This window comes from Aquila chrysaetos, chromosome 8 (genome assembly GCF_900496995.4).
Source record: "Aquila chrysaetos chrysaetos chromosome 8, bAquChr1.4, whole genome shotgun sequence".
In the NCBI taxonomy this organism is placed as follows: Eukaryota; Metazoa; Chordata; class Aves; order Accipitriformes; family Accipitridae; genus Aquila; species Aquila chrysaetos.
The window spans coordinates 41,517,709-41,806,066 of record NC_044011.1 but is presented as its reverse complement, the minus strand read 5'-3'; the positions used below and the strand labels follow the sequence as shown (position 1 = coordinate 41,806,066).

The 288,358-nt window shown below is 48.2% G+C and overlaps 1 protein-coding gene across 1 annotated transcript; it reads left to right on the top strand.

The window, feature by feature from the left end:
• Window positions 1-74,632: 74,632 nt before the first annotated feature.
• NECTIN1 (nectin cell adhesion molecule 1) lies at window positions 74,633-182,990 on the top strand. Its single transcript, XM_041125279.1, is given in 10 exon segments — window positions 74,633-75,475; window positions 123,221-123,571; window positions 124,271-124,573; window positions 125,004-125,121; window positions 129,312-129,399; window positions 129,401-129,464; window positions 162,771-162,918; window positions 164,965-165,052; window positions 165,547-165,657; window positions 178,864-182,990. Coding segments are annotated over 10 exon segments (1,572 nt in total). The 5' UTR covers window positions 74,633-75,393; the 3' UTR covers window positions 179,083-182,990.
• The last annotated feature ends 105,368 nt before the right edge of the window (window positions 182,991-288,358 follow it).

Here is a 288,358-nt window from a genome sequence, read left to right as displayed (position 1 = left end):
CCTGGGCTGAATTTCATTTCCTCTGTAATGAAAATTAATAGTAATGGTAAAGACTGAGGCAAGGAGAAGCTAAAGCTTCCTCCCACTCCACAGCTATGTGCCTGCCACTCTACTGCAAACCTGCTCCACTCTCAGAAAAAGCAGCCAGTCGCTACATTTTAATTATGTCAGTGATACATTTGCAGCCAATATCCCCCTCAGAATCAGCACAATAACCATTTAAACACAAGGTCAATTTGCTTGCTGTAGCATAGGCTGCAACGCTCTAAGGTTACTTATTTCCACAATGTGTTCTCTTCCAGATAGACAGCTTTTCTCCCTTGATGTGTCCGGCTCCTCTCTACTGTTACCCCTCTAGCAGGCAGGCAAAGATTTCTGGCAAAAGCCAAAAAAATAAACAAGGCGAAAATGCAGCTTTTCCATAAAGGTAATCAAAGATACTTCTCCAGGAGAAGCCAGGACTTCACAGAGAAAATCTTTGGCTTCAGGCTCAAAAGGGTGCACGGTTGTATCTGTCCTAGCATTTTTTGCAGATTAGGACACAAGGTGAGAAGAGGAGAAAAAGAGAAAGGGGATTGGTAGTTAAAGCGTGTGAATGTCAGATATATGAAAGGACCTTTGTAACAGACACATCAGGCAAGGGCAGCAATGAAGGCTCCTGTCACCCAACATTAAGGAGTCCTTATAAGAATGAACATAGTTTTCATTGTTTGGGGCCTAAAAGTTTATTAATAAAATCATGCAATTAATAGCACTGATATGAAGAGGATCAAACAGTGGAGCTAAACCAACATGGGCATAAGAAAAGGAAAATGTAGTTTCTAAAGAGCAACAGAGAAATAGGTAAAGCCAAATGGTGATTTAGAGAAAGTAGATCAAATTTTAAGTTTTCGCCCCAAAAGGCCTGGAGCAGCAGGAAATGCTGAATTATTTGCAATCCAGAATTGTTGTGGAAGAGGCATGGAGTTTAACGTCCCAAGTCAGCTACCTGCTTACTAGAAAGGTATTGCTCCAAGCCTTCTCATCCCCCCTGCTCATTGTCCATGCTGGGAATTACCTACTTGCAGAAGGGGCAGTGCCAGGCATAGCCTTGGCTTTCTGGGACTTGTTGTTTGCCAGCTGCTGCTGTAAGTCTATTGTTTTGAAATAGGCTTTGGATCCACACTTAACCTCCATCCTAAAACCCGCAGCATGCCAGGCTCACTGTGCAAGCAGTGGATGTCCACCTCTGGCTGCAGAATCCAAGCCCTGTCAATGCAAGAGACCTGACAGCAAAGTAAACAGCTACTGTTTTGTCCCTCCCCACCTCAATTTTCTTGCATTCAATAAATCTACCTTCACATATGTTCAGTACTTTTTGTCCCTCCAGAATATCCACAAATGCTACATTTTCTGGCATGTTTCCAGGATGAAGGAAAAGAAACAACCCTAAGTTTATATATATTTATATAAAGACAGAAACTGACAGAGACACCAGCAAATCACAGACTTTTCCCTTCCAAGATGCATGAGTTTCTTTTCCAAGGCTGACAGCATTGGGGGAGTCTCCACAGAGGCATGCTCTCTCTGGGTACCACCACACTGGTACTGCAGAAGCAGGGAAGGATGCACTTGGTCCTGCAAGAGTCTGTGTGCAGTGCCAGCTTGTGCTGCCATTTCATCCTGCCAAAGTGTTTTTTGGGTTTGATGGGGTTTTTTTTTTTTGGTTTGTTTCTTTTTTGGGGGTTTTTTTGGTTTTTTTTTTGGGGGGGGGGGGGGGTGCTTCTCTGCAGTTTCAATAGGCATCCTCCACAGGGTAACGACCATCAGAAGCAGACTCCGAAGACAGAGGAACTAGAGACAACCTGAGGGCCAATTCTAACTCAGTCTTTATTTAATTTAACATTCATGGGCGATCCCTGCAGGGGAGCTAAAAATCTTCCACTCCTAAGTCAAAATGCTGTATAAAGGCCTATTTAAGTTATTTGGTGGAAATAAAGTGACCTTCAGAACTGTAGTTATGTGCCATGCCACATTCCAGAAAGCTCCCAGGAATAACTCCCCCAGACCTACAAACCCCATGGCTCTTCCTTGCACAGCCTTATAGGCAGGAAATACTCCTGGGACAAAGTGTCTGGTGCAGTAGAGTATCACACGAATGCTAATCCAAACCCTGATAACTACCTGAAGAGTATGTTTGAACATTTGTTGTCTGAGAAAGAGGTAGAATCCAGGTAGAGTTGGGGCTACAGATCAGTGTTAATTGAAGAACTAGAAGAGTTCAGATGAAGTAAGGTCCTGAACCCCTAGAACTTAAGTGAAGGAGAAACTTTCTACAAAGGACCATTTTATAGCCAAGACAAGGCCTGCAACGTACACAAGTAGATCAGTTTAGCTGAGAAGACTGCGCTTTCTAGAATTATGCATCTCGAGGTATAACATAAGACATCAAATTTGCAGGTTTCTGAAGAAATTATTTGGTGCAGGCTTGCTTTTGACCAGTTTTCAGTCAGAAAAATCTGTAGTGCTCCTGATTTTTTCAAGACCTGTCAGAGGCTGGGCTTAGACATTCAGACTGTAGCAGTTCCTCCTAGAGAAGCAATTTTTTCAAGTGGAAGACTCTGATATTGAGCTTGCAGTTGTGTTGAAGCTAGCCACAGATGCCAGCTGTGAGATTTAGAGCATGACATAGCCTCTATATTCAAAGGCTGTTCAAGAGTTGCTTGGATTTTCTTGTCAAGGAAAAGAGAGGGCATCTGCTGAAGAGGCCTGATATACAACTGCATACCTGGCTGGCTCTCCTCAAAGTATCAGATGCTGCACGCTGGTTACAGGAGACAGGGAAGGGTCATATTTATCTGGAATGCTGAGTCACACCCAGATGCTTCTGTAGTGAGTTACATTTCCAGCAAAGGGCAAGCTGACCTAACTGATAGCGACCTTCATGTCCCAAATAATCTCATCTTGCTGGAAATGACAGCAGAAGGAAATCTGCAAGTCTACACACTAAAAGCAGATCTCGGGACAGCAGGGGCTGGATCTGCTCATTCAGCAATGTAATAACCCGTTCTATATGATTCTAGGGAACAAGGTCAATTAAGTACTTGGGAAACAATTCTGCAATTTCACTGAAGATAGTATAGTCTGTTTCATTGTTTCCAGCCAAAGAACCTCTTCTGCTGACACGAATTCAGCACTGCTGGTAGAGGCTGGATTAAAAACAGCTATCCTCCAAATACAGGGAAGAAGGTTGTCACCTCTGTTTGGCCAATATGCCTCCAGTCTTTTAACAAAAAAAATTGCCAATCCCTTCTCCAAAGCTGCTCTCTGCTGAAATAGGGCAAGTATTGCATAGCAAGAGTCAGTCTGGGAGAATCCTATTCATATCTAGCCACTGTTTGAAAGATGCTGATGGGCTAGGGGGATTTCAGTCTGGCAAAACGCACCAGCTCTTACTTTGCAGGGAACTGATACCAAATGCACTGAATGAATGTTCCATTTTGAGGCAATACAGATCATAAAGAACTCAGGGATGTGCCAGTAGAACGTGGACAGCCAGTACAAGCTAACCCACAGCAAGTCTGTTTCCAATATCCATATCCCCATGATGATGCATGTACAACATGGCCCATGCTACTTTTGTAATATCAAGTTATCACATTTGGAACACCTCTAAGTACTATGATTTGAAAAGCGACAGGGATGAGCTCAGTCTGCCTTGATTGTTCCCCATCTCCCTTCCCCCCCTCCCAGTTGTCTGTTTTTCTCCGTTAACCCTGCAGTATGGTAATACCTCTTCTAACCTGGCCTGGCCTGTCTCAAAGGCTTCAAATAAAACACCTATTTCAATTTCTCTATATCTTTCTTTTGCAAAGCTCCTGCCTATTCTTGCTGGTTGCAGCAATTTCCCCTCCTTCCTTGAGAAAAAAAAAATATGCTGAATTAAATTAATTATATCTTCATGCACAGCTTTTTTCCTTTTTCCCAGCTGCTACAGATATACTGGTGCTCACTGTGATCCTGTCAGTCCTAGGATACAATGCAGGAAGGTCAGTCCAGGTTATAGCCACAGTGGGGAAGGAGCAGTGCTACCAAGATGAAGAGCTCCCAGCTCAGCAGGTGGTGCTCTGCTCTTTGAATCAAGACTGGCCCACATGGTGGACTAAACAGAGAAGGGCTTGCTACTGGAAAGATGCTGGTTTTATGGATGGTAAGTTTCAAAAAAAAAAAAGCCTCCCTTGCAGACTCCTTGTGCATTTCTATTAAAGATCCAAAGGTAATTTGTCCAGAGATTAATTTTGACACTATAAGCCAGCTCCTAGAATGGGTAATTGCATTGTGTCCCCACTGTCACACTTCCCTGCTCTGAAGGTTGCCAGCCTCCCTTTCATTACCCAAGTCTAACACACTTGAACGAGTGTATTCTGGATGTCAGGATGCATTACCATGCTTTATCCAACACAAGAGAAATTAAGGCCCAAAAAGATAAAGTGATGTAAGAATTTATGCAGATCCAAGAGTCAGACCTAGGGCATCCTACACTCCCAAGGCAGCTGTGGGTTTTGGGTGAGAGGCAGCAAACTGAATGATGCAGACCCTGCAAATGTTGTGCTTCCTATTGCTTCTTCCTAGCTTCTAAGGGCTTTTCAGGCTGGGGATTGTATTCCCTTGAACTGCAGCCAGTGTCCCATTGAAACTGCACATAACCATTTTACTTCATGGGAAAACATGCCAAATCCTTCTCATCTTCCTGTGTTTCAGGCCATTAATTCCTAACCACAGCTGGTCACTTCCCTTTCAGTGACACTCTCCCATGTCCCATGGGGCATACTCAGTGCTGCTGGTTCTTCCCATGTCCCTCTGCAGCCAGGATCAGGTTCCCACTCCATTCCCCAGCTTTCTGCACCTATGGGGCTGCTGCCTCACAGGCAGCCATGACAGGCCCCACCAGCACCAGGCATTATAAGAGTTCAGCTAATCAATACTAGAGGAACAGATTAAGGGGACTGGTTTGCAGTCATCAATCAGTACCATTTACACAAGAACTGTCAGGCTGCAAATAGAAAAAAAGAGGTGATGTGAAACGATGCTGTCTGAAGGGGTTTAGCACTCTTTACAAATTGCTGTGGTGAATAACTTGTTGCCTGTATTTATCCTTTTTCAAATTGTCTCTTAGCTACAGTCATCCATCTTCATTCCTCTCCACTTGCTCCAGACACTCTCAGCTGCTACCTCATTATTTTACATTTGTACACCGCCACTTGGCTGTGCCTTGCTCAGATACATAGAGCAATCTCAGGAGGACAGATTCACCCCTGGGGCAACGCCACTGGCTTCAGTATGAATCCAGCATGGCCTTCCACACGTTTCCCCACATCTCTCCAATTGAGACAGCATGTTTGCAAGATTTCAAAGCTTTACACCAGGACACCTAGGTCCCAGCCAGGACAGTGCTACTAACAGCCTTGGAAAGCAAAGCACCTACTCTGTAAAAAGGTGGGTTTACAGGGCATGTGGTGGGGCTTCATGAAACACTTTTACCGTGATGGGCTCTAAGATGTTCGAGTCACATCAGATCTTAGCAAGCCTGAGTTCGCTCTTGCACAAGAGAGCCAGCTCAGCATGTCACAGCAGTGACAATTCCTGTGCTTGAAGCCCAGATCTCCTTCACTTTTCAACTACTAGCAGTACAAGGTAATGACAGTTATTCGAACACTCCTTCTTTGAGACAGGAGTGGCATACACAGTCCATTTTAGAAGGAAATTGCAAATCCAAGATGTCACTAAGGAACAGACACCACACTTAAACAAGCTTCAGCACTACTGTGCTCCAACGCACTCTAGAAAAGCACCAGACATGCAGCCAGTAAAAGTCTACCCTTCTTCAGTAGACTGCCTTACACCAACTCAGACATTGTTTCTACTCCAGTTTTCTCATTACTACTCCCTATTAGAGGGGTGTTGTCATCTTCCATTCTTAAAGCCCTTCCACCCAGCTGCAGGCACACACCTTCACCTGCTCTTCAGAGCAGTCACTCACATCCCATCATGCCTCCACAGCTGTCCTGCTCATTTTAAAAACCTCATCTTCAAAATTAAATGTACTGGTTTTCCCATGCTTCAGATATTCCGTCTCCATTTTCCAGTCTCAAATGTATTTACTGGCCAGCAGCTCAACCACTGTTTCCCCCAATTTGTACTCTGTACTGCCTCATTTTTATTTGCTTCTGAAAAGTGTTCAGGGGATAGTGTTTGTATGAAAGATGCTATACAAAATAAACTTGTGTTGTACTATAAATCTCAGCCAAAGTACAACTAAGATAGGTACAAAATCATAGGCTACAAGTAGGTAGTTTGAGAGTGCGTACTTATGTAGGAGGGAAGAATTATTCCCTTCACAACAACCATCACTGGGGAGAAGTGTAGCTTGTATTACTCAAGCAGTCAGGGTATAGAGAGGGCTTGTCTCTTCAAATCCATAACACAAAAGGTCAGGTTTTGTTAAAAGAACATTGACAAGATCAAGCCCCCAAAGCCCTGGAGACTCTGTATATCTATCTATCTCTGAAAAGGACCCTGCCACTTAAGACAAAACAGCAGAGAGAAATGCCTTGGTCAAGGGCAGTGTATGAGTCAGGGGCAGGAGTGGGACAGACCCAAGAACTCAAATTTCTATGCTATGCCATCCAGAGAAAGAAAAATAAGAAGAATTTGAAGCAGGTCCTGTTTAGGTACAAATGGGAAGGCGGCAACCATGCAGAAGCAGAGCAACGTTTTGCAAGGGGAATGGATCTGGGGGAGAGGAATTATCTCAAAGGCAAGAGGAGAAAGGAACACAGAAGGAACCTTAAGGGCTTTGTTGTGCATTTCTCAGCAAGGGGAGACGTCAAGGCTCCATCTCTCAGCCTCCTGAGCCAGTCAGTCCGTCTCCCCTGCAGCAATACCCATGAGGTCACACCACGCTTCTGGCCCCCCTCTCAGCTTACTGAATAATCACAGGTACTCAGCCTTCCTCCCTGCTTTCCTCTTTGGCTTTATGGAGAAGCAGAATCCAGTCAGATACCATCATTGTGGGCAGCATCCCTCACACTCAGTTTCACCTCAAACTTATTCTCATTTCTTCTTGCCGAGACAATCTTGACTTCCCAAATAAAGTGTCGGGGGGTTCAATGCCTGAGCCCGGTGCCCAGAGTGGCCCTGTGATCTCTGTGATGCCACTGGGCCCAATTTATTCAGCATCAATGCTACCAGCCCACTAACAGACAACCCTAAGAGCTCTCCTCTCTAAACCAGGGCCTGCCTCTTGCATTATGTAACATCTCTCCACCTAGAATATTCCCCAAGCTGAAAAGCTATTCACATAATAGATGAATGCTCTGGCTGGACACTTACTTTTATTATGTTTAATTCACTTTATCCATTGCTAATTTCCCTTTTGCTGTGTGCCTGTCAGGAATCCATGTCTCAGCAGTTCACTGAGCATAGCAGCCTAAGCATATATCAGGCTTCATAAATAGCACCCCAGTGGCTCGGGCTTGCTGACAGAGCTACCAAGCAATACTGATCTACTGTGATCTGCCTCTAGAGGCACAGTCCTCTGGTGTCAGACTGTCTTCCAGCTATACTTCCCTGTTCGCTCCCCACTACCTACCCCCACAAGTCTTTCTCCCCCATGCCCTCCCTTTCTGGCATTATTACTATTATATAGTAGCCACAACAGACCCCTGGCAAAAGTCTGGAAATCCTATTTGTGCTAAGTGCTGGGCAAGGATTTGCTCCAAGAGCCTCTGAAAATAGATGGCAATAGGGAAGGGTAAAAAGGGGTTGCGACCTGCTGCTTCACAGAAAGGGGAGAGAAGCACGAAAGGATGAAAGGACTTGCCCATTGGCACTCGGGGAGTTTACAGTCAAGTCAGTCGCCGGCTGATTCCCGGGCTCAGGCTTTATGAACACAATCCTTCTTGCCAGCAGGGGAAGCAGGAGCATCAACATTATACACGCCTTCAGAGGCAGGCTGGCAGCACCACACCGAATAATCCCACGGAGGTTACACAGAAGGTCACGATAAGAATTTCCCAGCAGGAGCCAGAGATAGGCAGAGCTTATCTGCCATCCTTATGCCTAGGACTGTCACTGCAAGGATTGCTGTTCACCTCACAGCTAGTTGAAAATCTGAATTCCCCCAAACGGAAGCTAAAATAGGTTATCATATGGAAGCAGAGAGCACTAGAATTTGAGCTCTGTGCAAAGTAATTTTTTTAATATGCTAGCCAAAACTGAAGCATCTAAAAAGTGTTCTTTTCATGCCTATGGAAAATAAATATATCATTGTTTCTCATGGAAATAATCCCCTCCCCATCATGTTTCGACCCCTGTATATGTTATCATATCATTTGGGGTTGAGCAAAATGTTTATCTTTCTGCTGAAAGCTATTAGTCCAATGTGGCATGAGCTCATGAATAGTTCCAGTCAACACAAATTGTATTTTCCAGCAGAGGAAAATATTCAGCCTCCCCCACTCCTTAAATCAGTTCTAATTATGAGAGTAGAAGAATCAGATGCCCTCAGAGATGGCAGAATAAGTGTTACTCTCAATACAGAAAGAGAATAGGCAGAAATAAAACAAAAAGTCTTCCTGAATAGGGAGCCAAAGGAGATGTCTGGGGTTGATTTAGCTTCATAACATCTCAAGGCAAAGTTATTTATGCCCTTTTGTGAGGATCATGTGTAAAACAATGATTGCCCTTCCCGGCCACATCCTTCCTATTTCCTCCAGCAGTCTGTGAAGGAGTCATCTCCATCTCTGTAAATGCCAGGAAAGCCAAACACACCTATGTGAAAAGAGAAACCTCTACTTTCTCCAACCACAACATAGCACCTCTGCCTGCTGAGTTGCCCCCAAGAGCATTTGCAGCCAATGCAGCCATACCCACCAATTATAAACTAGAGGAGATTGCAACAGCAGCTTAGCCAACAAGAGTTCATCATTACCTCTCCCCTGATTATATACCTATAGGTCTGGCAGGTCTTGTATTCCCTTCTGCATCCCATGATGCAGCACATGTACAGCTACTTCAGATAATTCTACTCAAGGCTCTGTTGCTGAACAGTCATCTTAACTGAGGGCAGCAAGAAGGAGAACTAGCTGACAGGATAAAGCATTGCTCTCTAAAACTCACTATTAAACCAGAACCATCACCAATCCAAATGCTTTGGACCAAAGACTGAAGTTTACTGTTGGGCTTTTTAGTAACTGGTATAACTTGGCTCTTATCTTCCCATAATTACTTTCAATTTAATAAGTTTTCCCTTGACAAAGCAAGGATACCCTGTCTCGTTGTTTCTGCTAAAAAGGAAACTCCAATTAAATAAAGAGAAAAAAACCAACAAGGACATCAAAATATGGAAGTGATTAAAATTTACACCCATTAGATAAGCAGTCACTATGTGCTGCTGATTTATTTTGTCTTTCCCAAATCAATTTCCAAATGATCATAAACATGAACTCACATCTGGCATTAATAGCTTCATAGATCCACATCAGACATTTGGAAAAAAGTCTGTTATCCCAAAGCATTCACAAAAAAACACACTCACCAATAAAGTTGAATACTGAACCATCACAGAACATAAAAATCTAACCAGGTAGGTGGATTTTTTTTTTTTCCTACACTGACACATAAACAAAGCTTACAATTAAAATTTAATATTTTCTTTCCTTTTAAACTAACCATGAATAAGCTTTTAGATGGCTAAGCCTTTTTGCATTTATTAGAACCCTTAGCGAGGTGGTTGTAAAGCCTGACTTACTTTCCAAATCTTCTGCTTTCAGAGAGCAGAAGAGAGGATGGGTTGTCCCCAGCTTTATTAATTATTTATTGTTGTCATCCATATCGAAGAAGTGCATTCAGACCCCAGCTGGGATCAGTCACTGCGCTCAGCTTTGCACACACATACGACAAACTAGACTGCTCCTCGGGGTGCAGGTCCTGCCCGCAGCAGCAGCGGAAAAGGTTACACAGAGCCTGGGGAGGACAGCACAAGACACCCCTGATCGCACAGATCAGTGGTAGCAGAGGTAAGAGCATGGGAGTACCCTGGCTTTGCAAGCCTTTTATAAAATCTGTATTTCTGGTCAGGGAGACTGCTACTTGGCTGGGCTCAAGCTAGATGCAAGCCATATAACATCCATTAAATGTGCTACTAGCCATAAAATACAGACCCATCTCCCCAGACTTGGGCACAATAGCTGGCAAGAGACAGGTGGAAGACAGGAAGATAAATACTGCACATGTGGATGTCCCTTCTTTACATATGTTTTTGGGGGGAAATGCACTACAAGGGAATACCCAGAGCAGGTTTGGAGAGTCACATTCTGTTTCTCTGTTCAGTGTGGAGCTGGAACATAACAGAATCGCAATCCTTCCCCTGCGCTAAGTAATCTCTTCCTCCCTGTAAACATGGGACATGCCAGCTACACAGGATGGCACAGCAGAAGGTAAAGGTTTTCTGACACAGAAAATACAACTTCTTTTGCAGAATCTCACTAGAAAATAAATTATATCAGGACAACCAGCAAACTTTTACCTCCAAGGAAAGGAATTATTGAATTGTATTTTTAAAACCAGAAGAAATATTTTGAACTATACGTAAGAGAAAATACAGTATACTGGTGGTTGCACAGGGAGAAAAAAGTTACTTCCTTGTTCCTTAGCAGCTTAAAAACTGGCAATTAGCAAATCGGTATGCAAATGTGATTAAACTTGACAGGCAGAGCTACAATACAGTAATAACACCAATGGAAAAATACAAGAAGCAGAACAATAATATTTACAGAAAGAGCAGGTAAATATTTTTATACAGTATAAGCTGTATACATCTTAAGAGTTTTCAGTCTTACTCTCAATATAGTTATTTGCATCAAGCAGAAAATAATGGGTCTTGGAAAAAAGCATTGTGCAAACAATAAATACGCTACCCACTACAAAAAGGTTTAATGTGGAAGTTGTAAGACAACAGACTGTCAGACAGAAATGTGTTGAGTCACTGAGAAGGTACTGCTCAGAGCACTCAGAGGCAGTTTTAGCTTGCCCTTTAGCAGAAGTTTGTATATATCAACATCTTATGATATTACGGTCACTTCCCAAAGCACTAAATCAAAGTTTGGGTGTTGTTATCCCCAGCACATTGCTAACACAGCAAAGAGCTCATCTCCAGCCAAATGGCATAAGCAGACAGATGGGCAGAGGGGAAGATTCTGCAGAGAAGCAAATCAAAAAGGAACAGTTTGGTGCTCACTTACAGACTGCAAAGCTTGTGGTTTGGTTTATTGTCTTTTTAAATTGTTGGCCTCAGAAGTAAGAATGGGAGAGGAAAGAAGGGAACTAGCAAAGACTCCTGGCTGGCACAAAGTTTGGTGGGAAACTTGCCCAAAGCGGGCCTTAAAAAAAAAAAAAAAGGCAGCAGTGGAAAATATCTTGTGGTCAACATCAGCAGGTATTCCCTGAAAGTCATGCTGACACCTTCAACTTATTGGGCACTTCCCACAGGGCTGCACTTTTCCATATGGCACTGTATTTTGCCACTATTCTTTATGGCTTCAGTCAAGCAATGCAGGAAGCTGTACAGAGAGCAGAGTTGATGTGATCACGTCAGAGTTGTCTGAAATAATTAACATGACACTTCATGAAAATAGGGATGCCCCAATACAAGAGGTTTACTGCCATATGATTTTTTTAGCGCAAGACAAATTGTGCCATGTCATGACCTAAGCAGTCGCAAAGATGTCTCACTCTGCACTTGAGACAAAAAGCTGCTGAAATAGGGTCATTTGATTAGCTGCCTTTCACTGAGCTCTTCCAAAATTCAGTCCTAGGGAAGAATGAAGCTAGAACAGGCAGTGAAATATCACAGCAACATGATTCCCTTAGTAACTATTACAACAGCAAAAACATTGCCTGAGTAACTGGATCATTGAATCCACATTCAGATAGCATAACAGGTTCATCTTGAGAAAATACTCCTTTCCTTTAGGTAGTTTTTGTTGTTGTTTCATTTTTTAAGAGCAAGAGAAAATTTGATGAAAAGCAAGCCTTGATACTAAAATATTTTGATTTCCTCTTTATCTGCTGTTGAAGTAGAAGATTTAGTTCAGCTCTTTTTTTTTTTTTAAACAAGGCCATGACCAGACACAATTGGTATTATATGTTTCTATAGGCAATGTGTCACAAAAGCTTTGCTGCTGATTCAGTAATGTTATCCATGAGCACGCTAATAAAAGCGTGAACGTGTATGCACACAGAGGCACCCAAAAACAACAGAGCAAAGCAATTCTCTGGGAGCAGCAATACAAGACAGAATCAATCTCCTTTCACCTTATGCCTCATTAGAGGAGAGGTTCTTCTGTGCCTGAACTAGGAGTTGATATTAGCTTTCAATTACCTAGTGTACATTTTAAACACTTCCCCAATTACTTTTGCCACCTCTTTCCCATTACAGTCCCACAATCGATATATGGGCTATAGTCCATTCCCAAACTCCAGTGGAATATAAAAAGCAATCTAGGTAATAACACTAGTCTGCCTATAATCCTAGGGAAAGGAGACATGTTTTCTTACCCTCTAATATAATGTCACCCCCTTCCCAAGCTGAGCTTTCTTTGGTTGCTGGATTTCAATTCAGCTCACTAATGATTATTATCTCCTCTAGCAATAAATAGAAAGACTCCAGCCTGATTCTGCAAGGATATTTATTACCCAGGGTGCCCTTTGATCCTGTTTAGTCTAATTGAGCATGGCACACAGCTCCAGGTTGCTAATGTATTTCCACCATAAACTATATTTGCAGACAGATGGAAGTTATACGATTGCCTCCTTTCACTGCTATTAGTGAAGCAGTCGGCTCCTTACTTCTACTTACAATTTAATTACGAGGCATATGGAAACATCGAGAGCACTGAAGCCAAGGCCTTTGCACAGATTTCAGTGCTCATTCTTTCGCCTTCAAGCCACCCCCCTCCTTTTCAAAGACTCAACGAACTCCTAAAACAGAGCCTCTTAACAGCATTCAGAAACAAAAAGGGATGCCTTTGCAAGCCATGCTGGGGTGGGCCGCTGCCTTGGGGAAGCTGCTCTCAGTTTGTGTGAATTCAGCATGGTGGAAGAAGCAGCTAGCAAAACCTCTCCTGCATTTCCACTACTACAGGGCAAGGAACAGAAGCTTTTCTAGTGACAGCTGATCCCCATCCCTAGAAGATCACTAGCACCGCCTTGCTAAGACAAGCAGCTCAGACACACATGCCCCAGCTGTCGTTAGACTAGTTAGCTTGGGCAATAATCTTAGCATAGCTGGAGGTACTTAAACCTCACCAGCTAATCACCTGAGCATTTGTTCAGCAACAGCTCTCTGAAATGTCAGAGACCTAGTAAAAATTGAGATGCTTCAACTCATGCCTGTTTTAAAATATCAAGATGCCATTAGCTATGCTCATTGCCCTCTAGGAAGGAAATGGAGGGAACAATGGCAATTCCTGGGCTCTTTGCATCTGTCTTTCATCTCCTTCCTCTCCAGATGCCCATGGAGAGAAAGACACTGCTCTGCAGGGCCCCAATCTGCAAAGGAGGCAGGCAAAGGCTTCAAGGTACACTGGACCATGAAGGGCTGGATGAGGGATGCCTTCTAGCTGTTGTATTTCTCAATGTGCTTTTCATCCCAAAGCAAGCTGCACATTAGCTGTGGCCAAGATACAAATAGCTTCTGGCTGGTTTAGGTGCTCCTGGTGCACTGAAGATGTGAGTGTCAAAGACCTCCTTTCCTGGTAGTGACAGCATCTTCCGGTGATCTTACAGAAAAGACCCAGAAGAGAATGACATGGCCCCAGTCTGAGGGCTCAGGGTACAGCTCAGACAATAGTAGCCCTTGCAAAAGGGAGTCCATTAAAATAAGCTGCACTACAGCTCAGCCTTTCCTGCTGTCTCGTTATCTGAAGTTCCCTTGTTTTATTTTACTGTTTTCAAATTAAATCCACAATAAAACAAGCCTGAGAGTGGAAACAAACCAAAGGGAATGGGGGAGGGGGAAGATGGAAGCATGACATTCATTTCCCTCCCCAGAAAGACACCTGACGATTTCTGCTGCTGAGTAAGTGACAGTCATATTCAGAGAGATAATTGAATCCCTGTCAAGTAGAGAGAAAACTCAGATCAACCATACAATAAGATCCCTGTAAAAATACAAAAAATAAAAGGAATGGACAATGAAAGCAAATAAATTGTAGAGAGTAGTCTAAAGCACTCTCGGCCTGACCTATCCTGAGTTGTATCCTACTGTGTGAAAGCATAGACATGAACCTTCTGGATAGCAATAGGAACATCAGTTTCCCCTGGCTTGGAATCACTTCTGTGGTCCCATAGACCTTATGCACCTCACACAGGGCCCTGAAGAAAGTGTATTACACATCAAAGAAGGTCAAGAGAGGTGCCTAAATACCTGGTGACACAGCATACAAAATCTGGATAGAAAGGGTGGTCTCATTTCACTGTTTGCTCAGGACATGAGAAAATTGTCACTTGCCACCATGCCCCTTTCCCCCCTTCTCACAAAGGCTGAAAACCAGCAAGCTGGTACTCCATGTCCATACTGGTGAACTGGGAAATTCCACCCTACAATCTTACTGTGAAATTCAAAAGCAAAACTGCCATTGTCTTTGACAGAAACACAGACGGGACTTGTGTTCCCAACAGCATCATCATGCCTGTATATGCTATTCTAAACACTGATCCCAGCATGCTGGATTCTCAATTGCTGTGAGTCACTGCTAACATTTCGCCACTTTTGAATTTTTGTCTCTCCTCCTTGATTTTTTTCATCTTTTTCTCTGCTTCAGGAAAATATCTCTCTCCCTAGCTTGCACACTTTCTCCTTTGCTTTCCTCCCCCCACCAACATAGAAGCCTACACTTCTCTTTTCCCTTTCTCAATTTGCATTATCTGTTTCACTGAGTTCAATTCAATTTAAACCAAATTGCTTTATAGGTGCCACTGAAAGACAAGGATTGCAAAATCCATTATAAACGTGTACAATACACATTATGTAAAAAATATTTAAGGAAGGAATACTCCAGCAAATGGAATCAATATATTCCACATAAAGCATTACCAGGAATGGAAAAAAAGGAGTGAAGTCAAACTCTTGTTAAGTGCACCACAAGCCTACTCAAAATTCAGAGCTGATAACATGTTAGCACATAATCAGCAGCATTCCAGTTCCCACTGCTGTGCTTGCCCTCGCTCCTGTGCCCTAACTCTAGCAGCAGCCTTTCACAAATCAATGATCTCTTGCTATTGCAAGTATTCTGGGCTGAAAACTAGGGCTGTTTCCTTTGGACCTCTTCTCACTGCACTGCTGCTGATAAAACTATAGATCGCCATCTCTGTTCACTTCTAAATCACATTTCAGACATGTAGCAGGCAGGCACTGAGGGTGGGGAGAAGTCATTTACATAGTAATTTTAGACCCAAAGATGGAATAAGTCTATGGCCATTTTTAGAAGGCAGCTTTGTATCAGATCTGCTTCCAAACACATTGCCTTGTTTGCCTTTGAGTCTTCTCTAAAATTAATTATTAGATGCCTAGGAACATTGGTGGTAAGGAAGACTCACACCCAGAAGAGGAAACAGATCCCTAATTAGAGTGAAGGAACTGTGCAGTTCCACCCTTCCTAAAGGAGTCATGCATATTTCGCTCCTCAAACTAATTTTAGCTAAACCCTTCTTTTTACATTATCACACAGCCAGCTAGAAAACCTTTGCCTGGTGCACTTCAGAGAGTCATCCTGAAGCAAACAGTACACTGTGTGAAATGTGGCAGCACTCAGCAAAAGCAAAGCTTAGAACCCAGTCACCAGTGACCAAGGACAAGGTTTCAAAAGCAAAAAGCATCTGAAGTCAGTGTAAATGGACAGAAATTTTCAGAAGCTACAAGCATTCTGGAGGCCAGATTAGTTAACACAGGGCACAGCAGCTTCTCTGGAATGAACCTAAGGGGGACAGAGCCAGCTACCCTCATTACTGGGCATTTCCACCTCTTCCTAATCTTTTCCTTCCCTAATCCACTTTCCCCATTTCCCCACACCTGCGCACTCCAGGCAGCAAAGCATACTGCAGTGCTAATGGTCCCTCCTTGCTCCATTTCCCCACCAGGCCAGAGACCGTCTTGCTTTGAGATGCAAGACAGTTCATTTTTTTCACCTCTCCCTTGTGACTGTTGGATTATCAGCTCATTTTTCTGACAACTCCTGGATGCCCCAAGAATCCCAATACAGACAAAATAACTCTCACCTCTCTAAGAGGAAATTAAGTTTTCTCTGAGGAAGCAATCAGTCAGAGTGTGTTCCACTTACTGCAGAGATTAAGAGGCCTCTGCTAATAGTTTGCTTTCTAGAACAGAACATGTCAGTGCTGCCTCCCTGCCACTGCACTGCCTTGCTCAGCCTAACAGCACTTCTGGGACTGCCTGGAAATTGCACAGCTTTTAAAGGCACCTGCAATTTCAGATCATGAGAAACACATGAGCACCTGGATTTCCTGCCTCTCCTCCTTTCCCTGTATACCCTTTCTTAAATAGTTTTGGGGACAAGTGATAATCCAAGTGAAGAGGTGAGGTGGAGGCCCCATTCCTGGAAGTTCAAGGCCAAGTTGCATGCAGCTTTGAGCAACCTGGTCTGGTGGGAGGTGTCGCTGTCCATGACAGGTGGGTTGGAACTAGGTGATCTTTAAAGGTATCTTCCAACCCAAACCATTCTATGATTCTACGAATGGCCAGTGATCCAGAAACATTTTGGATTCTCATCCAAAAACAAACAGGAGTTTTTGACTTAAAGGACACGCAGCCCTATCTTACACACCACCTCTCATGGGAATTCTTCACAGAGTGACAAGAAAAGGGGAGGAAGAGTTTTGCCAAGTCTTGTGAAAGATGCCCATGAAAGAGAGAACAAAACCTTTCTATAGGACAAGTCCTTTGGTATTCTTTGGGATACAGCAGTGCAACACTCAGAGTAGATCATTTAATTAACTGTCCAGATGCATTCAGATATAGCCCTAACAAACATCTTTTATTCTTTAATTATCAGCTAATCACTGTTTCCTGGCTTTTTCCATCTGCTAACTGAAGTGAAAAAATGCTTACTCCCCTCCCTGCCCATTCAGTTTGCTATGTGTACAATTTACTCAAGGGCGGGAAAGATAAAGCTGCAAAAAGCAGCCATTCATACAGCAAAACTATGAAGCAACCTGCTCACAAAAATAGCTCAACCTCTGACCCAGCACCTGGCCAGCTTCTGCAAAGCACTACATGTGGTTTAGTCAGCAGTGCTGCAACTGAGCAGGAAACTACAGAGGAGAAGCTTTCACGAAGCAATAAAAAATATTAATAATTTGTCAAAACAAAGTTAAAGCAACAAAATAATGGTGATAAATACTAATAGCTGTTAAATTCTGAATGGGAAAGAAGTACACATCCAGTGTCTGGTTTAAGCAGGTATCTAAGTATATGGCTGTCTAACATGAGCCATTTATCTGACCCCAGAATGCATAGGGGGAGAGGATCTGCGGTAGGTAACGAACAACAGCTGCGCTTTTGAACATCTGATGTACAGTACATCCCGCATAACACTGCTACTCTGCCAGCTATGCCTCTGCCACCTCCATCTGGAGTACCCCAGATCTGACTGATGTCCCCAGGGTGCATCCTGCCAGGTGAGGGACATGGCAGCATGACAATCTGCTGCCCTGTCCTGCCCCCCATCCTTGGCCCCCATCAGGGAACCAGCATATCTAGAACACAGGAGAATGCCTGTGATTTTAATTTAGTTTTGCCAGTCATCACTGGAAAGAGGGCTCTCTGTCCAAAACAACACCTGCTTAAACTTTTTCTGACAGCTTCTGGCCTCATTTCCAGCAAGTCTTCCACAAGAGGGTATCTGTTCTCCCCCTTACCCTTGCCAGAGCTGTCCCTGCAACATTCCCCTTCCTTCCTCCCCAATATCTAACATGACTGGGTAATTCAGGGGAAGAAGAAAAGCTGTGGCTCCTCACCAAAGACCAATCGGCACCCCCTGCATCACACACCACCTCCCAGGTGGATCTAGGCTGTCTCCATTACTGTAAGTTGTGCCTGATATATTAATCACTCCAGATAGTGACAGAGGTCCCTTACTCATCTGTGCTTCACTTGGGTTCGGTCCTTAACTGTCTCATCTTCTGTTTCAACATCCTTGGGTTATAGACACCACCATCCACTACCCCCCTCATGATGTTACTATCAAGCATGTGTCCTATTACACCTGTAGTAATATTTTGGGGCTTTCAAGGTAACATTAATGGAAGCCAACAGCACACTAGCTGCACTTCTGGGTTTCAAAGCTAATGAGAAGATTAGAAAACATTACTGATAAACAATCCGTTTTAAGCTGGAAAACAAGACTGGAACAGACTGGGATTCCTCATCATCTCCCCACAGGCTGCTGGCCATGTGCCAATACTGTTCTGCTTCACAGTCCAACCAAAAGCAAGCGAGAGGAGCTGAGGGGGGACAGACCTCTTCCCCAGCAACAATTTCCTCATCCCAGGTTTTAGAAATATGCTGTGACGCAAGAATGATGCATGTTAGCCAAAAATGCCCTGAAAGAACCCCAGTGCATGCCTGTGTCCAAAAGCCCCTAATACATTTTAAAGTTTATATCATCCTTAAAACATCCCAGATATTTCCATCAGATTCCATGATCTGGCAATGAAACTCTAATTTCTGGGAGCACCAGGAGTGTCTTTTGAGCTTGTGATTCCTTTGTGAGTGCCTTGAGTCCCAGTGAAGTTACAGCCTCTGGTTCATGAAAAACCACCTGGCTGCGAAGAAACCCAACCAGAAATGATGCAGATGGATCACAAAAGTGGGAAGAACACCAAAGACTCTCACATTTAGAGATTATTTGCCAAAACTCCATCCCGGGCATATCCTTGTAATTTGTTTTCAGCCAGACCTCCGAGTTTTATTATAAATTACCACTTGCCAAATGCATCTGTAAGTACCAGGTTGCAATGATTTCAGGACAGAAATCTCTCCTTTGGGGAAATGAGCACCACGAACTATAATAATTTTTTCAGATCTAGAGTGGACTAATCATTAATAGGGATAGTTATCTCCTCCTCTGGTTTATGTATTCTTAACAGCAGATAAAATGCTTGTAAAATAGTTTCCTATTCAGTATATACCAATTGCGCTCTTCCAAAACATACTACTTCTCAGAGCTATCAACAAGCGGGACTCCTTGCCCAGAAGGTTTTGGTCATTGACAAATATGGTAGACCCTGCACTGCCTTGAACAAAGGTTTGCAATGTAGCTTTTGTCTGCACTTTTCTATAGCTCTGTTTCTTACTGTTCTCCCCCTAGAAGCCTCCAAATAAAAATTAATTTCACAGCATAATGCAAGGAAAGCATGCCCTAGAAAGGCCTCAAATGAAATTATGGACGATGCTGTTAGTTTAAACAGCATCTTCATGGCTGCTTTTAACAGACTGATTTCTCAGCATCTGGCTGGGTACTACAGAACACTGCTCTGAAAGGGAGAGAAGTCACAGACAACTGACCCAGCACTGGGGTTCTCTTCATTAGTTAGTCTAAGCTTTCCCAAGACTAACTGTCTACTCCCCGCCCCGCCCCAATCCTCATACTTAACCTCATAGACAATAGTCACCTCCACCATTTAATCTTTGAGGTGAGGGCAGAGACATTACCGTTTCTCAGTTGTTCTTTGAGGTGCAGACAGATCCACCCGCTGGCATCCACGAGGGACCCAGCAGATGGCTGCCAGAGCACCCCTTCCAGGGGAGTGAGAGCACAGCTGGGTGGGCAGCTGGTGAGGGTCAACCCACCACAGCCCTCAACAGGTATGAGGCAGAGAAGCAAATCACTAGCACACTAAAGTAAGTAAAGCCCATCATTTCAACAGCCTCCTCAGATGGAAGAGGAACACATAGTTCACTGGTTAGATGCACAGTCCTTCTGTGTTCTGATTAAGCAATTGTAAAAGCAGATACTTGGCAATATAAATGCTGAACAGGTCACTGTGCCCCGTAGGTAAGTCTATGCAGGCTGACATATAAATTACAGTCCTGCTTGCTCCTTGCTTTGTCCTTAAATGGGCTAAGGAGCACCCTGCAGTTGTTCTGACGCCCATCTGACACACCACCATAAGATTAGGTTCTTGAGAAAGGGATAATTGAAATATCTGTGAGGAGGAAAGCAGAGGTGGGTTGTAGCTAGGAAAAGAGCCATCCTTGAATTTGAAGATCCATGCTTTCCCTTTAATCAGAACATCATTGAAAATTGTTCTGTGCCTGTAGGGACTGGGATTTAGAAGGCAGCTGGAACAATCCAACTGTTTTATTACTGCTACTGTATAATAGCACTAAGATTCCTTCCCCTCCAGTGTTTACAGACTGGGATATTGAGAAGAAAAATACTGACCCCTGAAACAGTAGATCTAGACAAATTCTTATATTTGCCCTTCCTCCACTTACTGCTGTTAATGACTGTAACCCAGCCCAACGAGGTATGGACAGTTTCTCCACAAGAAGGTATGTCTGAAGGAGAGACACACCTTGCCGGTGTCTTGGGCAGTCATATGTGCAGAAAGGCCACCTGAGGGCTGCCATCAAGAGACACACTGGGGACCACAGGCTCACTGGGCCGCATGCATCACTGACTACAGTTGTGATGCCTGTATGCTGTATGACAAATCTCAGCACACTTTGTGTGTATCATCCAAGACAGAAGCAGGGTAAGTATGCAGGCAGGCTGAAATACAGCAGGAGAATAAGGCGAGTGACACCCTTACATCATTTCTTTTCAGAGTCCCATGGAGGCAGGATACTCGCACAGAGCAGGGTACACCAGCAGAACAGGTCACCCTGCTAAAGTGCAAAAAGCCAGCAAGGTGCCTGTTACTTTCAGAAAAACCTTTTCCTTTCCACTTGTCAGTCTTCTGCTGTCTGAAATAACTCCCCTATTCTTTCATGCAACTGTTTACTAGAGCTTACTTGCATTATTTTCTGGTTTGTGGCCTCAGGAGAACAGGATCTTTCTTTCCATATACAAAGCAGGGACTAGGTCTCTCCTTCCCTCTAACCAGCCTTACAACAGATAGCTCCTAGACTACCTTGCAGCAGGAGGTACCCACAATTTGTCAAGCACTGTCTGTCAAGAGCACTTAGATGAAAGGCCAAAGCAGCAAGTTTCCTTAACTCCAGTGGAGAGACAGCTGCATATCATACCATTAATGCCATGATCTGAGATTTGTTTACTGTCTGGCCAGAGACAAGCAGAACAACTGGTAGCAACAAATGCACTTTAGTGCTCCAGCACAGAGCCCTGTAATTTACCAGCTACGTTCATCCCTTCTTCCAGCAGGGAAACCAGAGCAAAAGGTAATAGCTCCAGAGAGCACGCTGTGAGCTAGTCTGAATTCATAAGAAAACAGAATGAACAAGCTAGAAGATGTTTCCTCCTTTCTCATTTCACCTACACCATGAACTTCCTAGCAAGCCCCTCCACTACTGAAAGCAAAGATGGAAGTAGCTTGACTCCCAGGAGACAGGACAGTGATAGGTGACAGTTTTGTGACACAGGATTTCTACATCTCAAGTCAAGTCCCACATGTGATTTGTAACTTCTGCAGAGCTACCAAATTTTAAGAACCATACTACAAGACAAGTCTCATAGAGGGTGATTCTAAGTACCTTGTTGAAATGTGCAGAAAAATCTTTCCTTCTAAAATGAAAACGTAGGATAGTGTCTTCTGTCACCCGGGAGTGTGTGAAATGCAACCTTTCCAAAGATTAAGTTACTATATAGTAACTGAAACAGGAAAAAATACTAGGTCTGCTGTATACATGAAGAGAAATCCCTGCTCAGACTACTTCCACTAAAACAGCCAATCTAGTTTCTAACTCCTCACTAGAACTGTGCTTTAAAGACAAAGCTCCTGCTCTAAGACAAAGCTCCAACCCTAGAAAACAAGAAAAAGATACACCCTCTGATGTTATCAGCTGCCTTTCATTTGTACATCATTTTTCATTTGGCTTGTTTAGAACACCTGGTACCCCACTAACTTAAGATCATTTTGAATCCTAAACATTATCAACTACATTGTGTTTATCACCTCTTTCCCTCCCTGGCCCTTGAAATCTCCAAACTGTTTAATTAGCAGACCTAAGAACCTAGTAAGAACAAGTTAAAGGCAATCAAGCATACAATTCCTGCTGAGATCAGATAACCACAATATCTTCGCAAATCTGGCCTCAAACCTTGTTTCAGAGATAGAAAAATGGAGAAGTTCTCTACCAGGGAAAATGCTGTAATACCAAAGAACCCCAAAATAGAAACTACGTCCCTGCTATCCAAACAAATAACCTAAGACTAGGCAACAAAATGAGGCAATAGAGATAGACCCAGCTTTTATCCTTTTCACTGAAGCCCACTGAAATGAGCAGCATTATCATGAAGGTATATTTAGCTTTTGGAGGGGCAGAGCAGGAAAGGGATTGGTTATTTCCCAATTATCTTTCTTCCTAAGTACTGAAAGGAGTTCTTTGGTGGAGACACACATAAAGTAAACAGACAGTGAAGGAAAAGCAGCAAATGAAAGCATTGTATATCCATCCTGTCCTAAGCCTGGATTCTTGGTCTCTCAAGATGCTTTTATTGTCTGCAGGTTCCTACCACAATAGGCATGGTAAGAGGCAATCTACCCCTAAACAAAAAGCAAAGCGATTGTCACAAAACTAAAGGAAAAACAAGCATCCTGCCCTGGCCATACAACTGCTCATCTGGGGAACAGGCCCTCCCAAGTCCCATGTGTTTGGAGATACCTGTGTGCTCAGCCACCCTATTGACTCGGGGACCAGTTCAAGATAAACACAGCAAGAGGAGACTGCTAAGAATAATGACAAGTATTGACCCTTTCTGTAAACTCAGTGAACTAAATGGCATTCTACAGAGGTGCTTTTAGTTCATGGATCCATAAGGTTTTGCTTTTCTTCTGTTCCAAATTTATACTTACCAGTATAACTTGTAGCAATCTGGAAGGAATAAGACTTCTCGGGGATATTTTGCAACTTCCACTTAAGCTTAGTCTGTCTTTATATTCACTGTCATCTAAACTGTGAATATATTATACTTTTTCCCCCAACTTTCCAATTTTATCATCTACCATCAGTGTGTCATTTATGTGCAATACTGCCTAGATGGAGTCTAGGATTTTTATTTATTTCTTATTCAGGAACTTCACCTTAATGTGTTATAATACAAAACATAACAGCCATTACTGGGTTGGATAGGAAAGTTAATATTTCATTTTCTGTGTTTTATGTCCTGATGGCTTCCTACTAACATCAGAGGTAATTCTCACATATTTCACTGGGAAATGTAATGGGGTGGAAAGACATTCCCTAGCTCTGCAATCACTATTCTAGCCGAGACACAGATGGAAGAGAGACTTGCAGAAATGCATTGGTGGTGTCTATTCTGGACAGACTTTCAGCAATTTATATAAGATACTAATACTTTTGTCAGGGAGACAACATCACACATTTTCTTTTTCTTTTGTTTGTTCACAACACAAATGATAGAAAATGAATGGATGCATTTACTGAGATACAATCTTTAAGTTAGTGGCGTGGAAAATTGCATTGATACTTCCCTGAGTAAAATGATCAACTTTATTGAACAGCAGCAAAAGCTGAACATTTGCATGAGGCTTTTAAAAAGAAATCTTCATCTTCTCTCTATGACAAGTAAAGCAGGAAGTAGAGCAATTTTCTCTGGATGTTTTCCAAGGCATAAGAACTTAATTGGAGACCAATTTATTTTGGGGGCAGAGGAAAATATATTGATCAAGGGCTACATAGAAATAAGAGATGTAAAATTGGAGACAAATTGACCTGAACATGCTTTGAAGGAGGGAATTTGATAGTTTACAGGTCTGGAGTATGTAGTATGGTCCTTCCAGCTCTAAGTTGCCAGACTGAATCTAATTCACATTGACCAGGAAGTACAAGACTATACCAGGTGTGAGCAATTCAAATGACTTTGCTGATCTCACTTTGTGGCAATCGACAGGTAGTGTCCCTATAACCAACAATATCAATAGTACATGCAATTTCAAATTCATCGAGAAAAATAAATAGAATCTAGAAAATGAATCAAGTAATGTGGTCCCACAAAGATAGACCAGCTAAACAGTCTGGAAGCAGCTGAAGAATTTTTATTGCCAATATAATTTCTTCACTACAAGCAGAAAAAGATCTCATCCCCCATCACAGACAATCTTGCCCTTTTAGATCAAGTCCAAACAAGCTCCTTCTAGACAGCAATAAAACCTATCTCTTGTTCTTCTGCACATGGAGAACACATGTGCATTTATTACATGTTACCTAGTAGGGTTTCTACAGACAGACTTCTGCTCTGTTCAGCCCTCTCCATTAATGCTGTACATTGTAAATAACTCTTTAAACCTTAAACAACCCTACCTTCCCATCCTATAAGCTTTTAACCCTGTTGTCTTGATTGATTAACAAAAACTTAACACTGGCAGACTGCCTTTGCCCTTAATTTTTAGATTTCATAGCGAAATTCCTGAATGACTCCAGAAGAACACTTTCTTCTATGGTACCCCACAGGGTTCTCACTTGTATAACCCTGTCTCTCAAAAAAGTCATGTGGCCTTGCCAATGCCTGAGCCCAAAAGTTCCCTTTCCTTCCATGAACATCACAGGCTCAAAAAGATTTCTTCGGTGAACGTGTGTATGCAAGTCTATCCACGCTTCAGAAAGTCTTGCTGTTGGGCATCTGAAGTTTGTCAGACTGATTTCCAGAAGCCCTGGGACCATATGAACCTCACATTCCCTGTTAGATCTCATCTGTCTGGAACATTGTGGACAGAGATAAGTCCTCTTTATTTAAAGAAAAAAGTAAAAGCATGTAGAAAGCCACAGCACTCCCAGGACTTTCATTATGATTCAAAGGAAGAGCTCCCTGCAACAGGTGGCTGGCATTCTGAGCAAGCCTCTAACACCAGTTAAAAGGAAGCTCAGCTGAAGGGGGCAGGGGGGTGACACAGAAATAATCCAGTGGTCACAACTTGCACCAATCAGCTGAAGTCTGTGTTTCCCGGCTCCCTCCCTCAGATCAGAAGCAGCTACATCGCACACTGAAATATGAAAGCTGGTGCAAGGGTCCTTCTTTTGAGCTTGAAAGACTTTGTCCCATTTCCCACTCCTTCCCCCTTCTCTACTCCTGCTTCTCACTTGCACTCCAAGCCCCTCCCCTGCTCATCGATTTAATTATTTACAAAGTGGAGCTCTAGTAGTCTAGTTAATCTCTTGCATTCTTTTCTTACCAGCTAAAGTGAGCGACAAAGCCACAGTGATGCACACAATGTCGATTAAAGTATCGATCAGTCTACAGCATTCACCATCTCAAATGGGAACAGTCAGCACTAGTCAGTCCCCACTACATCCCAGGGCATCCAAGCTGCAGAGATGCTTCCGTCTGCCTGACAGCATTGCTCTACCTGCAAAGACAGAGACACAACTCCACCCAGTGCTAGGGCACATGCAGCAAAGAGGTTTTTAACACTTGCCTCCTGGCCAATGGGCTTTCAGCAAGTGCTGAGCAAAGGAATAAATTCTCCTCAGCACATTCACTCCTTGGTTTGTCCTGGGTCTGCCTACTTGAGGTACTCGGCAAGCGGCAAGCCTTCCCCAGCTGCAGAATCCCTTTGGCATTTGCAGGGCTGCAACTCCCATGCCAGAGCTTGAAACAGATGGAAGAGTGGATCGGTTTGTAGAGACAGTGCAGTACAGCACCATTTTCTGACAGATACTCACATGCCGCCTGCAGCGATGCTGAGGGCACAAAATAGTATCAGGGTCTGCCACAGAGCACCCACGCTATGTTTGCAGGGGCAGCTATCAAGGTGGTTAGTGAAACAAAGAAATCCTCAGGCTCAAAATCCTGCTTTGGGAATTGGGATCAATGGCAAGTATTCACCAAAAGCACACAAGAAGGTAAGCCAAGTTACCTTGCCCTGTATCATCTTCCCATTGCACGGCCACATACCTATGCTATCCCAGGACCTGGGCCGCGCTCTGTGCAAGTCAGCATGAACAAACTTGTGCAAAGCCCCAAAAGAAAGTTGAAGCCTGTCTCAGCACCTGAGTCTCCTTGCAAACCCAGCTTTTTATTCATGTTCTGTAAGGAAGAGACATAACATGATCAAGTTTGGACAGAACTTGCCCTGAAGATTTAAATGGGTATGCAAGAAGGGAAAGTGAGGGAGAGATGCACTCAGCCCCAGTTTAAAGGCAACCACCAGCTATGCTCTAAAACAGTCCAGTGACCAAATAAAGCCAATGAGATTCCTTTGTGGCAGTAACTACTCAGCTCCACTAGTGAGAAGCTCAGCTGGGCAGCTGTACACCTCAAACCTCTCCCCTTTCCTTCATCAGCAGTGACCCCTATACTCCCTCCTCCCCCACTACCTCCCTGCTGTAAGGCAGCTTTTTAAAGACACATAGGGCTGTGACTAATGAAGCCACTGGTTTCACATTCATTAAAGGGGTGTTTGATCTGTCAGCCCTGGACTCCCCAGCCATGGCACTTGCTGCCTGGGATAGCTGACATGAGGAAGGGATCAGGCCCTGAAGCTAGCAAGGGTTGGGAGGAGCTGTGGAGGGAAGGACACTGCATTGTAAAATTAGAGGACAGCAACTTATGATCATAATTTAGCTTAAAGCAGCAGGAGGAAAAATTTCTCAGGCTGCTATTTTTGACACCAAGGATGCTATAATCTCTTGCCCTTCTGTGCTGCCTTTTTGTCTGTTCTGTTCTCTAAGGAGAATGTAAAGGTGAGCTATAAAACAAGGTGAAAGGGGAAAAAAGAAACGAAACATGGTTTCAGATCCCAAGTTAGTATCCAGAAGTACGTGTTGGCCTAAAAAGCTCCAATAAGTATCAGTGATGAGGGCAGGCTGAGAGCCTGCTTCCCACCTGGGGAATGGCCTGTATTTTCAGTTTCCTGAGGTGCCAGTGAATACTTTTGAGACAGTATCTCAGGAGGCACTTGTTGAGCATCTTGGATTCACATGCCGAGGGCAGCAAAGGGGTTGAGGCTGTAACATCTCCAGCTGTTAAGACAATTCTAGGGTTACACTGCCCTGAAAAGCTTCAAGTCTCAGCAGCATTCCTGATCCTCAAGGGCCACAAACCAGAGCTGAGTGCCTCTAACACACATCCCCAGACATTTTGGTCAGTGTGATGAGGTGTGCTCAATATCAGAAGGCAGGAGAACCCAAAGTCCTGGCTCCCACTTTCAGGTTACCCTCAGCCTACTTTTTATACTTGTCTAAAAGAAATAATACCTCCATTTTGTCAGACAAAAGAGCATGAGCTTCTTTCCCAATATTTGCTTCTAATTCACAGCACAAACATACGTTCCCATAGAACCTGACCCTGAGGGGTAATGAACAATTGCAACACCCATTGGCTCCAGATGAGAGGCAAAGGTTTGTGGTACCCTGCTTCCAGAGATGCTCCCCTCATCATCTGACAGCATAACTGTTTACTTTTCAACGCAACACTAAATGGGGGTTTCCTCAGGAAGACCAGCAAGGCTGAACATGAAGCACGTAAATGCTTCAGTTAGCTTTCAAATCTGGAACCACAGGGCTCTTTTAGGAGAGGTATTCCTCCTGATATCATGAAATACCAGCTTTCAGATACCACAGGAGACAAGAACACATGAACCTGCAGAGGCTTCCGCATGGCAAATCCTCTCTTTTGCCAGATACAGCCTGTATTCTTGTCTTCAAAGCGATTTCAATACAATATATTAAAAAATTGTCATCAAGGAAAACCCTCAAACCTAGGGGCACAGCGAATTCATAACATCAGTGACAATTTTTTATTTCTTCAGTTTCTCATCTCAGACTATGTTGCCTACAGGGTTGAGATCAGGTCTCTGTGTGCGTGTGTATATATATATATATATATATTCATCTAATCACTGCTGAAAAACAGCAAGGCTTTTCACACACTTCAGTGAAACAACTCGTTCTGTTGGCCAGCGACACACTATCTCTTTATCTCCCCTTGTTTTCAAGGGCAGGGGAGTCCACCATCATGGGCTACAACCAGAATTCTGGAGTACCTTTGAGCCAGCTGTTTGCATGCTCTGCCTTCTCATATGTTAAAGACTACTGATAACACCTTCATCCCCAGACAAGCTGCCTCCATGCCCCAAGGGCATCACAAGCCCTCAAAAAAATCAAAACCCTGTGGGGAAAAAGTCTGCTCCTGAGGAACAGCAAGAGAGCTTGAGAAATGCACCCATGCTCCCAAGATGTAGTTGGATAGAGAAGCATATACTTCAATGATATTTACAGGGACTCTCAACAGTATATACCTGAAACGAAGCATACTTGCAATGCTAGCCCTGCCAACTGACACTACAAAATGAGAGCTTATGTTTAGACATTCTTTCCAGGTCTATTTGTGCCTCACCTCTCAGGACAGGACATAATCTCTACACTTCCCTGGACATCTCAATAGTTTTCTATAGCCTGACGCCTGTTGAATTTCACATTAGAGTTTGAAGCCTGTAGCATATTCAGCTCATGCCTCGTAAGTCAGAGCTGATTCCCATTTCAATTCTCCAGGCACATACAAGTGAATGTTTCATTTAATCATCCCGTATTCTCCAAGGACTCCGCCTCTCTCACCACTGTCTGAGGAGGGTTCCTGTGCATGCAAACACACTTTATATAGTAAAATCACCTTCAGTAAAAGCACAGAGGTAAACATATGCCAGAGCATGTCTCCTATCACAAAGACACTACCATATATGTACAGTGCACAGAGCCCCATTCGCATCATGAACAACCAGGTTCAAAGCATCCTGAACACAAGGGAAACCCCCTAGGGTCTCATGTCAAGTTTGTACAGACAGAACAACTTACTGTCTTGCTGCAGCATCCTCAAGATCCTTACCCCAGGAGACAATTCCACTACACAGAGCTTGGTGAATCCAAACACCTGGCCCTGCAGGGAGTTTTCTGGACACAAAATCCTTAGACTACTAAGGCTCTGCTCTTTATCTTTCAGGAAGGAGTAGGAAAAGAAGGATACACACCCATGCCAGAAAAGACACAAAGAGCCTCAGTATTTGTATTGTTGTAGGACCTACCTTGCCAACCTGTAACTGAAGCCTGGCTGCACTGGATGGAGTAAATACCCAGATACACAGCTGCTCTGAAGTGTTTCGTAACTAAGCAGACACAAGGATAATTGCATTTGTTTTGTATATAGAAGGGAATGATACAGATGTCATACAGGAAGTTTTGTGGCAGGGATGGGATTTTAATCATCTCAATGTAGCTAAAAGCATTAACTGAGGAGCCTTTTTAGAGCCTCCTGTGCTCTAGTGGAGTTCTGGCCTTTGGAAAGACAGGGTGGAGAGGTGTACCTTTTAGGAAACAGGATTTCATGTCAAAACATTGATCCAAGTCAGCAATTCCTCTCTGGAAGTGCAAGGAAGAAACACTTAGGTAACCGGAGAACTGTATTTCACTACATTAGGTAATTCTTCAAGGGTACAGTGAAGTTCCCTCAAGCAGGCAGGCTCCAAGCCACTGTTCAAAAACAATTTGTTAAGCTTCAGCTGTCTGAAAACAAGCATGGAAGAACAGCTATGAAGCAGGAACAAACATAGGTATTCACATCACCTAATCAGGGACACTGCAGACTAATGGTTCTAGCCTCCCTTGTTGGTGGTCAGGGAAGAAAAACTCTCTCCAAGGGTGATTTACAAAACCTGTCAGATGGATGAAGAAGGACCAGAAATGAGAGCTATAAAGCAAATAAGGGAGATTGGGAACTGAAATTGGAGCACTTGAAAAGGAAAATGAAGGCCCTTGAGCCTGACAAGGATGAGGCTAAATCCATAAATCCAGGCTCCCACCAAAGGATTTGCCAGCTGTGCAGCCCAGGGACTTGGGGAACAGCAGGACACCAGTGCCTGTGGCTGTGCTACCCTTGTCAGAGTCACTCCCAGCCCTCCTTGCCCCCCGCCAGGGAGCCAAGGCCCTGCAGCTCCTTGTGTCCCACCTCTCCCAGCTGGCACCAGTGAACCCAAGACAGGGAGCAAGGCTTTCCCTGCCATATGCTTCCACACCCATCTTGCCCAGAGCGCTCATACTTGTGTGTCACTGCCACAATGGAGTTGGATGGAGGAGCATAGAGGTGTGGAAGATGCAAGAGATTGTTGCAGTCTCGTCCCTGCTGGCACAGCCAGGAAAAATAAACCTCAATTCTTTTACTCCTAGCATTTTAAATTTCAGTCTGTCTTCTTGAGAGAACAGGCTGTGAAGCAAAGAATTTTTTTCCTTCCTCCTCCTGCATCCATTTCAAATGCCAAGCAAATTGAGGCCAGCTCTGAAGCACTAAAAAACCAGGCCTCTTGCAGCTCCAGAGTGCTGACTTGCATCACATCAGATCTTAGCTCCTTGTTTTGTAAATAAGTCGAAGGCAGCTGGAATAATACACCTGTCAAACAGCAGCAAGCTTCCAATTTCCCTTGACAGCATCAGCTCACATTTGCTGCCCGCCTTTTACAAGAGTCTGCAGGAGGAATCAATTCTTTAAGCATATGTTGATGTATAAACACATACTTTGTTGCTTTGATATGTTCTAGCCATTGACCGTGGACCTGAGAGAGGCTTCACCTCCAATCTTCATTCCTCATTTTGGTTTCAGGCCTCATTTTGGTTCCAGCCTTCCACTGCAAGATCCACTATAGGCAATGCAAGTGAGGCATGCAGGTGGGTTGCCCAGCACTTTGTTTTATAACCCTGTCTTCATTTAAGACTTTGTCACATGCTAATCAGTTCAGCTAAAAGTCTCCATGCCAAGGGCCTGTCTGCTAGACAAAGTCTCTGACAGGGCGAGTTTCTTTTGGGATAAGTTTGCTGCTTCTGAGCAGGTAGGGTTTTTTAAGAGGAAAAAACATGAACCTTATCTATAGTAAAAAAAACCCAATATTTTGGCTGAATTTTTGCAGTGGTCTCCATACTGATACATAGAGACTCATTAGAAAATTAGAGTCCATTAAAGAAAAATATTTAAATAGATATATGGCTTTGTAAATAGAAATTCATTAAAGTTTGCAGAGCACTCATATTTTGACAGCTGTGTCACGGTGAAGATCCTGTGGAAATTCAGAGTTGTAATCAGTGCAGGCATTAGAGACTGCATCACAAATAATGCATGCAGGCAGTTTGTGATGAGAGCAAAATAGTGCTTAAGAATAGCCATGCTGTTACTGCCATCGGTTCTTGCATATGGAGACAGGCACAGGTCTTGCAGAGCAAATTGTAGGTGCTTAAAAGATATAAGATACAGGCATAAGCAGGAAGAACTCAAGTTATTTATAGCAATCTCTGTTCTGATGTTCCCAGCCTCTTGGAGATCTGGCTGTTGCCTCAGTGTTCTTCTCTCAGAGAAGAGAGTATAATATTATACATCTTGTGTTTATTTGCTTCAACTGCTATCCAGGCTCTCAAAGCAGGCTATGAGCTTCAATTAATTAGGCTGAACCCTATGCTCTGGCAGGTGTAGGGGGATCCAGACATCCCATGCAGGGATGGAGAAACTGAAACTCAGGGAAGTAAATATTTGCTCAAGGTCAAAAGATGCCTGTATTAAAAGCAGAAATAGAAGAGATAGCATGATTCACAAAATATGGGACAAATCTTTGGTGCTATAAACTGGAACAAGTCTCTGCATGTCTGTAGAGGAAAGGCAGTAGGTGCTTGATTTCACCCACAAGATTAGCCCTTCATCTTTACAAACCAGTCTTTTTGTCTTGTTACTGACATACCACAAAGATGCAAAAAAATGACAGAACATCAGGCGAACATTTGACATAAAATAAAGGTAGCAAAGCACCTGCGCAATGAAGTTCAAACACCAACTGTTCTTCTGGTTACTGAGAGGTACTGCTTAATACAGCAAGGAAGCAACTCTGACCTCTCTTACACTGCTGGGAATGAAGCAGTTGAAATAAGCATAGTAGCAATGGTAGAAAGTTACAGAAAACTAGGCTTGATTGCTTTAAGGACAAAACAAGGTATTTCTGTTCATCAACCCAATAAGCAATAGAAAGGGTGAATTCAATGTCTTAAGGCTTAACAGACTATGCTGGGTCAGACCCATGTTCCCTCTAATCTACTGTGCTGTTTTATACAGTGGCCAGATGCAGAGAGAAGAAAAAAGAACAGAGCAAACATATCCAAGTCTTCCCTGATCTCTGCTTTGAGCATTGATTTATCAGACCATAATACTGAGGGTAATTGCATTAAAATTATTAAGACTCAAACTAAGACTTGGACCATTGAGCATAAGCTTAGCCAAATTATTTTTACTTCTGTTCAACTCAGTGCACTATCATCTCATTTACTAAGCTAAACGATCAGAAGTTCAGCAACTCTCTGCAGAAGGTTTTTATATTCCCTCTTCCAAAGGGCAACCCTCTGCTGCTTGAGCTAGCAAAACAGCTCCTGTAAGTAGAATGTTGATACCCCCCACTCAGAGTAGGGGCTGCGACAAACATTTTACAACTTCATTAGGTGTCAGTGCCAAACACCAACAACTAGAAAAGCCAGGAACATCATTGCAAGTGACACTGCAGTCTTGAGTAAGAACACTAGCCAAGACACTGACCAAATGTTTCTACTTTGTGTCAGGAAACAAAAATAAGCATTGAAAAATAAAACCACAAGAGCTGGGCTGGGCAAGAGATTCTCCAGTATTTCCCTGTGTCTGGCATTTGCTTTCTAATGTTGCCACATGCAAAAAGTCCCTGCTGCGCCCAGATCTGGGAACACATCCCAGAGCCCATGGAAGGTGCCAGCCCTTCCAGCAGGCACTTGCCTGTCACCATTCACTAGCAGAAACCAGGGCACACAGAAGGGACAAGGCAGCAGGCTCTGCAGTCACACGCAACTTCACTTTAAGCACCTGAAAGAGCCCTTTCCCATTGCTCGCCTGGCATGGCCCAAGGGGGGTCACCTGCCCTGCTCATGCTGGAGTCAGGGCTACCTAGCTGGGACTTTGGGGGATCGGGTACTCTGCACCAAGTCCGACTGCTGCCACACAGCTCAAGAGCAGAGGAGTTGCTCTCCCCTCACCAAGAGGAAGGCACCTGACAACGAAAGCAGATCTCTTGCCTGCCTTCATTGTTACCTCCCATCCACAACCTCTCCCAGCACTGCCTGAGCTGCGGTGATTTCTCATCACTGCTCAGATGATCCAAGGGAGCATGATGGGACACAAAAAGCAGGCCCTTTTCCTAAAAACACTCCACTCTGGGGCCACATGATGCAGAGAACTGGCCCCCGTGCCCTAGCAACTTACCAGATTATAGCCTGCCTGCTGTATCACTTAGCAGATGGCTGTGGCACCCTCCTGGCATGGTCTGTTTTCCCATGTCCCAGGAAATCAAGTGCTCTCTCACCCCATTATGTTATTCTGCAGAGTCACTGCATAAGGATCCATATTCTGCTCAGAGATAACTCACTAGGAAGCCCCAGAGTGTTCAACATCCAGGAATGTATCTGCCTTCAGCCTGTCCCATTTGAGGGCTCCATATGGACACCATATCCCCCCTCAGCAGATGCAGTTACAGGCATCTACACAGAGGGGTAATTTTGAGCTGCCTTTTTCAATTTTTTTTTTTTTTTTTTTTTTTAAATCTTCTAAGACTTCCCAGACCTGGGTTTCCCTGAAGCATTTCACCTTTCTCAATGGATTATCAGCTCCATCTACCCCAGAGAAGTTGCATTTTGATGTTTGTCACTCACTGTTGAAGTCACCTCACCACACTGAGGACCTAGTGTGGTTGAACAGGCTGCAGAGAGAGAGGGATCTGTTTGTCCAACCATAGACACTGATCCGGAGATAAGGTCTTCATTTAAGCACATTATCCAGACTGACTCTTCAGACAGTTAGCTAAGACAAGCGGGTGCTTCTAAGGAGCAATGCATCCTATCCATGTCCTAAAGTAGACTCCTGATAACAGGCAGGAGAACCTACCTCATCTGTTCCTCTTTCTCTTCATTGACTAAGATAATACAGATGAACAGATCAGATGTAGTCATGGGTGCTGCCTTTCTCAGTGCAGTGGTGTAAACAAAAATCTCAACCAAAAGGTTTGTTTTAGCAATGGGAAGCAGGGCCCTGCAAAAAAAGACTTCCCCCCACCTTTCATTCTACACTGCAGCTGTGCAGACCTGAGGGGGAAGGATTTAGATTACACTGTCTAGCAAGGCCTTCTAGTGAGATTGCTTTTGGCTGCAAGCACAGCAAAACATTTGCAAAACCACTACACCACCCTGAGATGCCATCTGACTCCATTTAGGGAGGTTTGCTGCCGAGTTCCCCCTTTGCAGATAAACGAGAAAGCAATCCAAAGCGGGAAGACTGCAAGGAAAATGTCCTGGCTCACTGGGTTGTGAGTCAGGCTGGGACAACAAAATAGAAAGAATAGAGAATAAAAAATGAGCATCACCTCTTCCCTCCCAGAGCTGGCTACATTTCAGCATTACAGAGAACAGTTTGTGAAGCTTAGGGAGCAGCAGAAGATTTAAACCACCTAATAACAAGAATAAAAGTCTTTACAAACACAAGAAATCAGTCCTGCAGATCTGGTGTTGATGGGCTTTGCCATTTGGGGAGGTGTTAGCCTCCAGTGGAGAGCTTTTCTTCTGACGGGGAAAAGGTTTGGCCATTCCAGTATGCAGCTGCTTTGATGTTTTATCAGGACAGTGGTATGCTGCAGCCTCTCCCTCAGTGCAGATGCCATAGGATCTCTCTCTTGCTGAGCCCCCAAACTTGAAGCGATCTAACACTTGAAGCCTCCTATCCTCTGCTAAATGTGGCTGAAATGAGCTAATGGCGCAGAAGTTATGGGAAGCATGTATACAGACACTGATTATGTAAGCCTCATTTCTTTAAGAAACTAAGCTAAAAAATTGTAATTAAAAGCTATATCATCTTCCACACATTCTAAGGTTAAATAAGTCCCGCATTATAAGCGTCACAGAAATCTGCTTAGATCCTTTTCCCTCAAATCTTGCACAAGTTCAGCACCAGAATAGTCAGCTGTCTTTTCAGACTATTGCCCTCATCTACAAGAAGAAAATATCTAGAGTACTGACTGCTGGAGAAATTATTCCATCATGCCTCCCAAAGGACATTATGACAGCAGGTTTTTATTCCAGAATAAAAAACCACTCCAAAGTAATTAGCATCCTTCCAAAGTGAAGTAATTATGCTACAGTAAAGTCACTTATGTTCCAGAAGAGTGTGTCCATGCAGGCAACTATTCCGGAAGGCTTCCGGCTGAACAGCTTATTCTGCAATAGCTGTTCCAGTCAATCCCTCAGTGTAGGCAAGCCCAGCAAATGACAATGATCTCTCATTTCCCCTCCTGTAGGAAGGGAAACCAGATTAGGAAAGCTAGTGTTCTTCAGGAGATGTTTGAAGCAATTTCAGGCAATTTGACAGATCCACCAGTTTAAGGGAAATTAATTTTTTTTGCAAGTTTTATAACCACTGGCAGGAATTAGAGAAAGGTAAAATGCTTTCCCTGTCCCTAAAGAAAAGGCAACAACTACACTCAGCTATGTTATCAGCTATCAGAGCATCCACAGGGAAGAGTGTTTTTATGAACTCTCCAACCATGCACAAAGCTTCAGAAGCGCACATTTTATTAGACACCAGAGACTCCAACATAAATCACAAGTCTGAAGGAAAGCTGGCTGTGTTACTTTCGCAGCTCCTGGAACTGCTTGTTCAGCAATAAAAAGGACATGAAAGACAACTAATATTTGAATACAAAACTATGCGTAACCATGGGCAAAGCACTGTGCCCTGTTGCCTGGCTCACAGTGCAGAACAGTACTGCTGACGCCAGCGACGTTCATCTCCGTACAGTGGTACAGGAGGTGGAAGAGTACCTCCCAGTACTGCCTTCTTGCCATACAGACTCCAAACTGAAGAAGGCAGAAGGGTTAATTGAGACCAGAATAGCCTGGGATGATTTTACTGTGGGCTGGCATGTACTTAAGTGTACCGATCTATCTTTGGAGCTCCTTAGCATATTTGCTCAGCTTATTTGCATACACAAATATAAACCGTGCTCTCCAAAAATTGCTCAAGCAGAGTCTGGAGCAAATTAAACACTCAAGCTGAGGAGAGAGTGAAAAAAAAAATTGTAGCTATTGCGTGTTCTGGGCCTGTAGCCGACATGGCTTAAAGCAAAGAGACTTGCAAACATCAAGTACTAGGAGAAAACACAGAAAACATGACAGGAAAGTCATGCTAGTCTAAGAGAAGGAGATGCACGAGTAGTTTATTTCTGCATATTTTTTCAGCTAATATGGAAAGCTGTAGCTGCCAGCAGTGATAGGGATTATACCTAACTGGAGAAAGACTTGGGGAAAGATCAAGGCAGAGGACATGACCCAGAGCTTCTTGGGACAAGGGATACTACCCATTTCCATGGCCTTCAATCAAAATTTGACTGACAAGGAGACTAAATTGCATTGATCCTGCAGGTGCCAGCTTCAACACAGGGCCATGAGCTGGCCAGGCTGTGTGAGCAGATCCCATCCCCATAGCTTTAGTCAAACTGGGAAACACTTTTTGTGTCAAAAGCAAGATGCGGAAAAGGCTGCCTACGCTGGCTGGTCCATTCCCCTGCCAAAGCAAGCTGCTCTGCAGTGAAACACAGCTGGGTTTATGGCTCAGTGACATAGGAACAGACTATCATGACTTCTACTACAAGGTTGTAAGTACTTGTGATTTTTACTGTCCTGCCCCAGGGGATGTAAATAGCTTAGATTCTGGTGGGCAAAAGCTCACATCAGGCTCCGTATCAACAACTCACACATCGAGCTCACACAGGAGACTGATGGGAGGCTTAGAAAATACAAGCCTCGAAGAAAGGTCACATGAAATAGGCTTGCTCAGCCCAGGTAAGAGTTTTCTGAACTGGGGATCCAAGAGACTTCTGATATGTAAAAGGTTGTTCTGAAAAGGGAAGTGAGCAATGATCCTTCAGGCCACTAGAGGCAGGACAGGGGAAAACAGGGTGAATCTGCAGGGGAGGAAATAGAAAAAGGTAGATTTGGGTTTCTTGTTAGGACAAACTTTTTAATGCTGAGGATGAATAAGCACAGAACAAGCTACTCAGTGCATTGTGTCCTTGTTAGAGGAGGATTTTAAGGACATTGTCAGGGTTCATATGATATAGTCAGTTGTATAGAGAATACAGGGATGGATTAGATGACCTCCGAGTCCCACCAGCCCCATATTTCTATGGCTATACTTCTCTTTTGCATATGCAGAAGTGCCAAGAGTTGAATGTGTTGCAAAGAATGAACCTAGAAGAAATTGAGGGTTTTATCCATGTCCTAAAGAACACATTACATGAAACTCAGCATATGATCCTAGGGCAGGGCTGTGCCTTGCATTAGAGGAAAAAAACCTCTAGTAGCTCCTGTTCAGGTGGGGGCATATTCCTTCCTGACCCCATTGCTAGTGGTCAATCAGTCCTCGAGCATGTGAGCAAGAGTCACCAAACTCCAGAGTATTTTGTCAGTGTCCCTGAGAAAACCTCTACATCCCACCTGGTGTCCTGTCTCTAGCTGGGACCAATCTCTGATAATCCAGAAGAGGCAAAAAGCAGCAATCCAGAAGTTAAAGAGGGGGAAAAAAGTAGAAAGACTGTTGGTGCAAATTCTTCCTGCCTGCTGCGGGCCAGTACCAGAGCCCTGAAGAGGGGAGTCATTTAGTACAGTGCAAGAAAGCCAAATTAATTCGCTTTTCACCTTCCCTCCCCCACCTAGAAGGTGCAAGGACCCCTCCATCAATCAGCACTGCAAAACATCTCCTCATTCCCCATTCCTCTCCAAAGCAGCTGACAATACCCCAGTTCAGCATTGCCTTAAAACCTGCTCAGCCCAGCAATTCTGCTTTGCATTTAGGTTGCAAGAGTAAAGAAGGATTTTCTTTGAATGAGCTCTTACTTTCAGGGCAGAAATGAAGAGTAATCAGCTCTCAGGAGCAATGTTTCCCTCCAACACCCACTACCCCAGCAAGACACCGCTGGGGACTTGAATTCATTTCTTGCCTCCTTTCCCCCATGACAGGCAGGCTCTGAGCCCCCAGACAGTGCTGACTTGCAGTATGATTCTCCAGATGCATTGCACCATGTAAGGACTGGAGGGAATATAGTCACACAGGAGGCGAAGGGGGAACTAACAGGAAGACAGGGAAGAAAAGAGGTTTCAGCTTGCTTTCTAGCAAAAAGTCAAGTCTGTACTGGGAATGATGGATTGCTCTCATGGGGACAGGAAAGTGCTGGAGTTTACCTAGGCTGGCAGCATATGCTGTGTCTCAAGAGGAAGGGGTAGAAAAGACAAAGGAGGCTCTTTTGTCAGTCATAGTGCCCCTCTCAACCACTGGCTGCTTGAGCTCCCAGGTGGAAGTCAACTTGGGTAGGTGAGGCAGAAAGAAATGCAAAGGGACCTACCGCACTACCACATCAAACAGTTACAAAAATCAGCCCAAACTGGAACAACTTTGTCAAGTTTTTTCCCCCTGGCCTCTGCAGATAAATTAGGTTTGACTCAAAACAACCTCCAGGATGATACTGTGCAAAAAATGTCTCTCTGCCCTTTACAGGGGTTGAAGATTATGTGACCAAGGCCTCCCATACACTTGCTCTCATCAAGCATTTCCAAAACCATTTCTGGAACAGACGCAGACCCAACCTCTATCTCTATTCAATGAGCTTTTCATTGGGAGATTTCAGCCTACATATCTGTGGAAGCTTTGTCAATGAAAGCAGAGGTGGCACTACAGCAAGGAGACAAGCCAGGACCTCCATGGCTCGTTATATTTTGACCTTGCTTTGCAGCTTCCCCTTAAACATGTTGCCCCAGGGCTGAAATGACATCCCCACCAGCCTCTGACAGTCTCCACAACCTCATCACCAGGAAAACTGTCTCCATCTGCTGAACTGTGAAGCACAAACCAAGATTTTGCCCTTGGATTTACAGCTCCTAACTATACATGCTTGACTGAGTGGAGATGGTTGTGACCTTCAGATGCACTTGCAAGCATATCTGAACTTGGGAAAAATTTTAATTAGATTGAAACTTCATTAGGGTGGCAGATGCCTAGCCTACTTTAATCAGCAGAAGAGTTTCTCCCCAACAGGGATTTTTCCTGAAGTTTTGAATCTTGACCATTCCCAAAGTTGCCTCTAATCTTGCCATGCAACAAGGAAAGAAACTGAGGCAAAAAAAGAATTCATGTGCCTGGGGGAACTTGGGCACATTCAGTAACAAAGATGGGAAAAAGATCCAAACAATTCATTGCTGCTTGCCTTTGATCTGCTGAATAATTCTTTCAAGGCCAAGAAGCATCTTGGGCACATTTCTAAAGGAATTACTGGGGAATCCTGGAGCTGAGGTTCCCAGTGAATAGCGCAGTTACACACAAAGGATTCTCAAACATTTACAGAGGAGCAGAGTGAGGAATCCTTTTTGTTCTGGGCATGTAACATTAGAGAACCTGTCAGCTCCCATTTCACTTGATGACTTGGGTAAATCTCTCCGTCTCTTTGTCTTTTTCTGCTTTTCTTTCTTCCTTTTATTGTTTTTCCAAGAAACAGTTGACATGAAAAATGAGAAACAAGAATTGCATTGTCAGTTAGAAAAGCATACATGTAATGAATTGTAAGCTGGTTGACCCTTCTTGGGTATTGATTCTGTTTTTTAACTAGGAGGGGAAGCATGGACTGCTTTGCAGAAGCTGATAAAAGAAAAGAGAAACCTGCCAAATAAAAATTGAACCCAGGATTTTCTGATTTCAAGCTTAAGCTTGTCACTTACAGGGCTGGCTGGAGCATTATAATACAATGCAATTCTTTCACTGAAAAGAGGCTCCCCCAAAATACCACTTTCTGTGTGCATGAGAAACTTGCCTATTTTAATTTATCATTTTTTATCATAAAGAAAATGTAAATAATTGAGATGATGAGCAAAGCCAGTGTTCTAAAAAAGAAAGCTCAAAATGTTTTGCTTTCTGGGATTCTATCTCCCATCAAAACCTTAAAGATGCTCATGAAATATTTTCACTCACTGAAGGAGCATTTTTTTATGAAAAAACATATTTCCTGAAAAAATTTGCATTTTTCAAACAGCTGCAGTAAATCCTTATCTCACAGGGATGCTGAAAGAGGAATGCTAAGCTTTAAACAGTTTTAGAAACAGATCTTAAGCTGGCATAAATCAGCCTAGTTCCACTGAAACAATAGACTTTGAAGCACAAATGTGCTTAATACAACTCCAGAGAAGCTATCCCAACTTGCACCAGGTAATCATTTGGCCCTCTAATATCCCCCCCCCCCCCCCCCCGAACAATAGAAGCCATTAGAAGTGACACATTCCTAACAAAGCAGCAAACACATTTTTAATCATCCGAGCAGAACACCTGGGTAAACCTACACTGCTTACACTTAAACCCTTAAGCATACTCATCAGCATCACAGCTATTACTGTGTATTGCAAATGATTGGGAACAGGTAACAGAGCGTTCCTGTAACTTCCTCTGTCACATGATAGATGTTGTTTGCATTGCAGAGAGCAGCACCACAATGATTGACTGCATACAGCAGCGCAGACTAAAGGACAGGTGCTTAAAGAAAAGACTTTCAAATGAGAGCAGAAACACCAAGTGAATTTCCAATACACAGATATATTCAGAAGATATTTCTCCCCACAACCCATCAGGGCCAGCAAAAAAATGCTTTTTAAATCTTCTTTAGCACAGATGCAAAACAATGAACCTTCGATCTTGGCAACGAGCACCAGCAGAAAAAGGTAGGTAACTCGGGAAAGTGTGCCGCTCCAAAGTGGGTATTCAGCCTGCTGCTTTTCATCACCATTGCCTGCATTAGTTATGTGTGCTGCAGTTTTCCCCCTCTTTCTTTGTAAAGGCAGTTTGTAAATAACTTTTACCAATCTCTCTTCAATCAGCATAACCCAGGGTGCGCAGAGCTATGAAAACTGCAAGCTTTCTCTGCAGCCCAGGGGAGTGGACACGTGGAGGAGGCTGTGGCAACCACAGAGCAAGCAGGCAGAAACAGCAAGCCTTGCAGAGGCACATCTGTAGCCATTCAAACACAGGTATCTAGAGATGCAGAGGGCTCCTTGCCAACTCACATTCGCCTACCAAACCCAGGGTCCCTTTACTAACCTTTACAGAAGGTGATTGCAAATGGCCTCACATGAAGACAAAGTTCCTGTTTTTAGTAAAACCACCCTGACTTCAGAGTGGGATGTGGGCTCTCACAGGGGACTGGGGCCACTGCCTAAGTTCCTCTGCCTGTGCCCCACACCAATGTGATGGGAGCTGGGTAGCTCAGGGGGCACGAGGTGCTGGTGGAGATCTCTGGCACAGGCAAGCTTAGAGCCCAGCAGGTGCAAAAATGCAGGATGCTGGGATTTGGGTAGGCATTAGGAATGCTATGGTGTTAAGTAGAGTGGCTCAGAAGCATATTTGGTGGTCTCAGCAAACACCAGAACTCCCCTTCCATATTTTGCACCCAGTGAAAGCCACTGACTTATTCCCCACCTCTCGCAGCCCTTTGCTGTGAACAGCCTGGTTGCTGCTTGCAGCTTGCAACACACCACCCCCCCCACCCCCCCCCCGCAAAGGATCCTGAGCCATACTCTGGGGCACCCTCAGCACCCTGCAGTCCAGCTGACCTTACTGAGGGGCAGAGAGGAAGGAACAGAGGGACAGACTGTAAATGCAAAGCCAACAGATGAGTATTTTTGGATGAATTTTTAGCTGTTCCCCTTGATACTCTTTATAGCAATGCAAGACCCCCTGAGGCACAGCCTTAGTAAACTTCCACTCGTTCATCACTGCACACTGAGGAGAAAAGTCTGGGGAGGGGTTTGGGGCCGGACTACAGAGACAGCAGAGCTTTCTCTAGTTTTCTTTGTCCTTTCCTCAATATAGCCCCTAGATGCACTGAAAGCAGTAGAAAAAACCTCAAGAAACAACCCGAGAGAGAAAAATGCTGTGTCAACATTTCTGGGGCAGATGAGGAGGCAGAGATGGAAATGAATTACTGTGCAGCTGCTGTCTCATTGACAGATATCACTGCTCTTTAAAACGCACTTATCTCACTGACAGATCTGCTGCATTCTTCCACTACCTCCCCTAGCACTCCAGGCCAGAGGAAGGTGTACGAGACCAAAAACCAGAAGTGGCAGCAAGTTTTCCTACCTTATCAATGCAGCTCCGAGGTTGAGGGAGACAGAGTAGAGCAGGTAGGAAAATCACCTTTCACCTACAGCCACAGTGAGGTTTAAGTACAAAATAAAAAACCAGCTAAAAGCTCTAGCTCAAGCAGGACACGGGACAAGAAGCAGCACCACATCTGCAATACAAAAGCTGGGGAGGGGGCTGTGCTGCTCAATAAATACTTTTCCTGCGAAGGCGGTGCCCCCAGGTGCTGGTGCTGCTTAAGGCATCAGGGCCTTAACAGAAACAGCAGGGTAAAGAATGCTTAAACCAGTGATTTGTTTACGGTCATAACAGCTGACTCCAATGCCATGCATATATCACAGGTGGAAGGCAGCTTCTTTAGGTGATATTTAATAGACTGAAGAAAGTGATACATGAATATGGGAGAAAATATTTTCCCAAGGAGAAGTCTGAGGAGAAAACTTTATTGTCCCAATTAACTGAATCAGCCGCATGCCCAAGTGAGGCTTAGGGCTGCTCATACCACTTTTATCTGATTCTCCATGAAACAATCGTGCTATCTGTGTTTTTGCTGGTTTGCTGTTTATCCTGCAGAACTCCTGAAATCCCTGTCTAGTTTTACACCATTTACAGGAGACAAGACAGTGTGCAAGAGTGAAGTTCTGACCGATTTCTGCATCTTAGGGCTGGGGGGAGAAACTGTTCCTAGTACCGTCTGTACTCAAGGACAAGCTGCAGCATGAGTCCATTAGATATTGAAGCAGCTATGCAAATGCTCATCCTTTGGAACTCTTGAGTCCGTAGGTTCCCCGGTGCAAGGACCTGTTTAATAATGCATTTAGGTTTGCAAAGTGGATAAGGTTTCCTTGCTCTTGTTCCTTGCTTGGATGAGTGGAAAAGATCCCCCTATGCCAAGATGATTCTCAGACATCCCTAGGGGAATAGCTGTAAATATTCTCAAAATTGCACCATGCTGCGAATGATGATTGTGCATTTGAAATTTTCCATCTGTTAATACTCATTGAAAAGACTTGAAATTCCTTAATTCCAACAAAAATACCTGGGAAAATATTGGCTTGAGCAAAAAGTCTCTCCCACGCTGTGTTGCACTGCCTGAATTCCTGAACTACAGCTGCAAAACTGGCATCTAGACCCAAGCCTCAAATGAGCTTCGGTTCATGCCCATCTTCTGATCAAGCTTTGGAGAGAAGGAAAGAAGAGCCACAAGGTCTAAATCATATTCAGAGTGATAGGGGTAGCAAGGGAAATGCTTTATGCTGATCACATGGAAAATAACATCAAAGCCTGAACAATAAAGTGAATTTATTAAATTGGTCAAAAAAAGTTTATTTTTAAATCAATTTATATTGAACCTCCATAACAAAGAAATCATAAACTCCTTGCAGTGTAATGAACTTGAATTGACCTCAGCCACTCATCCTGAAACATGTGAAGCCACTAGTCAACACAGACAGCCCCCTCACCTGCTTAATCCATACCCCGCTCAATTCATAAAAGCAGTAGCTCTATAATTTAGAACACAATCTCTCCAATCTAGAAGTAAACTGCCCTCTAAGCAATCAAATGCAGAAACCACTAAACCAGTCCATTCCCCATTCTAAGTACATCACCGGTTTAGAACATAGTGACTGTTTTATCTATAAAGTAGTAAATGGCATAAATCTAATACTCAGTAAAATACTCTTTCAGAGAAAGGATGCTGTGCTATCAATTTGTACAGTCTACCAACTAGCATCTAGAGACTCTCTCCAGCCTGGAGTTTATTATCTGTGGACATTAGAATGAACAGATCTACACCGGATTCAAACTAAAATCGCAACCCACTCCAAAATTTAATGTCTGACCTAGATAACAAAATGGATCAGTCTGGAAGAGCAATTTTCCTTTTTTTTTTTTTTTTTTTAAATTCCTGTTTGCTGGATCCTTAGAATTTTCTCATGGAATTGCAAATCATTGTATAGTAAATTTAAGTCTACTGTCGATGAGTTTCTTTTCACCAAACAATCAAAAATTGTCACTGGGCTGCCTGGAATCCATGGACTGCAGCTTGAAAGTCAGCACAGATTTAAACTGATATGGGACACAGCAAAACATCTCCTGGCGTATCTGCTGACCTGCCAGTCTGAAAGCTCCTTGCTCAGGAATAAAAGGCACTGCTGGATTTGGAATATACGATCAAACCAGACTTTTTTCCAAGTGGCCAGTGACTTGAGAGCCTGTCTAAATACCATATTCGAAATGGTGCCAGGACCTCTAAAGGTTTAAAAACATGACCCCAGATTTAAGATATCCAGCTGTCAAAAAAGAAGTGTTCTTGTGAGCTGCGCAGGTAACAAAGCTTTGGTTGTTTTCTGAGGCCCAGTGCCACACAGATTTCCTGTAACAAATGAGTTGCAGGTTCTGACTGGAGCTTTTCTCAGGGCTAAGCAATCAGCGGGTCCCTGGCCTGTGTGGATTCTCTGGTGCCTATTGCTGCTGCTGTGCTCACAGCACAGCTCTTCCTTTAGCTGGGGAAGTAATTTCGGTCTCATTCTCCCAGCTAGCAAAACCCATTAGAACTTTACCAGGGATCTGCTGAAATCAGCTGATAGTTCAAACTGATTAAGAACAGGACTGGCAGAGAGAGAGAGAGAGAGTTGGGCTGAGAAATGCTGCCGAGTTTGACTGTAGTAAAGAACAAATAGAACACGTAACAAATATCCGTGTGCATTTCTATAAAAGGTGTTATCCCCCCTTATATTCATGAAAGTCGTTACTAAGCAAACTTCCCAGACTGAAACCCCGTAACCTATGTTTGGCTCTGGAGCACCCCTGGGCCGGGGAGTACCACGTCAATACCAATTACAAGCGAAGGGACAGAGGCTTGCCCCGTCAGCACTTTTACGTGTGCAATTAGTCTCCCTAACTGTCTTGTGAATAGGTGAGGCAGCCTGCAGCTCTCGGTGATAGGAGAGGGATGCTGTGTGCATTACAAAAAGGCCGGACCTTGCTCTGGGCTCCAGCCATTCATGGAGTCAAGTGGCTGCTCAAAATCACATTACCTCCTCAGAAAAGTGCTATAGCAAGGGAAAACTGGAGAAAAGAAATTGGCGTTGCTCTTCCCCTTGCCTCCGTGTTCCCGAAATGACTGCAATCACTCTTGGCTCTTTGAAGGCACTCTGGCTTGGCTTGAGAGAGGGGCCATCGGAAAGGGAATCACAAAAAGGAACAGACTGCCTCACATCGCCACTGTGTGAGAGTGTACGTGAGCAGGTGAGCGCTTGTGCACTGGGGTTCCTTGCAGGTGAAAATGGATGGAGTCAGCTCTTCAGGCTTGTACATGAGTGTGCTCGTGTCGTTTCACAGCAACAGTTATCAGGAGGGATTCCTCCAGCCATTGAGTACCATTTCCCCTCATGCGTCCCCCACTGCCACAGGGGACTGCAGGTCTCCTCTCCATGCAGGTCATGAAGTGGTGAGCAGGGGACCGTGTGCTGGGGCGCTGGCTGCAGCTGTTACAGATGCTCATGTCCTTCAGGCCAGTAGCTCTGGTTCTCAGCCTCCCACAGGGCTGTGTGCTTCCTCAGCTCAGCTTGCCACTTGAGCCCAGCATGTCTATGGCCTAAGGAGTCCATGGAGCATACAAGCAAAGCCCTCAGCTAGATGCTTAAAAAAAAAAGGGGGGGGGATATATCTGGTAAGTGCAGATGGGAAGGACATCTTTATCCACCTGCTTCTAACATTATGTGTCTTTCCATATGCTTCTCCCAAGCGTTCGGGAAATGATAGGAGACTTGGATCCAATGCCAACTGAGCACATCCCAGATGTGTGACCCTTGCTCCCAGGACTGACCTTTCCGCAGCCTTGCAGGTTATCCCAGTGAGCTTTCCCTTGCTCCGCAGAGGTGAATGGCAGCACACTGATGCCCTAAGTGAGGGATTTGCAGTGATCTCTAGAAAAGCAGGTGCTTATGGATGCTGAGAGGTTTCACCAAATCACCAGCAAAACTCTGTGTGCAGAAAAATGCTGGAAACAAAAAATTCACCCACATGCCCAGAACAAGTGTTTAGGGCATGATAGAGCTGTCTTTTTCCTAGACGTCTGCCAGACTTGGCTGGCTCTGCTTCCCAGGAAGTTGCTAAGAGTGGCAGTGAAAGTGGAATTTGATGAAACAGCTTGAAATTAAGCACTAGACTTTTCTCCTCCACCTTCCACCTAGCCATCACAGATCCAACAGCACTGTTCCTTTCTGTGGTGGCCAAAACCCTTGCGAAGTGCTTCTCTGAGGACTGTGGCCAAGTGGTTGATAGCTGCACATCACCAGGGCCAGGCTTACGAAGAACTAGTTTGAGGTGCTGATTTACTTTGCTGTGTCTCAGATACAAAACCAGTGCGCTTGGACAGACGGGATTTTCTGAAACTTACGGGAACTTCACACCTCAAAGACATGTCTCTTTTTGTGAGAATCAGAGGAAAGAGGCCAATGACAGCAGAAGTTATTAGTGGAGCGTACCAGACACACAAGCACACAGACAGCAGGTTGCATACACCTGGCTTAACTTTTTAAAAGAAGTAACCAGTAGCACAATATTTTCCCTACAAGCCCCATCTTTATATTTAGAGCTGTAATGAGAAGAACATTTTGTCTCCCAATCAGATCAGAATGTCTGGAAATGTACAGGGGGCAGCTCTGCTCCTCTTTTCTTTTCTTTTTTTTATAAGTGGAAGAGTGGAAGCAGTGAAAAGAGTGGGAGGAAGGAGGCAAACGTGCACCTCAGTGCTGAAATGGCCCAGCGAGGCAATTGCGCTGTTATCAGCACTGTTGTGCTTTCTGTGAGTGCGCGTGGAAGAATGGAGAAGCGCGCAAGGCAGAAGAAAAGCTTCATTTAGAAATGCATTTCATTTACATTTTTATAACAAAACTTCAAAGTTCTGATTGATCATAAGGGCTTCGCTTAGTACAAAGCGCAGAATGATTAAAGCTCACATAAGCAATGATTGTGAGCCAGAAGTGAAGTCATTCTCCCTTACTGATGGAAGTATGTTTATCCTGCAAAGGTTTACACCTTCTCCTCAAATAAGAAAGGAGCGTCTCAGCACTCTGTATTTATATTGAAACCACATGTGTGCAGGCAGGGACTCCAAGACCAAGGAGAGAAGATGCAGCCTCATTTCCAACTGTGTGTTTAATAAACACCCTGCAACCAGAAGCGTAGATGAACCTATGAAGGAAAAGTTCCCATACATGTTAACAGATGAACACTAATCCGTGCTAAGAAACAAAGGCCAAAGGACCACAGAGACAGTGGGTATGAGCAAGCATTGCCCACTGGTGCTGTGCAGATTTATGCCTGCTGAAGACATAATCCCTTATCTGACTGGGACAAGGAAAACCCAGAGTGCCCTGCAAGGCTCCCAGCATGAAAAAGAAGTACTGGACAGCAGGACTGTGGGCAGAGCACTTAATCCTGCTGTGCCTCAGAGCCCCCAGCTGTACAACAGGGGGAATAACACTCATTTCTGCACATCTTTTGCCTCCCTCCTTCTCTGAGGTTCCCCAAGGCACCCCTGGGTGCCTGTATAGCACCCCGCACAATGAGGCCTGGGTTGCAGTTTAGGCAAAAAAAACCCCAACGTTATGCAGAGCAGCCGCATTCTGAGCTAGATCCACCACACTGGTAGAGCCATCAAAATACCAGTATAGTGTTTGCAATGCTCACCATAGACCAACACACGAATGTAATTTGAAGTGGTCATCACCCAAATGCACAGACTCTCTTGCTTGTAAATCTGGCCTCTTCAGCATCAAGAGAAAGTAGTATCACACTTAACCCCATCTCATAAGCCTTATCAGGAAAATGGATCAAAAGTTGGATAACAGGTCTCTTCGGACTCAGGAGTCAGATATTTTAGAGAACTGGTTTGGAAATGTCCAAATGATATAATTAAGGGATCACGATCAAGTTAAGCTACACTTAAATAGCTCTGAAACAGTATCAGATACATTCAAGCACAAAATAGTTCTGTATTGCCGCACCATTTTGAGGTTCTGACAAAGAGGTCTAGGTTCTGTCATGATGCTTGTCTATATATTAAGATAGGGCTTAAATTCCCCAAGCCAGACAGGTCTCTGTTATTCTACATGCTGTCCAGACATCTACTGAGATGCAGTTGCTGCCACAGTGACTTTAGTGTCTGTGTAGCTTTCACATTCCATTTGCAGACCCCTACAAATTTACCAGTAGAAGTGTGGACACAGCATAGCAAATTTACGCCTGGTAATACTGGGCTTTGCTTTCCCTAGTCACTTTGGTAGGTCCTTTAAAGGTAGCCTAAGTCCTGCCTAGACTTGCAGAACACAGTTTTAAACCAGCAGATTAAAAAAACGAGGTGGATTGCATGTATGAGAAAGGAGGTATCATTTTTAGATTAAGTTTTGATGTTTAGGATAAACCTTCTTTTTGTTGGGAAATGGTCATTTTGTCAGGAGACCTCTTCTCTGCTCCACATTGGAAACTGCAGCCCAATCTGTGTACTAACCTGGAATAATAAGGGGTAAAAGGACCCATAATCCAGAATTCAGGACCTCAGGCATGAAATTCTTGGCTTACACCCGTCCTTGAAATTTTCAGCCTACATCAGGCAGAATAAGAGTTAAATCATCCAATAAAGATATAATTTTATGCGTGGGGAACAGCTTAAAATGGTTTAAAAGCAATAAGCAATATTGACTACCTTCACTGGTGTGATACTGCAATTTAAGAAAGCTGGGGTTCAGTCTCAGAATTTGAGGCATTCCGAATTACTTATCCCACTTAACAATCTTAGCTTGTTCCCAAAGCTTCTCCCCTAAACATCAGTTGAAGAACTAGCATTTGGAGACCTGAATGATTTAGAAATTGCCCGGATTTTTATCTTTTTGATTCCTGAACATAAGTCACATCTTGATTTAGAGTGTATCAGATCTCAAATTATATATATTTTTTTTTCCTGATTGAGAATACATTTGTGGTGAAAGGAGCACCGCGTATTTTATTTGCAATGCCGTGACTGGGTTTAAGATTGGCTAAATACAGTGATATATGCCTGCTTTGTTCTCCTCATAGCATTTTTCTGGCTCTTTAGTGGGAGGTTTATGGCTTTTTTGTGCAATATGAATTCAGCAGCCTGTATGGTTTTTTTAAATAATAAATACAATGTTTACAAGAATAAAACCTCAATTCCAGATAGAAATATGCACCCGCATATATATGTCAGTGCCAGAGGCTCCGATCTCTTCCCATTGGTAAGTACCAGGAGTAAACTCACAGATGCACACAATCCTCGGCTGGCTTAAACAGCTGGTCTTCGCTCTCAGGGAGCTTCACAGATGTGTCCCTGGTATGGCTCACCCCGGCACAGTAATATTGTGCAAGACCTGTGTAAGAAGGAGGGAGGCTCCTGCTTCCCCGAGGGATCTGTCAAGTCATGGGCACCGCACGGCACATGGGGGTCACAGCCCTGGGGGGCCAACAGCTGTCCCGTGCCACTTGCCACAGTGCTCCTGGAAAGAAGGGTCCTATGAGGTGACGCTCGGGCTAGCGGCGGTGTCGCGCAGCTGCCTCCCCCCCGGTCTGTGACCCTGGCACCCGGCATAGCTGGTCAGCAAGATGACAGGCCAGCCCAGCCCACGTGAAGGCGATGGTGCTGGAAACAGGCAAGCCAACAGCCCCAGGAGGGATGCAAGCTGGAAGAGGACTGCTAGCACTAAACCTGCCCTTTGGAGCTCAGCCGGGAGTGAGGTATCTCTTACGACACGGCCCAGGAGGAGTAGGATGGCACAGAGGCAATGTTCTTGCAGCATGAGTAGGTCCTGATCCCATAGATGTGCTCTGGTGCCATGCACCAAAACCAGCCATAGCTCTACAGGCACAGAAAAGGGATTCGGAGCAGGACTCAAATCCCCATGGCTTCGTGAGTTACCACAGCCCAGCTGAAACACGGCAACCAGCTGGACACGGCTCAAGTGTGATGTTGGATGCGTTACAGCTTTCACCGAGCTCTGAGCTAACGCGTCTTTCCCAATTGTGGTGCCAGCATTGTATCATCACCGTGAAGGACACAGCCTGCTTGTGAAAGTTTTGTGTTTAGATCACCTGGTACTCAGCTACCCAGGAGCAAGTGACCCAGAACCAGGAAAGTACAGGTTTTAATACACTTGTTACTGCTAGGCGCAGTCCTAACCCAGCCATCATGAGTATGATTACCAAAACCACACTTAAACCAAAACTGCAGATGGATTCTCCTACTGCCATATCTCCTTAATAAACGTATTTAGAACAGCAAAGACAAATATATGACGCTGTAGAAAATGACACCGGAGAGGCTACGGAAGGGCTGTAGCCAATGATCAGAGCTAATGGATCACTATTTAATAATAATACTTAGCACTTAAATAGGTTTGAAGCTTCAAAGAGCTGTGCAAACGATAGCTAATTAATCCACACAAAATCCCAGCCAGGTATTACCGGATTCTTCCCCTCCTCGCACAATGCGCAGAAGATTACAGCCACTAATTGTCCCCACAGTCACAGTGGGGGAGCGTGGAGATTGCCAAGATAGGAGGAAGCACGTTCATTCTGACGTGAACCCCACGACACACAAAATGAGAGGGTTAGGCCCTTGGGAACATTATTGGAGCTAATGATTCATCCCCTTCCAGTGGTCCTAAGGGCTACTATTATTACTGCTCTAATTTTCACAGGGAGGAGAGAAAGGAGCATCAGAAGATGAAGAGCCCACGTAGGAATTTGTTAGAGGAGCAGTGTTAAAAAGCAGACCTCGGGGGTCATTCCTCTGCTGGCGAGCAGCAGCACGGACGGCTCCACTGAGCAGCAGAGACAGCGGTGTGAGTGCAGCTGAAATCGTACCCTGGGGTCTGGCTGGGGAGAGGGCACTCCGCGGTGTGCCGTATTCCCCAGCTGCTCTGCTTGACGGTAAATATTTAGCCACTCTGGGTCCGGAACACCAGCTGTCCAGGTGATAATAGAGCTAAATCCCTCCTCAAACATCCAGGCACCTCCTCCCTCTGGAAAGGCCATTTGGCTAATGCAATGTTTGCACATGTTAATCTGGAGCAGGCTGACGAAGAGCCACCCTCTCCAGGGCAAGGGCTGCGCAGACGGGGAACGGGCGCGCAGGAGCTGCGATTCACCCAGGAGCAGCGCTTGTGGGCCCTGCCAAGACCTGTCTGGAGGAATAAAGCAGAAAGCAGGAGCACAACCCTCCATCCCCAGGGGCCTGGCAGCACGGGGAGTGGCAAAGACCCCAGAGGAGAGGCTCCCAGCTCCGGGCACTGACGGTACAGCTGCTCTCCTCGCAGGGCTCCCAGGCGTAGGGCAGGCTCTGGGGCACGGGGCTCTCTGTGGGGTGAGGGGCAGGAGGCTGCCCCAGCCTGGCCATGGCCTCACCACTAAACACCTGGGAAGGACCAGGGAGGACGAAGCAAAGGGTCTTCACTTGCTTCGCCTGGGCAGCATTTAGGGTCTCTGGCTTGTCGTTTAGTGACCAGGCAGAGTTTGCGTCTGTTCTCCCACTGGCACGCTGGGGGACTGTTTCACCATTTCGCTACTGTTCTCACCTGCTTTGTATTTATAGTATAAACTCTTGAAGGTAGAGGATGTCTCCTGTTAGGGCTATGTGTAGCAGCTTCACTGTGGTCTGTTACCGATGGGCTCACATCTCTCCCTCTCTACTGATATCATATGTGGCTGTGGAGTCACCGTAAGGGGCAGAGGGAAATGTCCCAGCCAGGAGATTACAGACCTGAGAGCTGAAGTGGTTTGTTCCCTGCGCTGCAACCCAGACTAGCTGCTGTGTCCTGCAATTAGAAAACCCAGAGGAGACAAAACCGCGAATACTTCTGTCGCACAGAGACACTTTCAGCTCATCCCCTTCCCTGGCTGCTCTTCAGGACCAGCCCAGACCGTTTCCATCTTCAGTCACGAAATACCAGGCTTGATAGATCTGAGCTCTCCTGAGTCATCACAGATTTCTCCAGATCCCTCACTGTGCAGTTCTGTAGATCAAAAAACAGTGTGCCTTTCCCTTTTTGCATGTGGTTTGTGATCATTCAGTTGGGGGTCACAGTACAACTAACTAATCTTCAGGCTTACGGGGCATTTTGCCATCAGCAATTCAGCACAGGGGAGGGGAACACAATTTCTTTTCTTTGTCACTGGCCCTCACACTAATATCACAGTACTAAATGGGATCAATGAGAATGTGCTGCTACACTTCCTTAATGCTTTATTACAGGCACCAGGGTCCTGCTAAACAGCATAATAAAATATCAATAAATAGACTGTTTGCTGTAAAGGCTCCTTCTGCCTCTGCAATTTCTCCACCTCAAGCACGATTTCTGCAGCTCAGTATGTTTCAGCATAGCCAGAGTCTACTCTGGTATGCGGGGAGAGATGGGAATGGATAGATGGATGAATGAATGGATGGACTGGTAGCAGGTACAGGGGTGTCGGTTTTCGGAGGCTGGAAAGAAACAAGCACATCACCAGCGAAACACTGCTGCCCACTAAAATTGTTCTGCTTTCAGCTTCCTACAAACAACAGAACCCCAAATTGTTCATGAAAAAGCAAGACTGATTCCCCTCACTTAATAACAATCCCAGAGAAACACAGCAGTGTTTTTCTTCCAGTTTTTAAACCAAGATTTTGGGGACTGTTGGTATGAAGGGACATTTCATTGGAAAGGTAGTTAATACACATACAGAAGTAGGGAAAAAAATAATATGAAAAGGCCTACATGAATCATTGTGATTAAACCCAGACAAAAATGGGTTTCAATGGTTGATGAAAAACACCAGGATTTTCATTTTGGGAAAAAAGGCTTTGACCTTCCCCCAGAGCAGGAAATCCTCTATCCATCCTGCTCTTCTAACCTGCTCCATTTTTGATATAATCTTTTCTTTAGTGCCTCTGCCTAGAATATCTCTGCAAAGCTCCTCTGCTGAGAGACAGCTGGGTCTGTGATGCAGCGTGGTATAACACAGACCTCCTTTTTTATTAATAGCTAGCGGTCTACCCAAGCCTTTGGGTTCGCAAGGGCTCCATGCAGCCTGACTCTGAATCTCAGCCAGTCTGTGCCTGAAAAATCTCTGCTGACCAAGGTCTGTCCTACAGCTTCTCCCTGGGGGCTTTGGCAAACTACCTGATAAAGATGTCTTCAGCGTGTCTGATATCAAGCTATCATGCTGTTTACAAGAGATCTGTCACAGACAAGTGCCTTCTGTACAGAAGCCGTTTCCTCCCCAGGCAGAGAGCAGAGGACGTCCTAAATTAGCTCCTGAGGATGGAGTTATTCCAACACACCCAGACACAAACTAAGCCATGCTTCAAGCTGCATGGAGCTGCGTCCTATTATGAGTTTGGCTTATGACCTGTAAACTCTCTCTCATTTCTGATGCCCTTCCTTCTTTGTTTGGCTTACTGATCTTGCAGTTTATCCAGAAGTTCAGCTGGAGAGAGGGCAAAATTTGGAGGGGAGGGACAGGAGATGGTGAGGCTGAGAAATGCCTGCTGGGAATGCTTTGGAAACCACCCAAAAGTAGGAATACATAGCTGTTAAGAGGACTGTTAATATGAAACAAATTAGTCAGGAGCCCTGCCTCATGGGCTGCAACCCACTCCTCTTCTCAGACATGCATGCAAAACCCAGGAGCCCAGCTTACAAGAGTGGCTGTAGTGCCAGCTTGCAGATCTACGGGCAGAGCCCAGGAACTCTGGATGCCCAGACCCCTGTTGAACCCTTTCCCTGATGCCTTCATTTGTGACTGCAGCCAGGGAAGCAGATAGCCTCCATGAACTAGGGTCTTCCATGGCCTCTCTTCCCCTTCCGTCACTGTACTGCGGAGCTGCGGAGCAGAGTGAGGTGCTTGCGCATGCGTGCATGTGTGTACAGAAGGCGGGGAGCAGCATGGAGTGGTGAAGGGTTCATTTCTCTAATCATAAATTCAGCCTCCCATAAATTCAATTCTGTGATGCTGCGCCTGTGACGTCAGTAAATCACAGCCATAAAGAAGGGAATGCAACAGCAGCATGCAAAAGAAATGTAAATGCGTCTGGGAAGCCGGGGCCACCACTCACACCGGGTTGCTGCTGAGCTCAGCCAGGAGAGGCCAGTCTGGAAGCTGCACAGGTAGAGATGCCCATGCTGGCTCCTGCCCTGTAAGAGCGGCAGCACCCCGCATTCCCATCAGCTGCTGGCTTCACCCAGCCCAGGCAGCATCATGCAGAAGGAGATGGGAAGCATCTCCTTGGAAGCTGACCCAGCTGAATGGACGCTTGGGTTCAGCGGAGGATACCTTGCATCTCTGGCAGGCTTTTAGCAGCCAGGTCTCATCAGCTCTGTCTCCCTCCATAAAAGCTGATATTCCTCTTGTTTTACTGACCAAATTTTCCCCAGAGGAACAGCATTTACTGCACATTTGACACCTGCTGTACAGAGCTGGGTGCGTAGCTGTACAAAAGATGGTGGATTGTTCCTTTTCGTAACAGGTGAGTTCTGCCTCCAGCAGCATCCTGACACTCCCACTGAAGGTGCTCCTGCCCCATATATTGCAACACGCAAAATCCCTTCAGATCCCACTAAGTGGGAAGGGACTGCAGTTATTCTTGGGGGTAAAGAATGAGGCATTTGTGGCCTGATGTCTATGCAAGATCCCCAAAGACTCTGGAAGACACTGAGAGCTCTGCCTCCCCCTGTGCACCAAAAACAGCCTGATCTGTTATCATGGCTGAATTCACCCTGCACGGCTCTGCCCAAACCACTCGCTTCTTCAAAAGCAGATCCCAACTGGCTTTCACATCCAGGTGACCTTCTTCAGGGACGCATCCCCCTCGCCACCCCGCTGCCTGGCCATCACATGTGTGGCTCTCGGCAGCCCAACGTGATGCTGACCTGAGCTTCCCTCCCGCACAGACTGCTGCTCCACAAAGCAGAGGCCAATCCAACAGCAGCTTGCTGACAGCCCCGCGGGTAATCATGATGAGCAGGGAGAGCCTGCCATGCCCTCTGTGCGTACAGCTCTCCAGCCTCCTCCACCCCCTTCCCAGTACCCCCTCTTTGAATCCCCTGCTACGCCAGCACAACCTGTTTGGGATTTGCCCCCCCCCCCCGCTTTGCCGTGTTGCTCCCTTGCCCCCCCCCCCTTGCAGGGTGGCTTCGTGAGCCCCTGAGCTGTCACAGCGTGACTGCCGTCCGCCTCCGCCCCACGGAAAGTGAAGCTAATGCTGCGTGACATCTCACTCCCAGCACATCACACACTGAAGACAAGACCAGCTGAGGCTGCTCCCTGCCTCCTGTCCTGGAAACTTCCAGCACCAGACACCTAGGTCTCCCTGCAAAGAGTTTTCCAGGGTGACGGAGGGTTTTTTTAATGCATCTGAAATCAGCCTGTCACAGACTTTGCTGCCTCCTTTCTCCTCAGAGTAGGGTGACTAACTCAGCAGCAGCAGATTGGGTCACAGGCTGATTCCTACTCTGATCCAACCGAACCAGGAGAGGCAACGTTAGAGGAGATTCAGAACTGCCAGGAGCAGACAGTCTCAACAGCTTCTCCGTACTAGAGGCTGGCTGTATCGCCCTGGGCTGTGCATGGCAAAAGCTATCAATGAGATCTGCTAGCAAGGAAGCTGGGTGAAAGTTTCTGTCCTCCCCTCCTGGTTCTGTAGAAAAAGCTCATCTCAGCCTTGCAGGCTTCTTTTAGCTGCCTCCACCCCTTCTCTGCGGAGAGGCTTTGCACAGGAGTCACAGACTGGCAGGGGCCATTTCTATTTGCAGCCATCCCAGTGCCTGTGCTTCATCCACTTGCTGATAAAATGCCCCTCACCACAGAAACAAAGAGCAGCTTCTAAAAAAACCTACCCGCCCTCCACCTCCAAACCACGCTTCACTTCTGACTGACAGCTTGGGAAAGTTCCTAATTATGTCCCCTGGACACTTTGGAGGCCACCCACCCCAGAGCGTGATTTGATGGCTCAGCGAACGGATGGCCTCGTTTGTACTGATTTATATTACAGAGCCAGATCTAGCCTCATCAGCCTGGCTTGACCTAGTTTTTCTCTTGCACAGGTCAATAAAAACACAGCAAATGGAGCTAATCAGACACTGAGGATGCACAGTTAATTTGAGCTGGTCCAAATTTACAGGAACGCTGCAAACTCTGCTGTCATGAGGAAGAAGAGAATAAATCTTTTCCTAAAGAGTCAAAGGGAATTGTACAAAGAACATGCCATTTCCAGGACAGATAATGCATGAGGCTTTTTTTTTTTTTTTTTTTTCCTTGCTTCCCTTTTGGTCTGTCTGCATCTGGAGGATGCTGCACAATTCTCCTTCCCCTAAAAGCAGAGAGCATTGGTCCCTTCTCTGCACGGGGGTTATAAGCAATCACCAAAAGGGCATGAAGTCAGACAAAAAAAACAAACAAAAAAAAATGCGTGCAGCTGGCTCTAGAGCGTCCAAATAAATCCTGGGTAAATGCCAGGCTGCCTTAGTCACCAGCTCTAGCGGGACAAGGACGACCTCCTTTAAACTGCCTCTGTAGTGAGAGGAACAGTAGCCACATTAGAGGGCTGGCTGTGTCGTGGCATTGTGCCATTGCTGTGGGCATACAGCCGGCAGGACTTCAGGCAGGGCTGGGCCAACAGCAAACAGACACACGGGAACGTGCACGCTGCAGAACGTGCCTTACAAAACAAACACGTGTTAGGCACACACAGCAGGGTAACCCACACACATAGTCAGGGACATCTTAACCAAATGCTTAGTTTTTGTGCAAACACTGACTCACACGTGACATATTAGAGATCTGCAGAAAAACACATCTGCCGACCAGGGTGCAGAGAGACGTAATGCCTTACAGCCACACACATGCCATCCCTCCTCAGCACATCACACCACGTGGACATGACGTCTGCATTCAGACATCGGCATAAATATGTCCAAGGCAGAATGCTTACATATATCACCCACGCATGGAGGTGGCGTGCAGGGACCCAGCCATTTTCTGTACTCGTACGGCCACTGTGTCCCTCTCTGATCCCACTGCAAACATAGAACAAAAAAATGTGCAAATGTATTTCCCCATATAGTCACACTGGAGCATCAGTCACAGTAGGTACACAGCTCCATGAAAGAAAATAACAGGTACGTGTTATACAGACCATATAGGTGCATATAGTACAATATGTATGCACCCAGCACACCCCTATCCCACAAAGACACAGTCTACAACATATTTAACGGCTCTCACACAGCAACCTGCATGCCTCCAGCACCTCCAGTAGCCCTTTTCCTCCCAAAAGCAGCCAAGAACTATCAGCAGCCCTGATGGCAGCACTAACGAAGGACCATGCCTGTTAAGGCGCTCCAGCCCTTTGCCCTCCTGGGGTTGCATGCCAGCCTGTGCTCTTGCCCCTTCTTTCTCCTGGCTCTTTCCTCACGTGGAGATATTCATGCCTCAAGTGAGCAAGCCCAGGCCTGAGCAATAGCGAAACACAGGCATCTCACATCCACCTGCTGCCTATTGCTACACACGGCGGCTGGCAAGCGGAGCCCGCCAGAGTTCGGGGCTGGCTTGATCTAGTGCTGAGGTCAACAGCGTTCATTTCCCTAGGAAAATCGATAGTTTCTCCCATAGCTTTGCTATGGGAAAGCTCTGCTTTGTCCCATCGCAGACGCGTGCAAGCCTGCTTTGCTAAGGGGGCAGGAGCCGGTGCCTTGCCCAGGGAACACTCCCCTGCAGGCAGCTGTGGGAGAGTCTGCCTCCCTGTCTGCAGCCGCTGCTGCCATTTCCACTCAGGGACTGAGGCTTCAGCACTGCAGGCACTTGGAAGCAGCCTCGTAAGGGCAGGCAAAGGGGCCAAGGTCACCCGTACCAACACTTGCACTCAAGTGAGAGCAGTCAGCATGGCGCTCCCATGAGAATAACAGCTGGCACCGACATGCCAGTAGTGATGAGGTCTCCACTTCTGGATGGAGCTGCGACGCTCAAACTGGCCTTAAACCACCCTGGGAAAGAACATCAATCCCTGCAGGCACTGAGCAGCTGAATCCCCAAAAAGGAAATGGCAGGGCTGTCTGCATGGGGGAAGAAGCAGGAGAAAAGCAGGGCTAGTGTGGAGTGGACAGAGGCTGAACTGCCCCACGAAGGACTGCAGGGCGGCGTGGCTGACTCCTCTGTTAAGCGAGTGGTAGAGGGCTACAGGGCAGAGCAGACAGGGAAGGAAGGCCTCCCAGCCCACTACAGGGTATGCAAAGCCCACCTGCATGCTCCCCTGAGCCTGGACATGTGGGGACCAGGCTCCATTCACCACCGTGGGGAGAGGGTTTACCTGCCACCAGAACTGCACCAAATACCTTCACTGGAAAGAGGGGGACAAGCAGCAGCCACCAGTTCCATCTGCCCGTGTGCCGGCGGGTGTCTCAAGAGATGCTCGCATGTTTGCAGTGAGGGAGAAACGGCAGCTGACGAAAGCTATTCCCAGGCAATTAGCCCCAAGAGACCGGTGAAGGCTGCAATTGCTGTGCTACATTGCATCCATGTTTTACTGTACCATTGCCAGGGCAGGGGGAAGGAGCAGGAGCTGAATGCACAGAAATATGCCTGTGTATGTGTAGGAGCCCCCAGTGCTCTCGTTACAATGCGTGAGGGTATTTCTGCATGGGGATCCAGGCTGCCTCCTGCTGCACAGGGAAACTGCAGCTCTGAGACCTGGCCCTTGGCTTCAGCTTTCTACGTCTTGGCCCACTCATTGCAGCAAATCGAAAGAGCTTGGTACTTTCAGAGACTCGTTCTTTCGGGAGGGAATTGTGCAATCCCAGGTGCTTGCAGTGACACAGCCTAGCTTTCTCTAAAAAAACGTTTATTCAAAAGATTACAGCATTTAATGTTAGCTTGGTAAGGGAAGATCTATCAGCAAGGTTAAGCTCCCAGGCCAACCTCCTCGTGCTGACGCAAAAGCGAGTGGGATATGTTCATCCAGAAAATAAAAAATAGACCAGTGTTTAAGGACATCAGAGATATCTGGATTTTATTTCCCCCATTTTACCACCATACACCCTAGCTCTACTGTCCCTTGGAAAGCAGAGCAGGGCCAGGCACAGGAACGCAAGAGCCAAGTGACACCACCAACTGATGCTAGCACCCATGAGTGGCTTGACCTCCCACCCGCCTCAAGGAAAACCCTGCTTTGGTATGCCATGCCGCCAGGACTCCAGCAAAGAAGCCATGTTTGCAGACCAAAATCATCTTACTGCCTGCTGGCCCTCACCACATCCCACTCCACAGCATTGTCCCTGTGTCTCTGGTGCCAGAGCATCAGCGTAATGTGATGTGACACCTTCCCCCACACTTTGTTATAAATATCATGTTTCACTATAACTGTGTCTGACACCCCCTTGGAGGCATTTTCTCATGCTCCCAGCCAAGATGTGGGCACGTGCAGATCCCCCCAGCGTGCACTGCCTCTGATGGCAGGGGGCTGCCCTCCATACCCTCGCCTTCCCCACCCACAGCAGCAGAGATATTAGTGGCAGTGGGACAGGGTTGTGTAGGGTGAGCCATCTGCAGCGATTCATTTGCATTCAGGCTGACTCTCCAAGAAATAACGCTGCTAGATCACAGATCTCTCCCTTTCTTCTTCCATAAGATGGATGCCAGTGCAAGGGATGGGGGTTTATATTTCCCTGTGACCAATGTCTGTTATTTATTTGGAGAGCAGAACCATCTCCTTACAACTATGCCCCACCACTTCCCCAGGCACCCCCTTCTTAGCCATATGTGCTTGTAGTTATTGTAAAATGCCACTAGATGTCTGTCAGGGTCCTACACATTGCCTGCCAGCGATAGCACTGGTAAACAAGGGAGACAAGGTTGGGGTGCAAGCTGTGCAGAAAGCCGTGTCTCTCACTTCATTATTCCAGTCAGGATTTCTGATATTTTTGGATCTGTGGAAAAATCTCGATTTTCCATTTATTTCCTTCTAAGAAAGGTAGGGAAGCTGAGTATTATCTCAGTGTACCATAAGCTCTTCTCTGGTTTCATTGCAGCTGTTTTTAGACAAGTTTTGAAAAGTTTCCATTCAGGACGTGACCTCTAGGTAGGTACCTCCATTAGGGCTGCTTAGAAAGACCTTCACCTATACCCTGCCATGGGGGCATGGACAACAAAAAGATGCTGTTCCACCACCAGCCAAGAGCAAAATCAGCTGTGTGACCACTGAATAAACCCTTCCTTGTAGCAGGACTGGTCACTGAAGGAGGGGGACTGCCGAGGCTGTGTCAGCCTGGGAGCAGGAGCTGTAAGGTGCAGCAGTCCCGGCCGGGATGGGGCAGTGACTGCAGCTGCCTCAGCTCATGGAGTCACCCTTGGTGCTGGGAGCAGAGGTCAAGTCACAGAGCCGCTGCCCAAGAGCCATCGCTGAGCCTTCTTCCAGAGAAAGGGCAGCTGTGGCTTTATGATTTCACCTCTTGAGTAACTCTCTGCAGCAGATGCAATGCAATTACCATCACTGATGTAAGCGCAATTACTGCTCGAGCTGCTTGAGAAATGCCGGTTATTTTTCAGAGGAAATCTGGGAAGGAAATCAGCTCTTTTTGTGTTTGGGGGAATTTTAAATTTCCACTGGCTTCTTTTTCTCTCAAAAGAAAAGTGTGAGAAACATGCTTCTCTTAATACTGTTGATGTAAAAACATATTAAGGAAACAAGAAAAAAAAGAGAAATTTGTAAGCGGGAAGCTATTTTTGAGTGGAAAAGAGAGCATTTTACATATTTTACTTTCTTTTTTTGAAATCAGTAACCAAAAATTTTTATTTTTCTATTCCAAGGGTATTTCTCTTTCTCTGTAATAAAGTTAGTTTGAAAAAATATTAACCAGCTTTACGTCCAGGTCTATCCTGTAGAGGTCAGGATAGCATAGGAGCCTCTGCATTCAGAGCTGTCCCTCCCCATGGCTGCACAGCTCAACTCCAGGACAAGGAGATTGTGACAGTCACAGAGAAGAAAAGCAAATTTCCTTCCCTTTTGCTTCACAGCTGACAGCCCAGTATGGGACCAAAGGGACACCCTGTTAAAATCCCCCAGAAAGGCAGCTGGCTGAGCCCTGGCTGGGAGAAAAAGGTGAAAGGCAGTCAAAAAATAACTGAGAGGACAGAAAAGAGAGACAGAGATAGGTACTTGGCTCCCAAGATCTGGGGATGTAACAAGCACAAAGCATTTGGAAATGTTCAGAAGTTGTGTCTGAAAAGCTCCCCTAGCTGATGTGTCAAGGAACTTCCAATCGCCTTTCAAAAGCTTCCCTTCTCTCTGCTGCCGCTCGCTCCCTTTGTAATGGGTGGCTGTTTCTAATTATCTGTAAATGTTAAATGTTCCCTAATTCAATCAGAACAACTTGTTCACAGATGGCAAACCCTTCATCTGCTCAGCTTTCAGCAGAGTCTCTGACTCAAGAGCCATTGAACCCTTCCTTCCCAGAGAGGCTGGCTTGAGACATGCAAGAGGTGTGGAGAGGAAAGGAGTGTGTAGTGTACAGGACCAGTTCCAGGTCTTTCCCTTTTCCCTTGACAGCCCTTATGTCATCCTCTGCTCCCATGTAATCCAGTACTCTCTCCTGGGCAGGACACTGCAATCATGATGCTGGCAGATGCATGGCTTGGGTTCAGGCTCTCCTTCTCGACCCGCTGCCGTGTTACTGCTCCTTGCCTCGTCTGAGCAGGCAGTCCTGTTCAGAGCCACCTCATCCCACCTTGCAATAGGCACACAGTGTTCTATCTTGGATCCTGATGCAGTTATGTCATGGGCCTGTGGTTTATCTCACCCTGCATCCCAGCTCCTGTCACCACTATGCTAGCTCATGTCAAGCTCATGCCCGGCTGATGCTGATGCCGTTGGACTCTGCATTTCTTATCTCGTTGCCTGCTGGTGAATGGCACATGCTGACACTCTGTGTCCTTTCTCATTTCCTGCTCCTAGAACATGCGCTCACTCACATCTATCCCCCTCAGCTATAGCACTTCTTCCCTTGCTGCTGTCCAGACTTGTTGGTTAGGGCAGAAAACTACTGCCCAATGCCCAAGAAGAGCTGTAACAGGGATCCTAAATCAGGTATCCCCATTCATGTCACTATAATTTGCAATTTACACTACACAAGCCAGGGGGCATGGGGGACAAAGGAGGGGGGTGGTGAGGTTTTCTTGTTAAACCCAAGGGAAACTCTCTTTACTGCCGATTCCTAATGATTTATTGAAGCATCTCGTCTTCCGCTCAGACCTAGAAAAGGGTCTTGCCTTTGATCAACCAGTGACTCACCATCTGCAGCCGAGGTGATTTACGACAAGTGCAAGCTATTTCTGCACATGGAAGGGGAGAAAAATAGGCCTCATCATCACTGAGAGGGTGGGAAGGATGAAAAACAAGCCACCCAAAGGATAATGCTGGCTGGGCTGCTCCTCACAGTTTTGCTGCTCCCCCAGCACCTCAGCGGAGCGCCTGGCTCCCCACGGCAAAAAAGCTGCAGCAAAGGGTTGTGTGGGGGAGACTCTTATGTCTCAAACAAACGGCTCCCCGCCAGGATAGGAATAGAACAGTTTAAATTATACTCTTCACGTTGCATCGCAAGGCTGGGCGCGGGTCTCCGTCAGCCATGCTGACAGAGTGGGGCTGCAAGCACAGCCCACAGGGCGGAGAACATCGACAGCCATCGCTGAGCACATATCCTGATCGTGCTTCCAGGTCCGAACCTGCTCTTTTCAATACCCATCTTTCCCTTCCTCATGGTGTAGGCAAAATCTAGTCACTTCCAGATCAGGAAGCTATTTCCTGGAAGCTTTTTTTTGCAAAAATCTCCAGCCAAATCCTGGCACAAAAATGATATCCTTAAAGACCCCTAAACTCTCTCCATGACATGCCTAAAACCTGAAGTATCACCTCCACCATCCCCCTACCCTTCACTTTTTGACTCTGCAAAAATGCCTTTAGCTAAAAGACTGTCCCCTGTTCAGAGAAGGAAAATGTTTCACCGTTCAGGACGTGAGCAGATTCACAGCTAACATCCAGCCACCCATGAGAGACTCCCGGCACAGTGAACTTTGCAGAATCACTGCTCCATATCCTCCAACAACTGGCTAAGGAGAAGCAAAGTCATTAACGTGTGCATTATACTCACTGGAACAATCCTTGGGCAGAAGCTTCATGCAGAGCCCCACTGGGCAAAGTGCTCCGCTGCTCAGGAGCAGTGATTAGAGAGAGTTTGTTAATGAAGCAGATTTTAGTGACTAAAGGCAATTGGAGAGAGAAGAGAGAGAGCAGACTCTTCATCAAATGGTATAATGTGGGCTTGCTGCAGCTGATCTTCAGTGGACATAAATCAGTTCAGTTCTCCCAGCTTTTATCAGCTGAGGATCTGACCCACGGGATGTGCGAATCGTTGAAGGGCATAGCACCAATCACATCATAATAAAACTGCTCATCTTTGGCAACTGGCTGCTGCAGATCTCAAAGCATTTTGCAGACGTCCAAAGCTGCTTCAGAGCCATAAAGGTTTTGCTCACATTTCCAAACTTGCCTTTTTCATACACTCCCTGAAGGTTCAGCTGCTTTAAATGAGGGCGATCCCCCTGAAGCAGAGGAGGAGGGTGTAAAGGGACCCTGAGTAAAAGCATAGTCAGCCCTGCTGTTCTGATCTCGCTGGGCCATCCACCACTGTAATGAAAATCAGCATCACCCTGTGGATACCAGCAGAACATGACCAATTTACTCTGTCTGAGGCTCTGTTCCCAGCTCTACGGTACGTGTTTTGCCCTGCGTGAGAGATGAAAGGGCGGATGAGTGCTCCTAAAAGACCCAACATGGTTTTACCAGTCCACAGATGGTGCATACAGGAGGATTGCACACGCGACATCCCCAAATGCAGAAAAACTGCTACCTATTCCCTTCTTTCCTCTTCTAATTTGTCATCCTCCTCCCCACCTTCATACATCTCCCGTCACGCAGGAGCAATAGGTCTCCACAGCCACACAGATAATTCCCATTTCCTGCAGCAGATTGCCAAATAGCCAGGTATGATCTTCTGCCCTTTACATCCTTCCCTCAGTGATGTAACTCTACCACTCCAAGTACCCTTGGAGTTGCGAGTCCCGGCTCATAGACAAGCTCAGCACAAGGCAGGGGAACCTGTGTCCTGTTGCAGTGCAGAAAGGCCACAGAGGAAAGGAATGAGCTGGAGGTGAAGGGGTTTAGCAAAGGGCAGAGAGGCAAGTGTCCCAGAGTCACTGGAAATGGAGTTCATGAGAGTTTGCTAGCCCAAGTGAAGGCAAGATCAGGACAAGCCCTTTCCCAAAATAACTCCTGTTAGATGCAGGACAGATGTTCCAAACTGCTCCAGAGCACTTCCCAGAGAACCCAGCCACCTGGTGCATGGCTTTCCAATTGCTTTCTGGTAGTGCCAGCCTTTATCCTCTGTTACTATCCATAGTGTCAGCAATTCCAGGAGCTCTAGTCTCCCTCCCCACTCTGAATCATTTGTGACAGGAGGAAATTAGGTTTGATAGGAGCAGGGATGGATGGGTTTGGAGAGCCATCTCTCCTTCCCAGAGGGAAACTGGGAAGGGAAGGAAAGGAAAGAACACCCCCCATGGTGCTAGGTGGTGTACAAGCACAGAAGAGAGAAGTAGAGAAATTGCAGTCAGATCTTACACAGGCTTTCCACGTGTCCTTCAGGCACAAGTACCTCAGTTTGGCAAGCCCTTCTAAATCTCTGCAGTTAGCAGTAAAAATGAGGCATTTTTCCCAGCCACCATCTGATCTTCTTCATCAGTCACTGCTCTGCACTGCCTACCCACCCACCCATTCCTACTCATCCTGAGGATAAAACCCACTTAGCCAAGCCCCTTCCCATCCAGCCCTTCATCACTGGGGATCGATTTCCTATATTGACTGAGCAGGCCCCAGCCATTAACGAGTTCATTTTCCGTCACTTAGATGCAGATGGATTCCCTCAGGAGCCCCAGGGTCACCGAAGTTTCATTAACAGATGCTGTAAAAGTATTTAAATACATTTTAAAAAATCACTTGACAAATGGAGTAAGCCCATAGTCCTACTCCTCTCAGGTTATCTTAAAAGATAAAAGAAACCTTTGCTGGCTGCAGAAGGACAGAAAGCCCTTAACAGCTTGTCCCTGTTACTATCCATCTCACAACACCTCACCTCTAAAGCGGTCCAATTTCCCATAATGCTCCAGATAGAAACCATCTATTCATTTATTCAAGCTCTGGCTAAGCATGTTCCAGCCACTAAGGGCTTTTGGCCTCTGAACCTTCCTGTTAGCTGTGACATGTTTTCTGGTGGTAAACTGAGGCACGAAATGATGAAGACTCAGACCCAGATCTGGATGCCTAGACACACTAGCAGAATAGGTATCATAGACAGGCATTGGTAGCTCTGCTGCAAAGGCAATTCTTGCCCCAGTTGTTTATATCAGGGGAAAAAAAAAATATAACTGAGTCCTGTCCGGCCTTGAACACCACACAGAAGATTACATGGGAAAATATGTGTCAGAAATACAGGCTGAACTCAGGAGTCTGCTTCTGCTGCTAAAAGATTTCTGTCTTCTTGCCACAGATCTCTAGAAGACAGGCTGAATTTTACTACCATGAAACTCCATGTAGATGCTGGCTTAGCAGCTACTCCATGAGAGGGGGATTTGGAACCTGGAAACATCACCAAATCTCCACCAAAAACATGGCCACGGAAAATTCAGCCCTGCAGACAGTTTCCACTGTGAGCTCATTTATGTCGAGAACTCAAGCTACACATTTGAAAAATTTGAAAACAAAAATTTAATGTGACATTTTTCTCCCCGCTTGGAAAGAGATGACTCATTAAGTCAGTCTACAACTCTTACTGGGTGTCCAGGATGGCAGGGTCTCACAGCGCTTTGAAGTATAGTCACATTATCCCCAAACATGAGGAGGTAGGGCAAATAAACCTGGCTCCCCCAAGTCCCAGGCCTGCATGAATCCTTTCTCCTCATGGGAAGGCTGTAAAGTACCATAGATCTACCAAATTTTTCCTAGGATCTTTTTCCATCACAAAAGAAACCCAACCAAACGGCTATTAGGAATTAGCAGGCAGACACTGGCTCTTTGGCTGGTTGAGTGAAAGTCTGGGTAGTCTTGCCATGGGGACGGATGCTTGTCCCCGGCGCCAGGCCAGCAGCTCTCCCAGGGAGATGGGCAAAGCCTCCCTGCCCAGTGTCTTTGGAAAGGTCTTGTGATCTCCTAGGAACTCAGCATAAGGAAGGTGACCTCCTCCCTCCAGCATCTGCAGAAGAAAGCAGAAGCTCATGGATGGAGGAGACCGATTGCTCCCACAGTTACACAGGAGGAGGGAACTGGCCCATGAGGAGAGCTTTGTCCTCTGAGAGAGAACAGTAACGTCATTCCACTGGCCCCTCTGCAGTTACTCCAGGCTGACAGAAACATTTCCCTTGGAGTCCCTCCAAATTCACATTGCTCACTCCTCAGACTGCAGCAAAATTCCTCCGAACAGACATCAGCCAGGCCCAGTTGGCATTTACAAAACAGGCTGCAAGGGGGTTTACTCTAGGTTCACAAAAGCACCGTTTGGAGTGAAACCCCTTGCCTTCCCTGGGGTGGTGGAGGAGCATGCACAGGAGACCTCCACTGCACGCACAGCCTGGCAATAGTCTCCTCCTGCTCACCAACGGGAGATTCATTAATGCCAACAAGGTAAACTCAGCCTGTATTATTCATATCTGTATTTATCAAGTATTTATGCTGACAACCTAGAGGGCGATAAATCAGCATCACCGGGATGTGTTGATTCCCGTGGCCGATTCTGATGCCGACAAGGCTGATGCCTGCCTCGCCTGGCGCAGGGGGGGCAGAGGGCCCTGCTCGCAGAGAAACAGCTTGTTTGTGACAGCCGGAAATTAACGGCCTGGCTGGAAGCGGGGAAGAGAGAGAGAACAGTCTCTGCTGGATGTGCCTCAGAAGCACATGGCAAGGATTGAATGGGGAAGCTGCTTGTGCTGCAGAAATCTTTCCCTACCTGGATGTGGATTTTAACAAAGCTTGCAATGGCGTAGCGGCGCAGGAACGGGTCTTGGGCTGCCTTCTGCGTCCAGCCACGCCAGCACAGACAGGGAGCGCGCTGCCGCGCTGCCCGGCACGTGGGGCTGCTCCATGTTCGCAGCAGCAATTGTGCTCGACTCATTCCAGGTTTACACCACAAATATAGCCACGTCTGGCCTGGATTTGCTGCAGATTTGCTGAAGTTAGTTAATGCATTGGAGTTGCTCCAGAGGTACACCTTGACAGGGGGGAGTTGACCCGGTCCAACTCCAGGGATTCCAGCAGGGTGACAGTGGAGTTACCCTGCCGATGGCAACGTGCCCCTCCAGACTCATTGTGGTGGCTGCAGGGGCTACTGCTCCCTGTTCACAGCAGCAGCTCTACTGCCTTAGCATCGAATTTACGGTCTCGTGCTATTGACTTGACAGCCTGCAAATGAGACGGGCCTGCAAACCTCTTGACTTCTCGCCCTGTGATCCAGAGATCAGGTCCCAGAAGAGCTTATGCAAGAAAAGAAGCCTATGTGTCCAGCTACTAGATGCAAAGGCCTTATTTCCACTTGTAAATTTACAGCAAGTTCTGATCCTGATTCAAATCCGAAGCAGAGCATGTCACTGAATTTCCAGTTCAGAAGAAATCCTCTCTGTGGCTTTTCCCTCACGGATGACTGCACAGCAGCTTCTAAAACCCTCAGTCAGAAGGCTATTCTGGGTATTGGTTTGGGACTCAGTGTCCTGCCTTCCCTGCCACGCACGGGCACTGCCAAGGCGCTCAGGAAGGCAGGGCTACGGTGCTGTTCAATAATGCATGTTATTTCCTAATATGATAACCGCTGAGGCTTGCGCCCGCTCTGAATGAGCTGTGCCAGTGCCAGAGAGCGTATCGGTTCAGATGTTGGAGCTGAGAGACAAGTCTTGAAGAGGAGACAGAGAATTCCCCTTGCCGGACCTCATTAGCAACGCCAGGAACACATGCCCTTTGAAATATTTCTGCTGATTTCATTTTCTATTTCTATACTTTCTTCCTCTGTGCCATCGTATCTCTGTGAATGCTGCGCCTAATCTTCTGCCTGGCACAGGCCCTCGGCGCGCGCACACGCACACGCGCGATCCCGAGTGCAAGCCGGCACGTCTGTGTGCATGTTAAGACAGACCTTCTCATTCCTCCTTAGATGTCAGCTCTGTCAAGAAGGGCGATAGCTCCTTCTATCAAGCCTTTAAGCAGCTTCGCCGAAGCAACTGTTCTTTGCCGCCGCGGAACGCGCTCGCATGCGCACGGACCCCGCCGCGAAGCAGGCAGACACCCGCTGTCCGGGGGCCAGCGCTCCTCGGCGCTCCCCCAGCCCGCCCGAGCCGGGGAAAGGCTGCGGCCCCGGGAGGGACACGGCGGCGGGGCGATGGCTCGTTCCGGGCTCGGCTCCAGAGCGGCTGTTGTAAGGCAGCATCGGCCGCGGCCCGCTCGTCGCCGTGCCTCCACGGCGGCGGGACCGGCGCCTGCCGCCCGGGCCGCGGCCGCTCCCGGGGGCAGAGCCGGCCCTGCTGACACTAGATGGTGCTCGGCCGTTGTGCTTGGTGCGGCGGTGCCTGGGGCCGGCTCCCGGGCTCCCGTGGGGGATTGCACAGAGGCACCAGCCGGTTGGGCCTGCCTTTTTCTCGGCGAGGCCTTCGGCCCCTCCGCTCCCCCAGAAACGCTCCTGCTGCCGTGCGGCCGGCAGGCATCTGCCCCGGTGGTCCCTGTCCCGGGAAGGGGGGGATCAGCCGCAGGCCCTCCTGCTGCGGCACCGCCTGCGCGGGAGACGTGACCCCGGTTCCTGCAACTGTAAGCCGGGAGACGCCTCAAGGGCGCTTAAAAAAGTTAGGCGGCCTCTTCCTAACCTATCAAGATTCCATCCCTTCCTCTGCCTAGCGCAGAGCGGACCCAGTTAATTAAAAACGTCTCCCGGCAGTAACTTTACTGTTGATGGCTGGAGTGGAAGGTGTGTGTCGGCCCAGAAAGCCAAGAAGAAAAGAGTGGACCGAAGAGCTGCATGGTGCAGTGGTTTGAGCTAGATATGGATGCTGCTTGCAGCAGCCTTACTCGTGCAAGAGTAGTCCGGCCCAAATTCACCCCCGGTTTGTGGCTGGTTGGATTGAAAAGCGCTCAGATCAGCCGTTGTTGGGCATCCCCAAAATGTGGGTCCTCCCAAGCCCACCAGCCTTGCGCTTCAAGCCACTTTCCACCAAAAGCCCGTACCAGGAGTCGTACTGCTTTCTGCAAGGCTGGGGTTCCTAATCTCCCTGGGCTTCTTTTCTCCATGTATAATGAGGATTATGGTTTAATTTCTGCCTCACAAGGGGGTGCTGTGGGGATTGAGAGGGTTAAGGCACTCAGGTAGCATTGCAGCAAGTCTATTACAAACCCTTCAACAGAGGGGGACAGAAAAACCCCACTGCTGTTTGCAGACTGCTTACAACTTGCATCAGCTTCCATTAACTGGGAGGCAATTTTCTCACCAGTTCAGATTTAATTTCTTCTCCAGCTGCTGGCCCTATCCAGAGAACAGCAGGACAGGAGTGACTATCAGCACTGAATTGCCTTTTGAAAGGATGGTGCTTTCACATCTGAAGGAGTGTCTGCTGTCTGTACAGCGTATACGTGTGCGTATGTATGTGTGTTCATGTAAGCATGTAGGAGGCTGTATCAGGAGAGCTCAGAAGTGAAGCCAAGCAGAGAATCAGCTCAGGAAGCCCTTTGCACTTCTGATCCCTCATTGTTGCCTGTGCTACAGACACATTATGTGTGTTTACAGATGAAAAAGCAAAAATAAAACTGATGCCGGCTTTAAAATTCTGTTCAGCACAGCCTTCTGCACTGATTCAAAATGTTTATAAACAGAGAAGTTAATGTAATCAGCACTGCAGCAAATACACACCAGGTACACGGCAGAGACAGGAGTGTCAAATGCCCTCCCAGATCAGAATGACAGGCCTCTGCTGTGGGCTCTTCATCAAACAAAAGCAGCTGAAAAAACCCACTGAGGAATGTTTTAAAGAGCAATTCCTCCCCCCTTCTTCCCTCCTTCCAATCCCCTCTGGTAATCATAATTGTAAAATATAATGTAAGATGTCCATTCCCACTGAGCCTTTCAAGTCGCAGGGCCTTGCCAGACTCTGTGTGTGCAGGGAGCCCCTGGAAAGTGGCCGCTGCTCTGCAAGGGGGGTGGGGACACAGCCCCAGACATCAGTGGAGGAACTGGAGTTCACCAGTGTGGGGGAATTCCTGGGTGACATTTCTTCCTCCCTGGCAGGCAGCAGCCCCTTTGGAAACACAGTGGTCCCCTGAGGGCTATCCATCAGCCCAGCTCCATTGTTCCTGAGCATGTGCTGCACTCATCCCAGAGCAGATAGGAGATGCATTTACAAAGATTTGGATGAGCCATTTTTCCCTGACTTCAGCCCAGCAACTGTTCAGCCCTGGGGAAGGATGTGTATCAGCTTGCCAGGGAAGACCCCATCCAAAGGAGCTGCGTCATTGCAGAACCCTTACCAAACCATCCCGTGTCCTCCTGCACATTGCCAAAAGACCATGCTCAACCACGTTAGCCAGTGGGAAGGATTTTGGGAGGTGCACGTGAAACATCCTATTACAGCAGGTTGCTGCAGAGACGTTACCTCACATGTCAGCATCAGCAGAAAACTCTTGTGCTGGCTGAACAGCCAAAATGCTGGGCGGACAAAACAGTGCTTGAATACAAGCAAGCCTTTTTTTTTTTTTTTTTTCGCCAGCCAAATGTTGTTTCATGCTTTAATTGCAATTTTCAAGACCTATATTAGCATGACAACTTATGTAAGTGTCGGCCAAATTACTACACCATTTCTAGTATCTGTGCCTAAAACAGATTTCACAGGGGTGTAGAGGAAGGGGCTTGTATAAATTTTGGATCTCTGTTCTGATGGCTAGTTGCCATCTAAAATGAGACTTCGACCATCCCTAAAAATTGAAAGGGGGTAAATATGACTTCTGTATGGTATTAGGAATGGTTTACCTTGGGGAAGGGAGAATACCTCACAGCCCAGTCCTTTGGACTATCTGAAGCACCAGGTGGGCTGTTTTTTTCTCTCTTTGTTTCTACTGGAATATGTTTATAGATTTATGAAAGGGATTTCTGAGCCTCAGAGTGGTCCATATGTTCCTATACTAGGACTGGAAAGGATGGGCAACCTTTGAAACCCCTGTCCTATTATTGCAGGCACCATGGTATATAAAGTAGTTAGGGCTCCTCCTCCACGTCTCTGGCTGGGATGCGCTTTAGAAACCTACTGCTGCGAGAGTTGGAAACAAGGAAAGAAACAATTGGCTAAACCAGCTGATGTAGCAAAGCAGAAGGCAGCCCCATCAGCCCCACAGAGGACATGCACACAGAGACCTCCCCAAATCAAAAAAATAAGTATGATGCAATTAAATATGTTACATATTATGATCTTCCTCCTCTAGAAATAACAAAAAACTGCCAAACCAAAGTATTCTACTCCTGCCTTTCCTGCTCATGCAGAAGTCCCCTTGGGCTTCACGGAAATTTTGGACTCACAAAAAGCTGCAGAACAGGGGCCCCATGGCACTGTGTAATAAATCTTAGAAGTTAACAGCCAGAACTGTGCCAAATGTGATGGGTTTTGCTTTGCGCAGGATCATGAAAATAATACATTCTGGCTCAATAAGTTAGGCCTGATGCACCAGGGCTAATGGTCTACTGCTGCTGCTGCTAATGGATTTGCATTTTTGTCTCAAATGTTTGAGGTCTGTGATCTGGGAGGCCAAGGCCCGAGGCTCTATCAAATCTCCCCATATTCTTGAAAGGAAATCTTAATCGTACCCCTGACGTAGCACTGAAATGTCACCTTGCTTAGATCAAGCTATGATCAATCCTGAGTTTTTCTTTCTGTGATTGATTTCGGATTTGCGTTTGCAACAAACCAGGGGGGAATTTCACGTCTTTGCCATGTCTGTTCTGTGTCACCCACAAGCCCTCAGGAACAGCGTTCCCCTTCCTAGCCCTCATAGCGAATGACGCGGGCAATTTCAGGGTTTGCCAAACCATCACCGCTCCCCATGGCCAAGCAGTGCACCAAAGGGCTGCCAAGGGTGAGAACAGACCTGCCCGGTGTACTGCATAATCACGGCTTTGGCTATGCTCTTTCCTCTCGCAGAGGAAAACCGCTGGCTGCTGGGCCTGTGAAGGAAACCCTGAACGTGTGGAGCGAGAGTCACCGACCCAAGATGTCTTTGCCTGGGTTTGCAGAAAGCTTAAAACAATAGCGCTGAGGTCTGGCCTGCCCTACGCATCTCAGCAGAGGCTAGCTCAGGTGCCAGTTGCAATACAGTAAAAGGGAGAGGGGAGAGTGTAACACTGGGAAAAATGTAAGTTGGAACATTGTGTAATGGGGGGGACTCGATCGCAACTTAGAGAGACCTGCCCAGGGAAGTAACGTCTCATCAGAGGTATCTCTTTAATAGAGTCGGGAAAAGAAATAATGAGATTTTATGGATTAAAGGTGAAACTAGCCAGATAAACACTCCAAGGACAGGAAAACCAACCACTGAAATGGTTGAAAATAACAACTGTTGCAAGGATGCCAGGAGCTCTCCATAGCTTGCCTGTCCACAAGGACAGGGGGTTACGCTCCTAAGCTCAGGCCTGCAGCTTTACAGAAGAGGCGGGAGGCAGAAATCATCAGGGCAAGTTCAGCAGCCTCCGCTCCACAAGCAGGATGTCCAGAGGAGTCCCAGTGGCCTTAAAGTCTGTGAATCTATTAGCTAAACCTCATTACTACGTAATAACTTTTGTTATTTTGGAACAAACCTTGTATCTGGCTAATCCGCTTTGTTACAGAGCTGCCCATCCTTCCCTCGAACAGGAATTAACTTCTAAAGGAATTAAAAGGAGGAGGAGACTGCTGAAGGGGTCCTTAGAGGTATCTTTTTATAGCTGCTGGCTGCCCCCCCCCCTTCCTTTTCCACTATGTGTGGTATCCTTCCCCACCGATTCTGTCCTTTTCTGCTTGCCAGGCATTGATTTGTTCCTGTGTTATTCTAATGGAGCTTGAAATCAACATGACTTTGTTGTCGGTTGTTGTCATTGTTGTTCACATCTTTGTTTGGGGTTCAGCATCCTTGCGGAGGCCAGGGCAGTTCAGGAGCTGGCATTAGCAGGCTAAATACCTCCTTAGCAAAAGATGCACAAAGGCTGTATCTGTGCCCACATAATAAGGGCTGTTACAAAGCCCAGCGAACCAGTGCCTCCCTCCTTCAGTGCATCAGCCCTTGTGCTGATTCTGAATCCCCTCGCTTATCAAAGCACACAGAACGTGTCCAGAGCAAGCTCCTTCTTTCAGCAGGCCCCACGAAAACGCCGTGTATTACTTGGGATCTACATCCAAAGCACCGTATGAGTGTAAATCTAGATTCCATATGATAGCTATGTCTATTCCACATGCAGTTTACGTAAGGTATTTTTTATACGTCGTACCAGTGGCCAGATAGGTAGGCTGCTGTCACTGCCAGCAGCCGTGGCCCAGGCGTTCCACCATCCATCCGTAAGGGAATTCAGAAAACAAGCCCCGAAGTCCACAAAACCCGGGTGCCGAGGCACAGCCGAGGAGCACCTTAGGAAACCCACCGAGAGGCGCCCCGGGTTCCGAGATTATCCCCCGCAAGCACGCCGGACACCCGCCGAACAAAAGGCGGCTGCCAACAGCAGCCAGCTGGTGGGGAGAAGAGGCGAGGCTGGGGAGCCCTGACCACCCTCGCCCCCCCCGCCAGCCGAGGCGGGCAGGCGCCGGAGCCGGGGGGGGCAGCCCCGGGGGAGCGGCCACCCCCCTCCCCAACCCCCCCCCCCGCCCCAGCGGCGGCGGGGCGGCCGCCGGAGAGCGGGTGCCGGAGAGCGACCGGCGTCGTCCCGGGCTGCGGGGCAGGCAAAGAGTTAATTGCTGCGCCCTCCTTCCGCTGTGCACTGACATCACGCAGGAGAGGGCGAGCGCCGCCGCCGCCCCGCCCGGGAGTGTGTGCGTGTGCGTGTGCGTGTGCGAGTGCGAGCGGGCGGCCGTGCCTCGCAGCCCGGGCAGCCCGCGCCGCCCTCCCTCCTTTCCCCCCCCCCCGTCCCTCTCCGCCCCGCGGCCGGCCCGGACCCGCGCCCCCCGCCCGGCCATGGAGCGCCGCAGCCGGCCCGCCGCCGCCGCCGCCTGAGAGCCGCCGGGCTCCCGGCGCCCCGCGCCCCGGGAAGCGGAGGGCGGGCAGCGGGCGGGGGCTGCCGAGCCCCGCCGCCGGAGCCACGGGACCGCCGCGCTGCGAGCGGCGGCAGCAGCCCGCGGAGGGCTCTCCCTCGCTTTTCTTTATTTGTCCCCCCCCCCTTCTTTTTTTTTTTTCTTTCCCCTTTTTCCTCTTTTTTTTTTTTTGAATTGCATTCCACCCCCCCCTCCCCCCTTCTCACTCGCCCAGCTCTGCGGACGTGCTCGCTCCCGGAGGAAGGCATCCGCGCTGCCCCGGCGCCCGCAGCCGGCCGGAGCGCCCGGAGCCCGCGGAGAGGGGCCCCCGCGCCCCGCCGAGCCCCAGGGCCCCTGCGGATGTGCGAAGCTCTCCTCCGGCCGCCCGCCCTCCCGCCGGCTTGCCTGCTGGGCGCACCGCCTCTTTGTCCTCCTGCACCTACATTTTTTTTTTTAATTTTTTTTTTTTTTTTAAGCAGACCTGAACATCACCGGGGGCGGGGAGGGTGGGGGGCTCAGCGACGCTGCCAGACCGACCCTTGCCCATTTCTCCTAAGGAACTCTCATGGCTTCACAGCTGCAGACAAGTTGCCGTGCATCTTGGTGGACTATCGGAGTTTGCATCCTGGCGGCCGCGCTCCTACCAGGTGAGCCGCTGCCGGCCGGTCCCCCCCCAAGGAGGCGGTGGGCTCTGCCTGCTCTGCGGGGGTCGCGGCAGCCCCGGAGGAGGGCCGCGGGGTGCCGATGGGGGGAAGGGGGTGCGGGAAGTGCTGCGGAGCGGCGGGGAAGGATGGGATCGGCTTTTTGGGGTGCGCGCCCGCGTCTGGAGCAGGTGTGGAAGCATCTGCGTGAGGGTGGGAGAGAGTCGGGGCCGGTTTCATCTCCGGCTTGGAGAGGAACAACACGATCGTTTGTTTCGGAAGCAGCTGCAGGCTGTGGGCTCCGGAGTCCTGGGAGCTGAGGCCGTTTGTTTGCTCTTTGGATCGAGCAACGTCTAGCGAGGCATGGCAGCCAGGCTTCCCGGGAAAGGGAGCCACAAGGCTGGGTAATGAGCACAGATGTTTCGGAAGGAGAGATGGAAGGTTTCAGCTGTCCAGCATCCCCGAAATCCCCGCTCCCCTCAGCACACACACTTCCCGTGGGCTCTTTTGCGGAGGGGCTCCACTGCTCCCAGGTTTCAGCCCTTCCTTCCACTGCTTTTGCACTTGGGTGCCTGATGGTATCTGATCCATCCCTTTGGTTCCGATCCATCCCTGGAAAGGAGGAGATGGGCAAAGATTCGGATCGACTTCTCCGCAGCCCGTTCGACCTACCCTGGCACTTGCAGAACAGCCCGTTTGTCCCCACCCCAGGGCTCGGTCCTGCCCTGGGCTCCAGCACAGATCTTAGAATCGGGAGAGTGACCCACTTTGCAAAGTGCCCTGGGGCAGGACTCTTTTATTCTGCTCCAGTGCAGAATGGGTTAATGCCATCCTGGAGGGCTTTCCGGAGTCGGCTGTGGGAGACGGGAGACGTGGAAGGGGGACCAGCAGTGTGGGTTTACAGCGCTTGTGAATGAACTGGGAAAGGCAAATAGAACCGATGTTTGCCTTTTTGAGGCTAGGCTCCTGGTGGCTGGGTCTGGAGCGCATGGCAGTGGGCACATGTGCCACCCCCGGGTCGGTATGCAGCCTTCTGCAGGGCTAAGAGGCAGGCTGTGCCTGCAGAAGGAGTGGGATCTGCAGCTGGAGAGAAGTTGCGCTGGAGGCAGGGTGGGGGCCAGCGTCCTAGAAGAGCAGCCAGGCTGCCTGGGCTGTGACTCTTGAGATGTGGCTGCAGTTTGCAAGGTCTGGGCCAAAGGATCGGCCGTCAGAGCAAATGCCAGGGCCCAGGGTTCCCCGGTGCTAGCAGAGACAGAGATGATAACATTCAGGGCATGGGAGATCAACAAAGCACAGTGACTGGATGGTCCAGCTAAAATGGATGAGGACAGAGGTGAAATGGAAGGGGATGATGGTCAAGAAACCAGGGAGACAGAGGGAAAAGGTTAACAGCGTGATGAGAAACCAGGTCTGGGTATACCTCTGTATTCCTAGGACAAAGAGATCTGCTGTGCATCGCAATAAGAGGTGATGGAAGGGACAGCCTCGGGCTCCCTGCACTCCTCTCTGCTTCCAGGCAAGTGCCTGACTGAGCTCTGGCTCCTCACAAGGAGTCTCAGAACTTTCCAGGCCATTCTTCACCTGGTCTTCCCTCCTTCTCATCCCTCCACCGGGCAGCCCCATGTAGGAAACCCTCCCCGCAACCCCTGGGAAAGGCACTGGAGGTGGAGTAATGCTGTGGTGACTGTGCTGGGTGAACCAAAAGGGGTTTATGCTCCCACAGTTGCTCTAGGAATTGCTTTCACCAAGGAGACACACAGACAGTGACCCTGGGGCAGGCTGGCATCTCACCTTGTCCTGCCAAGAGAGACTTTTTTCCCCCCACTTATCCTATTTTTGGCTGTTCTCGAGGCTTTGCTGCCAGCAGTCAGGCAATCTCGTCTCCTGCCACTCTGCAGTAGCATGGTAGTTTATCTTGCACTGTCCCGCTGACAGCTCTGCCAGGATAAGCCAGTGGTGCATCTCGTGGTGCCTTGCCAAGCAAAGGGTACAGCCAGCTCTGCAATGCTCCGGGAAGATAATCCTTCCCAACCTCTGTCCGTGATCACCGAGTACCCTGCAGCCTGTGTGGGTGAGACTCTCAGCTGGACCGGTTTAGTGGTGGATCCACCACATTTGCAGGAATGACTGATCCTATATTACTTATTCATTCATTCATTCCTTTAATTCATTTGTGCACTTCTTTGTACTGTGGATGCATCCCAGGGCTGCAGGGAAGGACAAGCACAATACTGTGCTAGGTGCTGCACAAAGCCACAGCAGACTGACAGTCCTTACTAAACCACAGGTCTGAATGCCATACTGAGGCAGGTAGTTTCTCAAGTTCACAATGCATTGTGCCAAAATCAGCTGAGGGTATATATACAAAACAAGCCAAATGTAAGCTTTGAATGCAGACAAGCTTGCTTATCAAGGAGAAGGGGAGAGGGGAACTTAGGATCCTCTGTTATAAGTGAATTAGCAGCTGTGGGCTTTGTTGGAAAATGTGGTTCGGTACCTAGCACCCAAGAGAGATGAGACGAAGGCAGGAGACACTACCTGCTTTCTGGAAAACCTTTCATGCTCATCTGATCAATGCCATTTCATTTTGTTCCCATCCGTGTATACTACCTCCCCCTTCTGACAATGTTAGCTTTTTTTCTGATAAGGAAATAAAAGTTCCCTGCTGTAAAAGCTGTAAGGAGTCCCTTATAAAAATCTGCTTTACAAATTGTCTTTAATGTGATCGGCTCAATCGTCCAGAACGGATTCAGTTCAGGGTTCCTGCAAGCCTTCCATGCAAATCTGCCTGCCTGTCCATTTGGAACCATTAACCAGGTATCAACTCAGGCTACGACGTTGGGGCTTCAAGATATTGACATAAGTAGGGCTTATTGAAAAGCCGTGGGCTACCGGGGAGGAGAGATCCTAGATGGCTGATCTTCAGAGGTTAGGAACACTTGCGGTTAAATCGATGCTTTACAAGTCTTAACAATCTGTCTGTTTATCCCTGCCATGAAGCTCGGTACAGTTTGAGATGCAACCACGCAGAGCAGAGGCATTCATCTTGTGCTTGGTCCTGCATCTGCAGATCTGGGCCTCTATTTCCAAATGCTCCCCTCTGTCTGGGGACAAATTCCTGTCTGCTATCACTGGGCTACGTCTTGGGCTCCGAGAGGGGCCTGTGAGTCTTTCTTTGCAAAGTGCTTTGAGATCCTCAGCAGGGGCGAGCTGGAGAGGTGTCTGAAGCTTTGACACAGGGTTTTTCCATCACGGCACTTGAAAGCCGCATTGACTGAGCTGTAGTGACCTGGAGGCTTTAGGTCAAGCTTGGCTGCAGCTGGCAGGAGGGTTCCTTTTTGGGGAGGTACGACAGCTCTCTGGAGTGCTGGGAATAGTCAAAGTGTGTCGCTGCAGGATCCGGTCCATCTTGTAGTCTACAGAGCTGCTTTAATATCCCAAAGCAGCTCCCAAAAGGCAAAAAGTTGCTAGAGTTTTGTTCAGCTTTTGGTTTGAGGTCTTAGTTGTTATTTCTCTTTCCCCCATCCGTCTCCTCCCAAAACTCAGAAACAACAACATCAGGCTATTTCAGGAAGTAAAAGTGTGTCTTTTGCTGATATTTTCTCATTAAACCTCGCTTGTTGTGGTGGAACCGACCCATCGAGTTTTAACCCGGCGTGAATTGATGAGCTCATGTATGTGTCAGTGTGGGTGAGGCGACAGGCTGTACTGAGAGCCAGCTCAGCCCACAAGCAGGAGGGTGTCTGCCCCATGGCCAGAGCCAGGGGACGACCGTGGTTAATGCTATTTGCTCTCTGAACCGGCAGCGTTAATCAAGCAAGAGCTCCCAGCCCAGTGCACACAGATCCCTTTGCAAGGAGACATACAGAAAAGCAGGGGCATTACCGCATCCAGCAACACATCTAGCACGAGGCAAATGCTCGCGATTAACTGGTGGCTGACAAGATGCCGATGCTGGCGGAGCCTGGCACGTCTCTCCTCGCATCGCCCCTCCTCTGGGCTGCAGCTGTACCAGCCACAAAGCCAAGTTTACAGGGAGGTGCCAGAAGGATCCTGTGGACACTGCTCACACCTCAGCTGAATCACGGAGGGAACCAGAAGAGCCGGTTGTCGTGACCTGCTTCCCAGGCCTGCGTTTCCACTGGCACCCCTTGCCCTCTGCTAGCACCACTAAGGCTGGGGACAGTGGGGACAGCCCATCATAAGGCAGGGGGAGAGCAGCGAGTGGCCACCACTAGCCAGGGGAAGGCTCTTTCCCACCTCCAGCGCCCTGGGCAGTTACACAGCACCGCCAGCAGACAGGCATGTGGGGGAGATGGTGGGGCAGCGCCAGGGGAAAAAGATTTTTTGGGAGAGCAGAAGTCTCTGTGAATGCTGCAGGGATGAGTTGGTTAAGTCCTCGGATGGATGGCCACAATCCTCAGGGCCTCTGAGAAAAAGCTCGCGTCTTGCAACGTCGTTGCTCGAGGTCTTGATGGCTCTTGCTCAGTCCTTTTCACAGGCCAGCAAGGCGTATCGGTGCAAAAAGCAGAAACAAATGAGAGAGGGACAAAGGTATTCCAATCTGAGCAACCCCTAGAGATCTTCTTGCTTTTTCAAATACGTCAGATTAAATCAGGGCAGCTCTGATGCAGGGTGAGTTGATGCCGCCAGCCACTGGAGCTGGGACCCAGTTTGCATTTGAGACACCTATTGTGTTAATTACCAGAGCACAGCCATCCCAGCACGGAGAATTCAGAGCTCTGCAGTGAGGGTTCCCTAACCCAGATTATTGTTTCAGGTGAAAATTTGTTTAACTAAGGAATGAAACCTCTCATGATACATCCCCTCGCTTTCCTTCTGGCTGCTGTTGAGCCGCAGATGTTCTCCTGGCCTTACAGTTTTCTTCGCTTCTCCCAGTGAAGGTTTAGTCCAGGCTACATTGACGCACATACCCTCCCGGTGCACGTGCACGTACCCTCCCAGCTTGGTTTTCAAGCAGAACCCCTCGGCTCCGTACCAGCAGAAAAACTCCTGCCCAAGCTGCTCAGAAGCAAACTATCATCCATGGGCGGAAGGACAGTTTCCCCTCAGTCTGCACGTGAGAGCCCGTAGCAGCCAGACAGGCACCTCCCTGTCCTTCCACTGTGCCACCATGCTAGGTTTAAAGTCCTGCGTTTACAATCTTGTCTCTGTCACACACAGAAACGGGAAGCGAAATTTGCAGGCGCAAGGGCTACCTTCCCAGCACTGTGTTATTTTATATGCCCCGTGCTGTCATTTCTGTGTGTCCCTGCCTCCATGGGCACCCAAGGAAGCATGGGGAGTTTAATGCCTTGCTGTCCATTCGCTGTTTCTCCCCATCTCTGGGGCTGATGCAGCTGTTCACGCAGGCTGGCATCATAAAAGCTGCGGCAGCTCTCGGCTCTGCAGCAATCCCAAGGCAGACAAACAGCAGCTACTGGGCATGAGAGGGGGAGAGAGAGCTTCAGTCCCTTGCTGTTTGCCCAGCCCAGGAGGACAGGGGGTCCCAGGCTAGGGAGGCTGCCTGTGCCCTGTATGGCCCAGGTCTGCAGCAGCTGGGGCCAGGGGGAATCTGGCCAGCGGTCTCTTGTCCCTTCGGAATCTCTGTGGGGTGCTGGGGATGGATAGGAGGAACTGACCCAACTTGATGAACCATCTCTTCTCCATTCCCCCACGATAAAGCTGTCCCTGCAGGAGGTTCATAATCCTCCTTTGACATTATTTGGTGTGATGCAGGAGGAAAGGCTTTCTAAGCACTATCCACCCAACTCTGCCTCTCTCCCTCGCTCTGCTCCAGGCCTGCCCTCCCTGGCTCTGAGCCAGTCCAGTTGGACATTGGTGTACAGCACTACTTTCCCTCTTCATTAGACCTACAGGTAGTCAGGGGGGAAGAGCTCAAGGAGAGGCAAGATCTGTGTGACTCTTCTCCCTGAAAGAAAAACACAGGGATGGGGTTTTCTGTTCCCCATCCCAGCCTATTTACCTTTCTAACTGCAGGAAATGGCAAAATGCCTCCATCTGCTCCCGACCATGCAGGGATGCTACAGAAGGACCTGCAAATCACATCACTGCCTCGAAGCAGCGGCAGGTACCAGATGGACCACCTGGCTATGAGACAGCAGGTGCTCCCAAGCCTGGTTAGTCAAGAGGACTCTGCCTCCATCTCTCTTCTCAGCAGCTCGCTCTCTACCTGGGAAAACCCCGTAATCAGACTGATTTTGAGTCTATTTTTCCTTTCGCATGGAAGATCCATTCCTCCCCCCATGCTAGAGTGAGGCATCCGGAGGCATGGCCAGGAGTGACAGAGGGTCCATGCAGCTCGCAGCGAGTGGCTAACATCCAGCATTTCTGCTCTGGTGACAGGCAAGAGCGATTCCCAGCACAAAGGCCTGTCTGTGCGGAGACGAGGGGGCTGGAGCGGTGCGCCATGTGGCCACCTGAGACCAAAACCAGCCTTGTTCTCCGTGTGAGGCTAAAGACACAGTATCAGAACAGGCTGCTGCAGAGGAGGGTCTGTAGCCCCATCATGCAAGTCTACGGGGGGGACAGTGGATTTCAGCTGGCCTTATAGGTACCTACCTTTTGCACTGAGGATCCCACGCTTGGCCAAATCAGGTTTCATTTCTTAACCCCTGGCAAGATACCCTCTGGACCAAGGGCGGTACTGCTTGAGAAGCTTTTCACCGACCATTTTCACTGTCCCTAGGAAAGACAGCCCAAGGGGGCAGTCTGGGGGCAGAGTTCTGGCTATGGACTCAGGTTCTAATGCTAATGTGTAGAAGAGGCTGGTGGAACTTAAGAGCTCAAGCAGAGGCTGGTGGAACTCAAGAGCTCAAGCAGAGGCCTACAGTTAGCGGCTGTTGTGCTGAGTGTCCTAGCAAAGCCAGGGGTTACAAACGGTCCATGATGGGCAGAAGTCATAGACCTAGGGGAGAGTTTAATATGATGAACAAGGTTTGCTCAGAGGCACATACAGAGAGCTGGATAGTTCAGGAGAAAGGTCAGGGTTTCTGTCACCGTCTTGTCCAGGTTTCTGTGTAGAGCAGCTTAATACACGATAGTTATGCTGGCCTGTGCGAGGCACTCTGACACTCAGGGCAGGCAAGAGCAGCAAGGGAGGAATGAACCATGCCCCGTCCTTGAACAGCCCAAACAAATGAGCTAGCTAAGCTCAGAGTCTGGGGCCGGGTGAGTTATCAGCACACTGTAGAGTTATAACTCACCCCTCACACAAACCCATGGCCGTGACGGAGGTTCCCCCTGCCTTGAAACATTTCCTCACCCTCCCACTGCTTTGGGACTAGAAATAAAGAGACTGTCTCAGTGTGCTACAGACCCAGCTTTCCTAACTACCTGCCAGAGCTATAGCTGCTGCGCCAGAGACTGGTGAGTGCTATGTGCCCAATAAAATGAATGCTGGGGTGGGCAGGAGAAGGGTGCGCATTGCTGCCGGCACGCTGAACATCCATACAAAGCCTGCAGTCAGGAGTACGCTGGTTTCACTGGAGAATTCAGCTGCGCCAAGCGATGGCTACTTTTTTCTTAGGGAGAGGCATCCAATGGGCTTTACTCTTTGACTTTTCCTGGGCTGGATAATCAGCACCGAGACCCATTGTAGGCAAGCCCAGAGTCACATTCCTACCAGAGCAGCTGTGCCAATGGCCTTCCTAGCTTTGGGGGGGCAAAACTAGAGGAAATGTTAGGGATGGATAATTAAAGTCGGTTTAGGGGCTGTAAGTACACACAAGAACAAGATCAGCCCTGTTCCAAAGAGGTTGCAGCACGCAGTATTTCCTTGCTGCTCTTGCCTGTGTCACCTTAGTCACTTAGCCAAGGCCCACGCCATTTGAGAAGTGTTGTTTTAAGGGCTGGAACAGAAGGCAGCAGCTAGTGGTTTGGTGGTATACAGCGGCGACAACTGCACAAGCTGTTCATTCCTGGGCCCGTTCATGCTCTTCCCCTTGTCAGCTGCAGCGGCATGGTGGCTGGGAACTGAGCTGCAGGAAGGGGTATCTTCTGGGTGCAGGGGAGAACCAAGGCTGTACCCATTTATGGTCATTAGGGATCAGGGATGTGTTGCATAGCAGCATCCTTGCCATGCTGTAATTTATATCAGCTGCCACAGTTTCCATTGGATACAGGACCCCTCTTGGCTCTCTAGGCAGTGCTGCTGGGTGATGTTGGTCTGTGCATTGCACCCCACAGCTGGACATGCTGGAGCTCTGTATATTTTACTCGGGAAGGATGGGTTCATTTTTGTGTACCAAGGGGCTAAGACCTAGGTGGTAGGTGCTGAAGAAAGTGCGGTCTCAGACCAGCCCAGGATCCAAAACTACAGGACACCTATTGTCGCGACTTCAAAGCCAAGTACTGTGCTTGTTGTGTCATATTGGTAAAGCACATGGTGTCTTACGAAAGGCTTTCGAAAAGGCTTCTTGCTTTTCTCTTCGAGGCCATGGTTATGAAAGACAGTCACGTGCACCAACATGTGAATCGACACACATGTGCCAGAGTGCCACTGCTGTCCTGGTGTTTGCCCCTGTGCAGGCATGTCCACCTGCTGCCAGCACTCCCCTCTCCCCAGGCTTGCATTGGTTTTCTGCTCTCTCCCTGGGGGGAAGCAGGGAGAGGAGGGCGGCAAGGGGACGGGACCTGCTGCTATTGCTTGTGGCATCTGCAGCCGTCCCTCTTGCTGCCCAGCCCAGGTGGTGCGCTCCAGCTGCAGGTGGGGATGTGAGACCCAGACCTTCAGGGCAGCAGCAGTGCCCTCCTTACTGCAGGGCCCGAGGGCTGGGGCAGCCTCTGAACATCTGCTGTGTGCTGAAATGGGGGAGAGGGCTTGCAGGGGAGCAGACAGAGGCCAGGAGCTCTGTGTGTGCAGGTTTTATGAAGAGACTTTTACTAGTGATGGTGCTGAGCTTGCCAAACGTATCTCATGTGCTTGGGTTTAGCAAGAACCCAGAGAAAGTGGGGGAGGGCTTATTGGGATCTCCTTGCAGAGGGAGTGATTACAGTATGCTCTGATCTTTAGAGGCGGCTTGTTTGGGGATTTGCTTGATGCTCTGATGCCTAATGGGTGTGCTCGTGTATCTCTTTGATACAAGCTGAATAGGATCCTTTTGGGAGGATGACAGCAGTCCTGGTAAGGGATGGGAGGGATGGCAGGGAGAGAGGCTTGCACAGAGCATGGGCTTGTAAAAGGGGGAATGTTCTCAGTGCCTGAAGACCCGGGAGGGAATTGGGAGCAGGGCTGAGTTTGGCAGGAGTAGAGCTGCAGTGGTTGCAGAGGAAGGCAGTGCTCTGGCAGTTTATCTTTGGGTCCTCTAGGACCCCCCTGAGAGCAAGGCTGAGAACTCTCACATTTACACCTCCTGTGGCAGACAGTTGCCACGCAGCATCATTCAACCTGTGATCAGTCGACCTGTGATCAGTCAGCCGTTGACAAGATTTCTTAGATGACTGCCAAAAAAGGAGCCCACCCCACTCCCCACCCTGTGCAGGGAAGGAAACACTAACCAACTGGAGGAACAGTAAAGCATCAGAAAGAAAAACCGGCCTGGCGATCCTGTGCAAGCCGATGCGTGGATTTTCCTGCCCCAAAGCTCAGGTGGCCTTGCCACTCACAACGGCTGGGACACGCTGCTCCAGCGGGCAAAACACCACGTGAGGCTCTGCCCTGGCGCTAACTCCAGGGCCGTATCCTTCAGTTGACATCCACGAGCAGGTCCCCGTGCCCTGGTGTCCCATTCCCGCTGTGTCTGGTTACATGCTCGGGCTCCTGGCCCAGCAAACCAGACTGCTGTTCCCGTGAGGGTGCTGCTGTGTAGAGCCGTGTCGTCTCATCTCCTATGGGACATTATCCCAGACACCAAGTAAGCAGGGACAGTGCAGAAGTCACCCCTCAGGATTCAGAGGAGCTGATTTGTATTTGCTACTGATTCAGCTGGGAACCGAACTAGCAATTTGCCAGTGAAAGAACCTTTATCCCCTGACTCCCCCCAGTCCTTCTGGGAGTTTGATTTCTCAGCTTACAGCAGAAGGATGGTGGTAGGAATGAATTCTCTGGGGCTGATATATCCAGCTATCACACTATAGAAATAAAATTCTTTCTTTCTTTCTTGGCATGGCAGGAACAGACTTCCAAAATTGTACCCTGATTTTTAAATACCCTTTTTGCCTGTGGTGTAAATACTAAAACGTGGTTTTTTCTCTCCCCTCTCTCCCGGAGTTTAAAAATATCGCTAGCCTGGGGAGGTGCATCTTTCAGTGAGATTTATAATGGCTGCTCTCAAGTGATGTGGAAAATGAGCCTCCCTCTGCCCCATCCAGCCTGGCACCTTCCAAGAATTTATTTCCTTTATTTGCGTGAGCCTAAGAATACTTAGAGGCTGCATCTCCGCCCAAGCACTCTAATTATTTAGGTTTTGTTTATGGCCAGTCTCTAGGGAGGTGAGTAGGTCCGGGCTGCCGATCCTTCCCTCGTCTGGGTAATTCAGCCCTACATTACTGCCGTTTGATAATGATCAACAAATCACAGATGCTGTATCTATTGCCCGCTATGTATCACCCCGGCTCCGTAAATTGGCCGAGCCTTCGGAGCCCGTGTGAGCAAGACGTGCATGGCCTCTTGCTGGCAGGGCTGCTGCTCATAGGCGGGGAGCGGTGAGCAAGATGTGGGCAGGGGTTTGTGAGTCAGCGTAGTGGGGAGCTTGCTGGGGCAGGGACTTTTGCACAGCGCCTAGTGTGGCAAGGATCCTGACTTAGCTGAAGCCTTTAGATGCTATCTACCTCAGCTTTGCTTGTACTAGGGCTAAGCAAGAAGCAGGCAGCTTCCCATGCAAGCACAAAGCTTTGGCTCGTTGCTGTCCGGCCACTCAAGCCCTGGTCAGCGCCCCGTGCCGTGCCCACGCCAAGCTGCTGCATCGCTTATCCCGTGATCCCCCACTTACTGTTGTCTCTGGCAGGGGGTGGGAACCCCCTGCCATGGGGGTGGCTGAGCACTGCTGGGCAGGCAGGAGCCGGGGATGTCAGCAGGCAGCGAGGAGGAGGCACCCTCCCCGTGCCCCCGCGCTTGGTCAGCGCAGGCACTGCTTGGCTGAGGAGGGAGGCTCCTTCCTCGGCACAGCCAGGTGAGGGTTTGGGGTCTGCTGCCAGCCCATGTCTAGCTTCACAATCAAGCTGTGGCTGCCTCTGGTCTTATTCGACTCTGCACCTCCTTCCGCCAGCACCCCTCAGTCCCCATCCCTGTCTCCCTGCTGGGCCCAGCCAGGTCCCTGCCCAGCTGCGGGGGCTGAGGCTGTCTCTCCCATTAACCTGCTTGGGCAAAGGCAGGCCGGAGAGTTTCGGCGGTGAGGGGCTCTTTTCCCAGCCCTGTGCCAAAGCTTCCCAGCCCCAGTCTGATCCACAGGAATCTGTAGTCTCTGGAGGCCGCGTGGTTGCCAGCGCCTCTGCTCCCGTCACGCTCCATGATAAAGAGAGAGCGAGAGAGATTTTGATTACATTATGACAAGCAACAGAGAGATGGAGTGAAAGCTGCAGTCTGCCTATTGTAATTCCAATTAGCAGGGGTAATGTGGCCAAAGCCTGACAGCTGTATTGATCCAAACTTTGTATAGGGAGAACCTATAATGCAGTTTTCAAAGGTCCCTGGGGCATGGGGCCGAGCACATGTACAGCTGTGGGGCAGGAGAGAAGAAAGGCCTGTTTATAATGGAGCACATGAACAGGCAACTGCATCTCACCATCTGAAATGCCAGAGCCAGCCTGGTAGCTAAGCTCTCTCTAGGGCTGGATTTGCCTCAAAATCTGTGCTGCAAAATCCCCTTGAACCCCTTAGGACTTCTTTCTACCCACATGACGAAGCAGGTCTTCTTAGTGCGCATGTGGGATGAGTTTGTCGAGACTCAGTTTCTTCTCTAGACAGAAAGTACCCAAGTAAAATAAACCAGCAGTGATCTCCCTGCTGGGGAACAAAAGCCCAGGGCTGCATGGGAAGGGGGGGGGAAAGAGGAGGGGGGAGTTTCCCTCTTGCACTTCAAGGCAACTCCTCAAGGTCAGAGCTGAGGCACGCTGGCAGAGACTGTGGGCAGGCTGTTTGTGCAGATGCTGTCTCAGCTGTACCCTTTCTGTGGCTAAGGGGAGGACTCCAATTTGCAGTTTTGCTGGTATTGATCTGAGACCTTTCACTGCCTCTAAACTCACTTTGGAAATAAAAGGCTAAAATAATTCTTTTTAGGTACATATATTTTTTTGTATTCTTGACATTCCAATTGCTGCCATGCCTGTGGAGTACCTTACGGTACCTCACTGGAAATGGGAATATCTGCAGCCTCATACTGACTTCTACCAAGCGTGATTCAGCTTTTACTTAAAGGGAAAGAATGGCCTGGAGGTGATGGCAAAGGCAGGCTGAGCTCAGAAGGGCTGGCATCATTTCTTGGCTTTGCCACAAGCTCCCTGGAATATCCTTGGCTAGCTCACTTCACCTCTGTGTGCCTTTCCTTGTCAAAAGCTGCCAGTAGCAGTCCTTCTCTGCTCATATTGCCCTGTGTCTGCAGGGCGCCTTGCACAACCGATCTTGCCGGCGTTACTCTATACAACCAGGAGACCATTTGCAAAGCACAGGGAAAGGTGACTCCCCTTTATTTTGTCATTTTTCATAGTAGCCAGGACCCCACAGCTCCTTGCCCAGGGATTTTAGAAGACAAGAAATTGTTTAGCATAGATCAATGTGCAAATACTCTGTCAGTGCAAACACTGGACCCAGTTTCTTACTGCTCTGAGTGTGTGATGTGTGGGTTGAAATAATGGAAGTGGGTGAACATGGTCCATTGGCTTCCCTGCCTGGTTTAATTCAAAGGCCTCTTGATTTCTCGTTCCACTAGTTTTGCATTTGGGTCACTTCTGGTTTCCATTCACTATCTGGGGGGAGTTGCAGGTGGGTGAGAGGTGTGGGCTGGACAGCCTGCACACCCCTGCTGCCCTGCCAGCCCAGGGCAGCTCCCACCCACACCCTGGCTCTTTGCTGGCAGGGCAGGTGACAGGGGTTCCCCCTGTGCCCTGTCCTTGGTGGATTTGCTGTGAATGCTGAGGCAGGAAGGGTGGCTGCATGCTGGGGACAGTAATGTAAGTCTCCAGATACCTGCAATGTGTTTTGCTTTTGCCACTGATTTCCTAGGTGGCTGTGAGCAAGTTTCATAACACCTGAGTTGCCCCATTGTAGGATGCAGATAACAGAAATGCTCTGCCTGTCGCATGAACAAGCACTTCAAAAACTCTGTGGTCCTTCCATAAAAGGGGGCAGGTAGCAATTGAAACCCAGGCCCTATGGGCCATCCAACTTGGTTCACGTGCGAGCCATCACACGGTACTGATTATAGTTGCCTCAGACAGCAGATGGATCTAAACAAGTGTCTTTATGCTATAAAAGCTTCCGAGTCTATCTCCTGGGTAGATTACAATTTTAGCCATATGCAAGAGTCTATGGTATTCCAAGGCTGGGGGAAACTTCCCTAGGAAGATATTGTACCACAAGAAGCCATTTCTTTTTGTAGCCAAAGCAGCTGCAAGATGCATTGAAGGAGGGAAAGGAGGTTCTTACCCAAGCTCCCTTGCTTGGAGCTGGGACACTGCAGCTCAGTGTAAAAGCAAGGAAGCAGCAGGCTCAGCAACTGCCTCCTGCCTGCCCCAGAGTCTCTCTGTCCCCCTCCTTAACCCTCCTGCCCCAGTGTGCCCCAGCAAACCAGGCTGGGAGTGTTTCCGACTGGATGAGTTATTACAAAATCCTGGTCAGGACAAAGAGAGAGATGGAGGGTTTAAAGTTCGATAATTGTTAATTATTACCCAAGCTTCCCATGAGACTTTCTGGGGAAAGAGACATGCCTCTCTTTTGCAAAGGTGTTTCGTGGAACATTAGTCTCTGTCCTGGCCACGCTGAGTCCTTTCTCTCTGCCTTCTTTCTGCCTCCAGTGGGATTAATAAAGAGCTGCTGGAGAGCTTCTTATCTAGCAGCTGAATAATGTTTGTAATACAGGGAGGGGAGGCAGCTTTGATCCACGAAAGACAGCAGAGGGTAAAAAAAAGATGGACTATTGGGGCAGGGGGAGGGTGTGGGCCAGGCTGGGCTGTGCTGGCGCGTGGGAAGCGGGCACGGCTGCTCCTGCACCCAACCTGTTCTGCAGAGAAAAGATGTGGGTTTCCAGGACTTGTCGGGCTGGGGAAGAAAGGGCTGTACCCAGACGCCAGCAGAAAAAAAACCTGGGAACCCCCTCTGAAGGAGAGGAAGCACAGAAAAGGGGAGCTGCAGACAACGCTGTCCACACCAGGAGGCTTTGCAGCCTCCCACGAGCAGCTGCCCTGGCACAGACCTCCGTGGCAGGGTGTTGCTGCCCGGCAGCTCCTGCTCCCCTTCTCTCACCAGCAAAAGTGGCCGCATCCAAGCTGGCACCAGTGCTCTCGCCGGGCGGGAGCCCGGAGGCAAAGGGCCACACCTGAGAGGCAGGACGGGCTCTGGCTCTTCTCACGGGTGTGGGCTGGGAGCCGGTTGGGCTGGGCTGGGCCCCCGAGGCCAGCATCTCTGTGAGCGTGCCAGGGCCACGGGAAAGGGAGCAGCTTGGCACATGAACGGTTGGTGTAGGGAGAAGGGGTTGCTATTAGGCAGGAGGGGGTTTAGCTCCCACCTCCCTGCAGCGCTCTGTGCAGCCTCCCAGCGCGCTCATTTCTCACCCTGGGACTGCCTGCTTTCTGTCCCCAGCCTCTTCTGGCCCTCGAGCCCTGAAAAAACGCTGCTTGCCGAGCGGGACGAAAGCTCCCTGAGACTCCATGGGCAACAGAAGCAGCTGTCTGGCCCCTGTGGATCTGTGGACAGGGCTGCAAAACTCAGCCATGATCCACTGAGACTGAACTTGTCTGGAGCTAAGGAAGTTGTGATAATGGTGGTAACGGCTCCAAAACTGGCTCTGGAGAGCGAGTGTTGCTTTGGGTTTTTCAGGAGAAAAATGGGCCTGAGCAGTTGAGACAGCCTGTGCTAGGAGCTAAGGTTCCTAAAGGAAAAGCCACTTCTTTTATTTTTTCTTTCTTGCAACAATGTTCCTTGGCGTCTTTAGCCCGTGTTTCCCCATAGAGAGTCCTTCCCCTTGGCAGGTCCAGACAGCTTTGTTGGCTTTGAAGTGTAGTTTCACACCTGCTTCTTTCCCCCAAAATGCAACCAGTTGTGGGGCTGACCGCACCAAGCTGTGTTGGGTTTGCAGCTCACCCTGCGAATCTGAAGAGGTCTGTGCCCCTGAGAAACACCCTCTTCTCTCAGGGTGCGTGGGGCATGCCTGGCTGCTTCTCTCAAATACTCCAGAGGAGTTGTGGATATCTCCAGGAGGGCTTAGATGTTGTTTGTCTGCTCCAAAGCCCCACACCACGGCCCCACGTGGACAGGCTAATCCACAGGGAGATTAGTGGCCGAGTTTTATCTTCGCCCAACCCAGTCCTCATCCCCGGTCTGCTCGGATGAATCCGTCTGGGAGACCTGGCAAGGCTGTGCCAGCTGAGCCCTGTGCCCTCTCACTTCACAGATGAAAAAGTCTGGCCCCCACAGCCGCCTGCTGCGCAGTCCCCCATCTTAGGGGGTGAGGTTTGCTAAAGGCGGGCAGGGAGATGCTGGAGATGTCTGAGAAAGCGCGGCTCTTCCCGTAGCCAGGGAGGTCCAGCTCACGGGATGGCGGGTCTCCGAGGGTTCATGCCCCTTGGGAGGGGAGCGCGCGTGTCCCTCCCTCCTGCGAGGCCACCCCGAGGTGGCACCAAGCCTACGAACGCCTTGCCGCGGCCGAAGGCCGAGGGAGAGGAGTGTGAGGGGGGAGACCTCCCCGTCCCCCCACGCGTGTGGCCAGGGCCCGCTCCTGCCCTGCCCGCACCCCTGCGCTGCTCCCCCTCGAATTGGGATTTGGCTCGCCGGGACCATCTGTTCCTTTCGGCCCGTTGCCATGGCGACGGGGTGGCTTGAGATGGGGTTTCACCGGCGGCGGCCGGGGACGCTGGGAAAAAAATGCAGGCAGGGAAAAGTCTTCCTTTTTTTTTTCCTAGGGGGAAAAGACGGGGAGAGGGAGGGATCCTCGCGGCAGAGGCTGCGTCCCTTCCTTCCTCCCCGTGCCCCCGTCCTGTCCCCAGGCTCCTCCTGCTTGCCCCCCTCTCCCATCCCATCTGTCCCTTGCCTTCCAGTCTGAGTCTCCCCTGCCTGTATGCAGCGGAGCGAGATGGCCTGTGGCTGTGCAGGTGCGTGCTGGGAGGCGTCCTGCCTCCCCCAGCACGGCGGCAGGCGGCGAGCCCGCGAGGAAGGGCTGCGGTGCCTCCCGAGCAGCCGCACTGGGCTCTGCCTCTCCCCCAGGCCTGGTGCTGTTCCCATCTCGCACCTATCGCCAGCACGGGTGCCGCTGGAGCGCGCTTACTGAGCCGGGGCAGAAGCCGTTGTAGTCCCCTACAAGCTATGGCGGTGTCTGTGTCCCACCGCCTCCCCGCTTTCTGTCTGGGCTGGTGGCTCTCAGCCCGGCCGTAGCTCAGGCTGGAAACCCCCGTGTGGTGCTGAGCACGAGGACGTTCAGAACGTCTGCTGGCGGGTGGCTTGGTTTGTGCTCAATGCTCAGCCCGGACAGTGGGAGCAAGATTTTGGGTTCCTGCTTGCTGGGCCGTGGTTGGGCCCCTCCTCTCCCAATGCAAAACTTGCGGTTGCATGGGAACACGTTGGCTGGTGGGCAAGTGTGGACTGGCAAACGGGCTGGGATTTGCTGCAGGCAGCGTAGACGTGACCTGGCCTCCGGCTCTGCCTCCGCACCAGCTGAGCCCAGGCCGCACAAGGAAGCTGGGCAGATCCCCTCGCCCGGCCCGTGTATGCAACCAAGGGAGGCTGTGGCAGTTTGCCTGTTCGTTTTAATGCAACGAGTCACCTATCAGACTGTGTTACTCCCAGTCTTTCTCACTAAATAAGCCTGGAATAGAGAGTAAGCCTGGTGAAAATGGTGCCCTGCTGGTTGTGTACGTATGCCTGTGTCTGCGTGTGTGTTGGTATATTTCAAGAGGAAATGGCTTTTAAAAAGAAGAGAAAAGAGGAAACAATAACTATCTGCTTGTAAACAGTAAGATCTGGGCTAATGTGTGACGGATGAAAATGAAATGAACGCAAAGTGACAGGTTGACAGAAAGACAGACATGTTTTTGTGCTAGTTTAGCATCCTGATAGAAACAGAAGATAATTCAGGCTGGAAAGGACCGCAGGAGGTCATCTACCTACCTCCTGAAGCAGATGGGTGTGCTAAACGCCTCTGTCAGGAGCTCAATACCCCTTCACCTTGCAGCAGACACGCTAGAAGGCCGCTCATGGTGGCAGGGCTTTGCAGGGCCATGGCAGGCAGGAGCTGCAAGGCCGAACCCAGGGTGGTTCCTGCACGCTGATTGCAAACTGATGGTAATGACGTTATGAGCAGTGTGGGCCCTGAGAGAGGCAGGGGGTCAACAGGCAGTGAGTACAACAGTGGCAAGCCAGGGGAAGCCTAAACACAGAGCTCCTTTTGGGTACGATACTTGCTGGAAAGGCAGTCTGGGGTTTTCGATGATGAGGCTTTTTGTTTGTTTCTACTAAATCTAGGGAAACGGGATCAATGAAGAGAGTTATCGCTGTATACCTTTGTGTTGGAGTCCTGCTGTGCTGGCTGCAGTCCCAGCCGGGAGATTTTCCGATCTCTGGCTTCACCCCTGCACCGGACATGTCTGTGGACATGTCTGCTCCCAGGGCAGTAAGGCAATAGGAGGCATTTGGGGCCAGGGCCAAGTCTGCTGCCTTGAAGATAAGTCTTGGTTTCCCAGTGAGAGCTGTGGGAAATGGAGTATGAGACCTGAGGATTCACTGACCTGTTCGGGGATCTGAGAGGAGAAACCAGGGGCTCGTGTGGCCCCTGTGAGCGCAGAGCTGGCTTAAAGTCACCTTTATCTTCCCGTTGTATCCCAGATCTGAGTGCAGCAGGACTGAATGTCACCTGTTCCCTTGTGACTAGCGATTTACAAGCGCTCATCCTGCTTCTTGTTTGCAGAGCAAATGCCCTTTTCCTGTTGGCTCTGGCCTCCCTGCAGTGGGGAATCAGCATATTCTGGTCTTGAAGCTTCTCCCAGATTTATGAGCTCGCTCTTCACCTTGAGAGTAAGGCTGCCTTGCCCTGAGAAAGCTTTGAAACCCAAAACACCAATTGCTGACTTAAGCAAACACCATTGATCCTCCAGCAAGTAAAATTTCTTTCTTTTTCCTTTTTAGGACATGGGTTGTTGAGATTTTGTTGTTGTCCTCTCTGTATTTCTCTTTTTCTCTGGAGACATAAGTCCCAAATGGTTCTGAGCAAAATCAATGTGATTTGAAAGGAACTCATCGATAACCCTTATGGGGGATATTGCCTCCTTGCCAGAGACCAACAAAACCCCCACAAAAAACTCCTCTCAGTTTCCTCTCCCCTTGAAAAGCAAGGTTCTTTAATTGGCTTTTAATCTGGGGAAGACGAGAGCTGTTTGCATTGAATTGGTAATAGGGGATAATATCTTACCCTGAGTGATGGGTTATTTGATCTCTGTGCACCAGAAACCTGAGCATATGTCTATGAAATCAGGCGGCGGGGGGCAGGGGGAGGATACCAGGGCTGGCTCAGGGCCCAAATAGGAGCACAGCTGCTTTTTTATTTCCAATAATAATTAGAAATAAGATGGGGAACAATCACCTTTTGTCCTGTTGCTCCAGGGCATCAAATGATACTGGGAAGCCCGGGGAAAAGCCTTCAAAGACATGCATGAGGCATACGAGGGTTGTTAACACTACCTAGCCACTTAATGGGACAAAGCTGAGACAGTGCTGTAGGCTGCCCCACCTCAGCCTGGCTTTAGCGAGGTCTCTAGTCATCGAAGGCTGCAAATGCCTGCCCGAGCAGATGCAGAGCAAGGAGGGCAGCTCTGCCGCCTGCAGCCCTTCAGCACTTGCTTAACTCTAAGCACGTGAGGAGCCCTAAGGAGAGGCAGCTGCATGAGCGCTTCACGTCATGGGACAGCGCAGGGCACCTGCCGGCAGCACAGCGGTGAGCAGACCTGCACAACCCGCTGCCCGCCATCACGCTGCTGGTCGGTGCATGCCGGACAGTTTGGAAACAACTCTCGTGCCTATGCTATGGCCCTGCTGCCTGGGAGGAGGAGGAGGAGGAAAGGCAAAGGCTGTACCGTCCAGAGAAATGTGCGATTGTTTTTTTAAAACAGACAAATCTCTGTCATGGTGTGATCAGGTGTTTAACAGGGCTGCAAGAAATGGGCAGGTTTGGCGTGGGGACATTGTTTTGACCTTGGTTCCCTACACTTGTGCCCTAGCTGTCACTGCACAGGGCCAAGCATTGCAGCAATGGCAGCCTCACTGACCTCTGCGACTGCAGGCTCACGGTGCTGGCCGAGCACAGCTCAGAGCTGCAGTCCTGCTACGGGGTCTGTGCCTCTTGCACACGCTTACCTCCTTCTGTGTCTCTAAATGTCATGGTCGGGCCTCTGCGGTCCCAAACTGGGCTTTGAAAAGGGGATGAAAGGGGGATAAATCAGGCAGTCACCAGTTTACCCTCCCAAAGCGGTATTAGCTCTGCAGGCATCAGAGACATTTTGTAGTGAGATCCAGAGTGAAGATCATTGACGTCATTAGCCTATGGATTGGGCCTGTAGTCGGTTCACTCATGCAGTGCAGGGAGGAGCGGTAGGTGCTGGGAGGCATGTGGGCCTAGGAGAGCAATGCACCGACAGCACCGGGTCCCTGAGTGCTGAGCCCACTGAAACGTGCTCTTAAATGCCTCCTGGCTTCAAGCTGACTCAAGCACACATGGGAAACTTGTTGATGTGGATGACACCGTTCATTCCTGGCTGGTTTTGTTTGTTTTGTTTCTTGCTGCAGCTGCCTTTGGAGCAATAAATAGCTGTGGCTCTTGCTTGTGGTCTGTGCAAAGTAGTTAATATTTAATCAGAGGTCTGAAGCTGGATTTGTTTGGTTGGCAAAACATAAAAATTGCTTTTTGTGTTTTTAAAGCTAGGCAGATAGGCCCAGACTTTCAAAAAAGCTCAGGGTCAGCTTTTAATTAATAAATTTTTTTAAGATTGTGGCACACTGGTCAGTGACAGGTTTTCTAAACACCTCAGCTCCCTGCAAACCACCCTAATAAATGCTAACGTATCTGAAATGACTGACACCCAGCATGCCCCTGGTGTGAAATATTATTTATAGAAAAAGTCCTGCTAACACATGCTGGCGAAGTATTATCTGCATCCAGTCCCCCTTCTCCTGTTCCTTCTTGGGGTTTTCCTCCAGGTCTGTTCACATGGTTGGATTCCGCTCCCCAGGATACAGGTAGGAGGCGAGGGGGATATCCTTCCTGCAACAGGATCTAGCTTTCTTAGGAGGTCTTCCCTCTGGCTTTGTTGGTATTGGGGAGCCAGGTCCTTTACAACTGCTAGTGTAGAAACTCTGCTGTAAACTCCTAAGGGAGAAAGGTTCAGCTTTGATTCTCCCGTTAGCAATTTTTGCCACCTACAGAAATGTTTCCAGCAGGTATCTACAGTTGGATGCCATGGCCAGGCTGTATCTGGAGCATTGCTCCACTTTTCTTCTTCTGACTCCTTCATGCCAAAGTCAGAAAACAGAAGAGGCGCACAGGCTTTTGAGGGGGCTATTGCCAAACTGGAAGGTGGCACCCGTAACATTTTGAGAGAAGCATCCAGGAATGCTCCTTGTCCCAAGCCCTGAACCTACTGGGGTACAAGAGGCAAGATACCACTCGCCAGCTGGTCTGCAGCATCCTGCCTCTCCTGTGGAGTTTTTGTTGCCCCTTGTATTGCCGCTTTTGTCTTTCATTTGCAAAAGACATGGACACACCGGCCTTAGAAATTTGCTGTTCCTCCTGCTCACCTCAAAGTACACGGTCTCTTTCCGGGGAGATATGAGTGAACCCTGGTTGTACTCAGAGCCAGCCAGACCCCACAGCACTGTGTTAGCAGAGAGCTCAATCCCTGCTCGATGGATCCTGTCCCGCTGCATGAGCGCAGCTCCCAGGTTGGATCCCAATTGCTCCCATTTGCAACATTTCCACATTGACTTCGGATTGCTGTAGGAATTTGGCAATCCATAGGGTTCTCCAGTATATTTTGCAGTGCCAGGTCTCTGGATTATTATTTCTTGAGACTAAGCAGTAGGATGGCCAAGACTTAGCCAGCTGGTGTTTTCATTGTGTAGGAGGGCATGGTTTATTTGTGAGAAGGACCAAGCACCAGCATGCCAGCTCTGTTGCCTTATGATTGGAACATCATGCCTGCTAAAAACCAGCGATTGTATTAGGTCATGGAGTCCAGCAGTCCACCTCCAGGGGCCAGTGCCTTGTCAGGTCTTGTTTCTGAGGGTGCAGGGTTTTGTGTGCTGGCCTGTCAGTGGACAGTTATGCAAAGGATAGACCTTGTTTCTGACCCTGTTGATCAAAACGCTCCCTGCTGGGGCTGCAGCACCGGGCTGACTGAGGCGTAGCTGCCTTTGTGCGCTGCCTGTGGGACAGGTCTTCTCCAACCTCACCTTCTTGCACTGCCGCATTCGTCAGCGTACAGGTGCCGCTCGGTGCAGGATCCTGCCCACAGCCCTTTCTGCACAAGCGCAAGGGGATGCAAGGCTTGCAGGATGGGGTTAATGCTCCGCCAAGGCATCCTTTGTTCTGGGCAGGCTGCTGAGGTTTGGAAATGGAGTGCTGAGAAGCGAACACCACAAAATATATACGTCCGCACTTTATGATGCTGATTTTCAGTTTCAACAGCTGTTCCATTTGGAACGGATGAACGTGTACTCCGGCTTAGTAGGAGTCAATTAAAAATAAACCGAGGGAGAAGGATCGGTGTTGGAGCCCAGCGACGCTCATCGGACATAAAAGTTGCATCCTTTCAAGCCCGGATTTTCACTCCAATTTGCCACAGGCGGCGGGATCTAACCGGGAGCTCTCATTAGCATAGAAATGCTGTTGCTTGCTCTGAATTCCTGGCCCCATCGCTTTGTTTGCCCGCCGATGGCAGGAGCAGTGACAAAACCGCCTTCGCAGCCTAGCCCTCCCCTCCGCCTGCAGACCTGGGCACGGCCGGTCGGCGCACGGCCGGGCCGGGAACAGCCGGGCCGGGAACTGCCGGGCCGGGAGCGGCTGGGCCAGCCGCCCCGCTCCCCTTCCCCCGGTGCTCTTTGTGCGAGAGGGCCGGCGGATTGCCTTTCGCCTCCCGCGGCGTGACACTGCTGACCGGAGCGGGGAGGGAGGCTTTGGTGCCTGGCTACCCGGGCGGATTAGACAGCAGACGTCTGCGGGGAGGGGAGCAGGGAAGGGCTGCTGTCTTTTGTTGTTGCTTTGTTACCTTCTGCGGCCAGAATGTGGCCATCGGTTGCCGTCGTCCTTGGGGTTTTTTCCCTTCTGCTTCCCGACAGCGACGAGGAGAGAAAACTTTGGCTTAGCCCTGCATCTGCGCAGGTGAACAGCCTGCTGTCTCGGGTGCGCGGGAGAGGAACGCTTTGAGCAGGAGAGTTTGCGTATAGATAGGACTCCTGTAACGTCCCTGCTCTTATTCCTGGTCTGACCGCGTCTTTTTTGGCAAGAAACCCCGCATCTTTCTGTCTGTGTTTTTGCCAGCAAGAAATTGCAAGCGAGGTAGGGAAGTACAGGGTCATTCAGGGGATGCGGGATGCGGTGCGTGCCTTCCTAAGGGAAAAGACCTGATGGCCCACAGTAGGATCTTTACGTTTCCTCCCCTTCCTATTGCTGCTAAATGGATGCTCCCCTTGAGCCCCTCTCTCTGCTGGGATGGGAAACATCGACAGGTCCTTGCAGCATCAGACTGTCAGTGCCTCTTCCCCTGCAACAAATACATCTGGGTTACCGCCGCCTCTGTCTCATAGACTGGCCGTTCAGGAGGGCAGGAGGGGGTGGGAGAGAGAAGAGGCCAAGCATCGTTTTACAGAGGCTGGATTGAGCATCGGGCCAAAATGCATCATCTTTAAGTGATGAGTCAGAAATCTGATCCACAGGCAGTGTCAGTTTTCACAGAGGAGTAGTTTGCAAAGGGAGAAGAAATAAGGCAAGTGCTTTGCTTAGAAATTTGGGCAAGAACTAGTACTGCCAAGGAGGCTGTGGAGGAGGAGATAGGTTCAGCTGACATTCCCCTTGTGGCTTGTGATTTGGGCTGTCCAGGTTAAGACCTGCTAAGGAGGCCAGCACTTCGTAAGTCATTTCTGAAGAGAACGGGCTCTCATGAAATGGGGTCTCCAGCTAGGCAGCCCCTTTAGAAAATGCAGGCCAAGATCTCCTGAACAAGTGTTTTGAGCAGTTGTTGGGTAAGTCGCTGAATGAGCAGAGCCCTCTGTCTAGTCCAGGTCAGTGAGAAAGGCTTGATTTCACTGGGGCTAGGTTCCTGCAAGACCCTGCTTTGACATCAAATGGGAATATGGAGCTAATCCTCCAGACTCCTTCATGTCCAAGGAAATAAATAGGCACTTTCAGGCTAAGATTCATCCAGCCCAAGGTAGATTTCTTATGCACACTGGGTGAATTATGCGGTAGAAATTTCTCTTCATTGACTCCACAGTTAGTGCAGACAGCCAGCTAAGATGAAGATGTCTGCACTGTGCAGCGTGAGCTGTGTTTTTCCACAAGGGGGGCTGCTTGTTGTGCAGGCAGAGTTTCTACTCCTCTCACCTTTCTGCCACTGCAACTTTAGGAGCCATTTCAGTAGCTTGGCATCATTTTCTGGAGATGCTAAACAGCTTTACAGAGTGGAAGATGGCCCCTTTCTTGGAGCCTCCTTCTCCCTTTCCCTGCTTCTCTCAATCACTCCTCATGCCTTCCAACATCTTTAGTAGTGTATTTCTGTGACAAGAAGAGAAAACAGGGATGGGAAATTATATCTGGAGAATAAATGAGGGTTTCATTAATTTATTAATACGACAGAACTAATTACCGTCTCTCCAAGATTCATCTCCTTGCCTGGGTTCCCACATGCCAGTGACTCGGTCCCAAGAGTTGCATTACCGTGACAGCGAGGCTGAGAAGAGCCTCCTGCGGGGAAAGAACAGCAAAACACACAGCCTGGGCAGACAGGGCACAGTGGCATCCCGGCACGGTAGCATCCCGGCACTCAGGCTGGGTGTGCACAGAAAGCTAAGGATAAGACAGAGCAGGAATGACTGGACAGAAGCTAAGCCATCGCCTCCCTTTCAGCTGCTTGTGCTCACTGGGGTAATTCCCAGTTCAGTGCTTCCTCTGGGACAGAAGCAGTAGTTTTGCAGAGGCCAACCCAAGCCAAGTGATCTGGCTGCAAACTGGTGTCTGCACTGCAGGAGTTACTCTCCATTCATCTAAAGGAGGAGTTGACTCTGAAAGCTGGTCTTCTGAGTGCATCTGGCAACAGCTTATGTGGTACTTTTCAGCTGCTGGGAGGCCTTGCGCTCCTCCTTGCACTTCTGCTCCTGTTAACGTGTTATTTAACGCTAGTACGGGCAGAATCCTGCAGTCCCGTGAGATGCCAAAACATGCTGATGAATCCCCTGGCTTCAGCCCCTGGCATTATCAATGAAAAAGCCATTTGTCCTCAATGTGTGCATTGAAAAATTCTTGGTTCGTTTTATTCTTCATCACCTTCAGCGTATCAAGGCCTGGGACTCTACTTAAAATATATTTGCACAATGGTTCAAAGGTTTCACAATGTCTTGCTGAGGTTTCGTAGGCTGCGTATTCAGTCAGTGACTTCTCTGCATCCCTCAAGATCTTTTGCTGTATTTCCACCTCTTTGTAAAAAACGAAGGCATCGGATCAAGATCAGTTTTCGAACAAGCTCTCTGCATACTGCAAGGACCCTTGGGCCTGATCCTTCCGCAGCAGGCAGTAGCAAGCAAGGACAGTGTGGGCTCTTTGCTGAGTAGTGGCTAGAAACTACCATTGTGGTGCTTCCAGTTGCTGGATGTCTTTGCATTCATGTTTATTAAGTGCAGATGTTTCAAGGCGGGGTCGGCAGGGAAAAGTTTCTCCAGTGAGACGGGGTCAAGTGAGCCTCCTCAGCTCTCCCCTTCCTACACACCCGGCTCCCTGTACGCCATTGCTGAGTTTTACTGCTCTGAATTTGTCAGGTTGCTCTTTCTGGTGGAGAAGGATAATGCTGTCATGTGCAGAGGTGCCAGAAGGGCAGAGCAAAAGACAGTGTGGAGGGTGGGGAAAAAAAAAAGTCTAAGTCAGGTGCATTTGTGCGCATTTGTGCGTGTTTTGGAGCCTGCCACTCTGCTTCCCCTTCCTCCCAGGAAGGCAGAGCTGAGAGATGGAGGGGGAGCTTTGCAGCCAGCTCTTTGCTGGCTGCCCTTGACACGCGAGAGGGAAATCACCGTGCTGGCAGGGACCCCAAGGCAAGCAGTTCCAGCACAGCTTGCCTCCCCCGCACGCCATCCCTCAGGAGAAGGCATGGATGCTGCCAGCAGGCCCTGGCACCACAGCTACACTGAGCAGCTCCAAAGAGAGCCCTGGGCTTTCCTTGGTGCAATACGGCCCTGGCTGAGCTTGCAGTGAAGCTTGGGACCCTGCCTCTGGAAGGCCAGCCCTGGCTCCCAGAAACAGCTGGAGGGGAGCTGGAGCTCTGCTTCTTGGTACATCAGAGCTAAGCTGCAACACACATTGAAGTTAGCAAACAGAGGTGCCCAGCACCTCCTCCTTTTGTGTCAGGATCTCCAGGTTCTGCGGATGCTGATATTACCCAGCGCCTCCTTCATTGCCTACATCTGTTTGCAGGAGGCAGTGACCTGGTGACAATGGGACAATTTTAAATGCCTGTGTGTGATCGCAGCTATGGTCGTCAGTGGGGGTTACTCACCAAGTCACCCTGCACAGCAGTCTACATCCCAACAGGATGGTGTGAGCTGTAGGAGCTTTATGAAGTCTCTTCTTCATGGGATATAAAATAACGTAGTTGCTAGCAGGCAGCAGGATTTGAGCCCCACTTCTGCAGATAGTGGCTTTGGACCTAGGTCCTGCCTTTCAACCAAGAGACAGTGGTTGGTATTGGCAGGAGGAAAGAATGGAGAGTAAGTAACATGCCTTGAAGGGGCAGTTCCTCCCTGGCAAGGCAAGCCATGATCAGCTCCTGCCCTGAAGCACAAGGGCTGAAATGCTGTCTATGTCCTCCTCCTGAGCTGTGGCTAAGGGCCTCACGGGTGGTCTGCCTTGAGGGACAGGAGGAGAGGGAGGGCACCCGAGAAAAGAGGCTGAGGCACAGTTGTTATGGCAGAAGCCATTTCCAGCCTCACTCTTCCCTCCTTCGCCAGGCTGGGAAGCAGGAGGGCAGAGCAGGCTGCGGGAGCAGGACCCTAGGACCTGCCAGAGGAGCACCCCTGGGGATGGCAGCTCTTGGTTTGTGGGGGTGCAGGGGATGAGCTGGACATGGCCAGTGGGAGCAACGTGCTACTTGCTGTCTGCCCAGAGCGAAAGGGGAGGCCTGTCTGTGACTGTAACATGGCTGTGATGGTTACAGTGTTGGCCAGCTCTCCCCGCATCTGCCAAATCACCCACTTGCTTGGTTGAGGGGTGCCTCCTGTGGAGACGGTCCTATCCGCATGTGGTCTGCATGGGTCCTGCGGGACAAGACAGGCCCACCAGGCACCCCGGGGGCTTCGCCACCAGGGCAGTTGGTACAGATGAAGGTGTCGTGCCTCCTGCTGCGCTCCAGCCCAAGGCAGCTCCTGCACAAATGAGGTCAGGCCGGGAAGCATCGGTCCTGCTCTCCTCCTGCTCTGCCCAGCTGCTCCGTGCTGAGCTGTGTCTCTGGGAAGGTTTCTCATTTATGGGCTGGGTTTTTCTTTTGGCTGCTTTGTTTACAGAGGAATAAATGACACAATCAGGCGGCCTGATCTTATGTGTTGGGAGGGAGGAGAGGATTGATCCAGATCTTCATTGCTGCTGCAATCAGCTTAGCTGTTCCCAGGATCAGGGTCTGTAGAGATCAGCTTTGGTAGGGAGACCGAGACCCTGCTCTGCCTGCAGGGAGGTGTTCTAGTGGGAGCATGACCAACCCCAGTGTCATGCTGCTGCTGTAGCCAGATCGCTTTCCCAGTCTTCTAGCCCTCTCCTTTCTCCCCACTGCAGTGCTGTGCTTTTCAAAGCCTATTGCTGTGGACAGTCACAAGCCAGCCTGTAGCTTCCTCTCCTCCTGTTCTCTGTGCGTTTGTGCTGGCTTGCTCCTTGTCCCATGTTTCTGGGTGACGCCACTTCCTATGCAGCTGCTGGTGCTCTGCCTCTCCCCATCTCTCACATCTAGCGTTCCTATTTGCTCAGTCGTGCTGTGGTTGGAGGGATAAAGGAGAGGGAACAGGCACACTACCTGCCCACCTGCCCCTGCCAGGCACCTGAATGCGCACAGCTGACAAGCTGCTGTGGTAGCCATAGCTGAACGTGGGACAGAGAAGGCGGGTAGGGAGTGAGCGTGGGAGAAAACAGCCTGTGTATGAAGTATTCCAAGTGGGGAAAATTGGCATGTTTGTTAATGCTATAAAGAAGGAGGCAGCCTTTTCTCAAGCCCTGGGGCAGATAGGTAGGCAATAAAGGAGAAAAAACCACTAGAAATGAGATCCGCCAAGCTGACAGCCCAAGCAAGTTGAAACCTGCCTGGTGAGGAGGCTTGTTCCAGAATGGGAAGGGGCAGATTCCCAGTCAGGACTGGCTCTGTGCAGTCCCTTTCTCATGGTAATGGAGCCCAAGGTTTCCAGAAAAAACTGGGCTTTCAATATCTGGAGGGGAACTCTGCCCCCAACCCTTAACCTTGACTTCAGGCTGCTCCAACCTTGAGGAAGGCTGTGAACCCAGTTTATGGCCAGTTTGAAATTCAAGCCCAACCCAACAATTTCTCTCTGCGAGTCACGACTTGCAGAGCTTATCTGGATCCCATCTGAAGCCATGCTAGGGTGAATTTACAATGATAGTATAAAAGCAGGCTCATTCTAGCACCATGCCAGGACCTTTCACTTGTGCTCAGCCATGGAGAGCCCACCAGAATAGGAATGAGAGAGGAAACCTTTTTGGTGGATCCTGCTGTGACAGCTGGATTTTTCCTCTACAGAGGACTCATGCAGTCCTGAATATCACCCCACTACCAGGCTGCACTGGTCCTTCCCCTGGTTCGTTTGCAATATTTGCAACTGTCCTTGATTCTTGCAGCAGAGCAGCTGCATTTAGCCTGCCCACCCTTGCTGAGGCTGGAGGAGGGGAGGGCAATGGTTTTTCTGCACTAAACCATCCCTTGTCATTAGGGCTGGGAGCCAGAGTACATTCCTCAACAAGGCAGCACAGACCCCCGCTCCCAACACGCACACTTCTCCCTGCTTTGCATATCCCTGTGTTTATGATGGCCCTTGTCCGATAGGTCCCAAGCAATGGGGCCTGATTCCATGGCCCTTCTGCTTTCCCGCTGACGTTTCTAACTAAAGTTGCATTTCTGGGGCAAGCCAGAGCAGGCAGCCCAGTTTCTGGTTGGACAGGCTTTGTTTGTGCTCTGGGAGAAATGGAGAGGTTGGCTGCAGGCCTCAGCTGGGATGGGAGTTGCACGGTTGTGGCCTGGGAGAGAGGGGACGTGTTGCAACTTGCTGCCCATTGCTTCCCCTCTCCCCAGTTCCTTCTCAGGGTTTTGAACTTTGGAAATGTCTTCCTGCAAAAAGGGGTGTGAAGTGGTGCCAGAGGGAAGCACAGAAGGAAAAAGGGGAACAGCAGAAGCAGGTGATTCTGTCTTACGGGAGTAAACTTGCTGGAGTCTGAGGACTGAGCGCCTGTTGAGGCTGTACGGTTTGGAGGCGTAGGGAAGACCAGCCATCCCCCATGAGCTAATGCTCAAGGTTCTGGAATTAAATGGCTTGTAGTCTCCTGTCTCCTTGGGCAATGACACCCCAGTGGCTTACCACTCTGGTAGCTCAGGCAGGGCCATGTGAATCTGGGAAGGTCCTCTGAGTTCCCAGGGCCCGCACACAGCTGGATCTCTGTCTTTGGGGTCTAGGCTCCAGTGGTGGAAGCCAGCCTCCCCCTTGCCTTGTTGCTGTACCCGCTGAGAGCTCTGTGCAACTTCAGGCTATTTCATAGATAGCTGGACATTTGATGGATAGCTTGCAAGAAAGGCAGAGAAGCATCATGGGGCACCTTAAACATGTGGCTGAGGGACCTGGTTTCCCTCCATCACATGAATCAGCCATGAGACAGGGCAGTGCTCACATATGATGAGAAGGAATAGCATTGTTTCCCTTTCCCCACTTCCCTCTCTTCTATTCAGCTCCTTCTCGATTTTAAATGTTGGGGATTTTTCCCCAACCCTTTTTCTTTCCGTCCCTGTCTTCTCTCTACTATCCTTTTGTGTTTCTCTGTTTCAACCCCCTTCCTACATGTCTGCAGAATGCCTCTGCCCAGACACAACAGACGCTGAAGGGCAAGACTGGAACTACTCTAGATGCAATCTCCATTTTGCTCAAGGATCATTAATTACCTTGATGATTAAATACAATTAAGGATCCGTAAGACCTTTCTGATATCAGAGCCTTTAGCAAGGGCAGCTTTTAGGAACCTTCACCAACAGTAAAACAAAAGGAGGAGATAGACCAGTAAATCAGGGAATCCCAATTAAAATCCATGCTTAGCTCATTAACCTAATTACACATTGTGTCGTGCTAGCCGCAGCTCCACTGAGGGGGAAGAGAGGCAGCAGCGGGGGCAGGCTAGTTACCCATGTGCTAACCGTACTAGGTTGTTTATGTTAGATCTCTATTGTCTCTTTGGCTGAGAAAATGGCCTTTGTGGGGGATTTCTAGCTGGGCTGTGGAAGTTGAGAAGCATTTGTGCCAAGCCCTGAAAGGCGGCATGCGTGCATGTAATACAGCCTGTATTTCCTCTTCCCAAAATGTCCTTTCTACACACACTCTGCTCTGTACGCTGCTTGTCAGATGGTACCTCCAGTGCTGGGCAGGAACCTTCCCACACACCATTCACCCTCATCCCTTACCCTTGGAGAGGCACCGGCAGAGCTGGTAGGAGGAGAGCACCTGAATGGGATGATAATGGAGATGAGGAGGAGAGGGGGTCTCTGAGAAAGGGGAAGAGGGAGGGGGTCGGTGCTGAGCATGGAGAATCCTTCAGCCGAGGCAGGCTTCTTTGCTGCGGAGTTGAGGCTGAAGCACGTCAGGCCTCCGTGACTTACGGCTTGCTCTGCAGGGAGCCGCCTGCTTTAGTTATCTGCTGTGGCACCAGACATCCCTGTCCTTTCTTTCCTTGCCCTTTCTCACAGCAGGGACACCAGGTTGCAGGAAGGCTTCCCCTTCGCCCATCCGGAGGTCTGGGTCCGAGATCCTGCTCCCAAAGCCTGGCACAGCCTAGCAGGCAGAAGTCTGTCCCCCCGCAAGGAGCTTATGCCAGTTATTTGGGAGGGAGAAGGAAGGCATGGTGTCTTGGGAGCATGTCTGTCCCACCAAGAAAGGGAAGAGAACAGGAACATTTGCAGGCCCTGTCCCTGCTGAATCCAGGTGACTCATGGATTTGTGGTTTTTCCACACGAAAGTCTGAGGGCTGGATCCTGCGGTGTGCAGCTGCATTCAGCGTGCTTTGCTGCCTACGTGTCTGTGTTCAAAGGGACGGGGAGGAGGCGGCAGGCCCCAGCATGTCCTACCCATAACCAGTCGAATTTGGAAAAGCAAGTCGGAGCTCGAAGAGGTCAGGGTGCGGCTTCCCACATGGCAGGGCAAGGGAAGAGGGAGCATACTGGAGACCCTGAGTCCCGTCGGACCAAGCTGTGACTTTCCTAGTACCTGCAAACATAGAGAGAGAAGGGAAGGAGGTGGGGAGCCAAAAAAGCATGCTCCCCGCAGCAGAGCAGCTCCATGTGGGGTCTATGCAGCAGACCCATTGCCAGCTGGAAGGGGACAGGTTTACCCTGGGGAGCATCACTGAATTCCCTGGATGGGCAGGGCTTGAACTGCCCTTGAGAGTGCTTGGGAAGGAGGCAGGGGAAGAGCAGAGAGGGGACTTAGGCATGCGCAGGAGTTTTGATAGAGGCACAGCACAGCTTGCCGAGCAATATGCCACGTATGGGCTATTTGAGCTCCTGATGGGGAACACTGCCATAGCCTCAGGTGACTTCACACGGGGCCAGGACGACGCAGCTGGCGGGCAAATGGCCATCCCTGCATTGGGAAGAGCTGCTGTTCAGCACTGCTTCCCATCTTAGTCTCTTGGGAAAGATCTGTTCCTTCCCCTCCCTCTGCCCACATATAAACACACCCAAACACCATCTTCTTTCACATGGGTATGATGCGGGCATGTGAGGAGGATGGCAGGGATATGAGGGAACCAGAAGCCATACGAAGCTACTGGGAGTTGGGTAGGGCTAGGTAGGTTGGGGACAGATGGACTCAGATAGGCAGATGGAGCCCAGAGGTGGAAGCAACCTGCTGAGTGGGTGAGAGAGAATCATGACAGAGCGAGTCCCTTTGCACAGCTCAGTTCCACGTTCCTGTTTAGTCCTAGGCTCAGCCATAGTGAGAGTGTTTGGCCTGGCATCAGTTTACTTGAGGACAGTGTATATGAGCACAGCTGTTCAGAAACTTCCACAGCACATGCCAACGTGAACTGAGACTGCAGAGGCAGCCAAGGGGGCATAAAGGTGATCAGAATCCTTTGAACTTCAAGAAAACAACAAATAGAAAAGAGGTTGGGAAGTTCAGGATGCGGCTTTTTTTTTTTTTTTTTTTCTGATTAATTTGCCCTTACTTTGGAAAGAAAAAAACCCTCACTTTCTTAACAAGCTGTGTATCGGATTTATGGGGTTACTGTGCTGTCCGCTGCATCTGGCCCAGCAATGGCTGTTTCTGGGGATGACACATCCTGGAAGACACACTGATCTCTTGAAGCTCTATGGCTCTGAGAAAGTAGGATCTGCCTTTCTGCAATGATAGGAATGGAAAAGCCACAACTTCAAACCGTTATGAAGTCATGGTTCCCGGGATTTTGCAGGGCATGTTGTAATCCAGATGGGAGGTTTGCAGTTGCACTGCTCTGGGATCACAGGCATTGCCCCAAACCAAACAATGGACTCTAGGGTGCAGGAAAGAAGTTATCCCCATTGCCATAAAACTGCAGGCCAGCTCTCACAGAAGAATTTAATCTAGCAGAAGATCAGCAGGCAGCCTTCCTGAGACATCCCAGCCCCACTGGGACAGCAGGGCTTGCTTTACACATTGACCATTCTTTGGCTGGTGCTCTGCTTCCAGGTAATTAAAATGGCTTAACCCTGCAGTCCAAACAGCTGCCGCAGATAACTTGTCTTTATGCCCAAGGGACCCTTAGCTCATTGTCTGCTCTAGAGAACCCCTTAACTGCAAGGCATGTTTAGAGGATACAAGGATTTCATTACACAGTGAGAGAGTGAAGGTAGAAACTCAAATACCTTTTTCTGGGATAAGGGCAATGGAAAGAAAGAGGGCATGAGAGAAGAGAAGAGAAAAGACAGATCCTAGGGATGTGAAAGAGCAGAGGATTTGTAGATCCTACAATGGGAGAGTTTGGAGTCTATTTCTCAGTTATACCAAGTATATCTGGAGTATTCCCAGAGCAAACAATGCAATTACTTTAGATTCACACTATGCCAGTGAGTTGTCAGGCCCGAGGTTGAGACTCCCAAAGGGTCCTGTGCAGACTTGCATATAAGCTGTTAGGCTTTCCTAAGGGATATGGAAGCTCTGAGAGAAAAGGCCACATTCACTTTTCTGAAGACAACTGTAAACTTCCTCTTTCTCTTGGGCTTCCTGTTGCTTCCCTGTCCGAGTCCTTCACTTGAGGAGATCCACAGCAAAAAATCCCAGTCCTTTTCTCAGTGCTTGTTGAGCTTGTATAGCCCACAGGGTTGAAAATAACCTTGGGGCTAAGATTGGGCTGTCCTTTCAGGTTGCCTTCAGCCTTGCAGAGAGGCAGTTATATTCCATTTCAGGGGTGTTATTTCCTTCTGATGGGATCTCTTCTGAGGAAGGTGTGTCTCTCCCCTAAATGAAGTCTCTTAATTTCCCTTTGGGGCACATCATTCTTATCCTCTTGTGCTCTGTTTCCTGCCTCTCACTGCCCATGTGTTTTGCTGGGCCTGGGCACAGGGTGACTTCAGAGGCAGAACCTCATTACCTTTGCATTCTTGTATGGGTGATTCCAGTGTGGACTGATCTGCTTGCCACGCTATTGATCTGTTGGGAGTTCAAGTCCAAAGACCTATTTCCTATGACTGTCATAGATTTGGTGCTGTGACAGCATCAGAAACAGGAGATTCTGAAGTCTGGTGCCTTTCCAGAACAAGGAAGAAATTTAGCTTTTGATTTAATTAATGATTCTTTCATTTCATCCAACTTGTGGGTATACTGGCAAGGCACCGGTCTGTGTCTTCCAGCAGTATTTTCCTTGCTTAGATCAACCAGGCTGCTTAGCACAAGTAGAGTCCTTTACCAGAATGGCTATACTATTTTCCAGTGCCTGAGCTTACTTTTAATGAACAAGTTAATCTATTTCTGCACGGCACTGTGCTGTGCCGGGAGGACATGTCCTGCTTTGCACTGTGTTCACACAATGCGACAACATGCCTTAAAACTGGTATTTCTTTCTGCCCACCTTTGCCTCCTCTCAGAGTTTCTACAGACAAGCCTCTGTTGCCAGACACAGCCCTTGAGACCTCTACCCTTAACTGAAGATTGACCCTTTGAACTCTCTAACCCCCACACTAATAGGAGTTAATGACATTTATCTACATACTTATCTTTCTTTTCCACTGCCTACTCCTTACTCCTCACACTGAAGTATCGGGGTACCTTACCGCCAGTAATGGTTTGTGGCATCCAGGTGGCATTAACTCATTTTCCACGATGGGAGAATTACTGTTGGAACAAATTAAGAAGGTCCCTTTAATCTCTTTTCCCTGGTTTCTTTTTTCCTTCTTTCTTTTTTTTTTTTTTTCATTCATTTAATACCCATGTGGTTATTTCTGGAAGTCTTTCTCCACTACTATTCTGGTCATTTTTTTACAAAATTGGAGATGGGACTTTTTGTCCTCTTTTCTCTTGCTGTTAGCTATTTATATCCTTCCATCCATCTTCTTAGGTAGTCAAGCATCCAGCTGTGTTATATCTGTCACCTTGGTACCTAAGCAACAAGTAAAGATGTTTCTTAACAGCTGTTAGCTCAAGCAGTGGCTGCGCTAGAGCAGGGGTGGCAAACAAGTGACACTTGAGCTGCTGTGCAGCCTGTGAGCAATTCAAGCCCAGCTGCCATGCCCAGAGGTGGTGAGGCACCAAGGGGAGCCCTGGTCAGGCTTGTCCCATCCTTCTGTGGAGCACTGGGACCCCAGGGGAGGTGTTCTTGTCTCCTAGGGATTCATTCTGGGCAGCTCCTCCTTCCCTTGCCCCCTCGCTTGTGTGACGGTCCTCAGCTGTTCTGGGGCCTGGCACGGTAGGTCAAGAAAGTCCATCACATTTGACCTACAAGTCTCCCAGCTTTTGCCTGTGGTGCTTTGGCTCCAGAGCCATTTCCCCCATTCTTGGGTGCTTCCCTGATGGGGGACAGGGCTGCTTCTGCAGGAGCACTGGCTGTGCAGTATTGGGGAGCATCCATCCTCGCTGCAGCCCTCAGGGGACGTGGAATACAAGGCCTGCTGCTGTGTGAAGTGGCGGGGCACTGGCGCGAGGAGGGTCGGGGAGCTGGGATGCTGGCTGACATTGGAGCACCACTGCGCGGGAGCTCGCACTTGGCGAGCGAGAGGCTCTCCGCAGCGTGTCGAAGAGCAGCTGCTGTGTGCAGTAGCCAAGCACTCGGCCTCCTGACTATGCAGCCAGGTGCTGAGAGATCTTGCCCAGTTGTTTTCAGCTTTCCAAGGAGAAAATATAAAAGTTCTGCTGGAAACCTGAAGGACCCTTTCTTTTCTTCATTTTTCCTCCCGCCAGGGGAGCTGGCTGACATTTTTGGGGTAAAGTTTGTCTTTAAAAATGTACAACGTTCTGCAGGAACAGTGTCCATATTGTCATGTCTGCTAAAAAATGTAATAGTCTGGTTTGTGTTATCTCTCCTTTTTTTCCCCCCAGTCTGAAAAGAACATGAGTTCTCTTAAATAGCCTCCCATGTAGTTGTTAGCAAGTGGGAAGACACAAACAGCAGACGGAGGAGGAGGTGGGCACACCAGGCAGGTGGAGGGTGGGAGCAAATCCGTCTGTCAGGAAGGAGGAAAAGACACGGAGTCCAAAGGGACAGGCACTGGAATGGTCCCATCCTGAGCTACGTCACACGGCTGTGTGGGTTGGCCCGAGGCCCCAGAGAACTCCTAACCTGGGGACGGGGTGGGATGAGACTCTTACAGAATTAATCCAGATGGACTGGAGCTCAGAGTGGGCTGTGGAAAATGAAGGTGGGGAGATTCACAGGCAGGCAGGCGGGAGGTGCTTTCTCTTTGGGTGTGAGAGCTGTTGGAAAGGTCATCTGTGGAGATGACTAAAACGCAGAATGGTCTTGCAAGTGGGGATGTTGGGCGTTTCAGAATGAGTTTTCCTTCTGCTTTGAAACAAACTGGCTTTTGAAAATTTCCACAGAAATGAAATTTCAAAAGAAAACTTTGGCCTGGCTTAATCCAAAATGTCCCATTGCATTGCAACCAAAGCATTTCATTCTGGTTGCAGTTCTGGTCAGTGTTTTACCATATACCATTTAAAAGAAATGAGAGTCCAAAAGGAGAAGTTGTTTTACCATAAATTTAATAAGCCTTAAAATGGGAACCCCCTTTTTTTTAAAATGGGAAAACTGCAAAAAAAAAAGGAAACATTCAGTCCCAAGGTTAGCACAGAGCGTTTCAACCTTATCAAAAGGCTTTTTATTTTTTTAATTTAATTTTGTCACAATCAGCACGTTCCAGTGGATAGTTTTGGCTTGGACTGAATGGCACTTTCCATCAGAAAAACATGCCGTGTTGGAAAATTTTCTAGTAGCTCTAGTTTTTTTTTCACATGCTTTCCATTTTTGTGGCAACTTTGGCAGTCCCCATTTTCAGCTAGGATGAAGCATGCAGAAGTCCCAAGAGAGCAGTTGACCTCCTGGTTTTTGAAGACCAGGATGACTCACTGGAGCTCTCCCCAGTGGCATGGAGGAAAATACGAAAATACATCTGCCCCGCTGAGCAGCTTGCTGTTCCCATCCACATAGCCAGCCTTTTGAACATGGCTTATTACTACATAAGAAGGAAACGGAGAGCCTAGTGCTGATGCAGTTTCAACAGAAGTCAATGAAATAACTATGAAAGTCAATGAAATATGTCAATTAAGGCCAACTGAGCTATTTAACCCTCAGTCTCTAGACCTAGTTTCTCCAGCATGAGGCTGGAAATGGGATGTTGACTCTCGGCTTGCTCCATCCTGTCAGCTGTTAATAGAGCTTTATGGGGAACTGATTGGGTTTTGGTTCTGGCTTGTCTCTCATGAATCTAGACTTTGAGAACAGTTAGGTTTAGAGCAAATATGTGATTCAAACCTGCCGTAGGGATTCAGGCCTTGTAGCTACTACCCACAGCTCCTGTCATAGTTGTTGGTATCCCAGCCTTCCTGCTCAGGCATCCCCAGACTGGGGAAAAAAGTGAAACATGGTGAGAGAGGCCCCCAAAACCAGCCCAAACAGCAGCAAGCCAGTGTAGACGCTTGCTGATGCATCCGTCAGGCTCTGGGTGATGCATAGCTGAAATGCCTCCCGGGATGTGTATGAAGGTACATCTTTGTACCTGGGCATAAGAGGCCCGATGAGTCATTCAGCACACCGTGTCATTCCACCTCCTGAGTGACATTTGTCATCGAATTCCCGTGAGTGTTATATCACAACCCAGCTCCTCCCTGGGGCTACCTGGAAGCACAAACCCACCTTGTTTGAGGAGGGGATAATAAGGCATGAAGAAGCCCTTAGTTTCTCTTCCTGGAAGTTTGCTTGCCTCCCCCATTGCGCTACAATCACTAAGTATAAGTCTAAGTTCCCAGTTATCCCTGTCTGTGCCACCAGAAAGCCTTGCTCCCATTGAGAGGTGTCCAAAGGGAAATGGGATGTGGTCCCTATTTTGTAAACTCCTCTCTGCAGGACAAATCATCTCTTGCTGCAGAAGTCCCTTTGAACTCCTGCTCCTCCTGACTCGCCCTCTGCTCTGGGCCAAATGCTCTCTGTCTTTACAGTGCAGTGAGCGCTGGCTGACTGCCCTCACCTTTCTGGGCAGGTAAGAGTGGAGATAACCATGTTGGTCTCCCTTACCATCCCCAGAAAAGCAAAGCCACCACCCCATGCATCCCAGAGCTGTGCGCCAGGCAGGGTGAGGCAGGGAGCATGACCCCCTGTGGGAGGCCTCCCCGCCGGGCTCTGACCCTCACTCATTGCTTTCCTCCCCCACCTCAGATGTTCATGACTGAGGCCAGCACAGGCCGCCTTTAATGGGTGGTCTTGTCACTTGTTTACAGTCCTGAGTCTCACAAGCTCAGCAGGCCCCTCTAAGCCCCGACCTGTGCAGCCATTTTGAGGCTCAGCAATCATTCTCGAGACAGCCTGGATGGAGGCTGTGACCTTAATAGATATGAGAGCTGCATCTCCATGCAGCACGGAGTCGATCTCTCTGCCAGCCGCCCTCTGCTCAACCCCACCAGCTTCTGTGAGGTCTGGAGTCAAAGGGACGCCTGTGCACCCAGATCTGCCCTGTTCAGATCTCTTTCCTCGCTGAGGTGGCATTCCTGCTGAGCTGTAGTGGGCCATGCCAGATCTAAACCCAGGCTAGCCGGATCACAGCAGCCACTGATCTGGCAAGTGAGAGAGATGAGGCAAACCTGGAGTGCATGTCAGCTCCTCAAGGCAGTGGGGACTGGAATTGTGGAGCTGGCTTTGCTCAGAGATTGAATGGGACACTCACCGTCGCAGCCAGTTTGCTCGTTATCGAGAAAAACGTGGGCCACATTTTGGGAACCTTCAGTCTAGCTGTTGACGTGGATAATGTTTAGGTTTGCTTCCAGGCTCTGTCAATAGAATAGGTTTTCCACTTCATCTCCCTGTGCCTCGGTTTCCTCAGCCATAAAAATGAGCGTGACCTTTTCTATTTGCCTCAGTGGTGGGTGGGACTGTGAGGCCTTACCACAAATGCCTCCATAGCTGCTTCCTTAGGTGAGAATTGTCACCATAATACGCAGATACCCACATCTAAACCAACCCATTCAAGTGAGATTGCCAACCATTGCCTGAGTGGCCTTGGGCACATCTCTTTGTCATTCAGCACCTCTGATTTCCCCATCCCTGAAAGCAGGGGTAATAATACTTTCCTGCCTCTAAGGGTGTTGGAGGATTAATTAGTTACTGTTTGAAAAGCCTTTTGAAGATGCAAAGCTTTCCATAAATATGCAGACTTATTCCTGCAGATGGGGCCCAGGTAGGACTGAAGTGTTGTGTGGAGATCATAAATCTGGGAAGAGGTGAAATTTGTAAAATTAGTTCCCTGCACAGGGACTTCATGATAAGAAAGCTGAGCAGCAGCAGGCTGGAAATCAGGCAGGGCACTGAGTTTTGGTTTATACGTACACACTGTTCTTTACGGCCTGTTGTTCATGGGCAGGAATCCTTAAACAACCCAGACAAAGTTGGGAGGTCTGAGTCTCTTCCACTTTCCTGCAGAAATATCTCTAGGGCAAGCTAAAACACATTACGAGAAAAATCACAGGCAGTCAGCTGGCAAAGGGTGTCTGTCCACTGTATCTGTTGGGTGCCATGTTTGCATTCATGTTGCTTGCAGAAATTTTTCCTAGTTGTCAGCTCTGACAGGTCATGAGCTGCCAGAACATACATCACATTTTTCTGGTCACAAGAAAAGTTTGTTGTTTCTATCTTTGAACAAATTATAGTAGAACAGAACATGGCGTTCCCGCTTGCAATAAAAGAAAACGTTTCTCTCTAACTTAAGGAGATAGTGAAATATCAGCAATACATTATATACTAAAAAGATAATGGGAGGAAAGAGAAGAGGAAAGCAAGACCACAGTCAGAAAGCTGTGACTGGTTAGTAGGCATTTCAAGTATAGGAAAGTAGGAGTTTTGATCTTCTTCACCAAAATTGCAGGCCTGGCCAATACCAGCGTGGTTTGGCGGGGGTGCATTTTTCACCATGTCTTGGACAGAAGACCAGAGAGTTGTATCCTTTTGTAATTTCCTGTGACCTGGCATCTATCCCTCTGATAAAAAAGGCTTGATTTCAGCGAGGACAGAGAGAATCAGGGGGCAGCGAGGCTGGTGGGGGCAGTCAAATTAGGGCTGCCAGCTATTAACTCTGGCACTGAAGTCACGCCTGAGTCAGCAGAGTTTCGGCTTTGTCGCGTTCCCATTGTGGAGGTGAGTGAGTCATCACCGGGCTGAGCCCTGAGAGCTCCCTCGTGTCGTGCTCCAGCTCTGAGCTGTCAGCCCAGGGATGGAAGGAAGGATCTGATGTTCTCTCTTCCTGTGCCATAGAGTATATTTTTGTTTTTATTGAATCTCTTCAGTCTCAAGTTCCTTCATTTTGGAAATGAGACTCTCTATGCGTTACTATCCTGATCCCCTCTTCACAGCTCTTCATTAAATCCCTCCTCCTTAGCACCTGGAGAGCTCTAATAGTGAGAATATTTAGCCCTGGACGAGAGTTCCTTGAACAACATCCAAGGCAACGCGGAAGTCCAAGAAAGAGGCAGGGCAGAGAAAATGCTCATGTACGTTTGGGGACTCGGCCCATCAAGATAAGGTCTCAGGACAGTCTCAGCTTAATTAGCTCCCCCCCCCCGCCCCTTCAATGCTTCAGCTTTCTTTCCCCTCCTCCACACTTGATTTTCCAGCTGTACTGTTTTTTCTGCCCTCACCCAACCACCAAATAAGCATTGGCTCTGAATGTGGTCCCCTTTCTCAGTCTTCCTTCTTGTTTACAGGTCACAGTTGGTAAGCAAGAAGACCCTGGCTTTTTCCTTGCTGGCAAGCAATGAGAAGACTCTTGAGAGAAGGGTCTTTGATTTGTTGTTCTTTGTCCACCCTTGTCTTTGCCTGGCTAGCTGCCTGCTTTTCCTAGTGCAGAATTATGATCCTGGCCATATTCACTGGTGCCCCTCCAGAGGAAATAGTGTCTAGGGATGAGAAGAGGCAAGTGAGTGGCCTGGGGTGTGGTGATGATGTTGGAGAGATGCAAGAGGGATGGGAAAATTTGTAGGACTAAAATGGAGGGAGGGCAAGTCAAAGCAATAAGCATTGTAGACCAGGTTGAGAGGCAGTCCTCTCCTGGCTTATGCAGACGGGTAGCAGGAGCAGAAAGGAGATGCGACTTAGCTGTAACAAGCTGCAAAAGGCCACAGGGGAAAGGAGATGAGAGTCTTCTGAATCCAGGCACTGGACAGGTATGAGTAAGAGCGCACGGTGTGAAAAAGAGCTGAGGAAGGAGCTGGAGTAAAGTCCAGTCCAAAAGGCCTGGAGGGACAGGCTGCATGGATGGGAAAGTGGGCCAAGTACTGAGCACCGGTGCATGTCAGGTAGAGGCAAGGGGCAGTCTGGTTCGCTGCTCAGGTGTGTGGGAACTGGCAGCTCTTGCCGAAGGATTAGCTGACATGCTTGCGGGGCGGGGCGGGCAACAGGAGCTGGCTCCTCCGCAGTGACTGAGGAGCCTTTGTGCTTTGTTGCTGAGCATGGGGTTTCATGGCTTTATTGCAGGAAGGCCTTTCCCAGTGCTGTGTCAGCTCTTTCAGCAGGAGCCCTGCTCTGCCAGCCTTCCTGCTTTTGCCATGGGGCATGTTCCCCTCCCCCTGACTTGGGGAGTGAAGCAAAGCAGCTGTGTGAAAGCCAGGAAAGGTACAGCAAAGAGGGAAAGCCATGAGCAAAGGCAGGCATGGTTGTTCCCTTCCCACTCCTCTGGTTTGCGGCCCTTTTCCTAGAGAACTAGAAGGTTGGCCACAACTGAGGCTGTTTGAAGCACAGAGAGCAAGAACTAGTGGTCTAGTCTGGTGTTCATCTCTGCTTTTCGCTGCCTATTTGATCTGTGGCCGGTCTCACCCTGATGTATGCTTTTCTTCCATCTATTTCTATGAAGAACACCTAGGACAAACATGGCCTTGGTCTTGTTTAGGGCCTTTGTGTGGATCTCAGTGGTGGCTCAATGAATAGACTTCCGAAACCTTAACAGAGAACAAGCGGAGCATCAGCGGATCAGGCCCTTTGGGAAAGATCTTTCATTCAAGTGGATCCTGAGGCCGCTTTGTGCTCTGTTTATCCAAAGAGGAAATACTGCATGGGCAGGAGAAGGCAACCCTGCTTTTTCCCAAAGGCATCTCCACTGTCTTGTCCCAGCAGACAGCCAATGAAGGGCTGGTTAGAGACATCACTCAATACAAGCCATTGACTGGTCCTCAGATAATAACATCTCTGCTGTCGCTACAAAGTGCTGGTTCTGGATTTGAACCAGTGACCTAGAGTAAAAGGCCCTGTGTTTCCCATTTGCAAGCCAAAGCCAAGCCCGTTCTTTCTTTTTTGAGAGGGATTTGGATGAGAGCCAGATGGGCCATTGTACTTGCTGTCAGCTCCCATAAAGCTCCCAGCTCTCAGCTGGAGGAAGGGATGCTTGGGTTTGCAGTTTCTCTTGGTGTGCCCCCACCCGATCACAATGTTATCTCAGGCCTTTCACTTTCATGTGCAGCCATGTCACCTGGAGCTATAATCTTGCCACATCTCTTACTCTCTCATCTTCTTTCCAAGGCCCCCTCCCCTGGTGTTGGAAACTCAGTCTTCCTCTTCTAATCCCTTTGGTGTTCAAGCTCCACACTTAAGTGGGGCAGAACTGAATCAGTGCATGACAGAGAGACCTCCAGTGAAAGTCTGCTGCTGCAGGAAGTGCATGTTGGTGAGTCACTGGAGACCACTCCTTCAATGCAATCGGCTGCAAGCCATTGACTAAGCAGGGTGAGGCAGGCACTGTGCTCTTTTGGAAGAGCAGCAGAGTACTGATTTGGATGCCTGGCAATCAATACAAAGTCTCTCTGGCAAGAGGAAAGGTATTAACCCCAACATCTTGGCCAAGCGCCAGCTCAAACGTTTGCTTCCTGCCACCTGAAATTCCCTTGCTGGGATTTAGGATCTTCTTTCCCATTTCCCACCCTGCCTAACACACCTGTGGCGTTCCTTTGGGCTGTTGGAGGCTGGTTGTGTTCTGCCCCATAAGGGGTAAGTGCCACCAGCTGGAAAGTTTTGAGCTCCTGTTCCATCCTATTTTTCCCCTCATGGAAAGTTCTTGGAGCTCTGTTTGAAGTGTCTGTGAGGCATATGGGAGCATGTACAGGACATCATTGCCCATAGCAAGGGGCTGTCTCAAAATCAGGTGCTTCATGTAGGGTCTTCTGTAGGTTGAAGTGTGATGCATTGTTTTGTCCTTTGTAAAGTCTTGGCTACTCTGACGCTTCAGTTTAGTTCTAAGTGATGCAAAGACTATTAGGCCTGATTCCTCTGACATTTGCACCAGCCATGATGTTGCCACACCAAAGGGTGGCTCATCACACTTCTGCCAAGGGCTGTTTCAATGCCCTTGGGGTGAGATGAGTATCAAGGAACAGGAGGGAGAGAAATTGGTGAGAGGCTCAGCAGAGGCAAGGTTGTGCAAAGCAGTGTGGAGTTCACATGATTCTTAACAAAGAGGCATTGATTGGAGGCTTGCAGTTGTGACAGAGCTCACTGGTGCTTGGAGATTATTTCCAGAGCTTTCTATATGGGGGAGCAAGAACCAGATTTGCGAGTGTGGGAGCCTCAATGTAACAGCACCTCCGGGACTTTTAGGAGAAAGGGTTGTCAGGTGCAGGAGCCACCAGCTGCCACTTAGTCCGCTCCCTCCCCAGCACCCATCACACACAGGGAGTCCAGACCTTCCTTCCCAGCCCACTGCCTGTGCTGCAGGGCACCATGAGTTCTGCACAGTGCCCCCAAGGCCTTGCATGACCTAGTAAATATCTGGGTTTGGGATCGTGGGGAAAGGCATCAACACAAACCACTTCAGAGGCCAAGGTGGAGGAGTAGGATCTCAGAGGTCTCCACTAATGAGGTCTTGGCACCAACATGTCTTTGGCACTCAGCTGGGCCTTTTTTACTGCTTTTGGTCCTTAACAAAAAATTAACACCAAAAACCTAATGAGTAAAACACATCTCAGCAAGCTTCAACCTATATAGCTAATCCTTCCTCGTGTGCTGGCTGCCCCCTGGGAGGTGTCAGAGTGGATTGGTGGGCACTGGAAGATCTGGCGTAGGAACTGATGATGGCAGGATGTATCCCAAGCCTTTTCTCTGCCGTACCGACCACACACATCATTCAGCAAAGAAAAAGCAAGGCGAACCCCAGCACTGCACATGCACACACACATCCTGCTTAATATGTTCAAGCCTCTCCAGAGGCTGATTAGTGATTTTATTTTCTCCTCCTCTCCCAGCCTTGCACGCTCATTGCCATCAATTATCTATGCATTTGCTGTGATGAATTATTGAGTGTATAACGGGGAGAGGGAAGACCTGCCATCCCAGCTCAGTCACCTTGCAAACAAAAGCTCCCCAGAGCATGACGGCCGCTAGCTTGCCCTCTGGCTTCTGATTTAGGATGGGGAGCATGGGAAGCCGATCCCGCGACTTGCAAAACCCCTTTACTCCCTCTGCTCCCCTTCCTCATCATTGCCGTTGAGGTGTGGGTGTTATTGCCATGGTACGGAGCAGAGCAATGGGTGCATTATTTCCCTGATGAGAGGCTTGGAGGAGCGGAACGTGAAGAGTTTACCCTGTCTTGCAAAACAGCCACGAGTTACTCAGTCACCTGGAAAGGAAACACGATTTCCGCAGAGTGTTTGGGGTTTTTGGGGGTATTTTTTGTTTGTTTTGCTTTGTTATTTCTTCTGCTGTTTTTTTTTTTCCCCTTTTCCCCTGAAGCCTCTAGAAAGTTTGGAATGTGTTTTTGTTAAAGCTGCTACATGCAGGGGCCTGAATTCCAGCTTTAGCAGCGTTTTGTTGTTGGCAAACAGTCCTCAGCTGGCATCAGCTTTTTCCCTAGACGAAAGTCTGACTCTTTACACCTGGGCAGAGGAGGGTTCTGCAGGGCCATTCTGGGGTCCGGTTCAGGGTCAAATTCATCAGCACCAAAGTCTGCTTTTTCTCCAATTTGTGTCCAGGTGCAGTCTGCACTGATGCATAACTCCCGTGGCCGGGGTGGGGTAGAAGGGGGAGCGTAGAACTGGGAATCGTTACTACTACTTAAGGTCAAGAAAAATAACTTGATTTTTAAAAGGGTCATTCATTAATTTGCAGGGAAATCATAGCGTAAAGAAAGGGCATAGTAATGATGAAGTGAGGGATTGGGTTGATCTCTCTCGTGATATATATCACATTCTCTGCCAGGTTGGCTGACAATATCTTTATTTAAGGGGCACATCTTAGGTGCCCATCCCTGGGCAGTGGTGGCCTTCAGCCTGGCGTAGCCTCCTGCGTGCCGTGCTCCTCGTCCGCATGCCCTGCTAGGAAGAGACCGTCCTGTCCTCCCAGCTGCCCTGCAAGGGCAACTCCGAGGAGAGGCTGGTGGCTTTCCGTCCTCTCCTCTCCGGGGTTTGGCTCATCTCTTGCTTTTCTGGCGCTGCCAGGAGGTGCTGGGCCACGGCTTCCTGCTGTCGCGAACAGGGCCTCTTTTACTGGGATGTCGAAAGCCTGGTTCAAAGGGAACCGCCGAGGCCTGTGGGGGGTCAGGGAGCTTGTGTGGGAGCGGAGCCAGCCGAGCCATCGCCCCAGCCCCAGGCAGGCTCTGCTCGGGGGGCATGGGCCCTTCATGAAAGAGGTGGGGACTGGTGCTGATGAATCCGCTCTCCTCCAGCCTTGGGAGAAAGAGGGAGTGCTGAGCACACCTACAGCCAGGCAGCCGTGAGATGGGCGGCAGGTTGTTCCCAGGGCCTTTGCTACGTGATTGCTTTTGCTCCCTGGCAAGCTCCCACACGCTTTGCAAGGCTCTAAAGACTTCAGAGCCAGACTGCTTGGCAAAGCTGTTGCTCACCTCCGCGGGTGTGGGCAATTCTGCAAGAGGCTCTCTCACCTCCGGGGTAGAAGGAGCAGCATATGCTGCAAAGCATGTTGGAGACATCTCCCCCCTCCCCATCCACCCGTTCTTTCCTCAAATCCCAGCATAGCATTATCTAAACCCAGCCCCGCTCTGCACCCGGCGCTCTCATTTCATCAGGCAGGCTGTTGTGGGCCACGGGGTCCCACAGGGCACAGGCCAGACCGGTGTCAGAAAAGTCTTTCACTGTGTCTTACTGCCTGGACATCCTTCTCCAGTAGGCCACTGCCTCCGGTTGGCATGGAAAAACATGGTCCAGCTGTGACTTTATCAGAGCAGGAACGTTCCTTCCCTCTGGTTTCTGGAGGGACATGCATGGCAAAAATGGCCCTGGCTACGCTGGGAGGGGGAAGGTGCAACCCTGCCAGCTCAGCTGACAGCCTCTAAGGACTTGATGGCTTCATGCGTGCAGGCACATGAGGGCACCGGTGCTTTCTGTGGCTGTAAGCAGTGCTGAAAAACATTCTTCAGCACCCAGCTGCAATGCTAGGGTGTGGGGCAAACCAGCGCTTGACTCAGGGAAGGGGGCAGGTTCACACAAAGCTCTAGAGACTGAGTTTCGGTCTTAACTGCTGATGACTGTGGTCAGCTGATGGCGTCTCATGGCCGGGCTGGATTGTTGAGGCTTGTCCTCAGGGTCACAGGCTTGGCACAGAGGGAAGGAGAAGGGGAGAAAGAAGAGGCTTAGATGAGATGTGGGGACTGAGATCAGGCTGAGTACAGCAGGCATGGAGTGAGGGGAAAACATGGGAGCGTGCCGAGAGGATGGTAAAGGCGGTGTTTGTGGGTGAGAAGACTTTTGTATGCCTGCACTTGCGTGTGTGTGAAACTGCAGGAAGGAGTCTTTTGCTCAGGTTCACATGTAGAAGTCACAGGGCACATCTACTGGGGACTGTGGGGGTTAAGACTGAGTTCCTTTTGGCCTTGCACAGGGAGCCCGTTCTTCCCCTGGAAGAACAGTGTGGGGGTGACATCTCAGAAATGCTCTGTCCCCTCAGTTAGAAGATGCTGTCCTGTTTCTCTTGCTATGGGTTTTTTTCTTTCCCCAGCTTCTCTGTCTTTCATTACGCTTTCATGTTCCTCACTCTTTGTACATCTTTCTTTTTTTATTACCCCTTTCTTTCCTTTACTCTCAGGCTCCCAGCATACATCCAGTTTCAGATTCTGCCAGAAGCAGTGAGCAAAACCTGCTTTTCTTGTTCTTACCACCTTGCTTCTCTGTTGTATTTATCATATAAATACTGGCTGTATAATTACCAGAGCATTATCTCTAAACATACAGATTAGGGAAAGACACAGTGGCAGCCAAAGATGAATTTCAGGGTCGGCCTGGTGGGAGACATTTTTCTCCAGCTGTAAGGGGAGGAATCAACTGAGACAGAATAGCAGTCATGAGCACCAGCCACCACTTTTCCCAAGCATGTTTCATCTTTACTCCACAGAATCAAGATGGAAGGTTCCTAAATGCCGCCACTTCTGGGGTTAAAAAAAGGCCACAGAAATTATCTAGATCATGCAGGTAGATCGTGCAAGGTATATAGGCACTGCTGTAAATCTATTCTTATATGGGAACTATTCATAGAATCGTAGAATGGTTTGGGTTGGAAGGGACCTTAAAGATCACCTAGTTCCACCCCCCCTGCCATGGGCAGGGACACCTTCCACTAGACCAGGTTGCTCAAAGTCCCATCCAACCTGGCCTTGAACACTGCCAGGGATGGGGCATCCACAACCTCTCTGGGCAACCCGTGCCAGTGCCTCACCACCCTCACAGTGAAGAACTTCTTCCTTACAGCTAACCTAAATCTACCCTCTTTCAGTTTAAAGCCATTACCTCTTGTCCTGTCCCCTTATAAAAAAATCCCTCTCCAGCTTTCTTGTAGGCCCCCTTTAGGTACCAAAAGGCTGCTATAAGGTCTCCCTGCAGCCTTCTCTTCTCCAGACTGAACAACCCCAACTCTTTCAGCCTGTCTTCATAGGAGAGATGCTGCAGCTATTGCTACTCTGAAATCAGGGCTGAGTCTTTGCAGCTCATTTAATTACTGATGCATTTCCAATAGGATTAAATGGATGTCTGAGTGTGTGTTAGCATATGTTAGGACATGCTATGGTGATAAATATCAGTGCTTTCATATGCCTCCAGATACGCATGCTCTGTATATTTACAATAACTGATTTACTGTCATCCAAAGTTGAAGACAAAAGGAAGGGAAGTATTATTGATCCAACCTTGTGCCTTTTGGTGATCATGAGTCCTAGGCTGGCTGCAGAGCATTAGGGCTGGTCGTAGTGAAGTGTGAACACCAATTGTGGGAAGGAAGGTGTTTATGAACAGGAATGGAGCTGCAGGTGGATGCAGGTAGTTGCAGAAGGTACTGAGTGCCTGTAGCCATAGACTGCTCTTGTATCAGCCATGCCAAGAAGCAGCAAATGGAATAAATAAAGGAGTTCATGGGCCTGATGTCCAAGAACCATTGTTTTTCTCTCTTCCTCTGAGAAGTACACGTATATTCATGTCTTTCCATTTTATTGCAGGGCTGCAAGCTCAGACTGTCTTAGTCAATGACACAGTCTCGGGATTTATCGGGACAGATGTGGTCCTGCACTGCAGCTTCACCAATCCGCTCCCCAATGTGAAGATCACGCAGGTCACGTGGCAGAAAGCCACCAATGGCTCCAAGCAGAATGTGGCCATCTATAACCCTGCCATGGGGGTCTCCATCCTCTCTCCCTACAAAGAGCGAGTGACTTTCCGGAATCCTTCCTTCAAAGATGGCACCATTCAGCTCTCTCGGCTAGAGCTGGAGGATGAGGGAGTTTACATCTGTGAGTTTGCTACCTTCCCAACTGGCAACCGGGAAAGTCAACTGAACCTCACTGTGCTGGGTAAGATACTGGACAAGCTTTGTAGTGTGAACCATTGCCTCCAGTTAAACAGATCTTGAGGAACCTGACAGTCATGTCCTGGGAGCTCAGGGCAAAGGTGAATCTCGGAGGTAAATTTTACCTATGATGATCTTTCAAGTTGACTGTAAAGAGGTGAAGAGCAGGGAACCCAAGGTAGGTGGTTCACTGAGCTAGCATAGGAATGCCTCTTCCTCTTTCAAAGCCTCAATTCCGCTATCGCTTAATGCAGATGCAATAACAGTGACCTGTTCCCTAAGGGAGTGGTGAGTTTTAATGAGCTGGTGGCTGTCAAGTGAACAGAGAGAAAAGACAACAGAGAGATCCTAAGCACAAGTAGAGCTTGTCCATGGAGCTTAGGGTTGTGAGCGAATAGAACCCACCCAAGGTCTGCACGATTCATTTGCTCTCCAATTTTGGCTTCTCGTTCTAACATAGGGCTGAAAACCTATGGCAGGAAAGGATTGACTTTCCATCATGTATCTGTGCATCTAGGGCACCTCCACCATTCTCTCCCCAGAGTAGGTTGCTGGCAATTTGCGGCAGCTCTGGATTCACCACAAGGTCTGTCACAGGCTCAGTGGTGCTAGATGGCTCTAGGGTTGTAGTAGAGAGGGTAGCATTGCTTTTCTAACCATACCTTTTTCTCCTCCTCCTCCTCCTTTTTACGCTTCCTTGCAGCCAAGCCCACAAATCGGATGGAGGGCACCAAGCGGCCACTTATTGCTAAGTCTGGCAGGACAGAAAAGATCTTGGTAGCTACCTGCACCTCCTCTAATGGGAAGCCCCCCAGCACTGTCACCTGGGACACCAAGCTCAAAGGGGAAGCAGAGTTTCAGGAGATCCGGAATAGCAATGGCACCATCACAGTCATCAGCCGGTACCGACTGGTGCCGAGCCGGGAAGCCCACCGGCAGCAGCTAATGTGCGTGGTCAATTACCAGCTGGACCGCTTCACCGATAGCATGACCCTCAACGTGCAGTGTAAGTGAGCATGGATAGGGCTGGAGAGCAGTGCTCCGTGGTCAGTCCCAGGGGTGGGTGATAAAGTTTGGCAAAAGAGGAGTTTTCTGAAGGGAATATGTTGGTCTGGTGGAGGCGCTGAAGTAGGGGGCTGCTCTCTTTTTCTGGAGAGTGAAAACTGAAGTGATCATGGAATAATCATATGCTTTCTCTTTTTCACACCTTCTTTCTCTTTGCCCCTGCCACGTCCCTTGGTTCCTGCCCTTCTCTCTCTCCTTCATTCACCCTCTCTCACATTCCTTGTCCCATCATCTTTCCCACGTTGCAATCTCTCTCCTTCTCCCACCCCTGCCCCCTCACCTCTTCCTATTTCATTTTCTCCCTCTTGCTTTTCCATAACTCTTTCCTCTCCTTTTCCATCCTGCTTTTCTATCTTTTTCGTCCCCTGCAGATGAGCCAGAAGTCACTATTGAGGGCTTTGATGGCAACTGGTTTCTCAACCGGAAGGATGTGAAGCTGATATGCAAATCTGATGCCAACCCCCCAGCTCACACCTATGAATGGAAGCTGTAAGTGCCTACAATGCTTCTGCTCTCAGCAGCACATATGATCTTCGAACAGGGCCAAGGAGTCTCTGTAGAAACCTCAGTCACCCTCTGGTCAGTTAGGGCCCAGTCCCATTACTGTCAGTGGTGTCACTCCAAGGTAAAACCTGTGCATGTGAGGGGAGAGCTGGACACTTGTAGTTGCTGGAGCTGTGCTCCTGCAGAATGCTCAGAGCTGATTCTGGTTCCCTGGCACAGCTCTGCCAGGAGGCCTTCGTTGCACAGGGACCGGAACTAATTTCTTTATTTGCAAACCAGGGAAGCTGCTGTCTCAGCCTTGGCCTTTCTGGCTCACCCCCTCCTGTGCTGGCCATCCTCTGAAGCTGAGCTTGTCAGATCCCAAACAAGGCTTGCTGCCCTGCCAGCCCTGTCTAGAGGGCAGCCTGTGCTTTAGAGGCAGGCAATGCGGTGTTTGAAGCAACTAGGGCGATGGACTTGTTTTGGGTGGGTGGGCTTTATCTGAATTTTCCCGTGGCCTATGGCCCCAGCTGACAGAGCTGGGGCTAGCATTTTAGTTGAGCCACACAGAGCCATCTCACCTTGCGATGGACAGGGGTTAGTCCTTGTCTTTCAGCTGGGTCTTCCCCTAGTGTCTTCCAGTTCAGTCTCAGGAGGGAAGTGCAGTGGGTAAGAATCATACACACACCCCCTCTACCGCGCTGGGATGGAGCTTGCCACCAGCGCAGTGCAGCCTCAATACCCACGATAACTTCCTGTCCTCACTTCACTGGAATAATATTCTGCCCTGGTGATGTGAACCAGCTGAGATATGACAAGGTGAATAATTTGCCCAGCACCACTAAGTGCTTCAGTAGCAGAGCTGGAAAAGAACCCAGGATTTCCCTTCCTTCAAGGGGCACAAAATTTGTCTGCGTGTGAGAAAACCTTTCACTGGAATCAGCCCCAGCTGTAAGCAGGAGCTCCCCTTTGGAGCACTCATCCCCACATGACTGACATTAAACAGAAGCAATTCCTTGTCCTCCAGGGCTTCAGCTTTTGGCTGAACACACTAAAGGGACTGAAAAGTGAGCAAGGGGTGTCTGGGGAGTCGGATGGGAATTGATGCAACCCGATGTGGTTCTCTCTCCGTCTCTATTCTATAAGCACTCATGTAGCTTTAAAAAAGAAAGATCAAATGGATCCTTTCTTCTTTTCAGCTGGCATTTGTCATGAGGAAAGAGGCTCTCAAAATGGCTTTGCAAGGAGCTAGGCATATTCTCTCTCATTTTGCTTCCCACATCAAACTGTTCACAGTGAAAGTCTGAAGAGGATTGTTTTTCTTGCCTTTTTTCTAGTTCTCATCCCCAGCTCTCTCCCTCTGTTGGTTCTGCCAGTTCGACTTAAACTCCGAGGGGACTCTCTGGGTTCCTCACAACATTGCCAGGAATGTGTTAGAGGCAAAGATAGCCCTTGTGGCACCCAAGGCAGAAGAGATCCCAGTTTAGGCTATCTCTGTGTAGCAGAGCTGCCGAGTTGAGCTTAAGCGAGCCTTTTGAGATGGAGCTGGGGACAGGAGGCAGGTTTTCTCTCTGCTTTTGGGCAAGTCATTTCATCCCTTTGTTCTGGTATTGTTCACATGCGGGGCTGGAGGCTGGGCGCTTTCTGAGCTCCTGGGCATCAGGTTCTCCATGGCAGGAGCTCTGTCGCTGTGTATAGACACAGCCAGCAGCATAAGCGTCCCCTGATCTCTGTTGGGGCAATCTGCTCCTGCTGTGATAGTAATGCTGAAGGCAGGCTGCGAGCTGAAGCACGGGGTAACCAGGTGCCAAACATCTCAGCCAGGTGATGTTTCTGTAGCCCAGGGCAGGAAAGAGGGTTAGTTACCAACGAGGCTCAAACACAATAGGGAATGCAGGTGTCAGGGCTGAGCATGGCGCTGCATGACCGAGTCTGAGTATTTTGTGTCATTTGCACACCTGCTTTACACACTGCGCTGGTAATAAATTCATCTCTGGCAGAAACGGTTCTTGAGAACAGCACGTCTTTAAGCCAGGCATTGAGTTGGTCCCTCTGTGCTTGTGTGATTGATGATTTATTTTTTTTTAACACTGGAAAGAGTTGTTTTCCTGTGGATTCTCTGTGAGCTGTGTATATGTCCATTTGTCTGTCTTTAGCCTGCAAGTGCTTTTTGAGTTACAGCTAAGGGGCTGGGAGCATCAATACTTTGCTTTGAGAAGGAACTGTGGGGAGAAAAATGGAGAGAGAGAAAGCATGGAATTAAAGAGTACAGGTTTCTGAACCCGATAGCGCTTCAGTCCGATTCCCCAGCCTCTCCCTTTTTGCACACTTTGTGGGTCAGTTAGGACTGAGTATAGGATTATTGACCTGAGCAGATGGAAAGGAAAGATGGAGTGCAGCTGAAGGTAAGGAGAATGGAGGCAGAAGAAGAGGGAAGTAGAGAGTGAGAGAGAGCAAGTGAGACTGGGGGAAATAGAAGCAGAAAGGGAGGAGGAAGAAAAAGCTGGGGTACAGAGTTGCCCCCTGGCTCTTTCAGCCCAGTCTCCTGCTCTCCCATTCTTGGCCCCAGGCTGCCTGTGAGTGGGGCCCTGCAAGAAAGAGGCAAACAAAGCAGGCGGGATGAAAGCCTGATAAATAACTGTACTGCAGCCAGCCACCGAGATATGTGGCGCATGTGTGTGTAGGGAGGTAAGAAATGGGAATAAGATCCATGGCCATCCCCTTCCTTCCCACAGTGCCACTTTGGTAATATTAAACTGATTCCTCATTTCTTTGGCTGGGTAGCCAGAGAAATAGCCACCAGCATCTTTGGTTTATCCATGTGCTTGTATGTGCCTCTTCCCCTTCCTGGGGCTCAGGAAGCAATTACTGCTGATGATGTTTTGCTCCTGCCTGGAATGTAAAAAACAGCCATGCTTTCCTCTCCTCTCATTTGGATCATGATGAGCAACAGTCAGGGGAGCTGTTAGAGGAAGCAATAGCCTTCTTTAGCATCCCACACCACAGTTTTTGGATGTGCCCTTGTCTTTGTAGATTCAGGGCCCTATAGGCAGAGGACCCAACGTTAGGCTATTCTATTCTTCCATCAGCTTTGGGATCATTGGCTTGATGTGACTGGGAAGGACTAATGTGTTTGCTATACATATGTGCCTATGTGTATATGTAGATATGAAAAATATGTGCGTGTGCATTTAGGCACTTCTTTACAAACCTAATTATACCCCCATTATTCCCTTTTGTTTCTTACAAATTGCTGACAATATGTGCACATTTTTGTTGGGAGGAGGGGAAAGAATTACTTGAGTAATTTTTAATTGCCTAAGAGAAGTAATTACTTTACTTTGCTTCAGTAATTAAGAATAACCAGGCCATGTGTGTCTTTTCCTAACACACAGGGGTTTTTTTTATTTTTTATCTGCCTTTGTTCATTTATTCTGTGTATCTCTAGACTTAGTTTAGCATTATTGCAGTTTCACACTTATCTGACTATAATGACATAGGCGAGTCATAGATGGCAGGGCTCTAAATCAGCACTGCTTTACTCCAGCTTGAGTTGCAATTAACACTGGCTCATCAGCTGCACAGGAGAGTTACACAGGCAGGAAATAGGAGTAAAGCAAGGTCAAGCTGGTGTCCCATTCCTGTGTTTTCCATCAAATGGAAAGCCAGGGATGGAGGAACACCCTGAAGATGAGCCTGCTAGAGGTGAGACACCTGAAACAAAAGAGTGACCTGGCCATCTTACCCTAAGCTTGTACCTGCTCGGGGATTGTGCTGGAAAATGAACCGCTTTAAGGCTCTTAGTCTGTTTTCTGGATAGGAGAGAACATAAAGTGAAAATGTTCCACATCCCGTTAGCCAAATCCAGGGGGCTGTGTGTGACCCAAATATGTGCAATCTCCCTTGTGATCACAGAGAAGGGGAAAAAAACCCACAATCCATGTAAAGAACCTGATTCTCATCATGCAGTGGATTTACCCTGGAGACACTCTACTGACTCTTTCCTGTAATGCTGCTGTCTGAGGGTTTGGTTTCAAGGCTGACTACATTAATGGGTATTTTCCAGTCAGCACCACTAGGTTCTGGACCTGCCCAATGGCAAGCGCAGAACCAGCATGTCAGTGTCACCTCTGCAATACTGCTTGACCCTACTGAGTATCATCTCTGGGCTCAACCATGATCTTTGTTTCCCCTAGGCCAAATGGGACTCTGCCAGGGAGCGTGGAAATCCAGAACAATACCATCTACTTTAAAGGGCCTGTCTCCTACAGCGTGGCTGGCACCCTACATCTGTGAGGCCTCCAACGCCATTGGTACACGGTCGGGCTTGGTGGAAGTCAATGTCACAGGTAGGAAAACACTTGGTGTGCTTTGAAAGACCGAAGAGGAGGAGGAGGAGGTGGGGAGAGGAGAGTGTGAGCGGCTGACAAATGATGATGTAACTGATGATGTCAGTTACATCTCCTTAACATCTGTCTGAGTCACCAGTGTCTCCTTCTAGGGGTGGGGAGTTTCATGATGCAAAGGGAGCAGTAAAGTTCTTTGCTTTGCACTGGTTTTGCACTGGTTTGCCTTGGATTTTTTTCTCCTTTCCTCTTGTTGTCTTTTCCTTTCTTACACCAAGATACGTTCAATTTGTTTCCCCCTTGTCTTCTGCTCTGGATTCAGAGAGATCATTGGACGTGTTAAAAGCGAAGACATGTCAAGGAGATATTTGTTAGAGGGTAGAAGAAGGAGTAGGATGAGGATATAGACTGCCACTGAGGCAGTAAAGCATGAGATGGATGAGTCATTTGTTCAGGATGATGTTTGGTGTTTCTGATGTTAGGCAGTTCTCATGATTTTTCATTTGTGCTCCTTCCAATGCCATGTTGGTCTGTGCACTTGCTCACCCGGCTGCCACAGGTTACTGAGAGGCTGTGAGCACTTGAGTAGCTTTGTCAGGGCTCCAGAAATGAATAACATCACAGGACGCAGGCAATGGGAAGTGATGCTGTGTGATGTCATATGAGACAGAAGGAATTTGATGACTTGCAAATCAGTGTAGCCACAGGAGTGAGGAGAAGACATGTGGATATGCTTAGGTAGTGTCAGGGAGAGAAAGTGATGTCAAGAAGTAGGTTAAAGAGAAGAAATAACATATGGCAATAGCCTGATTTCAGAGACACAAAGTTATATTGCAAGGCATCACCAAAGGGGAAAAGTGGCTTTTGGTGCTTTGAGAGCGGGGAAGGCAAGTTTACCGCATTTCTTTGGGGTAAAAGGAGCAATTGGTTTTATCAGTGGGTTAATGACAGGCAGTGACCAGCATTTGTGGGTCTCATGAGAGAGATGGAAGTACCTCTTGCAGTAGTGAGTTGGAGCACTGTCACACTGCAATAAGCTCCGGGCTCTCGGGGGACAGAGGAGGGAGTGACCATCTGATGAAGCAGCACCGCCTGCCTGGGAGACATGCCTGGCAGCTGGGACTACTTGCCGAGGCTCTCCTCTGGCCCCCCAGCTGGCCAGTAGCACTGTGGGGGCTCCGCGCTGGTCTCCTTTCGGTGCTCCCCCTACACCCCAGCATAGGACCATTGCCAGGTGGGCAGGCAGCACAAACCACGGCATATGGCCACTTTTCCAACTGGGCTCAAGGCAGGGACCGTGGGGTGTTGTAGATCCAGACCTGCTCTCTCTGGGGAGAGCGGCGGGACTGTGACTGCAGCCAGGTGAGCTGGAGAGCAGCAGGCTTCCTGCATCCTGCAAATACCACAGACAGCACAGGTCCCTACAAGCTGGATGGGCAATGAGGCACACTGGGGGTTCCCAAGGTGTGGGAAATAAAGGACAAGTTCCCCAGGGTTGTTAGCCCTTCCTGCTGTCCAGACTGAGGCAAATCAGAGCACCCGCTGTTCTGATAGCAGGCCACCTCTCTGAGCCACCCCAGTCCTTGAAGAGTTGTCTAACCTGAGAGTGATGAAATGGGCTTCTCAGAGGGGCCGAGCTCCAGCCCCCTCCACCTGCCCTCTACAGTGGTAAGTGCTGAGCAAGGGTAAAGACGAGGCCCGGGCAGCTGACCTCCTGAAATTAGCAATAACACTGTTTGGCACCCTCACCACCTCAGCTCCCCTCTTCTGTAACATGGGTAAACCAGGCTAATCTTCCTCTATCCAAGTGCTTGGAGGTCAATGGATGGGATGTGCTAATTAGATGCTAATTACCAACTATTTATTTATGATCATTATCACTGTAGCAGGCCTTTAATTCACACCTCCTGTCCTGGATCCTTGCCTGCTGAGTTGTTCCCAGTATATGCTTTTCTCTGGGGGATTTTTCATTTGCCAGTGAAAGGCACCACAAGAACAAAGCTCTTTCTTTGTTCAGGACAGACGTGGAGCAGCACCCGCCCTGCCCAGCCCTGCCCAACCGCCCGAAGCTGGGGGAAGGTCATGGCCAAAATCTGTTCAGCCGCTGGCCATTTTATGGGAGTTGCCACCGAAGGCACTGTGTTTCTGGGACAGTGCAGGCAACTGCCTGGTACAAACTGAGCAGACTCGCTTCCCATTGGCAAGAGAAAACCATCCTACTTAGTAACAAGCACCTTGGGTCACATATGAAAGGGTGATCGGAGGGAAAAAGCCTGCAAACTCAGTCCCCAGTCGCAGAGAAAGAGGTGGGATGGGTATTGCAGAAGACAACTTGGGAACAGGCTCTCTTCACCGTGTCTCATTTTCCAATTCTGCATAGCCTGTATGTCCATTTCTTGGTGGTGTTCTGTCTACCCAGCCACCCAGTATCTCTTGAGGTGTCAGGACACGTGTTCCCAAACACCAGATACAGCTCTCTCTTCATATTTCCTGCTGCCACCTGCCAGGATTTTGTCTATCTCAGCACCACAATAGCATCGCAGCCTGGGTGGGCTGCACTGACTCGCCTGCACGGGCACGGGCTCCTCTAGGGACGAGGATCTGTGGGTTCCCCGTCCGGGGTTTGGTTAATGTCTCCCTTCCTGATGGTTTTTCAGGGGACTGGTAGAGCATTGTTCACATGCTCGATCAGCGCAGTGCTGGCAAGGGAAGCGGGGACTGGCAGGATTTCTGGGGAATGACTTTGGGTTGATGTCTGCCTGCCTACAATCTCAATTTATTCCCAAAGATCCGAATTGTGGGGTTGAGGTTAAATGAGAGGGAAAGAAGGGCACACCCACAGCTGTCCCGTTAGGAGGGATTAGCAGCCAACCCGTTAGGCCAGGCCTCCGCCACATAAAAAATCCACTTTTAATAATTCATGGAATCTGAATATGTTTATCCAGTTCTCCCTAAGGACCGATTAGGCCAGTGCTGGGGAGGGCTCAGCCGTCTTCGCTCAGCTATTACAGGTACATTTGTTTGGGTCTTGCAGGCAATTTAGGGATTGTCAGTGGACCACGAAACCTCTTTCAAGAGCTGCATGCAATAAATGGAGTTCAATCTAGTGAGCAGCCAGCCTTGGGAGAAAAAAAACCAGAAGGCTGATGCAGAGAAAGCCCTGCAGCGGCTTTTCCCCCTCCCGTCTCCCTGCGTACAGGCATCCCTCCTCCTGCTACCCAGCATCCTTCCTCCCAGCCCCAGAGAGGAGGAGTGCAGGGCTAGTTCAGCCCCCTCATGGGGAGGGTGATTTGTTCAGGGGGAGAAGGCTGAACGCTTCTATTAGAGTTATAGCGCATTAAAGAGATTGATAAGTGGAAATTTAATATTTTATTCCAGCAATCTGTTCCTATAATAGCTTCTCCTGCCTTGCAGGACCTTTGTCAGTCGCAGCCAAGCCATGTAGTGTGACATGTAACTATTTATTACAGGCAGTTGGGTGACATAATAAAAGGCTGTGGTTATGGACTGCATGCGTGTCCCTGCGTGCCTGCACACGGGTGTGGTGGTCCTGCACAGAGAGCTGGTCGTGTACATAAACACATAATGCGTGACCCTGATCTGCATCCTGGCATGCAAATGGGCCTCCCAAACCTGCATGCCTGCACAGGGACGTCCTGCTGCGCAGTCATGCGTGCATGCAGGACGCAAGAGCATCAGTGCATTGGCATATGTGAATATGCATGTATTTATGAACATGTGCTTAGCTGTATGGGCTGGCGTGCAGCAGTGCATGTACATACCCTGGCCCTTGTGCATGTGTGTACATATACATTTGTGTGGGTATGCAGGGGGACATTCATGCACTTGTGTGCTGGCTTCAGCCAGAGGAAACACAAGGAGAAAGATGTCGTTAAAACATCTCTTCTCCCTGTGGGCCTTCAAGCACCAGGCAAACATCAAAACCGAAGGAGGTTCACAGTGCTGGAGCTGGGGGAGCAGGGAGAGCAGAGCCTGTGCTGAGGCAGGGACTGCTATCAGCCTCTCTGCTGCAGGGCTCCCACCTGTTTCCCGAGGCCAGGAAGGGGTCTTCTCCTTCAGGATTCTGCAAGCTCCCCCGGATTTCCCGGAGACAGGACAAGATGTGCAGGTGCCCCAGGGACGGGCTGTGAGGACAGGAGGCTCTGTGCAGTTCCCTGCCCAGGGCTGTGCCAGCCTGCGGGCAGGCAGCTTTGCAGCCCTGGCCTTGGATGTGCTACAGGCTGTGGGGGAAGGAAAGGTTGGCAGGGGCTGACGGCCCCCCCCCCCCCCCCCCCCCGTTTGCTTGGCTTGCAGCAGGGAGTTATTTACACACCACCAGCAATCTTGTCCCAGCAAGGTCACTGCAAACAGCCTGTGGGGCTCACTGGAGCCCTCTGCCATGCGGCAGCAGGCCTTTGCTACGGGCTTAGAGCGCAAGAGAAAGCCCTTTCCGGGAAGCGTTAAATCCCAAGCCCAGAGCAGGTGCACCCAAAGCCCAGCTGCCGGCCAGGGTCATGCCATGCTGCGCCAGCAAGCGCTTGTGGCTGCTTTAGGTGGGAAGACGGGGCCGGGGACTAAAGAGGAGCAAGCCGGGGGTGGGGGGGGGTCCGTCTGATGCTAATCTTCCGGATGGCGGGTAGGAGCGTCTGCTGCATCCTGTCTGATGGCATCTGTGCCAGCGGCCCCTGCGGGAGCAGCGCTTGATTGACAAGCGATAGGTGACCTGACAGAGAGATTAAAACCTAAGACACGTTTGGCATCTGGCCTAAAAGCCATCACACTCTGAAATGCCAGTGGCAGCTGCTAAACTTCTGGATTAGTTGCCAGTGGTTTTTCCACCCCCACCGCCTCCTCTCCCCCCTGCCCCGCTCTGCACGAGGAGAGCAGAAAGCCCTGGTAGGGAGAGGAAAGGCAGGATCCGTTGAAGCGAGAGAGAGGCATGCATAGGTGCAAGGGCTGTTGTGAAGGAAGAAGGACAGCAGTGCTACGGGCTTCTCAAATTGCAGCCCGCTCCCGCCTGAGGCAGGTCCAGAGGTATCTCCATATCTTCACTCATGTACACGTCTGTAATACAGCGGGTCAGAGTCCTGGGATAATTTGGTGTGGACTGTACTGGCAGGGAAAGTTTGCCATCAGCAATCTGTCTCTTAAAAAAACCCCACATGATCACCACTCTGCTGAGGTCATCTGGGAACTGAGAAGCTCCATGAACGCACTGGAATTAAGGTTCCTGCTCCTCCCCGGAGCTGCTGCTTGCCCTGGCTAGAGCCTGCCAAAGGCCCCCCTGCTTCCCATTGCAGCAGGTGTTTGCTTTTGCAAGGCAGAAGGAAATCCAGGGCCTTCCTCTGGAGGAGCTTCATGCAAGGAGCAGCTTGGGCTGACACATGTCCAGAAGGTAATTTCTCATGGAGTTTGACATTCTCCTCAATGCCCGTGGCTACAGTGAGAATCTCGGCTGGTGCTGGGTTTTTCCTTGGCCCTTATGATTGAAGGGAAAAGGATGGAAATGTGGCTTCAAGAAAAAATGTGTCCACAGGAAGTAGTATCTTTTAAAATATCTAAGCAGTGTGGTGAGCAGAACGGCTTTTGAAAGCTGGTTTCCTGTGGATCTGCGTATCATAGAAGAATTATTTGGTGTCTGAAAATATGCCTTTTCTGATCTGGGCCCTTCCTGCCCTTGGGAGCCGCCTCTTGTCCCTGTGGGTTCTGTGATGTTTAATGAGGTTTAGCTCCCACCTCTGCCAGGGATCCCACTCCAGCTCTCCCCAAGAGCTTTATGATAGGGATGATTTTGGCTCATTCTTCTTCTGTCAGATAGCACTGAAATTGGCCAGCAGGTTCAAAAAGCATTAGATAAGGGATTGATGGACAGGCAAGATGATTTGCATACGTCTCATTTTTATTGGAAAGCAGCCATTAAAAGAAAGATGTGATTTTTACAAGGTGTGTTTTTGAAGCCGTTCGTGTGATGGGGAAGGCCTGGTTTGTCTCTGCGGTGGCAGCACTGCTGTGCCCCGGGGTGCTGCCGGGAGAAGGCAGGAGCTGAGGCAGGGAGGTGCTCGGAGCCCTCCGCCTTGCATGGAGGGATCAAAGAGAACCTGTGGGCTCGGCCAGGTGCCAGAGCGAAGCCCAGGGCGAACCCCCGTCTCCCTGCGCTCCCAGCTGCCGCCCCAGAGGTCTGGCTCCTGGCACAGGGACAGGAAGCTGGGCTGAATGCAACAGCTGGCAGAGCCGGGCAGTGGGCAGATAGTGTTGCTGCTTTAATTCCTATTCATACAGCACTCCCTCTTTTTATGAGGGCTGGGGGGGGGTAGCAGGAGGGGGGGGAGGCTTTTTATGCTGGCATTAAAGCCTAGCTTGTTCCCCCTCCCTCCACTCTGCTGTCTCCTGTTTCTCCAGTCCGCTTTTCACAGCGGCTTTAATTCTCTCCAGGCTCTTCCTAATGGATTTTTCACATGGGGCCCCCAGCACACTCGGGCATCGCACCAGTTTCCAGAAATTTCACGCACCCCTCGAACACAAAAAGGGGATCCTTTTCCCACACTTTCCCCTCTCTCCCCAGGCTGCAGTTCTGCTCTCTTCTGCACCCCAGACACGAAACTCGGTGGGCGGGGGCGGGGGTAAACCCCCCTTTGTGGGGCTGACAGCAGTGGATGCGTGCGGAGTGACACCCGCTGAGAACCGGACCTGTCCCGAGTCATTAATTAACGGGGCCCTTGAACGCCGGGGCACCGTGGCGGAGGGCTGCAGGCATGCCAGGCTGCGCCGGGCGGCTGCGGGGCGCGGGGATCCCCGCCAGGGCCCGGCTCTGGAGGGCCGGGCTGGAGGAGGCCGAAAGCAAAGGGAGCCAGCGGCGGGGCGGGGGGGGGGGGGGGGGGGTCCGGCCTGGGGCGCAGGGTGGGCTGCTGCTCCCTGCTCACCGGCTGGCTTTGCGGAGGGGACCTTGTCGCAAGGCAGAGGCACGCCAGGGCAGAGCCCGGGCCGGGACCCGCCGCTCCCTTCCCGGCTCGGCTCGCTGCTCGCTGCAGCCCGGCGGCCACGGTGAGGGGCTCCGGCAGCGCCCACCCAGCTGCTCCGGAGGCATCGGCGGTCTGTACCGCCATCCAGCGGCGGTGTGAGGCGTGTGCCCTCCCCCTGCTCCGGAGCGGCCCGTCCCCCTCCGCTCTGGGGTCGCTCACGCCTCGTTTCTACCCGTCGTGTCCGTCCCCTCCCGCCTCGAACCGGGGCTTAGCCGCGTTCCCCCGCCGCATCCCCAGAGCCACTTCGCTCTGTGGCGAAGAGGCGGGGGGGGGGTGGTTGAAGGAAACTATGTGGGGTAGGGAGGGGACGATTTCGGCTGCTGGCTTGCGATCTTCCCATCTTTCTTCTCCCTCTCTTCCCACAGTTTGGTTTTGTTTTCTCTGGCATGGGAACTGGGCCACTGCGAGGAGGATGGGGATGGGATCTGAGCAGAAAATAGTTCCTTCCCTGAACAGCGTGTGAAATCCAACACAGCGGCATGTTAATTTTTGTGTCCGTGGCGTTGGCAGTGGCAGGGGGGGTGGCATGTAGGCGAGTGCTATCTCAGGGGCGGACACACAAAGGGCAGGAAAAAAAGAAATATCTATGAGAAAGGTAGAAAAACATTCCCCTTTTCACTTCATGCGTCCAACCTGGGCGGTTAATGAGGCTTTTAATAGAAAAGTGGGCCAAGCTCCTTTTGAAATTGTGCACAGACTTCCCCTCTCAGATCTGTCTGTTTTCCAGAGCTGGGAGGCAGAGGGGATCAGTGCGGCTTTAGGGATCCTGTGCCCAGCATACACACCGTATCTGGGTCTTTTCAGGGTGGCGTATTGGTCCCGTGCACAAAATCAGCCTTGCTGTGGGGAAAAGCAAGGTAGGAAGAAGCTTCAGATCAGAGCTGTGGGGTAGGGGAAAATAAAAGATACAGCCCCTGGGATCTGAGCCAGCTTGCTGGTCTTTCCCTGCACCCACTTAAGCTCCAGGTGGACCCCTGCTTTATGCACAGTTTTGGGAATTGGGCACCACAGGGTTGCGGAAGCTGTGATGGCAAGGAGCGGTCCTGGGGAGATGGCATGGGCAGGACTAGAAAGAGCTGTGTGGATGCTTGTGTGGTTGAAGCTGAGCCCTCAGCAGCGAGGATTACCAGGGGGTGGATACCAGGGGCTGGACGTGACATTTCTTGCTGTCTCTGCAGAGAGGTTTTGCATTAACCAGCTGGCTATGACAAGTCTTCTGTTGATGCAACATGTGGTTTTGGCTTTCCAGAACCCGGTCCCAGCTCCCTATGCTGAAATATATGCCCTCGCTCCTGCTCTGAAGGCTGTCTTTGGAAAGAGATGCTGGCTCCTGCCTGCACAGCGTCTTGCTCCTCATTCTGGCTGCAGCAGGGAGGCCCTCCATCTGCCTGTCCCCAGCCTGTGCTGCCCAGTGTGCTGCTCTGCTCTGTGTGTGGTTTCAGGCTCATGAAGCTTTGCTCAAGGCAAGTCAGTACTGCAGAAACCAAGATGCTGTTGTTGGGCTGATGTCTCAGGACAGGCAGGAATGAAACAGCTCTCAGGCACAGGCAAAACATTTATGCTGCAAGGATCAGGCCAGCAATTGCTTGATTTCAGTACCCTTATCCAAAATCCGCAGCTGTTTCAGGAACTGCCTCTACCCAGGGGAAGCTCTTTTCTCACCTCTTCCTTAGCAGCTGGGCTAAGCTGTGCTGCAGGGAAACCCACTCCCTGCCCAGCTCCTGCTTGTTCAGGGCTTCCTGCCCTGATGCAGAGACGTGGCTGCCAGCAGCAGGCAGTCCTGCAGGCACATGAAGAGGGGGCAGGAGGCAGAGTCTGCCTCATATCCCTTTTGAATTTGCTGCCTTTGAGCCCCTCCTTCCCCATTGCCCCGTCCCGGCTGCTCTTCTGGGAGGGCGTGCTGAGATTGCTGGTCGGTCTGAGCCTGTCCTTGGCTGCCACGGTAAAAAGTGAGGGCCAGGAGGCTCCAGAGCAGCAATGAAGGCTTGCAGCTATGAGCAGGGCTGGCAGACAGGCCTTGGGGGTGGAAAAAGCAGTCCAAGGGGTCTGAGCATGGAGTGCGAGGGCAAGGCAGCCAGGGGACATTAACCAGGCGCCTACTGTCTAAAGTCAGAGGCAAGGTGAAGGACTGAGACAGCCATGTGGTGCTTAATGCCTCATGGACACAGGTGCTCAACAGGCAGTGTGTGAAAGCTGAGTTTGGCCAGGGGCTGTAACTGTACCCAGGGAGTGCTAGGAAGGTTGATTTAAGTCCTGGATCCAACTTTATCAGCACCGAAGTGTGGGCGTTGAACTGCATGAAAGAGAAGAGAGCTTCTTTCTCATCTCTTTTCTTTTTCTCTTTTGAGTTATTTACTTTTTTTAAATAGGTCAGGGTAACTGCAGGAACAAGATGAGCATGAGTAGTGGCACTATGCTGGCCACAGTGATAGCAGAAGAGAAAGGAACAGTGGGAGGTCTGTGTCCCCATGCTGCAGAGCACAGCCGGGTCAGCAAGCGGGTTCAGGAGCCAGCCGTGACTCCGAGCAGCACTGTGCAGCCGCGGATCACTTGTGGGGTGGGTGGGAGGAGAGATCACAAAGTGCCACTGCCTTCTGGCCCGACCTAGACTGGTTGGGGCCAGGCTGGGCTGGGATGCCGAGGAGGGGGATGCAAAGCTGGTGGGTCTAGCGTGGCATATATGGGAGCAGTTGTGGCAGCTCGGTGCCCACCATTGGATGGGATTTGGGTCTTGCTCCCCAGCAGGAGCAACCTGGGGCTGTCAGTATGCTCTGGTAAACTGGACCTGAAATGTCACCCAATAAAACGGGAAGTGTCTGCACTCAAGGCACTGAGCTTGTGGGATCTAAGCCCGTCTGGAGAAACCAGGTGGGGTGGGGAGGGAACCACTGCTTCCAGCCTGCTGGGCTCCTGCATGAGGCTTGGCGAGCTTGGCACGGCACGCTGCGTTCCCCTTGCTGAGGCAGAGCTCCTGTGCGCTGACCCCTGTGAGGATGCACCCTTTTCCCCTTTCCCTAGTTTTTCCCTTCCCTGTTCCTTACCCTCATCTTCCCACCCCCCACCCCCCAAAAATGGCAATGAAAGCATGGAGGGAGGGCGCGTTTCCGCATGGTTTGACACTGTTCCCCCTTCCATCTGTCTTTTCCTACCCAGAATTTCCCTACACCCCGTCTCCAATCGATGATCGCAAATCCATGGTGCAGCCGAACATCCCCACACCGGTGATTGGGGGCATAGTGGGAGGAGTCTCGCTGGTCCTGGTGGTGGCCGTGGTGCTCTTTGTGGTACTCCGGCGTCGGCGTCACACCTTCAAGGGTGACTACAGCACAAAGAAGCACGTGTACGGCAATGGCTACAGCAAGGCCGGCATCCCACAGCATCACCCGCCCATGGCCCAAAACCTCCAGTACCCTGACGACTCAGATGACGAGAAGAAGCCGGGCCCGCTGGGCGGCAGCACCTACGAAGACGAGGACGACGATGCGGGAGGTGAGCGCAAGCTGGGTGGCCCCAACAAATACGAGGAGGATGCTAAGCGGCCTTACTTCACGGTAGACGAGGGGGAGGCGCACCCCGAACCTTACGATGAAAGGACACTCGGCTTCCAGTACGACCCCGAGCAGCTCGACATAGCGGAGAACATGGTCTCACAGAACGACGGCTCTTTTATTTCCAAAAAGGAGTGGTACGTGTAGCTCGGCACCCCATTGCTACACACACACACACACACACACACACACACACACACGAGTGATGCCCTCCCATTCCCCCTGCATCCCTGCCGAGCGGAGCCGAGCGTGCCGCAGCCGCTTGCGCACACACTGCACGCACGCTCACCCCCCCCGCACACGCACGCACGCCCCCGGCCAGCCCCAGGCGCTCAGCACAGACTTTGGACGCTTCCAGCACTGGCAGGAAGGGCGGGCTGGGGCGAGCGGGGAGGGAGGGCAGCTTTGCTTACAGATCATTTTGGGGGCGTACGGGAGGTGGGAGGTTGGGTAATTATTTTCTCGGTTTTGGTTTTGCTTTTTAATTTCTCTTGACGACTTTCGTCCCCTTCTGTGGTGTTTGTATTGGTCGGTGGCTTAGGTGTTACTATTTGCTTTAACGACTGTTGCCCAGCCTGTATATTACACTCTGTTTGTGTCTTCATGTCTCAGAGTGCCCTTTGGCCCCACTTCCCTCCCCAAGGTTCCTCCTCCCACTTCCGCACCCCTGAAACACTGGAATTTGTTTGTATGTTGTCTTCTTTGTTTTTTTTTTAACCTTGGGAGGGGGTCAAGTGGGCTGTCCGTAGAAGGACAGAGGCCAGGAAAGCTTAAGGCAATGGAAACATAGGTGCCATTATCAGGTGAACTGATTTTTTTTTTTTTCCTAATCACTTTCTTTTCAGTGGGGTCTGGGTAGCATTCCCATTGCCCACTGCAGGCCTGGAGAGGTCCACTCCCAGTTTTTAATGACTCAATAAAAGGAAAATGAGGAGAAAGGGGGGAGAAAAAGCCCTAGAACAAACGCCAGGTGCATGGGCTGATAGCAGGGCAGGGAAACAGAGCTGCCATTTTCCTCCTGCAATTTATTATTTCTTGGATTTTCATTTTCTGTCTTTGTTTGAGTGTTCTTTTAAAAGAAAGAAAATGAGTATTTATTGCTGACTTTTTTCCCCCTGTGATGGCTCAGAGAAGTGCTGGCTCTTTTTGTTGTTGTTGCTGTTGTTGTTGCTAGTACCAGCCACAGAGCAGTTAACTCTGGCACAACGATTGGCGTGGCGTGGCGTGCACACACCTTGCTGCCATTGCCTGGGGAAGGGGACCAACCACTTTGCTTCTCCCACAAACTCACTGCCTTCAGCTCTGGTCTGCAGACCCTGGGAGGGCAATTCTCCCAGGGTACCATCCAGTGTCTTTGAGGGCTTCGGTACAGCATCAGGCCCCTAGTTTTATTATACCACTAAGACTTAATTGTCATGTGTTTACACTTTTTTCTTTTGCGTGTGTCAGAGCATGGGGGTGCTTCTCTCTAACTCTCCTAGCAACAACCCCAGCCCTTAGATATATTGCTTAGTCTGCATTGATTGCCACTTTTTCGATATCACATCCCTCTTCTAAGCAAAGGCTTGGTAGACAGGGCGGGAGTGAGTGAGCCTGGGGTATTGATCTTGTCCTCCTTCCCTTGAGCCACTGTGTTGTGATGGGGAGGCTTGGATTGCTGCTATCTCTGCTCTGTGGATAAATGGGATTCCAGACTTCAGGGCCCTCTGTCTGACACTGATCATATCCAAATTAGATTCACTGGGTTGGGGCTTATTTTTCTTCTTGTGGGTTGGTGGTTTGTTGTTTTTTTTTTTTTTTTTTTTTTTAATTTGATGTATAAATAAATCTTTTGTTTGAAAAGAAATCCCCAGTTTTCTGAGCTGTATTATCATGCACATCTAAAAATAGCAGGACTAATTCTCCTCCTGCCTTACCCGCTGGGTTTTGTTCCATAGCATCCAGTGGTTATCCTGCTACAAAAGGGAGGGTGGCGAGTCAGACCCACGCAGATGAGTCAAGGTCAGATCTCTGATCCAGGCAACCTCCAATGCTTTCCTTTAGCGTGTGGTGCTTGGTCCAGACAACGTGAAGCTCAGCCTGAGCCATCCACAGTTTGTAGCTTGTTCTTACTGCCTTAGTGGTGTGGGGGGAGTGGGAAATCCAATTGTTACACTCTAATCTTTCTGCTGTTCCTGCCAGCCCTCCAGGCTTCCTGGCTTCTGGCAAAACAGCCAAATGCCACAGGAAGGCTGCTTTGTATCCACTCGAAGCAGGGCAGAGATTCCCTTGGGATGTCTCAGGCTGAACCTTAAAAAATACGGCTAAACCTTCCCAAGTCCGTCCACTGGCACGAGGAGCACCCTGCTACCAAGCAAGCCCCCAATAAAGGAAATGAAATCTCTAACATCTCTCCATATCTCTGATTACTAGTAGGGGCTGACTGTTAGGGGTGGTTGTAAACCTGCAGAGGGAATGACTTCCATCCAGTGCCTTGGGATAACAGCATACACAGGGCTTTAATTCCCCAAAGTGTGAACCCTGTAATCTGGATCAGGACAGAGCAGCATCGCTGAGCACTGTACCTTAGCCACAGCTTACTTTAAGGTAACATGGGATACACTGCAGAGCCTGCAGAGTTTGTGGTTCTCAACAAAGTCCATCTCTCAAGTGAATAATCCTTTAGATCTGAATTTCACAACTAGGCTCTAAAAAGGGTTGTGACGACATCTCCAACACCAAACTCTGGGTGGTCCGTGGCCAAGCGCAGAGTGGAAATCAGTGGCACAGACCCTCCTCTGCAAATTTCCCCCAGTGCAGATACATACTGTGGGGAGATGGATTTGGAAGAAAACAACCTTTTATAAAATCTGCAGGGTCCAGCAGCGATTTTTTCATGTTCTGCATTAGTCACAGGCAGGGGCCACTGATCTGATCTGGCAAATTCACATTGCACTGACTCCACAGCACTGTGGGGCCCTAGCCCAGAGTGAAGCTGTGTCCTAAAGACCAAAGGTACAAAGCCTTGCAGACAGGCCTGGGAAAGAACGGGACAGTATAACTGTTCCTGAGTTAAGGTATGGCTTGCAGGAAATATGAACAAGGAGTCCTAAGATACATGCTTTGGTAGTTATTAGCTGTGCACTTCGAGGTGTCATTTTTTGAGATGTAGCCTCCTTGGCTTATTCATTGCCCGTTCACACACTATCCACATAGTTAGCTGAATGGGGGCTCAAAAAACAGTGGGACTCAGAGAAAGAAAAGGAGATAGCAGAGCAATATGGTATTTCCAAGCTAGAGCCTATATACAATTCCCTTTCTGATACATCACGCTTTTTGCTCCCCAATACTGTGCCAGCACAAGTCTAGGAAAGCGCTCAGCCACTTAGCTCATCAGAGCAGTTCAGAAGAGGGGTCAAATGATTATTTTTCATCCAGAACCTGGGCAAGCCTGGAGTGGAAGATCCTTAGACAGCATTACCTGACACAGCAGTGAGGTACCCTGCAAGTTCAAGGTTCAGTAGTGCATTCCTCTCATGCTTGGGCCCTTCAGCATTACTCCATTGGTGCAATTATTCCCACAGCCATAGAGATATGCCACCTCTATACAGTGATTTGCTTCTTGCTGTCCCTTGCAAGGTCAGCTAATTGGCCAAGAGATTTTTTGGGGTGGTAATTAGCCAAGTGATTAGCCATTAATCCATAGCAAGGTAGAACAAAAAAGAAGCGGGGGTGGGGGGAATCAGACTGATGTTTCATCTGAGAGCCATCTTGATCCAGTAATGGCTTCACTCCCTTCTCTGGGTTAAATTGCCCTGAGGGGGCCCTTGAAGGTAAATCGATCAGGTTTTCCACCAGCATTGGGGGAAAGTGGTAACTGTCTCTACCCAAATGCAGGGGTGAGCTCAGTAGAGGTGCCAAATTGAAGACCACGTGCATCCTGCTTCCTGGGAGGTTCTGCAGGGGAGTGAAGGTGCTGGCGACCGTGCAGTACTCACCCCGCAGGGGCAATCTGCCTGGTGGCCCCAAGGGCCTCCTGGTGCCTGGGCTGCGAGGGGAGGCAGAGGGGCAATCTGGTCTTTCCTCGGGGGATGGTGTCACTTGTCCCTTTGTACCTCAATTTCTCGCAACAGGCCAGATTCTGGCAGGCTGGAGTCAAGCTGCCGATTTTAAGCGGTGACGCACTTTTCACAGCTGCGCACGTGAGCTCGCAGGCTGGGCCACCTCTCCGAGGGACCCTCGGGCTGCCTCGAGTGAAAAATCCCCTGCTTCTCTGTCCCCCTTTCATCAGAGGTGCTAAGGAGGCATAAACGTCCCTGTGGGACCTGGCAAAGAGCAAGCTTCCAGTTGGGAGATGGAAGCTGTTTGTTGTGGTGTCCCAGCTTCGCAGCCAGCAGCAGAAGGTAGGGTGGGAACCTCCTGGGTACCCCTCTGGTCAGAGTGGAGCACGTCCCTGTCCTCTCTTAGTTCCCAACACCTGCTGTGGGCACAGTGTTGGCCGCCTCTCTGCCTAGGTGCTAGGGAGCTGCTGCTCTCCAGGAAATGTCCCATTTATGCTGAACCTGAACTGGTGTGTCCCATTAGTTATACCCGAGCTGGCTTTCTGCCTGGGAAGTGCCATTGCACTGCTTGGGGACTGGGTATCGGCAAAGTGCCTCGGAGGCACGGCCGGTTGCCGTACCTCCATTTGAAGGGATCGTTGTCCAGATCCCTTTGCTGGGTTCTTGCCAGTGAACAGACATATCAGCGTGGTGCTTTTCCCTTCCCAAGCCCTGATCCTGGATAGCAACTTGAAGCAAAACTTGGGGTACCTCAAGGTTAAGATGGGCTGATGGAAAAGCTGAACAGGCAGATGAGAGGGAGTTCAGTCTGAGCCCTGTGGTACATTGCTCTGGGTCTCGCCACCATCTCAGCAAAGAAAATGCAGGTGAATTTGGGCCAAGCACCCAGGTCCTTCCTTGCGTGTAATCAGGGAGCTCTACTGAAGCAGACACATCTGTGTCACAACCCAAAACGAGCCTGTAGTTTATGTACAAAGACAACCCAGCTGTTTTCCTGCTGGGGCTTATCTCTAGGATTATTCATTGCAATTCACCCTAGTAATGTTATTTTCCCTTATTTAATTACCAGATTTTTTTTTCCCCTGTTGTTAAATCATTTTCATTCAGGCAGGGGAGAAAAAATTTTAAAAAAACCCTGAAGATTTCTTAGTAAAAAAAAAATCAAACAAACTGAAATGGTAGCACCAAATTGATTGCAAAGACATAAGGGACAAAGGGAGCCATTTTCCTGATGTTGAGTCAAAAAAGAAACACAGCAACTGTTCAGCAGAAATCACTGAGGGTTAGAGAGAGAGATTCAAAAGATTGATCTTCAAGCAATTAGAGAAGGGAATGCAATTAGAACGGGAGGTGCTGCTCTCCTTTGCTGGTTTTCTTTCCCATACACAAGCACACACGCACACACGCGCACGCACACACAGGTTTTTGGAGTTTGAGGCACTGGTCATTATGCTCAGAGTGGAGGTGAAAACCCCATTGCCCAGCTCAGCGCGGGAGTCAGGCGAATGTGTCATGCCTGCAGGCTGCACAAGCTCGGAGGTTTCATACAGTGGAAATGGGGGGGGTACCCCAGGCCCATTTTGTTCAAAGAGGAAAAGCAGTGGGGCAGGTTGTAGCCTTTTGCCAGCAGGTTAAAATTCACCGTAAGGTTCCCACGTTCACAACGGCTCCTTGTTGTAGCACCGACATTTTCGGGTCTGTTTGCTCTTCTGGGCTGTGGGCAGTGGGCCCTGGTGGGGAGAGGAGACGCTGCCAGCATCGTGTGCACTGATGCCTGTTCTTTATTCTGCGGGGCTTACGATAGCACTTTACCCTCCCCTAGCCTGCAGTTCCCCCCCCCCTTCATATTTGATGCAATTCGCTGTCAATTTGAGCAACTCCTTGAGAGAGGCAGGGGGGAGTGTGAAGGTCTGGGGTCCAACCGCTGCCTCACCATCGCTCCCAAAACTCGCCGGCCTCTCCCCAGGGGCTGCTGCTCTGCAGCAGGGGGTGGGGAGGGCCAAGGGCTGGACCTGGCAGAGGGGCCGGGGCAGAGCACAGCCAGGGCTGAGGTGCCAGAGCGGGGGTGCTGCCTTCTGCAATGGGGCGAAAGGGAGGAGTCAGCCCACCAGCAAGGGAAGGAGACCCAAGCCTTAGCGAGGGGGGGGGGTGAGTTTGTACTTCAGACCAGTGTGACTTTCCGTACGTAATTTACCTGCGGGTGAATGTAACAAGCATATGGAGTCAGACCCTCTGCTAGCATGAACTGGTATTGGTGGAGGTACTCTCATTGAGGATCTGGTTTTTCTTTTCTTTTGCCTTTTTTTTTTTTTAACCATGATTCCCTAACTCCAGTGATTTTATCTCTCTTTTTCTTCTTCTTGCTGTAATTATCATTGTGGAATAAAGACTACAGACAGACAAACAAACAAACAACCCCACCCCCACTTTTTTTTTGTAATCTGTGTTGTAAGTGCTTTTGTAAAAAATAAAAAATAAAAATAATAATAATGTAATGGACTTTTATGATTTTTGTTTGGGTTTTTTTGTTTTCCATCCTTTGTAATTTGTTTGGGTCCGGGGGGGGGGGGGCATTTTCATGGTTATAATTTGTGTGGACGGGGTGTTGCATCACCCTTCCTTTTACTTGTATAAAAACCAATAGTGGCTCAGCTGTGGAAAAAAAAATGTACTTTTTTATAAATAAAGAATTTTAAAAAAAGAGACATTCTCCTTTTTTTTTGTGCATTTGTGACTGCGTCGTTCTGCAACCTGTGCCTGGTAGCTGTAAGGAGAGTCACTGTAGCAGAAATGGCATCTGCTTTCCAACAACCTCGGTCTGTTCCCATGATATGCAGTATTTTGTAATGAGAGTTGCTTGCGAATGAAGGCTGAAGGCTGAGGGTTAAGAGATCTCCAAAACAGCAAGTGGCCTGGAGAAGGTGTACAGGGAATGACTGTTTTTACCCCTGACATAGGTGGTATTGTGTGAAATTCTTGGACAGCAGATTCAAGATAGACAAAAGAAGGTGAAGGGGAAATGTTCCCCTTATCAAAGTAAACAGTGAAATTCCTTGTCAGAGGATGCTGCTGATGCCAAAAGTTACCCTGAGCTAAAAAAGTGGCTAGAAAAACATAGGGAAGAACAACCCACCAAAAACTATCAAAAATTATGATACTCTCTCTAGCTTAGGAAGTTCTTAAGTCACTGTTAGCTATAGCAGGTGGGACAGGCTATTGGAAAAAATAGCAATACACACTTGCACTCTTCTATTTTCTCTAGGCGTGTGTAATTAGCTGCCGTCAGGGCCAGGATACTGGCTAGGCCAACCTTTGATTCGACACAGTGGGGTGTTCCCATAGTGCAACACTGACGATTGTGCATCAAAACCATCTAAATGCTATAGGGATGCTAAGGGTCCATTGGGAGGCAAGATCAGTCAGACTGCATCCCTGCATCTCCGTTACTGATCTCTGCATTGGGAAGAACAGTTTGCCTTTCCCCTTTCCTCCAGGTTCCTGACTGTGAATGTATGCTACAAAGAAAGCCTTGTTCCCAAAGATCAAGGCAGACAACTTTGCAAGGGAGGGAGAGACAAAGCAAGCAAGAGATCAGAGAAAATGTGCATGCTCTTCCTTGCACTGATATCAACAGGCACTTTGCCATGCCTCTGGCCTAGAGAGTGGAATACTCCCTGGGAAGGGATTTTTGCACCCAACTTCAGCACATGGATGATCTGCTGGAGATCTGAACCAAAACCCAGCACTCCCCATCGCAGAGAGAGAGGGAGAGGGATCCTGACCCAAATCTGAACTTGAACTGGTCTCCATTGAGAAGAGATGAGCCGGACGGAGGGGGAAGTGCTCAGGATTAGGCTGGAAAGGTGTGGTTTGGTGCAGACTGTACATTCCCTGTCAGCAGAAAAGCAGGTGCGGAGCATGCACCAGAGCAGCAGGAGGCTTTTTGATACCAGGCTGGATGATCAGTGCATTGTATGCTGCTTGGCAGACAGCCTCCCTCCAAACCACATGCCACTAACGGAGCCAGTTCTCAGTCATTCTGCTGAAAAAGGAGTGTGCTGGGCACCTCACTTTGGAAGGGGTTAAAGATAGCCTTGGGGAGACTTTCCTCAGATGCAAAGGGAGGAAAAGCCAGGAACACTCTCGTTATCAGGCTTCAATGTGGCCAAGGGAGTTGTGACCACTATCCGGGCTGTATCTATATGTGCACAAATTTTACTCCTCTCATTTTCCCCTATCTGCCAGCTCCTCTTAGATGTTGGAAATGTAGCTTTGCTTCAGCTGCAGCCGTTCAGGTCAGTAGCCCTAGGAGCAACCATGACAGTGATGCCGAGGGGCAGCATCCTACAGAACTGGATCCCCAGCAGCTGGCTCAGCCGCATCAGCCAAGTTTGGGGGTGGGGAGAAAGAAAAGGAGCACTGGGGAGCTGGGATGGGGGCCTAAGACCGATAGAAGCATAAGAGCGGCTATCTTTGCCCATGGTCCTGCTGGGATGAGCCCCTGGGAAATGCTGCACTGATTTCCCAGGCCATGTCTTACAGTTAAGCGATGATGGATAAAACCCACTGCATGGGGCCTCTTCTCAGCAGCTCAGGTTGCAGAGAGCTGAACACAGCAGGAACTGACTTCCAGGCAGTGCCCCTAAGTATTGTGTTTCTCTGGAACAAAACAGAAACATGTTGGGGGCGGGAATGCCAGCAATGCATGTAGCCCATGGAAAAATGGCAGCATGGCTTGGATCTCTTCTCAAAGCCATATCTCTGCAGGCGAGCACTGCTGGCCCCCCAAACAACTTCAGAGCCTTGATGATCAGCAGAGGTGCCAGCAGAGAGTCAGGGGAGGAGCTGGATCAGGGCAGGAGGAGATGAACAAGAGGCTTGCGTTTGCTCTTAGGCTGTATGCTGAGCATGGTCCAGCATACAGAGAGCTAGTCTAGACCAGAGCAGACACCATGAGATTTACCTCCCTGGAACTGGGAGATGCATGCAGAGTTCAGGGCTGAAATGTCCATGATGAAGATACAGAGCCAGGTTCCCAGTTGGTGCAAGCACATCCAACTTTTCTGACTACAATGGAGTTATGCTTATTTCCACCCATATGAATCCATGTGGCCTGAGTAGGATTTGTACTGAGTGAAAGTGAGATATAGTCCAGTGTAATCAGGGAATTATCAGGCAACCTGCCCGATATCCCTGGGCACAGACACCTGGGAAGACGTCCCTCCCATGCTGGGATTAATGCCTTGCACAACACTCAAAACCAGATGGATCTCCCAGGGATCCACATTCATAGCAGACTCAGAACTGGAAGTGCAAGAGCCAAAGGGCTCCAACAGACAGAGAAAAAGGCAGTGTAACAGGGAGATGTTAAAGCAGGCTGGCTGTGAAGGGGTGGGAGCTCGAGGGGCACTGGAGGCAGATCAGGTCACAGAGCATCAGCCCAGAAATATGTGACCTTCAATCCAAAATTCATTGTGAAGTAAGAGGCAATTTGTGCTCGGGTTCAAGTCGGAGCACTCAAGGTCACACCATTAAGTCTCCTAGAGCTGGTGCTGGAAAAATTGAACTGAGAGAAACTTGCTGTTTCCGCAGTGCTGGGTGAATTACTTGTAGTAACAAATATGTTTGATTCGGTTTTTTTCATGGTTTCAGATTATTTGCAATCTTGAGTTTGATTTGTATGAACACATTTGTTAGAGAAAATTGCTTTATGCAAATGTATTCCAGCTGGGGGACCTGTGACACCGAGAAGTGCTGTTGAGCCTCAAATGCCCTCAGTGGTGCCTGGCAGAAGGCGAGGGGGGCTGGTTCACTCCTCCTCCAAACAAGGCATTTCACAGCCTTCCCAGACGTGTTTAGATGCAGGCTCTCTCTTATACAGTATTTGCAGAACAAAGATCAGCCCGTTAAAAAAAAACCTGGATGTGTGTTGCACTCCTAAAATTTTACATACTAGCTAGAAGAAATCAGAGAGTCAGGCATGGCCATGCAGGCAAAGCAGGGACACAGCAAGATAAATGCGTACATGATTAAAATGTAGGTTAAAGTTGTTGCATCACCCCTAGGGGCTGAGTTATTGAAAGGTAGTAATTTATGGATACCAGCCATTGGAGTTGCTCCCTTAGCCTCAGCAGTCGAGGTAAATGTTGTGGCCTCATCTGACTAAGCCCAGCGCAAGGTGAGTTAGGGACACTCCCTCCTCTGTAGATTTCACAACTGCTGAACCAAACTCAAATCCTCATAGGAAACAGGCAGAGGTTTTTCTCTGAACTGTGCGGAACTTCGGGAAGAAAATGGTTTGCATGCAAAGAGGCACTAAATGCTCTTTCTGCCTCTTTGCAGAAAACACTGTCCTGTAGTTTGCCAGTGAGCTCAGGAGGAGCAGTTCAGTGCTGGCTAAATCCCAGGAGATGAATATGGATCAAATCTTAAGAGATCAAAGGGAGCACCCTTTGAGGAGCTGTGAGAGGAAGGGGTTTCTCTTTTTTTCATTAGTGCCTTTTTCTAGCCTCACACCTGAGTCCCTGGTATATCTGGGGCTTTGAAAGCAAATGCTTTTCTCCACCCATCTGCCTGTGAGCCACCACTAGCCACATGAAGAGAGGGTACCTAAATGTTTCCATTTCTCCCTTATCTCTCTGTTCCTCTCAAACTCCCGCCAGCCTGTTTATCTCACAGTTTTGAAAAGAAAATTGCCAACTTCACACCTGTCAGGTTTAACTGATTGCCTGTCGCTTGGAGGGAGGGAATCTGTCCATATGGCCCTGGCTGCACAGGCTCTGCTCACCAGGGGAAATGTCTCCATCCCTCGAGGAACAAATCGCTTCATTTCCCATCTCCCGGCCTCATCTCATTGTCCTGCTGTAGCTCCCAGCCCTTTCAATTACTGCTTTACAATAATAATGAACAGTAGCTTTCTGCTGGCACACAGTTTTGTCTGCCCAAGGAGCTGAGCCCATCATGAAACACTCATCCCCTGAGGTCCCTAATTTCCCTGCCGTGCAAAAGAGTGCCCTTCCCTGGGAGGGTGATACAGAGAGGTGAAATGACAGCAGCGAAGGTGTGCAGGGAACCAGGGAGAAGGCTTGAGGGTGGACTCAGGAAATCTAAATCCTTATCTTGCTCATTGGAGCACACTTCTGCCTATGGGATATGTACAAACACATGCTCGCTGTCGCCATTCCCAGCGGGTGCCTTTCCACAGGTCCAGTGCATAGTCACCTCTACCCACCCTGAATCTGCAGAAGGCAATTCTGGCTGTGCCCTTCCTAGTAGCTTAGCCAAGGAGGAGGTAGGAGAAGGAGCAACAAGTAGGAAGGGTACCCAGTCCAGCTGCTGCCAGCTGTGCAAGGTCCACGGCTGTTGATATGAATGCTGCAGCTGTCTGGTATTATGAATGGATACCGGAGTGGGAATGCCAAGTCTGAATGACTCGAGTAAACACTGAAGAGCAGTCCAGAAATAATGGCATGGGGGCTTTATAATAGGAAGGAATCATAATTAAATAGAAATTAGTTACTTAAATGGTCACTTCCTGGGGTTTCATTGATGTCCGATTAACTTAACTTTTAATTTGCATAAGCCATAAATGTTTAATTATGTTATTAATATATTTGAGTTGAGGAGCTTATGGGGTTTTATAATTGGCATTTAACTAGATAGTTCCAGCATATTAACTGATGTTTTATAGCTCCATGCGAGGCTTCCCAATTATAACTGACCTAAAAATTTGCTTGGAGGACCTGCCTTGAAAGTGTTACCTGAGCAACAGAATAGGGGGAGCTGAAGAGGAGGATGTGTGGAGCCCACCCCTGCACAGAGGAATGGGCGCAGGCAGCTCTGTACTCTCCACACAGGCTTTGAGCCCCCTCTCCCCTCCCTAGGATGCTCTTTCTTTAAGGCCCACAACCTTCCCTGTGTCAGAGACAGGAGTCACTTCCCCTCTCTCAGCATTCAGCTGACTTCTGAGCCAAAAAGGCTGACACATGCAGGGATTAGGGTGGGGAGAAAGAGATTTAGACATGGGGAAGGGTTGTCTGTCTGTTACATCATGACCTTGTGACTGCTCGGGCAGCCTCTGGGATGCTGTGTTCAACTCCCAGCCCTTGCTTTTTCCCTGTTCCTCTCCTGCAGGTTGGCACCAGTTTCTTTCTTGCCAGGAAGGTGTTAAGGAACATCCTTTAAGGTCCAGTTTCAATCAACTTACTGAAAAGCTATACTCAGGCATCTTCTGCATTCTTCCCTTCTGGGTCCTCTTCCTGTTAAAAATACAGGTGCTTCAGCAGGGATGGAGAGTATTGCAATCGCTGAATTACAATGTCTTGAGTCTATTAATGGGCTTCTTTACAAATCCACTGACCTCTGTCTCATCCAGGGATTGCTAAGGCACCGAGGTGGTCATTGTTTCCACACGCCCTATGAAAGCATTGAGTAGCATCAGGCCCACCACCCCTCCTTACGGACTCTGCAGAAATGTGCCCACTGACAGTGATTGCCTCTTGACAACTCCTTCTGAGACCTGTCAGTTAGCCATCCTTAATCTATTTTCTATTCCATCTCTACGCTTACTTTGATGAGATGACTGGTTTAGTAGGCAAAAAATGACATTGTATTTGACTGACAAGACCCATTTCCCACAAACCATGTAGACTGGCATCGCTTGTATTCCTGCCTTTTAATTCTTTACTAACTGGAACCTGTGTTAGCTTTTTCTTTGGTGCCAGCAACTCACCCTGTAGTATTCAAGTCATTCTCTGTGTCCTCTTCCACTCTGCTAGAATTTAACCTTCTAGAATTTAACTATTTTAACAAATAGTTAAAACTATCAGCAGTGAGTTAGGGAACTCCTCAGCTAAGTCTTTCAACCTATCTGTTTGCTTATAATAAGTGGAGTACCCAAAGAGATTGTGTCCACCAAGCTCCTCAGTCTTGTCATCCTCAAACATGTGGAAATTGTTTTGTCATCTCAGAAGCCACAAACAAACGTCTGTTGGTCTCCAGAGACAGATCATGAATAGTTATTCAAATCTTCTGCCTTTTCTGAATCATTACTGTCCTCTTGACCATATCTATCTGGTTAAGTGCCTATAGAGCATTGCAGAGATTTTGTTTGTTCCTGTTGTATTCCCCAGGGTAACCCTAGTTTTTGTATCAATTGCCTGTCCTTCACAGCTTCTCTTTCATACTGACTGATCGCTCTCTTTCCAGCATTTCCATTTGATCTATATTGGAGATGGGTGAAGCTACCCGTGTGCAAGCTAACAAATACCCAGCTGAGTAAGTTTACATGGCTAAATATTGGTGGTTACATGCTAAGGCAGAGACTGTCCCACAGAGCTTGCAAGATGTTTGAGAAGTTAGAAGGGAAGGTGTGTTATGAGTCTTTCGTTGCCATTAACAGGAATGAGAAATCAGGAAAATGGTCAGGAACATAAAGTCTGAGTTGCCCTCTGCATCATTGTCCCTCTCCTGGAGCAGGATTGAATGGGGGCAGCCAGGGACGTGCTGCAGCTGCTTTTGCTAAGTCAGTGCAGGCACAGTGACCGTCCTGGCTTGGGAGAAGCAGATCTCACCCTTGGCGCTGTCAGTCAGGAAGATGCGTGTGATGAGCAGGAGAGGAGGCAGTGGCACTAGAGTCCAGGTCAGAGCCACATGAGCATCCACCAGCTTCATTCTCGCACATCACTCCAGAACAGCCAGCAGCTCCCTCCCTGCTCCAGGAGGCTGAAGAGTCATTGTTTTGTCTGGACTGCAGCAGGTCTCCAGGGCATTTGGGAAGCTGTGGGAGAGGAGAGAAGGGAAGGGGCTGTGTGAAGAGGCACAGCAGCCTCGAGCCCTCCTTGCTGCTGCAGCTACCAGGGGAGATAAGAGAACTGTAGCCCTGTCCACCTTTCCATTCGCACAACTGTTCATGCACTTCTGGCCAGATGACAGAGAAGCAGAGCAGTTCCTCCTCACCCTGCCGCACATACCCTGTGTCTGCACCTAACTCCCAGCAGTGTCTCTGCGTAGACACAAACAGGGAGCTAATCTCACTCATCCTTCGGGGACATCCAAGATACAGCTGCCCCATGCTGTAAGAACCCCAGAGGCAACAGGAGACAAATACAGCCCAGGGCACGTGGCCAAGCAGAGTGAGATGTTCCCAGGAGTGCTGCTGAAGATTGTTGAGCAAATTAACTTTATTAACACAAATGATAAGAGTCTGAGCTACAGTCCCTGTACCTTCTATCTGACAGAATTCATCTGGTGGCTGCTTGTAATAGCATGACCTTAATGGACTCATCAAGGGAGCAAGGCTGTATTTCTGGCTAAACATGGATTTGGGACCACGCTGTGCATTGGGCAGCTGTAGCAGGCTGCTAAGATCAAGAGAGACACTCTCTGGTGTAAAGGGGTTCAGGATCTGACCCCTTCATCCCTCCAGGAGAGGCAATTTTAAGTGTCATCACCTCCTCAAAACTGTACAGCAGAAGAAATAAATTACTAAAGGGATTTGATTGTTCATTACTCTGCTGAGCTGCAAGGAAATGAAGCAGAACTAAAATTAAGGGCTGGGAGGCAGAGGAAACGTCAGATAACATTTCCCATCTTCTCCAGGTCCCATCTTCTCCCCCAAAACAGGCTGGGGCACTCACCATACTGCTGCACTGAGCTGTGAAGCCCCTGGTTCTGGGAAGGCAGGGAGGTCTGTGGAGTTGGCCAAGCAGGGTGGAGAGAGGGCAGGGTGAGGTTTGTGCTGCGTTTAGATAGATGGGTTACAGACAACAAGGTCATGTCTGGCCCCTCTTTGCTAGAACCACTGAGTGGCACAGAGAGGCTGGGACATCCCAGAATCTGCAGTTAATGCAGGCATATCTTGGCTGAGTGGAAAGCGCGGGGATGTAGCATGCACGTGCACAGAGGGGCTCAGTTGCTATGGGTGGATGCTGCTGCAAATGACTGCTTGCTGTCGCACCCTCTGAACCACTGGCTCTTGATGTTGCACAGTAATGACTTTGCTAAGCTGTGTCCTTTCACACGGAGAAAAGGCTTCCTTCCTAAGCTCTCAAACCATGTCTCCACATGCTGTTCAACAACTGCTACACTTTGCTCCAGGAGTGGAAGAAAACCCAGCCCTGTAAGAGGTATCTGCAGCGGAGCTCCCACTACAACAGCTACTCTGCAGAAGTCTGTCCTCTTCTCTGCTGGATCTCATGGGGTTAACACACTGCTCCTATTGCTGCTATCCAAACCCCATCCTTGTTATCGGCCACTGGGAAGCATTGCAAGGGAAGGTCATCAGGGGTTAAAGCCGCATTCCAGACATGCTTTTGCAGCCAGCAGCTACTTAACCAGATGCTACTTAACCAAGGATGTCTCTGCTCCTTCCCCTGCAGGAGAGGAAAGGGAGAAAGCTGGTCATTACTGGAGACCCGAGATGCCTCCACCCTTGGTGACTGGCAAGGCAATTGCCTCTGCTGAAATGTGTGTGAAATCTCCACTAATACCAAGCACATCCATGTGTCCATTTGCAGTTGGGCATGCTTTTCAAAGCAGGCACCCCAGGGAGGGCCAGATCTGCACGCCAAACTGCCAAGCTCTCCCAAAACCTCATCAGAGACAGGCAAGTGGTTTGCAAGGTCTTTAAGTGCTAGTTGGGCTAGTAAAAATTACAGAGGAAAGTGAAGTGGGCAGGGATCTTAAAGGGACATTGTGATTAGTACCTAGACAGTGGGATACCCATGCTCCAAATGCACTCAGGACCCAGGGGATACCCAGTCGTCTGGTCTTCAGCAGAGAGAATTAGGAGATATATCAGGTCACTCATAGAGGGGCTTGGCAGTTGTGAGGGTCTCCCATTTGTGGGAGGGAGAGGAAGGAGAACGCAGAAAGCAGTCAGGAGCATTTGTTTTTTTATCCACCCTTGGCAACAGCGGCTTTTGGCCCCACTCAAAATACACGATATAACTGAGACCCTCCCAGCACCCATTTGTTTGGACCAGATGCAGGGAGGTGCAGCAGCAAGCAGAGCAGCCCCATGTGGAAGGCGAGCTCCCCCACCTTGCCGGGGCCCTGGGGACCCAGCCTGTGTGGTGTGGGATTTCCAGGGGAATGAGGCTGAAGCCCCGTGCCACGGCAGTGTCAGGATTGCAGCCATGGCTTGGCACTCGCGTGTGTGGCAGCTAATTGTGTAAATGAGCATTACATGAACAAACACTCTGGTGGGAGAGGCTGTGACGGCTTTTAAAATTCCTTCTATCAGGGCATAGAGGCAGAAGAGCAGCTCTGCCTTCATTTTGGTGTTTAACCTTTGTTTGGCTGGCTGAATCGCCAGCTCCTGAGGTGACGCAAAACCAGAAGCACCTTCTCTTGCTAGCAGAAGTCCTGAGGTCTTTCTGTATCTGGAGGAGTCTCTGGGAGGCGGGGATAGGGAGACCTGCTGGATCAGCTCTGCTTTTGTCACCAAGTGAAGTGCAGACGCTCCTTCGGCTCAGAAAACCCTGCCAGCCACCTTTGCTAACCAAATTGCTCCTCTTCCCCATGCTAAGGTCTAACTCCCCCTTTTTCTCTCACCATATGTCACCAAATGAACAGCTCTCCTAACAGAGCTGGTTCTGGATACTACAGGGGTTAAGTGGTGCTGCAAACCGCAAATTGACCATGGAACATTGATTTGTGTTTGCACAGGGACAGATTTTCCTCACCGTGAAGTGTTTTCACAAGTGTTTCTTGCAGTCTAGTCACCTCCACCCGCAGTTAGGCAAGGATCTGAGCTGGAGCAAGGTCTGAGAGGTGCTTAGGTGGGAGGAGACTGAGATACTGTGTTCCCCTTCTCCTCTCCACTTCAGGCCAGGACAAAAGGAAAGGGCATGAAGATTTTGGACCCGGCTCTGACAGATGAAGGAAATGCTGCTGCTGAGGGGGCAGGATGGCACTTCAACCTCACACACTAATGGTCCAGTGCCAGTGGCTCAGCTTTCCAAGCAGTGTCTTTCCCTTCTTAATCCCTTTTATCCTCTGGATGCTTAGCTGTCCCTGCAAGGGATTCACTTAATACACACAGTGAAGGGACCTGCCCCCCAAGAGACCTAACCCACCTCTCCTCCCTCAGACTTAAGATCCCTTTAAAATCTCCAGTGACTTGCAAGCCCTGCTGTTTATCCTACCCTTTGGCCAATCAGCTTTACCAGCTCATGTCTCTGGCTCTCCTGGGAACAGCATTTCATTAACCCTCTGCAAACACAAGGCTTCATGAGGCTCTGAACCAGCTTGTGCCTGGGGGTGTGTATGCTATTGGAGCATGTCTCAAATTAGCCAATCCTGCTCTTGTCTTTAAAACCAAACTGGAGATGTATTTGTTCTGCCAAGCTTTTCAACTCAGTTTAATTTAGCTCTGTGAACTTGCCGTGTCTCAGGCTCCCTGGAATGTGTCAGGTGGGGTGTATTATAAATATGCATCATCTGATCTCATTGTCTTGCTCAAAGGTTCAGCAGGCAGAAGGAGTCCAGCAAGTGCTAACTCTTTGCACTGAATCGGGGTGACAATCCAGGTCACAGACAGGCTTACTTTGAGCTGGCACTGTACCGGGACAGGCTGCTTTAAACATGCAGTCTGTATATGCCTGTGAACAGGGATGCAGTTGAGCACCAAGGTAACATTAACTCTAGCAAGGCTGGCAGCTAGAAGAGCTTCAAAACTGCCAGCATAAAGAAAGGAGAAGAATCACAATTCCTTCTCATTGATTTGTAATGTGTCTGTGAGCAAGGCAGCACATTGCTGAGTGCCTTGGCTAGCCAGCCATGAAAGAGAGGGGATTTGTTTTGTGTGGAGAGGTGATAAATGGAAAGGGAACCCTACTTTGCAATTGGTTACAGATGCAGGCAGATCTTTGAGCAAATGGCTTATCAGAGTTGTTGTATGTTGTTATGCTGGTTTTCTGCAAAACACCGAGGGGTCAGGTTGAAGTTGGGGGAGGCAAAGACAGAAGTGTGTGCAGCTCGCTCTGAGCAAATTAGCTTCACTCAGAGCTGCAGTAAACTGGGCCCAGAGACAGACGCAGCTTCCAGGTTTACCTGGGGGATGCAGGTTAGTGCATCAGCAATTGGATGGGGCTCAGGCTCTCCCTGGGGTAACTGAATACACAGCAGACAGTCAGGATAGAAAGAAGACAGTACCGGTGTGAGACCCAGCCCTCTCATCCAAATGAAGCCTGCCTGCCTGCCAGCACCTCCATCCCACCCACACCTGTCTTTGCAATTCATGCAGGACTCCATTCCACAGATCTGCTCCTCCCCACCTGCTCAGGCTGGGTGTCACTGTGCATATACTGCAGCAAGTGCAGAATTATCTGGCTCATCCCAGCTTTACATAAAAAGTCAATCCCAGACAGGCGTAGACCCTTGGTGGGAATGTTAACCTAGCCCACTCTCAGGTCTTGATCCCAAGAACAGCGAGGCTGCTTCGTGATGCAAATGTCCCAGCCACACAGGTAGCTTTAAGGGAAGAGACCTTATTTCCAAAAGTGTGACAAACGCTGTCTCTTCCTTCCTTTCGCAAAGTCCCCCACATCACTCCCCCCATACCAAGAGCAAGTGAGTCATTTCCTCCGCTCTGGCATGCCCTTCTCTGGAAGCTTTCCATTTTATCCATCTTTGCCTCACTTCAAATTCCCTTTGGGAACATCTTTCTTGCTCTCCTGCAAGCTGGTTCTCCAAAGCCTTCATTGTTCCTCTATTGTTATTTACTATTGCGCTGTGCAGCTGCACTATTTCACCCTGTGGGCATAGCGCGTGTGGACAGCTCTGTCCGTTTGTCTCTCTGCTTTGAAATGCCACCATGGCTGTCTGCAGTAAATCTGAGCCACGGCTCTGACCACACAGACATAGCCATCAGCCCTGTGGCTGTTTGGACAAGGGTTTTTTCATAGCCAGTGCTATGAAACTATGTTGTGCATCAGTTGTGCACTGTGATTGTGCCTGATGCATTCATCCAGGGTGGACATTCTTGTCTAGTGGACATTCTTCACTTGTTTGGGAGATGTGAACAACCTGCAGCATTGGACTGCTGGATGTGATTTAACTGAGCATTGGGCCTGGTGAATTACACTATCAGCACCTCACAAAATGTTTTAATTTATCTGGTTGGTAGAAAGATCTTCATCAGTTACTGGTTACTTTTGGAAACCCAGACACACACACCATCAGGTGACTGGGAAGGATGATTTATGGATAGATAACCGCTTTTCTTCCTTCCCTGTGTCTGCTTCCATCTCCAGAAGAGCTGCAGGAGAACAAAGTAACGAACGAAACTGCTCTGAGACTGGGGGTGGGGTGTCCTTCTTTTCTCCTTAATTGTAATACTGTGAATTAATTCAGTTTCTAGCAGGAACGAGGAGTTCCCAGCAGCCCTTAGACATCCAGATAAGACTGAGCTGTTCATTCAGCCCCTTTGGGTTCTCTGGTACCTGCCTCACTGCCAACTGCTTCACACAAACTTTTTGGAGAGTCTTAAATTATTCGAGCGTGACACAGAGCAAGGGGTTTTGCATTCTTAATTGGCAAAGCCTTTTCCCACTCCACTCTGGAGGCCCCTGAGCTGTCCTGCCAATTTATTCTGATCCTGATTCACAAGCCTTGCAAACATCTTCCCAGGGCTGCCCAAAAGCCCTGTCAATGTAACTGAATCCTCATCTGCCAGTTCTTATCATCTTCTCCTGAGACTTTCCCAGTATCCTCCTGTTTGACTTACAACACCCCTTCTTGCAGCCACCCTGCCCTCCAAAAAAGCCCTGTTGGTGTCTCTGACTTTACCTGTTAAAGAGGCAATGCACACAGAGGAGAGAAGGAAATAGGCTGGGTTGCAAGTGAGCCCTCCAAACTGTACTAGCCACAGGTCTTCCGCAGGAAGGAGAGATTGAGGAAATAAACAGCTGGGGATGCAGATGAAAGAAGGTTTTAAAGTCGGGGGGGTGGGGAGATAAAGAAGGAAGATCTCTCTTCCTCTTCCCATTGTCTTCTCCTCTCCTCTGCACTTTCTTGCTCTCTCAGGACCTTCATCTCTCATTTATCTTCCTTGTCTCCTGGTGTTTCCTCTTATTGTCAGCAATTATCCCTGTTGCCTTTCACAGCTTCCTAGCTGGACTCCTGCAAAGATGTGACCAACACTTTTGCAGGATAGCTCAGCCTGTCCTGAGGAAAGAGACCTGCAGATGTAGGGGCAGGGCTTGTTTTCATAGGATTGTATCATTGTTTGGTACTTGCCATTCTGTGGAAGCACTGCATTGCCACACAGCCCAGTCTTAGGTAGCTGGGATGGGTACCAACATTGGGATGTTCATACCATAGTCTTGAAAGGGTGGAAAGAAGCAGGTACTCTGATAGACACCCTAAAGCATCTGCATTTCTCCTTGTGCTCCTTCATTCTTTCCCTCTTCTCCTTACTGTCTTTACCCAGTGCCCTGTAGTTACCTCTCTTCTGCAAACTGATGGCTGCATTTTTTCCCCTCTTTAAAGTTTCCTGGCCCCTTTCCATTATTATACATCCCCATTCAAGTTCCTGGAGATTAATTTTCGCTTTATTTATTTTCCTTTCCCTCTTTCTCCTTCTGCCCCCCCCTTCCCCACACACATATACACACCTACTGATTTACAGCGGTAGCAGGAGGCTGATGTTCTCTGCTCGCTACCTGCCATCCAGAGAGCCATTAGTGGCCAATTCATCACGGAAATGCCCCAGCCAAAGTGACTGGAAGATTCTTTACAGTCGCCGTCCCTGCCACAATCTCTAATGCTGTCCGGGGGTTTGGACTGCAACCTGTCAGCTGTCTGCCTGAGCATGGCTGCAAGTGAGCTGTCTCAAGGCAGAAATATTATTTACAAGATAATGTGGCTTATGGAGAAGGGAAGAGAAAGAAAAGTGACTGCCACTGCCGAGGACAGTGGGGAGCAGAGCCTCACGTTCTGATGACTACGGCATCCTGCCACTCGAAGACACACAGCTCCGAGCTCTTAATTAAGGAACAGGGGAAGGCGGGGTTTGGGATGCTGACTGATGGAGGCTCTGAGGTATCCTTGCGAGGCAAGAGAAAACCAGGTTTGCATGGAAAGGGGTGGGGGATCAGCGTCAAGACAATTCCCACGACAAATTCTTCATTGGTAGCTACATCTTAGCATGGCGCAGGGAGTTCAAGTGTTTTGTACTGATACAGTAAACATGCCACTTCTCTGCTGTGCAATTTGTTGGTATTGACCAGAGAGGGGATTTCCCTGGGAAATGTTTATACACCTCAGTTCACTCCTGGATGACAGCAGCAAATCTGAAAGGTGAAGAAGGCTGGCTGTGAGGTGAGATCTGGGAATAGGCTGTTGGCAACGATTCAGCGCAGTCAGTTCTGCAATTGTACCTGGTACATGGGATTTCAGGGAGCCCAGCCTTCGAGCTGAGCAAGTGCTGAATCCATGGATGTAAGGTGGGAGTAAGTGGCAGATTTTTCACCCTGAAAAGTCCTGTAGAAGTTGTCCTATGTGGTTTGGGAATGTGTGCAGACATTTCATAACCATGCACACATGTAAAGTGGGTATAATTTTGAGGCCTTGGGGATCGGTAGTTTAGTGGAGATTCTGGCTACCACTATGATACCCAAACCCATAATTGTTGCAGAATAAGGTCCATATAGTCCAGTATCTGGTCTCCATGAGCAGCCAGTAGCCAGTACATTAAGAAAAGTACAAAAATTAGGTGTGACAGACAAGTTCTACAAAGCACCTTGTTCCCTCATTCCTGTCTCTCTCCCCTCCCCTGAATTTCTTTTCCTTCTCCTCCTCCTCCTTCTTCCTCCATTCCAATTATCTCCTTCTTTCATCACTGCCGGAGCTGTAAGTACAAAGTACCAATTAGCTAGTTTTCAAGTTTAATTAGGTTGGAAGGTAGAGCAAATTAAATCCTTTTATCGTACGTTTCAAAGCACTTTCCTATCAGGCCCGTGGGATAGGTTTCCTTTGAATGAGGTCCGCGTTAGTCACTGAGGAGCTGGCCCAGGTCACAGAGCTCTCCAGCCACGGAGCAAACAGGAGATGAAACGCAAGATATGATACATGTCCCCCTCACCCCTAAATCCTACACTCAGGGCATCTTTTTTGTAAGGTTTAGGGCTGCACATACCTCTGCTCCACCTCAATAAATTGAGCATTGGTCCTTAGCTCTTCTAAGACCTACGTTAATAGCAAAGCTCCCCTTCATTTCTACAGCGCCAGGAATTCAGTGAAGACACTGTGACAAAGCCCTGCAGAAGGCTTTCAAGATAGTTAAATAATATCAAGTAGCAGGTCCACATGAGTCCCTCTGCACCACATGGGGTGACTGCTTGGAGGCACCTTTATTCCCTAAACTCTTCTTTCTTCGAGGGCAGAAAAACAGATCCAGGAATAGCCACCTGATTTAAGGGGAAATTGCAGAATAGAGTAAGAAAGCGGTTAGCTCTTGAAGACACACTGGGCTGCAATTGTAGCCACAGATTCCTGTTTCTCTTGAGCTCTGACTACTATGTTTCAGTATGACCTGTGTCCCCCCACGAAGATGCCTGCACATGGCTACCTGAGACAATTTCAGAGCACGTTGGCATCTTTGCTCCTGGAGTCCCTGGTTGTACTGGCCATTGTGCCTCACCATTTGTGTTGTCTGATGCTCTAACCCTCCCTCCTGTGCTTCCCTGTGTGTTGCAGATAAGCCACTACCTCAGGGTGCCCCAGGAGGCATTATTGGGATCGTGGGAGGAGTCATTGCAGCAGCTCTCATCATCGGCGTGGCTGTCACCGTAATTATTGTCTACAGGCGGCAACAAAAGAACCGCACTGAAACGGAGAATGACCTGTAAGTAGCCCCAGGCTTGCAGAAGTACAGCACACTGATGGTACAGGTGCTATTGGATGGGGCAGCAGACAGAGAGCACTGCTGGCCTTTCTGCTACCTGCACACAAGAAAAGCTTGGCAGCAAACCATTTTTCCTGCCATTTCGTCCTGTCTGCGTCCCTCTGGCTCACTCCTCTGACTCTCTTCCCTTCCTTGGGGCCCGTAGTGCTTTCCATCCTGCTCTCTCCTATTTTTGAACTCTTATAGCAAGCCTTAAGTGGAAACTGAAGCACAATGATGCTCACCCAGATGCTGCTTTTGCTGTAGCATATCCTTGGACATGGTGCAGCTGCTCAGTGCCCCTCACCTCCAGTGGTTGGAGAGGATCCTATTCTTCCTTTTTCAAAGAAATGGCTTCAGGCTCCTGAATTAGACTGAATAACATTCTATCATCAGAGAGGGGTCTCTGGTAGACCCTGAGCACCTCTGAATGTATCCCAAAGAGTCCAGAAGGGTTTCACATCCACTCAGCATTCCAGTTTTGTACATATGGTGCCAGCCTGAAGACATGAACTCTGGCAATATGAGAGTAGGGAGAGGGGACCCCTGAGGGGCTCCTCTTTGACAGGTGCTTGCTTTTCTCTGCCCTACACTCTGCAGCACAGATCCCAGGCAGGGAATTTGGTGGTGTGGAGTTCAGTCTGTGCAGCATGAACAGAACCCTCTGCAGAAATATTTACCCTGGCCTCTTCCTGAAAAGCTCTATCTTGTCACTGTCTTTTCAAAAGAGCACCCCCGCTTCCTTCCCACCTCAAAGGGGACACATGAAAAGCCCAAAGGCTAGAGGTTGCTTTTATCTTCCACAACCCCCCACCTCATTGTTGTTACATCTTGGCCACATTTTGTGCTCCATTTAATCCCATTTGAGAGAGGGCATTGGAGGATAGGGGGAGAGGGAGGGAGAAGAACCGGAGAAAGTAGGAGGAGAGACAGAAAGGCACACAAACAAAAAAATAGCACCACAAGGTGAAATTGCATCAACAGCATTGGCTCTATGATACAGAGGCATTCAGACAATCCACTTCCCACAATGGCCCTCCTTGCAGACAGAGGGAAGAGCCACTTTAGATGAGAAAAGAAACACAATGGTGCCCTAGTCTGCAGAGGTGCTGCCTCTATTGTGGAGCCCGCTCCAATGCCTCCAAAAGTTAATAGCACTTCTATTCTTTGGAGCCATAAAGTCAATGTTTTGCAGAGCCTCGGGGACCCATTTTACTCTCCCCCTTACCCATACACTGTGGCCCTACACTGGAATCCATTGAGTTGCCAAGGAAAGTCGCCCATCTCAGAAGATCTGGTGAAGTTTGTACAGAGAGAAGGGAGGGGGGGACCCAGCTAATTAGTGGATCAGGGTTTTAATACGTTTTGTAAAAGGATTAGACACATCTGTGCATATGAACAGAATGTGCAGAGACAGTCTCTAGGCTAGGATTATAATGGCTGCCAATCCTTATGCTCTGGGGCAAAAGCTGATCCCCTGACTGGGGGGGGGTCAGGGATGAATGTCCCTGCATGGCATAGCATGTCTATGAGGAAGATTCAAACTCCTACTGGGAAGCCTGTGGCAGGGGTACCATTCCAAATAAGCTACCAAATTGGGGCTAACATTACCTTGTTGATTTGCAGTGACCACTGCCAGACACTTTCTGGTACCCTACAGCCATAAAATAAGCCACCTCCCATGGGCTGATTTGGAGCCATTCCAAAACAGTGCTGGGAGACAGGTATCCCAGCTGTACCCACGGGATCTGCAATCCGACATGGGGATTTGCTTGGAATTATGAACAGAATGCTAGGAGGGAGTTTATTTCTATTAACAATTCTAATTGGGGTGAGAAAGAGGGCACGGGGGGGCTACAGAGAATAATCTATATGATTATATTGGCAGCGCAGTGACAAACACAATCAAATCTTTGGCGCACGCAGGATCCGGCTTGTTATGACACATCAAAGCAAGCAGACCCCTTTCTCTTGCTCTCTAATCAGCAACCACTTCTTTATCTGCAGAATTGACTTGCCTCCATCCCACAAACCTGCCCCTCCACCAAAGAGGAAACAGGAGATGAAAAGCCACCTGACTGCAGAAGACATCCAGGTATGCCTTCCCAGCCCAGCTGCAAGTTCCTTCCTCTGACAAGGAAAACTGATTCCAAGCAGTGTCCACAGTGCCTAAATGTTGGAAAACAAGGTTTGCAAGAGCAAAGAATTCCGTGGCCTAAGTTTGAGGGGCAGAAAGTAAGGACTTGTCTGCCCAGAGTTCCCAAAGACTGGCACTAATTGAAAGCTATAATTTGGAACCTGCTTACTCCGTTTCATGGGGATTGAATTCCAAATGAGATGGTGTTCAGCTGGGCTCTTAGGTGTGAGGACTTTTCAGCATCCTCACTATCTTGAATGTCATGAGTGGTGTCAGAAAGAAAGACAGAGAACAGGAGGCAAGAAATATGGCGGGAGCAAGGGAGAAGGCAAGATGCACTGCCCTTCATGGTGTTATCTTGTGGTGGTGTCACCTGAAGTCAATGTTGCCCCAAGCTGTGACGAAGGATAGTACTTGCTCTTCTCATCCCTCTTCTCTCTCCTCTATTACAGGTTGTTCACTTAGACAACATGAAACACGGAGAGGAAATCCAGAAAATCCCTTTGCAGACTCCGTACTATGACATGGCAGCCACCGAGCCCTCTCCCTACACTGACAAACTGGTAAGGAGATCAGGGTGCTAATAATGCTGCCTGACCTCATCTTCACCCCCAGCCTCACTGCCTTTCACACAGGTTCTCTCACCCTATAAAATAAAAGACCCCCACCATCCAGTGGGGGCGAACAAGCACCCTTCACAGTCCAGGAGTATCCTCTCATGGAGGAAGGCAACCTCCACACTCTGATCTCAGCCCACCTCTCAAATACCACTGACCATAATTCACCACTTGCCCCTTTTGCCCTTTGTTTCTGTAGGTCCTAGAGCTGTGCCTTTATGGGTCATTGGACTGCCGCAACCTGTGGTAGTCTCATCTTTACATACATAAGAGAGCTAAGCCTACAAGCCAGCTATCCCACCCTGGTCACTCTCCACCTTCTGCAGTTGAGCCCCTATTAGATTTTGCAGCTGAATGAAGCAGCTCTCGAAGAGCACCGTGCTCTGCAGTGAAAGCTTCACAAAGCAATTTTCTGCAGGGCAGAGCGTGCCAGTATTTGGCTTTCTATTGACAACAAGGTCTTTAACCCTCTCTTTTTTGTGTGGATTTGTTCAGCCTCAGATAGGGAGATGCTAATGTGAGGCAGCAGCAGAGAGAGATTAAGGGTCAGGGAGAGATGTTAACAGCCATGCAGGAAAGGCTGGTTTTCAAGGAGTGAGGCTGAAGGAGGAAATGTTAGATTCAAGGGGCAAAGGCATAGGAAACAGAGAACAGGTAGGATTAGCGTCCTCCCTTTTTGAGAAAACAGAAAACCTTCCTCCTCTCATGCCTTGGACAATATCCTTTCCCTCCCTCACCCCGTGGCATTGGGCTGCTCCCCCCCCATCCTCCATGGGAGACGTAGGATCCCTATGTAAACGCTGCAGGTCTCTCTCAAACTCTTCCTCCACGAGGGGTGGTTCAGAACACTAAACACCAAGCCTGGTGCTTCTAGATCTCAGCAATGTGAACCCAGTCTTTTGAGAAAGCAATGTAAATATGAGCCCATACTAGAGTAATATTTTATGAACATAACTAATTATAACTCTCCCTCCTGTTCTTCCTGGTATGACCCTTTAATGTATATTTCTGTGCAGATAATAGAAGGACAGGGCCCAGTGGCCTTTAGCTAGCAGAAGTCTACAGCGATACAGATGCCGAGGGCATTGAAAATAAAAAGACACAGTGCCCTGCCGAGCTGTGTTGGTGTGATCCTATTTACCTCATCTTAGCTGAACATGGCTGATGTTCCTAAAGAAAAACTTCCCTTTGGAGCTGACCCTCAGTCCTGGGGCTTGTCTCCAGCTCTTTCTAATCCTTACTGAGTGATAGGTGAGTTTTAAATGAAACAAAGGATGCTAGAGCCAGATGGGCTGCTCTGTGGAAAGCATCTGAGCGCCGAATTTCAGGCAAGCAGGAGGATGGAGGAGCTCATTTCAGGAAATAACGAGCAGCCAGTTAATTAAGTGGCAGAGTTAGTGATGTGAGATGGGGCCTGATGGGTAGCTGCTCCGTAACCATGGGAACCGAGTTTGCTGCTCTCAATCCTGGTCTGAGAAGATGTATTTCTATGTCCCGTGCTTGGCACTCACTGCTCCTTACCCTGGTTTTAGCCAAGAGGTGAGGCACTGTGGAGACCTTATTTCATTTGGCCCATGAAGAAACTCCCTTAGCAGTCAGGATGCGGTGCCTGGGCGACGCAACCACTGCTGCCACAGCCATGCCCGCTCTTGGCACAATTAGGATTCTAGCACAGCAGTGAATTGGACCTGTCCTCTGGTCAGCTTGACTGGCAGTCCCTCTAAATGGTATCAGGCTCCCCCATCATGCAAACACACCATGCTTTGGCTTTTTGCCCCAGGAATGAGATGAGGCTTGCTCCCATTTCTTGCTAAATCACTGTATCCTTTGGGCAGGCAGCAAGCTATTCAAGTTCGTGACCGGCAAGGGGAAGAAGGGTGTCACTTTGATGCCTACGAGTGCTGGATTCTTCCCAGATAACAGAGGCAGTATGTACTGCCACCGCCAGGGCCAGGTGTGCATCACATTGCCCAGCCACGCTTTGCAAAGAAACCAGCTCTGGCCCTCCTCCCTGCAGGACCACTCACAGGCGTTGCAGAGGCCTCCTGTTCATGTCACACACATGCGCTTCCCTGCAGAGGGGGATGCTGAAGAGTGTCTGGGATAGCACTCGCATGGAAATCTTCAAGGAACCACAGCAGGGATAGCTGTAGTTACCAAAACCAGCACACAGCTCAGGCCCAGTAACCACACTCCGACGGCGTGCTGAGGGACTGACTGACCAAGGCAAGCTAGACCTGCACAGTCCTTTGCCTGAGAGATGGGTCAGTTGGAGGATGAGGAGGGAAGCACATTCCCCTTCAGCTTCTCTGGGTCTCTGCCAACCTCACTTTGATACAGCCCCCCTGCCACTCTATTCAGACACAGATGTAGGCAGCTGGTCTGTTGTATATATGGTTCTGGGATCCTTTAAAGGGGAAGGCACAAAAGAAAGGCAAGATATTCTTGTTCTGCTTGTACTTCATGTGGAGATTTGATTTGGGAGCGTAGTGAAGAAGATGAGAGTTGAAGGGAATGGATTCTGCAGGAAAATGGGGCGGGTGCATTCAGCTTCAAATGAATTGTGCAAAACCTCGTAATTTGGGATAAACTAGATATATCACAAGATGGCATGAAAGCCACTGCCTGGGTTGACAATTTCACAGCACTAGAATGGGAGTCAGAAAGTGATTAGAGATGGCAAAGAGCGAGGGAGGGGGAAATGGGAGAGGTGCCAGGAGAAAATAAAAGAGGCAGGTGGAGGAGGAATCCACAAAGAGGGTGTGCAGGTATGTGTGTGTGGATGTGTGCAGATGAGTGCTGGCAGGGGACCAGGCGAAGGGAAGAGGCTGGGGCATGTCTGCAGGGACAAGATACCTGCAGAAGGGAGCAGGGTTGGGCCCTGTGTTGGAGGCTACAAATGAATATGTATGTTTATGTGTTGCAAACTATGGGAAAGATAACATGAAGCTGACAGCACAGAAATATGCAAGGACAGTGTAGTGGACAATTAAGGGTACAGAAGTGAGCAAAGGGGTGATGGGATTGCCTGCAGCATTTGTTTCTGAGCTCTTGTGAGGTAAAGCTTTGGTTTATGTGAGGATATCTAGGCAGGAGTGAATGGGATGGAAAGGTGAGTGTGTGTTTCAGATAACACCTACAAAGACTAGACATGTCTGAGAGTGCCCGTACCCGTGTGTGTCAGCGCGCAGAGTAACGTGTGTAGGTAAAAGCAGAGGTGTGCTCTGCATGCACGTGGCAGTGCCTATGTGTGATGTAGAAGCTGTGCGTTTGTGTGTGAGAGAGGTGGAGGTACAAGTGCATGTAGGAGCAGAAGTATGATTAGTGTATATGTCAGCAATACCTATTTGCACAGGTAGAAGAGAAAATTTTGTTGCTGCAGACAGCAAAATAATTCCTTTCGGTTTACAGGGCAATTACCAGGGTGCTGATGCTGATGATTTACACAGAGCGCTTGCATGTGGCAGTGCTAGACCTTGTATACAAGTCACATTATTGATATTGTAATAAATTCTACTCCAAACAAGCAGCAGGGAGCAGGAGCAAGCCCAAGAGTGGCAGAAAGCAGGGGAGCTCCATGGAGAAAACACCTCCAGTGGGAAGGAAGTACTATTTTGTAGAGGAGTGAGGCAAAGTAGGCAGGAGAGGAATGAGGAGGTAAAGACAGTCTGCCTTTCTCTGGGACTAGAGGAGGTACTGAGATACAAAGTTCAGGGAGAAAGAGTTCTGCAGGGCATAGGTTTGGGTTTGAGGCTGGAGCTGTCATTACTAATTTTCTTAAATATCCATAGACACTCAGTCTTGGTCCAGACACAAAATAGAGAGGCCATAGGATACACAGCTTTCATGCCAATAACTTGCCACTGCCACCTGGTCACCCCCCGCAAGGGCAGGACAGAGGGCAACCTCAAACCGCCTGGTCCTCCAGTGTCTAGCTTCGCTGAGCAGCACGGGGAACTGGACACTGGAAATGCCGCTGCAGCCATGTTTCCCTTTCCCCTCATCCCCGTGGCTGAGGGGCACTGTCAGAGCGCCAAACCCTGCTACAGAACAGCGCAGCAGTCAGAGATAATCACTGACTGAATAACCCCTTCCAGCAACAGGAACTAAACCAGCTTATTACAGGGCTAAAAACTTCTGAAAATGGCTCTGCCACAGCTGGTACTTGGCTGAGGACACTTCCAAACAGAGAGAGAAGAGAAACATTTTCAAATTAAACACCTTTTGCATAATTGCCACGTGATGGAGTCATTTTGGAAAGGGGATAGAGAAATTGGAAAGCTCTTTCAGTTGGAAGAGACAACTCTCTCCTCTCAGAGAGGCTTAGCAGATGCTTGGCTAATGCTGACACGGAAAACAGGCCCAAAAGCAAGTGCTAAAGAAACTCCACAGGGCAAGTAGCCAGGGTATCCCCCAATACCTTGGCTACTGACACCAGGGCTCCTCCTGGTGACTCATTTTCCCAACTGAGGAGTGAAGTTTCCAGGCAATCCTGCCTTCCAGGTTTCTCTGACCATTATTATTTGCAAAGCATGAAAGATGTCTGGGTAGGAATGATCAGACAAATTGGATAATATTCCATTCATGCAGTTCTTGCTGATAAGCCACCTTAGTAAGGGAATACCCATAAATATTTTCATGCCAAAGAAGGATGCTTTTAGCATCTATTAGATGTTATTACAACGACAAAAATCACGCTGCATAGTTAATCTGCAGTAGCGTACTGTGCAGTCAGCCTTGTGTTAAAATGTAGCACTTAAGAACTCTGCAGCCCCCATGCTAGGGCAAAACAACAGTATTGGCTAAGCAGTGTCATTTCCCTATGATAATGCGTCTGCTGCAAACCTGCCCTTGGAGCTATGGCTTTGAAGCCATTCCCTCCAGGCATCTCCTTCCCAATACCCCAAATTCAAGCCTTCCACATGATTTTCACTCACAGCCCCAACCCTGCGTTTGCCTCCAGTGTGCTGCAATGAACCCTAAATTCCTGGGTCAGAACTGACAGGTCAGGTATCCAATAAGGCTTGAATTCACTGAACCACCCCGGCTAAGGAAAATGCTGATCCCAGAGGGGCTGATGGGAATATCAGAGCAGCGAGATGCTGCTGGGAGCAGCCCCAGTAAAAGGGGCAGATGGGGCAGTTGCTGGGAGTGCTGCCAACCCGGGCTGAGTCACTCAGCTCAGTGGTGGATACGGGGAGCAGTGCCATCGGGACCTTTGCTTTTATTTGGGATTTTACCTGACTGATTGTTCATTACCTCCCTACCTCCCTCTTCTTAACTGTTTTTTCTTCCTCCCCCTTCTTCTTTCTCCCTCCACCCTTCACACACTCCCTCTCCCGTCTCATTCACTCACTCCCCACCTTCTGCACGGTTCCTGTGTTCTCACTCCCCCCACTTCAACCCCAATTCCTCCCTCCTGTGTCCCCACCGCCTTGCTGCTCTCTTCTCTCCAGAACTCTGGCAACAAGGACTGTGATGTCCACTATGCAGAGCTGGACACTTCCGCTCTGGCCTCGTCACCCAGTCCTCGGACTTCCATCCATGCTGGCGGAGACCTAGTCGAGTATGCAACCATCCAGCCCAACTTACGCTAGCGCATGTCACTCTAGGCCCTTTCCCCTCAGATTCTGGCCTCAAGGTACATGATCACACTCTGCCTTTCTCACTGCACCGCTCTGAAGTCAGTGCTCCCCCTCTGCATCTCCTCCCCTTCTTGTGGAGTGGCCCCTATGCATCCAGTCTGTCCTTGTCCCCACTCCCTCCACCTCCTGCATGCCGCCCACGATGGCTGCTCTCTTTGCTACCCTTATTTCTGGGGGTGCTGACAGGAATGCCTCTGCCTTGTCTTGCCTTCTGTGCATGCTCTTTGCAGTGTTTTCCTTTGCTTTCTACAGTGAGGTGAGGCATGTGGGAGGGGGAAAGGGTTAATGGCTTTGTTTCAGAACAGGGGTCTGCCCCCTCTGCAGTCAGTGTGGCTGGAGACACAGGGAGAAATGAGGTGGGTTTGAAGGGTACAGCTCTCGGTGTGGGATTTGGTTTGGGGAATTTTTGTAAGGCTCAGCAGCACGAAGCAGAGCAGCAATACTAGGATGTGCAGAAGCTGAAGCCAAAAACCTCATGGAGATGTTAAGAGGGCTTTTCCAAGCTAGTCAGTACGAGAAGGGGAAGGAAAGAGAAGGGGACTGATAGAAAAAAAAGAAGAGTTTTCGTGCATGGAAGCAACTATAGTTAAGATGGAGCATATGTGCATGTGTGAAAGAACAATGTGGGAGGGTATGTGGGAGAATACAGGAACACATAAAGGTTCCTGCACCTGAAAGAGTCAGTAAATAAGAGACAGTCAGAGAGGGATCACATATGCAAAAATAAAAAAGCTTGCCTTGCGTGAGGTTGGTACAGACAGCATGTTTGAGACAGAGGGAGAAAGGTTATTTTCTTTGGTGCTCTCCTTCTCAGATTAGAGACCACACCTGACTGTTTCCCTGTTCTGTTGTTTTTCTGACCACTTGACTGGTCACCAAGCTCCTTTAAGCTCAGGGCCTGTGGTAGGGCTGATTAGGCCTCAGCTTGCATTTAAACCTACAAGTGGTTCTGGACCATCTCTTAGCTACCAGTGACACTTTGAAATGGAATGGTGTTTGCAGAAGAAAGAGGTGTCTTCAGCTCCTCTTACATTCCCTTACCCTATAATCATACCCTTTCTCAGGTATTAAAGCCACCAGGTCTCTCTCTGAAAGGGAGGCAACTCTCCCTTCCCATCCCACAGGATATTTGCTAGGTGATGCCAAGAGTTGTTGGCCAAGGAGATGCTATTCTCAGCCCCCTCCTTGCCTATAACTCTCCTTCAGTCCTGTGTATTCCCCCCAAGTTGTGGTGACTGCAGCTTTTGCCTTAGAATCATAGAATCATTTAAGTTGGAAAAGACCTTTAAACATTGCTCCTTCCCCTTTATTTTGCTGCCTTTTATATTGGAGGAAGGGGCTGTGGGTTTAATGGGGCTACAGCCCCACAGGGATACTCAACAAAGAGGTGCAGAGACGGGTGTGGAGACAAGGAAGAAAGCAAAGGGAGACACGAGGTGCTTTGCAGATCACCGAATCCATCCCAGGTCACCTAGATCATAGATCATAGATCAGAGGTGGCACACAGAGAAGCAGCAACCTGGGGATGGAGAGGGGTAATTTGCAGAAGAAGATAAAGGACAAGGGCATTGGATCCTTGGGAAGGAGGGAAATAGCTCTTTGCAGGAGGATAAACAGGAGAAAAATGGCATTTTTTAAAAAGTCCCAGTGGACTGTCCCATTGATTAGTGCCTCCCTGCAGACTAGGAACATCTGTGCTAACAGGTGGGCGAAGGTGGAGCAGAAACAGCGGGGTAGGTGGTGTGCAATGGGTTAGTTCAGTTTGCCTTTATCCCCATGGTCCCTGGTTTTCCTGTGTTGGAAGCAGCCCTGTAGTTCCCTTGCTGTAGCAAAAGCCTTCCTAGGTAAGTGTCTGCAGCAGGCCTGGCCCGGACCAGAATGGTAACCTCTCTCTTGCGGTGTCTCACCCACCCCTGCTCCCAGAATGAGGATCAAGGTCTTCGTAGACGTAACGAGCGAGAGTGGACAGTAAGTTTTGGATTGGTTTGGATTTCTTTTCTCCATTTGGTGGTGGGGTCTGTTTATCACTGGAGAGAGGAGCTGATCAGCTCCCAGGCACCTGCCTGCCTGTCACCAACAGGCAGCAGCATGCCAGCCTTATGCACACACAGAGAGAGGATGAAAATGCCAACCTAGAGGAAGATGTGGTTGAAAGCAACCACCATCCCTTATGCCTTCACCTCCAGCTCCCAACAGTTTCTTGGGCTGCACTGGAGGACACTCCCACTGCTACAAACAAGGCAAGCACTCCCTAATCCATCTTGGGAGGTCTTGCCTTCTCCTCCCTGGGGTGGGAGATTTTTATTGTGAGCAAAAGGACAGTAATCCTCCAAATCCAAATTTGGAAATCCTCCCAGTTTCTCTGAAGTAAAAATAAAGCCAGTCATACGGTGCTTTGAAGGTGTAATCTCACCACCACAAATTCTCCCTGCTAAGAGACACCACAGATCAGGACAATTTTTTTTAAATGCTTTTTAAATTATTTCCTCCCCCTTCACCTCCCCACACTCCTGCTCTCAGTTTTGTTTGGGAATTTCTCGTCCCTGTTACAGCAAGAACAGGTCAAAATCATGAGACTTGCACCAAGATCCCAGCAAATTAGTGGCCAGGGTTCAGGTTCCCAGCTCTGCACCAGTTACAGATTTGGTGCAGTCTAAGCTGGGGATGTTGGAGAACCATCAAATGTAGCAGCCTTGACTCAGTTCCCAGTTGCCACATTTCCTTCCTCTCAAAACCAAGGTTGCCTGAATACCCCCTCACGTCAATAGCCCCATTTCCAATTTTCAGAGAAATACAACAAAGAACTAAGGTGTCTCCTTATTAGTTTCCCATTTGTAAATGAGGATAAAACAGCCCTGCCCTAACTCCAAAAGGGTAGAGAAAAGGACTCAGGAGGGAAAGAGCAAGGAGGGCAATGCTTAAGATTATTGATGGTCTAAGATGCTATAGGAATGCAGAACAGGTACGTACTATAGACAGCAAGAGTTAAAAGCATGCTATAAGAAGTAATGCAACTTTATGAGCAAGTTTTCTGCATAAGTAATACTTGCATGCTGAGTGCATCCATCATCATAGGTGTTTGCCGTATATTTCGTAAATTTCAGTGTTCCTCATGCTCAAGCTTTTCTTTTTCTGAACACAGGGGCAAGTCCCTCTGTCCCACTTGCCCTCAGTTTTGTCCCCGCAGCATTCCACCACTCCTAAGAGCAAGCTCAGGACCACTGGTATCTGCTCATCCCTGATACGTCAATATTTGTTCTTTACTCAGGACACTGTTTATTCTGGGAGCTCCCTCATAGATAAGGTGTCAAACAGAGCAGGAGCATGCCAGAAGATACCTAAAGTTGCAGCCATACTTGGAAGATGAAAAGCAGCCTGTAAATGCTGAGTAGGGAGTTTAGAAACAGGGAGGGGAAGAGGCGAGGCTCCCAACACCATGATTAAATGCTTCTTATTTTTGGTTCCTGTTATATTTTCTATCTTCCAACACCTACATCCTCTCCACTGACTGGTCTGCAGTATGACAACAGTCTTCTGTTGCTGTCACTCAACTAAACTACTTCTTACTGTCCATCAGCCTGTGTTGCATCCCAAAATTCAAAACCAACTGATGGAGAGGGTCAGGGTAGTGGCAGCCCAAAGTTTGAACAGTTTTGAACAGCAGGGACTTTTCCCGGCCAGGGAAGAGGTTAACACATCCGTTAAGTGCATGAATGTGCACTGTGTTTGCTTTGAGTTTGGCCAAGCAGAGAAAACCACCCTACTTGTGTTTGTGAGCCATGCTGCAAGACTAAAGATAAATTTAAGCTGCATGAGAGCTTATTAGTTGGCTCTTGAGCTTTTGAGCAGTAGCAGAAACCACAGTCCTCCATAGCAATATCTGTCCAGCTCTCACGTAAGAGTCTTCAAATATTCCAGAGACTATAGCAGAGAAATCCTCAGGACCCTGAGAAGGAGTTTTTCACTTTCAGACCAGTAAGAACTCATTATTTCAGGATGATTAAAAGTATAGGATATGGTCAGATTGGAGGGAAAGCTGCCTGCAGCACACCTAGTTTTACCAAAGAGATGATCTGCGAATAGAAGAAAAGCTGGAGACAGGTGTATAGGGGATGGAGAAGGGTTGAGGGGAAGTCATGGCAGAAAGGAAAGCTCTCTAATTCAATCAAATACAGGCTGTTTAAAGGTAATCTGCCAGGCTGTCTGAAACAGATAGATTGCTGACATCCCCTTTAATCAAGCTCTTGAAAATAAAAGTGAGAGGGGAGGATGTAACCCAGATAATGAAGAATTGCATGGAGTCATGCTGGAAACAAAGGCAAGTGGGAGAAGTCAGGTGGGGCAAAGTGGCAGAATTTTGTGCCAGTTCAATTTAATTAGTTCATTATCCCTAATTTAATTTCAAAGTTTGTTAAAGATAAATTAGATTTGGGAAAAGTCACAGTGGGACTGGGGAAGGAAGTCAAAGGGCACTGGCTGCGAAATATGTTAAAAAAACATCAGGCTGATTTTGTTCTCTTCCCTTTTGCTACTTAGAAATGAGATCAGGGAACAAAGCCAGAGCAATGTGACTCCTGGCTTCGCATGCTGAAGAAAGGTGAAAGGAGACAGGGAAGTCTCTTCCTTTGACCCTGATGCTGGCATTCTCCAGCTGCCCTGCTCTGGCCCCACTCCCACCTGTGAGAAGTGAGCACTGCCCAGAAAGAAAAGAAGAACTTGTTCATACTCACCTGGCCAAATAGAAGTGCTGACAAAAATCACACTTATTTTCTCTAGCTCTACTTCATGGATGCTTTTTTCACGCCCACATTAACTGATAGATAAACAGAAAGAACTATGCTTTGCTGACCCTGTATACTGTCAATAGGCAGCCCATAAAATAGTATCTCATGACCCTTTCTCCTTCTTTCAGTGTTAGATGATAGCACCCAGCTCAATTTACATAAGATGTCTACTCTGTTAACTGAGAATCTCTTTCCTATTAGGCCTTTCTGTCTATTAGACATTTTGAGGGCACATATTAGTATGAAGTCCTATGCTTTTCTGTTGCATGCTCAAAAAGCATATAAATCTACCCTCTCATTTAATTGATAATAGATTGCTAGTCTTGCTAAGAGACATTCTTGCCTGCTACATCTTACTAAATTTCAGTCATTGAGACAACTTCCCTGTCAGGTTAGCTTTATCCAGAAAGTTGAGCTATCAATTAATGACTTACCTTTATAAAGCAGGAGGAGAGCACGGCTAATACTTTTATTCCCCTTGCAGGTGTGGAAAGGAGTTCTGTTGTGTTTGAGAGTAGATTATACAGGGAGGGAACCTTTCCACATTCTGTGCTGGCTAACACTCTCCCTAGCTCTTAGCCCTTCTTTGTCCCTTTTTATCAGCTGGTGCAATCAGAAGAATAGCAAACAGCTGTTCTTTATTCCCTGCTTCCCTTATGGTATGGATCCCTGTTTATGCTATATAATTTAAGTGAAGATAACTGTTTCCAGGCTTAAAGTATGTGTTGCCACAGCCTGCCTAGTTTTCCAGCCACAAAGTTGTGTGTGGTACAGTGTAAATCTGAGTCTTGAACTCTCTAGAGGCCTAAACTTTCCATGTAAATATAGCTCCCACCTGGGAATGGGAGAGCTGTGAGTCAGGGCTGCCTAAAGCAGCTAGGAGGAGATTGTAGGGGTTAAGGTAGAGTTAGTGAAGTTTCCTCATGTCGCCTGGTTTGGGTTCTTCCAGTCAAACAGCTACAATGCTGCATAGCACCTCTCCACCTTTTCACTTTGCAATTAAAAGCCAGAAGTGGACAAAAAACCTCATGAGGTAGCTGTGGGAATGGCCCACCTGAATTTCAGGTACCAGTGCAGCAATTCTAAATAGAGGGGGCCTAGACCCTACTATTCTTTGCTATCTGGCCAGTCAAGATCACTTTAAAAAGCTTGAGCAGTGGGATATACAGTTTTGCCAAGGAAAGGGAAATGAAAATCAAATTGACCTTAGTATTGCTGCTGTTTTCCTGGTGCTAAGACAAACGATCCATCCTCTAGCACCCTTCGGTGCTCTTAGCAAGGCTGTTCCTGAAACTGCCTTAAGATGGTGCAGCCCTTCAACTTGCTTGTTGCCTCTTCTAGCAGTCTGAACCATCAATAAATTATCGTGGACACTGTTTTCTATATGATTTTTTTAAGTGTCCTGGTGAAATATTTATCCAGGAACAGGCAGCAGATGAGCAGAGTAGATTGTTCTGTTCCTTCAGGCATTTTCTCCTGAGGGTCAAATCCTTGTCCTTTCCACTAAACCGACTGTTTCTGGTATTTTGAAAGAGAACAAGGAAGGACTCAAGGGCAAGTTACTTGCTTCAACCAGCCCCAGTTCAAACCACAGGCATAGAAGGTGATTGCCAGTGCATTTGCTCTCTCTTAGAGAAGAGATTAGCCCATAATGTGGGTTGACTTTAAAGACCAAAAGCACGGTCCTCGCTAGATGTCCCTCCTGCTTGGGTCATCATGCGGGGCTTCAAACTGGAGGAAAGAGCTTGTGTGCAGGGAGGAATCCTTCCCATCTGCTGCCACCCTCTGGGGAGCCAGGGTCCTGGGCTGTGGGAAAGCTCTGCACTCCTCTGAGCTTGCACAGCCGTGCCCCGCAGGAGCACCAGGAGAGCGGGGGGGATCTCTGTCTTCTTGTTGCTGTTGTTTTTGTGGAGCTTTGTGGGAGAAAAAAGGTCTCTGCGATTTTTGCACTCGAACAAGCAGTTTTTCATCAGTATTGCTTGCCACACCTCTGCAAAATTATCTCAATAGAAATCAAAGCACTTTGGACTCCGAGGGGTTTTCATTCAATTCGGCACTTAAAGAGGAGGAATCAGATATTGCAAAGCATCCATGAGAATACACTCCATCAGAGGGAAGATCGTGGGACCACAGAGCCGTCTCAATCTTGCGAGTGCTTTATATTCTCTGTAGATGATTTGACTCACAAAACTGGCCCCAAGGCTTTCAGTGGAACTGCTCGCATAGGTAAAGCTTAGCACATGCACTTCTATCTACTAGGTAAACATTAGACACGATAACCTATTTTGCCTCCAAAGTCCCTGGTCCGACACATGTGCCCTTTAAATAATAGAGCATGAGCCTGGATTAGATTGATGATGCATACAGGCACTGCTTTTTCAAAACTCAGGTGTGGAAGAGTTAGGAAGATTGAAAATAAACTGTCCTTTCTTGGCCAGCCGCTTATTTTATCCAGAGAGGCAGAGCATTTACAAGCAAGTGGGAAACCATGCAAAATCTATACATATTCATCAGCAATACGGGTATATCAGGAAATGAGACAAAAATTTTGAAATGTGAGGCTTTATTACCTGGGTTTCTACTTTTCTGAAGCAGTAAGCAGAACTATTTAATTTTCCATCCTAATTGTTATATGTATGTCTCAGGAAGGATCTGAAGAGTTGTACATTTTATGGCCAATGATCCCAGAGTTTTCACCCATTGACTTTTGTCTCTACTTACAGAACTTTGGAAAGTGTCACTCAGAGATATCGAATGCGAGTGATTACCTGACCCGCTGTTACTCACATGAAGATCGATATCTGGAGAAGATCCCTCATGTCTATACCCCCTTGTCAGACCTCCCACGAGATCTTTATCCTCATCATTCTGACATCTCCTTCTGCTGCCCACCTCCCGGTTCCCGGGCTCCTTACATCTGTCCTAAGGAACAGTATGTTTAAAGTGTCAACAAAGCAAAAAGAAGAAGCTAATGTTTTTCACTTCTCCTGACCCTGTCGCTCAACAGCCAAGGCCTTTTAGATCCCCCCTTTGCCATTGCTTATTTTATTTATTGATTTTTAAATTTTGGTGCAATTGTAATTGACATAATTAGGTTAAGTATCTGCCTGGCTTGCTAATGCTCAAGGGAACACTCTGCCTTCGCCCACGTCTCATTCAGTACTTGCATCTTTCTTTTCTCATCCTGGCCCTCCTGTATCAAGCTGGCTATCTGTGTGCATGCATATGTGGGTGACAGCTGCCCTGTGTTGGATGGGATTTGCCCAACCTGATTAAATGTCCGTAGGTTCCCTTGTGTCAATCTCTACACTGTTTGCACCAGACTAGCTGGGTGTGGATTCTTCACCGCCCTTGTTACAGCTTGTGTGAAGTTTTACAGCACAGCCAGTGCTCAAATCTGAGGCTGTAGTGGGGGTTTTATTCCCTCCTTTGGAGAAATTTGTTTGCCCCTCAGCAGTGCGGATAGGAAATCCCTGTTGTAAAGAGCTAAACAGCCAAGATTGCAGAACCAAACAGTAAGATGCTTATAATGAAAGATGCTCAAAACCAACCCAAGAATCAAGGAAAGGGTTTGGTTTAGGGGTTTAGTTTCTGTCCTTTTTCCCTCCTGCTCCCACTCCCAATCTCTTGGATTGACTCTTTTAAATCCAGATGGCATGGGGACGTATTTTGAAGCCGATACATTTGGAGAAAGCATTCTTTAAACATCTTATAACCTGAAACCCATAGGGGAAAAAAATTAGAAAGGAAAACATTCTCTCTAATTTTCCTTTTCAAAGCCTAACATGACCCCCCCACTAGCTTTCCCCCTCTTTTCCTTGCATCTGTTGATTGGAATTTTAAAATGAACTCAGGCAGCATATAAAGAATAAATCATTATTTCAGGTAATCTTTTTGCTCTTAATGAAGGATAAAAGCCAATAGAGGAATCTGGCCTATTAACTTTTTTTAAAGCATCTTAGTTTTGGGACTACAAATTTTTTGATATTGGAATGCGTGTGGGTGTGTAAATCCAAATGTGTACATTCCTGTGACCACAAAGTGTTTTAGAGAAGGGAATTTATTTCCACATCACATTTGTGTTCACTTGTATTAGAGGAAAAATAAGTATATATACACTTAAATGTATATAAAAGCAAAGAAGAGGAAGAGGAGAAAAAGGAATGAACATCCTGTATAAGAGCTTGGTTTCAAGGATAACTTTCATCTGTTTCACCAGGTATGGCATAGAAGAGATGACGGCTGGGACAGTTCTGAACAAGGGGATATGCCTTCCTGGCGAATGGGCATTTACTTTCCTTTGTCTCGGGTTGGGTATTTGGCATTCTGCAGACATTGCACACTCAGGAAAAAACGAGGATGTTTGAGCAAAGTGCATGTGGGAGGGAGAAGTGGGGACCGCACCATTATCTTGCTGCCCGGATACCAAACAACGTTTCAGTGTGACTTGTACAAATGAGAAGTGAAGATACCATCAAGATGAAAGCCTCCCTGTAAGAGGAGGTATGAATACCGCGTTGGATGCTACCAGCCCAGCTCCTGCCATGCCACACAGACTAAGGCACCATTTTATTTTTGTATATCTGAATCTAAACAGCTATAGTTGTTCTATGCACTTCTGTGTTCCCATCACCTAGGGTAGCCTCAAGACTCACCCTGCTTTTCCCTCTTCCTCCACAGAGAAGCACATCTGTGTTCACACTACCTCGTGGATTCCCTGCAGGCTAATAAATAGATCTGTATATAAGAGAGAAGTTAATACTTCAGTTAGTTAAGCAATATAGCACTGTGTGAGGATGATGCCACAAGCATGGATCCCCCTGGGCCCTTGCACGGCATAAAACACACCCTTGTAGAACCAGCTCTTCCCACCCCTCTTCCCCTGCTTCTCCAGTACATGTTGCCACTTCGTGCTTTGTGGAGACACCACGGTAGCTGGTCACAAGGACAAGATTTCTTCTCTGTGGTGGAAAATCGCTGCGCAATGTGGGGAGGTGGTTTCCTGCTGGGAGGTGGTTTCCCACTAGATTGACAGGTTGTTATATCAGCTAGGTGACCCGGCTCTGCTTGACTGGGTGTGGTGTGGATGAAAGGGCACTGATGCATCTCTTGGCCAAGCTGAAATGGCCAGTACCTCTAACAGGCATAGCAGCTATCATATGTGCTGGACCATGGAGTGTTCTCATTCCCAGAGGATCAAGGGACTATACAGATGTAGCCTTAGAGCATTAAACACAGCTTTTCCAACGCCATCCTTTTGGTCTTGACTGATGGAACCCTTTTTGGAGTCATTTGGATTCACATTTCCTCTGCCAGTCTCCAGAGAATTCAGCCAGTCATTTCCTTACAAAACGGACTCAAGTGCTATGTGTCTTGATGCAGATAATTTATTTCTTTCTCTTTTTTTCTTGTCAACATACCTTGGGGTACTTTCTGGTTACCACAGAGCTGGAAATTGGGTGTGCTCTGAACTGAAGCCACAGCCAACACATTCACCCCAGCAAGGGAACCATGCTTTGGAATCTGCCTTTGGGTCACTCTGTTTGGAAAGGTGATCAGGTGCTGGAGAACCCAGGGGTCTCTGAGATCCTAGAATCAACCCAGCATCACTTACCATGGAGGAAAAGCAAGCACGGTACACGCTTCCTTATTTGCATGCCTGTAATAGCAGGATGCTGCCTGCACAGTGGCAATTAAAGTAAATTTGATTTGGAGCCTTCTCCTGATGCAGTTTCAGACAGATCTAAGAATTTAAATAAGTGGAATATGGTCAGGTCTTCAAATACATAAGGAAACAAGCTAGACAAAATGGTTGTTTGCCAGAGGAGGCAGAGAACTTGTTGCAGGTGGTTTTCTCTGCTGCCCGTGGCTGGAGGGATGATGCTTTGATGAGGAAGGGGAAGGCAGAGATACAGGCTGCGGCATTACAGAGAACCTCTAGTTGCCTTGTGCAGCTTTGCAATTGAGCCACAGAAGACTGCCACAAAGGGTTTTACTGTGCTTTTCAGCAAAGGGAAAGGATTTTCAATCCTCCTTAGAAAGGGAAAAAGCAAGAAAAGCCAAATTCAAAGCAGTAGTTCAACTTAGTCCAGCACATATATTAAGCTTAGCAATGTCTTGGTTCTCTTTGCCTCTTAACATTCTCTCTTCTCTTTAAGAACTGGCTTGGTCTCAAAAATATAGCAAAAGAGAATCTCCACAAACCACCAAATTCCCTTGTACCCTAGGAAGAGGGGGAAAACCCCCAAAGAAAAACCCTGCAGAAAGAGGCAGGGAGGTTCAAGTCCATTGTTTCGGTTTTACAAAGCAGCATTTAGAAATGGTTCTGATGCAGGGCTCTTATTCCTCCCTCCCCTTCTGTACAGTTGCACAATGTTTGCGTAATGGCTATTTCCAAACTTTGCTGCACCTGTTGCCACGGGCTTAACACTAGCTTTGCTACATGATAAGGCTACCCATGCCTGCACTGACCTCACAGGTGCAGAAATCCTGCTGCAGAAATGCTAATGAGAGGTGTTCCCCTCCTGCCATGGTGCAAAATGATTTTAAAAGATCCCTTCTTTGGGAACAGAGCTATCCAGTAAGGTTGTTGGGGGTAGATTGCTGAACAAGTTGAACAGGAAACTGGTCGATGGCGATCATGTGTCCAGTGGGCTAGCAGTATATGGGAGGAACTGGTGTTTTATTTCTGTCTCTTACTGGTGTGAGACATGAAGCCATTCTTCCTGTTACTGGGGTGAAATGTCATAATTTCTGTTCCATATATTGGTGGCACTGACACAAGAGCTCTTGCAGATGGAAAAGACTGATCACAGAACTTAAATAAAAGTGAACTGAAGAGTTATAACAACTTCTCTTATAGCTGTGAAATTTGTGTGAGGTGCTTCATCTCTTCCTTTCTCCCAGTGCTGACTGCTTCCTGAGTTGTTCACTACATCTATTACCCCTTGCACATTCAGACCCCAAAAATGTACACATGTGCACATGCACTCCTGCTTTTGCACTGAGCCCCAGGAGTTACTGGCTAAATTCTGCTGCTTGCAAACGCTGTCCTCAGGACTAGATAAACCCTCCTTTCATGTTGCATCCTTCACCGTCTGCAGCAGTGATGGGGACATGAGACTTAAACAGAGGAGCAGTGTTCAGGTGACCTGCAAGGCAATGCCTGGTGTGCTTTACTACTATAGCTCTGCCCTCAGAGCAACACAGATGTAGTTATGATGCCCAAATGTTCTATGGGAGATGCCTCTTTCAGTTAATTCATTTTACCTTTCAGCTTTCTGGGAAGCCTCCTCCCAGTTTCCCTGAGCAAGTGGGTGGAATAGATTCAGAGCCACAAACAGCCGGTCCTCTGGGCCAGCAGCTATTTAGGGAAGGTACAGGTGAAGTCATCCCCAGGGGCCCCCTCCTCTCCTGCCCGCTTCTCTTGCCAGCACCCTGATTTCCTTCTGCAGGCAAGCAGCACTTCTGGTTCCATACGCAGGTATAGACTGAATGTTTTAAGGCAACAAATGCATTGCACCTGCTTCTGCTGCAAGGGACTGCTTGACAGCCCCTGCTGCTCTCTGGTGCACTGCATGGGAACTGTCAGAGAGGGATGGGAAGCTCAGAGACCCCTCCTCTGCCCCATCCATAATGCAGGGGAAAGGAGACTACTCCATCTCTGCTCCTGCTTAATTACATGCTCCGCTAGCACCCATGAATCACGGTGCAGTGAGCAGTCAAGCATTGGTGTTCCAGATATTTCCTCACCAGCAGCACATGGCGATCAAATGTACCTCGGTCAGGGGCAAAACCGGGCCCTGCACCAGCTGGCAGGAGGCACTCCCTGGTTGTTCTGGATTAGCAATAGCTGGATTCATACGAGAAACAGGCAACAGAATAAACCCCCATCTTTATAGGGTGTTCTCTTCTGAAAAAAGACTGAAGCAAGCAGTCTGGCGAGAGGGCTGGGGGCAAGCGTGGGAAAGCGCTCCTGTCTGCGGGGATTTCCTCTGCGGCCCCATGACTGCGTGCCATGCCCCGGGGACAAGTGACCACGGTGCTGTCAGCACAGCCCCAGCCCAGCCGCACACCTCCACAGCCCCAGCAGCCCGGGAGGGAGCAGGATCAGGGCTTCCCAGCCAGGTTCCTGCCTTTCCCCCTTCCAGGCACTGCTCCATCCCACGGGGGGGTGGAGGAGTTCTAGACAGACAGACACATTGGCGTGTGCGTGTGTGACCATGCATGCACTCCTGGGGGAACGGGACATCAGTCCAGTCCAGCTGAACACGAGGCTCGCGCTTACTTAGGAGGTGCCCTATCAGACACATTTGATCAATACACCATTAGAGAATTTTTAGCACAAGCCACTAACTCTGAGAATGAAAAATCTCCAGGATATTTTTTAATAAAAAAGCTCCACTGCACAAGGATGGAGCCTCTGCATCTGGATAAAGACCTTTTGGAACAATTTAGTCACAGATCTGGGCTGGCAAATGGCAGAGAGCTGGGGGATGTGTGTCACGAAGGGAGGGTAAAAGGGTCTCTGTCTTCCAGCCAGTGAGTTGAATACAGCCTGCGTTAGCAGCAGCAAAAGCTGTTTATTAGTGGGTAGGCATTTATTGGATTGCATGAGATAACCTCTCATGACCATGGCACATTTTGCTGAGAACTCCAGCGTTTCTCTTTATTGTTTCTCAGAATGGTTCAAGGAGAGCCACAAGTTATCCTCAGGGACAATGTGGCCCAGGGTAGCGTGCAGATCCAAGCACTAGCGCAGGATGGTGAAAGCAGACTGCTGGCAATGTTATCCTCACCTTGCACAGACAAGTTCATCCTGTATTTCTAGAACCTGGCATCTCCCCGCAAAACTGTATTTACTTTCTGAACAGGGGAAAAGAATCTGGATTTACCTCCTGCATGGCAGTTTAGAACAGAGATGCCATTTGCATGGAGACTCCCACCATATGCTCATATGAGTTGAAAAGGCACACAAACACCCTGGCTAGTATCAGAGACACTTCGCACAGATAAGGTGGAAAAGATGCCCGCTCAAACAGAGGTGCTGTGAAACACATCCATTCCTGCTTTTTTTTTATTTCCCCACCACTATCAGATGAGCAGGCAGGGTCAGCACTTAACATGAATGTTGAGGTCTCTTTCTCCAGTGCTGAACATACTATGATCAGTGCCTCACTCAGAACAAAGTACCTCCTGCTGGGCCACTTTATGTGTATATAGAAATTTATGTATCAATCTATAAGTATAAAACTAAAATATCGGTATTACTGCCTCTTGGACTACACTAAATATATAAAACGTATCAAAGTACTTATATAGCTAAAGAGCTGTTTTTTTTACCCTTGGAGCTAGTCACCTTTATAAGGAGCTTTTCATATAGAAGCAAAAAAAAAAGGCACCATGGAGGGCAGACGGTATACTGCAAATATGGAGTGGAGTGGGGAGCTGCAAATTAAAGGACAGCACAGGAAAGAGCTGCATTAAAGATTCCACATCTCTGCTGCAACCAGGGATGGCTGATCTCTTTTTTGCTACACTGTCATGCTCTATTTTCTTTCCCTTTATGGCGGATGGGAGGTGAGGTTTTAAAGCCTGCCAAGAATGCATCCAGCCCTGTTCCTCTGGGTGAACAGCACCATAGACGGAATGAAATTCCTCCAAGCTTCCTCCCACCTCCAGATCCTCCCTTCCCCCTTGTAATCCAGGCTCGAGTACCATCATTTTCATATCAGTACTAATTACATTAATTATTCTCCTCAGTATAAAACTCATTAAGCTGGAATTTATGGTTCATTAACTCAGAGCCGGAGTTCTTCCTTGGTGCAGTGGTGTGGGGCCAGGATTATTTCTGTCCTGGCTGGGGGAAGGTTCTAATCCGTGTCCCTTGGCCACGCTCAGCATCGCCTATTGAAGTGCAAACAAAGTTGCTTGTGCTCGTGCAGGGGTATCACACCAGGCAGGGAAGGTGTTTCTGAACCACGGGAGGACTGGAAAGGTCAGCATCCCTAGTGCAGGCCCAGCATGAAATGCATTTTGTTATAGTTCAGGGAAGATCAGGTGTGACTAGCAGAGTGAGAGCAGCCAACGGAATGCTTGGAGGCGGGCTATGTGCCAGGGTGGATCAGGACTGAAAAGGACATGTTTGGTGGTGTTGGAAAAGGTTTGTACTAGTGCTCGGGAGATCCGGCTCCGAGTCTGGTACAGAGCTGCTGTGAGCCTGCAGAAGCCACTCATAGCACAGGACAGAGGGGATTTGCGCTGCCTGACCTAAGGCAACCTGCCTAGGTGTCTGGACATAGTCAGGAGTGAGATGCTTCTTCAGAAAGACATCACACCTGCTTTAAGTGCAAGCTCTAATCACTCCCTTAACATGCCGTGGCCACCCTGGGTTATGCGTTTGGGGTGAGAGTAATGGTATGCCAATATTCTCTCCTCCCTCTCAGTTCTCCCTATGCCTTTTCTCGGGATGGAGGGCTAAGCCAGCTGTAGAGTCCCACCCAGACTCCCTGTGACCCAGTGGTAAAGCTATGATGAGCACTTCCAGTCTCATGGGGGGCGATGGTAAGAGAGGAGCCCTCGCTGTCACTATCTCTCCCAGGGACACCTATCTAACAAACACTGTCCTTGTCTTCTTCTAAAGACTAGCCAGGAGTGGTCTTTCACTGGGCCTGATCTTGGAGCGTAAGAGCAGTCCTGGGAATGGGAGGGAAGGAAGAAAGATGACAAGCTGCACGACCCCTGCCTAGGACACGGGATCCAGCCCAGCACGTTTCAGACAGGCGTCCCAAGCTCCCAGACTTGAGCACCGTCTGCCACAGGAGTTGGAAGTGAGAGGCAGGCTGACCTCCTAATGGACCCAACTGACAGAGAATCCATTTCCTGAGTGCAGTGCCTCCTTCACACTGCGCAGGTTTCTACCACGCTCCCTAATTACAGTAATTAAGCAGTCATGCTGAGTGATGTTAGACAGAGTTCAGAGTCATTACAGGCCTGCAGAAGATTAAACTAGCCCCGGCTTCAGTGTCTGACATCTTCTTCGTGATGGTGATGATGAAGATTAGAGTAGGAGATAGAGCTTTATGACATGGACTCATGTCATTTGTCATGGCTCTTGGGTCTGCCCTTGTCAAATATGGCCAGCACAGGAGGGGACACAGCACTGGTATCCTCCCCATTCCGAGGGACCTCTGCATCCCTCTGTCTCCCAGAGGTGGACGACTGTCCTGAATGGTAGTTTTGAAGCTCTGGAAGGGAAAGATCATTGTGAATGGCACAGAGATGATAGTGATGCTCGATACCTACACATATATTTTTTCATTTGTCAAGCATGAGAATAAATATGCAGTTGGATTTGTGCAAGTGAAAAGTCCTGTGGAGCAGAGAGGAGTCCAGTTTCACATTATTGACTTGGTATCCACCATTTTCTCTCTCTTCTGGTCCCCTTTAGCTAGGAGGTCTGAGGTTAGTCTGTAACCTTGTACATCAACACCATGGTGATCATGGAGTTTAAATCTGTTTCCCTATGGTTTTATACAGCAGCCTGATTAGTTGAGAAATGGCCTTCCCTAAGGCGCTTGCTGACAATAGCAGAGGACTAAACTGGAGACAACCTTTTTAATCCCGCAGCTGTACTCCCTCCCTCCTCAACCTTTTTTTCCCTTGAGGGCACCCAGTGTTTTGCAGACCTACTTCTATCCACACAGGTAGTGAGACACACTGTGTACAAGAGGCAACGGCTCAGTTCATATACAATTGGCATCTAATTCATTTCTTTGTGAATGTGAAAATCAATACTGTTTATAGTATCCACAAAGGCTCTTCAATCTGTCAGTGTCCTTGTTAAGTTTGTTTCTGGCTGCCAAAAGACCCTTTCAGGAGGTGATTCTGTGAGCTGAAGAAGGAAAATAATGATCCCTATTTCTCTAATGAACCCTGAGAAGTCTCTAGGCTTCTCCTCCTGCCCCCAGTAGAGGGAAAGTGCTTCTTGGTAATCCACTTTATGGGATGGACTGGCTTTTCTTGGAATTTTGCCTGGCTAGTCAAATTCTGGTGCTTGGTTTTGCTCCAATTAAGGTCAAAGTGTCTTCTTACACATGCAAGAACATGTATTTCTTCAGCAGATGTTAAATGATTTCAGCTCTACTTGTGCTTGCAAATTTTGTGGGCCTCACAATAAAAGCCAAGTTTGGTCTGTCCCAGAGCATCAGAGCTCTACAGTTTTTTGCCGTTTCCTATGCCTCTAATTTTATCTCTAGCAAGTATCTTCAAGTGTCAGATCTCTGCGAACTGCTCATTCTGCCTGTGCTAGGAACAATTCCAGCCCTGTGGTCAGCTGGTCCAGTGATAGCTTCTTCCCTTCTGGGGATGTTCCAGGGGCTTCTACAGCCGTTGACTGCTTTCCCATTTCCATCTGTTTATCTACTCAATGAGTCATCAGTTCAGTCCGCAATTTCCAGTATGGCTCTTGTGATGTAGTTACATGGCAACACCACCTGGAGCTGTTGAACAAGTGAGTTTAGCAGACCAGGAAATCCAGGCTGAGGTCTCCAGGGCATTCTGCGAGGGCATTCAGTTACACAAAAATTGCTCAGCTACACCTTGACGGTCATTTCAGGGCTTTTCTGAATACTTTCAGCTCCTCCAGAGCTGTATGGAAAAGAAATGCTTCCTGGGTAAAGCCACTCCATCCCTCTCTGAGAGGGTAACAGCTTCCCGGATTAGGCATAGGCCCGGGGCAAAGAGCCCAAACCCGGCTTCACATTCCCTCTTCAGGAGCAATAGGTGAAAAGAGGCAGCCGATCCTCCTCTGTGCTAGTTTGAAAGACCTGACTTGTCTTTTCTTCATCAGGAATGACAGAGCCTCAGGACCACTCACTTTTCACCTGCTGATCCCCAGGGAAAAGCAGGGCAGTCAGCATAACCTGTAGGCATTGCTCCGAGTCAAGCCCAAGGGTAGGACAAACCAAAAGGAACGGGACTCTCTCTGTGGCATTTACATTCAAGTGTCTCATGGGGAGGAATTTATTTCTCTGCACGTTATAAAAGACAGCAGAGAAACTTGGTAAATCCAGAGTTCAAATTAATTCTTTCTCTGTTTGGGGTTTTTTCCTCCCGCTTTGGAGAGCAATTTTCTTTTTTTTATAAAATGCTATGAATACAGTCACAGAACTCCACAGACTTTCTAGATTTTTTTTGAGCATTGGATTCTTCTGTTCCTATTCGCTCTGCTAATTACCGTTTTAGCTTGCTTTTGCTCTATTTTCACAGATCTCGTGGTTTATTTATATCTACCTATCTATAATGATTTCAGAATCATTACTCACAGCAGCACCAGGAAACATTACATTTCCCAATTTACAATTGCAATTATGATATCCGTCAGAAACAAATGCAGCTGCCTTTAATTTTAAGCAATATTTTGATCATCATAATTAAAAAAAGAACTTATGGCATTGCACATATTAGAGAAATTAATATAATTTCCTGGCTGCCTTAAAAGGCATGCTAAGTATTGGTCGCTGGATGAGAGATTTAGGTGGAGAATTAACCCTTTTTGCTGCTTTTACCACTCTTGAAGGCACATTGAAAGCCTTAATGATATTCTTTTTAAGAGTTAACTTCACTGTAGAATTTAATATGTGAGTTCTTTGTCCTTCAACTTTTTTTCTCCTACTTTTCTCTTTCTCAAATTGCTAGTTATTGAAGTATTTGTGTGCAAACAAGAACATTTTTCTGTCACTGTTCATTTCAGCTTGCATGTTTGAATGTGCGGGGACAGACAAAATCCGGTTGGTGATATTATAATCATTCCCACAATTGCATATTACAAACTCAGTAACAAACTGTGGCAGATCCTGGGTCTTGTGTGTCTCATTGTGCTTTACAAGAAAGAGTATATGCAATAAAAGTTTGGATTAATGACACAAAAGCATCTTTGAGGGAAGCAAGGATTCAGATGAACAGCCATAGAACATCCTTTTCATGAAAGTTGGGGCTCACTCAATTAATTTTAATGTGCTGTCTTAGTCGCGAAAGGTGAAAGTCTGACTTCTTCTCTTAGCGGCAGGAGATTCATCTATGCATGACTTTTGTATTATTTGCTTGCTACTTTGAACTCCCCTCTCAGGACTCACCTTGAGTAACTGCTCAGCCCAATGCAGTGACATGCCATAGACTCCTGAACCTTTGAAAAATCCTGGTCAGCTTGACTTCTTCCCTTGGAGTATTGACAAGCAGACTAGCACCAGGGCCTCAAGCTCTGGACGGGCAGAGGAAGAAGCAGATTCAGGCAGCTTCCCTCCTTACACAGCCCACAGCTCAGCCAGTCCTACCGCTCACAGCCACCTTCCCCTCTGCCAGGTGGTAAAGCTGCACAGTTTGACATCACCATTACACAGGCTGAGATGTTGTCTCCCCTCCAGGCCCTGCAGAAGTACTGAACTGGAGTACAGAGTCAGGCTGCAGCCCAGCACTCCATCTCAAAGGCATTGGCACTGAACACCCTGCGTCTAACTCTCTGTTTGCTCCTGCTCATTGGCTTCTAGGGAATGACTCTAGATTTACATTTACACTGAAGGAAGGTGCAGCCAGGCTTAGCTCTTTCTCGGCAAGATGCAGGCTGATGCGCATGATGTATCACATAGCATGCAAACTTCTAGACAAGGATGAAACCTGAGCTTCCCTCTTCACTGACTACCCCTGCTCTGGAGACCTCCTGCTACTTGTAATTTGCTTGTGTCTCATTCTGTCGAGCTGTGCCTCTGCCATGCTCCTTTAACCACTGCATGCCTTTCTCAGCTAGGAACTTGTTCTCCAGTAGTGAAATGTTAATAATAGGCACAAAGGAATTGCCAAATCTGATCAAGTCTGGGGTTCATCCAATTTACTATCCTTTCTGAGACTATGCCTATGTCAAGCCGAAAAAAAATAAAAATATTTAGCCTTAATGTACAAAGTTGCAGCTACAGCCTCATATTAACTGCAACTCTAGCCTGACACTGAATAGATTGACCCATTGCATTAGGCTCAAAGGACGGAGGAGACGAGGTGTGGCCACAGCTCTGTTGTTAGTGGACGGAATTTAGTTGTCGCATTTGATTGTTGTTCGTACTGTGATAGTCTCTGCAGGTCCTGTCCGACTGAGTGCTGGACCAGATAGGAAGTGTCCTTGTTCTGAAACTCATGTGGCCTAACCAGACAAAATGTTGGGAGAAGGGAAGAGTTTTGAGCCTGGCCAACTGGGCTGATTGATGATTCCATGTGATCGCATCATAGTGGCATGGAACAGGACCTGACTTTGCATCTCCCGTGTTCCAGCCTAAACGTCCAGTGCCAGAGCATTTGATCATGGTGTCTTTTGTGAGGCTGAAAAGCGTGAATGTGTTCATAAGCACCAGCAGTACAGTCAGAGCAAAACGAAGCAAAGAGCATGAAGTGCTGCCGAGGGAAACGGAGCTAACGACCAGAGGGGTATAACAGAGCAGATGGCATTGAGCAGATGTCCATTGGTGTCTGCTGAGGTTTATATCCTCTCCGAAGGACCTGTGCGGCTGAGCAAGGCTGGCCATAAGGACAAGTACTCTTTACGTGTTCCCAGCCAGTGGACATAGCACTAACGGGCCTTGTGCCTTGCCTGCAAATGCATCCCCTGGCATGCTCTTCTGCTCCCAAATCACTCGTAGCAGCCTGCCTTTTGTTCTGTGTGAACAACTCTTCTCCTGCGTTGGCAAAACAAACAAACACAAACTGCGACTGCATGGGAGAGGAAGGGTGCTTGAATACCGTGTCAGATAAGCTGGGGGAGAGCAGACTGATACTAAACTAAATGATCTCATCATAATTCCCTCCACTCTGCTTCCTATTTCTGCCAGGGTCTGAAATCTGATATCTCATCTGACCACAGATTTTCATCAGGTGCAAGATGATTTTGAGATAATTTGATATCTCTCAGTAACAGGTCTGGAAGACAAGACTTTTTTTTTCCTTTAAGCAAAAGCACATAGAGCTACAATGTGGGAAGAGGCAATCCCATTTCAAACAGAAAATGTAAGTGTGAGAGAGGAAGGACTGACTTATTTTATGAATTTTCCTTCAGGTTGGCACCTCATCTTACCAGCCAGTGTGATCACATTCTTAATTTCAACCTCAGAAGGTCAGTTCAGTTAAAGAAAATCAAGCTGTAGTCAGTTGTCTGCACACCAGTGCTTGGAGCAGGGAGCAATAATCACTCCCGGATCAGAAGTTGTTTGCCACTATCTGCTTGGTGTTGGTCTATGATATGTGAAGCAATTTTGGCTGCGACATTTCTGTTCTTTGTGCATGCAGCTCCTTCCTGGTAAAAGCTGTAGAGGAGTGGGTTGTTTTTTCCTTTGTGCTTTCTTTTTTCCTTACCGAGGAGCAATATTTTAAACTAAAAGGAGTTTTCAAACTGTAGTCACCACCATTCATCTTTACAGCCTCTGGATGAGAACAATCTCTTCATTAGACAATGAATTTTTCTCCATTACAGCACTTTCTTAATGTATTTATTCAGTCATTTATTAGAAGTCATTTGATGGGGTGCAGGGAAGGAGAGAACTAAATTAAAGCAAAAGGGTCATGTGTGTATGCACAATTGTATATTGTAAGCAGAGAAGTGTATAAAAATATCCAAACTTAATAACAACCATAACTCTGTAACTAACTCAGACAAATGTGCAGTAGTAACATTCCACTTGCTGCAATTAAAGGGAGGGAGGTATGGGGAGAACAGGGGCTGTCATCGAACCTCGTTTGCCAGCGGTGAGAGCCAGTGGACTAGAGCTAGGGCTGGGGAAGAGTGATTTCTCTTTAAATGTTGCAATCACCATCAAATGCTTTGTTCGCAGATAGCACCGGTGGCTGCTTTGTCTGTCTAAGGACATGATTTTCTTGTTGGCTGTACTTTGTTTTGAAAGATCTACAGGAAGACAGGATTGAAGTGTAACAGGGACAGACAGGCTTGATCATGCCTAGCCTGTGCTTTTAGGATTCCCTAGGCCTGTCCTGTGCTTTATGTTTTAGTAATGCATGAGGGCCATCTGATCAGAGGCTGATTGTATAAATTCAGCACACACCAAGATCATATGCATATGTAATGGGCAGAATAAACACCTCATCTGGCCTTTCATCAAGTAATCATGCATGTGCAGGTTAAAGCCCGCTCTGAACCTAAGGGAGCAGGAGTGGCTCACTAATGCAAGAAAATAAAACACAGGAGATTCTGCATGGCAATGTGAGGCATTATCAAGTTAATGTTGGGAATTCCAGACTGGTCCTTTATGGACAGGTCTTGGTTTTGTCTTTTTCAGAAGCCATCAGTAGAACAATCCTCTTGGCTTGCTTTACAAATCAGAACGTGGTAAAGATCGAAAACAAGATCTTGTTCTCTCACAGCACAGGCACACGCAATATGCCAAATACGCATTCTTGCTTCTGCACCATATACATCTCCTCCAAGCCTAGTTTTCACGCATACTTCCTTCCCAGCCCTTTTGCTCCTTATATTTCTTCCCTTGGATATAGCCTCACGCCAATGATGCCCATTTCCCTCCATTGCATGAATTCAGCACTTCGCACTGTGTTGATAGTGCTGTACTCTAAAAAAGAGATGACATCAGGGGCTGTGTGACTAGAGCAAGACCACCGACTTTCTACCCAGCATTGTCCTCAGAGCATGTCTGATGAGATAAAAAGCCTCTCCCCATTTCCGTGCATGTCCCACCATCATTCCCCAGTTAGTTCTACTAGGATGCCTGTGACACTGCTAATTGCAGAGATATAGCTGTTTCTGGGTTTATTTTGTTTCCCCTTCTCACTTTTATTTAAAAAGACAAGTCTTTCCTGCTTATTCCAGAAGGCTGCTATGGATCCTCAGAGGAGATTTGTAAAAACTAAACAAAAAAAGGGTCTATTTCCATCCAAGTACTCTTAAAAATTTAACAGCACAACACAACAGCTCATAGCTCAGCAGGAGCATTTAGTCTTTTGTGCTTAATTTCCACTGTGAATCTTTCCCTCAGAAGCGTGCTTATGTAGCAATTGCAATGGTGAAAATGCCAGACTGAAAAACAAATGCATGCAGGCATTTGGCCTATCCAAAAGATACCAGGACATAAAGCAGGATTATGATCCCAGAATGCAATAAAAAGAGATAAAAAATTCAGAAGAGATCAAAGTAATTTCGGAAGCAAATGAAACATTTACATGGGAATCATGCCTTATAAATGGAAATACAGCAAATGGTGTTAGCCTGTATTATTGACAAGTGGTGTAAGGTCAGATATGTCTCTGAAACCTATTTAGGTGTTAGGTGCATCCTGAGAGCTAAAGCAGGGCCAGGTAGAATAGGAAAACTGAGCTGTGTAGTTCCCCTCATGTCCCCAGTGAACTGTGAATGGGCTGTCAGTAACTGAACAGTTGGGAAGTGGCATGTTGCAACTGAATCAGTATTTGTAGTTATTTGCCTAGCTGGTCTTTAGGTGAATAGCCATGAGAAGGCCCTTTGTGGCCTCAAACTTGACAGAAGCCGTGTCAGGGAGATTTTTAGCTCTTCCTGGCTTGAAATCCTTTGCGTGATAAGCACCCCAATTGGGGAAAGGCCTAAGAGCTAAAGTGACAATTCTCTGCTGGGACTCACAGGTGCCACACTGGAGAGAGGGAGCCACAGTCTGGACTAGGAGAAAAAAACATGATTTGTGGTATAAATTAAGGAAACAGCTGTTCAAATTACATGGGTGAATAAAGTGTAAAGCATTTGGAGATGAAAATATTAATATAGCTGTCTTCCAGCCATTCCTTCAGGATCTCCAAGCAAATGGAAAGGTAGGCATTCTCCATTTTAGAGGTGACAAACTAATGCACAGAGGGAAAGAAATAGCTTGGCACTGAATCAATAGCCAAAGTAAAGGAGGAACCTGGAGTCTTGCCTCTGTGTGGAAAGAGGAAAGGAAAGCAAAATGAACAGAGAGGAAAGAAACCAGGCACCCAAGTTAGAAGAAGCAAAAGTCCTTGGAGGAACTTTCCCAAGAGCAGCTCTGTGCTGAGGTTGTTGCTAGTCTAATGAGAGCAGAAGGGCTGAGGGCCAGTTGCCGGGGGTTTAAGAGGTCCTCAGCACATTGCTCACTTTGAGCTGCAGCATCTGTGCATAGAAAGGGCCTGCTTAAATTGATGGATGGGGGTCTTTTGTGAGTCAGAGCTGAGCCTCTGAAACAAAGCCCTTTGACAAAGTCTTTAATTAGATTCAGTGCTTTGTCACCAGCATGGACTCTCGATATATTTCCCCACCTGAGTTAGAATCAGGCCCAGATGAGAGACAAAGGGAAAAAAAAATCTCAACCCCAAACCAAGCTGCAATCAATTCTAATTTGCCTGGGACGTGGTACATTTTTTGTCTCACCTGACACAGGCTCAGAGAAGCAATTTTTTAATGTCACAGCTCATGACCTCCGCCTCTCCTGTCTGGTTTCAGGATTCTTCCCTGCCCAGGCCAGGAAATGAGGCTGCCAATGACGAAAGTGTAGCAGCCCCTGGGAGATGGTTTCAGTTTAATGCCCAGCATATTCAGCTTTGGATATTCTATTGAAATAGAGGGAATTTGTTAAGCTGATGAAGGAAGGTTGCAGTAGAGAAACACAATAGCAGAGTGGGATTAGGCCTGGAGTAAGTGTCTGTACTTTGGAGGATTAATGAGAAAACTGCAATGGATTTTACATGCTGAAAAGGATTCACTGAATGCTTTAGGTGAAATGAAATTAGTCCTACTCACACTCTCTGAGCCCTCAAGCAGGAGAAGAGACTGGAACCTGCCCATCACATGTAATAACCAGATCCCCTCCAGCTGCTCTCCTTTATGGAAAATTCCAGTGCAATACTGCTGACCATGTATTTCCGTTTACTATGGCAATCCATACTCTCTCTCCGGGCAGCTTCTCTCCTAATGGGCCATGGGACACTGCCACGAAGTACCTCTGGTCCAGCCAGCTATTGATATCTCTGCTGACTCTGTCAGCTGGGCTCCTCTTTCTTGCTCAGGCGAGCGGGACTGGTGTAGATAGGGCCCTGGAGACAGCAAAAGAACAAGGTCCTTCAGCAGCACTGGCCTTATCCACACTAGGAGAAGAATCCCGGGGGTGAAAGGCTCTTCTCCCCATCTCTATTGGCTGCCCAGGGACTATGAGCTCCCTTGAGCAGTTTGGCTTCCTGCCAGCATGGGGCAAGTCTAACGAAGCCAACTCTGTGTCATCACAGGAGGCCAGGGACTCAGGGGTCCCCTGAGGTGGAGTAAGGAGAAATATTTGCCTTGGAAATTCCAGATGTTCAAAATACTTGCAGGAGAAAATGTTAGGAAGGACAGACAATGAAATGAAGAGGGAAAGGGAAGAAGAAACAAGAGTTCTTTAAACATCAATTTTTCAGGGGAAAGGTGGATGGAGTAAATAAGCATGTGGATGGATGAAATCTTCCCAGGGTCACAGTGAAACATAGGAGTTACTAGAGAAGGGCTTCCCAGCTCCCTGACTGAAGGGACAGACCAGAAGAAAAAGGGGACTCACTGATGCTAGAGCGTTTATGTTACATATAGCTGATGCTCCTGCATACACAGAAGAGGCCGTTAAAAGCAGCTTGGGCTGGCTCATGCCTTCTGTGTGTTGCCTTCCAGTCCATCATTCTTTCTAATTAGGCACCTCTGACACACAATTAATCCTATTTGCCTTCAGGCTTTTTTTATCTTTCCTTCTGCTGTTATCAGACAGGGAATTAGACTCTGTTAGCATGTAAAGTACATTGCATGGACCTGGCTTTTCATGGGGATTTGGAGACTTTTAAGAAAGCAGTCTCTAACCCATCATCTTAAAAGTTTCTTATGAGTAATTAATTTTGTTCTCTTCTTTTTCTAATCGCAGTGCTTACTTCGCCTATGCTCATTCAAGCAAAAAGGCAAAGATGTGAGAGTGGGACAGAACTCAATTCAACGCTGCAATGTCCAGTTAAACCCAACTTCCAGTCTGCTCTCCTCAGCCATGATCAGCAGCTATCTCAGTCCCACTGTCCCCATCCTAAGTCTGCCCCCCAACCCAGGCTGTACTGGCAAAGTCCATAGACCTGCTAGTGCAGTCCCAGCCTCTGGGACAATCCCACAGCAGGTCTGGCTTTGGCTCTGCTTCTCCCAATAAGTACTCTCTTGCTTTATCTTCCCCACTCTCTCCTCCAGCACTGACGTCCCATCCAAACTGAATCTTCCGATGCCCACCCTTGCTGTCCTGGGTGTGTGCCAGTGAAGGCACCTCGGAAGATCGACCTTGTGAACCTTCAGCTCTTTCTCAGGCTTGTCTTGTACTCTCTCTAGTCAAAATGCAACATGATGACCGATGCCTTTCATCTGTGGGAAGTTAATAAAATAATGTTAATGAAATACCCACTCCACTCAGTGAGTTGTGAGTGCAGGCAGCAGTGGCCGCCATGACAACTATTTATCACTGTCAAGGTCCCCTGCAGCCTAAAACCAATTCCAGACCCAAATGAAGAAGGTTTGGCCCTACCCAGAGTGTAATCTGCCTGCCATTTCTAATACATATTCCTTTGTGTTAAGTGATGAATTGCAGGGGCTGCCAGGGCTGAAGGGTTATGAACCACTGAGAAATGAAGTGCTCCATATCCTCCTGCACAGCTCACTTCAGTCAGTGATGGTCCACATAACATACTGCTCCTCTCTTGACTCTTGCTCTGCTTAGAGCACTTTCAGGTCACAACTTCTCTACTGGGAAAGGAGGTGGGGACTGCGACTTTTGTTTGCCTCAGGCTTTTCTGCCCTTTTTCACACCCTGAAATGATTAACCTCACCAACCTCCAAGCAAGAGAAGGAAAAAAAACAGTGCTGGTCTTGAACACATGGCTTGTGCTTTTTGGCAATCTTAAAGGGGTTAAATCTCACTCCTTCCTGGGATTCCCCAAGAGGTACCTTCCTTATAACTGACAAAGAAGGAAAGTCTTTCTGCACTAAGGCAAGGTAAAGATGGACTGCAGATAAGCTCTAGCGACCACTGAACTCAATACTTGTCCTTCCCATGGACTAGGTCAGAGGCAGAATACAGCCTCAACACAGCCCCGTGCCCTTATTCTGGGAATAAGGAATAGGGATACTTTCCCTTCTCTTAGACAGTAAGTTCCCTCCCAAACAAATGCATCCTTCTTGGCCCATCTCTGCACCACCCTAATACATCTTCAAATACACTTGCAACCACACCTTCAGCCGTGGTTTTTGTTGGGGACGGGAAATTGCATACAGGGGATTAACAAGTGTTTTACACTTATTTAGGAAACAGAGAAGCAGGAAAAGGTAATACTGCTCACCCTCCCTTTTACCCGTTCAGCAAGAGCTGTCTTCCCCAATCAGCCCTGTTCCCAGCCCTCCTCACAGCCATCCTGGAGATCAGGCCTGTTAGTCCCCCTTTGTAGCAATGCTTGTTTGATTCCTGTAAAACAATGATTCTGACTTAGCAGGTACTGCAGAAAGCTGCACCTTCTTCACAAGCTTCCTGTGCTGCCTTTTATATATCAAACTGAAATGTAATTATCTTCACGGTGCGGGGTGTAAATCAGGGTACGTGTCAAGACGATTTCCTTCAGGGTTTTATTTGACACAGGGCTTAAAGGTGCTGTTACCTGCCTAATCGTGTGAAACAATTTCATGTGCAAACAGCTGGTAAGTGTGAAAAACTACCATAAACCAGCTTCTGGGAATGCTCTGCGTCCCTTCTCTAGAAATCCTTCCTGTAAAATACCCCGTGGCACTAAAGTTTCCCCATCAGAGAAACCCGGGTGGGAGAAGCTGCTTTGCCCTCCCGGTGCCATGCTCACATACGGAGAAACCAGCCTGTCTTCAAACGGTGGGTGCCTGTGTGCTCCATGCTTCTCCCCCCGTGATGTGCAGGGGGAAGCAGGAAATCAGGGTCTCCAACTGTGTTAAACCCCTCAGGCCAGAAGGGATGAAGTTAATTTAGAAGCAAGCAGGGCTGACTGGGTGTCTTATCTAAGAAAGGGAACCATCTGTAACTGGGGATGTTTCCTCCAACCTAATCTCTCACAGTCAAATAATCTGGGAAGGGGCGTTGAGGGCGAATACACCAAATTCTCCGAGTTGGCTCTCAAGTCATCTGTCTTCAAAGCATCCCACAAAACAGGGTCTCCCCTTAGAGAAGAAAGCAAGCTGTTTTGAGCAGGAGTCTGCAACTGGCCCATTGCTGGCTCCCTGGAGTCATGCCCACTGCCCACCAGCAGCCCGACAAGGACTGACGGCAGCAAGAATTTCAGGGCATGCTTTGGATGGCATTACATTGATACCTAACGCTTTTGGCTCTCACCCTGCTCAGGTGCAGATTTTTGTGTTCAGTCTCTGTTGACATTCAGCTTCTGGGTTTGGTGTTTCGAGTCCTTGCACTACACACAGACACAGAGGCACCCTTTGTCCTGCAAAGGCACTGCACAGCCTAGCAAGGGATACAAAGCTCCTGAGGACTGCAGGGGGGGCATGCAGGCAGTCCTTGGGGGTGCATGCAAACCTCTGGGTGCTGGGAGTCCAGCTGGGCTGAGCTGCTCCAGCCACATCTGAAGTCCTGTGGAGCTGAGGCTGTCAGTCATTTACAAACCCTGCTTGGGTGCATGCTTCCCCGAATGGTAAAATATTTCTTCACTTAGGGATGTTCAGGAACACGGAAATGAATCAAATCCAGATGTGAAACCAATATGCATAAATTAAAAGGGGTAGCTGTTCTTATGCAGGAGTGAAGTGGGCAAAGATACGCAAAGCTGAGCTCCCCCTTGCCTTTCGCACAAGGTGCACTTTGGAAGCAGAGGGAGCACAGCTTTTGTCTCTGCTGCAGCAAAGCCATGTGTACTGGGAGAAAAATCAAATGGACTGCAGTGCAGAAAGGGAAGATTTCAGCAGCCCTCCTCTGCTTTTCCTTAGCACAAATGGAGGCCTCAGAATCTGCCTTAGGGAGAGAGTGAAGGAGTGAGAGGCAGAGATGGCAATCTTGGAAAAACACTGGTTATTTATAAGCCTTTTTTTTTGTGCATTGCAGTTCATAGCTAAGAGGCTTCTGCCCGAGGTCTGAATTAGTCAGAATGGGGTTGGGAGGGGAGGTGGGTAGCTGCCTGAAATCACCAGTCTCCAAGTCACTATTTTTTTTCTCCTCAGGGTAGCTGGCATTGTCAATGATGGTTTAACCTACTTACGATAATAATCCCTGTAATAAAGGCATTTTTTTAAATCTCATAGCCCGAATGACTGTGTGGAGGGGTATGAGAGCTGCTGTGCAGGAAGGCTCTCTATGTGGCTTGCCAGTAAAGAGTGGTGAGCCAGCTCTATGCTGTAATTTCTTTAATACACTCCCAGACCACTACCCCTACAAGGCAAGAGAATTCCTTTCCAGGAAGGGAGTTGGCAGGGTCTGTCCCTTCCCCCAGAAAAGATCTGCTCCCTGTGGATTAAGGCATTTCACATCTGGAGCAATATTACATCATCTAGGTTTCTGATGCATTCTGAAAAATCAAATGCCTCTAATCCTGCCCACCATCTGGCCCAAACCCCTCGCCAGCTGGTAGTTCCCTTTTGCACACCCAGCAATCTCCGTGCCAGGATGAGTGCCCCCGTGTCACAGGGACTGTAGCTGCGCAGAACGATGTGTCTGAGGCAGGAGCTGTTGCTTCAGGTGCCAATGCAGGCGGCAAAGATGTTCAAATGGGCCTCAGGAGCCCTGGGACCAGCTGCTCTGCAGGTTCATCAGCCTGACCCTGAGGCAAGTCCCTGAGGTGGTCAGAGATTCCTGAGCAAACAGAAACCGTTCTGGCACTGGGACCAGGAGCAGTAAAAAGTTGCATAAGCACAGCAGCAGTAGTGAGCCCTCTGGGACAGCTACACTGCTTTGGGACCAAGCTGTACAAACGTATGGGTGGCTGAGGACCTTGAGCAGGTTTGTGCCAATGCCATCCTGAGTAGAAAGAGCAAAGCCTGACTATCTCCCAGCTGTCTGAATTGCGCAGAGATCCTTTACAGGCGATGGATAGAACTGGCCTTGCTATTTATCTGTGTTTTGTTTCTACTCCTCAATACAAAGCCCTTCTCTTCCCCCTTTCTGCTGCTTTCAAGTCTTTTCCTTCTGCAGAACATGAAGGTCCAGCAGCCTGTAGCTCACCGTCACACTTCCTAACTCCACTTAATGAGGTGCAGACCTCACTGTTTCTCTGACTCCAGCTTTGATTGATAGGGTCTTGGCTAAATCCTTCCCTGCTCACCCAGTTGAGAATATGTGGTTGCTGAACCCAGCTCGGTGCGGTGGCATGCACATTGGCTGGCCAGGCAGTGTCAGAACGAGTAAGCTGGAACCCGCTCTCCCAGAGCTTTTCCCCAGACTCTGGGTAACATGGGGAGACAAGAGCTTTTTGTGTATTTACCAGATATCTGCTTACTGAGTCACTGAGAAGAGCATGACACGAGTTGTACTGGATGTGCACTGAACAGCAGGATAGAAAGACAGGGCTGGCAATGATGGCAAAGAGGGATAGCAAGTTTGTGCATGGCTGTAGGTAGGGGAAGGACTGCGGTCTGTATTATTTCCTCCGTCTGCATGCTTACATGAGATCCCTATGCCTCAGCACACCATTAATAGGGGTTTGCATAGTGCTTCCTAGGTCTCACCTATAGGCTTCTCCCCGGGGTTGGCTCAGTTGGCAGGAAGACCCTAAAGCACTAAGGTGGAGTTGCCGTTTCCTGTAAGTGATATTGTTGCTGAATGGATTTACCCCTTTATGTGCAGGTACATGGCACAGTGGGTTGGGAAGGATAGGGCTTGCACAGAAGCCGGGAGGCCGTGGGGAAAATTTCCCTTATCCCTGTGTGCTGGGTGAAACTTTTGCGTACAAAACCATCTTCAAGGCGACAGGCTTTAGGCTGGGGCACCAGGCGCATGAGGTCCCATCAGCCAAGAGACAACAATGACAGCCCAGGGGCTCTGCCTGGTCTCCTGCCCAGACAGATCATTTCCATACTGAGTAGTATTATTCATGAGAGTGCCTGGGGGCCCCAGTGGTGTTCAGAGACTTTTATAGAGCTGCAAATCCCAGCTGCTCCAACCAGGGAATAAACAGCTGTGTGAGACAGAGAGATTTACCAGTGCCGGGGCTGTAGAGCAGCACTTTGCGGAGGTTCTATGGGATTAACGGAAAGTAAGGTGACTGCATCTGCACGGATGAGTCCTGGGAGGGAATGAGAGCCTGCCTTTAACATCCTGTGGCTTGTCGTGATTCTTTGTTCTTCCACCATGGAGAGAGGCAGGAAGGAGGGCTGAGGTGCAGGCTGGAAAATACTCGGAGGTATGAGTGATGATTTAGAGCTCATGCCCTCAGCTGGAGGTACTCTACCTGGCAGCATGCTTCGTTGCAGAGCTGAGCTAGATTTAGCCTACTGCTGCCTTCTCTCAAAGCAAGTATGGCTTCCAGACGAATGACTGGACGCTTGTCACAGACACTGCCCTAAATGTGGCAAAGGACAGTCTAGCAGGTAGCACAGGACCTGGCAGACAGGGTCTTGGTGTGTGGTACCCATGTGGGATGGAAGATGACCTACTGGTTCGGACAAGAGAGGAGGAGCCTTCATCTCCATCACTGGTGAGGGATGCTGAAGTACAAAGCAATTGTTTTCTTACTCTGGAGGGCCACTGAGGAAGAGGTCTGTTTGCAAGCTATGTGGGTGGGAAACAGTAGCTCTGGGCCAGTCCAGCTGATGGAGTCAGTCCTACAAGCAGGGGAGAGAAGAGAGGGCAGAGTGCAGTATGTGTGCGCGAAAAGCAGTCGCTTTGTGAATGCTATGGAGCCTGCTCAGGCTAATGCAAGGGTTTTTATTCTAAACCGTCCATGAAATGTAGCTTGAAAATTGCAGTTGCTATTGCTACCTCAGCCGCTACAATCAAAGCTGAAGAAATATGCAGCTCAGAGAGCTGTGAGAAGCAGCTAAAAATAAGGCAGGTCAAAAGGGAAAAGGAGGGAGAGCAGAGCTGACCAGCACAGGGACTACTCTGGCAACAGAGCAGGGCAGCATGTCCCTGCTGCCAGGGAGAGGGCTAGGAGGTGTAAAGTGGCTTCCCAGGTCTGGGGAGCTGGAGAGGGCTAATCCCCTCTCTGCGGCATCGTCCGAGCATCAAAGGGAAGGAGAGATATAATCAACTCCAAAATAAGAGGCAAGAGCAAATATGCCTTTACTTGCATAGTGAGAGAACAATTTTGGGGAACCTGTTAATCTTGTGTAGATCATATTAACACCAATAAAATACTTAGTTTTTCTCTGTAAAAATGTCAACATTTATTAAGTGCTGTAGTACAAGCAGCTGGATCTCATAATTGTCTTTTTGCCTGGGATTTTGGAGGCAAGAGGAGCAGTATTTGCTTTTAACGTTATTTCACAGAGACATGATTGTGTCAAAAAAGGGTGAGATATGGTGACCCTAGGAATGCCTAGACCAGTAACAGGATCTTCCACATGCTGTTGTCACCTGAATTTCTTGCAGCTAGGAGCTTTTATATCGAGACTGTGCTCTCAGCTTTGCCATGTGTCTCTCCTCACTCGCTTTGTTTTCATCCCAGTCAGTATAGCTGCTGTGTGCATTGCGGAGCTACTGTGAGCTGCAGCTGCTCTCCACGGAGCCAGCGTGCAGGGTCTATCATCTCCTCTCTTGGTCTATCTAGGGACCAAGGAGTTCATACCTTTGCCTCCTGAATGCACCATGCCAAATCCAGTGTCTGTGAGAAGGGCCTTAGAGAACAAACTCTCTGGCCCTGCATCTGCAGGGAGAGTTGTCAGATTGAGATCTGAAGCCAGCTGCTGGAAGACAGTTGCAGGATGAATTACTCTCAGCTCTGCCCTCAGTCTGGAGAGAGAGATAACAGGCTGGTTTTATGTCACAGACCACATGGCCTGCCTTTCCATCCTCTGTATCCCTAGATTTCTTCTATTTATACAACCTCATTGGCTGCCAGGCACATCTGAGGTATTAAAAAGAGAGTACCCTAAAGAAATCCAGCAAAGACTTTGCTATCTGAGATTCACAGCAGAACAAGATATGAAGCTGAAGGAGCACATATCACCTCACGCAGGAGCCAAAGCATCCCCCTGAAGAGCAGTGCACTACTGAGCATCTGACAAGCAGCAGCCGTGGTCATAGCCACCCTCTACTGAGACTTATCTAGGGTGAGGTAAAACATCTGTGGCAAAGCAAGAACGTTGCGTGTCTTTCACTCACTTTCCACATGATGGGCTACATCTTTCTCTTCACAGCATGGCCCAACTAACAGTGTGCAACTACAAGGACTTCTGAAAAATACAGCTGAAGTAGATGCGGTGGTCATATATCCCAGCACCTGTGGGGTACAGGCATGATGGATGTTGTTGATCTTCCTGTGCAACAGTGAATTGACTTTTTAGATGGGAGTTATCAATTTTGCTGCCTTAGCAACTCCAAAAGTCACCTAGAGGACAGTCTGTCTGGGAGAGCAGAGATGGTTTATGTCTAAGATTAGGGGGAGTCAGGGTTTCTGGGACTCTGGGCCCAGGCTGGAGGGTGTGTGACCCCAGGGACCATAATAGGGGCAGGCTGCATTTCCCCAGGCAACGGGGACTACCTGTGCCACTGACCCCAAGGCTCTTTCCTCATCAGAACAGTGTAATCAGCCCTGAAAATGGGTGCTGGTGTTTCAGGTCACAACCCAGCTGTTTCCCCAACATCTTTTCTACATGAGCTCCCTCTTGCACAAACCTGTGTAGAGTTTAATAACACTGAGACCCACTATCCCTTTGTCAAATTTGGTTGAAGCCGGTCAAAGGGTTCAAGAGTTGTAGGAGGGGACAGAAAAGCAATTGCCTTTTCTCACGCATACCGTATGTGGTGTGATCTCATAAGCTCCCTTTCCTTGGAAAACCAGGCAAAAACTGGTATACTTCAACCATTTCAATTCTTTTCTGTAAATGTTTTCAAATCCAGAAGTTTAGCAAAACTGCCCTTTTCAATGCAAAGGGCTTCAATTTAGCTAAAATTGTTATTTTCCAACCAAAGATTTTACTGAAAAATTCCCAGATAGCTGTATTCAGCAGCTCAGAGCAACCAGGGTTCCGCTCCTTCATTCTAACGTTCATAGGCAATACTGTACATTTTAAGCATGTTTCTGTCTGTCCCTAAGCTGATGGTTTTTTTGTTCCTACCAAGTATTTTAAGTGCATTAATTATACTGAAAGACCTTGTCAAACATGCATCTGTGTTTCCATCTAGAATGCTAGCTCTGTAAAGCACATTTTATTTTCAGTCTGACCCACTGAACACTGATTGCAAGCAACGATTTCTTCTGCTTTCCCATCATCTCTGCAACGCCCTCCTTTTTGTTTGGAGTTTATGGTCACTGACTCTGGATTGTGTCATTATTTGTCTTTGTTCCATGTTTTAACCTTTGTTAGAGACTCAGCCATTGTACAATTTCTGTTCAGTGACCTATAGTACCCTAATTTATTTGGCATTTTGATCTTGGATTCCTGGTGAACAATCCATCATATGCAGTCCTTCTTTCCCTTTCTGTTTTCATCACTTCCCCCTCTTTCACTCCCTCCTACTTTTAAAAAGGTCTCCTGTGTGTTTCCTTACCCTCGTCACACTCCACTCTCTCCTTGGGTTGTCTTTTACCCATTCTTTCTCTTTCTTTCTTCCAACTCAGCTTCCCCTTTCCCTCCTGCTTCTCTCTCAAGCCCTGCACCATGTCACGTCACCAAGACGTACTGCAATGAAAGAAGGCAGTTCTGTTCATCCTCTCAGGATGAGTCTGATAAGGAAACTGCTCTTCTGCTGAGGCTGGAAATTTTGCCAGAGCAAGAAATACTGGTAGATGAGATAATGACCATAAAAACAAGCTCTGGGGAGTAAAGCGCATCCACCTCCTTGAGGACCAGCAGCAAGTGCATGCATATGGTCTTCACCATCACAAGAGGGAGTTGCTACTGCTCGTTCGGATTTTGTTACCGGAGCCTGAGTCAAAGAAGATGGACTAAGCGGCATTCTGGCCAGCTCCTGGCACTGGAGCCCTTCTCTGGATTGCCACTTGATAGCAGTAAAGGGAGGAACCTGTATCACATCTTTCCAACCACATTTGAGGATTCTCTCCCAGCAGAGTCTGGAGGGAGCAAACTCAGCCTTGCTGTGCTCAGCTAGTGCTCCACCACAGAGTGCCCCTAAGGACAAAGAGCTGGAGTTCTTAATTTCCTTGCCTGCCTTTCCCAGGGTCCCCGGTGGCTGAGGTCAGCTGTGATGTTCGACAGCCATGACAACATCAGGGCAGTGTTGTTTTGGACTCTGAATGCTCAGAGCAGAATTTCTGTTAGTTCGCCTCCCCCTGTCCCCATTGGCTTTGACTCTCCTATGTATTCCTCTGTCGGGAGAGCCCAGCTGGTTGCTGCTCACAGGGGAACTTGCTCAAATTTCCTCTGGCTGTGGGGACATGAATATTACAAGGCCTGGGAGACAGCAGCTGAACCAGGAGGGCTGTCTATGCTAATTTCCCTCTGTAACACAATGCCTAACAACATGTCGCTGGTGCAGACAAGTCACAAGATGCTGGCCTTGCTCAGGCAGCATGGAAAACACCTTAACCACAGGACAGCATCAGGCCAAGATGGGGAGATGGACAGAAACTCAGTGCCTTGCTTTTTCAACCTGGCAAAAGCAAGAGGAACCGGTGTTGTTCCTCTTCTGCAACATGGCCTGAGATCTGCAGTGCAATTGCTCAAGAAAATTAATTTAGGGAGGAGGTAAAGCAGGTAAATAATTTAGAAATGGGTGGACTCCTGTAATCATGATAGCGGTCTGCTGGTGGTTAGGGCCACGTTCACCAATCCTAACCGGACAGCAGCCCTGTACATGCCCATGCAGGATTTGCCTTGTGTCAGCTGGTTGTGAGCCCTGTGTCACTGCAGCCCTCTTGTTCCTCCCCTACTTGCGTCCAGGCAGTCAGTTAACATAACAAGCCTGGGGAGTCACACTGAGCAATGGTGCAAGCCTGGGAATGCTCCAGTTCCGCGGGAGCCACCTTTTGCCCAGCATGCACACACCCAGGGGGAAGGAAGCATGCAGAAAAATACCCGGTGGTTCTTTTGGCAGCTTCTGAATCTCTCCTTTTCTATCACCATGGTGGCATTGTAACGAGAACATGAAAGAGGAAGATAACACTGAAGGGAGGAAAATAAGGCCTGCTTTTCTCTCTCTCCTCTTTAGAACGAAAGGCAAACCGTGGCACACAGGCCTATCAGATCTGTCAGCACGACAACTGGCAATGGGAGGGAAGGGGGAAATGCTATTGTACGTACCATTCTGCTTGGCGGACTCCTCTCGCTGGCTCGGGGAAGGAGAGAGAAAACAGAGGGAAAACAAGATGCGTGTGTTCAACGGGGAGCCAGAGACATTTGTTATCAAAATGGAAATGCGCCTCTTTGTTGAAGAAGGTGTATCTTCTTCCCATTGTCTCTCGTGCCAGCCCAGTGAAAGGCTCCTTTGATGGCTCCGTGTTTGTGCACCGGCTATGAAATTGCTTTAGAAGACAAAGGGAGTGCGTGCTTATTGGTAATGAAAAGGAGGTGAGGGCAACGTTTCTCTAAGCCCGGCTCACCACGAGTGCAATTTCCCCAGGAGCAGCTGTCAAAGGCTTGCAGAGAAAATTGGAAGGCTGAGACGGGATGGGGCCAGTGATGAACAGGGAGAGTTGCTGGTCTTTTGCAGGGCTAATGTGGCCATCTGCTCTGATTTAACGGGCCTGCTCCAGTCCGAGTGTTTTGAAGCCCTCCGGGCCACTCATTCCCTCCTCCCCAGTACACTGGCTTCCATTAGCAGTGAAGACAGGGCCGGGGGCACACCACTGCCTGCCACATAGTACCATGTTAGGCCACTGTCCAGGCACTGAGATGGGACCTTCCCTGGCTGGGGAAAGGAGAGGAGGGATCCATAGCTGGAAGAGCCCAAGGGCTGTACAGCTCTCCCCTTTCTACTCGCCCTGCTGATCACCAGCAATCTTAGCTGGGGAGTGCACCAGGGATAGAGATGCACGTAAAGCAGCATCAAAAATGCAGGGATAACACCCTCAGGAAACATGCCAGGCAGTGTAACACCACCCAGCAAAGCTGTCAAAGTCTCAGTACCCAAAGCACAGAACCCTCACAGCCGAGCTCAGACGGCCACTCCATCACGCAGGCAGCACCGGCGCTGCGCTGTTATCTAGCCGCTGCATGGTCCACTCCTCTGGCATTGCCGCACACATGCCCTCACAAATGCAGCTGAATGCGCCAAAAAATGGTTTGCACCTCAACTGCTCCATATTTACCTGCTTCTCACACTCAGTTTCTTGCACAAATCTCCAAGCCCACCTGTGCTGCACGATACTCACATCGCCCCTATTCCTTCCACTGCCCGTCCTGCCTTTCCACCTCTATTCTGCTCTGCTCTCACACACAACCTGGGACCAGGTGTGTCTGTTTGTATGCAAATACTGTATCATCGCACACACGGACACTTGCTCTTTAACTAATAGCGGCCTTGATAGGAATGTGTTTCTTTCTTCACCTCTCCTTTGGATGGAAAGTTTAATCGCACAGTCATGCTCAGCCAGCCTTGTTCCTTTATCTGTGCAATAAAGAAATGGTTTATGGCAGATAGACGCCTCAGACCGCGCTGTCAATTTCACACAGGGCCTTATCAGCAGTCACACATGGTGTAAGGCCGTCGGAAATTAGACGCGGGATTCGCATGTCTAACAAGCGGGGTTAAATGCTTTTTTTTCCCTGCTTTTCCCCTCGACTGCTCTTTCTTCTCCCCTCCTTCCTTCTTCTCACCGGTTACAACACTGACAATGGCTTTAAAAGGATAGTCTTGCCTGGCTCCTGGTAAAAGATGTTAATTTATTGTAGTCTGTTCTTTATTTGATTATCGGTTTATTAAAACTGCCTGAGGTGATAGCATTTCTTCTGGAACAAATTCTCTGCTCTCTCCTTTAATCTGTTACCCACTCTTTTGGCAAGAGAAAGGCAAGGGGTTGCGGCTTGTTTGGGGGAATCATGCCCCCTTTCAGCAGGAGGAGAGGCAGGAGGACATGGGAGCACAGCTGCGTTTCAGTGGTGTAGCCAAGCCACAGTCCCATGCCCTCCAACACAGAGGAGCTGTCTGCCAGGAAGGGTTATCATCTCTGAAAGCAGACGAAGTTGTCAGATTTTCTTCTGTCTTGGACATTTGTTGAGCTCACCTGCACCTTGAAGAGCTCTTCTGTAGTGCGTACCGAGTCCCTGGGGATGCACTCTGTTGTCGCCCAGACTCTCAGCCCTGACTAGCAGGGACCCTCCGCTTTCTGCACAACAAAGGGCCATTGCTCCCCCATTGCACTCTCCTTTTCTCTAGCTCTTTCAGTCCAATCTTGATGCACCCCCAGCACAACAACCCTGCTCCAACAGGCCTCTCCTGTACTGTGAGTCCCCTAGAATGGGAGTCCTTCTCAACCCTGTTCCCTCCTGCCCTGCAGCAGCATTTCTTCAGCCCTCAAAATCAAGTGCCCACCACCCAGTTACACTCCCTACTCCAGAATTTTGCTGGAATTCACCACAGGTATGCTATTGCTGTCCAACTGCAGGAAAAGATGTGACTGATTTTTCTCAAGCCATCCACACAGCAACAAAGTCCATTTGTATTCAGACAGGCAACTCTCCTGTGTTTACACTAAGGGATGGAGTTATTGCAGCAAACTGTAACTCCCGCTGGAAGCAGTGCCTGGTGCAGCCCCAGCCCTACTAAGCTGCATCCAGCGTTGCCTCTTCCCCGTACCTCTGCCAACCCCTTCAAAGCTTCAGCCCACTTCATCCCTCTCAGCAGCTGCAAATGCTTATTCCCCTTCTCCTGATCTGCCCTCCAGCTCAGCCACAAATGTACAGGAATAATTTTACAGTGACAGTAGCTTGTTATAGACTGCAGTGCCTGCCACATAAAAGTCAGCAGCAACATAGAGGAGCGATTAATGATAATGGTTTACATTTTATACAGTGCCTTCTAAGTGTTGCAGGGTACTTAGCAGGTTGCATCAAAATACAGCCCCTTGTTTCCTCCAGAGGCAGAAAAATAACCCCCGGGAGTAAAAAATGAAAGGTGGGTTAATGGCATGTGGCAAGCATTGTCCAGGAACCTGGGTGGGCAGGCAGAGGGGAAGGTTGACTCCCTTCCTTCTGAACAGGAACAGGGCACCCAAATCTCTCAAACAGCTTTAAAAATCCTCACTTGCATGCCTAACAATGACCCAATTTCCCTGTTTTATTTAAGACACAGCTATCGTAATTCCTGGAGGCTTTGGGGCAAGGCTTGGGGCAGATTTACATTTGGCTGGGAGGAGAAGTAGCCCCCTACACTCTTGCTGGACCTGCAACTTGGATTCTAGGGGACAGGACAGAAGAGACGTGGAAGCCTTCCAAGACCTGCTGAAGTTCTTCCTCTTCTCTCCTTGTTGCTTACAAGCCTTTCAAAAGACAGCTGCCTTCAGCACTTTTGATTGTTGCAGGACAAGACATCTATGACTTGAATTAAGGCAGGTTTCATCAATCCTGGGGAATCTGCATACTGCCAAGGCTAATGTCTCCCACACTCAGTGATGTTTCTGAAACATCTTCCTCACAACTGAGGCCCGTCTCAAGTGACACATAGTTTAATTTTCTTCCTTTCTGTCTTAGACATGTATAGCTGGGAGGACCTCAGGAGCAAATCACACCCCTCCCTCTTTCATTGAAGCAGAATCACATATGCCCAAAATGTCCTTGCCAGATGGTGGTGAAGCCCACCTTTATAAGCCTGTGAGGAAGAAGATTCAATGACTCTCCTGGATAACTTGTTCCCATGCCTCACTCTTCTCATAATTGGAAAGCTTTTCCTTATACCTCACCTGAATTGTCTTGTTGCATTTTTTCCTCTCCCATTCATTACAAATACATAAGTAATGAACCAAGCAGTTTTCCTGTCTCCCTTGCTCAGTAAGAACTTTTGACACGAGCCATAGGGAATAAGCCCGACCCAGAACTTAATCTTTTGTTCCCAAGCAGGAGGCACTTGAGATTAAGGCCTGAGACCTAGAAGAGGCATTTGTGCAATATGTTGATTATAAACTAGCACTCCAGGATTCGTACTCCCACAATGAATGTGGTGCCTCAGGGCATTAAGCTCCTGACTCACATGTCAGTGTACAGGCAGAGATGGCTAAATAATTCATCAATAATCCTAGAAATTTGGCTACCATTCCTGCCTGTGAGCTCTCTGCATGAAGATGTCTCTCCCAGAACCTATTCATTAGGTGAGGTTACTCTGGGTGTGAAACCCTGGTCCTAGTGGAAGTTTTGAATGTGCTTTGCTTTGCAGCAGGAATTAGTTGCAAAAATTCAGGACTCGAAATTAGAGCTGTTTCGGATTCGCTATGCTGCTCACGTGGTTTTGTGTCTGTCTCCTGAGTAGCTGAACTCAACCCCTGGAATGAGTTTCCAGGGTGAATAAGAATATCACATTTGATTTCCATTAATGTGCTATAACATTGCTTAAAATTCACTCCTCTCAGTCACACTGATCTTTCTACCTATCTATTTATCTATATCTATCTATCCATCTATCTAATTTTATTTCTAGAGCACCCATCACTGCACCATCTAATTATTAATTCGTCCACTAGAATGTTTGCTGCAAGCTCACATCAAAGGCATGTAGATACAACTAGAGTAAATCAGTTGAAAAATGCAAACAGATATTGTCTGAATTATGCTGGCCATCTCCCTATATCTAACCCCAGTTTTCCAGGCCCTTTTAAACTGCTGAACAACATTCACAATTCCAGAAAGGGGTGGGGGACAGGGGGATGAAAATGAATGAAAGTTTAAATTTGCTCAGGGGTGACAAAGTTCCACTGGAAACGGCAAAATCTGATGTCAGGGAGAAGAGTATGATTATTATTTGTATTGCAGGAGAGTCTGGGAGACCCCAGCCAAGTGTCAGGACACCGTGCCTACAAGCAGCCAGTGAAAAGACTAGAATGGCTCAACAGCAGCTTTCCAGCAGGCAGGAGGCGGTGATAATACCTTGAGACAAGGCACAAAGAAAGGATAGATCACATCTTGACAACCATAAAAGAAATCAGTACAGAGAAGGGATTACTGGGATCATTTAGGGAATGACAAACCTCAAAGAGAAGGGTCTGGCATTTTTGTCTAACAAAAGTGGAAGCTGAAAGGGCATCTGATGTCTGTGGCTAAAAACAGCGGAGGAAAAAGGAGGAGGGAACTTCAGTCCTCCAGCTAAACAGTAACAAAGAAGGGGGCAAACAGAGAAAAACGTTTGTGGCTACAGTTAGGCCAGAAAGAAGAAGGAGGTTCTTTGCCATCAGGGCAACCAGACCCACTGGTATTCTTGAGGAGAAGCAATAACCAAACTGCAGATGCTCTCCACACTGGAGAAGGTCACGGCCCACGGAGAGGACCAAACTGGTCGGATCTGCTGTAGGCCAGTGCTGCAGGGGCTGCCTGTGTCCCTGGCCACTCGTTTCCCAGATGTGCCACAGTACTTCTCATCTGCATTGGGCTGATGCTGGCCAGGCAAGGTCTGGCTGCCCCACACATCACGCTTCACCCGCTAAGCTGCAGGATCACTGACCTGCAGTGTTACCTGCAGTGGCGGTAACAGCCAGCCAGACAGCATCCAGTACCGGTCTCCTTTACCTCACCAGCACCTAACCGCAGCCTGTGCTTTGCTTTGGCGTGCAGACTTTCACAGAAGCGGAAGAAAGAAGTGCAGGTTTCACCGTCAGTTTTCCCATGGACCTTAAGCCTTTCCCAGCTTGGAGGGAAGGAAAGCAAATGACATTGCTGTCGGCAAACGTTGCATGAATGAGTCACTCTCCCTTCACCCTGGTTCCCCGCCATCCCCACCAGGTGACAGTTCATGTGGGAGATAAATATAAATAAAGAGAAGGAAGCTGAAGCATTTTGATGACTCATGTAATATTCATTTTGAATTAATTTGTACATGATTCTATAAAAAAGATACGTTCCATAAGATTATTTTTGCGAGCTCTAATTTGCTGCTGGCAAGGAGCAGCGTTTGGGTCTTTTAGGGGTATTAGTTCCATAGTATATAGCAGGAGGCAGAGGAAGTTTAATTATGATTCACTGAGCCACATTGTGGGTATGTTTTAAAGCCACTTAATTAGTGTAGAAATATACAGCTGTAATTATCCTGAATTATGGCCTAATTAACCTATGGAAAACCCATACGTGCGGCTCAGGAAACTTGGAGGCATTAATAGTCTATTAATATACCAGAGCTGACAGCCCATCACATTTGGGAACAGGAAGGCAGAACCTCCTTAAGCATGATCTCCATTGAGAATAGCTACCTGTGGAAGGTAAGCTCTGACCTTTCCCCGTGCTGGGAAGGACTGTGGCAGGTCCGGTGCACCTGCCGCCACAACCTGTGTATTTGAGTGGGAGCGAAGCTGCTGTGGTCCAACTCTTCTACTGATCGCCCCAGCCCCTTTCCTCTGTTTTGTCCTTTTCTTCAATCCTGAAATGCATCTCCCTACGTCTCCTGTCCTACATCCTTCCCACTCACTGCAGCCCTCACTAAACATTCGTGGAGGCTCAGGAAACACACAGGGTGTCCTCAGCCACTTCAGCCATGCTCTATTCCCCCCTCTCTGGAACTAGAAATGATTAAATGCTGCAGTGGACCATTCTCTCATGGATGAATTGCCAGCCCTGGAGCAGAAAGTAGATGATCAGGGAGATGATAGCTAAAGCAAAAGGTGATGGCAAACGGTCTTGTGTTTATTCCTGGGTGTTAATGCTGACAAAAAGAGGAGGAACCAATTATCATTTCAAAGACACCTTGATGTCATAGGGTTTCCCAGACCATCTTGCAGACCCAAGACATCAGGCTTGTATTTTGCCCTTGGAACACTGCATATAGGAGCCTTTACAAAGCAGAAGAGCAAATTAATGCCCTCTCCCTTGGCCTCATCACTTTATAGATGAGGAAACTGAGGCACACACGTAGAAATTAAATTCGCTGACTATGCTATCCTTGTACCCTGCTCTAACAATCAGATCGTGCTGCCTCTTAGCTGGGAAAACATCCTGATTTTCATAGAGCTTCACCTTTTGGGATGGGGCATTTACTCCCACTTGAGCTAACGAAGCAGCAGAAAGACAATCTCTGAATTTGTAGGGAAGGGTGATGGGGGCTGAAAGGAGTGAGGTGGAGAGAGAAGACAGGAAGGCAGCAGCTGGTGTGAGGTTCTTCTTTAGGCAGAGCACATAACCAAATATTCAAGCAGCGTCTTCATCCTTTGGTGATCAAAGCAACAGAAATTGAATCCGGCTGTAATCATCCACGGGGTAGTTTATTTAAAATTCCCCTAATTATGGAAGTGCAGAAAATTACTGCTTCATGATGAAATGAATAGGAAATTGAAGGCTCCCACAACCCTCCTACTGCCACTGCAGCTTAAAGAGAAAAGACAAGGGTGGTTCAGAGGAAAGGAGAGACAAAGAAATACATGTGAAAGTGGCAGGATGTGTGAGAAGGGGACAAGAGAGGGGAGGGGAAGACCAAGAGAGAAAGGTAATTGTCTCTTTTCCACTGTCTGGGAGGCCACCAGTTTCAGAGAGCTGTGAGCTAAAGAGAGCACTGAGAGAAATATAGGCCTTGCTAAGCTGGCCCTTTCACTTTGCCAGCAATTCTGCTGTGACACAGTTGACACTGTACCACAAGCAATATTTTATTCAGAGCTTCTGGTTGAAACTCAGAGGACTCTTCTGAGTGCCATTCTGTCTGATACGTGACGGTGGGGGATACCTCTATATAAATAGTCTGAATTATTGCATGCCAGAGTGTCCTTCCAGTGGCAGTTTCTCATGACAGATGACAGCAGATACCATAGATGGCTCAGCCACCTGGCTGAATCACTTAGGGACAAGGGGCTGGAAGAGGGTATTTTGTATTAAGAAGAGATTTTTCTCTTTTAAAGATACCTGTCTCTTAGGGTGGTTCTCATGTCTGCTCAGAGAAACCGTCCCCGTCATCCTCTTCAGACAAGCTGCTGTGACGGGTGGATCCCAGCTCAGCCCTCCCCGCTACCAGTCTGAGTAAAGCTGACTCGAACTGGGTCCATGGGTAGCTTTCGCCATCTGCTGTGGCTGAGTCTGTCCAAGGCTCCTGATACCAAATGACATCTCAAGGGGGCATTCTGTTTTCTGTAGTTCTTTTGTCCTGTTTAGGCAGGCAGCATCCTTCAGTGTCTCTGGGGTCCCTCCTCTGGACAAACATTTGCTGCACTGTGGTTCCCTAAGACGGATTCAGAGCACACTTATCTTGCTCCGGATATTTCATGTTGGGTGTGAGAGAAAAGCTGGCTCCATCTCTCTCAGGAGCACACACAGTCTGTGATTAAGCAGAACACTTTGCTTACTTAATATCAGTGTCACTTCAAAGGCCCTATATTCATTTAGAACGAATGAGATCAACAGTGCAGCGCAGAGCGTGTGCTTCCCGCAATCACAGGTGGCTGTTTTTGCTCCAGCTTCCTTCTCCCAGAATTGTGTGCTACAGTACATCAAAAGCTGCTAACAGGAGTCAAATAATCCTCCAGGGAATACCAGCCCCATTAGAAACCAGTGCTGGGGTGGGAAAACACCACAGATAACTGTAATTCATCCTACCAGTATGTTTCTACTCAAATGAAAACTCCAGCTCTTTTGACATAAACAACAACAGAAAATAACCAGTCACCTAAAAAACGTGTATTTTTGCAACTCTTCAGCTGCAGAGGCCTTAGCAACTGTGCGTGGTGCCCAGAAGCAATCTTCAGCCGAGGGCTTAGTACCTGTGATCATAGGGGAGTTCAGGTGGGAAGGTACCCCAGGGGGTTTCTAGGCAACCTCCTGCTCAAAGCAGGGCTACCTGCTAGTTCAGAGCAGGTCACTCAGGACTTGATCCAGTTTGGTCCTGAAAACTTCCAAGGATGGAGACTGCACAGCCTGGGCAATGTCTCAGGAAAATGATGATAATGAGCCGTTTATGGGCTTAGCAGACGTCAGTAGAAGAGGAGGAAACTGAGACGTGGGGAGCAACGTGGCAGAGCAACAGAAGGGCTTTCGCAGGAGAGTGTTTTGTTCTCCTTCAGTCGTAACACCGGCTCCCCTTTGCCGTCACAGTTGCTAACTCCAGCAATAACATGAGAGAGTTCTATGCCTTCCCAAGGTACCCCCAGAGCTGAGCCAGCTTGCCAGCCAGCCGTAGGTCTCAGGTTTGTCTTTGCACACATCCTGGCTTCTGTTTGAATTGAGGTGTCTGCAGTTCCTGGTAATAACATGGGACATTAGTCTGCTGATGACTTTGCATAACAAGAGGACTGCAATTAACATGATGATCATCCTTTCTTGTGTTTGAGCACGTTGGCATGGGTCATGAAGTCAGTGTAGCAAAATGATCCAGAGGGAGTTATTTATCTAGCTGTAAAGGAGCTGCGTTCCTGTGGAAGCAAGAACTCCAGTCTAAGGTAGCTGCTTACGTCCACGTGTCAGTCATTGCTTGTCTCTGCTCCGGTGGCACCGAGGGGACACCGCATGCTTATGGGTGCCTGCTGGCTATGGTACAATAGCGACCCTGTGCCCAGGGTAGGGCTGGCCTCCCCAGCTTGAAAAACACCTTGAGGCCTGCCCAATACTCTCATGTCCTCTGTTTTCTGCCTGGAAAAGCCAGACCTCTGCCTTTTGCAAAAATGTCTGGCCCTGCCAGTTGAGTTCAAGGGCTAGATCTATTTCAATGCCTCAGGTTACATAGATAGGAGAGAAACCCAGGTGAGTAAAAAGACCGTGCATTAGGCTCTTGGCTGTGCTCCAGCAGGAGCCAGCCCTTCTGCTAACCAGCTCCAAACACCGTGTCCTGGGCCACCGAACAACAAACACCCATTTCAGGCTCTCACCCATAGAGGCATTCCCCTTCCTTCCCTTCTCTCTGCAGGTGCCACTATTTATTTCCCAAGGCAGAGCATCCTGTGAGAGCCTCTCAAGCCTATGTCTGAACAAATCAACATTTGCTCCAGTCATTATCTGTGCACAGACTTGTGTGCCCAGGCACACAACCAGCAGACTGCGTTTGATGATCTGCCATCTTTCTCTGATGGGAATCGATGTCTCTCCACTCCTTTTGCCTCCACGTCTCCTGCTGCCGCAGTAATCACTGGCCAGTAACGAATGAGAGGGATTTATGATTACTATGTGGTTAACCAGCTTATGGTAATTAATGGAGATGCACCTGAAAGTTTGTTGGGAAGTCCCCAGGGATCCCACTGCACTGGAGAAGTGAGGACCTGTGAGAGAGAGAGCGCGAGCCTCTCTCACCTGGACAACTTCATGAGAGATGCATCTCTCCCTGGTTAAATTAATTTTCTCTGATGAAGTGATAGGCTGATGAAGTGATGAAGTGATCAGGAGGGTTCTTTCATTAGAGATGTGTGGCAGGGAGCTTGCGTGGATGAAAGTGGACTTCCACTTCCCCCCACTCCCTGTACAAGTGCTACAGGGTTCCAATCCCTCATCAGTCTCCATGGGTTGGCATGGCAGCCCTGTTCTGGGGGACATGCAGGTGGGAGGGACAGACTGTCCCTATGGGTTTCAAGCTTTGCTGATAGGGCCTCCCTGTTCTGTCCTACCTTGACAAAGTGCCTGGCACAGTGCTCTTTATCTAAGCGATGCCAAGACACGAGTTTTCAGCCTATTTCCCACCACATTTCCTAAGGCTTCTCCACATTGTCCCACAGAGAAATGCCTCCAGAACCAAATCCCCTTCTCCCCTTCCAGCACCAACCAACACTCAAGCTTGCTCCACTCCTCCAGCTGGCTGGTTCCCAGCATGAACCCTCAGCAGCCCATCTGGAAGAGCCGTGCATACATCGGAGAAGGGCAGCACCTCTGGAAACCTTCCCACCAGCGGACACACAGCTGATTGATTCTGGTACATTCAGGCCGATCTCTCGCAATCCCATTTGAATGCAGAACAGCATGGTGCCATCTGTACGTAATGAGGGTTGATTTCAGCCAGAAGGAGTCTCAGCCTGTTACGGACGGCCATGTGAGCTGCAACACAGGGCTTTCCCCTTCCACTGAGCGGCAATAGTTGTCTCGTCCAGGCTGTGCGTCTCCCACCCTGCAAGCTACACTAGAGTAAGTCCAAAAGGCGGAGCGGACCAGTTGCACAGAGACTTCTGGTAGGAACAGGCTAAAATGGGACCAGTCCTATCCTTCCTCTTTGCATCCCTGCACTGTCATGCTGGGAGCCAGACCAGCAGCCAGTATGGACAAGGGAGGCACATGGGGAGTTTGGGGTCCAGGGAGGGTGCCCTGGGTATTGCTTTGAAGGGCAGAAACCGTGAGGACGGGGTTCCATGAATGCAGAGCCTAAAGCCGAGGCTCAGGGAGATGACAGGTCAGGAGCTTGCAAGCATTTCACACCAACTTGTTTCCTATCAGACTTCACCCACTTTTTCAGATCACATGAAGTCTTCCATTCTCTCTCCACCTCTCCCTTTGGATCTTTATTAAAAAGTCCTGTGTCATTCCTGTCACCTGAAAAGACCACCCTTCCCATTCCCCTGCAAGCATTACTAACAATTCTAAGCATGCTTTCCCAAAAATGAAGTTTCAATCTCTGCAGCATCTTTTGGGGGTCCTTAAACTCTTATAAAAAGTTAGTAAAGTATTAACCATGTGAGAACTGCTCTTTCTCAGAGAGGAACAGTGGTTTACCAGGATGAAAAGCTCTGCAAAGGAACAGGGTCTGGATGTCCAAATTAGCTATCTTCCCTTCTTACACTTCAGATGTAACATGCATGATCAATGTCTCTTTTGTATGTATCTCCTTGTAAAGCCAGATGAATACAGGGTTTTAAAGACTCTTATCACATGCTGTTGCACAGTACTATCTTTCTGTTTCTTTAGCTTGGGTTTCTTCCCCTCCAAGCTTTGTATTTCATAGTCAACTTCCAATGCTGTTTGTACCTTGTTTTGCATAACTCCAGATCATTTCATTAATGAAAAAGCCAAGCCATTATAAAACAAATATACAAAATATGAACAGCTAATCTTTTCCTTATATTGCAAGGATTAAATAAACAGAAATATCAGCAGAAAGTATTCTAGACACGTTGGGCTGCCATAAAATTTAGTAGGTGAACTGTTAATTTACATATTCCCAAAATGCAATAGGGTGACACTATTGAAATTAAAAACTGATGATACAAATGGCATTTAAAGTTCATTTAATATTATTTGTTAAAATTCCACTGACAAATCTGTCATATGTATAACAGATCCTATTACTAGAAGAAGAAAAAAGAAGCAATTGAAATCAAAACCCACCCCAACAGTGAAGGGTCTATTAAGGCAGTAGATGAGAATTTGCATTATCAAATAATCCTAACAGGAGATTTTATAAATGGAAATGTAAACTGTAGAGGGTTTAAAATGTTAATTTATACCAATAACTAGTTTTATAAACAGACTTGACTATGTTTCTCCTAGAGACAATAAGAAAATGTTTCCCTAGGGGATTGGGAGTACCCAAACAGCAGCAGTTGTATTTCTGAATAACAAATCTGCAACCACCTGGGATTAGGTTGAAGAAGTGCAGTCAAATGCATAGTGCAGCGCATGCTTTGTCAGTACAGCGGGTCTGTCATTGGCCCTGCTTTTTGCGCCATCTGTGACTCTGAGGATGGCCCTTTCCCACTTGTAGGTCTTGCTTCCCATAGGTCTGTATGGCACCACTGACAGAAAAAGCCCGGCCTCGGGCCATCTTGCCCCTATAATAATACTCTCAACCCTTTGATGCTGTTGCAGCAGCAGCAAATTCTCTTTCTCTCTGATTTAATACCTGGCATGAGATCTCATCCATTGTAAGGAGCCCTATCCTGCAGGGACTGCTGTTGGCTCTCCCCCAAAAATCCCCCTGGGTCTCTGGATCCTAAAAGCAAGGCAAATATGAATCGCTACTGCCAGGTAGCAATATGGAACTAGTGAACCTGAAGGTGACATGGCTGCAGAACACCGAAAGGGAAGATACCCCTTGGCCTGAAGCTTGGAAAATGGTTTCCACTGACCAAAAAGACTCTTTCTGCACAAAGCAAAGCATCCTGATTTAAATGACCGATGGCTCATGCACCGTCTAAAAGAAGCTAGATATTTGGATTTCTTTTTGTTTGTTTATTTATTTTCCCCTTACATAAATATGGAAGAAAAGCATTGCAGGTGAAATGGTGCATGGAAATTAATCTGGTTCATAGTCCTCATAAATATTAACAGGCTGGTAAATATGTAACCTTATTTCTTTTTCCCTCTGCTCTCATCTCTTCCAAGTTATTTTCACCAGGGAAGGTTAAGTAGTTGGCGCGGTTGTGTTGGTAAATGAGACAGTGGCAAAAGGAAAGGTTTTCATCCAGACCCAGTACTGGCAGTGGTGTGATCAGAGTAGTGCTACCTATGTGAAAAGTGATTCTGCACCATGTTGGGGGCTCTTCAGTGTGTGGCTGCAGAGGGTGCTCTGAGGAAGGTTCTGCCCCAGTGTTTCCACTGGCCACAGGAGTAAACTGAGGCATCAAGGAGTGACGCAGCTCACCCCCAAGTCTGGTGGTGACAGATCCTGGTGCTCTGACCTTGCCAGCAGCCAGGGCACACTCTGGATCCACCCTAAGGCATCTCAGAAATAAACTCCCCCGAGGCCAGTCCACTACTGGTCTGCTAAAAGAACCTCTCCCATCCCGTGCCCCACAAGGCATCCGCCTTCCTGCTCCTCCCTCCGTGTCCCACCTTGTGCCTGGAGCTGCATAGAAAGGAGGGCTCACAGCGAGCCCACCTGCACATCTCACACAGTATTTTACTGTGAGGAAAGCAAGTTCAAATGCCTGGTTTTCTCCTCCCCTCCCACCACAGCTCAAACCGTCAGCCTTCAGTCCCTTGCTGCCAGAAAAAGAATACCAACAGGCTTTCTTTCTTTCTTTCTTTCATTCATTCATTCAAAAGAGCATCTATCTGTTCTCTCCCCTTCCAACAATTTCACCAGATAAACAACAGAGTGAGAAATTAATAGACACTTTCATCTGCACTGTAATAAAGTGGGTGCATGTCAGGGGGAAACAGTGGAGGCAAACTTCATCTACAGATTAAAGCAACAGGCCTTGTCTCTAACGAATTCGGTTAGGGCCTTGGAGGATAGTGATACATGCCTTGAGCTAGACGAGAGCTTTGTGCCAGAGGAGTGACTTAAGTGAAAAGGGCTCTGTGGCATGAAATGCAGAAGTGGGTTTATAGCACTAGGATTTATCTGTGACTCTGAGCACTCACAATATTACTAATATGACTATTAGAAAAGCAAATGGATGGAACCATCAGGCCATATAATCCCTCAGAGTCTGGCTGCAGCTATAAAAAGTGAGTATTTATGGGCAGGGCTCCTAAGTGAACTCAGGCAACGGATGCCCTGAGTGTGACCAAAGAGAGATGGGGACAGGGAAGGGTCAGTGCTCCTCCCTGAGCAGCAAAGGAGGGGAGAGAACAGGGACATTCTCCTCGGTGAAGAAAGGGTCTGCTGAGTCCCTCTGACCTGCAGGGGCTTAGGGGTGAGCGGCTGTGCACAGCACCGTGTAACATGCTGCTGCTTAACTATGCTCCTGCGTCTGCTTAACCATGCTCCCTGCAGAGCATGCATGTGTCACTTTGAACCTCTGCTGCAAAAAGCTGCTGAGGCTGGAGAAACTTGCAGCGTTTCCATTTCATACTAAGCTTCTGGGTCATGGGGGGACGTTCTCCTCACGTGGCCCCAGTCGTGACCAGGGCGGGGGATCCTGCAGCACCCCACAGCCAGCACACCAGTCTCACGCAGCTCCTCGGGGGAGAAGTGTCTGTACTACTGCTGTGCTAGGTGCTCCCCATTGTCAACCACTGGTGTCAGGGGAAGCAAATCAGCATGACAGAAAGCTTGTTCTCACTTGTCTCTGGGCCACAGCTGTCCCAAGCTGAGCCAGTGCTTTCCTCAAGGCTAAATCTATGCCTCAAACTGCAAGCTGTTTGGAGTTCCCCTTGCTCCGCACACCTCTCCGCTCGTGCCCATCTGTGCCACTCTGCAACATGAAGCAAAAAAAAAAAAAACCCGCATTTCAAGAAGAGGAATGTCTTTTCCAAGGCACCCTGCCTCCTCAGATAGCCCAGGGCTGATGCAGTCAGAAAGCTGGCAGCTGGGCTTGCTTATTTAACAAAGCAAACCCTCTATCAGGGAGCCTGAGTTGCCTCCTGTCACATGCAAACCAGACAGAAAGATTTGTAAAAATCGGTGCATAGGATTTCACTGTCAGTTCTCCAGATACGGGCGAGGTCCTTCCCCACCAGTCTGGTCCTCTTGCAGCAGAGATTAAACACCATGGAGGTACAAACTGCAGAACCCCTTCCCCTAAGCTCCTCAGTCCCCACCCTGCCTTGCTATTTGCACAATAACTCCTTCTATTGCCTCTAAAGACATCTGTCCCTCCAGCAGTGACACCGAGGCCGTGCAGTGTCTTGTGATGCTGACAAGTAGTATGGGACTAGCAAAAAGATCTGAAGCAGCAGGTTCGATTGTATCTCTTCTTTCCAATTCCTGCGGGTCTAGGCCAGGCCATGAGTTGGTGTCCTCCACACCGAGCACCATCAGAAAAACACCTTTGTGGTTCATGAGCCCGAAGAAAGAGCAAGAGAGGTAGAGAAAGCCCTACATACAGAGAAACACACTTTTTAGGAAAGGACTGTTTCTCTAGTTATTAACACTTGTGTCCTGCTCGTTTTATTCCATGTGTCCATGTTTTTCCATGCAACAGTGCAAATGATGTAGGTTTCAAAGCAATCATGCCATTTTCTGTTAGCTGATCTTTTAATGCCTGGATTTAGGAAAGATAGCACCCTATATTTTTGTGTTTACATAGATCATTGCTGAATTGGAACTTATCCTGTTTTCATGAAAGGATTCCTCCTTTTTTGGCAGAGAAAATGAGTTTGTTTTCAAATCTAGCCTATGTGAAAGATCACATGACCATGAACAAAATCTTGAATCGATTCCAAATGGTGAATATCGTGAAGGCAGATTTGTACCAAAACCTCTAACACTTGCAGTTTCAGATATTTTTCAGCAGGGAAAACCCTCAGCTTGGCGAAATTTCACAGAGAAGACATATTTCACTGGCATAGTTTTCCTGAAAGACAAAATTGTGAATCATATACAAAAGAAGAAGACGGAAAAAAAAGCTGTGGAGACTTTATACAACATTGCCATATTTATATCGTTGCGCAGCTTCCCTGAAAAGCAGCCATCACTGGAGAGGAGCAGAGAGCCAAAAGTCTGCGGAAATATATCAGGTGAGGGTGCAGATGGGTACTTGGAAAGTTATTCAAAATGAGGGAAGTAGAAGAGGCAGATGAAAATGGTGGCAGAATTGCACCGTGGCCCTAGTTTTAGTCCAAGCTACCAGGAGTAATCAGATATTGGAGATAACATCTCCTTGAAATCAAACCACTCGTCTTCCTTGGTGGAGATTGATTCCACAACCCAGCAGCTGTCCTCTGCCCCTGCCGTGCAACACAACCTCGATTCAGTCTCCTTATGCCCCCATATTTCCTTTAATCACTCTTGGGCAATCCATTCCCTTTCTGTGCTGAAGCTATTGGGCCTCTTCAGGAGTGTGCTTGGGTAGTAATTGTTCTGTCGCAGACTGACATCTCCAGAGAGGCAGCTCGGGTCTTAGCAACAGAAAATCCAGAGGCAAAGCTGGAAAGCGATTAATGTTTAACACACAGGGAAGCTGCTGTCTGTCAGATGCTCCAATCACCCTGAACTTGGCAGGCAGAACGTGTTAGCACATCTGAAGCTGCTGAAGGATTTTATCAGCCTGACAGGACAAGGCATGCTCATCTCCCCTTCTGCTGCATAGCTAGCATAGACATAAAGAAGGGGACCCTATGGAATGAGCACAACCAAGCTCACATGTAGCTTTGACACATCAGCTCCCAGCAGCCTCAGGGGAGCACTGAGTTTGGATGGAAAATCTGAGATGCAGCGAGATCCTTTGGCCAGGCCCAGCTGGGGCTGCACCATGTGGTGAAGCGCAGGACAAATACTCCTTGCTGTTCTCAGTGATGCTGTTCCCAGCAGAGACAGGCTGGGACCAGCCCTGAAGAGAGAGAGGGGTACTTACGGCCCAAGACTGAGACAGTGGCAGAGGAAGGTTTCCCAAGTCTAATGAGTTGAATTTGCTTTGTTAATGTGGGCAAAACTGTGGCTTTGAGCTGGGGCAAACGGCTCCTGCTTCTGAAAGAGCTGTGGGACAACTGGAGGAGTCTGAGGAGGCACCTGGTCCCTTTCTCCATGCACAATCAGGACAGCAGGAGCTGCAGTGTTGAATGACCAACTGCTTCCAGCAGACCTGCTATTTTCAGGAGTAGCTCAGGGCTACTTTGCCTGGCTCAGAAGGAGGTCTGGCATGGGACACAACGCCTGGGCCTCTTGAGGAGAACCCCGCCTGGAAGAAATACAAAAAAGTTAAAATTAAACAGACTAAAAGGCACTGCTGCATTATCCTTGTGTTTGAGTACTTAGCCTCAGTCACATACTGAGTTTTCAGTCTTTTCTGACCCCTGACTGGTAGTTTTTCCGACTCCTGAACACCTCAGTTAAGCCTGCTGACAAGAAGATGGCTTTTCTTAGTTTCTTCTTGCAGGTCCTTAGATAGAATCTGTTGACCCCCAACAGTCTTCAAAGTGCAGGTTGAAAACCACTGACCTGTACCATTTTGGTGTCTGCCACCTCAGCACCTAGCTTAAAACTGCTTCCTGACACCAAGTGACTGAAAAAATGTGTTATGGATCCAGATTCCTGTATGGTATTACCCAGCCATGTGTGAAAGTGATTCAGACAAAAAAAACAGGGAGTCAGGAGGCTGAGACCTGGGTTTGGTGGTGCTGATGGCTCTCTGATGACTGTCTAAATGGCCCCATTTAGATGTGGAGATGCTGGCTGTGTCTGTATCTGAGGAAGATCATGCTGCTCTACCTCAGTAAAGTGTTTTATGAGCTCTGCTGGAAGATAGGTTAGTGCTAGGCTAGTGCAGAGTGATATTGTTTTGATAGCACCCTGTCTTGATGGAAAACCTTGTGGTTTTCCACGTAGGAGGAAATATTTCTCTAGTAGCCCACAGAATAACACATTACTTCACGTTACTACCCTGACTTTTGATGCCCATCAAAAAAAAGGGCCCTGGCAGAGAGACAATCAACATCAGCTCCTGCAAAGTGTTTACTGCATTAGGCAGGCTCTCACAGGACTCGCTGCTGATGCTCAGGGATGTCCCCTTCCCCTCAGCATGCCTGGCTCCTGCCACCTCCCGTCCCTAGCAGGAGCAGGGGGAAGCAGACAGCTGGAGACGCTGGTAGCTGGGTGACAGGTTGGGACTGTTGGAGCACAGTGGGGTGTGAGAGCAGTGTAGGGTACAAGATGTGTACCTAACCTCTGCTCTTTTGGCTCCACTCCAGGCCACCCCTTTGCTATGCCCACCAGCCCCCATTACGCACAGCAAGGAAAGGCCCCCTTCCCTTTCTCCAGATCCTGCTCCTTCCCCCACCTCTGCTGCCTTTGATCCTCCTTGCTTTCAGTTTGGAATTCTTCCTGTGTTCATTTTGCCTCCTGCCAGGAAAGCCTGAAACCTTTGAATCTAAGATAGATTGTGTCCAGCCAGCCTGTACTTGAGTCCCCCTTACCTTGTGGAATAACTATTACAGCTGCAAATGAGCTCCCTGCTCTGCTGCACATGGGAAAGTTTTCCAATGGTGTTCAGGATCTAGCAGGTGTCAGCAGATCCTTTCTGGCATGCTAACATTCATTGCCCTCCGGTCCCCCTTGGGCAATGCCCGGCTCTCCTCACCCCTCCGCCTGGACCAGCAAGCTTTCCAACTCTTCACCCCTAAAGCAGCTTTTTTGATGCGTCTTCTGACAATGGAAACACTAAACAGAGTGCACAGGGTGGTTAGGATCAAGTCTTTGCTTCAACCACTAGTTCCTTTTGTGAGCCTGGAGACATACCTGCTCATAAACTCAGGTGAATGTGCCTTTCCATCTCTGTAGCAGGCAAGGAGGAATTGTATTTTGTAGTACCTGGTGCAGCTGGAAACACGTAGTTTTTAATTGCTCTGGTGACTGCTTTCAGGCATCACTAGCTCAGGAGAGAATCCAGGAGATGAAGTTAAAGGTTAAGACATCACTATGGAGACAGAAGCTGTGAATACTCTGTTATCAGCCAGGGGATCCCTAACAGTGCTACAGAAATGGGGTTACATATTGCACAAGCCCCTTGCAGGCCGTCTCCTAGAGCATCTGAAACACTGCTCAAACAACACTTGGAGCCAGGATTTCTCAAGACCTAAGCTGCATGATGCCTCTGGTGTAGCTTTTCCAGATAATGTGGGCCAGGCCATTCTGGGAGACATGAATGTAGCAGAGCTATCCTGCCTCTGCAGATTTTTAAGCATCCAAATTTCTGGCAAGAAAGGGTGCAAAACAGAAGGGGCTGGGCAGGGGTTGTGAAGTGCACAGACCTTCCCCCCAGACTGTGCCTCCTCTCTTGGCTCCACAAACACAGATGCCCAGCCAGAAGGAACCATTGATCGGCATGACTAATGGGGACTTTAAGGAGGAAAGTGAGCCAGATCAATATGCAATCCACAGTACATGAATCACTCCAGCTTTTCCAATTTATTCAGCTCCAAATCAAATGAACGAACAAAAGATAAATATATAGCCATAGGGAGGCTGGGGGTAGGGGGTAAGGAAGGCAGGTGGGGAGGCAGACTCTCATAAGGGATATAATTAACTAGCTTTTATCATTCTAACAGAGCATTAAGCCAGTAAATCTATAAAAATGGGAATACACCAGAGCGTCATTACTGGCGTAAAGCAGAGACTCCAGAGTCCTGCTCCTCTTCTCCAAGTTGCTTGGGTTGAGGAGGGGAAGGCAGAGCTGCCCATGGGGCCTGACACAGCCCCTACAGCCAGCCAGGACTGCAGCATCCCTGTCTTTCCAGCAGTCGGTTATGCTGAAGCTTCAGCCTCCCTGCTGCACTCTCAGACCTCCTGCAGGCTGAGGGAAAGCACCTCTCTGGCTAGAGGCGCATAAAAACTGCGTTAATTTAATTCAATAGAGGAGAAACAGGAGAAAACGTATATTCTGGGACTGAGACAGAGAAACTGATTATTTCCCTTTTGGGTGAACTTGGAAGTTCCTTATATTCAAGTCAGAATATTTAGGTTGGCTTTGGGGATTACCCTGTGGATGGTCCACCCTTTTGCTTTGCTGCTTTCTTTGGGGTGAAGGCTATTATTAGATGACAAACTGTGGTTTTAAAATGAGAGATGGTAAAGTTTTGGCTGATACAAGTAAATGCCGGTTCAGCCTTTTACAAAAGAAAGCATTTAATGCTTCAGTATGTAGACATGCCACATATAGTTTCATTACCCCTCAGACCTTTATTTTAGGGATTCATCTGCTATTTCCTCAAAAAGGATAAAATTGCTGAGAGATCACATGCCCCTGAAGGTTCTTTTCCAGCTTGTCCTTCTCTGAGTGCTCCCTTCTTGCCTTTCTCTTGACTTGGCCAGCGCTGAGGTTCAGCTTCCTTCCCACCTCTTCTCTAGCTGCAGTGCTGGGCCAGGGAGGTTCATAGAAACAGAAACCCACTCTTGTCACAGTCAGGCTGTGGTGGGACTTTCCCAGAAAAGCAGCAGGACAACATGGCTCAAAACTCCCAGCAGCTGAAATTAGCTGCCTCTGTGCAATAGTCTCTCTTTGCCATCGCCTGCATTTATCTCTCTTTGCAGCAGCCCCTCTCTCTTTTTGCCTTATATCCCCCCTCAAAGTGCCACAGTACCTGAGCCTCCCCTCATTTTCCGTCTCAGAGCAGTGGTCAGGAGGTTTGTCCAACGCATGTTCCCTGTAGGTAGGGGCCAGTCTCAGGAAACTCAGCTGAACATCCCTTGTCTCTCTGAGCCATCTGCTTCTCACTGTCCATCACCAATCATCCAGACAGGTGACTGCACTTCCTTGCCTCATAGCACCCTCCCCAGGCCAACCCATCTCCCTGTGCTGTGGGCTTTCTCCGCAAAGAGGTCTCTGGCTTTGCAAAAATGAATGCTGTTCCACTCTCCTGTTTAATTACTTATCCAACAGGATTTGCTCTGCCTATTATCAACTTCATTAACATGATATTGATGGGGAGGGGGAGGCCTTTGAGAAGGGGAGCCAAGCATCTCAAGCAACAAATTTTATTTTTTTTTAGTATTGAAACATTTGGATGAAGCCCATGTTAGCTTCTTTCAGGCTCTGCCAATGTCTTCTGTTCCTTCTCCTCTATTTCTATTTTGGCTTCAGGTAGTCCCTCCACTCATGGCTCCTGTGGCACTGCTTCACCCAGACCTTGTGGTAACCCCACACCTTCTGCGGCTGTACCTTCATTCCATGGCTCCCATTACCTCTCACACGTTCTGCTCTTCCCTCATGCAACCTCAGCCTCACAGCAGCTCTCTGCAGTTCATTGTAAGTCTCCTGCCCCTGCTACATGCAGTTTTCACACACCTGTGATGAGATGTCCTGTTCAGGAGCACAAGTATCTCCTGCAGAAGAAAGAAATGACGTTGCAAAGGAGAGGGGGGAGGGAAGAGAAAGAGCAGGAAAAAATCCCACAGGTTCTGAAAAATATCAGGTTTTGATTCTGAGCACTTTCTCTCCCCCAGGCCCACACAGGCAGAAAAGAAAGTTTAATTAAAACTGCATTAATTCTTCTCATACTGAGCCGATGGGCCTCCTGAAGCCATCTGTCTCTGACAAAACCATGTGTGTGATGTGGTGTTCCTTCTGTTCCAACCAACAACCAGCACTAGAGTGCTTTGAATTATGTTTTTTTCTCATCACAAGATAGGAAAGGAGCCCCATCCTGCACAGCAGAGATGGTGCCCAGCCTGGTATGGCCAGCATGGCAAAAGAGACTCCTCCTAGAGATGTGCATTGGGCACAGATAATGTAGGGTCCCGCATAGCCAAGTACTGCGGACATACTCTTCAGTGTGCTCATGACACACCATACAGAGAGAAAAAAGGATGGGACAGAAAATTTTTTTTTAACTGACAGAAATCCATCTCAAATTGAGGTAACAAGTCAATGTATTGCCAATTTTCCCGAGATGACCACTAGAAATACAGTTTAGATTGGTCACTCCTCACTTTACTCCAATAACTTTAGATTGTTCCATTTTGATTTTGAGCTTTGGGGTATTTTAAAGCATACAAGTTTAAACTTCAAGTGAAATGGTGTACTTCAGCTAAGACTCTCCCAGCCTTTGTGCCTTGATTATATAAGGCTGGGGTGCCTTGATAATTTTTAAACTATGTTTTTCTAACCTGGAAAATTCATCATGAATGCTTCCAAATCTTGAATAGTTCTATTGCAACAAATCAGCACTTTTCAGTGAAGGACAAAAATGCATCTCAGTGAAAAAATTGCCATTGTGTCTGCCTGTCAGAGGCAATCTCATGCTCACTGTTCTCCTTCCAGTTTCTCTTGTTGCCTCTTAATCACCCCTCATTCCTGACCGTAGCACATGACAGCTTCCCACCCTCTGCCGTACAAACACATACTTTGCTGTGTTCCCAGCTAAAGAGAGAGTGTATTATGGAGAGCTGGCACGGGGAGGGCAGAAAAGCCATTGGTTGCTTTAATGGCTCAGTCTAAATTTACAGGGACAATCTCAGGTGCAACTTCAACTTCCCTAGTGCCTGTGAGATCCAGTTGTTTTTTTCTAGGCTCCTCTCCTGTACAGAAGGAATTCCTCCCTTTTCCACAGCCTCAGGATGTCCCTCACTGGCTTATTCCCTCTAGCTTGCTATGCTCTTTACTATTCCTGCTGGGAACTACTGTGCTGCCCAGCGACATGCTGAGGAGGGAAGAGGGGATTTGTTGCCATGTTAAGATTTTTAATTTCCCTATGTGGCGATGGTATCATGGCCCTGACAGTGTACTAAACACATGTCTTATCTCTCTGCCTGTGGAAAAGCAATATCAATTTTGTGGTGTTAAAGGCTGGAGCGAGAACAATGCGCTGTGCATTGTTAAACAAGCCACCAGCCCTGTGCTGTACAAGCGGAACAAGTACAATCGGTGATACGGACTTTCAACATAATTACAGCTCACTAGCAAGCACAAAAACCTTCCCTGTCCTCCCTTCCTCGCCTTGAGTATCCTATATTGCAACAGCCCTTGAGATTAGCCTCACACCTTCTTGCTAGAGGAAGACTCCCCCTTTGCCACCTCTGCACTTCAGTCAACCACACATTCGAGTGAAGCCCATGCAAAATTGCAGATGTAGTTTGTTCATGAGTCCCCCCTGTGATGTCCTGCCCTGCAGAATGTGTGCTAGCGAGCCAGCAAGCCTAATCCTGTCAGTATGCTTTGGCATCTATGGAAACATCCATGTGAAACAGGTCGCCGGTCTCCAGTTCCGCTAGCCAGGATGCACAGCCTGGGAAAGGCACAGGGCCCTCCAGCTATCAGTTTTCCTCTCCATCTTCTTCATCTTCACACTGTGGTGCTGCACCCTCCAGGCAGTCACTCTGCCTGCATGCACGTCAGCAAAGCCTGTGATCTGGTTCTGGCAGCAGAGTGTTTTAAAGGGAGGCCTTGAAAACTGACCTCTGCTCTGATAAACAGCATCAGGCATGAATTTATTAAATCTGTGCTGCTGGTGCTGCCCCATCACCTGTTTGATGCACGAAGGCCCCCAGCAGAGCAAAGCCCTTAAGCATGCATTGAGCTTCAACCGCTCAAGTTGTCCTGCTGAGTTCATTGGGAATGAGGGCCCCAGTGAGGACTCCTGGGTTGTCAGTCTGAGCTTCTTGTTTGAGCACTGCATTTACTTAATGCTGGTATTAAAGAGTTTAAAGGGATAAACTTCTGCCAGGCAAAAGCCCAGCATGAATCAGATTTTATCATTAAACAGCCCTCCAGCAGAAACATATGGCTTTTGCCACATCAGAGCCCCTCCAGTAGCCCCAGATTGTGCTGGGGATACACCACTCTTGCACAGGTTGCAAACTGCCCTCACAATAGGAAGCCCTAAAGAAGCCATGCTCCTGTATGTCTCCGCCTTGGAGCCAAGCAGTCCTTCATACACCCTCACAGTGAGGTGATGAGATCTGGCGTATGATGAGCCAATGAACAGGAGGAAATTACCATGGCCATTAGTTAAACCATGCTACCATAGCTTTAACGTCCCCCAGCATGGAGCTATGTGCAGCAGGCTGAGGGAACATGTTGAGGGAACCAAGGATGTTAGTGAGGATGGCTTGGAAGAGTCTGTAGCATTTGTTCTAGTGTTTAACCCCTCACTGACTTGTCTCAGCATTGGAGATCTCCCGCCCCACTGAGCAACCCATAGAACCACATTGTCACCCTGTCTTCAGCTGGTTTGAAGTGGGGAAAGATCATTGCCTGGACCCTCAATGACAGCACAAGGCACCCTGTGTGTTCCCCCAGAGCTCTCCCACCAACTGAGACAGAGAGGGAACTGCACCCATCCTCCCACCTGTATGTGCCCTTTTTTTTAAAGGCAGATCGTAATGCTCTGAAGTCTAATTGCTTCTCTTAGCAGACAGAATCACATAATGACTATAGTGTTTTGAAATGTTGAATAGCAGCTGTGTATCGGTAATATCTCTGGAGCAAGGTCAACTGCTCTGCAGTAAAACTCTATCCTGCCTTTCATATCCCATCAGCACAATCAGTGAATTGGACTCCTCTCCGAATACTAAATGCAGCAGCAAAGTCTAGAATGAGCTTCCTTTGAGATTGACGGGCTCTGCTTTGTGAGCCAAGACTGGATGCACGTTCTGGATGCTGTGTTGCTGCTGCTGTCTTCCTCTGTCCCTGCTCAGGGTTGTTTCCAGCCCCCGTTATAGCCTGGTCAGGCAACATGCTTAATAGCAGCTTTGATCAATACGGCCAGGCAGGCAGAAAGGTCACCGTGACCCAAAGATGTACAGGAATTGATGGCAAAGCCCATCTCCCCACAGCTCTTCACCCTGGTCTCCCAAAACCACACTCCCTGTCCATCCATGACCCCTCCAAGCCTTGGGTCTGTCACCACCTTCCCAGACAGCAGCAGCCATGGCCCAACTGAATCAGCCTTTTTTTTGTCACCTTCCATTGTGCAGAGAGTACCTTTGTTCCCTGCTTGTGCTCACCATGGCAGACAGGTGAATGAACACTGTAAGGTCTGGAAGACAGACACAAAAAACTGCACCTTTTCACGAGGTGAAGGTTAATGGAGCAGGCAGGGGAGGGTACACGAATGAAGCTAGAGGAAAGCTCAGCTTTGCTGCTAGAGCTGTGTGCACGATGCAACACTTCCAGTACAGGCACTCATAGTGCTTGATAGGAAAAATACTCCTAGGAGAGAGTCTGACCCAGGCTAGCAAACTTCTTTCCCTGTTCACCGCAGCAGAGGCCAGATGTGGCCAGATGAAGTGTGCTTACTCTGCCTGTGCCTGCCAAACTAATCTTTTCCTTGACATGGATACCTTTAGTTTGTTTCTGCTTTCATGTCTCTTTAAAGAGGAAAGGAAGAACGGAGAAAAAAATTAGTTTCAACAGGTTTTAATTTCCTCCTCCCCCCTTCTTAAACAGATATTCATAAAACCCGTGTCTGTTTTCCCATGGCTAATTAGCAGTGCAGATAATAAGCTGGTTTCATGGAGTTAGCATGCATCAATGTCTCTGTTAACTGGGTTAATTACACAGTGGATGGGCATTTGTTTCCTGTGAAGACAGACTGATGATAAGAACGTGTCTTGGTTTCCCAGCAGACAGCGCAGTGCTTGGGAACATGCAGCACTGAATAGACTGACCGTGTCTGATGGGAGTATCTGTGGACTTCACCAGTGGTGTTCCTGGGACTTGGTGCGTGGTGGGGGCTTGTTAATCACTCTGCCTAAGAAAATCTTGTTCTATCTTTCACTCACGATCTGGAAAATGGGCTCCGAACACCGAGAACTTGTTCATGCTTCCTGCCAGTACCCACGGGCAAGGAGAGAGAGGGGATGAGAGAAAGGGAAGGACAGATCTGCTCAGTGGCATTGAATCACCAGGATCCCAGCAAGCAGAGAACGTGTTCAGCAGAGCCAGGAGACTACACTTTCTCCCCTTTCTGTGCCAGTATTTTGTCACACATGCTTCTATAGATATGCAGCAAACCACTGATCTGCAGCCAACAAGCTGAACACCATCTCAGCTTGCTCCATTCAGCCTGTCCTGCTGGGTCTCAGAGTTGCTCTCTGGGGCAGTGAATGGTGCAATGGGACAAGGAGAGGAGCAAAGAAGCGTGAATATAATTGCTCTCTTGAGTGGGAGCACCCTGAGCAAGATACCCCTCACTGGGGAGCGAGGCCTGCAGGTCTGCATGAGCATTTTGCCAGGAGAGCTCCCATTGTAAGTCCCTCTCTGCCAGGAGACACCCGCCAGCTCCTGGCATGCGGAGCACACGGCTGTCAGCATGGGCTCCAGCAGCCGAGCAGGCGGTCAGAGCTGGGCCCGCAGGGTTGGTGCAGGCAGCACCTGCATGGCACAAGGCACCTCCAGGCCAGGCGCTGGGTGTTTTGCAGAGTTCGAGCAGGTAACTGGAGGCACCATCACCGAAATCAAACCCCAGCGTTCCCAGCCACAACTCACCCACCGTCCCTGCTGCGCCCTGCAGTATTTTAGCATTCAGCCTTGCTTTTCCCATTCCCTATTATCTCTGACAGCTGGGTAAAGCGTGTGACTCCCAGCACCATCACAGCGATGCAGGGTGCTGCTCCTCCTCATGGGCCAGTACTGGGGGGCAAGAGGGGGCCGGGGAGAACACCAGCACTGTGCTGCCACGCCAACCCCATCCCCCTCTGCTGCATCCTGTGGGGTGTCCTGCCTCCCCGACTTGCTCTGGCAGGTTTTCCTCCCTTTCCAGGAGATGGAGAAAGGTTACAGCAATAACCTCTCTGATGGGGAGTGGGGAGGGAAGGCGGAATGGCCTGCATTTTCCCTTCAGAGGATCCATGTAGTTAATTCAGCTGGGGAAGAAAATTCCCTCCCCGGGCCCCAGAGGCAAGCTCTAGGTGTGAGCTAGGGGATGGAGGGGCAGAGGGATGGGTCTTCAACTGGATAGAAATCCAGCACCTACCGCAAGGCACTGCAGTGTGCCTGGGTCCTGGCTGCACTCGCTCCCCAACTGCGGTCTGACCTCCAGCAAGAGGAATTGATACCAATAAAACTGAAAAGCATTTCTATATGTTATGTGGCTGGCTAATTACATGGGAGGAAAATCTGGGTTCTCTCAGTCTTGGTTCTTAAAATGCCCCGGGAGATTGTGTGTGTGCATGCTTGGGTTTACCTGCACATACCTACACAAGACAGTACAGTGCACACATACATGGAGAGAGACCGAAAGAAAGTGTGAATACATGGATAGCCTTTAAAGGGTTAAGAAAAACATCTCTGTTGGCAGAGGAGAGAAAGGAGAGATGAATTCACAGGCTCAAGAGCAATTTCAGAATCCGCTCAAGCTTCATGCCACTCTGTGAAATCTCAGTGCACCTCAACTAGATCAGAAATTGGTTTACATTCCCTTCTATGTGTTTATGAGTTTGTAAAAGCTGATTTATTTTATTCCATTGCTACTCCAGGATATTATAGCAAAGGCATCTATTGGGAGAAAAAACTCGGATTCATTATAAAAAGTTGCTTAAACAAAGTCACCGCTATCAGAATTGCTGGATCGGATAGTATTTTATTTTTATTGCACTGCAAGGAAATATCTTGGCAGCAGTGCTAACTTTGGCCCAGCATCTGATGGGGGATGGTGGAACTGTGGTCAGATGCAATCAGTAGAAAAATTACTTTTCACTTCTCAGAGGACACAATTTCACCTGGAGGGTTTCATTTCTTACTAGGTTCCATATTTGCTTGCACGATGGCTGTGATTCTCATCTTTCTATCACTGCTGGAGAAAAGACACCAGGCTAAATGGATGCTGGGTCTGTCCCAAAGAACTAGACTTATTTTAACCATAATGTGTGGGCAGGTGTTACAGGCACAAAGATATTGGCCTTCCTGTAGTACTTCACATCCTCTCTAACCATGTGCCAGGCCCTGCATGTGCTAGGCTCTGCACAGACATAGGGCAGCAGCAACACTTGCGTGCACAGCACACGAACTGCTTCTCACTCTGAAAGGCTAAGGAACCGGTCCCTTCTGCTGTAACCCATGAGCTTCTGTTGAAAACAGCGTCTTTCATCCCGCTTTCATCTCTTCAGTCTCCCCAGTCTCAACCTCTCGGCCTCTTTTCTGCTCCCTCCTTACCAAATGCTTTTCTCATGTCAGTCTTGCCTTGCTCAATCAAGAGATTCACAAGCAAAACCCAATTGTAAAACATTTTGACAGGAATTTTGCAGCTGCCTCATGACAAGAGGCATAGCTAGTATCAGAGATGTTCACTTTAGAACTACGGTGCACAGAAATAATTATCTCAGCCCATGAATAGAGAGAGAGAGAGAGAGAGAGAAAAAACTTAAGTAGCACATGCCCAGATGGTCTGGCTGGCTCCTGCCTGGATTTGTGAGTTGCCATCAAATCATCTTGGCTGCTGGTGTTTTCCCCAAGACATCTGGGGAAAGTTTTCCGTTAAGAAGCAGATGCTGTAAACTATCCCATGCACAAGTTCACTGCACTGGTTTGCCCACTGCACAGATGTGGCCCAATAACTTCTTTGACACCACACCAGCTTCAGTCAGCTGATCTAAGTAAGTGGTATATTTACACCCTCAGATCAGAAGGAGGTGAATTAGAAGATAATGGTATTACATATGCCCATTGTGATTCATTACTCATTGGTTAATTTCCTCAGTTATTCTTTATGTTTGTTAGGATATCTGAGCTCTTTGGGGAGGGACTGTGTTTGCTTCATGCCTGTGCAGTGCATAGCACAACTAGTCTCTGGTCTCAGCTAGCTTCAGTTGATGCTACAATAATAGAACTGAGTCATTAAAAATTGCCATGACATATTGAAAACTCCTATCTTTTCTCCAAAACTAGAGTAAAAATAACACTCTTCTCCCCCAAAGCTAAACCCAAATGCAGCCACTTCTAAAACTTTCACTATAACTTTCTGATCCAGATCTGAAAATTGCCTGTCAAATCAAGCCAACAAATCACAGCACTGCCCTTCCTCCGCTAATTCTGTGCAAAGATCAGCATTCCTGCCTGAGCTGCAGAAGGAACTAAATGAATAAACACTGTTTGCCATCAAGCTTCGCACCTTTTCCTCCAAAGATGACAGCAGATAATCGCACACACTCTTGATTTAATAGCTGATTCTGGAGAAGATTAGAGCTGAAAGGAATAGGCCACATATGAGGAACTTTTATCTGTAGGTGGGAGGGATTTCCTAGGCAGCCTTACAAGGGCAGCCACACAGTCTGAAAGAGTGGACAGAGGGCTCCTCTGTCACCTGAGGAAAAGCAGTTTCTTATAGGAGGTATGTCTCAAAACCTTAGGGAAGCAAAAGAAGAAGAAATTCCCTGGACCAGAGGGCAGAGGCCAGCAAAGGACCGAGCCCTTTAAGTCCCCATAACACAACAGTCTTCAGCATAAGGCATGCCCCAAATGCCTGGACACACAGCTCCAGAGATACTGTCATGCCTTAACACATCCTACTTCAGAAGTACTTGCAGATCAACTTTCAGATCAGAAATGTGCAAGTGGTACACAGCCCATGCTTTCGGCCGCAAAAAACCCAACACAAGGGCTGTGTTCTCCTTTTTCTTCTGAATCTGAATTCCACGGGCATTCCCAATTACGCAGTATTTACTCGTGCTTGGTCACTGCCCAATTACTTTCAATGATCTAAAAGGCCTTCTCCCAGTGTGCAAGGCAGAGCTCTGTACAAAAAGAGGATGTGGTGTAGAATGCACTTAAGGATGAAATGCAACCCGGACACCGGTAGCACAGTCCCTTAAAAATCAGTGGGGTGGTATCATGACACTTGCATAAGAAATTTTGCCCTTCATAAGGATAAGAAGTGATTGACATCTTAGAAATAATAAAATTGGATTGGATAGATGGAATTACTAAAAGAATCTCAGCAGTCAGGAAAGAACTATGGCTGTTCCTCACACAGCTCCCTCAAAAACTCTTCCCCAGGATCTGACTGGGGAATGTGCCACCTTCATTTGTATGCAGTCCAAGGACTTCAGTCAAATACCTTGCACGGTCTTTTATTATTGCTGTTATACTCAGGCATGAATTCAAACAACTCCTGTTGGCAATTGTGAGCAGAAAGCCAGACAGAAAAGGAAAAGCACATACCTGTCTAGGGACTTACCTCCTCCCTCCCCAAGCTGTCTTGACACTGAAAGTGGCCCAGACAGGGGAACATCCTGCACCAAGCCCCGGTTACAGGCAGGGCCAGCAAATTACCTGCACATCTTTACAGGATAACAACAGCCCTGACAGTGCCTTGCGGTGTTGCAAACTGACCCAAAGGAGAGAGTAATCCAGACACATGCAGGATTCCTGAAACACAAATGTGGCCCTACTTGTAATAACTCCAGAAATTATCACCGATATTTCAGAGCTGGTCCTAAATCTGGACTTTTCTTTAGAAATGAGACGGTTTGCCTGCCTTAAATCATGGCTTGCCAAAGGTCATCCTCAGATGGGGGATATTATTCAGATTCCTTCTTCAAGCAAAATCCTGATTTAAGGAGTCCTGACCCTTGACTGGCAAATGAAGTTTGAATGAAAACAGATGTCAGTGCTCTGTTAGTGGCATCCTGAGTGGGGTCCCACGTTGGGTTTGGGTTGGGTGGGCCCTGCATCTGGGTACCCCTGACACCTCCCTGATCCTCTTGTTGGTTCAAATGAGTTCTGCAGCTTTTTGAAACTCCAAATCCCTAGAAACAAATCCTCTTGAAGAGACAGAATATGCCTAAACTCACTATCCAAGTGCCTGTTCAAAGCCCTGAGCTGTAATACAAAGAAGACAAACTGTGCACCTATTAGCACCACATCAATATCATTTAAAGCCCCATTCTGGAGGGCCTGGCAGCCCTATTAATGCACTTAATTTCCCTGTGTCTCTGAATGGACATAAATAATTGTGCAGTGCTGGCCCTTCCTGCTTCATCCTCTCCAGCCAGATGGATTATCTCCTGTTCTTTCTCTAGATTTGGCTTCAGGATGCAAACACCATTTATGGTCACTGATTGTTCAAAAGGCCAAGTGTATAATGTACCATAAAATGAGATTTTTAATACTCAGTGGGAGATTAGAGCAGCTCTGTTTTGTTAAAGCAGCCTGTGTTCCCACACTTCAATGATCCCCAGCTCCTATAGCTTGCCACTGGGTTCAGGAGAACCTGGTGTGGGGAGAACACACAGTGACCCAGCATGGACTTAGCTTAAATGACTCTGTCTTCTGCTATTGTTTTTACCACTTTGCCTTCAGATTTTTGCCTTGCAAGGCTGCTCTTGATCCTAATGCTTTGGAGATAGAAGAGTTACAGGGGAGGATTCGGGAGTAGCCAGCAGGTTGGGTCCCAGCTCAGTAGAAGAGGAGGGTGTGTGGTTAATGAGTGCAGTGTGGTACTTTGGTGCCTGGAGAGCAAGGCTCCAAGGAGCACAGGCAGAGCTCAAGACCATTGCTTTAGCCCTGCATGCCGCTTGTACGGGATTGCCCATGGGTGAGAGGTGGTTCGGTGACCTCCAGCAGAGATGTGCCAACAGAGGGCCTGTCCTGGACAGGCCAGCTTTCTCCTGGCCATCTCTGTGGAGGAGAGGCCCTGGTGGAAAACACAACAGGAGGGGAAGCTCTACAAATATGGATGGCAGGCTTGGCACCTCACAGCTCTGGAACGTTGCTCCCATGAAGCAAAGCTGAAGGATCAGTATTATTCTCCATGTAACCCAAAGGTTGGGAAATTAGCAAAGCCGAGTCTGGGGAACAGACTGCAAGCAAGGGAGAGAAAATCTATCATGCATTAATCACAATAGGGCATCTTTCCTCAGACTTCTATAAAACTCCAGTGTGATAATTTAGTGGTGAGAATATCCTCTAATGAGCTTTGAGGAAACTGCAGTCGTCTTAATGGGCTTCTTAATGAAGAATCATTTAGGTTTTTATTAACACTGAGGAAAAACACATGGTGTTTGGTAGCTATTCGGAGCTGGATGAACATGAATAATTGCTTCAAATGTTCATACACGAGTGCTCTAATGGGCCCCTGTTTGGTGCTTGAAGGGATATCACAATTTTGGTCTTTGGGAAGTGTATCGAGAAAGAAGGTTTTATTTTGGTTCCTAAACAGAATTTTCAGCACATCAACCTCTGTGGCAAGTGCCGTTGGTACCATATGGTTCCCAGATGTTCTCACAATGAAAGACAGTTTGAAGATCTAGTGGAAACTGCCAGTGGATCTCAGCTTTGAATCTTGTACTGGGTTTACTCTGGGTTCGGTCAAAGCTCACTGACAGCAGTGTTTGCCAAGTCATTCCAATTTCTCATTCTGTTCCTACCTGTTATTTTCTATTTTAATCCTTTTTAAGTCCTGACACAATGTCCAGTCAAATGGAGGAAAGTCTCCCATTGGCTTCAAAGCACTGTGGCCCAGCCTCATAATCAACAGAGACTGTGATGTCCCTGTGATTTTTGTCATTCCTGATTTGACTCTGGATTCTAAAACCTTATGTCTGATGTCAGCTGCCTGTTGACAAAAAGGGAAAAAGCGAGATTGCCACACACCAGTTGAGATGGACTGGGAGAGCTGGGAGAGGAGGAGGGAATTTGTTGTCATTTCCTATTACAATTTACCTCGCTAATGGGCAATCTGTTCTGTTTGAGTTAATAAAGCCAAGAGTTTCATGCTCTGCGCAGCCATGTGGGGTTTGTTCATCATATCACGCAGTTGCAGCTCCCAGAAAGACTTGTGGCTGCTCTTGCCTGTAGACCTCAGTTTCAAATGTCATCAACTTATGGGAAATCTATCTTTATAGTTATGAGAACGGCTTCAGATAGAGATAATTACATCCAAGGGTATAGCTATCAGGTGGTTATACAAGCAAGGATACCGCAAGAGGCAAAAGAGGTGCTAAGACAGGGAGTAGAAGAGGTTATTTTTCTTTCCCTTGGCCTAGATTTGCTGCAGGAGTTTTCTCTCAACTTTCTCTGATCACCTTCCTCTAGCCCCGTTCACTGTGTTCCCTACAACTGGTGTGAGCACCAGGCATCTTCCTGCCTCTGCACAGCCTAACGCTTTCACCTCCATCAGCAAGGATGACTGGTGAGCATTGCTATGAGGGGCACTGAAGACATCCTTTGAACTCCGCTCTTTCTCCTGTAACACTGCCACATCAATATGGTCCTGGACAGGGAAAGGCTGCCTGGGCTCCCACCCCTCCGACCTGAGCACCATGCTGATGAGGCAGAGCAGCACAGTAAGTCCAGCAGCTGTTTCCTGACTCCCATGCCACATCTGGATAGATGGAGCAGAGCTCAGGAGAAATCAGAGCTGCCTTCCCCCTCACCCTGATCATTCACGCAGTCGATCTCTCTCTCTCTCTCTCTCCCGTGAAGGCCATTCAGCTCTGTAAGTGGGCTGAATCATCCTCAGGAGGTGTTTAGTCTTTCCTTTGTATTGCAGAGGAAGTAAGGGGACAACGGTCCTAACACGGCACCTGATAAGTGAATCGGACCTTTCCTCACCATCTGCCTCTGTTTTGCCAGCCCAGCTGTTCATATCACAAGCAAGAGACGGGGATCCTCTCTGTTCGTGTGGCCCTTGGCACTGCTAAGCCCTGAGCGGGCAGCTCCAGCTCCCTTTGTTACACCATTAACAACTGGGTCAATAGCCATGTGCAGAGGTTCTGGCCTTGGCCTCCTGTGTACACCAATCTCTCCCTGGCCTGAGTGAGAGGCTTTGCCTAATTATAAGCTTCACAAGGGATATCCAAATTCTTCCCTAAGAAACCAGCAGTCAGGAAGGACAGAAATAACCATGAAATTAGTCTCTTAATCTATCTGCTCCTTACTGTGCAATCAGAAGGCCAGCAGTTACCATACAATTATGGAGTTAATTAAATGGGTATCTGTGCCCTTAAACCTAAAACACTACCAGGAGGTACCTGCTGAGTGTTGGATTTCTGAGAAATAAACAAGACAAAAGAAGGGGGAATGGAAACAATCTCTTTTAGATTAAGGGGGAGGAAGGAAAGGGTGTTCATCATTTTCTTTTCTGATGTTCCAGTTTGCTAGATGCCAGGAGTTGAACTCTTGTTTAAAAAAGATCTTGTTTTTCCTAGTTCTGTGCCTCAGTGCAGTGGAAGCAGCAAGGGAGGGCTTTTGTCAAATTCAATAGAATTAGTCAATAATATTTCATTAATACAGAGGCAGTACCACAAGCTTTTAAGTGTGGACACAGTAATCAGAATTTATTTTCAAGCTAGATTTATTCTCCCTGTACAGCTGGCAGTAAAATACATAGTAATATTACCATTATAATTCATCTCTAACCTTAAAATTTTAGTAATGGCTGAAAAAAGGAAGCTATCTTTAAGGAGGAATGTTCTGGGGAGGTATTATATGCAGGTGGATTTATTCCACTTTCAATTAAAAGACTAACACTTCTGTTACTATACCAGCTTTGATTTGCCAAAATCTTTCTCTAGTTTTACTGCAAGCAGAAATTAGGTTCCTCTGTTTCTAATGGAGTGACACCAGATTAAAAGTGTATTTACCCAAATAGTTCATGAGTGCTTTGGGCTTCATTTGAATGGCTCCTAATTTACACCAATTTGGGGATAGCATTTCCTGAAGTTTGTTTGGATTCTCCTTTGGGATAGCCCAACATGACCAGCTCCCATCCCTTTGTGATCTTATCCACTCAGTTTATGTACAAATCATCTTGGGGTCATCAGTCAAATTTCTCCTTAAAAGTGATGAATTAAGGACTTTCTGATCTGGGGTCCCAAAGTCTTCACCCTTGAACCTTCCTCGAACCTGAATAAGAGACTGCAACTTTCTGGTGGCCTCTGAGCATTTTTGAACCAAGCTGTGCAGGTCTCAGCCCAGCAAGTGACTGTCCATACTTTAGGATCTGCTACCTCTGTGGAATAAATTGACCAATTTCTCAGTCAAGCAGAGACTGAGTATGTGAGGGACTGAATTCCCTCTTACTAACGAATCAAAGCTGCAGTGAAAAGGAGGAAGCTTCCTACCCTCGCTGCTTGGTGATTCTGCCTGTTTCTCTACTTCCATTGCTCTCACACCTCCCCAGTGCTGTATCAGGCTCTTCCTTCCTCCCAGCAGTTTCTTGGGCTTCTCCATAAAGCTACATGTGATTCTTGTCAGTGCTTGCAGAAGTTATTCCCAAAGGATGAGCAAATTACTTGCAATTTCTCTCTTTTATACAACATTTCTTCCTCTCACTTGTGATAAGGAGTCTGTAAGCTAGCACTTTCCAGCATTCAAGTATACTATCTCCAAACATACTGTAAGTCAATATGCAAGTCTAAAACTTGCAGGTTCCTACCACAGAGGAGCTGTGGATCTCATATGGCCAAATACCACCCCTTTTGTCTGCTTCAAGGGCCCTCCCCCACTTCCCTGGCTTCCCCTCAACAAATTAACAATTACCATCTAGCAAAGGTAAGCTCAGGAGATTTTCCAGCCACAGGAGATCCATCTACTGCACTACAGCCTGTGTCTACTACACAGAGAGGTCCAACAGGCTGAGATTAACATAGGTTAAAGAAATTTTTTAAAAAATCATACCTAATCTCCTGTAAAAACAGGGTGAAAAAAATCATCAGCTGTCCAAGGCACATGGTAAGGTTTGAATCACACTCTACACTGGAAAGAGAACCTGGAGTCTTGAGAGTGATAGAGACAGTTTTTAGATTAGGCAACTAGACATTATTAAAATTTCTACTCTCTCTATTGCTAATTAATCTGGACTCCCACTCCTATACTGAGATTCACTGTAGAATTTCCTCTCTGACTGCTCCTGCTTGGCTTTCCAAGGGAGATTCCCCCATCCATTGGGGTGTGATAGCTTGATTCATTTTTGGCTCACTTCCCTGTCATGCCTAAGTGATGAACAATGTGTCTGGAAGCCAGTATAGAATAATAACATTAACTCTGTGTCTAGCAAACAGACTGAACCTAAGAGAATGCTGCCAAAGAAACCCTGAGGAAGGCAAAGTGGTGAAAATATAAATGATTAGAAAGAAATAAAAGACAAAAAGTCTAAACCTATCCAAACAGAGAGTAAATGAAAGTGGGAAAGTGGTATTCAGTGGGTTTAAATCAACTCACTGATTACCACAGATTGACACCAGCTGAAGATCTGCTTCCCTGGACACTGCTGGGAGGAGCTCAGCCCTAACACTTTGCAGGCTGAATTGTACAAGCTTTTTCCAGCATTAAGATTGTGGAGTCTAAGTTTGTTGTCTTACACTCTTGCATCAGCTTGTGTTGATCTCTAATGCAGTCCCTTTGTATCCCCTCTTCAGATGCAGGCAAAAGAGGAAGGAACAGAATTTGGAAAGGGCTAGATGATTTGTGGTCCTGTGCCCTCCCAGCTCACAGGATGTAGTGCCAGTTTACATCTGAGACACAAACTCTTCCCTCTTTCCCAAATGAACACACATGGTACAACATAATCACTGCAGACCAGAGTGCTCAGTTTGCTTCACTCTGGCGTTTTAATGTCTTCTATCAAAGCTCTTCCTCAGGATGATCCAACTTGCAGCCCTCATTCCTGGGCTCACCATTGCCTCCCCTGCATCCAGGACCCCAACACTAAGTGTCCCCTCTTTCTCAGTGTGGTCTCTTTGCTCAGTTTGGTCAGTCCATCCTGGAGGATGGCTCACGCACGAATACAATCAGATGTGCGAACATATGCGTGTGCTTGTGTAGTTAAAAGTTTCTCTTAGAAGCACGTTCCTTAGACATGAACAGGTTCCCCCATCCTAGAAGGAAGAATTTATGGAAGCGGAGAAAGTTGTTTTAAATTATTCAATATAAATGTAAATATGAGAAAGGGTTCCTTTGAATAAATTGTGTTATTTATGCTCAGCCCTGGAAAAATGGGCAGCAGGTTAGGATCTGCTTGCAAATCGAAGGCATTTGTTATCCTGGTAGTTGATGCAAATAATGTAAATATGCTTTACATTTTAGAAGGAAGCTTATGAAATATTAAAGCCAAATTCCCAGGTCCCATCTCCTATTGAAATGGAGTGCTCTTGAGGGAGACTCGAGGATGTTGTGGTGGTAAAGCACAAGAAGGCTGAGGTGTGTGTGCAAGACAGAGAGAAGAAAGCAAAGTACGGAAAGGGATGGCTGGGAAGACAGTTGTGTTTATACAGAGGAAGAGATGGCTAGAGGGAGGGAGGGATAGATGGATGAAAAGAGAAAGGAGTATGTGTAACATTTGTGTCTCTCAGGAGGGTCCCCCCCTCTCCCATTCTCAGTGTGTGTCATGGTGGGGACTATGTGTATGTGTTGGGGGGTGGATTCTCCCAAGGGACAATAACAAAAAAGGAGTAGGGCATGAAGTCCCTTGAATTATTCAGTACGCATAAATTACCACTCTCTGTTGCTTCTTTATCTGGAGGACATGTTTTCACTTCAGGGGAGAGTTGAAGAGATGTCATACGACCATGAGCCCTGACAGTGTGCATGTCATTCAGGCAGGATACTGAGAACTGGGAAGGGAGAGAGAAGAGAGAAGAGAGAACACAACTTTTCAGATTTTACCATGTTTCCATAGCATGAGACTTATTTCTTCTCATCTAGAGTATTCAATTCACCACAAACAAGTAAAAAGTGAAGGGCAACTTTCTAGCAAAGGGTGGGAAAAACAGATGTTCTTGTTTCTCTCAGAGCTCCACATACCCTTCACACCCTGCACATCTCTTCCTTCACACTGTGAAGTCCCACAGTCCCAGGGATCTCCTGCAATATTCCAGACTCCTTATCCCATACCAGGAGTAAAGCAGTTCAAGCAGCTATTTTCCTACCCCATAACCAGGAACAGCCCTCCTGGCAGACTGAAGCCACAGGATATTCCATGTCAGCTTGTGCTTGGAACAAAGGAAGCACTGGGAAAGGTGTTTTTCAGTGGGAGGGGGGAGGTGGTAGGACCAAGTCATAGCAGCTCTTGGACCCAAGCTTGCCTTTACCTAGAGCAACAGCGAGTGCCCACACACCAAGAAACAGATGACAGCTCTGCACTGCACTGGTGAAAGGGGCTATTAGCCCTAAGGCACTGCGTTTTGTTTTGCATTTGTGACTGCTCCATTTCTGTCTCAGATTGGGATTAAAAAATCCAGGCTCTGGGAGCGACTGGTGAAAGACGAGGAAGTAACACAAGGAGTGAAGTTTCTGCAGCACTGGTTCATTACAGCAAAGGCACTTTCCTGGGTGCTACACAATGCTTTGTCTCATCTTTAACAGATGAGCTCTAAGAAGCCCCAGACCACATGCCAATAGATGCAGGAGCCATGTCTCTACTCTGTGCTGCCGAGGAGCAGTTTCTGCAGTTCCTGAGCTGGCTGGCCAGGAACAAGGCCAAGAGACTCCTGTGAGCACCACTGCCTGCACTTTAGCAACCCTGCCATGCCTTCGGGCTCTCCCGTAACTCCAGGGCAGAGCTGTGGTTCTTAAGAGTCCCCCAGGGCAGGTTTCTGCAGAGCTCTGGCCAGGCCCTGAGGAAATAATGCAACACTCCCTACCTGGCTAACTGCACACAGTCTCCTACCTTCCTCCTTGCAAAGGCATCTATCATTACCTACCAGCAAGCCAAACATGGCATGGAGGAAGAGCAGTATCTTTTGGCAGACCTTTTACCCAGGAGCCTTTTGCAGCACTTGGAGCACTGGCTCGAGAGTCAGAAACTGCCCTACCTCATTCTTCCTGCTGACTGTTAAAAACTCCACTCTAAGGAAAGCAGGATTGCTACCTCAGTGCTTTCAAGATTGAGGCCTTCAAATGAAGGGGACTATTTCACACAGCAGACTCTTGCTGGGCTGTTTTAAGAGAACATCCCTTCCACCCTTTTATATTTCTCCACCTGCATGGTCCTCTTGCACAGCAGAGATGGTAAGATGAGGGTTCTGCCTTACTATCATGGCCACCACCCCCGGCTGAACTGCTGGAACAGCCCAGGATGAAAAAGGCAGAGTTTATTACCACAGGATGAGTAACACCATCGGTGGTTGGGTCCCAGCCATGCACCACAGCCTGTTTCCTTCCCTCCCTTGCTCAAAGGCAGACAGGGCACCGTCCACCTTCTCCTAACACTTAATCAGAGAGCCTGCGTGAGCAGAGGTAATAGACCACCTGCCAATTAAATCTGTGGCCAGTGACCGACAGGGTGGCAGTTGTCAGGGCTTGTTACAGGGAAAGTAGGGTAATTGTCAGCTGTAGTCGGGAGCAGAAGCAATCGGCTAGTTTGGTGCTGTTTGATTAGCAGGCTGCACTGCCTCTGGAGAGCAGGCCCATGAAAAATGCAGGAGAGTGGATGTGTGTGCAACTCAATAAACATCATTATGGCAACAGGAGAGGGGAAAGGCCTGGCTGTGCAACACACTGCAAGCTGCCCTGACAGAGCAAAGCAACCAGCAGTGATTCAGAGAGCAGTGACACCAAGGAGCACAGGGGAAGGGCTCTGGGAAACAAGCAGCCCTGGCTGTTTGAAGCATCCCATTGCATTGCTCCAGCTTGTTCCCATAATGGACGGTTGGATTATACAGGACAGCCACACGTACACAGTGGGAGATATAGCTATATATGCTTAGTATACATGTACGTGCTGCACACCAGCGGACACCAGGGCATGCATAGACTTCTTCTATACAGAAGTCAGCCAGTGAGTCTGCAAGTGAAATGTGTATGATGCAGGTCTCTGTCTTTAGTGGCCCCAGACAGTGCAAGCTGGCTATCCCCAACAGGCATCTGACACACAGGAGCAAGGAATAGATATTAGCCATGGCACTGCCCTGCAGCTGAGGCAGAAGGCCATGCACACCCTTCTTTAACATGCTTTAAGCAAACAACCCAGCTTCTATTTTGTCTGATTTATTTTCTTCCTTCCCTCTTGAGATAGGCAGCATGGCCACTTCAGATATTTCTGGGGCTAAATAAGGAATACAGTAAGAGGCAAGCAAAATCAGGGTTTAAACATCTGCCTTCCTAGGCTGGATAGGTCCAGGGAATCTGAAAAACTCCAGGCATTCCTCTGAAAGACAGTTAAGTGATCGATCCCACCACCGCAGTAAGAGCAGGATGTCCCTTAACAGGTCACCTTTCTGCCAGGAGATATGAGTTCCAAAGTTTTTACATTTCTGAAACACTTTCTTTTTTTCATAGAATGCACTTCTCATCTATAGTACTGCCAGTGCCAAACCTGAAGACAGCAGAAAGGTGGGAAAGGAAAAAGGTCATTATTTAAATTCTGATTAGGGAGCCTGTCAGTCTAAATTGGGACCTGCAACTTGTATTGAACATTTTTATAACATACAGCACTTCTGTAGCATTTTAAGTAGGTCCCCAAAAAAAAGACATCAGTTTGAACTCCTTGGCTTGATGACTGATTGGGTCATTGCTTATGTCTGGAAGCTGTATTTGTATTTACCAACAGAGTTTGAGATACCAGCAATGCAATCATTTGCTTGAGCTCCCCAGGCAATGGTGTATAGTACGTGGCTGTAAATGGTCATGGATATAGAAGTATTAGTGTAGAGTCTAACTGGCAACACAGCGACCGGTGGAGCTCCAGGAAGGGCAGTGCATCCCAGCAGGATGTGCTGCTTACTTGCAGAGGAGCAGGAACAGGAGGGCTCACCAGGAACTGTTGGCTGCCCTCTGCCAGAACACCACAGTTGGGCATGTACTTATGTGCAGGCTCTCTGGCCAATGCTAGCCTGATGCCAGCTCAGTGGTAGACAGGCAAGAGTTCCACCAAGGTTCAGGAGCACTGTCTGCAGAGACCGAGTACATTTGTCTCACCTGCTGGACACATGCCAGCGCTGTGCCGGCTGAGCAGTGGGTACTGGCACAACCAGAGGCACGTCCTGCATTATGGAAAAGCAAACAGACTTGTGAACCAGAAGCACCACAATAAAACCAATCCCCCAACACACACCCACCTTAGAGCCTGCCTAACCAGGCTCCTTCCCCAGCACACGTGATAGCAAAAAATTCATCCACCCAGCTCTCATTTCCATGCTCCTCTCCTCCCACGTTGTGATCCAGTGCTAGAGAAAAGGTTGTCCAGAATTTGCCTGGCCCTCAGGCGTGAGGTCTCTGCCTTATTCCTGTAGAACAGCTCACGTCTTTTGCCAACCTCCATCCTTGCAGTGTGCAGCCACAGTTCCCTACCATGAGCACATTCTGTAAATGCTGGGTTAATCTTAGTGAAAACAAAAGACCTGATAAAATGAAATAGGAAACCTCAAAGAAATTGCAGTGGCTTCTTGCACCCTGCACTGATAGCAGGAAAGCACATATTTCCACCTGGGGGGAAAGGCCTTTTTCCCTCCTCTCCCTTTTTCCTCTAGGCTGGAGCAGCACCTGAAGTCATGCAGTCTTGTCTGCAGTCCCGGGATATGCTGTAACGGCCCCAGTGCATGGCTGGATGCTCAAAATGGATCACGCGGGCTCCTCCTGCCAGCTGGATGCTGGTGTTGCCACCAGCTCAGCACCATTATTTATGAAAGGAAATAGAAACAAAACCGCTTGACATTTGAAAAGAAATCATTACCACGCACTTGTGGCAAATCAGAGCTGGAGTGCTTTAAAGTTCCATAGTCCCAGCGCTTAATTAGAGACCAGGCAGCTTATGTTTAGCTCTCACAAAAAATTTAACCCCCACATGCTTTGCCTGATTCTAGCCAAACCCTGCTTCTGGCCCATCCCCTTCCACTTCAGCAGGGTGCTGGGCTCATCCCCCCTGCCCAGAGACATCAGCCCCAGCTGGAAGCAGCCTTGGGACTGCTCAGGGTACATGTTTCAGCCGAGCTCCTGACGTCACAGGGGTGGTTTGGCAGTTGAATCCATTAGGACAGGACCTCGGTGCAGCCTCTGGGAATCTCAGTGAAGCCATCAGAGCTTTTCCCTTTCTCCCTGTGCCATGAAAAGACTTGGTGCACTGGCTCTGTGGGGTCACCGTCCTCCCCAGGGCAGGATCATCTTTGGCTAAACCTGGCCTGTTTTCTTCCTTGTTTTTACAAAACATACCTCCATGGATGGCTGAGCTGTAGAGACGCTGGTTTTTTCTCTCCCTGAAAGGCCTTGGTGGCTGCATGGGGTAGTAATTAAAGCCTGCTCCCCATTTGGGGGGTCTAGTCTCAGCTGCTCTACTCCCTCTGGATGACACTGCTCACCTCCATCCCTCATCTATAAAATGGGTGTAGCAGGTGTAGTATGAAGATAAATAGACTGATTAGCACAAACTGCTCAGATAATGGGATCTATGTAAGCTTCCACAGTAAATGATCATTGTAGCTACAGCTGAATTTCCCTAATCTAGACAAGCCCCTGCTCTCCTGTCCTTCAACTAGCAGTTTAATTTGCATTAAAAAAATCCTTCTAAGATGATGTGGATTGCACTTTTTTTTTTTCCCAGCCATGCTTTACAAGATATAAACATTGCATCTTCTTTTTAAATGTAGCCTCTGGGTAGGGATTCCGGTGAAATTGAGAAGCAGGCCATTTTTCAGATAAATGATTTATACAGAAGATGCTATGGATGACCTGATGCTGACCTGTTTGAATTAATTCCAGCATTTGCGCTTCCATTTCTATTAAAACTCCATTTACCAGGGAAGTGAAAAGGTAATTATCGTCCCCAGCTTTAAATCACTCTGCTGCTGAATTATTAAAGGGAAGAATTAAAAATAATCAGGCTTTTTCATTATACTTCATAGAGAGGAAATTAAAGGTGTAAGAATGTATTTTTTGCTTGAATTTAAGTATTCATTTCTGAGATTTATGTAGAAATTGAAATTATTCTCTCTGCGTGCCCAGCTCATTCTCTTTATGAAAGACACACAGACACACGCATGGGGGGAAGGAAAAAAGTAAAAACCCTCTTGTAGAATTAAAAGAAGAATAGAAGGAAGAAGGGATTTAACATGAAAAAGTATAGGAGAGTGTTTTGCATTTTAATACCCTTTTTTCTGCACAATTACACCTCTGAGTGATCCAGCAGAGGGAGATTAAGCTGCTACTAATTTCAGACATACAGTTGTAAAAAGCTAGGTTAGTTCTTATCAGGAGAGGTAAGAAAAATCTAACACTGTCAGGCAGTAGGAGATAGCTGATTGCTTCTGATGTCTGGAAACTCACAGGAGAAGTGCTACAGCAGGGACTGAAGCCGGATCAGAGCATTCCGGTAACACGGCTCCTTCCAGGGAAAGGTACCAGCTACTTTACACAAAACCACAGAATTCTCCTCACTTAAAACCTAGACCTCTTGCCAAGTAGGCAAAAGTTTGTATCTTTGCAAAATGAAACCAGGATGGAGATAGGTGATCAGGCGGATGGATAAACACAATAAGATCTAACATACCTGCAGAAGTGCTCAGTACCTCCAAAAACCGGTAGCTTTGCATGAGTCCTGCTCAGTATTTCACCTCGCTTCGTATCTTGAGGCAGTGAGCTCCAAAGGATAGATCATGCCTACAAGCTCGCCATGCCACAGGGTGGTTGTAGCTACTCCTTCATGCCTGTTTAATAGCACTTTGCCATGCCCTGAAGCAGAAAGACCCTTCTTAAAGAATTTTTCTCCTGTGAATTCAGTGGGAACAAGCCTGGCAGCTGATAAATCTGGTCTCAAAGCATGAACAAGCATCTTTGGGGCTGGTGTAATCTTTGGGGAGATCCATTCATCTGTGTGGAAATAGGAAAAGTTGCAGCCCAGAAGGGAAAACCCCTTCGCTCCATTCCAGCCAAAACCAAGTCCCAAAACACTAGACTCCTTGTGTGATTGCCTGGCCTACCGCCTTCTCCTGCTGGAGGAGGGCAGGTAGAGCCACCCCCACCCCCAGCTTCACACTGTCTCTCCTGTGATGCATGAAGGCAGTGCCACCACTTAGCTCCATGCTGCCCAGTCCAGAGGGGGCAATATGGGACACCAGGCCAAACAGGTGCAACGTCAAGGTGACAGGAATATTTATTTAATACTGGCTACAATCTCCACTCCAGCCAGTCACTGGCCATCAGAGGCAGCAAGAAAAGGCAAGCTACAACCTTTTGTACAGTCTGCCAGCAGGGTCACTGGGTGTAAGTACGTTATTGGGCCAGTGGTAACCGTGTCAGAGGCTGTGAAAGAGACACAGTAGTAGTGAGGTACATTCGGGTCAGAAGAATCTTTGTGCAAAGTCATTTGCAAGCTGGTTATGAATGACAGAAGCAGATCTCAAAGGTCCTGCCCAATGCACATGCCAGGAGTCTTTGCAGTGGGTCCTTTGGTGCTTCCATTACACAGAAGATGTGGGCTTCCCAAACTAAATAGGGCCAACCAGCTGAGCATGGTCCTGCATCAGTTCCCACTTCAGGTATTTTCCTGGGACTCCCTTTCACCACTTCTTCAGGGACTAGTCTTGCCAAGATCAGCATTACAGATGCACTAAGCTGCAAGCATATGCCCTGGATAAGACATCCCAGCTACAGTGTAAAAAAGGCAGAGGGACGTCAACAACAAATAGCCAAAGCAAGAGGTATGTTTTTTCCCCTGCCTCTTAACCGCTATCTGTTCTCCCCCAGCCACAGTCTCCTATACATTAGAGCTCATGCCTATCCAGTTCCCTGAAAAAGGAAGGAAAGCGCAGGATGACAATGTAAACATGGTGCCTGTATTTCACAACTGCCACAAGACTGAACCAGGGAATCTAGGCCAGTCAACATCTGTCCCTGGCAAAGTAATCAGAAAAGTTGATATATGATTCAATTGATAAAGAATTAAAGGAGAGAAATATAATTAAGATCAGTCAACATGGTTTTATGGAAAATAGGCCTTGTCAGACAAATCTGATTTCATTCTTTGATGAGATTACAAGTTTGGTTGATAAGGGTAACTGCAAAGATGTAATATATTTAGCTGCTGTAAGATGTTTGACTTTGTATCTCACAACCTTCTGATTAAAAAATTAGCGCTATATGATATCAGTAAAGCATGTGTTAAACAGATTAAGAATCAGCTTTCCAGCGGTTCCTCAGAAAATGGTTGTCAATGGAGGAGTATCACTGAAGAAGGGAAAGAGGCACAAGTGGTATTTCTAACACATTTCTAGGCTTGGACTCAATTTCCCTCAATAATCTTGATATGAAGAATTAAATTAATACTAATTAAATTTGCAGAAAGCCCAAAGATCTAAGGAGAGGTATATGACAATAAAGGGGGAAAATTGCTCAGGAAGAGATCTGGATCACTCAGGAAGCTGGGCCTATTCCAGCTTCACAGGACAAGGAACGGTGTGTCTGTAGCTCCAGAGTGAGCAGGGGTGGGAGGCCGATGAATAACTCAGCAGCTGGTGCCAACAGTTCCTGGCTGCACAAGCCGCAGTAGAGCAGAGAGGCAATTCTTCCACTGGATACAGCTCCAATGAGCAATTAAACGCTGCTTCCCACCCTGCTCTCCAAAGGATGCTGCAAATCTGGAGCCTCGCAAATGACCTGCCTGGGAAAACGTGCAGGCTAGCAAGCATCCATATAGCAGGAATTCACTGAAGCTGGACTGGTGTCTGGCCAACTGCTTTCCATGGTGAAGACCAAAGGCGGATGCAGAGTATGCTGAGAGCACTGATCCATTGCTCTCTGGAGGGTGACATAAAGAGCTCTATCTGTTTAAGTTTATCAAAAGGAGATTGAGAAGTGACTTGACTAGAACAGATAAAAACCTTTGTGGGGAGACAATAGCAGGTACTAAAGGCCTCATTAATCTGCCAAAAAAAAAGACATAAGAACAACCCAATGACTGCAAGATGAAGCCAAAGAAATTCAAATGAGAAATTAGGCCCAAATATCTGACTACAAGGTGCTTAAATACTAACAGACTGCTAGGGGAATAGCACATTCTGAAGCTTCAGACACATTTAGTGTTTTATGAAAGGGTTTCTTTGACCAACAAGAAGTTGGTGGGCTCATGTTCATTCCCTTTTGCTGGAAAGGAAACAGAGAATTAGAAAAAGGTTCTTCAAGTGCTCCCTTCCTTTAATGCTGCCTAGGGAAAAATTGCTGATCATGGCTCTGTTATCAAGCAAGATAAACAAGTGCCCCACATAATTGTTCCTGGATGTGCATGCACCTATCTGTCCCCTTTCCAAGCTGCACAACCCCATCCTTGGGAAGGGAATTGAGAGTCAAACTCGAGGGCTAACATACAGCACAGACCATCCCAAAGACATGCACACACACACTGGCCCTTCTCAGACTCTCTTTCAATCCCACTGACTTTAACTTAGAACCAAGATAACCCTCAACTTGATAACCCCGGCTATATTGCCCTTCTGCTCAGCATCAATCTTTAAAAGCTCCAAAGGATGGAGCTGGTCTCCAGCAGTCTTACCTTTTAACCATATTCTGCACAGAACTTATACTACCAGATCTCCTGGGCAATGAATTTATTATCCCTTTAACTGCCTGAAAAGAACTTACAGCCCTTATAATAATGCTTTACATCTCTCCAGGGTTTTCCCTTTAAGGATCTCAAAGAGCTGTGCAAATAACTATTATTCCTTGTGTTCCTGCACGTGGTATTCCCTTCCATCATACAGATATGGAAATAGAGGCTGAGATGACATGATTTGCTCTGTGTCATACATGGCGTCAGGGAAAAGAGGGCAGGAGCGTTAGCTGCCAGCACTCGTCATCAGATTGCACGGCCTCTCCAAGAAGCTGCAACAAACTTGCAAAAACCTGCTGCTGGCTGAGATGTTCAAGGCAGACCACAAGAAAGATGGGGGTCTATGGGAGATACTAATGTTACAGGGCTGAAGAGTAAGCTTAGTTTAACCAAGTTGTTTCTGCATTAACAGAAAAAACAGGACAGAACCGCCCTTTGAAGAGTCCTCTAACTCCACTGACTATAGCAGGAACTTAGTCTCTACTGTGCCTGAAGTCAGCTAATGCAAATAGTCACACAGCAGCACCTTGCATTACTAATTTGACAAATGCACTGTCACTGCTGCCACCCACTCAAAGTCTTTGCCAAGTCTTATCTCGCTTACCCTCTATGAAACCCAAAACACGCAGACATGCCATGTACTGTCCCGTGTGGCACTTATCTGGAGTGGCATTTTAGGCTGGACACATCAGCATACACACACACATCCTTCACACCAAAATGTCAGCTGTACACACGCCTTTGCTTTTTGATACTAGGCTGCGTCATGCAGATGAGGACATGGAGACATTTTCCATGCTTGCACTCCTGCTTTTTCCTCCAACACTTGTACAACCATCAATTGGGAAGAAATTTTGGTTAAATATAGGTAGATATGCCTTTCGATAAAGCAGAAACATAGTTTTGACACTGTTAGAAAAGAACACCTTCATTTTTCACTTTAAGACCTGCCATGTCAGAACATGGCTTTTATACTATTATCTTTCCGAGGCACAACTGAAAAGAAATATTGCAGTTGGCCAAAAACAATGTTTCTTTCAAAAAACTGCATTTCACAGGAAAGAGTAACATTGGATTCTAATTCAGAACAGAAAATAGACATCCTCATCCCCTGTTTGGATGGATATTGCAGACCGAGGAGTAGACAGACAAGTTAGCAAATAGGTGAGTAAGTAAACAAGAGATGGATGGATATCGTAAACAGATGAATAGATAAATACGTAACTAGAAGAAACAGGGGTAAGTGGGTGGATGCTCAGATGAACATACAGCAGTTGTGAGTGGAAGGCTGGACACACAGGTAGTTTGAACAGGTAGTTTCTTGGGGATGCTCACTTGAGCTTTAGGTCACCAAGCGTAGCAGTTGCTGTTGGCACCAACCGCCCTTGTGGAACCAGCACAAGCTCTTGCACTGCTGCAGCAGCTCTGAGTTCCCTATCTGTCTGGTTACTGTATCCACCAGCTGTTTTACATTTCCCTGCTGTGTGCATTGGGTTGGTTTTGCCTCTTCTCCCTCAGGGTTCCAGGAAACCATTCTCACTAGCATTTCTTTTGTGTTCCTGCTCCTTCCACTCCCGCTACCACCTCCTGTTCTCCAGTCACTTCACACCACAGCCTGATTAGCGTAAATATTGCCACCAAACAGAAACTGTCTGAACAGATACCTTTCCATTTATCTCCCCTCCCTTCCCACCATGTAAGTCTGTAATGAATTAGGAAAAAATGCTGCTGAGAGGTGTCAGAACAATTTCTATTAAACATAATTTTCTAATGAAAAGGTTATAAGCGACTGTGTCACAGCTAATCAAAATTCAATCCCCCAGCCACTGCACAGCACAATCCTCTTCCAGCAAGTCTAACTTGAATGGTTGCAAGCCCTGTACCGTATGTCAAAGTGGGGTCCCGTGCCAGAGTTTGCTTTTGCAACGCTATCCTTTCTAGGAGTTAAGCACATCCAGCTCTGGGGAGGGAGAAACTAGTGAAATAGTTGCAGGTTCCAGTGACTTGCAAACTGGTCCTCTCCTGGCTCGTCACCAGAGCACAGCCTGCTCTCCAGCCCAGGGACTAGGAATAGAGTTTGCTCCTTAGCTAGCCAGCAAACCATCTTCTCTCAGGGATGACTTTTTCCTTGCCTCTAGCACTTCCTTTAATTTATCCCTCTCATTTCTTACTGTCTCTCCTTCCCTCCCACCCTTCCTCTCTTGTCTGCCTTTCCCAAGCCACTAAAGAGGGTTGGAGACAGGATTACTTATTGATAGCAACAGCCACCATCCTAAATCCAGTCAGGGACGGTGGCTAATCCCTTTAATGAGTTGCTTTAGCTCTGGCAGCTGAGCTAACCTGCATGCTAACTCACCAGCTCTCCTCCCCTACAAGCTCTCGCCTTCACCTCCTCCCAGAGATACACAGCTACTGATCAGAGGCTGCAGACCAAGAGATTGCCCTCAGCACTGAGGAAGAAGCCCTAAGGTATTTTGTTACTCCTTCAGCACTGTGGAAACAGTCTCAGAGAGCCCCAAGCATGCTACGTGTATCAGGCAATCTGTCTAGCACCCAAAGCTGGAATAGTGGACAGTGTCCATCAGTCCCATGAAGGTTACATGTATGACGGGACAGGGGTAAAGAAATGCCTTCCACCGGCAAAACAGGGGAGACACTTGTAAAACTCTAAACACTCGCCACCAAAACAGAAGCATCAAAACACAGGACACAGCTTGACCTGAAGCTTCCTTCAGTACTGAGCGGATCTGCTGGGCTCCCCTCCAGGTGTCTCGGGGCCCAGTCTCGGATCACACACAGCACGGACTGTGCTCACAGGCAGGGAGACTTCTTTGGCAAGCACAAGGCAGTGTCTTCCCTGCAGCAAACAGAAATAGGGGTGGAATGACCCTGGGCTATTCATGCACATTAGGCTGAACTGAACTGCGCTCTCTAAATTAGGCTTTGTGCAAGGGCTAAAACCTCTCATTGATTCAGTCTCAGTCATTCATTCCCAAGGCTCACTGGAGTTAATGACACTTCCTTCGCTACAACAAGCACCTGCTGGGCTGGGAATGGCTTTTGGCTGGTCTAAGAGAGCAGAGCACCCCAGCCCTACAGCTTCGTGAACAGCACCCTCGAGGAGGCAAGGTACCTCTTCTGCTGCCTCTGAAAGTGGATGCTTTCACTGAGTCCTCCTTGATCTGCTATTAGTCACTGTTCAGAGTCATTCAGTACTGCACAAACAGAAACCCCATCTCCCCCTACCTTATCATATTAAGATAGGACAGGAGAGGTGGGAAGACCCACTTCCCTCACCATTGAGTACAACTTGGGAAATGCTATTACAGCATAGACGGAGACAGTCTGGAGAGGTGCTGCCTGTTTCCTACCCAGCTTGCGTTTCCCTGCCAGCAAGGATGATGGGAATACATTCGTCCCTCAGTCTCAAGGCAAAACTTCTCTGCATGGATAATGCATGGCAGACAGTATTAAAGTGGCCTCACCCAGCCTTTAAGGCTGGCTCTTCATTATTTTGCACTGGTGCTACATTTTGCGCTGATGCAAAGGAACAGTGTAAATCAGGCATGAATGAGGGAGGATTACTGCTTCAGGAGCTTCTGACTGCCCCACATTGGCAGGTTTAATTGCTTTCACAGGGACCAGGCCAAATCAGACTCAAATTCTGAGAATCAAGGCATACAAGCAGCCACACTGATTAAACCTTTTTCCCCCTTGCTCTGGTCATAGCACTGCTACAGTGTCTGTGAGCAGGAAGCCTACCTACCAGATCTGATGCTTTGTTTCTCCCCCTCTGCTTTCTAGAGGGAGTCCTCACTCCAGTAGAAAGGCACTAGTCAAACTTGACTAAAAGCATCACAATGCAATCCTACCTGCTTCCCTTTTGCTCCGCAAGAATGGCCCTGTGGCTGTCAGCACATCCCTCTTGTCCTTCACAGGTGTTTATGCTCCCAGCCACAGCTTGGAATAACACTTCTGCCAGTGCTGCACTGCCTTTCCTTCTAATGAGGCCTTCCTTCTCTGCAGAACACGTGCCAGCTGGGTTTTTCCCTCTGTTTCCTTATTAAGATAAAGCTGTCATCAGCTTCCCCATTCCACTGGTTTGTTGGGACTTTCAAAGCCTGGAACTGTATTAAATATTCAGTCTATTCCTTTGGGCTACATTTCAGAGCCTGTATCCCTCCCTTTAATTGCTCTGTCAAGAATAGATGAAAGTTTGATGCTGAGGCTTTGACTGGGACCGACTCAAACACTTTGGGCTCTGCTGATTTATTTATTTAAAGAGAAAATATCTGGATTATTCTGTTTAAATTAGGCCCTATGCAATTGCTAAAGACCTCTTTTTCATTTGTTCTTTCACTCGTCCATGCATCCTTCCATTAATTCACTCTTTTCCCTGCTATTTTTGGTTATGCTGCATTATATGCATTTGCTTTCCTTTATCCCTTTCTTTCTATCTCTCTTCTGTCACCAAGTGTACATCTCCTCAAACACCTTTTCTAGAACAGCACTGTGCCTTATACTCTCATGGGAAGGCAGATGGAGATTTCCATGGAAGGAGATACCTCCCTGGGGCATTGCTCCACCAGCAAGGGAACAGAAATCAGAATTTGGAGAGAACATGGCTGGCAAAGAAAAAACAACCACAGCATCTTCTGCATAGCTTCAAAAGCTGGCTCTGTTTTATATGCATCCAACAGAACCTCATTAATCTGCACCCCATCAATTCACTACCTGGCCCACCTCGCCTAACAGGCTGAGCTCTCAGCCATGTCTCCAGGGCCATTCCCCTCTTTTTGTCTTTCCTGAGCATCTTTGGTCTTGTTCTGAATACTGCTTACTTCCCCCACAGGCAGGCGGAGGCCAGCTTTGCCCATCTCCCCAGCACAAGGAGGCAGTTTTCTGTGTACAAATTCAGCTCCCTCCTATTGCAGGCTACAGCTGGAAGGAGACTTTTTGTTTGTTTGGGGCTTTTTCCTTTGCTTTGTCCTTATCTACGCATAGCTACATCTCAGCTGCTTTTCACTGAGGTCTGGAGTCTGTGGGTGAGCACATATGTGCCAGGATCAGGGGGACAAGGTCAGCCCCAATCACAAGGTGGCAAACGGCAGCCACTCCAGCTGCACTGGCCTCCTGGTTCCTTTGAGGTAATTAACATCCCTTTGTTATTGTCTGCAATCACATCTGTCTCTGCTTTGATTATCATCTCCCAGCAATGAGCATTCCTTTTCATTAGGGTCTTAAAAACCTCCATTATAAACATGTAAATGGGATGCAGTGTGGAGGGAAATATTTTACTCCTCCAATTTCCTGTTGTGCCACTGCCAGTAAGTCGTGACATCATTACTAAACATCTCCCATCAGCACCAGCATTTGCAGGACCAAACCTACATTGTGCTTGCAATCAGCACCTAACAATACACTAGTGCCAAGTGGTATCAAGGTTTCCAGCCTTCAAAGGAGAGTGGAGATGAGACAGTAGACTCTGAAAGCAAAGGAGAATCTGATCCACTCTCCCAAGATTCAGATTTCAGTTGGCAGGTAAAACCAGCAAACTGCCCCATCTTTATAATACAGAAAGCAAAATCTCAGTCTCTCTGGCAGCATCATTTAAGGCTTTTGACATCTTCAGACTTTTCTACATTGATACCAGCTGAGCTCTGGCCCAGCAGGTCTCCTAATCTGCTGATATACCCAGACTAACCACAGGCACTCATTGCATTGCATGGACCCGTTTGATTCTGCCAACTTCTTTCTCAGCTAACTGCAGAGCTGCTCATGAGCCCCCCTTCTCCCTTTCAGCAGCAACAGAAAGCAAGAGTTTCCTAAGCACCAGCTTTGCAAGAAGAGGCCTGTCCAAGCATTTTCTCCCTTTCTTTCAGAAAGGGCAAGGTCTTGTATTTTCGAGGGATACTGACTCCTCCTTCCCCTCTCCACACATTCCTGTCCAGCAGGCATTTCACACAAGACCCGCCTCCCCAGAAGCACTTCAGCAGCAGCATGCCAGCCAGGTACTACCCAGGCCCCTTTCAAATAGAAATTGTTCAAGCCAATAACATTTACAACGCAAATATCAGTTCTGTCTGCAAGCATACGAGGCTTAGCCAGAAGTGCACAGGAGAACTTGCCATCCATCTCCAAAAAGATGCTGGGAAGCATGTCAAGCCAGATGCTGTTCACAGAGGTGAAAGGCTCTGTTGCCCTCTACGGCAGTTCTCACAGAAGCAGATCTCCCAGTAAACCTCTTCTGCTCTTTAAAAAGGGCCTTTTGCCAGGCAGCCACCATTTGGGCAACATGTGGAGAACGCAGCAGCTGTGACACCTCTTGCACCACTGTAACCTCTAGGCTGTCTGGCCCTGCTCTGTTCTCAGGGGGTCGGTCAAGGCCTGCCTGTCACAGCAGTAGGTCACCTCTCCATCACTCGAGGCCCAGACACCACAGCCTGTTGCATAGATGCCTTATAGGTTTTGCACATAGCTGTCTAGCTTGCTCCTCTGGCAAAACTTCTGTGCTCTCCCAGAACAGGCCCTCCCAGTTCTCTCTAAGAGCATCCATAAGCAGTTTAAGCTTCAGGATTCAACATTCCTGTGCCTGAAGCCCACGTTAAATTTTTTTGTCCTTTCCCCTCTTCTGTTTTTGTTTGTGGTAAGGTACAAGGGACACTTGATCTGATCTCTCCAGACAGGTTTTCTGCCTTATGCATACTAAGGCCTCTGTAAGCAGAACCCACCGAATACATAGGAAATATTTCTCACCCAAGGTGCCTAACAAACCCCTAAAGGCAGAAATTGCAGCCAAGGTGCAGAGAAGAGATAGCAAATCAGGCACTGCAGTGCTTTCAACTCCAATCTCCTTGTCCTACCTCCTGATAAAATGTTGCTGAGTCTTCTTCCATCTCTCAGTTCCTCTCTAGCACATGGGTTTGGCACCCATGAACTTTTTAATTTCATAAACCACCAGTGCTTTGCCTTCCCTTTTGCACCCCTGTGGCTTCTTGGAGCTCTCTAAGCCAGGTGCAACCACCTGATAATTCCCTGTAATGTGATCACATCTGCTGGAGCAGGGCCTCCGTGCCAGAACTGAGCTGTGCTGAACTACAGCCTCGACTCAAGAAGACCACTGCTAGTAAAAGAGCAGGACAACTGGGAACTCAAAGTCACCTCAGGCTTGAACTGCATCATATAAACCGCCTTATTTCACTGAGGCCCAACACTGCTCTTCACATTAACATCCACAGCCTCCCTCTTTATAACAAAACTCAGCAAGGCTGTTTGTCTCCATTTCCCAGGCCCCACACATCTCATCTCCAAGAGTAATAATACAAAAATGAAAAAAACTTGGCTTTCTGATGAGTGGTTTATATCCTCTGTGCACCTGAGGAACAGGCACACACTATTGGTGCCTCAGTTAAAAAAAAAATCCCACACACCTTTTTGCACTCAAGTCATCAAGACAAGAACAAGGCGATTGCACTCACTCAGTTAAAGGGGTAAAGGCAGGAAAGTTAAAAGAGGTTAAACAGACATATAAACACTCTCAGCCTTTTGTGCAAGACCCTGTGCTTAGGGGCAACCCCATCAGATTTAATCCTCTTGAAAAAATGCACTGGCTTTGCTCCTGAACCTTTCCATGTGTTCCCTTGGAGACAAGCCCTGAAAGCTTCTCTAACAGCACTCACTGAGTGCTCAGGTTTACTGCGTTAGCTGATGTCTACTCTGACCAGGCCTTAGCTTTCCCTTGGCCAAGCTGTGGATGGACAGGACAGGATAAAACCAGGCAATTCCCATCTGCAGCAGAAATATTCCTATACTAGCAGTTTGCACCTGCATGCAAATTGTGCTTCATGTGCTCAATCCCACTCATCCTTGTACCAAGCCACTGCCATGGCTGGTCAGAGCATCTCTGTCGAGGGCAAAAGCATGACCTGGATGTGCACTAACTGCTCAGAAGCCAGATACTGGACCCACTTGCAGGGAATGGTTTGTAGTGAAGTGGAATTTATAGGTAAACACATCCACCTGCGCAGAGACCTGCTGCAAAACTGTCTCATCCATCCCCTTCCAAACACCACTCAGCCAGAATTTAATACTTACGCTTTCCTATTTATGTCCCCATCCTGTGGCCTTAAAGTATAACCAGCTTTTTCACAATGAGTTGCCATTGACTGCAGGGGAAAATCCATGTCTGCTTTTAAACACAGGAATGCCCTTCCTAGCTGTCTTCCACAAATAACTTTCTTTTCTCCTCAGTCAGGAATTGAAGCTCTATGCAACATCATCAAGCACATGTCATTCCTCCTTGATGCTCACAGGTCTGCTAAAGGTTAGTTTAAAAGCAATAGAGGCCCAGTGTGTGGCGCTGGCAGAGTAGCAACTGTCTCCTCCTCTGGGCTCAGCTCAGGCTAGGGCAGGGGTTATGAGTTATGATCTAGCATTAGGAATATTTAATAACAGGAGGAAGATTTGAACCAGTTGTAGAGATAACGCATCAAAATTACAGTGCTAATAAGGGTTTTAAGGGAGGCTTGCTCTTAAATGGTCGTGGATGAATGGGGAATGAATGTGGGCGGAGTGGATAGATGCATAGATGAGTGGGAATTAGTAGTTGTAAAGATGAAATTTGGCTTTCTGTTGTGGTTAGGACTGGGATATGACAAGACTACCATCAAAGTCTGGATGATTTCAGCCTTTTCTCTGTATGACTGGCCAATATTCTAAATTCCCCTTTGTTTCACTTATTTGGGAGAAGACACATCTACGGATGCAGAGATTAAAATGGCTTTTTTCCTTGTCAGTTTAGGTGCTGATTTTAATCAGGGGTTTTTTTTTTTTCCCTTTCACAGCTCCATTTCTAAAGAAAAAGAACAGCTCAAGAGAAATTGGAGCTGCTCCCAGGACAAATGGGCCTGACTGGCAGTGCATAAAATTACCGCTGTCTCTTCACCTTGCTTTCTGCAATCCCTTTATTAACTAACTGAATCTGCAGTCATTCTCTCTTTCGTAGCTCATTCATTCTCTTTCTTTCTCCCTCTCTCTACTCCCAGCTAAAAGGTTCATTATCACATGCTTGTGGACTAGTAATGCACTCATATCATAGGGGAGTGCAATTACATGTCCTACAAACACCACTAACCCAAGCTGGCGGCAGAAGGCCAGTCTGGCCCTGCGGGAAATGCTGGGTCTGGACCTGGGAGCTGCTTTCTCCAGTGCTGCAGGCACTAGTGTGCAGACAGGTGCTGCAGCTCCATGTGCATGGGGTTATGCATCTGGCCGGGTCTAAGGGCAATTTATTTTGAGGATAAAGAGGAATCCTGCCGTCCTATGGCTCTGGCAATGGGAAGCAGAAAGAGGAAACGAACGTAAGTATGACAAAAGACTCAGCTAGCCCGGGATTTTGCCTCTAGCTGGGCTGCAAGCCAATGCGAAAGCCCACAAGCTGCTGGTAGGGTTTAGCAAGCTCCTTGCTCCTGTCCTTTGCAGCTACCAATGAACCCACCTTCTGTGAACTGTTGTCTCACCCCTTCTCAGAGCCCTTCACAGAGCCCTGCCATCACCTGTCCTCATGACTGAAAATGCCACAATTAACAGCCAACCTCCATAACTGCAAATGGGCCAGTGTGACTTTGGCCTTGGCATCATTTTTTCTGGGGCAGAGCTGAGGCATATCAGAAACCATGCTGGGGTGATTACACCCAGCAAGCTGTCGGACTCTGCTCTGCAGTGCTGTCAAGCCTGTTCTCACTTCAGCCCCTAAAAAAAGGATTCAGACACAACCTCCAGCTGTCAATCAAAGCACACATCCAGGTTGAAGTTCCAGGAGGATAATTAATTTGCAGCCAAAGACTGGAGGAGAAGTGTATTTGTTTAACGAACGCGTTAACAATTTGTTCTTCTGCTCACTATGTGTTCTGGCATTTTATTAAGACTTTTTTTTACTGGGGGTGGGGAACAAAGACTAATAAAATGTGTTAATGACAAATACCAACTGCGTGAAGAGAAGACATAAAAGGGACAAGATGATTTGTGGGCTGGATTGAAAGAGACTCTGAACACCCAGTCCACAAACTGGGATGAGGAAGAGCTGACATCATGCTCACTTGAAAAACGTTGTGGGTTTCTGGCACTTTAAAATCTTGCTTATTAGTGCCTATCTGTGGTGTGATTGCATCTGAAGGAGTCCAGCCTTCTCCCAGCAGGTGCTGTCTGCCACTTTACCTGTTCTGCAAGACCTCTTCTTCCTTGCGCCCATGCCACCTCCAGATCCCTACAAACCTCACTGAAGTGCCCATGACCCTCAGGAGTGCCATTATCCCACCTGTGGGTAGCTGGGACCCCCCAGGTTACCAGCACTGCGGCTTCGTCCTTGGCACAGGTACCAGGACGATAAAGGAAAGACTGCACAGGGCTCCTCACCCCACTGCCCTGCAAGCCTTGCTGGCAGCAGGAGGGTACGCAGTGCCCAGGCTCCTTAGAGCCAGAGGGGACGAATGCTGCTCAGGTGCTGAAAAGCGCCACCGGACAGGCCTGTGGCTCCCACAGCTGCTTCGGCAAACCTTCCCTGACCTCCTCATCGCCTTCCTGGAGCTCTTCCCGGCTCCCACACCCTCTTGCTGCCAGGGAAAGTTCCCAGCGCCTCTAACTACGCCCAGCCACGTTGCTCCTTGACTACTGTGACCAGTGCCAGAGGGGATTCCCACTTCTGGAAAGCTGCTGGCAAATTCCTCTCTGCCTTGCTATGGAGACCCTCTCTTCATTGCTCCAGCTTGCTGCTAAGCCATGTTTCCCTGTCCTGATCATCCTGGTGGATGGGGTCTAACACCAAGAGTGCTGATGGGGATCCCATCTTGGGCATTTCATCTGATTGTTTCCAAGACATGACAAGAAGGGACAAGCTCAAGAACTCCTGACCAAAGCCCAACTAAGGTGGGAGGAAATGTTTCTGCCTCTTTCCAGCTCAACAGCCTCTTAACTGTGCTTCCAAAAAGCCAAGTGAGTTATGCAAAACTGGCATTGCTCCCTCTGGCCATCTGCAGCACTACTCACAGCTTGTGTATCCTCTTTGTCTGGCGAGGTGTTGCGGCTTCTTGCACGGGGTGCCCAATTGCTCGCTGTGCCTAGCAGTTTGCAGGGTGGGCAAGGCACACCACAGCAGTCTCTTCCATCGTCATCTTTGCAAGACACCTGATGCCACCGGTTGCATGGTAACACAGAACAAAAGGCTGAAATTAGCCACAAGGACACCCTGTCTCAGAACAAGTGGGGAAAACAAGTGGAAGCAATTAGCAAAGAGCTGGGGTAAACCGAACAATTTTATTTTCATTTTCGAAAGAAATAAATTTCCTCATTTGGCCCTGGCACCTTTCTGTTCTCCCTGGGCCAGCTTCAAGTGGAGAGAAAGGACCAGCCCCACTTTTCTATTTGGAGGCTCTTTTCATCAGAACTTGCCCTGGACTTAGCTGCTTGCTTTCTGCACAGGACTGTGCAGGGAAGCATGTAGCCATGGGTTGCAGGCAAAGGAATGGGTAGCCAGGTTTGCCCACCTCCTTCCCACCCCATCCCTTGTGTCACAAGCCTTTTCTTTCCACGTGACTCTATCCAGCAATGACTCCTTTCAGGAAGTGGCTGGTTTTCTAAGCCGTTTGCTCTCCTCATCCCTGCTTGCTTGTGCATTCAGGTATGATGCTCCAGGGCAGTCTTGTTCTCTGGGCCACTAGGCTACATCTAGGGTAAATTATAATTTTTTCTTAATATTTGGTAGCTGCCAGGACAATAAATAACTAAAATATCCATGCTTTTGTTGCAGCAAGTATTGTTTTACAGGAGATGAAGGCAGATATGACCCTCAATATACTGCCCTTCATTGTAGTTATTTTCTCTTCTCTCTATTTTTTGGTACAGTTTTCGAGAACCATTTATACTTTTTCATATGTCATGTTAAAATCAGAAAGAGCTTTAAAAAGAAAATTGTGTTTTTCTCTCGTCGCAGAGTCTTAGCTTCTCTTTGATTTTTCTTTTTCCTAAAGTAAATAAACAACAAAATTTTTTACAGCACTCTCAAGAGGTTATATTCTGGTCATTTCTCCTGGGTTTTTTTCAGTGTTCAGTGACAATTATTACAAAAAAGAACCATTTTTTCCAGCCAAGACCTAGAATGGGAGCAGTCATGTAAACCACAATTTCTAAAGGATGAAGCAATCTGGCCGGATGCACCTGGTACAGAAATCCTGGCACTCCAGTGACCTTGGGTGCACTAAGCAGATTTGCTCTAGCTGAAGAGGTCTTGGTTTTTTAACTTCTGCATCCCCTCACACCCACTGCACTTTCTTAACTTGTACCTGATACACACAGAAGCTACTAAGAAAGAGTGTGCGCATAACACCTATATTTCTAGCACTTCTCACTGTTCGGAGGTGTTACCAACTTCCTCAGTGTTCATTCAGCCAGATACTTGTCCATATCAGTGGAATGTTACTGCAGGTTACTGAGCAAAGAGATCAGCCTCAGAAAAAGGAGGGCTCGGGGGTCATTGCCCCTGTGCTCAGTTGCTTCAGCTGGCAGGACACCTGGGGAGCAAGCCAGTGTTTCTCCTGCTGATCCTGCAGAAAAGCTGGTCACAGCTGCAGGCAACCTGTCGTTTTCTCAGCATAATCCAAAGCAGGATGAGATTGAGAGTAGCTCATCTTTCCTGTCTGGAGGCAGCCCAAAGTCCTGGCTAAGGGAAAGATTGTCCCTTTGGTATCTTCCCCCATCTCTCATTTCCCCTAAGTTGCTCCTTGCATTTGTTCACACATACAGGGGGTTTATTTTAACTGGAAGTTCTTCATTGTTAAAGGAAAGAGTCTGCCCCATGATACACACAGCACGGCCCAGGCAACACCTCTGCTTTGATTAATGGCTCCTGAAGGTTCCAAGTGTGTCTCCATCTGTCATCAGCTCCATCTCCTCACAATGCAAACAGACCACCAGTCTGCATTTAATCACTCAGAACAAAAACAAGCCGTGCAAAGCAGAAAGGCTAGTCAGAAGGCAAAGCACTGCTCAGCAGCATTCTCCCACTGTGCTTTGTGCCTTGGGATCCACTGAGAACATGGACAGAAGGGCCTCGGGGACAAAATACCATTCAATGAGCTCTTTGCTGCCTAATCTAAAGAATGCCAAACAGGGGAAAGCAGGGGGTGGAATAGCAACAGGTCAGGGCACAGCTTGTCCACTTAAAAATCACTTGATTTTCAAAGGAAGAAGCATCAAAAAAACTCCTGCCCACTTGGCAATGTCAGTTCCCAAAGGAGACAGGAGAAAGTGCTTTCTTAGATGACTACAGGTGTCCACACTGTGAAATCAGATGAAAACAAAGTGTGGTCATAAAGGACAGTGGCTGTTCATGTGTGGACACTTCTGTCCTCTCCCAGTACAAGAGGAAGGTGTTCCTTTCAAAGTGGGAGAAGGTGGCCAGCAAATGGGGGCTCTTGCTTCTGTGCTGAAGGGTGGCCAAAGATTGTCAAAAGCAGTTCACCAGGAATCGCACTATGAAGGGAAGCTCTGATGTCTGTCTTGCTTTCTCTTGGTCTGGTCTGAGTTTCTAATGATCGCCCCATTACTGCTGGTGACAGGCTTATGATAACATTGCCATTTCATTAGCTGAGTATTGTTCAGGAGATTGATGGCTGGCAAGCTACGAAAAATTGCATCTCCCTCTGCAGCTGCCTGTCCCATAGACAGCATTCATCACAGAGAGAAGGGGATTGAATAAAAAGATACAGGAGTAGGAACCAGATGCATTGGCATCCCACCGAAGTCAAATGTCTATCTACAAGCATGTGTGAGGATCCTGGAGTCCAGGCATTTTCCCTTCACTGCTCCAACTCCAGGAGAATGTCTTCCAGAGAAAGTAGAGAAAACGTGAGTGCCAGGACCACCCTCCCAAGCCTGAGCTCACAGAGCTGGTCCCAGACGCCTCACCTCTCCTCTGTGCTAGAGAATTATTATTAAACAGGCAGTTCCAAAGGAAAGCAAATATTGACATTAAGCAAGAAAGTAAATGCCATTTTGCTCCTGGGTGCTTGAAGAGAGTAGAGAGGAGAGACAATGTAGAGCAGAAGGAAATGAGGCTCTGGAAAGTCTTAGAGAGACTTAGGCTTGCTCTTCAGCCCCTCTCAGCACCTACACCCTCTGCTTTTGCTGGGAGGAAGAGTAACTTGGGGCTTTCTGAGGGACACAGCAAGACTGCAAATGCAAAGGAAGGTGGCAAAGGTAGAAAGCAGGCAGAGAAAAGGATAAAAGTAATACCAAAAAACCGTTTGTGTACTTGTGTCTAATGCTCCATCTTTCTTGACTGGCTTTCGCAAGTTTCTTCCAATATTGCTGACTCAGGCTGGACGAAGCCAATTGTCCAATTCCCAGTCGAATTTCTCCTATGCTGAGCAACTCCTTCCATGCTTTCAACACCTCTACTGAGCTGAGAGGGGATCTGCGTGGTTTCCTACCAGTACCTGCATGGTGTGTGATCTCAGAAATCTTGCATCATTTTGGCACTATTGCTGAGGACAAGTTTTCCTCAGTCACTCGTTCAGCAGTATGTTGTTCTGCAACCAGGACATTTCCTAGGTGCTAGGAGGGGCACACTCTAGTGTCATGTGTTTGTGACAAATAACCCCAGCTCATATGAAAGCCGTAACCCATCCTGCCACTTCTGGAATATCATCCCAGTTTTGTCTGGCCCTTTCCATCCTTTTGGAGGCAGTTTGTGATGTGGGAGGCCTCAGAGAGCTCCTGATGCGATGAATAAAAACCCCCTCGCAACTGTACACAAAAAATTAAAACCTCATTCGTGTCTGCTGAGCGAACAAACCACAGCTAATTAAATCCCATAACAATAGGACATTATACAAATGAGTACCGCCTCCTTAACAGCACAGCTGGGGACAAGTACAGTTATTCGCGCTGTGCCCCTCCACAGTCATGGGGTGACAAGTCTTTCATGGCAAGGCTGTGCAGTAAAGACAGGAGCTCCCTCATGCCCTGACAGATGAGCCAAGAAAGATTTTTTTTTTTTTTTGGCCAGGGAAAAAACACACATAGACACACACAGACAAACAGCATGAATGCTCTCCCGCTGCCTCCCTGGGGAGCACTTGAGTTCTCAGCAGCGCTCCTGCTGAGGGACGGGGGAGTTCCCTTCATGCTCACAACAGGCCCTGTTTGCAGCACCTCAGCCACGGCAGCACAGCAAGGCTGGAGCCCTGGCTGCCTGGGGAGTGGAGGCACAGCCAGGCCGCAGGCGCGCTGCCGAGCACGGCCGTGGGCTCTCTCCTGCCGACTGTCTCGTATGAAGTGCAGAAGCCTGATGTGGAGAATTTATTATTGTCTAACATCTGTGCCAGTGAAACCATATCCACCTCCAAGGCTTAAATAACCCCTTTTGCTATTGTATAGGACCTCCTCACTAGCTTCACACATCCTTATCACGTGCCTAGCAGAGGGGGGGGGTCATGAGTTGCTTTTCTCCCTTTTTTCCAGACAGAGAGATGAGAAGCACAGAGAAATCTAAATGACAAAACTAGGGCCAAGAAACAAATCTGCCATCAGTGCCAACATCTGCATCCAAATCTGATGCTCCATGACTGCCCCCTGCCAGTCTTCTTCCTTTGTGCCCCATATGCCATCAGCCCAGCTGATGCTCTGCCCCTAGCTAAAGGCATCGGCTTGAGCAGAGCAGTGCCACACACAAAGGGAAAGGTCCCCACCATGCTGGGGACCAGATTACTAGGTGTCTCACAACTGAGGCCCCACTTCCCATACTGTGTATTTTTCAACCTGTTATCTGGTGTAATGTCCAAAAAGTGTAATGCGCCTGCTCACAGCACTGGCTTTGTAGTGAATGGTATTTAAAAGTCTAAGGGTGGACTGGAAAAGACCTGCTTTGTATTAAAAAGATGAAGTTCATTCAGCTGAGCTCAGTCTGAACTCCTTGAGCAGGAGGAGGACAAGGGCTCCTTCACTATCTACACCCATACAAGCTCAGCCTTTGTGTTCTTTTTTGTAATATTAGTTGACTTTCATTTCTGAACAAAATGGTGTTTTCTAATGTAAAGTGGCAATTTTTTTCCGTTTTGGAAATGCTGAAATGTGATGATTTGCCTGTATCTTTCATTCTTTCCCACAGATAAATTTGTTATCACGTTTCTTGTAAAAATTGACTTATTTATGAAAGCATTTTCTGCAAAGAATTCCAGTTTCATTAAAGCAGTTTTCTGATGAGGAAGCAGATAATCAGAGAATACCTGACCTTACCTAGTTATACCTCATCTTCCCTCATTAGTACTGAGGAGCTTTTCTGACATAGTCTGCCAGTTGCAGAAGTGGAAGGGCTGGATTTTTGTGTTAAGCATGATCCTGGACTAGGCATGTCAGGGAGTCAAGGAGTAATCAGGGAGAGAGAACCCCAGCCTAGAACAGGCGGGAAGCAAATGAGAAATTTCGCTCCTTTCACCCTGACTCTCCTCTGCTGGCAGTGTTGGCAGCATCACTTCTTTCATTTTGCAGTGGCTTGCATGAGACTTTTTGATCCCTGGGGGAACAAATGTCACTCCTTTCAAGCCTGTGGTGTGAAAGAGCCTAGAAGCACAAAGAGAAAATTAAAACAGAATACAAGACTTCACCTGGTTCTGATGCAAAGTCAAACCAAGCCACTAATGCTTTGTAGTTTCTATCAGCAACCGTGACTTTGGCCATAGCCAAGTGAAACACAATCCACAAGCACTGAAATGGGGGTGAGTGTACTACCAGTGTACTTTCTCCATAGAAGTCCTGGAATATGCCGAGGCACAAATGCTCTGCCTTCTAATACTGCCTTTGAGTATCCACAATGGTGCCTTCTCTTAGTGCTTTCCCTAGGACTATTACTAAAGCCAGAAGTCTGGCAGAAAAGGAAAGAAACAAAACTGAGAAAGCAAGTGAATGCAGAAGACAACCAGTGAATGGCTGTGAGGGAGGTGAGGGAGGCAAAGGCTCAGAAGTCTGAATTTACTCTTGGTGCTGAAGCCTGCTCTGCGTTGGCTCAGGTTGGAAGGGACTGTTCTGTGTAGTTTTGCATTGAGGACTCAGGGAGTGTTGGTGGGATTTTAAGCTTTTCGTCCTGATTTTACGCCAGTTCTGCAGTTTCCAGACTGGCTGATTTGTGGCAGAATCTCCAGTGGCCTTGCAGAACTGTCTCTCCTCCCCCACCTTCTCTTGCTCCTGAGGGCAGCTTAACTAACTCACCTGAAAGATTATTTATTTGGCAGTAAAAGCCACAAATAAAACACAGCTGCCTAATGAAGACAGCTTGGTAAGTCTGGCCCATTTTTAATTTTAATGTTGCATGTAATCTCTATTCTGGTGTATGGACTTGTCAGTAGTTTTACAACTTCTGATTATATGAGTGCAGTAGGCAGAGACAGCTCAGTGGAAGAGCTGGGAGAGCAGCACTAAAGACTGCCTCTGGGGAATCCAGCCAAAGGAGCCAAGGATTTGTCTACACCATCATTGCAATGACAGAAAGCAGAGGCTGAGCAAGCACTCTGTTGTGGTATCCTTTTCACAACCTACCTGTCTACTTATTTATAGGTAGTCAAGTAGCCCTGAGCTTTAAACATAAGGGAAGAGGAGACTTCTGCTTCACCATCCATGGAGAGAGAGTGTTTTACAGAAGGACAACTGTTACAGAAGTAAAGCGGATACTGGGGATTTGCCCATGGGTGCAGTGCAGAGGGGCAGTGGCAGACATTAAGGTCAAGCCTATAGCCAAGCTTGCAATCTTGGGCTATCCACCACTGCCCAACTCCCCATCCTCAAGGCTATCTCTGCCAGTGGAGGGTCCCATTGATAACAAGCAAGCCAGCCTCCTCTCCAGAGCACTGTCCTGCCAATAAAGCCCTCCAGACTCAGTCACCTCCTTCCATTAGACAGGCTTGGTGCTACACAGCTTACAGATCGGAGAGTAAATCTATTTGGAGGCTAAGGATTTTCTGACAGAAAGATGGATACAGGGAAAGCAGTTTCCTTCCTGGCATGAATAGAGGCAAGCATAAAAGGGCATGCGCATAAAAGCTCAATGCTGTTCCTGTTCGGAGCTCCATGACCTCATCCGTCCTGCATGGCTTGCTCTCCTGCCTGCAGAAGCCCCAGGCTCACTGCTTCCGTTGTGCCATGAAGGATGCTCTCCTCCACTGCTCAGCGAGGACACCGGCCTTTCTGCTGCCCTGCTGCAGTGGGCAGCTGTCATTCCTCCCGGCAGGGAAGAGAACACACTCAGGAACGAATGCCTGGAGAGCACAGAGGCTGTCAGTGTTAACACCACCGCAGGCTGAGGGAGTTGGATGCTGTCTCACAGATGGAGTCTTGGAAAGGAAATGTGAGCTTTGCCCCAGGATCAGGGTCGAAGCAGTCAGCAAAGCAGCACGTGGAACTCTTATTACTCTCCTGGATGTTGTGATGGTCAGCAGGAGCAGTCTCAGCCCTGAAAATTTTGTAGTCCTCATAGCCAAGGCAGGAGCTACCCCAGCTTTTATGGATAGGAGAATTGGGACCAGGAGGAATTATACAACTGACTTACAGGGAGTCTATGGCACATCTCAGAGTTTTATCCCAGTCCTCCATCACTTTGCCCCTCCCAGGACTTAGAACAAGGTTTAATCAAAGCTGCATCCTTTCTCTTTACAATGGTGTAAATCAGGAGCGACTCCCCTGGAAGTACGCTGTCCTTACCTGCCTAGCAGCCTGCTATAAGGTGGTGAGCTGTGGGGCCGCACTTATAGCCTGGCCTCAGAGGCAGGCATGAGTTGGGAAGGTGGCCAGAGAAGATGCTTCAGACCCTTCAGTCCCCCAGCCCTGGGCCTGCAGGCTCTTTCCTGATGCTGGGCCCCTTTTCTTCCTGGGCAAATGGTGCTGCAGTGCAAAGAGTGCTTGGATAAGGTCCACGGGCATCAACCCCCAGTGAGAAAAGAGTGGTCTCATTCCCCTGGCTCCCCTTCAGGGACCAGCATGTCAGCCACACAAGATGCTTCTTGCATGAAGTGCAGAAACTGCCACCAGCTGTGGAGCTGGTGAAAACTAGCCCAGCCATTGACAAATCTTTCTCTGGAGACGGCTGACTCAGAGGCTGCTCTGCCTCCCAGGCATCTCCTGTCGTGTAGGCCCTGTCACTTCCGTGTCTCAGAATTAGCCAGGAGGGTTTTCTGCCATCTGAGTTTGACCTTCTAAGGATGTTCAGCATCTTTCAGCATCTGGCCCATTAGGGATATGACATGCTTCACAGATGTGCTGAACAGCAGGCACAGGCTTTGCAGAGCAATAGAGACTTCATTCCTCCTTCTTGCTCGCCATCTCTTTCCAAGGACTGAAGACACACAGTCTGCCTGACTCCTTCAGGTTGCAGCAGAGACTCTGGGGGGACACACAACAGCATACCCAGGTGACTATGATTCTTTTCCTGAAGGAAGAAACATTGTCTCACCGTTCTCACCAAATGATGCTCTCTAATCTTCATGCTAATCCTTCATGAGCCTTCAGTCTGGTTCTGCCTGAGGAGGGGTGCTGAAGAGGATAGCTTTTGCTCCGCTCCTGCTACCTTGCAGGACAGAAGCACCTGCAGTCAGTCCTGCTTTTAGCTACTCTGTTATCAGCATGCTGTTAGGAAGCATCTTGCTGCTGCTGCCACCCACTGCTCTGCAACCAGACCCCTGGCAGAAAGAAGTCTCTGTGGGATTATAGGCATTCAACTACAAAGCCCAGTAAACCTCCCACTGCCCGCAAAAGGGGATCTGCCTCTCTCAGGTGCTGTATCACTGATTTGAGTGCTGCTTAGTTCAGTCCCTCGACACGTTTATCTGTCTCCACCCACAGTGGAAATTCCTGTGCACTTCAGGGGCTCACCAACCTGGGCTGCAGTTTGGCTTTGCACCAATACCTGAAGCTACCCTGCTGGCTGGGCTTCCCAAGGGGCAAGGAAAAGGCTTGTTGGTCTTTACAGGTAATTAAATCTGGATTAAAACAAGATCTTACTGGAATCCAGCCTGGGGGAAATTGTAAAAGGCTTCCTGGAAGTGAAGCTCTACAACCAGAGCCCAGGCAGTCCAGTGCCTTTTCTCTGTCTCCTGAAAGCAAGGGGGTAGTGAAAAACCCACAGAGGCTAGTTTGGGAACCTGTCCATAGCCAAAGACCAGCTTGGACACTCCATCGCAACACTGCCCATCACATGCAGCGCTCTGTTCCACCTACAGGAATGGAGGTAGCCGTAAGAGAGCCCTGACTTATGTAAAACAAAGCTTAGTCCCTAATTATCCCTAAAATTTTGCATGCTTGTCTTTGTGGGGCTCCCAGGAGCGAGGTAGCCATCTCTTCTCTCCTGCACAGCTTTGGAGAGGAACCAGCCCTGGCCTTTCAGCCAGGACCAGAACAAGTTCAGCACTGCACGGTACTCACTCCTGCCGGGCAGCTTCAGACCTTGCTCAGCTGCCTCTCAGCATGGCCACGTCTCCAGCACTCCCACTTGCAGAGGGGTGGTCAGGCTGCATCCCTCTCTGGAGGAAGGAATGACTGGCTCGCTGAACCTCAGATTCTTCAAGGAAGGGACCAGGCTGGATTGAGGTGGTCTTCAACTGGAAGGACTGGTTTGCAGAGGTGCTGGGCACCCTGCAGTTTGCTCTTATCAGAACAACTGGCAGGCATGTGCTGTGCCCTGTGCCCTATCCCCAGAAAGGCTTTGCTAGGTGAATCTGTCACCTCCTTTCCCTGTGCCTCAGTTTTCCCAACTATAAAATGAGGCATCGATGGGCAAAGTGGTCTGGGCCCATGCCCTCCTTGGTAAATTGCTTTGAAATGCTCTAGTGAAGAGTATAGGCTGCTCGGCATTTTCCATGGTGTGTCCTTGCGACCAAACAGACATCAGGGCTCATGTTCCCTGCTGGATTCCCACAGCCCACCCCCCCCCCCCCCCCCCCCCCGCCCATGCGCTTCCTCCTGGCTGCTGCATAATGGGCCTGAAAACACAGAACCGATATGCAAATCTGACATTTAATTTGGACATGAGAGTTTAATGAGGCTGTGGAGATTCTGCCACTCGCAGCCTCCACATCCTGCAACCTGCAGTCACATTCCTTTAATTGAGCATGTCCCCACTACATATATATGAATGCACACTCACGTGCATGTTCTCTCCAACACAATCCACCCTTTGCAGAACCATTACTCCCAACTCCCCTCTCTGTCCATGCCTCCTCCCAGACTCCTGGGGCCTTAGGGCAAATGTGGGGACTGTGTCTCTCCAATAGCCACACCTGGTCTTTCCAAAAGCATCTCAGTTTGGAGCAGACAAACATTTTCCCCACCCCAGTTTTGGGACTTCTTTTAAGATAGCGCTTTGGTTTGGTGACTCCTAAAGCACTTGGCTATGCTGCATGGCAGGCGGGGCCTATTTACTCTGAGCCAGAGGGCTGGGGGCATACAGTTCATGAGCTACTGTGCTATCTTGCTCATGAAGAGATGGACAATGTACCAGGAACTGGCTCTGCTGAGAGCTGGGGTGAAGAGGGAAGGGCACAGATCACGCCTTGCAAGGCCTCTCCTCCCATCCCGAGAGACCTGCAAAGCGTTTCCTGCTACAGCAAGCACTTCAGTCAGGGAGAATGTATCCCATCTAGCCCCAGTGCCAAAGATACCTTGCTATTGGGAACAGGATCAATTCTTCACTTTAACAGCTCCATACCAGCCTCCTCCCTGAGCAAAGGCAGCATGGGCATCCCTAGCGTCCCCTTTTTGCCACCCTGCCCTCCTCTGCAAGGTGGGAAAGGAGGAAAAACACATCCTCTCCGATCCACAGGCTCACTCTGACGTGAAAGGCACCCCCGGAAACTAGAGCTGAACTGTAACAATTGGAACCACAATTATCTGCCTCCAGGACTGCAACAGCCTGAGACCTCTGTATTGCTGAGAGCCCCAAATACAATGTGCATAGGATACATTGGTCTTGAAGATGGCAACCTGGAATGAGCTATCAGGCCCTCTGAAGAATCCTTAAAACTCCCAGTGAAGTCGAAAACAAATAATCAAATAACAAAGCCCAAGCAAAACCCAGGAACTCCTACGTCCAGCAAGGAGATAGTCCTTTGTGCCACCTGCCTGAATGCAAAGGCTTCCACCAGCTCCCAGCACAGAAACTTCACAGTCCTTTTATTTGAAGAGGATTATGGAGCTGCCATTCAGTAAATGAAGTGCCACTCCAAACAGCTGCACTGTGGCCTGCCCTTGTTCAGACAGAGCGCCTTGCTGGGGCTGCAGAAGCTGCAAGCAAAGGCTGCTCCTGCCCTTGGAGCTCTGCAGAGCTAAGTAATGCCTGAGAGTGCATGCACAGGAGCCAGGAGAGGGGTGAAGAAGCAGGAGGAGAGCTTCTTTTCTTCATTTCTGCTGCTCCTCTGACAGGTACAGCCAAGGTTTTCTTCTTCAGCAGCCGCCTTTCCTCCCAGGTTGCAGCCACAGCTGCAACTGGCAACTGAAATATAGGTCCTGTTTTCCCTGCTTTCCTGGGAGGGGGTGGAAGGACTGAAGAATACAGGTCACTCCCCTTCCCTGCTGCTTTATATCAAAACAAGTTGCTCCCAGAACCCATTATTGCCACAGTAGTCACGGCACCCTCAGCACAGCACTGATTACCCAGCATCGCAGAAGACAAAGGAAGTGAGCTGCAAGCCCCAGCTCTAAGCGTGCCACATTTAATTGCCAGGCTATATGAGCTGGGGAGAGGTCGTACAGCTGGTGAAGAGACAGGGACACCCAGTCCGGGGCTGGAAGGGGGGGAATGTGAGCTGGGCCAGGGCAGGAGATCAGCAGGAAGAGGCAGGTACATGGGACATGAGCTCTCTTCAGCACAAGCAGGCTCTGGGATGAAATATTAATGCCAGCATCCTGAGAAGGCAGCAAGCAGCGGCGTCTGCACCACTTGGCTATGAATAAAAGATGGTCTTGAAAATGGGGAAGAGCAGCAAATTAATTAATCGAAGCAAAAGTCTCTCCACTCCCATTAACGAACAAGCCTGAAATCCTCCCACATGCAGCTCAGCTTGGGGAACATGCAGGGGCACAGAGGGGAGAAGGACAGCAGAGGCAGGGTCTTCTCTCAGTGACCTGGAGTCTCCCACTGTCCAGGGGTGCCTTTAAGCTCAAGTTCAGGTCCTGATTCAGCTCTCCATCATGTCTAGCATGCCAGCTTTGAGAGTTCAGCCTCTGCAAGCTTGGACTCCTCACCTGTGCCCTGGCTCCCTCAGGTTTTAACTCCAAGCCCATGCAGGCTCCTTCTCAGATTGCTGTCTCTGCAGTGACCCTGAAAAATGGCCGTCATTTCCTCTTCACTCACCTCCTTCCTTTCCCTGGGCCAAAGTCCCCAGGACCAAGGTCGGGGGTCCCTCTGGACACAGGATTCCTGGGCCCCAACACCCTCCCAAGGATGCAGGGCTGGTGAAGGGGGAATAGGAAGGAGCAGCCGCAGCTGAAACAATGCCAAGTAAGGGGTGAGGTGGGAGCTGCAGCCGGGGTCCCAGCCCGAACACCGAAAGTGGCTGGCAGGAGAAGGTAGAGGTGCCATAAAGCTGCTGTATCACGCCAAGCAGGAGCCAACACATTGCACCAAGAGGGGCTGAAGGAAGGCTGCAGATTCCTAACCCTGCACTCCAAGAGCTGCGTTGGCTGAAATAGCCCAGCACCGAGCCAAACCCCGGGGCCCCAGCCAGCTACTCCCAGGCGAGCTAGCAGGAGGACAGGGCTCTCTCCTGGGGGTCAGGTGCTGGGGGAGGGCTCAGAGTTGCTCCTACCTACAAGAGAAGACAATCTGGTTTCCCTTCATTCAGAGCTGGGAATTTTCTGGGTGCTGCTCGGTGGCTGCCCTGCCCAAGACTAATCCCTTATGCTGTGCCAGCTGACTGGAAACAGAGCAGTGGGGGCTGCTGCAGATGGAGAGCCACCCTCAGCACCAAGAGACAACTGATCTCCTCTACTGAAGCTCTGCCCATAAATTATAGATTTTAAGCAGTGTTTGTTTAAAATATTCAGCTTGCCACTTAAAAAAGAATACTCATACACACCAGGAATGGGGAGAAGGATGAGGGGTGGGGGCTGCAATCCCACTTGGAGGAGGGGGAGGGAAGCAGACAGGAGAGAGGTGTTTCCTCGACTCGGTGGATGTGCTGTCCGACACGTGAGCCACCTGCACTGCAGCTTTGCCTGCCTCTCCCTCTGGCACACAGCTCAGGCCCAGCAAAGGTCTGCAGGAGCAACAGCCTCTGCTTTTTCCATCCTGCATCCCAGTGTGCAGGTAATCCCACGGGCTTCCCTTCGAGCCTGCAGGACAGCATTGTGTTTGCAAAGTCAGAGCAAAGACAGCTCAGGTGCTCTGAGGGCAGGAAGGAGGTGAGGAGGTAGGAAAACATCCCCCTCTACACACACCCCCCTTACCTAGAAGCACAACCACGTCTTTGATTAAAAACTCAGCTCTTCAGCTGACATGGCCAAGGGGCAAGTCTGTAAAAGGTGAGACGCAGGGAGCAGCAGCCGAGATATTTCTCATCAATGAAAAACGTTCCTCTTCATCTCTGCTCTGGGCGCATCCCAACCCTGCCAGTCACCAGAGCCTGTATTGCCGCCTGATGGTGAAGAAGAGGCAGGGCCCTGCTGCAGTATAAAGGGATTTCTCCTCTAGGTTGCAGCACTTCCCAGGCTAAGGCAGGCTCTCACTATCTTCTGGGGTGGATTTCGCATGGAAGAGACTGCCGACAGCATTGGTGAAGAGACACGACCTTATAGAAGATGACTAAAGGCATACTTCAGCCTTTCCTGCCCCAGGAGGCTCACTTATATACTCAGGTACATCTTGCAGTGGGGCACAGGTAGCAGCAGTCCAATTGCAGAGAGACGTTCAGGAAGGCACAGATCTCCTCCCAACAAACCCAGACACACCAAAGGGCTGCTGCTACGCACACAGGCTGCCCAGCTCCTTATGTAAGTGTTGGAGGAATTCTCAGAAAGACAAAAGGCTTTCACTGTTGTGTGCTCAGTGCTTGCTGTTTATCAAGGCCTCTGCCAAGAAAACTGAAGTGGCTGGAGGAAAACAAGGCAGTTACAGCCAGGGTACCTAGAAATGCCATTACCTGTACTGTGTTGTAGCAGCACCTGAGGGGAGCCTGACCCCCAGCCTTGGCCTTGCTGCACGAGGTGCTGCGGAGAGCTTTAGGAAAACCCAGCCTAGCTGAGGTCAGTGGAAGGTGAGCAGCCACGTAGGGTCCGGACCTTGCCCAGAGGAGACAAACAAAGTTCACCTTTAATAAAAGAAACCCAGCCCAGGGTCAGAGCTAGCTGCAAATCCTGGCTACCCCACACCTTCTGTGGTTTTATCAGGCTCACACCCAGCTGGGAGCTGTCTCTCCTGAGCCTCAAGTCCGTAGCTCTGTGGGATGGATCTCCCTGTGATCTGACAAAGGCTGGCTGCCAGGACCACCAGCCCAGGGGCACTCTGCCTTTCCTTCCTGCCACCTGGGTGATGCTCCACGCCCAGCCCTCCTCCTGGCACCTCATGTGCGTGCATGTGCCTGGACTGCAGAGACATCTTTAAGCAAAGATACCTCCTTCTAAAGGGCCCTCCCAGGCTCACCCTAGCATGCAGGTAACCTAGGGCATGCCCTGTGGCTCATCCTGTCCAGGGAATATTAAGTGCCTGCCTGGGAAAGCACACAAGAGGTTATCCAGGATGATCCTAGTTCCAGCAAGAGGCAGCTGGGTATTTTGGTCAGTAGGCTCTGGGAGTCTGCAGCTGAACCAGCCTCACTGGCAGCTTAAGCACACTTCAGGCTGGCTTCACCTCACTCCCTCCTTAGCTGCAGAGGGGGGAAAAAAACCACCCTGTGCCCCCAATAGGCAGAGAAAAGCTTGGTGCCTGGTCATGTTTCCCGTGTGGCAGAGACAGAGGAAGGGAACACAGCAAGCCCTGGAAAAAAACAGGCAAAACTTCTCCACATACCTGCTGCCTCCAAGGGTGCTCCTGGGCTGAACCTCCCACAGTCCCTCCTCCAACAGCACTCTGAGCATCCTGCAGGGCTTGAGATCTTTGCTCACCTGGTCTGTTCACCAGCATGTTCTTTCTGGCCCTAACATTTTGCTCTAGCAGGAAACAACCGAACAAAACTCACCAGGCCCAGCCTGGAGCTCAGCAACATGGCAGCTGTGGAGACTGAGGGTCCCCTTGAGCTTCCATACAGCTCAGAGGTTTTCCCAGCCCACAGAGACTTGAATTTGGCTCCCCTCCTGCCTGTCCCCCAGCCAGGCAACATCATCCCCTGGCCAGCCACAACCCATTTGCCAGCAGATGGCAAAGAGCCATGGCTGGCTGGGGTCTCCCAGCTGGAACCAGGGGTGTTCTGGCTGGAACATTTTTGCCAGTAGCCAGCTCTGACCCGCTCAGTTCCAAAACAGGGAGTCAGGACTCCTGGTTTCCCCACAAGCAATTAAAATGCACCAATAAGGCCAAGGAAGGACTGATGCTGAACGAAAAGTCTACTAGACTACTAGTCTACCAGACATTCAGAGGAAAGGCATGAAAAAAAGCCCAGAAGATCAAAGACTCAACAAGCACCTGCTGATCATTTTAACTAGACTGTCCGCTCCTCGCGGCAAAGTCTGTCTTCAGGTATGCCCAACACCTAGACCAGGCCAGGGCTACTTGCATTGCCAATACACCCAAGGAATGGGAACACTAGCCCTGCTGCTGCAGCCCCTGTGGCCAGCAGTGGAGGGTGGGGTCTGTTTAGCCTCTCAACACTGCCTGCTTCCCCTCAGTGCAGAAAGACCTAACACCCCCTGGCCAAGCCTGAGCCCAGCTCCCATCTGTGACCCTGGCAGGGCTGTGTTTCTTGCTATCCCTCCGAGGAGACACTGACCGTTCTGGCAAGCTCTGCACTCTATTTTTAATAAATTAGCCCCGAACTCCATTTGCGTGGATAAATATAGCATCAACCACTCTGCCAAGCCGTTTTTCTCTTGGTTAACACATTCATCCAAGCTGTTCTATTTGTCTTTCCTCCACAGACTCATATTCTTCTGGATTCATTTTGTCAAACAAATTGCACAAGCTGGACTGCCCATTTACCCAGTGCTGTTTGATTACAGGGGTTATTTATGAAACAGCAAGACATATGGCATTAAGCTTCTTAATAATAATAATAATGAGAGAAGGGAAAGGGGAAAGCACTAGAAGAGAGGAGGGGGAAAATGTTTTTTATTACGCACAAAAGCTCCTGCCACGGGTGATAAATTCCAGACACTTTTTCCAGTTGCTCTTGTGCTGCCGGCATGATGAATGGCTCGGGCACCAGCATGCAGCTCGGCTGCAAGAGCGTGGCCACAGGCTGTGAGGCAAGGAGGGAAATGCCAGAGCATACACACGTGGTGAGGCTGGCTCAGGTGTGCAGGGGCCACTGGCTGGCAGTCACCAGGCAGTTCACTTCCCAGGAGGGCTCATGCTGTTTGCAGTGATGCAGACCGCACCCAGACCTGCCTGCCATCAGCACCATGCCTGGAATCCCTCACATCGAAGGCTCAGAGGGAGGGCAGGTCACACGGCCATCCAGCATCTTGCTAGTCCCCTACCAGCATTGCCCCTCCCAAAGCCCAGCTGCTACAATCGAGCGATTACTGGAGAATCCCGTGTCTGGGGAGCAAGTTATCTTCTAACTCTGTGGTTGCAAATCACAGCCTGAAGAAAGAACATAGCACAGAGAAGAGAAAGCCTCAAACTACTTACTGCTGAGCACTCAAATCTTGTGAAAACTGCATCTATAGCCCAGTGAGAATCTAGGCCAGGTCCTCTCCTTCTCCTACATTGTTCCCATGCTGAATAGCCTCCATATATGCATCTAGTTTTTCTACTGCAACCTGTATAATTTCCAGGTGGTACTCAGACTGCCCGAGATATTTAATTTCTGCATAGCTAAACTGCTTTTGCAGTTGTTTCCCCCTCTTCTTTCAGTTCAGTCACTTACTCCTGAGAAGTTTGGGACCTCTCCATTCACCACTGGCAGAGCTCAGTTAGGTCTCTGAACTCATCTCCCTCTGACCTAGCCACCCTGGCTCTAATGATGGCTTACTGCAATTCAATCAAAACTTCTTCCAAAGGAAGATGCTTGATTAAGGGCCTGGGAGACCTTGAAAGTAGAGTCATTCCTACAAGAGGAAGGTAATTAACTTTTTTAATCAGTGGGCACTGATCTCAAGGTCTAGAGAACAGAGTGAGCAGCAAAGTCACTCCCACAGATACGTAGCGGAGCCCTGCCACATTACTGGAGACCCCAGGGAGAGTGCTGGGAACTGGACTTGGTACACACCAACCTGCAGAACTGCTGCATCACCTCATCCTTCTCCCTGGTGGGAGCAGTCTGGGCCGTTCCCCTGGGGCAGAGGCATCTTGTGTTTTCCCCCTCTGCTCTGATGTGAGCAAAGCTCCCGGTCTTCCCTTCTCACACTGTCCCAAAAAAGGACAACACACCAAGAGACAGCACCAGTCTCTGGAGATCATTCCTTAGCAGCCCAGACTCCCCTCACTGTCTTACAGGGAAAACCCTGGCAATGGGATAAACAAGCTCAAACACCGAGACTAAAGGCTTTCCCCTGGCAGATGCAAATGTTTCTGCAGTACTAGCCTCAGCTCCTGCTTTCTTGTTCATCAGCTGGCACAGACCTGGGGATGCCGGGCAGGCAGAGTTAATCAGGCCTCGTTTGTGATTACAATGAACTCTTGCATTTCATGGCCTGCATCCTAAACCTGCTTTCTAATTCCCCAAGGGAGAGGGATTTACACTTTCAATTTTATGTCTAGTTAGTTAATGGTCCATTACTGTCAAAAGGATCAGTAGCTAGAAGTTAAATCCTACAGGATTTACAATAAGGAAGAACCAAAGGCTGCAGAAGAAAACGTGCCAGACAGAGGGCACAGGGAACATAGAGGGGTGTTTGCAGGTCCTCAGTGCTATGACACTAGTGACTGGACACTGGCCCGGTGACAGCTCTAGAACAAGGTTCACCAAATCACTCCCTGTTGGCTGCTTCTCCATTATATACTGTACCAAGTTTCTGCCTCAAGTATCTCGGTGGAGAAAGTTTACAAGCAGGCTGCCAGGAACAAGGGAATTCAGGTATAGTAAATTCCTCAGCTTCCAGCACGCAGGGATCTGAATTGCCAGCCACAGAGAAAGGTCCCGCTCTCCATGCTGAGCCAGGTACCAGACCCCCATCCTCCAGCAGGATTCACCACTGAGACTGAATTCAGCTGGGGCAAATAGGCACTGTGCTGGCTCTGCATATCTCCTGCCTGCCCCCATCTTGCAAACTCTAGACAGCCCCAAGTCTGCAGAAGACAGTGTGACCTTACTTGAGCATGGTCTGTTAGGGACTCTGCTTCCCTACCACTAAAACTGAAGTAATGGTACTCCAACACTGCTGGAAACTAGAAGGGCTGAGAAAGGCAATGCCATAGTACACATACAGTACAAAATAGATCTTGATGGGACTCCAGAGTCCAAGCTACCTCTGCTTGTTCCCAACATCATCCCTCCTTAGCGTCCCTCATAGAAAAATACAGAACTTGAGCATGGCATACTGCAGCCCTCACCTTCCCAAAAATGATTCTCCAGAGCCTCTCCAGGGGGAAGTCAGGTCCTGTTTCCCCCACCCCAGGGCCACCGGCCAGTATTGCTGAGTGACCTTGAAAGCTACTGTATTTCCACAATGCCTCAAGTAGGAGGCAAAATGAGAAGGTGTTCACCACACCTCAGCAATACTTAGGTGAAGGTAGGCTACTGCATCCCATTAAACTGCATGGGAAATCAGGTGTCCAACACTTTGTTAAGCTCTAGCCTATGTTCCATTAATGCCACTCACAGAAAGATCCCAGCTCTGCTGTAGGTAGAAAATTATGCAGTTACCTGAAGCAGGACACTGTCACTATCCCATAGCACAGAGCAGCAGTCCTTGCTACAGGCAACAGAGGCTTAGAGCAAAACGATAGCTTTGGCAGGACTGGAATGGGTTTGCCTTGTTTGAGTTGAATTCCTCCCCTCTCCCCATCAAGAGGCCCTGAAAGGTCTCCACTTGCTTAGCAAGACAAATGCTTCTGTGAAGTATACACAAGTCTGCCAATAGCTGCAAATGTCCATCTGCTTCCGATCCCATCCCCCGAGATCCATGGTGTTGCTGCTGACAGAGCACAGGTATTAAAGCAGCTGCACTGAATGGTCTGTCAACATCACAAAGCTTGCTGTGCAGAGGTTTATAACCTGCCCATAACACACTTCAGGCTGAAGCACAGCAAACAAGGTGCCCATACCCTTTGAGCGGGGAAGTGTTACTTCCTTTTTATTTTGCAAACAAGGAAACAATTTTTTTCTGCTGCCTGAATTTTTTCTTAGTTGTAAACGGTGCCAAAGAGACAGAGCTTGGCTAGATGGGGGACAGGAAAATATTTAAGTGATCAAAGAACAGTTACTGATTGTGTTTAGCAAGAGGCTGGAAATGATTTTATAGGTCAAGGTAGCTTGAGCTGCAGCCAGGCAGGCAGCACAGTGCAGCTCCGAGATCTACAGCCATCAAGGCAGATTCAGAGTCCTTCCTCAGCCTGGTCCATACCTGCAGAAGAAGGACACATCAGGCCTGGAAAGACAATCCAGGAGAGCTCCCAATCTAAGCTCCTCGCTCCCTTACCGCCAAACACAGGTATGCCAGCAATGTTGCTGGCCCTGGAAAGCCTGGGACAGAGAAGTAGACTTTAACACTGTTTAAAGACACTACCAGTCTGGCTTTCCAGCAATGCTATAATTCTCTCCCTGCCAGCCCCCCCCACTGAAGTCTGCCTTGCCCCTTTGATGCAACTGTACAGCTTTGTGGAACCCATTACAGACACCATACACATCATTGCCAGCATTCACAAGTTGTACTGCTATTACTTTTAACCATTTCTTCTAGTAAGCGTCTAAGAGATCAGCATTTTTTAACTTCTTCCCACTCCCCCTTTCTGCACAGCTAGGAGGACTCCTCCCCACTGAAATCTCTGCTTCTCCAGTAAAGCCCTGCCTCAGTAACTCAGGCCTGCTAGCATATACACGAAATAGAGCTGCACGACTCATGACAAGATGAGTCTGTAAAGCTCACTTTCATCCCTCCTGTCTACCCTACCAGGGAAGACAAAGCTAAAGCCTGAAAACCCGAAGATCGTTTAAAAAAAAAAAAACCACATCAAAAACCCACTCTACCGATGGACTACAGTTCATAAACAAAACATAAGACTTCTGGCTTCTACAGTGCTTTTCTCTTTACACGTAAGAACAGACCACCACAAGACCTTAGGATCCAGCCTGCTCCACCCCAGCAAGCCTCACAACAGTTAGGGAAAACAGCAGCACTACACTGGTTCCCACAAGCACACTGCAGCAAAAGGCAATGCTACCCTCTGGTGCTTCCTAGCAAAATAACCAGCCTGCCCACTACACACGAGAGCTAGCACAGGGGCTGCAAGCCAGGGATGCTAACATCACACTGCTTCTCCCACATCCCTCCATACAGGCCAACCCACCTGTATCATGCAGCTTTATCACTGAGAAAGCCATTGCACCCTAAACTCCCTAAGATACTACACTAGAAAGAAATGACCAACCATGCTGACTGGCCCACCCCCTTACCCCAATAACACAGACCACCCTCACCGTGGAAAGCCATTAAACACACACAGCAAGGTGCAAGGGACTGTGCTCGTGCTCACCTGTGCAGGCCAGGGAGCTGTTTTCTTCCCCTCCCCCTGTTAAAGTTGTTTCTGACTCAGCTGGTTTCAGTGAAAACTCTCTCATGTATCTCCACAGCAAAAGCAATTAATGTAGTATCAAGGGGAATGGAGGGAGAAGCTAGCTCTATGAAGTCATTGCTTTGCATGAGGAGGGCACATGGAGACTTCAGGGCAATCTTTGTTGGCCCTTCACACTTGATTAATTCATATTTACAAAGCTTTGCTTCATTTGGATGGAGCTTTTTGTGATTTATTTCTAATATATTTTCAGAAGTGTAGCCCTGGCCTGCCAGCACAGACAGGAATTACAGAAAAATAGGCTGTGGTTTGGTTCCTAGAGTTTATTTACTATTCTTATAGTAAACAGCAGATTACATTGTTTGTGATACTTAATAAATCCCCTTTTTGTTAAGTGTGTGTTTGTATGTAAGTAGAGCCTTCCCCTGGGTCTGTGTGCATGCATGATTATAGTAGCAATGTTTTCCTCTGACAATACATGTTTTTCATCTAATTCTTTCCCTATCTTTCTCATTTTGCCCATCTCTCTGTCCCTGCTTCTGATTTTCACGAGTAGAAGTTTCTGGTTTTCCTTTGGTTGCAGATAACATGTTCTTTGGGGGTTTTTTGAGTTAAGTAATGTGTGGCCTCAGAAATACCTGTAAGTACTTCCTTCAAGTTAAGAAATAGCAAGAAAGAAAAGGAATCTTATTGAGTAAGATGCATAGAAACACACATATTTCCCCTGGGTAACAGCTGCATAGATTCCAATGACATGTATTTTGAGGAATATATTTTCTCTACTATTTCCTAGCTTTTGCCTAGATTGTGGTCAGGATCCTAAACATTGCTTTTTGGGGTATCTTGCCCAACACGTGTTTTGACTGAAATCTGAATCTCTTCAAAACAGAGATTCACAACATTAAAAAAATCACAACATAAAAAAAGAATCTATCGCATGAAAGAGTAAAATGACATGTTATGTTATGACTGACTCATCACAAACACCCTCCACTGCTCTCATAGTAAAGAACTGTGCAAATAAACATAGTAAATAAAGTATGTAAATAAACATAGTTAATGAAATCAAATGATTGACTTTACCCTTGCAATAAAAACCTGAAAACATACTTTTTCAAAAGGTTTCTAAGCCAGCGTACAAACTTAAATAGCAATTTCTTTTTTTTTAATAATCTCATGTTTATAAGTTTGTTTTATAAGCTTTATAATCTAATGGTTTATAACCTTGTTTCAGGATTTTGAACACGTCAGAGGGCTCAGTTTCAGCAATCTAGGAGAATATTGCGATACTCAGACTGGCCAGTGCTTTGTATCCAGAAACTTCAAAGCAATGAAAATTACAAATCCAGTTGCAGGGAGAGGAAGGACGCAGGCTTGAAAAGCAGAACTAGAAAGAGATAGCATAAATCTTTTTTTCCACATTTTTTCCTACCATTGTACAGGAAGGGTGGAGAAGGGGGGCTTCTTGATAAGTTGTTTTTTAAAAAATACCAAGGAGACCACTGAAAAATAGCAATAACTTCCTGGTCATATACTATACAGTGATAGTATTTTTGTCTGTAAAGGGTCTAAAATATTTTGTTTAGAATTCAAGTCCGGAATGATATAAATGCAAGGGTGAATGGATTTGCTCAAGAAATCAGGCTGGGCTGCACCTGTGTGCTGTTAATTGCCCCTCAGGTCCTGCCAATGAGGGCTCCTGCCCCCAGCACTCCAAGAATGCAGCTGGGATCTCTATAAGTAGCTTCCCAGTAGCAGGTAAAAGTTTCTGTTTGTGCTGCAGCCTGGTGTGAGGGAGCTGGGAGGTGCTGGAAGGGTCCTCAATGTGTTCAGGATTAAAGCTTCAGAGAAAAACAGCCAGATACAGGTATTTGGCTGGAGGTTGGATGTAAATGTTTTCAGAAACAGTCAAGAGTTCCTAAAATATCTTTGGGGGTTGTGGACTTAATAATGAGCTTACATTTTACTTAAGTGGTTACTGGGGTGGCGGGGGGGGTAATTCATCAAGTTTTTTCTAGCTCTGAGTTAACAATTACAATGCTGAGGGAGAGTCAGTGAGGCTGGGTGGTCCTGGAAGTGTTGTAATGCAAGTGGGAGCTGTGTCTGAGCAGGAAAATTGAGTAGCTCATGGAAGGGGTACAAGGGGCGGTGCTTTAGCCTTAGCTTAGCCTGGGTGATGTGGTGCCTGCTGTTGAAAAACAGATGGTTTGGTGCCTGGGAAAATGTGGGTGCTTGAAAAAGATAGTAGATGATCACTGTTCAGGAATGGCTTTGGGACCTTTTCGTAGAGCCTTGTTCCCACTTTCTGGCTAGGGAGATCTTCGGGGGCCTTGGGGAAGGCTAGAGGACTGCTGAAGGGAGGCTGGTTTGCCCTATTATTTAACATAGCAACAGACAATGATGATAAATCTTCCCTGTGCTTGGTAAG